This window comes from Pseudorasbora parva, chromosome 7, assembly GCF_024679245.1.
Source record: "Pseudorasbora parva isolate DD20220531a chromosome 7, ASM2467924v1, whole genome shotgun sequence".
Taxonomy (NCBI): domain Eukaryota; kingdom Metazoa; phylum Chordata; class Actinopteri; order Cypriniformes; family Gobionidae; genus Pseudorasbora; species Pseudorasbora parva.
The window spans coordinates 4,973,202-5,206,959 of record NC_090178.1 but is presented as its reverse complement, the minus strand read 5'-3'; the positions used below and the strand labels follow the sequence as shown (position 1 = coordinate 5,206,959).

At 39.0% G+C, this 233,758-nt stretch overlaps 9 protein-coding genes and 1 long non-coding RNA gene across 19 annotated transcripts in view; 7 read left to right on the top strand and 3 right to left on the bottom strand.

Annotated features, from left to right (window-relative positions):
• The first annotated feature begins 1,761 nt into the window (after positions 1-1,761).
• On the top strand, positions 1,762-13,778 carry LOC137082573 (leukocyte elastase inhibitor-like). Its single transcript, XM_067447836.1, has 7 exons — positions 1,762-1,785; positions 1,843-1,989; positions 2,310-2,483; positions 2,570-2,687; positions 4,684-4,826; positions 4,934-5,101; positions 13,365-13,778. Exons 1-7 carry the CDS (start codon positions 1,762-1,764, stop codon positions 13,776-13,778), a joined length of 1,188 nt encoding a protein of 395 aa, XP_067303937.1.
• Positions 13,779-33,368: 19,590 nt separating this feature from the next.
• LOC137082569 (leukocyte elastase inhibitor-like) lies at positions 33,369-58,895 on the top strand. 2 transcript variants are annotated; one of them, XM_067447832.1, is made up of 8 exons: positions 33,369-33,601; positions 33,902-34,078; positions 34,914-35,057; positions 35,180-35,344; positions 35,431-35,548; positions 35,764-35,906; positions 57,772-57,939; positions 58,058-58,895. In XM_067447832.1, exons 2-8 carry the CDS (start codon positions 33,911-33,913, stop codon positions 58,460-58,462), a joined length of 1,311 nt encoding a protein of 436 aa, XP_067303933.1. In that variant the 5' UTR covers positions 33,369-33,601; positions 33,902-33,910; the 3' UTR covers positions 58,463-58,895. The 2 variants fall into 2 exon arrangements, with proteins under 2 accessions (XP_067303933.1, XP_067303932.1); XM_067447831.1 differs by lacking the exons at positions 57,772-57,939; positions 58,058-58,895 and adding exons at positions 35,994-36,161; positions 36,280-37,479.
• Positions 58,896-62,760: 3,865 nt separating this feature from the next.
• LOC137082568 (leukocyte elastase inhibitor-like) lies at positions 62,761-94,012 on the top strand. Of its 4 annotated transcripts, XM_067447828.1 has the most exons (10): positions 80,262-80,377; positions 82,633-82,691; positions 88,117-88,351; positions 88,652-88,828; positions 90,439-91,512; positions 91,635-91,799; positions 91,886-92,003; positions 92,219-92,361; positions 92,447-92,614; positions 92,733-94,011. In XM_067447828.1, exons 4-10 carry the CDS (start codon positions 88,661-88,663, stop codon positions 93,135-93,137), a joined length of 2,241 nt encoding a protein of 746 aa, XP_067303929.1. In that variant the 5' UTR covers positions 80,262-80,377; positions 82,633-82,691; positions 88,117-88,351; positions 88,652-88,660; the 3' UTR covers positions 93,138-94,011. The 4 variants fall into 4 exon arrangements, with proteins under 4 accessions (XP_067303930.1, XP_067303931.1, XP_067303927.1 ...); XM_067447826.1 differs by lacking the exon at positions 82,633-82,691 and having other exon boundaries at positions 80,249-80,377; XM_067447829.1 differs by lacking the exons at positions 80,262-80,377; positions 82,633-82,691; positions 88,117-88,351; positions 88,652-88,828 and adding exons at positions 62,761-62,887; positions 63,188-63,364 and having other exon boundaries at positions 92,733-94,012.
• An 11,394-nt stretch (positions 94,013-105,406) lies between these two features.
• Positions 105,407-108,355, top strand: LOC137082570 (leukocyte elastase inhibitor-like). Its single transcript, XM_067447833.1, has 8 exons — positions 105,407-105,541; positions 105,842-106,018; positions 106,577-106,642; positions 106,824-106,964; positions 107,051-107,168; positions 107,385-107,527; positions 107,614-107,781; positions 107,860-108,355. Exons 2-8 carry the CDS (start codon positions 105,851-105,853, stop codon positions 108,259-108,261), a joined length of 1,206 nt encoding a protein of 401 aa, XP_067303934.1. The 5' UTR covers positions 105,407-105,541; positions 105,842-105,850; the 3' UTR covers positions 108,262-108,355.
• An 11,197-nt stretch (positions 108,356-119,552) lies between these two features.
• On the top strand, positions 119,553-130,905 carry LOC137082571 (leukocyte elastase inhibitor-like). 2 transcript variants are annotated; one of them, XM_067447835.1, is made up of 8 exons: positions 119,553-119,669; positions 119,969-120,145; positions 128,395-128,460; positions 128,728-128,868; positions 128,955-129,072; positions 129,290-129,432; positions 129,519-129,686; positions 129,766-130,905. In XM_067447835.1, the coding sequence occupies exons 2-8, from the start codon at positions 119,978-119,980 to the stop codon at positions 130,165-130,167; spliced, it is 1,206 nt and encodes a 401-aa protein (XP_067303936.1). In that variant the 5' UTR covers positions 119,553-119,669; positions 119,969-119,977; the 3' UTR covers positions 130,168-130,905. The 2 variants fall into 2 exon arrangements, with proteins under 2 accessions (XP_067303936.1, XP_067303935.1); XM_067447834.1 differs by having other exon boundaries at positions 119,961-120,145.
• A 19,083-nt stretch (positions 130,906-149,988) lies between these two features.
• On the top strand, positions 149,989-161,672 carry LOC137082567 (leukocyte elastase inhibitor-like). 3 transcript variants are annotated; one of them, XM_067447824.1, is made up of 8 exons: positions 149,989-150,026; positions 150,445-150,621; positions 155,424-155,489; positions 158,508-158,648; positions 158,735-158,852; positions 159,042-159,184; positions 159,273-159,440; positions 159,519-161,672. In XM_067447824.1, the coding sequence occupies exons 1-8, from the start codon at positions 150,024-150,026 to the stop codon at positions 159,921-159,923; spliced, it is 1,221 nt and encodes a 406-aa protein (XP_067303925.1). In that variant the 5' UTR covers positions 149,989-150,023; the 3' UTR covers positions 159,924-161,672. The 3 variants fall into 3 exon arrangements, with proteins under 3 accessions (XP_067303925.1, XP_067303924.1, XP_067303926.1); XM_067447823.1 differs by lacking the exon at positions 149,989-150,026 and adding an exon at positions 150,063-150,099; XM_067447825.1 differs by lacking the exon at positions 149,989-150,026 and adding an exon at positions 150,084-150,153.
• Positions 161,673-187,050: 25,378 nt separating this feature from the next.
• Positions 187,051-198,649, bottom strand: LOC137083547 (uncharacterized). Of its 2 annotated transcripts, none has more exons than XR_010906516.1 (3): positions 198,524-198,649; positions 191,103-191,227; positions 187,051-188,041 (listed from the first exon to the last, which is right to left on the bottom strand). It is a non-coding gene; the product is annotated as an uncharacterized lncRNA (long non-coding RNA). The 2 variants fall into 2 exon arrangements; XR_010906515.1 differs by lacking the exon at positions 198,524-198,649 and adding an exon at positions 191,716-191,927.
• Positions 198,650-203,647: 4,998 nt separating this feature from the next.
• Positions 203,648-206,978, bottom strand: hmgn2 (high mobility group nucleosomal binding domain 2). Its single transcript, XM_067449505.1, has 6 exons — positions 206,778-206,978; positions 205,613-205,648; positions 204,895-204,924; positions 204,758-204,811; positions 204,544-204,606; positions 203,648-204,348 (listed from the first exon to the last, which is right to left on the bottom strand). The coding sequence occupies exons 1-6, from the start codon at positions 206,790-206,792 to the stop codon at positions 204,313-204,315; spliced, it is 234 nt and encodes a 77-aa protein (XP_067305606.1). The 5' UTR covers positions 206,793-206,978; the 3' UTR covers positions 203,648-204,312.
• A 1,429-nt stretch (positions 206,979-208,407) lies between these two features.
• On the bottom strand, positions 208,408-223,872 carry dhdds (dehydrodolichyl diphosphate synthase). 2 transcript variants are annotated; one of them, XM_067449503.1, is made up of 9 exons: positions 223,805-223,872; positions 222,587-222,660; positions 221,877-221,993; positions 220,556-220,698; positions 219,061-219,177; positions 214,185-214,286; positions 213,074-213,188; positions 211,954-212,061; positions 208,408-208,795 (listed from the first exon to the last, which is right to left on the bottom strand). In XM_067449503.1, exons 2-9 carry the CDS (start codon positions 222,647-222,649, stop codon positions 208,553-208,555), a joined length of 1,008 nt encoding a protein of 335 aa, XP_067305604.1. In that variant the 5' UTR covers positions 222,650-222,660; positions 223,805-223,872; the 3' UTR covers positions 208,408-208,552. The 2 variants fall into 2 exon arrangements, with proteins under 2 accessions (XP_067305604.1, XP_067305605.1); XM_067449504.1 differs by lacking the exon at positions 223,805-223,872 and adding an exon at positions 223,520-223,726.
• A 4,792-nt stretch (positions 223,873-228,664) lies between these two features.
• The window catches only part of ago1 (argonaute RISC component 1), a 47,130-nt gene continuing 42,036 nt past the window's right edge, over positions 228,665-233,758 (top strand). The window contains exon 1 of the mRNA XM_067447822.1: positions 228,665-229,069. Within this exon, the coding sequence (XP_067303923.1) occupies positions 229,045-229,069 (25 nt within the window). The 5' untranslated portion in view covers positions 228,665-229,044. The remainder of the gene's footprint in view (positions 229,070-233,758) is intronic.

Here is a 233,758-nt window from a genome sequence, read left to right as displayed (position 1 = left end):
AAAAGTTATAACTGCTTGATGAAACTACTTGGTTAGATTGTGTGTGTGTGCGTGCGTGCGTGTGTGTGTTCATATATGCTGTACAGGTCTGATATAAAGAATATTTTTGCACAGGTGACCAAAATGTCCGCCCAATAGAGAAAAGTTTAGCTCAGCAAGAAAAGAAATTAGAGGGAACATTGATTACAAGTGTACTATAGTAGGACCAGACACCATGCCATCCCCTTGAATAATTCTTCGGGCAGCCCTTCTCCTCCACTAATTATCACAATCTCCTATGTGCAGTTCTGTTATAGGGGGGTTTAACTCAGAGCTCGAGCTGAGCCACAGGTTCCAGCCTCCTCCAAGGACAGCAAGCCAAGTCAGTTTACTATTAATCTTTAAAGGAGCATGCCACTATTTTTTGAAAATAGGCTGATTTTCCAATTCCCCATAGAGTTAAACAGTAGAGTTTAACCATTTTCGAATCCATTTAGCCGATCTCCTGGACTGGTTGTAGAACTTTTAGATCATTGAATCTGATTAGACCGTTAGCATCTTGCTTAAAAAAAAAACACCAAAGAGTTTCAATATTTTAAAACTGGACTCATCTGTAGTTACATTGTGTACTAAGACCATCGATATGTCATAACATGAAAAGTTATGACTAGGAACTATACTCTCATTCCTGCGTAATAATCAAGGAACTTTACTGCCGTACCATGGGTGCTGTATATATATATATATAATACATATATTATATAGCCTAATAAATACATAAATACGTTATCACATTATTGATTGATTATTATACATAATTGTTGAGTAAAATTTATATTATATAATTGTATCACGTATAAAAGGCATTTCCTGACATTTCAGGCATTTACGCAACCAAAAAATACAGACACAGTCTCTTTTGAAGTGCTAATAATCTTTTAAATTCTCAAACGTTGTTTAGACAAGCATTTGTCCTTTGGGTGTGTGTGATGAGGATCATCATTTTTAATGTGTTTTTTTTTTTTTTGTAAAAGTTTCACAGTGACACGTACTTCCATCCGTCATCGGTTATTCCATTATTGGGTTGTACACATTATGATTAAGAATGACTAATTATGGCCTGGTTTCACTGACAGGGCTTACATTATGCCATGATTAAATTCCTTAGTTTAAATATTAAATTTAAGTAGCTTTTATAAATGTGCCTTAGAGGAAAAAAAACATTACCGATGTACTTCTTGAGACAAAACGATGGCTCTGACATATATTAAGATATGCTTTCAGTTAAAACAGCTCAAACTTGCTTTTTAGTATGGGACTTGCTTAAGCCTTGTCTGTAAAACCGAAGGTAAGATTAATTCAATTATCATCTATGTTTCTTGAGTTCAGGTTAGTTTCTTTAGCTACACTTTATTATTTTTTCCTTGCACTGAATAAACAAGGAAATAAATCAAAATTTAAATCTGATGCAGTCCCAGGTGGATAAACATTAATTTAATAATTACAGGGATGTTACCAACTGATTTGGCTTAGACGTTAACCATTTTAGGGCGAGGCAGCATATATTAAAACGACACCCATGACCAGAGATTCATTCGCCTCAGACACGCTGGAAAACTTCATCATTTCTGTCGACTAATCTAGGTAATGCTTTAAGATGTACTTTTGATGTTTGCAATTCTATCTATGTATACAATTTACCCACACCGTAATATTATTATTATAGTAATATTAATATTATTATTGATTAAAACATCTAATAGAACTAGATTGTGTGTCATGATGAAGAACATCTTTAAATCTGCTGTTATTTAAACTGCTATTTTCTTGTTCAGCTTGTGAAAATGGATTCTCTGAGTGCAGCAAACACATTTCTCCCTCAACCTGTTCAAGAAGATCAGCGGAGAAAACGCATCAGGAAATGTGTTCTACTCTCCTGTCAGCATCTCCTCGGCTCTGGCCATGGTCTCGCTCGGTGCTAGAGAAAACACATCGGCTCAGATGATTAAGGTGAACTCATACTTATGTAGTTTATGGCCAGTAGTTCTGAATTCAAAATGTATATATAGGCTATATGTGTGTGGGTTTGATGCATCATCATGTTTAGTATTTTAAATTATAATATGCTATATTTTAATAATACACTCTGAAAATTCTGTGTTGTTTCAACCCATGTATGGGTTAAACATGGACAAACCTAACTGTTGGGTTAAAAATTTAACCAATGGTAAGGTTCGTCCAAATCTGACCTATTTGTAGAGTGCATCTGTTGAACTTATCAGAATAGTGAGGTTATCTTTATTAATTGTATCCACGATAATGCTGTGTAGGTCTTGGGCTTTAAAAACCCTCCCAAACCCAACATCGCGACACCAGGACATCATGTGGACGAAATTCATTCCAGCTTCAAGAAGTTTATGAGTGAGCTGAACAAACCAGGAGTCCCGTATGCGTTGAGTACCGCCAACCGCCTCTACGGAGAGCAATCCTACCAGTTTGTTGAGGTAAGACTCGGTTTATTCACTGGAGGTTCTGGAAATGTTCTCAGCTCTAATATCATTTGCATCTCAATCGGTTTGCTATGTTACAGAAATTCCTTAATGATGTAAAAATATACTATGAAGCCGGACTGGAGAAGGTGGACTTCAAGAACAAATCAGAGGCTGCTCGCGTCAACATCAACAAATGGGTGGAGAAAAAAACACAAGGTGAAAACCAGCATATAATTGAGCTATGAAGTTCTTTGTAGATTAAAGATTCGACTTTAATGCACTTTTTTATTAGGCCATTAAGGGTGTACTCATGGTTCAGTTTTGGCTTGGGTGTGGTACGCATGTAGTGTGATCACTAACCGCGCTGGAGCATGGAATAGCTGTGCACTACTGTCATCATTACGGCAACAAACATCAAACTATTACTACTTGGATACACTTTTCAATTAATTCAAGTATATTTATGTTTATAATGGGTCTGGTTCTCACCTTTTTAGCGAACATAGATTGTAGTTTGTAGGAACTTCTTTCATCAAAGTCAGCTGCCTCCGTGATAATCTGCAGTGCAATCAAGTGAAAATCAATATACGGCATACATTATCTATTAGGCAGTTTATTAGCGAAAGTGCTTTTCTTCTTCCATCCATCCATCCATTATCTTCCGCTTATCCGGGGCCGGGTCTCGGGGGCAACAGTCTAAGCAGAGACACCCAGACTTCCTTCTCCCTAGCCACTTCCTCCAGCTCCTCCGGGGGAACCCCGAGGCGTTCCCAGGCCAGCCGGGAGACATAATCCCTCCAGTGTGTCCTGGGTCTTCCCCGGGGCCTCCTCCCGGTGGGACGTGCCCGGAACACCTCCCTGGGAAGGCTTCCAGGAGGCATCCGAAATAGATGCCCGAGCCACCTCAGCTGGCTCCTCTCGATGTGAAGCAACAACGGCTCTACTCTGAGCTCCTCCCGAGTGACCGAGCTTCTCACCCTATCTCTAAGGGAGCGGCCAGCCACCCTGCGGAGAAAGCTCATTTCAGCCGACTGTATCCGGGATCTTGTCCTTTCGGTCATGACCCACAGCTCATGACCATAGGTGAGAGTAGGAACGTAGATTGACCGGTAAATCGAGAGCCTCGCCTTACGACTCAGCTCCTTCTTCACCACGACATATCGGTACATCGCCTGCATTACTGCAGATGCTGCACCGATCCGTCTGTCAATCTCCCGTTCCATCCTTCCCTCACTCGTGAACAAGACCCCAAGATACTTAAACTCCTCCACTTGAGGCAAGAACTCTCCACCAACCTGAAGTGAGCAAGCTACCCTTTTCCGACTGAGAACCATGGCCTCGGACTTGGAGGTGCTGATTCTCATCCCAGCCGCTTCACACTCGGCTCCAAACAGTCCCAGTGCATGCTGAAGGTCCTGGTCTGAGGTTGCCAACACGACAACATCATCTGCAAAGAGCAGTGACGAAATCGCGTGGTCCCCAAACCGGACACTCTCCGGCCCTTGGCTGCGTCTAGAAATTCTGTCCATAAAAATTATGAACAGAACCGGTGACAAAGGGCAGCCCTGCCGGAGACCAACATGCACCGGGAACAACTTTGACTTACTGCCGACAATGCGAACCAAGCTCCTGCTCTGGTCGTAAAGGGACCGTACAGCCCTAAGCAAGGGGCCCCGGACACCATACTCCCAGAGCACCCTCCACAGGGTGCCACGAGAAACACAGTCGAATGCCTTCTCCAAATCCACAAAGCACATGTGGACTGGTTGGGCAAACTCCCATGAACCCTCCAGCACCCTGTGAAGGATATAGAGCTGGTCCAGTGTTCCACGACCGGGACAAAAACCACACTGCTCCTCCTGAATCCGAGCTTCCACTATCGGCCGAATCTTCCTCTCCATTACCCTGGCATAGACTTTCCCAGGGAGGCTGAGAAGGCTTTTCTTCTTGTCTTCTTCAAAACAAAAAGTTGCATCGTGAATATGTTAAGTGCAATGTGAGTGCAGGCCAGCAATCGCGCTCGTTCCTGGTACAAGGCAACCGTGCCTAGTGTGAGTACATTCTAAGTTTACATTTCCATTAAAACTTTGAGACAGACGCTTTAATATTGTTTTAATTATTATTATAACAATATAGTGTTAGAGATTTAATCAATTATTTTATCATTTAAGAATTCACTGCTCAAAGTAAACAAAGTCCATTTGTATTTTAGAGAAGATCAAGGACTTGCTGCCACCAGGAGGCGTCAATGAATTGACAAAACTGGTCTTGGTGAACGCCATCTACTTCAAGGCAAACTGGGAGAAACAATTCCGAAAGGAAGCCACAAGAGATGGGCAGTTTAAGCTGAACAAGGTTCGATTTTTTGTGTGTGTGTGTGTGTGTGTGTGTGTGTGTGTGTGTGTGTGTCTGTGTGTGTGTTTGTGTGTATCAGTCACTAAAAGAGCAGTTCTATTTGGCAGACTCGAACTAAACCAGTGAAGATGATGCATCAAACGGAGCACTTTCCTCTGGCCTCCATCCCAGAGATGAACAGTCAGGTTCTGGAGCTGCCGTATGAAAAGAAGAATCTCAGTATGTTGATCATCCTTCCTAATAAGATGGAAGACAGCACCACTGGCCTTCAGAAGGTGATATTGCTCAATCATTACATGGAATTGTTGTTTAACCCTATAAAGTGTCCTGCATCATATTTGCGATACTAATTTCTTAGGCCTCTAAATTGAAAAAAAAAATGCTGAAAAACGTGTTGCACACAATCTGCTACATGCAATCTGTTGTCTGATTTATAGTTTATATATTTATTAGTAAGTAAAAGGTATTTTTGTAAAAACCTTCAGCTCGTGCTGTCTTTGAACTGTCACTGTGAAATCTTTACTGATCATTATAAGGTAAATGTAAGAATAACTTTTATATTTTTTTGATGAACACTTACTTGACTAAAGCAACTCAGTTTTTAGGGCTGGATATTGACACAAATTTCATGATTCAATTTGATTACTAAACACAAGATTAGATTTGATATCGATTATTTTGGAAATATCAGATACAGCATGCCAAATTTCCACAAGGAAAAATATCTCTCAACTATTGCGATGAGCTATACATGTGAGTAGGTTACTACCAAATTATAGTATACTATAATATTAATGATTAAAATTAACTGATTTGTATACAAGCACTTAAATTACAGTCACAGAAGTTTTTAGTTATAATACTAACTTTACAATTACATAATATATTTCTCATTAAAAAAAATATATTGAAAATGTAAATGCTCCTCTCTAGAGTTCATTTAGCTGACTTTCGAGTTTATGGACAGGGAATATGTTTTTCTGAGGTAACTTGCATTATGTGACATTGTTTATAAACTGTTTTATTTATATTATTATTAGTTGCACTGTATCTTTTAACATACCTTCAGATATTCATTCATGTTTATTTAGCGCTGTAACTGGTGTAAAAGCTGAGGAGAAGATCCGTTTGGTATTAGGTTGGTACAGCAACCTCTCGTGGCTCATTAAACAGCAACAAAACAATATTTATTTTTTTAATTTCAAGGTAAAAGGGACAGAATTTAAAATGTGAGACTACAGTATATCAATAATCTTTGTTTATATCAAAAGTAGCTAGTAGTAGTAGTATCGCTATTTATTGGATGGGAAGGGCTCTGCAAAGTTCCGTTAATTCCAATAATATCAGTAATATCAATAATATCTGTAATATTCCAATAATATCAGTAATATCAATAATATCTGTAATATTCCAATAATATCAGTAATATCAATAATATCTGTAATATTCCAATAATATCAAAGCCACCTTTTTACCCCAGCAGCAGTTTCACCCCATTTTTCGCTGTTGAATTATGCCACCTACTGTTTTAATGGGAGGTAGCAAAATCTTAACCTGGCTCTGCCCTCCTACGTACTTTCGCTCAATTTTCATTTTCCTTCAGTACTACGTCTGGGACTGCTGTGTTTTCTTAGGTTTTCTCTGAACAAATTTTTACCGGGCCAATCAGCGAACAGAGGGAGTGGCTAAGAAGAATGACGTTGATGTCGTGTGCCAGTTTGAATTGTAGTTCAATAATGGCGGCGGGGAAAGATGCGAACGAAACCATTCATTCCGTTGTGGCACCGCTGCCGAATATCCAGAAGTTAAAGCCGGAGCAATAACAATCTTTGCTGGGGGTTGTTGGTGGCCATGATGTTGTGGCTCTCCTCCCCAACAGGATGAATTCAGGAAAATTTTGATTTTCCAGCTCGCTCTGTTAGCGATGAAGGAGTTGCTGTATTCGGATGATAGCCATTTCTCAAGGGGTCGGAATGTACTGCCATCATTTAAGTTACATGGACTGGTCAGTTATTTAATTGCTGTCTGTTTCTCACCACTCATGTAAAAATCCCAGGCCGAGTTACCTAACGTTACTGCTTTTGACAAAGACAAGGTTGTGTGGTGACAGCTGTCTGAATCCACATCTCTGAGTTTTCAAGAACATATCACTTCAAAATTCACGGTTTATAATCATTTTTGACCACTACCATACGGTTGCTTTGCTGTTATCTGGATGCATTTCTAGACTTGCATTTCTTTAAAATGCAGGCAAGTATTTACAAGAGCAATATATTTAATCACCGCTCAAACAAATAAAAATAAAAGCACTTAAACATTTGAATTGGTTGAATTCTTATAATACCAAGCATATGACATTTTATTTACAGCCTACAATCATGTTACGGACCACGTGAGTGGCGCATTCCCGATCACAAAACTCTCTCCTCCACCGTGGCGTGAATAAATCACAATCTGAATGCACGAGTTTTAGGTTTTATCCTATGATTTTATCACTGAGGTGGCCTGCACATTTATGTTGTCTGATTTTTGTGAAACTGTCACATGCCTGTACTGTCTTGTGTGCACATGTGGGTTTTGTCAGTATGGCCATTTGTGCTTCTGTCATTACCTGATCCCTCCCCCCTTGTTATCTAATTAGTGGTTGATTTCTCCCACCTGTGTTCCCTCGTTCCCTGCCTCATTTGTTCCCTTTTAAGCTCCGGGTGTTTGTCAGTCTTAAGCCTAGTTCACACTGCCCGATTTTTGCCCCGATTTTGAGTCGCCGACAGGTTTTGTGAAATCGCCGACAAATGCCCGAGATCACAGGCAAATCGGTGCTCGTGCACGCGAGTGACAATCACGCAGTGTGAATAATCAAAGATGCGTTCAGAGAGAATCGCAGACGAGTTGCCGACGCCGGTGAGATATTTGGCATGCTAAATATCTGGAGCTGTCGGCGATTCAAACTCCTGCTGTGTGAACAGCGTTCTGACTGAAAATTACACAGACAGCCAATGAGAGAGTGAGATACAGGGCAGCAGGAGGTTCAGGGAGGAGTTATAAAGCAGAATTTCAGTATTTTAATAGATATATTTACAATTCTATCAAACAGAAACAAAGGCCAAATATTTGCACATCCAGCCACAGCAGCAGCACATTAAATAATTATTTATTTACCTCAAACTGTCTTTGCAGAACAAAATCCTGGCTCCCTCTGTCTCTCCAACAATTTCTTCCGCCATAATCTTTTTTCTTTTTCTCCACAAATCAGCGCACATACAATTTGAACCAAACTTTGTGCAGTTTATCATTTTTAATAACAATTCCAAGTCTCGTGCGAGAACTCCGGTCTGACGCACGTGTGATCTCGCGTTGTTTACTTGTCACATCGCACGTGTGTTTGGGAAACGTAGTTTGCACACCGGAGAGCGAGAGAGTTGTCGGCGATTCTTCCTCTTGTTCAGTCATGCAGTGTGAACTCCTCTGTCGTCAAACCATCGTGCAGTGTGAACACAGCAGTGACTGAATGATACCCCAGATAGTCATGCAGTGTGAATAGAGCAGTGACCCGACGAGTTTGAAAATCGTGCAGTCTGAACTAGGCTTTAGTCAGATCGTTGCTATGTCTACATCTCCCATCTTCCCCGTGATTCCTTCACTTGAGTCCTCGCACCTTTTTCCCTTATCTGTACGTGACAGAACAATCTGACCAAGCAATGGGGACTCAGCAGAAAAGGTCTCCCTCTGTGCCCTCTGTGTCCGGGAGTCCCTAGCCCGGTGGTCCCAGTCCCTGTGATCCCAGTGTCGGTGAACTCGATTCCGGTGATCCCGAGTCCGGACACTGCCTGGAGGGCTGTGACAGGAAGTTACATGATGGCAGTCGTGCGTGCTTGGGAGGAGTACAGAGTGTTATCCGCAACTCTGGTGGTCCCTGTGCCGGTGGTCCCTGAGCCGGTGGATCATGTTCCGGAGGATCGTGTTCCGGTGGTCCCAGTTACGGTGGATCGTGTGCCGGTGGTCCCGAGTCCAGACATGGCCTGGAGGGCTGAAATGGGATGCTTCGTGGTGGAAGTCCTGCATGCTTGGGAGAAGCACAGGGTGTCATCCACAACTCTGGTGGTCCCTGTGCCGGTGGTTCGTGTTCCAGTGGTCCCAGTTCCGGTGGATCATGTTCCGGTGGTCCCAGTTCCGGTGGATCGTGTTCCGGTGTTCCCAGTTCTGGTGGATTGTGTTCCGGTGGTCCCAGTGCCAGTGGACCGTGTGCTGGTGAACCGAGTTCCGGTGGATTGTGTTCCGGTGGTCCAAGTTCTGGTGAAACGTGTTCCGGTGGTCCCAGTTCCGGTGGATCGTGTTCTGGTGGTCCCAGTGCCGGTGGATCGTGTTCCGGTGGTCCCAGTGCCGGTGGATCATGTTCCGGTGGTCCCAGTGCCGGTGGATCATGTTCAGGTGGTCCCAGTGCCAGTGGATCGTGTTCCGGTGGCCCCAGTGCCGGTGGATTGTGTTCCGGTGGTCCCAGTTCTGGTGGATTGTGTTCCGGTTGTCCCATTTGCCAGTGGACTGTGTACCGGTGGTCCGAGTTCCGGTGGATCGTGTTCCGGTGGTCCCAGTTCCGGTGGTCCCAGTTCCGGTGGATCGTGTTCTGGTGTTCCCGTGCCGGTGGATCGTGTTCCGGTGGTCCCAGTGCCGTAGGATCGTGTTCCGGTAGTCCCAGTGCCGGTGGATCGTGTTCCAGTGGACCCAGTGCCAGTGGATCGTGTGCCGATGGTCCCAGTTCCGGTGGTCCATGTGCCAGTGGTCCGTGTGCCGGTGATCCCTGTGCCGATGGTACCGGTGGATCGTGTTCCGGTAGACTCCGTTCCAGCGGATCCAGTTCCGGCGGTCCCTGTTCCGGTGGTCCTGGTGCCAGTGGTCCCAGTGCCGGTGGGCTCTGTACAGGTGGACGCTGCTGGGACGGAAAGGTCTCCTAGGAGCCCTGCTCTGACCGTGCCGACCCAGCGCCCTGCTCTGGCCGCGCCGCCCTGGGCGCCTGAACTCTGCAGGCCATCATGGCCCTTTGAACTTTTTATTTTCCCCATTCCTCCCTTGTTTACCCCTCCCTTGTCTTTTCCTTCCTTGTCTGTTCCTCCCGACCCGCCCTGGTCTGTCCCTCCCATGGCCCCCTGGTCTGTCCCTCTCGACCCGCCCTGGTCTGTCCCTCCCGTGCCCCCCTGGTCTGTCCCTCCCAACCCGCCCTGGTCCATCCCACCCTGGTCCGTCCCACCCTGGTCTGTCCCTCCCAACCCGCCCTGGTCCGTCCCACCCTGGTCTGTCCCTTCCGTCCCGCCCTGGTCCGTCCCTCACTGGTCTGTCCCTTCCTGGTCTGTCCCTCCTGTCCCTAGTGGAGCGTCTGGTAGCCACTCCTTAAGGAGAGGGTAATGTCACATGCCTGTCCTCTCTTGTGTGCGCATGTAGGTTTTGTCAGTATGGCCATTTGTGCTTCTGTCATTGTCTGATCCCTCCCCCCTTGTTATCTAATTATTGGTAGATTTCTCCCACTTGTGTTCCCTCGTTCCCTGCCTCATTTGTTCCCTTTTACAAGCTCCGGGTGTTTGTCAGTCTTTGTCAGATTGTTGATATGTCTATGTCTCCCGTCTTCCTCGTGATTCCTTTCTGGTATGTATTAGTTGTGTTCTGTTATTTCTAGTTTATGTGTTTTGCCCCCTTGTGGGTTTTGTTTTGTGTTTGTTTTATTTTTTGTTAACAAATCTTCATTTATCTGCACTTGAGTCCTCGCACCTTTTACCCTTATCTGTACGTGACAGAAACAGGCGAAGGGCGCATGACAAACGTCGCAACCAAACATTAGCGATTAGTTATGGCACATACAGAGTGGCTCAGGGCAGATCCAATAGTTTTAAACTTCAAGAGTGCCCGCCTTCGCGGAAATAAACCCTTGTCAATGGAGAGTGGCCAGACTCTCTGTACAAATGAAATGTTCGAGAGTCTGGTAAGGCTAGCAAAATCTGACAAAGTAGGACAAATCGACAGAACAATGAAACATGCATCTCGACTAGGGCTGGGATAAACGATTATTTTTTAAACGATTAATCTGGCGATTATTTTTCGATGCATCGATTAATCTAACGATTAATTTTTCCTGTCCGATTCGGTTACGATTCGATTCGATTATCGATTATCTCCCCATTAATTGCCTAATAGCAATTTATACATGTTGATTTAATTATCTGAATGAAAAAAACTAATTCCTTAACATTGCAATATATGTTTATTGCTCTTAAAATTCCAAAGTAAAAGACTATACGAATAGAACAATGCATTATATAATCTTATATACTATATATAAGTTCTTAATATACTATAAGAACAATGCATTCAATAAAATCATAACAAAATACAAAATACACACACACACCCTATTTTGAAGTTACTGCACTCTGCCTTTGTATTGTCTGCAAAAAATGTGGAGTCATGCCAAGGCAAAAGGCAGTAACTTCCATATTATCAATATTTGGTTGCTGATCACCTTTTACAAAATCAATATAGTAACACCTGTATAAAATCTAATGATCATGGCATTCATTTTGGATGATTTACAATTAATTATAGCCATCTTCTTAATACCATCATGTGCTTTGGTTGCATTCTGATGCCATAAGGACACAATACGTCTTGTAAAGAGTATCTTCATTGGTGTGCAGCAAAACTTACAGGTTGATAGGTGACACTGAATTATATGAACAAGATAAGATTATTTCTAATGAGTAAACATTTGCATATATAATGCAAAGATATAAAAAATAGAACAAATAACAAATCATGTAAAAATGCATGTGATTGGAATAAGATAAATAGCAAATAGTGCCGCTGGTTAATCAAGGGTTAAGTTTGGCTATCACACTCTAATGACAGCGCTGACTGGATCAGATTGCCCATTCATAGGCTAAACAGAGTAATTATTTATTGCAATATGTTTTTAATGTTTTTATCTAGTAAAAAAACGATACAATAGGGTACATAGCTTAATTACTTTTACATCTTTGAATGAAAATCGCCTATAGCCTAAAAGGACAACTTTTAGATTGATGTGAACGACAAGTAGGAATAATTCTCAGATTGCTTGTGGATTAAACATCCCCGATGACGTTCATTGCCATGGATTTTATCGGGTTTACAAGAAAAGGTAGGATATATGGATATAATTGCGAGCTGTTACTACTGATTGTATGCGTGAGCGCACGCTGTCACGGCATTCGAGTGCACACACTCGTGCAGTGGGCAGCCCCAAACTGCCTGACAGCGCGCTGAGAGAATATTCTGCATTATGAAAACATGTATGACAGTACACAGGCTACACTGAAACTTAAACGCGGCAGACTTTAATAGACAGTAAAACAAAGGCGGGACACCATAACTGGATGTCGGTACCGTAACTTAATTTAAACATCTGTCTTCCTGTGTGCAGAAATTTGTTTATGTAGCAGTGACAACAAAACGCGTGCGTGCACCTGTGTATAAGAGCGCTTGCTCCGTGCGCGCCGCGCTCCAACCCGCAAGCCTTGCACTTCTGAAAGTCTGAGGAGCCACTCGTGTTGCTACCATAGATATACATAATAAATAATATACTTAATTACATAATATACTTTATTATGTATATCTATGGTTGCTACTACTCTCCGGCGCCACCATCTTTATTTTGAGTCTGACGAATCGACGCGCATATTTTGCGTCGACGTATTTTTTGCGTCGACGTCATCGATGACATCGACGCGTTGTCCCAGCCCTAATCTCGACGACATAAAACTCTCACAACAAAATGTGCATGCATGGGCAAAACTGCTGTGGGCTAAAACTGAGGCTCTTTAGCATGGCATTATGTTTTAAAACTACAGATCTTTCATCATAAACTAAGCATTTAAAAATCATCTAAGATATATTATTGGCAGATATTGGTATATTCGGTCTCCTATGTTTCATTGTGCGTTTGGTTCAGTCCTTTGAACGAGCCTACATCTCAATGTGCATAAGTCTACTACCGTTTCTAAAATATTATGTGATATTAGTAATATTCAGTACTATTTAGGACATATATGCTGGATAGTATGCACACTGGGATGCCGGGCTGGTTTTAACTGAGTTGTCATAATTAGTCATTTCATTCACCTGATGTCCTTTATTATCTCGGTATCAGCGTTAAGTGAATGCAAGTGGGTATCTCCTGAGTTTAAATTATTAAAGTAAATTCCTTTCGAAGTATTGCTCATCATGAGAGCTATACCACGTTACGTGACAGATATAGAGTGACGACTGATATTTATATACATTTAATGTCAGTATTCTGCTATACTGTTATAAAGATCTCATTGATTTACTTTAAAAGCATCAGATTTCTTCTTACTTTATAGCCACATACATTTCAGCATCTGCACCAAATTGCGTATTTTTTCTTAGTTTGAGCCTCTGAATATAATAAAGCTATTTTTCCTCCACATTCTCACTATATCATACTATAAAGCCATAAAAGCTTAACACATAAACATGTCTCTCTTTATTATCCAGCTTGAAAAGGCACTGACCTACGAGAAGCTCATGGAGTGGACCAAATCCAGCAACATGCGTCAACAAGAGGTGGAAGTGTCTCTGCCCAAATTCAAGATGGAGGAAACCTACAAAATGAGTAAGATTCTGATCAGCATGGGAATGGAGGATGTTTTTGACTCGAAGAAGGTGAACCTTTCAGGCATGACCTCCACCAAAGACCTGGTGCTGTCGGAGGTGATTCATAAAGCCTTTGTTGCAGTCGATGAGAAAGGAACCGAAGCGGCTGCAGCCACCGTCAATATCGATATAACAAGCCCAATGCCCTCACCCACACCCCCAAAAATCTTTAACGCTGACCACCCATTCCTTTTCTTCATCCGGCACAATCCCTCCAATGCCATTCTGTTCTACGGACGCTTCTGTTCTCCTTGAAGATAGTGATGATGAAATGATAATTCTAGATGACTGTGTTCCTCTGACAAATAAAATTACTAATAAATAATTGAGTGACATTGATGTGTGTATTTATTTTAACCAAGTCATTTAAGATTGTTATTGTTGCGATTATTGAGACAGTTCTGTACAAGGCACAAAGAATGTAAAAAATATTTTATACTTGTTAAATAATGCGATATTTGATATGCGATACGATATTGCTTTAAGTGTGTAAAATCAATTTAAATTATATTTTAAAAAATTATTTAAAAACAGAGAATGATGCCATTTATACAACTTCTGAAAGTGACCAGCAGTGTTTTAGCAAAAATTAATATTAAAAAAATGAGTGTGTGTATTTGTTAGTTCGAGTGTGTAACAAGACACAAAACAGAACTGAAGGGATCACGTGGTTTCAGAGACGGCTTCTGCGCACGTTTCGGTGTGTGTCAGACAGCTTGAGACTGCAAGAGTTGTTTTTCACAAGTTATTATGTTTAATAACTTTTTTTGACATCAAGTCACATAAGTAACAGCAATGTGCCCAGTCTATTCTCTGATATAGTATATGTCGACCTAACACATACACTTTTCACAATGTTTGAAGTATCCTTTTAAAATTCTTCAGATATTGCGTGCCGTTGCGTTATACATATCGCAACATGTACATTTGCGGTATTTCGATAATTTCGATATATTGCTGTTACGGCCACCACCGCAACACAAAAGAGGGACAACACAGAAGGCTCGCAATAGGGGTTTTATTCACGAATTCATAACCTTAGCACAAAGTGGGGAGAGCAAAATGCACAAAAAACTCAGAACCAACACCAGGGAGGAAACGAAACGCAACCAGCACGCCGCACAAGCTCCTCTAGATGTAGCGGAGAGGTTCCATATATACCAAGGCTCATCGGATCCACAGGTGTATGCAATCTGTACATAACAAGACAGAAACAACAATTCCTTCCACTAGAGGGCAGATAAAACATTAAGACAACAACTACATGCACATGTAACACCTTCATCCCCCAAAACAATTTTTTTTTTTTTTTAATCATCATTAGTTAAAACAATTTACCTACTTATGCACCCACCAGACAGGGCATCAGCCACCACATGTTCCTTACCTCGAACCGGTTTAGTGTTGAGATTATGGCTGTAAACAAACTCCAACACATTAGACACTGATCTAAGTTACACATGGAATTCAAAAGGGTCAGAGGATGGTCTTCGAGAGGGCGAAACAGGTGGAGCAGCAGACGTTTCCCACACTCTCTCTTTAAACACAACTTTGCGTCAGCATAAAATCATCAGCCAACATAGCAGCATTGTGGAGTGCATCGGCCTTCTGTTCACTTATATAGGTAGAAAGAACAGCAGGCAGACAATTCTTAAACTCATCCACCAACATTAGCCGTCTCATTTTCTCCATGGTTTTCACTTTTTGAGACGCACACCAACGATCAAACAAGATTTCCTTCTCTCTGGCGAACTCCACATAGGTCTGACCGGGAGACTTCGAACCATGTCTGAAACGCTGTCTATACGCCTCAGGAACTAACTCATAGGCCTTTAATATAGCAGCTTTCACTACCTGATAATCTGCAGACTCTTCCATCGGTAATGCCGCATAAACTTCTTGTGCCCTGCCCGCAATCACACACTGCAGTAACAATGACCACACATCTTCAGGCCACTTTAAAGAAACGGCTACCCTCTCAAAGTGACAAAATTACGTCTCAATGTCCTTCTCACAGAAAGGAGGAACCATCCTGCGATTTTTACTGACATCAAATTCACTAGCAGCAGCGATAGCAGCTTTACTTTTCATCTCCAACTCCATCCGCTTCAAAGCAAACTGATGGTCTAATTCACGCTTCTTTAACTCTAACTTTGCGTTCTCTAAATCTATCTGTTTTTCTTTCAGCGCCAATTCCTTCAACCGCACGGTCGTCGCACCGACAGAAGGATCAGCCACCTCCTTCTACTACACTAACGTTCTCTAAGGGCATTGTTAAAACACCCAACTCAACAAGACTACCTTTTAATACATTACGCAAAGTCTCTTTTAAATTCTTATGCCTAGGAGCTATTTCTACCTTATACGAATCTGCAATTTGCAATAACTGCTCTTTCGTATACGATAAGAGCAGCTCCTAAGATGGAGACTGCCGAAAATCATCCACTACAGATGCCATTTACAATTTGAATCACCCACTTACTCACAGACGGTCTCTTTCTCCCCTGATACTTAGACTGACTACACGTAAACTGTTAACTCGCTCTCACCGAAAACAATTCACCCACTTAAGTCACTCAACGACTATATGAAATTACCACAAAATCATATAAGTTCCAACTAATCACTTATGTAACTAAGAGATCCCACAACACCCCAAAAAACAAAAATACACAAATAAATACCCTAGTCTTCAGTGGTGTTAGGGGCTCGAGGCAACTTTAAACGCTGAAATCATGAACACCTGCGCACTGATCCCATTAACAAGACCAGCAGCAGGTGAACTGAAACGTACCCCCACTCCGAATAACCACTAAAAATAACAAAGGCAAAATAACAAAATGGCAGGTTTAAACCTACCCAACAACTAAAAATAAAAATAGGGCCAATACTCACATGGGATCATCATAGTTACTTTCACACGAAAAACACAATAGTTTTGGACGAGCCCCCAATTATGTTACGGCCACCACCGCAACACAAAAGAGGGACAACACAGAAGGCTCACAATAGGGGTTTTATTCACGAATTCATAATCTTAGCACAAAGTGGGGAGAGCAAAATGCACAAAAAACTCAGAACCAACACCAGGGAGGAAACGAAACGCAACCAGCACGCCGCACAAGCTCCTCTAGATGTAGCGGAGAGGTTCCATATATACCAAGGCTCATCGGATCCACAGGTGTATGCAATCTGTACATAACAAGACAGAAACAACAATTCCTTCCACTAGAGGGCAGATAAAACATTAAGACAACAACTACATGGACATGTAACAATTGCGCAGCCCTATACTCTTTTATAAAATAAGCTTCAATTAAGCATTCCTTCGTTACTAGTTCTAAAGTGACGTTTTAGAATTAGTAACAGAGGCTTGGGCTCAACTGTTAAACTGTAAAAAATAGAGATTTGAATCTGTGGCGGAATGTGGCAAAAAAGTTTTAAGCTTTTTAAAGACACTCCATTGTTGTTTCTTATTTAATTACACTTGTGTTGTCGAAATGTTGTATAAACGCGAAATCCCACGTGAAAATCCGGGTTGAACGACTTCAGATTTTTTTTAATTGACATTGATGCCGCATTCCAGGCAACCCATAGCCCGTGTTTTTCCATCCTTCTACCCGTGAAAGTGCAGTGAAATGAAAGTCGTACATTAAAAACCAAATTGTTTATTAAAATAAGGTGTTGCTCTATCCACAAATGTTATGCAGTATCAGCAGCTTTTCTAGCATTAGCTAGATTTCAGTCCATTGAGTGCAAGAATAAATTAATTCCAAATACATTTCCAAAATAAAAGGTATAACAGCTTCTTTTTTTTGAGTCTACATCAACAAGTCGCTGATAAAGTCATTGAACAAATAAGAGAGAGAAAGAGATTGCGTGTGAATTAATTCTTCCTGACAGTGTCTCTCTAATAGTGAAGCTGTGGGTTTCAGTTATCAAGAAATACTATACATGGTAGAACTTTTCAGTTTCGAAGTTATTTTATTGATAAGTAACAGATCAGTGTTGACGATACGTTTCTGCGCTACTGAATGTTTCTGTGTGGAACCAGGAACTAAAATCATATTTGCCCGGTTCTGTCAACACTGCACTGGTTTCTCATTAAACATAATGTATTTTAATTTTGAAATCTTGCTAATTACTTACAAAGCACTAAATGGTTTAGTTCACCAGTACTTAAGCAAGCTCTTAACACATTATAGTCCTTCACGTCTATTATGGTCTCAAAACTCTGGCCAGTTGATAATACCTACAATATCAAAATCAAGAGCTGGCACCGCCTGGTTTCTACCCTAGGTTTTTTTATCATCTGACATCGAAACAGATGAAGACTGGGAGCCAGTCAGCAAATAAATCCAAACTGAGGGTCACAGCACATCAGAAGAGGAAGCCCACACCACAACTTTTTAGAAGGCTCTGCCAGCAGAAGACCCAGAGGCAGAGGATGGGGAGAGGAAGAGGGAGAACTGGGTGTTGAAGGACATCTCTGTTCCACCAGCAGTGAAAGAGTACAACTGCTATGTATTATATAATCAACACTTATATAAAAAATGCTATTTGAAATAAAAAAGTATGTAGTTCAATGTTTTTTTCTTTCTGTTTATACAGGTGCATGAGTGGAGTGGACCTCTCTGATGCCCTGATCAGCTATTAGTCATTCACAAGACCCAGAAGTGGTAAGATAAAGAATAGAATAGCTCTAAGTGTAACCTTTCATATGAGACCAAAATTGTGACTACATAAAAGCATTCAAGAATAAAAGCATTTTATCTGTTTATGGTTCCAAAGGGCCATTTGGAGTCTCCAGGTGGCCTTTTTGGGAGAGCGCCTAGAAATACATTTAGATAAACAAGTGTAAAACACTCGTTTTATGAGGTATTGATACTGATATATTGAACTGGGTGTTGAAGGACATCTCTGTTTCACCAGAAGTGAAAGAGTACAACTGGTATGTAATAAATAATCAACAATTATATAAAAAAAAATTATATAAAAAATGCTATTTTAAATAAAAAAGTAGTTTAATGTAGAGGTCGACCGATAGTGGATTTTACCGATACCGATAGCTAGGTTGGACCTCACTTGCCGATAACCGATTAATCGACCGATAGTTTTTAAAAAGATACTAGATTAAAATATAATAATAATACATAAAATAACAGGTAAAAAAGCAGTGCTGAACTTTATTACAAGAAATAAAAAAAGTACTGAACCATGAAAATGTGTTAAATTTCATATGTAAATATGAAAATATTAAAATGAGAAGTTCTTACAGAAACAAATTCTACAGAAAATAACTAAAATAGTACAAATAAATGTTTCTTAAGCTATAACCTAGAAACATGTATGTAAATGTCAGGTAACAGACTGCAAATCCCATTTGTTAACAAGGATATTTATTTAGCTTACATGAACTAAATGCATTATGTAATCTACATTAATATTCGAGCAATACAATTGTACCTTAATCATTCATGTTAGTTCATAGTGCATAAAAAGGTTAACAGATAAAACTAACAATGAATAATACTTCTACAGCATTTATTAACCTTACTTAATGGTACAAATTGAATATTATTGTATTATATTAAGTGTTATCATTTCATATAAATCCAAACAGTTCGCTTTTTTAGAACACAACTGTTTTCTTATCAAAATAACAACATATGTATTGACGTCTAATACGTTTATATTTCTGTTGGATGCATGATACAGTTCCTCACATCAAAAAAAGTTTCTCAGTTACATCGTTTTAATTCCTGAGGTAACCGTTGCTGCTAATATTAGCGTCTTGTCAGCCTCGACGACAAAGTACATATACTGCTGTTCTTCCCCTGCTAAAGCATCTAGTCAACAAATAAATTAATTTATAATGATTTGGCAACATACACTGAAGTGTTCTGTATTCATACCGTTTCTCTGTTGGTGTTTTAAACTCGCATCAGATGTGTCAGCGCACTCTGTGCAGCGTGAGCTGTGAAGCGTGGAGCCTCGCGTGTCCTCACGTGTTAATGTAAACAGTGATAGTTTTTTATTTGGCCTCTAGAGGCCGCTCTTGCGCTATATAATGCCAGCAGACCCTTCTCAGAGCTCTCGTAGGCTGACGGCAGCCTTCTCAGCCGCTCCCGCAACGGAGGCATACCGGAAAAACTATCGGTATTGATTTTTGCCGATAACCGATTGTTCCACCAATCAGCTATCGGTGCCGATTAATCGGCAAATCCGATGAATCGGTCGACCTCTAGTTCAATGGGGTTTTTTTTCTGTTCATACAGGTGCATGAGTGGAGTGGACCTCTCTGGTGCTCTGATCAGCTATTAGTCATTCACAAGAACACACCAGAAGTGATACAAAACATTTTTCTTTGTGCTTTTTGCCAAGTCAGGACTGTTACAATGTGTGGCATGTTGCCATTAACGTCTAAAAACATATTTGGAAAATGTGTAAATAGTTATATAGTTAGAAATATAGGTTTTATATATATATATATATATATATATATATATATATATATATATATATATATATATAGCACTTGTTTTTTCTCTTTATTTACACAGTTTAGTTTCAAGAATTGAAAAAAAAAATGTTTCAGTTATGTGTCAGCAATGAATGACAGTGAATCTGGATAAAGAATAGAATAGCTCTAAGTGTAACCTCTCATATGAGACCAAAATTATGACTCTACATAAAAGCATTCAAGAATAAAAGCATTTTATCTGTTTATGGTTCCAAAGAGCCATTTAGAGCACTCACTCATTTTAAAACACTCATTTTATGAGGCATTGATATCAAATTAGAAATTGGGTTTGGTAAGGCTTCAGACTGTGATCCCATTGTGTTTTCCAGCTAATAGCTACCAGATATTATTATCTGCAGGCGGCATCTTACAAAAAAAATGTAGGCGGAAAAAAAAAGATTTTTTTTTTTTTCATTTTTCAGTGAGTTCAAAATTATATTACTCAATACCAGTAAGACTTACAGTGATTTTGACAGTTTTTATGACAGGAACAAACCTCAGAGTGTCACCTTTTAAAAGAGACCAAATCCATGCATATGGTTGCAATGCAATTTATTTTGGGTATGCCTTTTTTCAGGCGTTTTAGGCAAAATTGACAGGAATGCTAAGGGGATAGACATTTATAGTGTTGCAAAAGCTTTATATGTCAGATAAATGCTGTTCTTTTGAACTTTCTATTCATCAAAGAATCCTAAAAAAAAAAAAAATTACACAACTGTTTCAACATTGATAATAATCATATTTTTTTCTGGAGCAGTAAATCCTTGCTGAAGGATCATGTGACACTGAAGACTAGAGTAATGATGCTCAAAATTCAGCTTTGATCACAGGAATAAATGACATTTTAAAATATATTCAAATAGAATATATAATTTCTCTGAGATCTAAAATATTTAATCAGCATGATGCTGGGTCAAATAGCCTAGATGCTGTTAATTTAAAGAAAACTACTTTATATATATACTTTATATATACTTTATATATATATATATATATATATATATATATATATATATATATATATATATATATATATATATATATATATATATATATATATATATATATATATATATATATATAGTTACCACAAAAAAACTGCAAAACTGCTGCTGGAAATGAATTTATCAAACATGTCAGAAAAACTCAATTTAAAACATATCTGGCACAAACCGACTCTGATCATGTAAGCCCTATACTGTATGATGGCAAAAGCATGTGTTCACACTTACACACCCAAACCTCATAAACTCACTTCCAGGTTACTCACAGTTCTGACTTAGTTTACTCTTATTTTAAAACAGAAGTCATTTCGCAACCATTAGTATGTACAACATCGGCCTGACGGTAAATTCACATGAATAAATATGACCATTGCCAGATTTTATGACAGTTTCACAGAAAAATATTCCATAGAGAATGAATGCTTTTCACTGAACCAAATATAGATAGTTTTCGTTTAATATAATTATGTTTTACTGTGCACTTTCTGGGATTACCAAAATGCTTCAATTATTGATGATCACATGCACTTATGTTATTTTATTTAAAGGATATTATTACTCCTAGTTTACAAATTTGGATACATTTGTGATACATTTGCATTTAGGCAATATTAAATAGCATGTGCATGTTAGTTATATTTAGTAAAAAAGTAAAGCTGTTATTTGTCAGATGCAACTATACAAATTAGTTTACAGTATTTCAGTGACAAAGTAACTGGAGTAACCCACACACCTGCACACAGTGACTATAAACTTCAGTATAAATATAAAGTTACTTTATATGTGCAATCTCTAAAAAACAAAAAGAAATTCCAATAAGCATGACCAACTGAAAAACTGTGAGAAAAAACTCTGAGCCAAAACCTGAAATCTTTTGCAAGAACTTCTTGTGGTTAGCAGAGTAAAAACTTAAGCATTGTTTGGCTTAAAGTTACAATCTACTTGGCAAAAAAATCTCTCATGGGAAAATATTCCATAAAATTTGTAAGGCCAAACCTTTAATAGACATTTTAAAGGTTGTCTTTACTCCTAGTTTAAAAATATATGTTAGATTAATTTGTTATGATTGAGATTAAGTTTTATGGGGGGGGGGGGGGGGGGATATCAAATAAGACTTTATTGAACAAAGCAACAATGTCGAAATGTCAGTCAAGGCATCTGAATTTGTCTCTGGCCAGTGTGCTATTCTCATATGCTGATTGGCAATGACCATCCAACTTAACTTTTTGTAAGATTAACCTTATAAGACCTTATAAACCGGTTACTTGTTTCCCACAGTTAAATCTAGCTCCTCTGGTCTTTCTCTTTAATTTTGGAATCCTACCAGTTGATAATCAACACTTTCACAGGGGCAAGATGCTCAAATAATCTTTATTTTAACCTTTTCCAAGGATTAATCAACCCTTTCCCAAAAACAAGACGCCTCCAAGAAACACACACAGTGGTGCAGGTATGACATCACATTGCAGGCAAAACATGGAAGCGAGTTCTGGTTCCCTCGTCCCAAAGTCAATCGATTTTTTGAATGGGTTTTAGTTAAACAGCTGAAATAAGGTCTGTGGTGAACCAACACGATCACATGGTAATGCGTATCAATAGTACAAGTATGCAATCTCAGGGAATGTGTACCCCAAAATGAGTTTTGGCATGCATATTCTATGCACTTAATGGCGTGTATATGACACGCTCTTGGGTAGGATGGGGGTGGTGGGGTGGGTGGTTTTTGCGTATAATACGCTATAAAGTGCATAACATATGCGCGTCAAAACTCATTTTGGCGTATAGATTCCACGAGATTCCACACTCGCACTATTTATACACATTTTCGTGAGATCGGGCTCAAAAGCTCAAGACACTTTCACGTTTTATTCTAAAATACATCAGTATTACCCCACTCGTAATTTTGTTTAAACTGTTACACGGTTGCTAACAAGTGGCTCAATGGGACTACAGAGACTTTCGATAAGATTAAACGTCATCACCCCTAACAGGTAATCTCAGTCCACTTTTACAGCCTCATTATGCTCATAACTGTGATATTATAAACTAGTCTAACTCAAATGTTCTGGGGAAAAGCTTTGAGATAAAAACTGAAAGAGTTTTCGGAAGCTCAGTGACTGTGACCTTGAAATTTGCTCGACCGAGGTGTAGTCCGTTTATAGCCTACTGTTAGCTTTGTACTTCTGGCAACTGCATTCAGGCTTCAAAATAAAAATTAAAAAATTTGTTAATTTTGTTTGTTGATCACAGAGCTTGTTTTTAGCAATAATCCAAAAGCCTATGGGAAAATCCTTGATGAATGTTTTTTTCTTGAGGGAACCAGTGTGATGCTCACTGCCAGTTAGTCTATACAGTGACGTCATACCTGCACCACTATATTGCCAAAAGTTTAGAGACGCCTGCCTTTACATGCACATGAACCTTAATGACTTTCAATTCTTAAGCCGTAGGGTTTCATATGGAGTTGGCTCACCGTTTGCAACTATAACAGGTTCAACTCTTCTGGGAAGGCTTTCCTCAAGGTTTAGGAGTGTGTTTACAGGAACTTTTTTACCATTCTTCTAGAAGCGCATTTGTGAGGTCAGGCACTGATGTTGGCCGAAAAGGCCTGGCTCTCAGTCTCCGCTCTAATTCATCTCAAAGGTGTTCCTTCTATCAGGTTGAGGTCAGGACTGGCCAGTCAAGTTCCTCCACACCAAACTTACTCATCCATTGGTGCGTTTACATGCACATCAGTAAGCTGATAACTCCAAAAAATCAGCTTATTGAAATAACCAGTTCCCTTTCGGGGAACTCGAGCTGCGTCGAAACGCTGTGAGAATGCCTCTGTGTTAATGCGTCGTGAAGCGCCTGTAGAACCATTCCATCGGAAAATCGATCGATCGTCGGCGTGATGACGTCATCGCCCGGAAGCTATAAAGCGTCCGTGAAAACAAACAGGAACCAGCTTCTGTGCCTTCAGTAAGCGATCTGTGTGAACCTGTCTGTCTATTTGAAGAGTTTTCCCACCCTTTTTGTTAAATATTCCCATATATTAACAAAATAAAGAGAAAAAAGAATAGATAGATATTATGGTGAGTGAAAGCAGTTTCAAGAGGTGTGTTCATCCCTGCCCACGCTACATCACGGGTGGGGATACACACTCTCTTTGTGTTGCCTGCTTGGGAGCGCAGCATGCCCAGGCAGCCCTCAAGGGGGCTGCTTGCGAGCATTGTGAAAAGTTACCGCTGAGAACGCTGCGCTCCCGCCGGGCACTCTTTGAGGAGGGTGCCTCGGCTCGTGTTCCCCGCGGCTCTGGTCCCGCTGCCGCCGAGGCGGAGCGGAGGCTGCAGTCGTGGGGATCACAATTGGATGTTGCAGAGGGGTTAGAGACGGGCGCTGCCTTATCTCTGCCCTCACCTGCACCATCCAGCGGCTCTTCTCGGGGCATGGAAGCACGCATGGCGGTTTCTTCCCCCCCGAGAGAGTCGCCGGTGCTTCAACTGTCCAGCTCTGAGGAGGTGGACGTTGAAAGCATCGAGACTGAAGACTCGCCACTTCAGTCCCCTGCATGCGAGGAGCTCGTTGAGGTTCTGACGCGAGCTGAGAGATATGAGGCAGGAAGAAAGCGTACAAGCAAGCTAGACGAAAGATTCCTGCCTTCTCGCGCTTCAGAACCTCAGCGACGGGGCCTGCCGTTCTTCCATGATTTGCACACTGAGGTGGCAAGATCATGGAAGAGACCGGCATCGTATCGTGTTTTCAGCCCGCAGACTTCGGTCTACAGTAATATCGCCGGGCTGAAACAGTACGGTTATGGGGCGATGCCGAAGGTCGAAGAGACGCTCGCGAGCCATCTCTCGCCTTCCTCGGCATCGTCCCTTAAGGCCCCGACTTTGCCCACCAGACCTCTTAAAACAACGTCGGCGCTGGTGGGCAAAGCGTACTCGGCAGCGGGTCAGGCGGCTGCATGCCTGCACACGATGGCTATCGTGCAGGCATATCAGGCTGACCTGCTGAGGGATTTAGACAGTAGTGATGTCGTGGGGGGTGATATAGTAGCAGAGTTGAGAACATCCGCTGATTTAGCTCTCCGGGCCACCAAGGAGACGGCCAGATGTGTTGGCCGCTCTATGGCAGCCTTGGTGGCCACGGAGAGGCATCTCTGGCTAAACCCCACTGATATCAAGGAGAGGGAGAAAGCCTTTCTGCTTGATGCGCCGCTTTCTCCTGGAGGCCTCTTCGGTGACGCAGTTCACACTGTCACCGAGAGGTTCCAGGAGTCGAAGAAGCAAGCTGCGGCGCTCAAGCAGTTCCTCCCTCTCCGTGTCCAGGTCCCTGGGGCTGCTGTTGACATCAAGCAGCCCAAACCGAGTACGAGCGCCTCGCACAGGGCAAAACAAAAGCAGAGCGTCGCCACCCGAACTCCCCCTCAGCGCGGGGACGAGGGGCGGCGCTCTCAGACGAGGCCTTCGAGGGGCAGGGCTGATCTGAGGACAGTCCTGATTGCCAAGAAGGCCTCGTCTAAGCGTTCCTGACGCCAGAAGCATCAGGACGCTGAGGGTGGTTCCCCTCGTAGGGAAACGGTGTTTACCCCTGCTAACGGTACCCGTTTCCCTGCGGCACCCTCTGGCGGCCGTGCTGCCAACCCCGCCGCAATGCCGGGGCGCTGTCGGTCTCCGGGTGGTCCGCGCCCCTCTTGGGGGGCCCCCGAGCAGTCAAGTCAGTCGTTCCCTGCCGGTCCGCCGCTTCAGGGCACTGTGCTTGTTGCTCAAAATACACCAGAGGCCAGCCTCGAGAGGCTGGTTCCCTTAGTAGATTTTCTAGACAAGTGGAAACGTCTATCGAACATATCTCGTTGGGCCCTGCAGATTATCGAAAGGGGGTACGCCATTCAATTCAAAAGGCGGCCACCTCCGTTCAGCGGTGTCCTACCTACAGAGGTGGGCCCGGAGCAGGCTCTGGTAATGGCACAAGAAGTAGAGACACTCCTGCAAAAGGGGGCTATAGAAAGGGTTCCTCCTCCCGGCAGGGAGTCTGGGTTTTACAGCCGTTACTTCATCGTGCCGAAGAAGGATGGGGGCTTACGCCCGATATTAGATCTGCGTCTATTAAATCGCTCAGTGGCCAAGCTCAAGTTCAAGATGCTCACACTCAGACAGATTGTATCGCAGATCAAATCGGAGGATTGGTTTGTCACCATAGACCTCAAAGATGCGTATTTTCATGTCTCCATCCTTCCACATCACAAGATGTTTCTGAGGTTTGCCTTCGGGGGAGAGGCATACCAATATCGAGTACTTCCTTTCGGTCTAGCTCTGTCACCCCGCACATTCACCAAGTGTGTGGATGCAGCTCTGGCGCCGTTGCGTCTGCAGGGCATCCGCATACTGAATTATATCGACGACTGGCTGATTCTAGCGAATACAGAACAGATGGCGGTTCAGCATCGAGATGCTGTTCTCGTGCACATGTCGAAGCTGGGGTTGAGGCTGAACGCCAAGAAGAGTGTGCTTTCTCCGGCTCAGAGAACCACTTTTCTAGGTGTGAACTGGGATTCGGTAATCATGCGGGCGCAATTATCGCCAACACGCATAGCATCAATCCTGGCAGCAGTCAAAGAGCAGAAGCTAGGCCAGGCCGTCACTGTGAAACAGTTCCAGAAACTGTTAGGTCTCATGGCAGCAGCGTCCAACGTAATACCTCTGGGCCTACTGTACATGAGGCCACTGCAGTGGTGGCTCAAAACAAAAGGATTCTCCCCGAGGGGAAATCCGCTCCGCACGATCAAAGTCACGCGGCGATGCCTACGTGCTCTGGTCATGTGGAAAAACCCGGGGTTTCTATCTCAGGGTCCCGTGTTAGGGGCTCATGATCGTCGCGTAATGCTAACGACAGATGCCTCTCTCACGGGCTGGGGGGCGACCATGAGTGGTCGCTCATCCCAGGGTCTTTGGCAGGAACATCAGCGGCACTGGCACATAAATCCGCTAGAGATGCTCGCAGTGTTTCTGGCATTGAAACAGTTCCTGCCCGACCTCAGGGGCCACCATGTGTTAGTCAGGACAGACAACACTTCGGTGGTCGCTTATATAAATCATCAGGGGGGTCTGAGGTCCCGTCCGCTGGACAAACTGGCTCATCGGATCCTCCTGTGGGCCCAAGGGAAATTGCTGTCAATCAGGGCGGTATATATCCCGGGGGTCCTGAATCAGGAAGCAGACAGCCTGTCGAGGCAGGGGCCGAGGCCCGGGGAATGGAGACTCCACCCAGAGGTGGTGGAGCTCCTATGGAAGGTGTATGGGAAGGCAGAGATAGATCTATTTGCTTCGGCGGAGAATTCTCACTGCCCGCAGTGGTTTTCTCTGTCCCATCCAGCTCCGCTGGGGTTGGATGCCATGGTACAGGAGTGGCCGAGGCTACCCCTGTACGCCTTCCCTCCGATTGTCTTGCTTCCAGGAGTTCTGGAGAGGGTACGCCGGGACGGGGCCCAAGTACTTCTAGTGGCTCCGTACTGGCCGACCAGAATATGGTTTTCGGACCTGATATCTCTTCTGGAAGGCTCTCCGATGGAGATTCCGACCAGGAGGGATCTACTCTCTCAGGCGGGCGGGAGATTCCTGCACCCACGCCCGGAGATGTGGAAACTATGGGCTTGGCCTCTGAGGGGGCCAGGCTCATAGAGGAAGGTCTCTCGGCCGAGGTTGTTGAGACCATCCTTCACTCCAGAGCTCCGTCCACGAGGAAGCTGTACGCTTTGAAATGGAAACTTTTCTCAGCATGGTGCAGAGAACGCCAGTGGGACCCAGTTAACTGCCCGGTTGGTACAGTGCTGGAGTTCCTGCAGGCAAAGTTCTCGGCAGGGTTGACCCCCTCCACAATAAAGGTGTACGTGGCGGCCTTGGGTGCCTTCCACGTCCCTTTGGGTGGAGTGTCTTTGGGAAGACACCCTCTTATTACACGTTTCCTCCGTGGTACCTCAAGGTTGAGGCCGGTTATGCACTCGAGGGTCCCAGCATGGGACTTGGCCATTGTCTTGCGGGGCTTGTCTGAGCCTCCGTTTGTACCCTTAGAGGAGGTTTCGGACAAGTTCCTCACCCTCAAAACTATCTTTCTTTTGGCCATTTCATCTCTCAAAAGAATAGGAGATATTCAGTCCCTGTCAGTAGGGCCCTCATGCCTAGAGCTGGCGCCTGGGATGGTAAAAGCTTTTCTGCATCCCAGGCCGGGTTACGTCCCCAAGCTTCCTACAAGCCCACGGGGCCCCATTACTCTCCAAGCCTTCTGTCCTCCTCCTTTCACAACGTCAGACCAGGAAAGACTAAATCTGCTGTGCCCTGTTAGGGCGTTAGATATGTATGTCCACAGAGCTGCCTTGTGGAGAAAGACCGATCAATTGTTCGTCTGTTTCGGAGCCCCTAAGAAGGGGGCTCCAGTATCTAAGCAGAGAATGAGCAAGTGGGTGGTCGAGGCCATCTCACTTGCTTATGAGGCGGCCGGGCAGCCGTCTCCTCTGGCTGTCCGGGCGCATTCTACCAGGGGTATGGCTGCTTCCAAAGCACTTCTGTCGGGGGCTTCCCTCCATGATATTTGTAATGCGGCCGGCTGGTCGTCTCCGCTAACTTTTGTCAGGTTCTAAGAAACTAGATCTGGCATCTGGTAAATGGACTGCATTTATATAGCGCTTTTATCCAAAGCGCTTTACATTTTTGCCTCACATTCACCCATTCATACACCGACGGCGATGTCAGCCATGTAAGGCGCCATCCAGCTCGTCGGGAGCAGCTGGGGTTAGGTGTCTTGCTCATGGACACCTCGACACTTGGTCAAGTGGAACCGGGGATTGAACCACCAACCTTCTGGTTTGTAGACAACCTACATGAACCACTGAGCCACTGCCGCCCCGCATCTACTGTTGGGGCGCAGGTACTCTCGTAATCGTGTGCGCTTCGGCTTCACACATACGAGATACTTGGTCCTATGGCGATGTGGGTATAAGCGTTCTCACAGCGTTTCGACGCAGCGTCTCGTTCCCTCAGGGAACTAGGGTTACATACGTAACCGAGACGTTTTCCCCGTTTACATGCAAACCAGTAAACGGACAACGCAAGTAAACCACGTTTACATGACTATTAATAAACCGGTTTATTTCCTTGTAGTGCCGTCAAAAATAATAACGTCCGTATATCTGACTCTGAGTTTTTCTAATATTACGTCAGTTGTGATGTTAAATAAAGCGTGCACCGTGTCAGCGGGAGATTTATGGCTCATATTAACCCTTATGCAGTTATGCAGCGTTTTGACTGAACCTCTTCTACTTCTAATGCATGTGATGAGAATAACACATCTTTACAATTTTCTGGGTCTTAAAAGAGTCTGCGTTTGTGATATATGTCCTTATTTCATGCAAAACGCTAGCTCGCTCTCTGTCTGGATGCGTTTAAATCAGCTGTAAATCAGCTGTATGTATGTTTCTGTCGATGGATACAGGTGCTGACTCCTCAGTTATACACTACAACAACAGCGATAATAAAAGAAAAACGTGGGCAAAACTGTCTCTCTTTGTAAACTTTGTTCAACGCATGCGAGTGCTGCCGTACGTCCGAATATGACCAGTCATTTTCACCGTTATCACCCCCGTGTAGGCAGGAGACGCGAATGAGAAGATCTGTCTCTGTGCACTCGTCCCAATCCGCGCAAATATTGAGTTATCTTTCAAATCCTGTGCTTAAACGGACAAACTCACACAAAAAGTGTGTCAAAATGTCATAGCCTCAGTTAAATATCACGTTATTTTACATTTGATTACTTTATTCCATTTCTCTACCTAAACTAATGTTACACCTACCTGAAAAACCTGAAAAGCATTGTTTATTTTATTGTTTATCTTTGCTCAATAGTATTTATTTGTGCTGCTGCTTCTATTTAAGTTATTTGTTCTTATTTTCTTTATTTTCATTTGACAGTAGTCCTTTTTCCCCTGAACATAGCAAATACCGAACTGTACAGAAGCGTGAACCTAAAACCGTGATACAAACCGAACCGTGAGCAATCTGTACAGTTACACCTATAGTGTAACGTATGTAAGGGGTGCCATAGAATTTTGAACATGAACACTGGAATAGACAACAGCTTCACTATACAGGTATTTGCAGCAATTTTTGGTAAACAGTACAGCATTGATTATTACATCAACCTTATTTACAGTGTCATTTTAAAATGGAGAGTGACGGAGATGCAACATTGTAATGTTATGCTCTTGTATTTAGCCCTGAGATATAGGTTAAAATAGAGAAATCCAATGCAAAGAGGCCAATTAGTCATTTTATGGCCGGAAAAAAAATCGATAAATAATAATTTATAAATTATAATGCCATTACCCACAAATTGCCTGTATGGCTCTTTAATAAATAATAGTCAAGTTGCTTAAAGTATTGCAGATCATAACTGCGTACTTATTTGTAGGTTTTACATTTGAATACGTTAGACATGGTCAAAAACTAGATTTCTTTAAATAAGAAATTTTAAAACGTCAATTCCCCATTTAAAACATTTACTGGTTGTTAGAAGTTGTTTATGCACATGAAGACTTGAAATTAACTACTAGATTTACATTGACAGTACGCTGTAATCTAGTAGTGTACGTGAACATATAGATAAATAAGATACTAGCGCATTTTGTTGCCCAAGCCAATTAAATAAAACATAATCGTAAGTAACTAACCTTCCTCCATTGCAATGCTATATAAATAGTAACAAAGGCCCACTTCTGCACTGTTTATGTTGGGCTGTATTCATGTTGGACTTCTTTAAACTACAAGATGCCTTCAGGAAATCTTTGCACTATTGGCAATTATTTTTGCACAGTGTTGAGCAATGCTTTTGTTGAACTTGGCTCCTTTAAAACTGTTACCTCAGGTATGTTTTACATAGTGTTGTTGACCAGTATTTTTGTGGTGTGTTACTACTTTAAACCACATAATGCCTTGAGAATGAATCTTTAGCAAAATGTTAGTCAGAATTTATTTGGCATTATTCATGCCTGATGCCCTAAAGTGTTCTTTACATTTTATTTTTTGGCACTTTATTTGTGTACATGTATTTCATGTATTTTTGCACATTTCTGAGCAGTGCTTTTGTTGAATTTATATGACATTTTGAATGCTTTTGAATTTAAATTGCATTATTCATGCCTGATGCTAAAGTGTTGTTTACATTTTATTTTTGGCACTTTATTTTTGTATATGGTAAAAACTATCTTGTACTTTTTGGGAAAATTTTTATAAAAGTTGAAATATTGTATTAGAAGTACTTATCATTCTAGGCGACTAATCGGAAAAATAATCGTTAGATTAGCCGGCAGGAAAAATAATTGCTAGATTAGTCGACAGAAAAAAATCATCGTTAGATTAGTCGACAGAAAAAAATCATCGTTAGATTAGTCGACAGAAAAAATCATCGTTAGTTGCAGCTCTAGCGTGGAATACTTAGTAGAAAGGATAATGTATGATTTATAAGCCTTTTGAAAAGTGGGGACATGGATAATGTCCTCTTATTTCACCCTCTCCTTGTAATACCTGTGTAATACCCATGTAATTATACACATTTGTGTCCTGATATTTCACAAAAACAAGCACACACGTGCACAGACATACACACACACACACACACACACACACACACACACACACACACACACACACACACACACACACACACACACACACACAGTGACTACACATTCAAGTATAAATATAAAGTTGCTTTATGTGTAATCTAAATTTTTAAAAAATCCAATAAGCATGAACAACCGAAAAACTACTGTGAGAAGAAACCCTCTAAATCAAAACCTGAAATCTTTTGCAAGAACCTCTTGTTGTTTGCAGAGTCAAAACTGACATTCTTTGGCTTCAGGTTAAAATCTACTTGGCACAAATCCAAAGACACACCTATTACACCAGCTCTACTGTATATGCTGCCGATAGCAGGTTTTCACTCTTTCCTCAAAGTCACACCCAACATGACTCACAGTTCTGGTGTAATTTATCTTCAAAACTGTTCTAATGAATAGCGTTGGCCTGATTGGCAGATATATCCCTAAGATATATGAATAACAACAAATATGAGCATTGCCACATTTTATGTGTCAATCTGATGAGGAAATTTTACATAGAAAACACACGTCAATAAGGCTCACTTGAGAAATACATTATGTGCAGAAATGCCAGGAGCAATTTTAATAAACTATCATACAGTAATTTCAGGAGCAATAACATTTAGATACAAAGAGCGCATGGCGAATAAAAATGCAGTCCAACTTGTTCTTCCCCAAGCATCATGGGAAATGACATGATGACTTAACCTTCATTGCTTGTATCAAAATATATTTAGAAAGAATATAAAACATTACTAAAAAAATGTTGAATGATTTATTTGACTGGGATGTGAGAACCCCTAATGTATTACTTTATTTGTAAGAGTATTTGATTATATATTTGTCTTTGTTACACTGTAATTATACTGAGAAATATAAACTAACTACACACTGTAAAAAATGTGGTTGTTTTTTGTTGGTTTAACTTTAAAAAAAGTAAGTAACCTGGTTGCCTTAAAATTTTGAGTTTATTGAAATTAAAAATTTGAGTTGATACAATGAAGGAAATTTGTTTAATAAATAGAAACTAAAAATATATTTGTATCTGAACCACATAAAATTTTTGATAAATCATGAAAATAGCACTATTTGGCATGTTTCACTGCATCATCAGAAATAAAACACACACAATTACCCAATATGCTTACAAAACCTTTTAATAATATTTTAATAAAGGTTGTCGAATCTCAAAAAATGTTCATTGTATTAACTCAAAATTTCAATTTCAATGAACTCAAAATTTTAAGGCAACCAGGTAACTTTTTTTCTAAATATTTTTTTACAGTGCATGTACTTCCTATAGGGTTAGGCTTTGGTGAGGTTTATACTTGGTTTCATATAATTATGCATTAAGTAAATATGCTCTAAGAACGTTTTGCTAACGTAATGCTATATGTTATTTCTGAATGTTCTCTGGGCATTCAAAACATCCAGTTTCGAAATGTTTTAAATGTTTTTTCTTGGTTATGCAAACATTCATTTTTTCATTTTGCAAATATTACTGGAACGTTGTGCACTTGAGGGTGTTAAAACATGTCTAATTTAGAGTAGCTTATGAAATTTGGAGCAGCTGAACAATTTGTTTAAAAAGCTTTATTGTTGTATATTATGTAATATATTAATATTGTAGTTTTAATGTATAAAGCCAGTGTGCTTTTGTTTCTGTGGATTGTTGATCTGCAGAAGAAACATCTGTCCTGACAGCACATTTCCACGCCTCCTCTTGACTAATCCCATCAACATTCGAAGCGGCAAGTTTCACCTTTCAAACAAGCGTTTCATTTTCTGGAAGGGCAGGCTTTGGTTTAGAGGATGGGCTCTTCAGGGCGAGGAAACATTTATAAGGAGGACAGACAGCAGATCATTAATTCACCTCAGACACACGGAGAAACTTCATCATTCCTGCTGAATACTCTAGGTAATGCTTTTATCTAACGTCTCTATTTGTTAGAAGTACCTTAATACAATGTATTGAGTAAAGCAAGTCTACTAGAACAGATTTCTACATGATGAGTAATGATGAAAATGAGGCAAACTGTTAAACTACTTTTCTGATTTTAACAAAACTGATGCATATGAGAGAAAAGCATTGATTGACTGCTTATTCGACAAGCATGCGATGTTGTTTACATTGGAAAGTTTGGGATTTAAGCAGAAAACATCCTGAAAACCTTTTCACTTTGTTATGCTGATCATATATTTCTCTTCTCCTTTCTAGCTTGTGAAAATGGAGCATTTGTCTGCAGCAAACACACATTTCTCCCTCAACCTGTTCAAGAAGATCAGCGGAAGAAACGCATCAGGAAATGTGTTCTACTCTCCTGTCAGCATCTCCTCGGCTCTGGCCATGGTGTTGCTCGGTGCTAGAGAAAACACTGCAGATCAGATGATTAAGGTGAGCTCACAATATACTTTTAAAAAAGAGTGACAGTAAAGTAGACTGAGACAGAAAGACCGTGACTCAAGCCTTTGCACAACAGGCGCATTTGTTCCAACTGTGTATTAAAGCAGCAGTACACAAAAAATTTACATCTTTACAATATTTGCTCATACTAACCACCCACACTGTGACCGAATCTCATAGCCTTCAGCCTGTGCACTTCACATGGGTCAGGCCCCGAGTGGCCATCGGGAGAATCGGGAGAATTCCCGGTGGGCCGCTCTGTCCGCTCATAAATTGGGCCGGCAGACTCGGCTGCTTCCTTTTTCTCTTAATTTTCTCTGTATGTCTATATGTGTTAAGTTACTGTGTGGCTGATATAATAACACCGCTAGTTACACTAGATTTGAATTTAAGCCAGCTGCATTATCATCAGACCGTGCATTAAAAAGTCCTGCTTTCTGTTGTTAGAGCGCTCTCTCTCTCTCTCTCTCTCTCTCTCTCTCTCTCTCTCTCTCTCTCTCTCTCTCTCTCTCTCTCTCTCTCTCTCTCTCTCTCTCTCTCTCTCTCGCTCTCTCTCTCTCTCTCTCTCTCTCTCTCGTTCAGCGAAATGCAACATTAAACTGTAAACACATGTAAAAGTGCTTTCACAAATGGGAAATTGTGTTAAATGAGTTCCAGCAATGCATAAACCATAAACCGCCAGCTATTAATCATTCTTTCTACTCTTTTCTAGTGTATTTTTTAAATTATTCTAATGGGTATTTAAGATGTGCATTCACACTATATAATGAAGTTATCCGAATAGTGAGGTTATCTTTATTAATTCTCCCATAATAATTTTGTGTAGGTCCTGGGATTTAACAATCCTCTACCTGCACAAGCAATGATGCAGCAAACCCAGGAGCCACCGTTTAGATGTGGCGTCAGAGATCAGCATACTCCATCAATGATGCAGCAAACCCAGGAACCTCAGATACCTGATGAATGGCTGGTAAGGATATTTACATCAAACACTAACCTCATGGCTTATGATTATAATAACAGCTGAATTTGCTGTAGTGGTACATGTGTATCCTTAGGGTTTGTCTGATTCATCTGATTAAATCTAAACAGAGATGTCCTGGTATGCCGGTACGAGAATATGCTGTATTTTACCCTGAGGACCAAATTCATTCCAGCTACAAGAAGTTTATGAGTGAGCTGAACAAACCAGGAGTCCCGTATGCGTTGAGTATTGCCAACCGCCTTTACGGAGAGCAATCCTATCAGTTTGTTGAGGTAAGACTTGGTTTATTCACTGGAGGTTCTGGAAATGTTCTCAGATCTAATATCATTTGCACCTCAATCGGTTTGCTATGTTACAGAAATTCCTTAATGACGCAAAAATATACTATGAAGCCGGACTTGAGAAGGTGGACTTCAAGACCAAATCAGAGGCTGCTCGCGTCAACATCAACAAATGGGTGGAGAAAAAAACACAAGGTGAAAACCACAAACTTACTATGAATTTTAAACCTTATCAACATACTTAAAAATAAAAGTTATTTAATGTTTTTGCAGCATTTTAGGTTCAGCAAAAATGTATTTTCAAGTGCCATGCTTGGCTTCATGGATTCTTGAGTTGAACTATAGTAAAAATATAAAATCATTCAGTTCAAATCACTGCTCAAAGTGAACAATGTCCATTTATATTTTAGAGAAGATCAAGGACTTGCTGCCACAGGGAGCCATCGATGCGATGACGAGACTGGTCTTGGTGAACGCCATCTACTTCAAGGGAAACTGGGAGAAGAAATTCCCAAAAGAAGCCACCAGAGATGAGCAGTTTAAGCTGAACAAGGTGCGATTTCATGCTCTTGTTTAAAATATTTTAACATTCATGATGGAATCTGAGGGGTTAAAATGTGTTTCTATTGACGTTTGTCAGAATCAAACTAAACCAGTGAAGATGATGCATCAAAAGGCAAAGTTTACTCTAAACTATATCCCAGAGATGAACTGTCAGGTTCTGGAGCTGCCGTATGTCGGGAAGAATCTCAGTATGTTGATCATCCTTCCTAATAAGATTGAAGACAGCACCACTGGCCTTCAGAAGGTGATGTGAATGCATAATTAGCCAGCTGTGACCAGTCAAATGTTAAATATTGTGAAACAGTTTTAATTTTTCATGACTGAACTGTTATTAATCTGACATGTCTCTCTTTATTATCCAGCTTGAAAAGGCACTGACCTACGAGAAGCTCATGGAGTGGACCAAACCAGAAGTCATGTTTGAACATGAGGTTGAAGTGTCTCTGCCCAGATTTAAGATGGAGGAAAAATATGATATGAAGACTCTTCTGATCAGCATGGGAATGGAGGATGTTTTTATGGAGGGGAAGGTGAACCTTTCAGGCATGACCTCCACCAAAGACCTGGTGGTGTCAAAGGTGATTCATAAAGCCTTTGTTGAAGTCAATGAGGAAGGAACCGAAGCGGCTGCAGCCACCGGCGTCGTCTTTACATCACGGTGTTATATCCCCCCACAGGAATTCATTGCAGACCATCCCTTCCTTTTCTTCATCCGACACAATCCAACCAAGAGTATTTTGTTTTACGGACGCTTCTGCTCTCCATGAGTGAGTCTTGCTGTATGAGACCCTTCCAGCTTGTTTAGGAGGCGATCTGGTTAAAATAAGTAGGAGAGACTTGGGACAACAAACCAACCGGTCATCTTTTGGTTTAAAAAACATTTATATGTGCCAACAGTAACAGCACCTATTGCAATTTACGTGAGAAAGACTTAGTATTAAATAAATAGTTTTAAGTTTGTTTTAAATGTTATACTACATTATACTAAATTGATTTAGCTTCAAACACACAAGTGTAAGTAGGATCTACATTATATTGAAATACATTAATTCCTAATCATTTTAGATCAGGGTCGTTATTATAAACTAAAACAAAGATTATTTAAAATATAAACATTAACTAACAGAAAAAAACTCTAGTTGCGAAGGCAAAGTTGAAGTACTCAAATAATTCAAGCTGAATAAAATATTAAAAATGACAATACACACAACAAAATTATGAAAACGTAATATGTAATAGTATATCAATGTAACTAAAATATGAATGCTTTAAATTCAAACAATGAGCAAAATAACACAAATAAAACTTCAAATAAAACTTAACCTACACTTCTAAACCATAAAACATTAATCTTAGAAATAAAATAAAGATATGTTTACATTAAAAGAAATGGACATTTTTTCTCTTTATATGCACATGCTGGATAAGTGTAAACGTGTTTATGATTGAAGAAATTAAATGCATTGCAATTGTCCTGAGTCTCATTCAGGTTGTGCTTTTGGACGGGTCCACAGATTATGCTTTTGCTACTGTTTAATCAAATCTATAAGTTTACATAAACATTTGTGTTGTTTCCTGCACTACAAGGTCAAATTATACATCCATTCAATGTAAAAGTATCTTCACCATATATGAAATAAATATTTACAATTATTCAATAAAACCTGTTTTGTTTAAGTTTTTTATTTTTTTTTTTTATTTTTTTTATTTAACAGAAACCACTGTTACAAATACAGTGGGGCAAAAAAGTATTTAGTCAGCCACCAATTGTGCAAGTTCTCCCACTTAAAAAGATGACAAAGGCCTGTAATTTTCATCATAGAATGATTTTAAAAAATCCAGAACATTTTAAATTATGGTGGAAATTAAGTATTTGGTCGCCTACAAAAAAGCAAGATTTTTTAGCTCTCACAGACCTGTAACTTCTTCTTTAAAAGGCTCCTCTGTTCTCCACTTGTTAGCTGTATGAATGGCACCTGTTTGAACTTGTTATCAGTATAAAAGACACCTGTCCAAAACCTCAAACAGTCAGACTCTAAACTCCACTATTACAGAGACCAAAGAGCTGTCAAAGGACACCAGAAACAAAATTGTAGACCTGCACCAGGCTGGGAAGACTGAATCTGCAATAGGTAAGCAGCTTGTGTGAAAAAAATCAACTGTGGGAGCAATTATTAAAATAGAAGACATACAAGACAACTGAATCTCACCCTGCGGGGTCAAAATGATCAAAAGAACGGTGAACTAATGGGGTCATGTATTGTGAGATTTTGAGTCAAAACCTCCTTCCGTCAGCAAGGGCATTGAAGATGAAATGTGGCTCTTTCAGCATGACAATGATCCCAAACAGATCACCTGGCAAAAAAGGAGTGTCTTTGTAATGGGTCCTGCACACTGTGCGATTTTCAAAATCCTTTGGGAATGTCCCTTGTCAGACTGTACGAACATGATCCCCGTGTCACACTGTAAGATCTCAGTTGTCATTAATGTCAGACTGCACGATATTTTAGGCGCGCTAAAAACGGACGCGCGCAAGAAATCTCACCCGGAGCTTTATATCATCAATGAATGACGCGTTGGGTGACAGTGAGCTGCATTACACGCGGGACTGAAATGCTGGCTACAAATAAATCTCTAGCTCTCGTTTTGGTCATAGTTTGTCTTGAAAAACCGAGATATTTGACTGTCGTCGTAGGAGAAGTCACACTGCAGGATTCTGTGCCAAATCTTCTGACACTGCCAGAATTTAGTCTGAGGTAAAATTTGATCGCAGCGCTCATTAATCGGCGGCCGGTGAACATGTCAAACTAACGACCAAAGACGTCAGATTTTAGCCTAGGATCTGAGGAATCTTTTAGGATTTCCTAAATTTGTCTCAGACGGCCAAATCGTTGCCAAAATCGCACAGTGTGCACCCGGCTTAAGAAGCATTTCAAGGTCCTGGAGTGGCTTAGCCAGTCTTCAGATCTCAACCTCATAGAAAATCTTTGGTTTCCCTGCGAAAGTCCCAAAACATCACTGCTCTAGAGGAGATCTGCATGGAGAAATGGGCCAAACTACCAAACTACCTTGTGGCGACTTAGGCAAGGCAAGTTTATTTGTATAGCAAATTTCATACCCAATGCTAATTCAAAGTGCTTTACATAGAAATTATTTAAAACAGTGATAGCATATGCATGAGAAATAAGAATACCATGTGTAAGAATTAAACATAAAACAAGAATAATTAAAACAGTTTTAAAAAATAATTAAATGAAATGAAATGGTCAAATACACAATAATGGTCTAATATAAAATAAGTTCAGTTTACTTCAGTTTACAGTCTACATACATGTACCATCTTAATTAGAACACCTCTCATTCATTTCTTTCTCAAGCATGTTCATAAAATCCATTTCAATTATTATTCCCTGATTACAGAAAACTTACAGACAATGTTTGACCTCTGATATTGCCAAGAAAGGATATTATTAAAAAAAGTATTGAGATGAACTTTTGTTATTGACAATTACTTATTTTCCACCATCATTTGCAAATAAAATCTTGCAAAAAAATCAGGTAATGTGATTTTCTGGATTTTTTCTTATTCTGTCTCTCATAGTTGAAGTGTACCTATGATGAAAACTACAGGCCTCTCTCATCTTTTTAAGTGGGAGAACTTGCAAAATTTGTGGCTGACTAAAAACTTTTTTGCCCCACTGTACTGGTCAAACTCTGGTGCCTATGAAACTCAAAGAATACAGGTTTCTGAAAAGGTTTTTGGGGGGAAACCACAGAAAGACTTATTTTTATGAATGTCATATTTGTAATATTCAGTTGTCAAATATTTTCCTCTCTCGCTACCCTTGAACCCTGGTCAGAGGAGGGGATTCCCCAAGTAAAGTGCAGTTGCAGTACCTCCCTGCAAAATGCTGCCACCTGGTGGGGTCATTGCAACTCCCATCCAGGACCTGTGAGCCAACAGCAGCTCTGGCCGCTAAGAATAACCACCGCCCTGCGTGCAATGGCCACCTGCAAGTCTACCAGGTCAAAGCACTTATAATGTAATGGGTAGTTCTGAGCCGGGTTTCATTGGTGTCGCTTGCATGGTGTCTGAGGGCTTGCTAGTGATTCATTGAGATTCATTTAGATTTGGCTATTCAGTTCGCTTGGCATCCCCCAGGTTTAGCACCATATGCTTTAGCTCGGTGGGAGACAGGGAGGCTCCTGTCCGGCAGAGATTGCAGTCCTATTGGCGAAGGACGTGATAGAGCCAGTCCATCCAGCCAATATAAAATCAGGGTTTACAGCCCTTTTACAGCTAGTTGTACTCAAGAAAGGCAGTGGGTTACAGCCAATCTTGGGTTTGTGTGTTTTGAATAAGGCCCTTCACAAGCTTCCATTCAAGATGCTAACGCGGAATCACATCCTCAGCCATCTGGGGCTTTGGGTCAACTGGAAAAAGAGCAAACTCTCCCCCATGCAGAGAACCTCTTTTCTCAGTATGGAGCTGGACTTGGTCAACATGACAGCACATCTCAGGAGCAAGCGTGCTCAGACAGTGCTGAGCTGGTTGAATTTCTCCCAGTGAGCCTGCTCGTACAGACACGAGGAGCAGGTCTTGATGGCTGCGCCTTTCTGGTCCATCCAGACCTGGTTCCCAGAACTGACACCCCTCAAATTTGCCCCAACCTTGCGGATTCCCCTGAGGAAGGCCCTGCCTTCTCAGCCACATGGCACCCGCATTCAGACCTCTGGAACCTTTATGTGTGATTTCTGGATGGGATGCAGAGGACTTAGTGGCCTACATCCAGCGGTAGTTTACATTTACATTTACATTTATGCATTTGGCAGACACTTTTATCCAAAGCGACTTACATGGCATTCAAGGTACACATTTTACATTATTGTCAGTTCTTGTCAGTGTCACGCTATCACTTCAACTACAGCCCCCTCTATGAGGTGCTCTTACGTTTTAATGTGAAACCTCTTCGTTGACTGGTTTTCTTCCCACAGTGAGAGCTGAACTCCGCAGGACTGAGGCTCTCTAGAACCGGAGATCGCCTCCCCCGGTCAATGTTATAAAGTGTCTAAGTGTCTATTTCCTTATCTCTGATGAGTTGTATACATTTGTAGACATTTCAATTAGGTATTTGTATAATTAAAACTACTAATATCAGTTAATAGTCTGTGTTTAGCTGAACCACCCATATAACAAACAAAACAAGCCCTGAACATGCAATAATTACTGAACATGATTAGTTAAGTGCATCTGATTGGGCTATACTTTCAATAAAACATTTGCAATGGGTTTGTAAAAGCTGTATGTTTTTAAATGTTATGTTTCGCATGCTTGGTATGAGTTTGTGTTGCCTTTCCTCTGTTCTGACCAGCAGGGGTCACCAACGTGTGGTGTTTCGAACACAGTGAATCATTGTGCAATGCAACAGGTTCAATTGATTCGAAGCTTTGAAAAGCTTTGTTTCTTCCATAACTGCTACAAAATGAGTTACTCGAGCTGGGCTGGTGAGGTTTGGAGGATGGGCTCTCAAGCCCTTGCACAACAAGCGAGATCTATCCAGCTGCAGGCCCACAACATCGCAGTTTCAGAACCACAGCCACAAAACCGAAACTTGGGGGCAGGGCTTAAACAGTTGCTCTACCCACACATCTCATTTTCATTTTTTTCTAAATAGAAGCTCTATTCACATTGATCTTGATTGGATCAATGTCAACAATATTTAACAATACTTTTCTGTAATATGCATATCATGATGTACATTAATCTCCTATTATTAATTTTTTATATATTTTTTCAGTTAATGGAGGTTATAAACCGAACTTTATAGTGATATTTCAGAACTTACTAAAATACTTTAGCAGTTATTAGCCGCAAATTTCCTCGGAGCGAAGACGGAGCGGTGTTTCTGATATCAGTGAGCGAGGCGGGTAGAGGGAGATGGTGAACCCGGAGCGGAGCTGGAGCGGAGGGATTCTTGAATGCTTAGAAAGAGCGTGGAGGGTAAATTGCCGCCGTTCCACTCCGCTCACATACTCTGGACTCGCAAGACTCGCAGCGGGGCGGGGGCGGGGCATCACGATGGTGTTTCTCCATCGTGATGTCGCACAGCCATCACGATGGACGATGATATCGTCCATCGGCACAACCCTAACCGCCGCCATCATGTTTCTGTGTTATAAACCCCCACAGTACTTTAACGCAGACCATCCTTTCCTTTTCTTCATCCGACACAATCCAACCAATAGCATTTTGTTTTACGGGCGCTTCTGCTCTCCATGAGTGAGTCCTGCTGCATGAGACCCTTCCAAATGAGTAGAAGCGACTTGAGACAGCAGCCTAATATTCCTGCTGCCGTCTCTATAATAATACAAAAATACCCAAAAAATTAACTTGTTCTTGACCGATTATTCATAGTGTGCAGAATTATTTTACATTTGATTAGTTTCTGTACCCGAATCGCTAAAATTTTTAAAACTGCTTATTTCAATTGTTCAAATTTGAATGATATCTAAGGTTTTCTATCTCATTGGAATCAAAATTAGGAATCGATAAGAATCGGAATCGTTAAAATAAAAATTATATCCAATAGGAATAAAACAGCAAGTTTTTATTAAAGTGCTGTACACACATAAAAGAAGAAAATATATCAATGATACAACTGCCACCTGTCTTTCTGTCTGTCTGTCTGTCTGTCTGTCTGTCTGTCTGTGTGTGTGTGTGTGTGTTTGGTCTTACAGTTATTTTGATTCTGTCATGTTTCCTAGTCAGTGTAACTGGCATTAGTTAAGTGTTGTTCAGCTGTGTTTGGTTAATAATCTCATTTTTGTCTGCTATTTAAGTTCCTCTTGTTCACTCAGTCTTTGTCTAGTCACTGTCACGTTAACCTGTTGTGTTTTCGTTGCCCATCTGCATGTTCCTGTGAAGTTAAGATTAAAGTTTATGTTTGATTGTAAGTCTTGTAAGCCTTACCATTACAACAACAGTCAACAACAGGAGAAAAGAGTAAGACACAGTAGTGGCGGCGAAGTGAAGCTTTCTGAACCAGAGAAGCTTTCAGCACGATTGTATCAGAAAAAGGTTCATTACTCGAAGCTTTTAAAACCAGAGCTCAATGAGGACATCTGCTGGTGAAATTGAGGGAAAGCGCTGTAAAAAAAATTTTTGCAACCAACGCAATATCTTAGAAGCAAAAAATGAATTAATGGATAGATGAATAAATAATGAATGAGTCAATATATTAAATACATGACAACAATCTGTTCCATTGCATACTCCTAGTAACTCAACCCAAAAGATAACATTTTGTATTGTGAATGTGGAAATTGAAAAAAAAAAAAAAAACTCATGACCAAAGGAAGTAGACAAAATAAATGCAAACACACATTTATGTTTGTGTGTATGTTTGTGTGTGTGTGTGTGTGTGTGTGTGTGTGTGTGTGTGTGTGTGTGTGTGTGTGTGTGTGTGTGTGTGTGTGTGTGTGTGTGTGTGTGTGTGTGTGTGTGTGTGTGTGTGTGTGTGTGTGTGTGTGTGTGTGTGTGTGTGTGTGTGTCATGGCCGCACTGGAGAGCACACCTGCATGATTTCCTAACAGCAACACCCGTTGTAACTGCCAGCGTTAATGCAGGAAATTGTGTTTTGACATGGCTGACTTTTGGCTACTACTTTTCTCAATGTGCCTTATAACAACAGCAAAAAACGCGTTTAAAGACGCGCTTCAGACCGGCAGAATCTACAAACAAAGCTGGACCATTCATGACCCTGTGCCCAATCACCCGGCGGGTGGAAACTACACGGAGTTTTTGACCAGCGTAAAAACACTCGGACAGGATGAGTGGGTTATATTCCAAAATAAGGAAAGAGCATTTAGGAAGACCCTGGATACGAAACACCTTGAGGATAAACACAACTTTCTCTTCTCGGGAGAAACACCGAAAAAATGGATCAGACTCATCCGCATTTTAAACAGAGTTTATTTTAAGAACGGAACTTTTACAATCACCCGGCGAAACGGAAAGCAGTTTGCATTACCTTTCCTGAAGTTTACAACCCGTGTACTGAAGAGAATGCCGCGAGCAAACGGCCTTCCTGAGGCCCAGACTGTGGACTCCCTCGCCGGCTGGATCGAGGCGGAGTTGCACTTTTTGCGGGACATCGTTCAGCCTGCACTGGGGGCATCACGGAGAGGAACCCATCAACAAAAGCAGGTGGGCAAAGACAAACTTGCTTATTTATGGCAGAATAGGAAATCTAGAGCAATCCAAATTATTCTCAATAACAGTACATATCCAAATGTACCAGTTGGTGCGAATAATATATCATCTGTGCAGAACTACTACTCTTTGAAATGCGCCCCTGAGAGGGTTGAAGGCGTGTTAAATGCACCGCCTTGGACTGGATCGATATTTCCGTACAATCTAACCAACTAAACACTTCGCTGTTCACCGTCACTGAGGTGGAAAAAGTGGTTAATGATCTTCCCAATAAAAAAGCAAGCGAACTTTGATGGCGTGACTTATGAAACGCTGAAAATGTCCAAACAAATTGTGTGTCCAATTCTGACCAATATATTTAACATCTGTCTAGAGAATGGTAAAGTTCCAGAATCATGGAAAGGGGCTCTGATCCACCGTATCCCCAAAAAAGATAATATTCCTGACGACCCGTCTACCTGGAGAGACATTTCATTACTGCCTACAGTATATAAGGTGTTTATGAAATGTATGCTGTCGCGAATACTTCCATGGTTAGTAGAGACAGGAATACTTTCACCGAAACAAAAAGCTTATATTAATAGGCAGGGGATGAATGAACACATTTTTTGTCTCAAAACGGGAATAGATGATTTTAAACACTCATCTACCAAGTTCTTCACGTTTTTTGGGGATTTTCGTGACGCATTTGGCACATTGCCCCATGATGTCATGTTTTGCGCATTGGAGGAAATAAGACCACCACAACTGTATGCCAATATAATTAAAGATGTGTATGATAACTCTTACATCCAAGTCATATGTGGAAGCGCCCTAACCAATCCCATCCCACTCAAAATCGGCATCAAAACAGGTTGCCCGTGGAGCGCCATTAACTTCATACTGGCAATTAACTCCTGGATGAAGTGGTTGTGCCAGTGCGCGCCAGCAGCTGTGCGATCCCCAAACCCAGTGCAAGGCTATGCGGACGATGTAGAAATCTCCTCAAGAGATGAACGCGTAATTTCCAACATGCTCCTCCGCACAGATGAGTTCATAAGATGGTCAGGTTTAGACATCAAACATACTAAATGTGCTGCATTTTATGAGACGCAGTGGAGGAAACAGATGGTACCAAGCAAAGTTCTCGCGGTCCCTCGCCCCGCTGCCTGTCACACCACAGTATCCTTATCTGGGTCATAAATTTAACGTTAGTGGTGATTGGGAGGAACAGATCACAGAGCTGAGTCAAGAGTACATCCAAAGACTTGGGCTGATCGATGCTGCCCCACTTCCCATAATGATGAAAATTGAGGCCGTCAGGCTGATTGCAGCGGCTAAAATTCAACATCTTTTTCCGAATGTACATATTCCTCAACATACATTGTCAGCAATGAACAACGAAACGGTGAAGCTGGTGAGGAAGTGGTTTTGTCTTAATAATCGTACAACTCGCGACATTATCTTCCAGCCGCGCAGGAGCGGAGGTCTCGGCGCTCCAAACATCGAATGGCTCTACACCGCTTCCAGAACAGGACATCTTATTAATATGCTTAACAATGATGATACAACCGTTAGAGAACTAGCACATGAATCGTTGTTTGTACATCTACAGCGTCGCAAAATACCTGCTGCGTCCACAAACGAGTCTCAGTTTCTTGGCTTTAAATTAAAGCAGAACGGAAAGCTGGAAATCAGAGCAGCTGGATTTGGAGTGCGCTCCGACTGGCTGGATTTAAATGATCTCTGCCACCGTACAGGAATACAGCTGTCCTGGGTGGGCTCCGACGGGAAAGTAGCTGCTCTAAATGACAATATAATCACCGATCCGCTGGTTTCCACTCTGGCGATTTTAAATAAAGACAATACATCTCATCAGCTTCAGATCAAACACATAAGAGCCTTAATTCTTAATCTTAGACAGACCCAAAGTGGACAGCACTGGACGGGCCTCAGATTACAAGGAAAACTTGCATTACTTCAATCTGCTGACCATTCAGTGTCTCATTCTGTCCTGACAAACCCCTCCATCTCAGAGCAAGATTACAATGTCTCCCAACTAAGTATAATCTGGCAACATGGTATCCATCAAAGCATGAGCCTTACTGTATATTACACCCAACTCAGCAGGAGAACGAAACTGTTGCTCATTTTCTAAACGGATACCACAATTATAAAGGACTTTATGTGGCCAGACATGACCGTCTGGTTGATCTGGTTGCAAAGGACTTGCAAAAGAGAAACTATGGACTAGTGTTGTCACGATACCAAAATTATGACTTCGATACGATACCAGACTAAAATATCGATATATCGATACTAAATCGATACCACAGTAAAAAAAAAAAAAAAAAAAAAAAAGATAACATAAGATGCTTAATATGACAACAGAACTTGTTATTATTCATTGTTATTTTTTACAAAAAATTCATGTGGCCAGCATGTTCCTTAGGGTTGGGCATCGTTTTGATTTGAACAATTATTGATCAATTGATCAATTACTATTAAAATTATCTCACAAATTTTTGCTATCTCAGTGTATTTTTTACAATGGTGTAAATGTGTTGCAATAGCTTACACGCAGCACAAGAAAGCTTGATTTCAAATGGTAAATTGAATTTAAAAAGACGACTAAACAGTAATAAAATAAGAACAAATAAACAGATTACAAACAATAGCACAAATAAATGCAATAGAATAGAAGATACAAATTAAATAGACTGCTTTACTTTTTCAGGTAGGTCTAACATTCAGATAAGTAAGGCCATCCTTAAAAATATTCTTGTTTGCCGTAACCCGACCGACCCTGTCAATTTAGGGCCGACTCAATTTTTTATTTTTTTCCCCTTTTAGTCCGACCGACTTGCCGGTTGTAAATTGGCTTTAAGACCGACCAATTTCTTTTTTTACTTTTCAAACAACTAATACAACAGTAATAAAATAATATGAATTATATTTTAGTAAGTATTATAAATGTATAAATTGCCTGGGCCATACAAACGAAGGCTACGTTCTTTCTTTTATATAAAAACCCGTGACGTCATCTATGTTTACACTATGGTTAACGGATGTCACACTATGGCCTGCACGTGCGTTCGTTTCGGCTCGGCTCATACTCTCATTCACTGTAACGTTAGACTTTTAAAGCCCTGTCGGAGATTTCGCCGCATTGTGTGACAGGAGTCAGGGACCATGGACACGTTACACACACCAGGCAAGTGCACTGCAGAGGGGAGGGCTTTAAACCCCTGTCCTTTTTGAAAATGAATCAAAAGTGCCCCTCTCAACATTTATCATTACTATATTGTGGCGAATAAAACATATTTTGAATTATAATTAATATAACAACGTGTACAAAACAGTAACAAATGGCGGAAAAGCCGTTTATCTTGTCTCTGTCAGTCTGAAATGTCGTTGTCATAACGCGTTGCTATGGGTAGCGTGTGTTCTGCTCGACCCCAGCGCGTGGTGGGAGCGGCGGCACTGGTTGTAACTTGAAAAATAATGCTTTATGTATGGTTCTGTCGATGGATACACGTGCACTACAACAGCGATAATAAAAGAAAAAGTGGGCAAAACGGTCTATCTTGGTAAACTGTGTTCAATGCATGCGAGTGCTGCCGTATGACCAGTCATTTTCGCCATCATCACCCAGTATATTCGCCAGAAGACGCGAATGAGAACCCTCTGCAGTGAGAGAAGATCTGTCTCTGTGCACAGCGCGCGCACGTCTCACAGCGCGCAAATATTGAGTTCTTTCAAGTCTTGCGTTTGAACGGATAAACTCACACAAAAAGTATGTCAACATGTCGATCTTGATGAGTATCCATCAGACATCAGTCTGTATATGCCTTAAGAGAACTGTATACAGTCGAGAAAGAAGATGCATATCTCTGTATTAGGTCTTAAAGGGGCAGTAGCCTTTACTGCTGTCTGTCAAACAAAAGATAAGGACATCACTCACTGCTCTTGATTGAATAGCTGGTTATAGCTACTTAATTAATTGAATTCATAAAAACAACTTTTTGCTTTTTAATATTCAAATGCACTAGTCTATATCACCAGATGCGTTGGTCTGGCAAGAAGTGCAAGCCACTTCAGAGACAGACACAGATAGTTGTGTGTTCACAATCGAGCGTAAAACGACCCCTTTTTACACAATCGAGCGTAAAAATAAGAAACATATCACAGGAAAATACTAAAACGGGAAGACAGCCGGAAAAGAGCTAAAATACGTGAGAAACCCGGAAAAAAAGGGAGGGTTGACAGCTTTGAGTCAATGACAGCTAGCTGGTGGTTGGACACTTTTCTTTAAGAATGCACCTGAAATTTATGCAATAAACATGTTTTTGACAAATATTTCAATTTGTTTGTGGTCTATATAGCCTGCAATTAGCCTACACGCCCGAAGGCACGGCTTGAAGACCCAGTCAGTGATGTCACAATATGCCAATTTGTTTAAATTCATACCTACGTAATCACCATCACCAAAAATGTAATTTTTTTTTTGTATTAAAATTTGAAAAAAAAAATATAGACCTACCTACCGACCCTTTTTTAATTTTTTTTTACTGTTACTGCAAACCAAAATATTTTTAAGCATGGCCTAACTGAATAAAAAAAAATGCATAGTAATTACATTTAAAACAACATTGGATAATGTTCTTTGTAAAAAAATTCAATAGCTTACAAAATATGCTTAATAAATATCTATCTAACTATTAAAGTTACACAAGTTGATCAGTCAAGAGCAGTGTGTGATCGTTTGTCTTTTTGTAGTTTGAATAACAAATGACTGCGGTCCCTTTAAGACTAACGGACGCATGGCTATGTGTGTGTGCGCTTCAGATGTGAGCACGAAATCTGCGGGGATTAGTAGAATTAATTTATGTGCAATCCCGCGCGAAATTCAGACCGATCACACACTAACACTAACACACTGTCATGAGGAAAAAGTCCAGCAGAACGCGCGTTCGCCGTGCTTAGAGGTTAACCGGGCTGAGTGAGAATATGCCGGTGTGTGTCAGCTCGCTGACGGCCAGAGAGAGCGCAGCTGATATCGATACTGTAAAAACATATCGTAAAAACGTATCGTTTCAGATATTCCAGTATCGATACATATCGAAATATCGATATTTCTGACAACACTACTATGGACATGAGAGTAAGATTTATAAGCATAGCACCGTACAGGTTAACTGGTTTCATCAGAATACATCTGACAGTGACTATTTTAAAAACATTCCCAATACTCCTGACATCGTAATTGTAAAAGAGGTCATGAAGTGTGTATGCATTTTTGAAGTGGGTTGCTGTTTTGATTTGTATATGGACACTTGTTACTATTCAAAACTATTGAAATATCAACCACTGGTAGATCTCATTCACAGATTGGGCTATAGATGTACATTAATAACTCTGGTGTTTGGAAGTTTAGGCCATGTCCATAAGAATGTGGTTAGAGGGATGCAGTTGGGAGGACTGCAAAAAAAGGAGGCAAAAAGGCTTGCTAGATTTTGCTCCGTTTCAGCCACTATAGGGAGCATGCAGATATGGAGACGGAGATGTTTTGTTTATCCTTAACGTGTAAAGTATTATAAATGGAAGGCCTTGTAGAAGTGTGTGAGCTGTGAACTGTAGACCTGTCACCTTGTCATTGACTCTTTTCAGAGTATTTGGATCTTGTTATCTTGTGCAATGTCTATCAGATCCAAATAAAAGCATTCAAATGGGCATTCTCCGTATACCAGAGCTGGGCACACATCATCTGATTCTGGGAGGAGACTTTAATACAGTTCTTAAACCTTCTCTAGACCGTTCCAAAGTATTTACAGCCCCTCCTTCCCCCTCTAAATCCACAACTATTATAAATGCTTTTTGCGGTTCTAGTGGTGTAGTAGATCCATGGAGATTTAAGAATCCTACATTAAAAGAGTATTCCTTCTTCTCCGCTGTTCATCAAACATATTCAAGAATAGATTTCTTTTTGCTGGATCAAGAAATGCTTTCATCAATTAAATCCTGCAGTTATGAAACCATTGTTATCTCTGACCACTCTCCAGTCACTATGGAGCTTTGGCTCCAGGTTAGAAGGCCAATTCAATGCAATTGGCGATTTAATACATCTTTGTTGTCTGATGAAACATTTGTAGACTTTATTTCTGCACAGATTGATTTCTTTATTGAAACTAACCAGCTGCCAGACACCAATATTTTAATACTTTGGGAAACTCTTAAAGCATATATCAGGGGTCAAATTATAGAATACACTGCTCGTCTCAATAGAAGCAGGTCTAGACGTTACAATGAGTTGATCAATCTAATCCACGATGTTGACCAGCAACACTCCTCAGCCCCTACAGCTGACCTCCGAAAAAAAAGAATAGCATTGCAAACTGAATTTGATCTTTTTGCTTCCACAGAAGCAGAAGAGAAATTTCTGAAATCTAGACAAAACTTTTATGAACATGGAGAGCGGGCAAGTAGGTTACTCTCTCATCAGCTGCGTCAATATTCTGCTGCCAATTTTATTACAAAAATTCAAACTGCGGATGGAGAAGTTAAGCTTGATTCCAAAGACATTAATGAGCAATTCAGATCATTTTATTCATCCTTATATTCTTCAGACAATCCTAATGATCATGTATTTCTTGACAATGTAACTCACCCGACTATAGCTGAGGAGGATAAGGCCATTCTTGAGCAGTCGATATTTGAAACTGAGATTAGTCAAGCAATTCGATCAATGAAAAATAGAAAGGCACCAGGCCCAGATGGGTATCCAATTGAGTTTTATAAGGCTTTTGCCTCTAAATTGATACCTTTATTGTGCCTTGTCTACAATGAATCACTCAAACAAGAGAAGCTGCCTACATCTATGACCCAAGCCACAATATCTGTCCTTCCCAAAAAGGGCAAAGACCTCACTAAATGTGAGTCTTATCGCCCGATCAGCCTGCTCACATGTGATTATAAAATACTTACAAAGATTCTCTCCCTAAGATTGGAATCTATAGTACCAAAAATTGTGCATCCTGACCAAACAGGCTTTGTAAAGGGCAGGCAGTCTTTTCACTATTTGCGTCGCCTCTTTAACATAATATACTCTAAACATTCGATTCACTCGCCAGAAATTGTGATCTCACTAGACACGCATAAAGCCTTCGATCGAATTGAGTATGGACACCTTTTCAAAACTCTAAGCAAATTCGGCTTTGGTCCAATCTTTATTTCTTGGATTCGGACGCTGTATGCAGCACCCCAAGCTAGAGTGAGGACTAATAACTTTAATTCGCTATATTTCATTGTTCAGAGAGGGACTCGACAGGGTTGTCCCCTCTTCTCTTTGATCTGGTCATTGAGCCACTTGCCGCGGCTTTGCGATGTAATAACAATATACGGGGTATCACGAGGGATGGCCTGGTTCATAAAGTGTCATTGTATGCCGATGATTTGCTGATGTTTATATCGGATCCAGAGACTTCAATCCCAGAATGCTTAGACATCATTTACCAATTTGGTAAATCCTCTGGGTATAAGATTAACCTCACCAAAAGTGTTTTGTTCCCAATAAATGTTTTAGCTCGGAATCGATCCTTTGACTCATACCCATTCAGGACTACAGAGGGCCCCATGACATACCTGGGAGAAAGCGTTACAAGTAAATATAAGGACCTATTCCAAAATAACTTCAAATCAGCCTTAGGACAGATCAAGGAGAATTTTGATCGTTGGTCTAATTTGCCTCTGTCCCTGGCTGGACGTATTAATTCAATAAAGATGGTAACGTTACCTAAGATCTTGTATTTATTCCAAACAGTCCCAATTTTCATACCCAAATCATTCTTTAAGGAACTTGACAGGCACATCAGTACATTTATATGGAACAAAACTATACCTCGCGTACGGAAAACAGTTCTCGAGAGACGTAAGGAGAATGCTGGACTAGCTCTACCAAATTTTTTATACTATTATTGGGCTGCAAACATTCACAAATTAGTAATATGGTATGGAGCTTCTATGGGTGGGAGTAGTCCGAGTTGGTGTCTAATGGAACAACATTCATGCTCGTCCGTCTCTTTGGCATCAATGTTATGTGCTCCACTGCCAGTGGCAGTGGGTGCACATACGGACAATCCTATTGTAAGAGGCAGCTTGCGTATATGGACCCAATTTCGCAAACATTTTGGTCACATACAAGCTTTGGTGTCCATGCCTCTGTCCTCAAACTTTCTCTTTAAGCCATCACTTATAGATACGGCCTTTCTCACCTGGGCTAGAAAAGGCATAAACAGTGTGGGAGATCTTTTTGTAGAGTGCACTTTCGTTTCTTTCGACTACTTGGTTAATGAATTAAGTTTACCAAAAACACATTTCTTCAGGTATCTTCAGGTCCGTGATTTTGTCCGTTCCCAGTTTCGTTCATTCCTTCAAAACCAAATATTGGCCCTCTCGATCATTGTCTGATGGTCAAGCCTTATCTCTCAGTTGGTGTCTCCCAGCCGTATACTGCTATCCAGGCCATGAAATGCCCATCTCTTCTGTCCCTTAAGGTACAGTGGGAGGAGGATCTAAATACTGAATTGACGGATGAAATTTGGCAAAGAGCTATACACAAAATATACACATCGTCTATCTGTGTTAGGCACAGGATGGTACAATTCAAAGTATTTAATCACCTGCCCCTCACTAGGACCAAATTGGCCAAAATATATCCTAATGTTGATCCTATTTGTACACGATGTCACCAAGCCCCTGCCTCTTTGGCTCACATGTTCTGGTCATGCCCAAGCATAAGAACATTCTGGTCTGAGATATTTAATACATTCACCTACATTTGTAAAAAGAATATTGATCCGGATCCTATCATTGCAGTATTTGGGGTGGTAGACACAAAAGTTGGGGTCTCAAGAGGCCAGTCTCAATTAATAGCATTCTCTACACTGTTAGCACGCCGACTAATTCTTACAAATTGGAAATCTCCCTCACCTCCAAAACACTCACGCTGGGTGTGCGAAATTATGTCTTTACTTCAGCTTGAAAAGTTAAGAACTACAGTCCAAAACTCAGCAGAAAGGTTTCAGAATGCATGGCAACCTTTCTTGGATTATTATGAAAATGCATTTGATGCTAATCCTTTAGATTAAAAAATAAAAGTTAGGTTCCCCCCCCCCCCCTTTTTAATTTTAATTTAATTTAATTTATTTTTTTAGTTTTGTTTGTTGTGTTTTGTGTGCATTCTCAATATGCTTTGGATAACTTTGGATTTTCACTCTTTCCTCAAAATCACACCCAACATGACTCACAGTTCTGGTGTAATTTACCTTCAAAACTGTTCTAATGAATAGCGTTGGCCTGATTGACAGATATATCCCTAAGATATATGAATAACAACAAATATGAGCATTGCCACATTTTATGTGTCAATCTGATGAGGAAATTTTACATAGAAAACACACGTCAATAAGGCTCACTTGAGAAATACATTATGTGCAGAAATGCCAGGAGCAATTTTAATAAACTATCATACAGTAATTTCAGGAGCAATAACATTTAGATACAAAGAGCGCATGGCGAATAAAAATGCAGTCCAACTTGTTCTTCCCCAAGCATCAAGGGAAATGACATGATGACTTAACCTTCATTGCTTGTATCAAAATATATTTAGAAAGAATATAAAACATTACTAAAAAAATGTTGAATGATTTATTTGACTGGGATGTGAGAACCCCTAATGTATTACTTTATTTGTAAGAGTATTTGATTATATATTTGTCTTTGTTACACTGTAATTATACTGAGAAATATAAAGTAACTACACACTGTAAAAAATGTGGTTGTTTTTTGTTGGTTTAACTTAAAAAAAAGTAAGTAACCTGGTTGCCTTAAAATTTTGAGTTTATTGACATTAAAAATTTGAGTTGATACAATGAAGGAAATTTGTTTAATAAATAGAAACTCAAAATATTTTTGTATCTGAACCACATAAAAAAATGTGATAAATCATGAAAATAGCACTATTTGGCATGTTTCACTGCGTCACCAGAAATAAAACACACACAATTACCCAATATGCTTACAAAATCTTTTAATAATATTTTAATAAAGGTTGTCGAATCTCAAAAAATGTATTAACTCAAAATTTCAATTTCAATGAACTCAAAATTTTAAGGCAACCAGGTAACTTTTTTTCTAAATATTTTTTTACAGTGCATGTACTTACTATAGGGTTAGGCTTTGGTGAGGTTTATACTTGGTTTCGTATAATTATGCATTAAGTAAATATGCTCTAAGAACGTTTTGCTAACGTAATGCTATATGTTATTTCTGAATGTTCTCTGGGCATTCAAAACATCCCGTTTTTAAATGTTTTAAATGTTTTTTCTTGGTTATGCAAACATTCATTTTTTTCATTTTGCAAATATTACTGGAACGTTGTGCACTTGAGGGTGTTAAAACATGTCTAATTTAGAGTAGCTTATGAAATTTGGAGCAGCTGAACAATTTGTTTAAAAAGCTTAATTGTTGTATATTATGTAATATATTAATATTGTAGTTTTAATGTATAAAGCCAGTGTGCTTTTGTTTCTGTGGATTGTTGATCTGCAGAAGAAACATCTGTCCTGACAGCACATTTCCACGCCTCCTCTTGACTAATCCCATCAACATTCGAAGCGGCAAGTTTCAACTTTCAAACAAGTGTTTCATTTTCTGGAAGGGCAGGCTTTGGTTTAGAGGATGGGCTCTTCAGGGCGAGGAAACATTTATAAGGAGGACAGACAGCAGATCATTAATTCACCTCAGACACACGGAGAAACTTCATCATTCCTGCTGAATACTCTAGGTAATGCTTTTATCTAACGTCTCTATTTGTTAGAAGTACCTTAATACAATGTATTGAGTAAAGCAAGTCTACTAGAACAGATTTCTACATGATGAGTAATGATGAAAATGAGGCAAACTGTTAAACTACTTTTCTGATTTGAACTAAATTGATATATACGAGAGAAAAGCATTGATTGACAATTTCTTTGAAAAGCATGCGATGTTGTTTACATTGGAACGTTTGTGATTTAAGCAGAAAACATCCTGAAAACCTTTTCACTTTGTTATGCTGATCATATATTTCTCTTCTCCTTTCTAGCTTGTGAAAATGGAGCATTTGTCTGCAGCAAACACACATTTCTCCCTCAACCTGTTCAAGAAGATCAGCGGGGGAAACGCATCAGGAAATGTGTTCTACTCTCCTGTCAGCATCTCCTCGGCTCTGGCCATGGTGTTGCTCGGTGCAAGAGAAAACACAGCGGCTCAGATGATTAAGGTGAGCTCACAATATACTTTTAAAAGAGGGTGACAGTAAAGTAGACTGAGACAGAAAGACCGTGACTCAAGCCTTTGCACAACAAGCGCATGTGTTCCAACGGTGTATTAAAGCAACAGTAGCAAGCAGACTCGGCTGCTTCCTTTTTCTCTTAATTTTCTCTGTATGTCTATATGTGTTAAGTTACTGTGTGACTGATATAATAACACCGCTAGTTACACTAGATTTGAATTTAAAGCAGCTGCATTATCATCAGACCGTGCATTAAAAAGTCCTGCTTTCTGTTGTTAGAGTGCTCTCTCTCTCTCTCTCTCTCTCTCTCTCTCTCTCTCTCTCTCTCTCTCTCTCTCTCTCTCTCTCTCTCTCTCTCTCTCTCTCTCTCTCTCAGAACTTTAGCGTGTCGCGTGTTCGTGTAGTGGTTGCCACGGAGAAAAAAACAAACAAAACAAAATTTTAATTTTATGCTGTGGAGAGTAAGCATATCGCAGAAGGATAAAATGAATGGTAAAAAGATGCCAGGTGGAGCTGAAAAAGCCAGGTTAAAAAAAAGAAAGGCAGAAATAGTAGCTTCTTTCTTTCTTTCTTTCTTTCTAGATCTAAGATCTCTTTCGGGATCTTGGGCATAGCCTCCCGGGCTGAAAATAGGTCCCACTCCGGCCCTGACTGGGGTTCAATACAGAATTATGAATATAAAGAAGCCCTGAAAATGTAAAATTTAAGGAGAAATGTCTTAAATGAATCCAGAATACTTTCATGTTTTAACAAGTTATTTTTAGTTTTTTCGTAATATAATATTGTTTGCAAGCAGTTTAATTCATAAAATGTGATCAAATTTAAATCTAAATCCATAAAATGATCCCATGATGTGAATGTTCTATATATGAAGCACCTGATGGAACCTTTTATATTTATAACCTGTTATATATTCCAAGTTGCTATTTTTAGAACTTAACGTTCAGCGAAATGCAACATTAAACTGTAAACACATGTAAAAGTGCTTTCACAAATGGGAAATTGTGTTAAATGAGTTCCAGCAATGCATAAACCATAAACCGCCAGCTATTAATCATTCTTTCTACTCTTTTCTAGTGTATTTTTTAAATTATTCTAATGGGTATTTAAGATGTGCATTCACACTATATAATGAAGTTATCCGAATAGTGAGGTTATCTTTATTAATTCTCCCATAATAATTTTGTGTAGGTCCTGGGATTTAACAATCCTCTACCTGCACAAGCAATGATGCAGCAAACCCAGGAGCCACCGTTTAGATGTGGCGTCAGAGATCAGCATACTCCAATGATGCAGCCAACCCAAGAGCGACTGCTTAGATGTGGCGTCAAAGATCAGCATGCTCCATCAATGATGCAGCAAACCCAGGAACCTCAGATACCTGATGAATGGCTGGTATGGATATTTACATCAAACACTAACCTCATGGCTTATGATTATAATAACAGCTGTATTTGCTGTAGTGGTAAATGTGTATCCTTAGGGTTTGTCTTATTCATCTGATTAAATCTAAACAGAGATGTCCTGGTATGCCGGTACGAGAATATGCTGTATTCTACCCTGAGGACCAAATTCATTCCAGCTACAAGAAGTTTTTGAGTGAGCTGAACAAACGAGGAGTCCCGTATGCGTTGAGTATTGCCAACCGCCTCTACGGAGAGCAATCCTATCAGTTTGTTGAGGTAAGACTCGGTTTATTCACTGGAGGTTCTGGAAATGTTCTCAGATCTAATATCATTTGCACCTCAATCGGTTTGCTATGTTACAGAAATTCCTTGATGACGCAAAAATATACTATGAAGCCGGACTGGAGAAGGTGGACTTCAAGAACAAATCAGAGGCTGCTCGCGTCAACATCAACAAATGGGTGGAGAAAAAAACACAAGGTGAAAACCACAAACTTACTATGAATTTTAAACTTAATCAACATACTTAAAAATAAAAGTTATTTAATGTTTTTGCAGCATTTTAGGTTCAGCAAAAATGTATTTTCAAGTGCCATGTTTGGCTTCATGGGTTCTTGAGTTGAACTATAGTAAAAATATAAAATCAGTCAGTTCAAATCACTGCTCAAAGTGAACAATGTCCATTTATATTTTAGAGAAGATCAAGGACTTGCTGCCACAGGGAGCCATCGATGCGATGACGAGACTGGTCTTGGTGAACGCCATCTACTTCAAGGGAAACTGGGAGAAGAAATTCCCAAAGGAAGCCACCAGAGATGAGCAGTTTAAGCTAAACAAGGTGCGATTTCATGCTCTTGTTTAAAATATTTTAACATTCATGATGGAATCTGAGGGGTTAAAATGTGTTTCTATTGATGTTTGTCAGAATCAATCTAAACCAGTGAAGATGATGCATCAAAAGGCAACGTTTCCTCTGGCCTTCATCCCAGAGATGAACAGTCAGGTGCTGGAGCTGCCGTATGTCGGGAAGAATCTCAGTATGTTGATCATCCTTCCTAATAAGATTGAAGACGACACCACTGGCCTTCAGAAGGTGATGTGAATGCATAATTAGCCAGCTGTGACCAGTCAAATGTTAAATATTGTGAAACAGTTTTCATTTTTCATGACTGAACTGTTATTAATCTGACATGTCTCTCTTTATTATCCAGCTTGAAAAGGCACTGACCTACGAGAAGCTCATGGAGTGGACCAAACCAGAAGTCATGTGCCAGGAAGAGGTTGAAGTGTCTCTGCCCAGATTCAAGATGGAGGAAAAATATGATATGAAGACTCTTCTGATCAGCATGGGAATGGAGGATGTTTTTATGGAGGGGAAGGTGAACCTTTCAGGCATGACCTCCACCAAAGACCTGGTGGTGTCAAAGGTGATTCATAAAGCCTTTGTTGAAGTCAACGAGGAAGGAACCGAAGCGGCTGCAGCCACCGGCGTCGTCTTTCCAACACGGTGTTATATCCCCCCACAGGAATTCATTGCAGACCATCCCTTCCTTTTCTTCATCCGACACAATCCAACCAAGAGTATTTTGTTTTACGGACGCTTCTGCTCTCCATGAGTGAGTCTTGCTGTATGAGACCCTTCCAGCTAGTTTAGGAGGCGATCTGGTTAAAATAAGTAGGAGAGACTGGGGACAACAAACCAACCGGTCATCTTTTGGTTTAAGAAACATTTATATGTGCCAACAGTAACAGCACCTATTGCAATTTACGTGAGAAAGACTTAGTATTAAATAAATAGTTTTAAGTTTGTTTTAAATGTTATACATTATACTAAATTGATTTAGCTTCAAACACACAAGTGTAAGTAGGATCTTTATTATATATTATATTGAAATACATTAATTCCTAATCATTTTAGATCAGGGTCGTTATTATAAACTAAAACAAAAATTATTTAAAATAAAATAAACATTAGAAAAAAACTATAGTTGCGAAGGCAAAGTTGAAGTACTCAAATAATTCAAGCTGAATAAAATATTAAAAATGACAATACACACAACAAAATTATGAAAACGTAGTATGTAATAGTATATCAATGTAACTAAAATATGAATGCTTTAAATTCAAACAATGAGCAAAATAACACAAATAAATCTTCAAATAAAACTTAACCAAACCTTAAAACATTAATCTTAGAAATAAAATAAAGATATGTTTACATTCAAAGTAATGGACATTTTTTTCTCTTTATATGCACATGCTGGATAAGTGTAAACGTGTTTATGATTGAAGAAATTAAATGCATTGCAATTGTCCTGAGTCTCATTCAGGTTGTGGTTTTGGACGGGTCCACAGATTATGCTTTTGATACTGTTTAATCAAATCTATATAGTCTACATAAACATTTGTGTTGTTTCCTGCACTACAAGGTCAAATTATACATCCATTCAATGTAAAAGTATCTTCACCATATATGAAATAAATATTTACAATTATTCAATAAAACCTGTTTTGTTTAAGTTTTTTTTTTTTTTTGTTATTTAACAGAAACCACTGTTACAAATACAGTGGGCAAAAAAGTATTTAGTCAGCCACCAATTGTGCAAGTTCTCCCACTTAAAAAGATGACAAAGGCCTGTAATTTTCATCATAGAATGATTTTAAAAAATCCAGAAAATTTCAAATTATGGTGGAAATTAAGTATTTGGTCGCCTACAAAAAAGCACGATTTTTTAGCTCTCACAGACCTGTAAATTCTTCTTTAAAAGGCTCCTCTGTCCTCCACTTGTTAGCTGTATGAATGGCACCTGTTTGAACTTGTTATCAGTATAAAAGACACCTGTCCAAAACCTCAAACAGTCAGACTCTAAACTCCACTATTACAGAGACCAAAGAGCTGTCAAAGGACACCAGAAACAAAATTGTAGACCTGCACCAGGCTGGGAAGACTGAATCTGCAATAGGTAAGCAGCTTGTGTGAAAAAAATCAACTGTGAGAGCAATTATTAAAATAGAAGACATACAAGACAACTGAATCTCACCCTGTGGGGTCAAAATGATCAAAAGAACGGTGAGCAAAAATTCCAGAACCACATGGGGGGACCTAGTGAATGACCTGCAGAGAGCTGGGACCAAAGTAACAAAGGCTACCATCAGTAACACACTACTCCGTCAGGGACTCAAATCCTGCAGTTACAGACTTGTCCCCCTGCTTAAGCCAGTACATGTCCAGGCCCATCTGAAGTTTGCTAGAGAGCATTTGGATGATCCAGAAGAGGAGTGGGAGAATGTCATATGGTCAGATGAAACCAAAATATAACTTTTTGGTAAAAACTCATCTAAAAGAATGCAGAGTTGCACCATACCTAATGTGAAGCATGGGGGTGGAAACATCATGCTTTGGGGCTGTTTTCTGCAGGGGAACCAGGACGACTGATCCATGTAAAGGAAAGAATGAATGGGGTCATGTATCGTGAGATTTTGAGTCAAAACCTCCTTCCGTCAGCAAGAGCATTGAATATGTAGGAGTGGCTTAGCCAGTCTTCAGATCTCAACCCCATAGAAAATATTTGGTTTCCCTGCAACAGTCCCAAAACATCACTTCTCTAGAGGAGATCTGCATGGAGAAATGTGCCAAAATGCCAAACTACCTTGTGGCGACTTAGGCAAGGCAAGTTTATTTGTATAGCACATTTCATACCCAATGCAATTTCAAAGTGCTTTACATAGAAATTATTTAAAACAGTGATAACATATGCATGAGAAATAAGAATACCATGTGTAAGAATTAAACATAAAACAATGATAATTAAAACAGTTTTAAAAATAATTAAATTAAATTAAATGGTAAAATACACAATAATGGTCTAATATAAAATAAGTTCAGTTTACTTCAGTTTACAGTCTACATACATGTACCATCTTAATTAGAACACCTCTCATTCATTTCTTTCTCAAGCATGTTCATAAATTCATTTCAATTATTATTCCCTAATTACAGAAAACTTACAGACAATGTTTGACCTCAAGAAAGGGTATATAAAAAAAAAGTACCGAGATGAACTTTTGTTATTGACCAAATACTTTGCACCATAATTTGCAAATAAAATCTTTCAAAAAATCAGGTAATGTGATTTTCTGGATTTTTTTCTTATTCTGTCTCTCATAGTTGAAGTGTACCTATGATGAAAACTACAGGCCTCTCTCATCTTTTTAAGTGGGAGAACTTGTACAATTTGTGGCTGATTAAAAACTTTTTTGCCCCACTGTACTGGTCAAACTCTGGTGCCTATGAAACTCAAAGAATACAGGTTTCTGAAAAGGTTTTTTGGGGGGGAAACCACAGAAAGACAGGAAATTAAACCACAATTTTAATTAGTAGAATAAGTTATTTTTATGAATGTCATATTTGTAATATTCTGTTGTCAAATATTTTTCTCTCTCGCTACCCTTGAACCCTGGTCAGAGGAGGGGATTCCCCAGGTAAAGTGCGCAGTTGCAGTACCTCCCTGCAAAATGCTGCCACCTGGTGGGGTCATTGCAACTCCCATCCAGGACCTGTGAGCCAACAGCAGCTCTGGCCGCTAAGAATAACCACCGCCCTGCGTGCAATGGCCACCTGTAAGTCTTCCAGGTCAAAGCACTTATAATGTAATGGGTAGTTCTGAGCGGGGTTTCATTGGTGTCGCTTGCATGGTGTCTGAGGGCTTGCTAGTGATTCATTGAGATTCATTTAGATTTGGCTATTCAGTTCGCTTGGCATCCCCCAGGTTTAGCACCATCTGCTTTAGCTCGGTGGGAGACAGGGAGGCTCCTGTAATGCAGAGATTGCAGTCCTAGTGGCGAAGGACGTGATAGAGCCAGTCCATCCAGCCGATATAAAATCAGGGTTTACAGCCCTTTTACACCTAGTTGTACTCAAGAAAGGCAGTGGGTTACAGCCAATCTTGGGTTTGTGTGTTTTGAATAAGCCCCTTCACATGCTTCTTTGGGTCAACTGGAAAAAGAGCAAACTCTCCCCCATGCAGAGAACCTCTTTTCTCAGTATGGAGCTGGACTTGGTCAACATGACAGCACATCTCAGGAGCAAGCGTGCTCAGACAGTGCTGAGCTGCTTGAATTTCTCCCAGTGAGCCTGCTCGTACAGACACAAGGAGCAGGTCTTGATGGCTGCGCCTTTCTGGTCCATCCAGACCTGGTTCCCAGAACTGACACCCCTCAAAATTGCCCCAACCTTGCGGATTCCCCTGAGGAAGGCCCTGCCTTCTCAGCCACATGGAACCCGCATTCAGACCTCTGGAACCTTTATGTGTGATTTCTGGATGGTATGTGGAGGACTTAGTGGCCTACATCCAGCGGTAGTTGATGCTATCACTTCAGCTACAGCCTCTATAAGGAGCTCTTACCTTTTAATGTGGAACCTCTTCGTTGACTGGTTTTCTTCCCACAGGGAAGAGCTAAACTCTGCAGGACTGAGGCTCTCTAGAACCAGAGATCGCCTCCCCCGGTCAATGTTATGAAGTGTCTACGTGTCTATTTCCTTATCTCTGATGAGTTTTATACATTTGTAGACATTTTAATTAGGTATTTGTATAATTAAAAACTACTAATATCAGTTAATAGTCTGTGTTTAGCTGAAACACCCATATAACAAACAAAACAAGCCGAACATGATTAGTTAAGTGCATCTGATTGGGCTATACTTTCAATAAAACATTTGCAATGGGTTTGTAAAAGCTGTATTTGTATTTTATTTTATGTTTCTCATGTTTGGTATGAGTTTGTGATGCCTTTCTGCTTTTCTGACCAGCAGGGGTCACCAACGTGTGGTGTTTCGAACACAGTGAATCATAATGCAAAGCAATTGGTTCAATTGATTCAAAGCTTTGAAAAGCTAAATGAGTTACTCGAGCCGGGCTGGTGAGGTTTGGAGGATGGGCTCTCCAGGGCGAGGCAATATTTATAGAGGCGGAACTTATAGCAGATCATTCATTTTCCTCATACACATGGAGAAACTTCATAATTCCTGCTGAATACTCTAGGTAATGCTTTTATCTAACTTCTCTATTTGTTAGAAGTACCTTAATACAATTTATTGAGCAAAGCAAATCTACTAGAACAGATTTCTACATGATGAGTAATGATGAAAATGAGGCTAATTGTTAAACTACTTTTCTGATTTTAACAAAACTGATGCATATGGGAGAAAAGCATTGATTGACTGCTTATTTGACAAGCATGTGATGTTGTTTACATTGGAAATTTTGGGATTTAAGCAGAAAACATCCTGAAAACCTTTACACTTTGTTATGCTGATCATATATTTCTCTTCTCCTTTCTAGCTTGTGAAAATGGAGCATTTGTCTGCAGCAAACACACAGTTCTCCCTCAACCTGTTCAAGAAGATCAGCGGAGAAAACGCATCAGGAAATGTGTTCTACTCTCCTGTCAGCATCTCCTCGGCTCTGGCCATGGTCTCGCTCGGTGCAAGAGGAAACACTGCAGATCAGATGATTAAGGTAATCTCCAGGAAGTGAATCAAGCCTTTACCCAACAAGCGAGATCTATCCAGCTGCAGGCCCACAACATCGCAGTTTCAGAACCACAGCCACAAAACCGAAACTTGGGGGCAGGGCTTAAACAGTTGCTCTACCCACACACCTCATTTTCATTTGTTAAACAGAAGCTCTATTCACATGTATTTTGATTGGATCAATGTCAACAATATTTAACAATACTTTTAAATAAAGTCACTTTTCTGTAATATGCAGTGTTGGGCAGTAGCGTCGCTACAAGTAGTGACGCTACTAGCTTAACTACATTTTTCAGTAGCGTGGTGGTAGCGTCACTGTTTTCTCAATGAAATAGCTTTTCAGTAGCGAAGCTCTTCTGTTGATCAAGTAGTTCGGTAGCGTCCACACAAGCTAACATTACATTTTCCCGAGCATTTCGGAGGATCAAGCTCAAATTGGAAACACAACTGATAAGAACGCGGATATACTTCACTTTCTACGTTCCTTTCTGCCTCGCGCAGACGCACACAGATGCGCGCGCAGGCCTTTCAAAGTACTCATTTGGCAGTGAGCGCGTAAAGACTGGATGGGCGCATGCACATTCGCACTATCTAGTTTACGTTTTTTTTTTCTCCTAGTGCTCAATTCGCTGTTGCACGTCTCTTGAATAAACACCTCTTGTTAAAAGTATCGGGGTCCAGCCTGGCACACACACACACACACACACACACACAGGCTGTTTTGTTTTTTGCTATGTTGGTACTGTTTGGAGCAGGTCTTAATTATTTTGCTACTGTACTTTCTGGACTGGACTTTTTTTTGTACAAGTTGAGTTGTAAATTAACTTGCAGTTTGTCCTGCAAAAGTGCCCAAGTCTAAATTGAGCACAAATGCAAACACACAGTTGCGTATGCATATCATACACATACAGATGAACATATACACACACACACACTCTCGACACCAGGGCCCGGTTTTTTAAAAAGTTTAATCCGGATAAAATTGATCCGGATTTAGTAATCCTTTTTTTGTGATCCGTGATCACGCAATCCAGCTTACTTTTGGAGCCAGTTTTTTAAAGCAACATCGGATTGGACCAATCTGATCCGGACAGGAACTTTTCAGGATCACTAAATCTGGATAACCAGTGCTCAAACAGGATAGAGAATCACAATGCAGAACTATAGATATGTAAAGAGCAACATGTAGAATAGCCAGTGTGGGGTCAATATAAGGTTATTTTTATTTGAAATGAAAACACACATTTAATAAAATAAAATTTTACAAAATTTAACAAAAATCAGTGATGGCCATTCTTTGCATTTTTTGGTTATTCTGTAATCATTGCATGCATGACTGATAAATATTCTAAAAACAAAAATATTTTCGATTGTGATGAATATATATATCAGTTAGTGACAGAATAAAATGTATTGTTTTTGGTCAATTTTGACAGCTGTTTGGGGGATTATTTTATGAGGCCAAACTCTTTCTACTTTGCTGTAGACCTATACTGAAAGGCAGAATACGTTAAAGCCTACCTAATCACTTAAGCCTGACGGATGAACAAATACAATTAAAATGAATAAATAGGATATCTTGTAGGATACTGCACGATCCAAATATAGTATTATTTGATACATTTTTAAAGTTTTCATTACATTTTGGGCATGAAATCCTCGCTGAATCCACCGTTCTGATGGGATCAGTTTAATCCATATTTTCGGGATCAAAGTGATCCAAATCCTACAAAAAAGTTCTGAAAAACCCAAACTAAAGGTTTGATCCGGATCAAAACCAAGATTGGATTGCATTATCTAATCCGATTATGTAATCCATTATTTCTTTTGAAAAAAACATTTTCAAGATTTGATCCAATCCGTTATCCAAAATCCTAGTGGATTACTTTTGAAAAACTGGGCCCAGGGGCCTACTGCGCAAAACTAGGATAAGGGATTAAGCTGGGATATTTTGGTGATCCTGGCTCAATTAATCCACTAATATACAGTAACTAAATCTTGCATAAAAATGACAAGATCACCAAGTTATCCCGGCTTAATCCCTTATCCTAGTTTTGTCCAATAGGCCCCTGGTTTTGTTAATATTATGGATCACATGTTTTTGTTGCCGAATTAATTTCGGACAGTTTTTGTATAACTAAAAAAAATGTGTGTCTATATGCTTGACATTTATTGATCACTGAAATAGCATTGATTGGAATGAAGTGGGTTCAATATAAAATTAAATAAATAAAAAAGTAGCTTAGATGTAGTAAACTACTTTTTTTTAAGTTGCTGTAGCTTAGCTTGCTACATTTCCCAGGAGGTTAGCTTCAGTGTAGTGAAGCTTCATTTAATGTAGAGTAACTGGTAGCTTAGCTCACTACATTTTCCAAGTAGCTTGCCCAACACTGGTAATATGCATATCATGATGTACAATAGTACTTAGATACTAGTACTTATTTTGATAGTGAATAGTAACTATTCTTATGTTAGTATTACCACATTTAACAGTTTTACCATTGACTTCTTTGCAGGGTTCGTACACCTTTCAAAGGTCAAATTCAAGCACTTTCAAGGTCCATTTTAAAGATTTTTCATCATTAAAAAGATAATAATGCTATAAACAGCTAAAATTGTGTTTCGTAAAGCAGAAGGATCAGATATTTAACCAAATCACAAGTTTTATTTCTTTTAAATGTATCACTGTCTAAGTAGGCTTTGCTTACTATCTAACCTGCCTAAACAAAATCACATGATGGATTCACTTAACTTTCAATTAATTTATTAAAATGTTTAAAAATGCAACCATTGGTCTTTAAGGTAGACAGTCAATCAGATTCAGCTCTCTTTTCTATTTTTAATTAATTTCTTTTTTGTGTGTGTATGTCTATTAAAAGCCTAGGTAATCAAATATTTCTTCTGAAGAGATCACTTTATATGATAAAGCTTAAGCTTTTTTTCATGAACATTGATCAATTACCATTACAATTATCTCACAAATACAGTGCATGTTCTACAATGGGGTAATTGTGTTGCAGTAGCTTACACAAAGCACAAGAAAGCTTGACTTCAAATGGAAAGAAGAGAAAACATTAATAAAATAACAACAAATAACCAAAAACAATAGCACAAATACATCAGGTAGGCCTAGGTCTAAATGTATTCAGGTGAGAAACGGAATAAAAAAAATAAACAAGTTATCAAATTTAAAATAACATTGGATTTTCATTGTAAAAATTAAATACATATTAATCTGTTAAAGTTACACAAATTAATCTGTAAAGAGCAGCAAGTGATCTTTTGTCTTTTTGTAGTTTGAATAACTGCTGCCCCTTTAAGGGGGCACTGTTCCCGTTACTCATTCTTCTGAACTGTTTACGACTGTATTTACATTAATACACACCCAGAAGAACATTGTGACATTTTTGTATTTGACCATTAATAAGCTGGGAAAAGGAGCTGTTTTTTTATTTACTTGTATGTCAGAGGTCGGTTTTATTACGGTATGTGCGCACTTCAGATATGAGCGCGAAATCTGCGGGAATTTGTAGAATTATGTGTCTAATCCCGTGAGAAATTCAGACCAATCACAGGCTAACACACTGTCATAAAGAAAAATCCAGCAGAACGCATCGGCATGGTAGTGTTTAGAGGGTTAAACTGTCGGCCGGAGAGGAGAGCAACAGGTGTAAAGAGGAGAGGTATCGTTTCGGATATTTCATTATCGATGCATATCAATATTTTTGACAGCACCAAGTTACTTGTATGATCATCTGACACTTTTTATGCACTGAGCTAATGTTTGTAGGTTTTAATTTGCGGATTTGTGGCACTACTTGTGTTTATTTGTGTAAACTACTTTAGTTAGCTTACTTGAAAGTCTATGACTTACCTTCCATGTGACATGAAAGAGAAGACTCGGCCATAGTGAAAAGCTGCACATATTTTTGCAAACTTTACAAGAGGCACTTCATGGGGTTTGTGCCCATTTGATCCAAAATTCGTATTTAGCATCTTTCAGCCAACGTTCATTGAAACGACAACATCGGGTCGGAGTCACACATGGAAATAGACAGGCAGATCGCGAGCACAGCAGGTTTCATTTTAGGCTCTCCAACATTTTTATTTCTACAAAAACGGACTAATTTAGTCAGATAGGTATTTGTTGTAAAAGAAATACAGTTACAATTTCAAGCATTTTTAAGCACTTTATCCAAGATTGAAAGCACTTTTCAAACCTTGAAAACACAACATCAAAATGCAAGCACTTTCAAGGATTTCAAGCACCCGTACGAACCCTGTGTTTGGTTATCTTTCATTCAGATATCAACTATTCAGTTCTGACCAGTTTGTAATCCAATTGTGACTTTTACATATTTATTAGATACTAGTCCTTATTCATTTAGGTACTGTGTGAAGAATGTGTTTGACATAATCAGTTATTTGCTGTCATTTTAAACTATTCTAATGCATATTTGAGTAGTGCATTCACAATATATGTTGACGTTATCTATATTAATTCTCCCATAATAATGCTGTGCAGGTCCTGGGCTTTAACAATCCTCCACCTGCACAAACCCAGAATCCTCCGACGCCTGCTGAACTCAAGGTTTCGTATGAATATTTACCTCACACTGACCCAGTTAACAGAGAACATTCAAGAGTAACATTACCATGAAATGTTTAAAAATAAACTATACTTTTTGAGCATTCAGAGAGCATGCAGAAAACATTTTCATTTTCATCATTACATTTTCATCAACTTAATGAGAACGTTCGTCAAACATATTTTTGTTAGTTGGGAACCGACTATGATTGCACGAACGGCTGTATGTGGTCAATGGTTCATCTGATTAAATCTGATATTGTTTATGCAAACAGAAATGTCATGAGGAAAAAACTGAGGACCAAATTCATTCCAGCTTCAAGAAGTTTATGAGTGAGCTGAACAAACCAGAAGTCCCGTATGTGTTGAGTATTGCCAACCGCCTCTATGGAGAGCAATCCTACCAGTTTGTTGAGGTAAGACTCGGTTTATTCACTGGAGGTTCTGGAAATGTTCTCAGCTCTAATATCATTTGCACCTCAATCGGTTTGCTATGTTACAGAAATTCCTTAATGACGCAAAAATATACTATGAAGCCGGACTGGAGAAGGTGGACTTCAAGACCAAATCAGAGGCTGCTCGCGTCAACATCAACAAATGGGTGGAGAAAAAAACACAAGGTGAAAACCACAAACTTACTATGAATTTTAAACCTTATCAACATACTTAAAAATAAAAGTTATTTAATGTTTTTTGCAGCATTTTAGGTTCAGCAAAATGTATTTTCAAGGGCCTTGTTTGGCTTCATGGGTTCTTGAGTTGAGCTTTAGTAAAAAATATAAAATCAGTCAGTTCAAATCACTGCTCAAAGTGAACAATGTCCATTTATATTTAAGAGAAGATCAAGGACTTGCTGCCACAGGGAGCCATCGACGCGATGACGAGACTGGTCTTGGTGAACGCCATCTACTTCAAGGGAAACTGGGAGAAGAAATTCCCAAAGGAAGCCACCAGAGATGAGCAGTTTAAGCTGAACAAGGTGCGATTTCATGCTTTAAACAAATATTTTAACATTCATGATGGAATCTGAGGGGTTATAATGTGTTTCTATTGATGTTTGGCAGACTGAAACTAAACCAGTGAAGATGATGCATCAAAAAGAGCAGTTTCCTCTGGCCTTCATCCCAGAGATGAACAGTCAGGTTCTGGAGCTGCCGTATGTCGGGAAGAATCTCAGTATGTTGATCATCCTTCCTAACGCAATGGAAGACGACACCACTGGCCTTCAGAAGGTGATTTGAATGCTTAATTAGCCAGATGTTTTCATAACTGAACTGTTATTAATCTAACATGTCTCTCTTATTATCCAGCTTGAAAAGGCACTGACCTACGAGAAGCTCATGCAGTGGACCAAACCAGAAGTCATGCGCCAGAGAGAGGTTGAAGTGTCTCTGCCGATATTCAAGATGGAGGAAAAATATGATATGGAGACTCTTCTGATCAGCATGGGAATGGAGGATGTTTTTGACCCACAGAAGGTGAACCTTTCAGGCATGACCTCCACCAAAGACCTGGTGCTGTCAAAGGTGATTCATAAAGCCTTTGTTGAAGTCAACGAGGAAGGAACCGAAGCGGCTGCAGCCACCGCCGCCATCATGTTTCTGTGTTATAAACCCCCACAGTACTTTAACGCAGACCATCCTTTCCTTTTCTTCATCCGACACAATCCAACCAATAGCATTTTGTTTTACGGACGCTTCTGCTCTCCATGAGTGAGTCCTGCTGCATGAGACCCTTCCAAATGAGTAGAAGCGACTTGAGACAGCAGCCTAATATTCCTAATATTCCCGCTGCCGTCTCTATAATAATACAAAACCAAAAATACCCATTATTGGGTATTGACCGATTCTTGACCGATTATTCATAGTGTGCAGAGTTATTTTACATTTGATTAGTTTCTGTACCCGAATCTCTAAAATTTTTAAAACTGCTTATTTCAATTGTTCAAATTTGAATGATATCTAAGGTTTTCTATCTCATTGGAATCAAAATTAGGAATCGATAAGAATCGGAATCGTTAAAATAAAAATTATATCCAATAGGAATAAAAACAGCAAGTTTTTATTAAAGTGCTGTACGTAGAAGAAAATATATCAATGATACAACTGCCACCTGTCTGTCTGTCTGTCTGTCTGTCTGTCTGTCTGGTCTTACAGTTATTTTGATTCTGTCATGTTTCCTAGTCAGTGTAACTGGCATTAGTTAAGTGTTGTTCAGCTGTGTTTGGTTAATAATCTCATTTCTGTCTGCTATTTAAGTTCCTCTTGTTCACTCAGGCTGCGTCCGAAATCGCGTACTTCCATACTATATAGTATGCGAAAAACAGTACGCGAGCAGAGTAGTATGTCCGAATTCATAGAATTCGAAAAACAGTATGCGAAAAGTACCCGGACGGCCTACTACTTCCGGCGAGATTATGAAGTGCGCATACGATGGACACTTTACTATCCCATGATGCCATGGGAGAGAGGAGCTCGTTATATTTGAAAATGGCGGAAAACGGAGATGCAGCTGTTTTCAAGTGTAAGTACTTTAGAAACAACTTTTTGTATATTTGTGCTTAAATTGTATTTGTTTAACATCATATAAGTAAACGACTGTCTTGTTAGAAGTTTAAATGATGTAAATTAAGGGTGTCCTTTTCCAGCCAATTCAGAAAAATTATAGTTTTATCATTATTATTAGACTAATGTAAATCAGCTACCGGTAGCAATGTTTTCATTAAACAAAGACGTTCGTTGTTTAGCAGTTTAATGAGATAATTACACAACTTCAGTAAATTAAAACGATGTATTTCTCCTTTACCAGTGTTGATATTATCAAAATGTTGTTAGTTACATAGCAAACTAATGTTAACAAGTGTAAGTTACCTCAGCTTGTCCATGTACCGTTAGCATTAATAGATTGACCATGGTTCATCATGTGTTAATAACGTTATCTGTGTTGATTTTGCAGGGGCTGATGAACACACCCGTGTTTTAACCGAGAAGTGAGAGAAAGAAAAGATTCCTTCGGTTACTAGAAATAATTGCTAAACAATGATGTTAATAAAGAAATCAAATGGCATTCACTGGCATGCTGTTTAGCAAGTTATATTACAAAACACTTAATTCCTAGGGCTTTACAGTAGCTAGATTGTCAGTGGTAAAGTGCTTAATATATGGCCTTGAGTATTTTTTTAAAGCATTCTGTATGTTTTGATGTTTTTGAAACAAGCTAATTGCAGGTGTATCTGAAAAATATGCTGTCTATCTCTGAATACGAGTGCTGCACTGTAGAGAAAAACACACTCCAGACACCATTAAAATGTATTTGCTTTATTTTTGTCTATTTAACTTTCAAATGGATACGTAGGCTACAAAGCTTAAAATAAAATCGCATAACTTTGGCATAAAGTAGTATAACATAGCGTAAAACACCACCAAAATGAAAGGTATTAAAATGTTTTTTATTATAGTGTCTTCACGAGGAAAGAAGTTCAACTTCAGCAGCTTCGGTAAGGTAACTTTCACAGGTTTCGCACGTCCGACTCCATTCATACTACCCGTGTTCATACTATATAGAACGTACTTTTTTAACGGTCGCGAAGTACGTTCTAATTCAAATATAGTACCTACTCACATAGTACGCGATTTCGGACGCAGCCTCAGTCTTTGTCTAGTCACTGTCACGTTAACCTGTTGTGTTTTCGTTGCCCATCTGCATGTTCCTGTGAAGTTAAGATTAAAGTTTATGTTTGATTGTGAGTCTTCAGCCTGTTCCTGGTTCACCTTACCATTACAACAAAACTCAACAACCAAAGAAAAGAGTAAGACACAATAGTGGCGGCGAAGTGAAGCTTTCTGAACCAGAGAAGCTTTCAGCACGATTGTATCAGAAAAAGGTTCATTACTCGAAGCTTTTAAAACCAGAGCTCAATGAGGACATCTGCTGGTGAAATTGAGGGAAAGCGCTGTAAAAAAAATGTTTTGCAACTAACGCAATATCTTAGAAGCAAAAAATGAATTAATGGATAGATGAATAAATAATGAATGAGTCAATATATTAAATACATGACAACAATCTGTTCCATTGCATACTCCTAGTAACTCAACCCAAAAGATAACATTTTGTATTGTGAATGTGGAAATTGAAAAAAAAAAAAAAAATCATGACCAAAGGAAGTAGACTAAATAAATGCAAACACACACAAACTATATGTGTGTGTGTGTGTGTGTGTGTGTGTGTGTGTGTGTGTGTGTGTGGTGTGTGTGTGTGTCATGGCCGCACTGTGTCACAGTGCGCGCCAGCAGCTGTGCGATCCCCAAACCCAGTGCAAGGCTATGCGGACGATGTAGAAATCTCCTCAAGAGATGAACGCGTAATTTCCAACATGCTCCTCCGCACAGATGAGTTCATAAGATGGTCAGGTTTAGACATCAAACATACTAAATGTGCTGCATTTTATGAGACGCAGTGGAGGAAACAGATGGTACCAAGCAAAGTCTGGCAAACCCCCTGCTTTCACATTAATGCAGAAACCCATCCGACTGTATGAACGTCACGAAACGTATCCTTATCTGGGTCATAAATTTAACGTTAGTGGTGATTGGGAGGAACAGATCACAGAGCTGAGTCAAGAGTACATCCAAAGACTTGGGCTGATCGATGCTGCCCCACTTCCCATAATGATGAAAATCGAGGCCGTCAGGCTGATTGCAGCGGCTAAAATTCAACATCTTTTTCCAAATGTACATATTCCTCAACATACATTGTCAGCAATGAACAACGAAACGGTGAAGCTGGTGAGGAAGTGGTTTTGTCTTAATAATCGTACAACTCGCGACATTATCTTCCAGGCGCGCAGGAGCGGAGGTCTCGGTGCTCCAAACATCGAATGGCTCTACACCGCTTCCAGAACAGGACATCTTATTAATATGCTTAACAATGATGATACAACCGTTAGAGAACTAGCACGTGAATCGCTGTTTGTACATCTACAGCGTCGCAAAATACCTGCTGCGTCCACAAACGAGTCTCAGTTTCTTGGCTTTAAATTAAAGCAGAACGGAAAGCTGGAAATCAGAGCAGCCGGATTTGGAGTGCGCTCCGACTGGCTGGATTTAAATGATCTCTGCCACCGTACAGGAATACAGCTGTCCTGGGTGGGCTCCGACGGGGAAGTAGCTGCTCTAAATGACAATATAATCACCGATCCGCTGGTTTCCACTCTGGCGATCTTAAATAAAGACACAATCTCACCAGCTTCAGATCAAACACATAAGAGCCTTAATTCTTAAAGGGGGGGTGAAATGCTGTTTCATGCATACTGATCTTTTTACACTGTTAAAGACTTGGATTCCCATACTAAACATAGACAAAGTTTCAAAAGTTAAGGTGGACGTTTGATGGGAGTATTTCTTTGTCAAAAATACTACTTCCGGTTAGTCATAAGTTTCGGCAAGTTTTTTGAGATCATGCGTCCCCTTTGACGTTAATGGGGGCGGAATTTCCTTGTATGGGCCTTACAGACAATTCTACCGGAAGCGCGTGAGAGAGAGAAGGAGAGAGCGAAAGTAACAGGCTACGCCCATCAAAGCGCTGGCTCGTAGGCTGCTGCACAGGTGATGTGCACATAACAATGTCACCAAAAAAGTGCGTTTTTGGTTGCCAGACCAAGACAGTCCTGCACAGATTCGCCAAAACCCCGCGTTAAGGCAACAGTGGATGTAATTTGCTTTTCCGGATCAGCAACTGAGTTGCGCGAATGTTTATATCTGTTCGCTGCATTTCGGTGCCAACTGTTTCATAAACAAGGCCCAGCTCGACGCCGGATTTTCCCGATCGCCTAATGCTGAATGATGGAGCAGTCCCAACGTTAGAACCGCAGGCGGTGAGTAAGACTGCTTCAAATGTCTGTGTTTTTGCCTATGCCCATCAAGTAGCCCAAACATGATCACGTATAGTTAATTGATCAATGGAGCATGCGATGTGTAGTGCGTGTACATTTGTTTAGCTGGCCACTATATGTGTAACTTTATGTGTATTGTAAAAGCACTCCAAACAACAATACACAAAGAGGGGGGAAATATGTTGAACTAAATAAGCGCGCTTCTTCATTCAAATGCGCTACTATTCCGTGTCTTTCTATGTAAACACTAGGGCTGGGCGATATGGCCAAAAATTCATATCCCGATATAGCTCATTTGATATCCCGATAACGATATACATAACGATATAGCAATTTTTCTGTTAATTCAGTTTATGAATAGTCTATACAAAATTGCAATGTGGAAATGCAGTTTGAAATGATATACAAAACAAATAAAGGTAGTATGGACTACATTTTTATTTTATTTAGATCCTTTTTTTCAAGCAAGACAGTTGGTAAAGTTAACACCTGCCTAGGGATGTTAACCGATGACCGTTTGACCGATGGCTGACCGTATCAACGTTAATCGATCAAAGTTGTCTGCTAAAAAAAAAGAAAAGTGATCTCTAAATTAGGCTATTATACAGTGGACTAAACGCTACTACAGTTAGCCATCTCATTCCAAAATCTTTTTGTGTGAAGTGAACATATTCCTCACACTCAATTTTCCATAACTCGCCTGTTTGTACTTAATAAACCAATAAAAACATTTGGCGCGAGGTCACAGCGTTTGGGTTTGCACGCTCACAAGGTTTGCAAAAAGTAAACAGGCTAAACACTCGAGGTTAGAGCCAGAGCAGACGACAGTATGAAGCGTGCATTTCGCTTAAGATGGGCTTACATTTGGAAATATCTACATTTCAGTGGTAATACATAAGGTGTTGATCGTCTTTTTTTTATTATTGTTAGCACTACCTCGAACTAAAGCCGCGACGTCTCTTCGGAGCTGTCATTTTCTTAAATGAGCCGCGGCAATGTTTCAAATGAGCTTCTTACGCTAGACAAACGCCTTCATTTTCTAACGCCATCACCTTGACCAAACCATTTCGAAACTAAGGAGCCATTGTCCTCAGATTACAAACAAGCTCCTCGGAAAAGCGTTTGCACTCGTGTTTCGCGCTGTGGGGGATTTTAAAAAAGTGACGTGAGTGGACGGGAGCGCTAGGAGGACAGTGCGTGTGTATGTGTGTGTGTGAGCTGGAGCGCGGCTGTTATTTCAAATTCGCCATCCCTACACCTGCCATTAAAATATTTCAATATATGGCTATGGTGTGCCACTCGTAAAAGCCCGTTGCAGCGTCTGTGTCTGAAGTTTGTTTTGAGCGCTTATGCCACCACTGGCATAATTACTCTGAGAATTACCCTGGTCTGAACCACGTCTACTGCCGTCTTCCTCCATGTTTGTTTATGTATTGCAGCGTGCATGGGCATGCCGTGGCGTGAGGTGCATCTTGACGTAAAGTTCTGCCGTAAACGCCTTATCGTGGCGTAAGCGATAGAGCCTTATATAAAACGATAGACATTTTCTATCGTCCAGACGATATATTTCGTCATATCGCCCAGCCCTAGTAAACACTAACTTAACCTGCCGTGCAAAACCAGTCCGCTTACTGTCTAACTTTACACAAACCACGCGTAAACAAACAAACACACGTGCACAACTGCAATTCCCACATGTACACCTTCAAAGACAAAAATACGACGATATAATTCAAGTATAAATATGTAAATAACACAAGCCACATAGAGACATCCTGCTCTAGTCGTTTTTGCTGCTGCTCCTGTTCAACTGCAGCCTCTGGGTCTGATTCCGGATCATAGATGTATGGCTGTATCTGATTAAAAGCCATATTTTTATTTTGAATAAAGTTTTTTTCCCGCTGTTAGGGATGACACAGCTTTACGACGCACTCGACTCAACACAATAGCAGCAGCGTGCACACGTCATTCTGTCCTGACAAATCCCTCCATCTCAGAGAAAGATTACAATGTCTCCCAACTAAGTATAATCTGGCAACATGGTATCCATCAAAGCATGAGCCTTACTGTATATTACACCCAACTCAGCAGGAGAACGAAACTGTTGCTCATTTTCTAAACGGATGCCACAATTATAAAGGACTTTATGTGGCCAGACATGACCGTCTGGTTGATCTGGTCGCAAAGGACTTGCAAAAGAGAAACTATGGACATGAGAGTAAGATTTATAAGCATAGCACCGTACAGGTTAACTGGTTTCATCAGAATACATCTGACAGTGACTATTTTAAAAACATTCCCAATACTCCTGACATCGTAATTGTAAAAGAGGTCATGAAGTGTGTATGCATTTTTGAAGTGGGTTGCTGTTTTGATTTGTATATGGACACTTGTTACTATTCAAACTATTGAAATATCAACCACTGGTAGATCTCATTCACAGATTGGGCTATAGATGTACATTAATAACTCTGGTGTTTGGAAGTTTAGGCCATGTCCATAAGAATGTGGTTAGAGGGATGCAGTTGGGAGGACTGCAAAAAAAGGAGGCAAAAAGGCTTGCTAGATTTTGCTCCGTTTCAGCCACTATAGGGAGCATGCAGATATGGAGACGGAGATGTTTTGTTTATCCTTAACGTGTAAAGTATTATAAATGGAAGGCCTTGTAGAAGTGTGTGAGCTGTGAACTGTAGACATGTCACCTTGTCATTGACTCTTTTCAGAGTATTTGGATCTTGTTATCTTGTGCAATGTCTATCAGATCCAAATAAAAGCATTCAAATGTGTGTATGTGTGTGTGTGTGTGTGTGTGTGTGTGTGTGTGTGTGTGTGTGTGTGTGTGTGTGTGTGTGTGTGTGTGTGTGTGTGTGTGTGTGTGTGTGTGTGTGTGTGTGTGTGTGTGTGTGTGTGTGTGTGTGTGTGTGTGTGTGTTCAGTATGGAGCACTTCTCTTTCAGGCACGGCCCCTTAAAGGGACAGAGGCACACAATAACTTCCTAACTACTGGACACACGGTACATGACATTATATAGTTTACCATATATATGAATCCTGGCTGGATGTCAATATCTATGGATAACTGGATCTTTGGTAAGTTGTAAGGAACTATATTGAGTCCAACTTCTCGTATATATTTAAACTAATAATTGTCTATTAAAAATTAAAAATGCACTAGCATTTTTGCCACTCAGGCTGAGTAACTCGAGTCGTTTTACAGTAGAGCTGGTGAGGTTTAGAGGACGGGCTCTTCAGCATTTATCATTCCTTTATCATAACCTCATCATTCCTGCTGAAAACTCTAGGTAATGCTTTTATCTTAGATATACTAGAACAAATTTCTACATGATATGTAATGATTAAAATGAGGCAAACTGTTAAACTACTGTTCTTATTTTAACTAAACCAATGCATATGAGAGAAAAGCATTGATTGACGATTTCGTTGATTAGCATGCTTGTTTAGACAGGAAACGTGCTGATCATATCTATAGGGTTGGGTTCCGTTCACAGTTTTAACCAATACCCAACGGTACCTTTCTTTAGGGATGTTTACATCAATAACTGTAAAGAAACTGTAATTTATTGAAGTGTCATTGGCAGTATGCCAGAGCTAATGGTCATTGTCTGCCATTGTCTGTGATGTCTGTATACTGTAATATTTACCAGTAAATAGTAGGCTACTACAGTCCCTGACAAAAGTCTTGTCAATTGTGTACAAATTGACCTAAAGTGCAGCTGAAATATATTTCTAATCAAGATTTTTTTTTACAAGAAATGGCTCATTTTAATCCCACCTGCTTTTGTGATAATGTTTCAGTGAAAAACTAAACTTTCAAAAAGTATTCTAATATTCACAGCTTGGTAAAGCCCACTGAGTCATTTTTTGCAAAGACATAAGTGTTGTCACCTTGTCATATGAGCTTCACCTGTGACTAATAATGGATCAATTAGGTCTCAAGTGTGTATAAAAAGAACCCCAGTACGCTAGACCTTCACACCAACTGCAACTAGACCTCTGCAAACATGCCTAAGATTCACCCGGAGACTAAAGTTTTGATTATCAAGAGGCTGAAGACCAGATCCACTGCTGATGTGGCAGACACCTTCAATGTGTCTCAGCGTCAAGTACAGAGGATAAAAAAAAGATCTGAAGAGACTGGAGACGTTTTTGACAAGCCCAGGTCAGGCAGACCCTGCAAGACAACTGCTCGAGAGGACCGTTTGTTGGCTCGAAATTCCAAGGCCAGCCCATTTTCCACTGCAGCAGAGCTCCACGAGACCTGGTCACCTGAATTCCCTGTGTCAACCAGAACAGTTTGTCGGATTCTGTCTCGAAATGGCCTCCATGGTCGAATCAGTGCCCAGAAGCCAGCACTAAACAAAAGACAATTGAAAAACCGTGTGGCATTTGCCAAGGCCCACAGCCTGCTAAAAGGATGGACGCTGGAAAAGTGGCAAAAGGTGGATTTTTCAGATGAATCTTCTGTTGAATTACACCACAGTTGCCGCAAATATTGCAGGAGACCTACTGGAGCCAGAATGGATCAGAGCTTCACCCAGAAAACAGTGAAGTTTGGTGGCGGAAAAATCATGGTCTGGGGTTACATCCAGTATGGGGTGTGCGAGAGATCTGCAGGGTGGAAGGGAACATCAATAGTCTAAAATACCAAGAAATCTTAGCTACCTCTTATATTCCCAACCATAAAAGAGGCCAAATTCTGCAGCAGGACGGTGCTCCATCGCATACTTCCATCTCCACATCAAAGTTCCTCAAGGCGAAGAAGATCAAGATGCTCCAGGATTGGCCAGCCCAGTCACCAGACATGAACATCATTGAGCATATGTGGGGTAGGATGAAAGAGGACGCATGGAAGACGAAACCAAATATTGATGAACTCTGGGAGGCATGCAAGACTGCTTTCTTAGCTATTCCTGATGACTTAATCAATAAATTGTATGAATCCTTGCCAAACCGCATGGATGCAGTCCTTCAAGCTCATGGAAGTCATACAAGATATTAAATTTGGATCTCACAGCACCACAACTTAATTTAAAACATATCTGGCACAAACCGACTCTGATCATGTAAGCCCTATACTGTATGATGGCAAAAGCATGTGTTCACACTTACACACCCAAACCTCATAAACTCACTTCCAGGTTACCCACAGTTCTGACTTAGTTTACTCTTATTTTAAAACAGAAGTCATTTCGCAACCATTAGTATGTACAACATCGGCCTGACGGTAAATTCACATGAATAAATATGACCATTGCCAGATTTTATGACAGTTTCACAGAAAAATATTCCATAGAGAATGAATGCTTTTCACTGAACCAAATATAGATAGTTTTCGTTTAATATAATTATGTTTTACTGTGCACTTTCTGGGATTACCAAAATGCTTCAATTATTGTTGATCACATGCACTTATGTTATTTTATTTAAAGGATATTATTACTCCTAGTTTACAAATTTGGGTACATTTGTGATACATTTGCATTTAGGCAATATTAAATAGCATGTGCATGTTAGTTATATTTAGTAAAAAAGTAAAGCTGTTATTTGTCAGATGCAACTATACAAATTAGTTTACAGTATTTCAGTGACAAAGTAACTGGAGTAACCCACACACCTGCACACATGACTATATACTTCAGTATAAATATAAAGTTACTTTATATGTGCAATCTCTAAAAAACAAAAAGAAATTCCAATAAGCATGACCAACTGAAAAACTGTGAGAAAAAACTCTGAGCCAAAACCTGAAATCTTTTGCAAGAACTTCTTGTGGTTAGCAGAGTAAAAACTTAAGCATTGTTTGGCTTAAAGTTACAATCTACTTGGCAGAAAATCAACATTGCCACATTTTATGACACAATCTCATGGGAAAATATTCCATAAAATTTGTAAGGCCAAACCTTTAACAGACATTTTAAAGGTTGTCTTTACTCCTAGTTTAAAAATATATGTTAGATTAATTTCTTATGATTAAGATTAAGTTTTATGGGGGGGGGGGGAGGGGGGGGGAGAGATATCAAATAAGACTTTATTGAACAAAGCAACAATGTCGAGATGTCAGTCAAGGCATCTGAATTTGTCTCTGGCCAGTGTGCTATTCTCATATGCTGATTGGCAATGACCGTCCAACTTAAAGCAGCACTTGGCTACTTTTGCTCTCGGGGTCCCCCTACAGTTTGGAAAAAATAATGTCCTCAACTACTGTCGTAAGCTCTGTAATCCTACACCAGGGGATGCCATCGCGCGTGCATTTGTTGACATGACAACCCTGATAGCCCTGAACTAGTGATGCGCGGGTCGTCTCATAACCCACGGACCCCGTATGTCTATTTAATGGTCATGGGTGCGCGGCGGGTTGTAAAAATATATACAGTGGTGCGGTGCGGGCCAAATAACTTCATAAAAGCGTCCCGCGGGTTGGTGCAGCACTAACAGTTCCCCTGAACACTGCAAGAGGAATTCAGAGTTTCTGGCGGCGCGTGTGAAATGTCTTCATCCCAGGTACAGTCAGTGGCATATGCTTCAGCGTGTCATATGAATATAATTTCATGGGTTTTATTTTTTTCAAACGCCAAATAATCACGATGCTCACGTTTACAAGCCAGTAGGGCTGGGCGATATGACGAAATATATCGTCGGGACGATAGAAAATGTCTATCGTTTTATATAAGGCTCTATCGCTTACGCCACGATAAGGCGTTTATGGCAGAATTTTTCGTCAAGATGCACCTCACGCAACGGCATGCCCATGTACGCTGCAATACATAAACAAACATGGAGGAAGACGGTAGTAGACGCGGTTCAGACCAGGGTAATTCTCAGAGTAATTATGCCAGAATAGTGGCATAAGCGCTCAAAACAAACTTCAGACACAAACGCTGCAACGGGCTTTTACGCGTGGCACACCATATAGCCATATATTGAAATATTTTAATGGCAGGTGTAGGGATGGCGAAAACTAAACATTTTCTTGACCGACCACCGAGCCTCATTAGCCGGTTGAAACCGGTTAACCGATTAGTTTAAAATATGCTGCGCTATTTGAAATAACAGCCGCGAGCCGCGCTCCCTCTGTCTCTGTCTCTCTCTCGCTCTCTCACTCACACACACACGCGCTGCCGCCTCCCTTCCACTCACGTCACTTTTTTAAAATCCCCCACAGCGCGAAATACGAGTCCCGCAAACACGCCGCAGAGGAGCTTGTTTGTAATCAGAGGACAAATGGCTCCTTAGTTTCGAAATGGTTTGGGTACAAGGTGATCGCGTTGAAAATAAAGGCGTTTGACTAGCGTTAGAAGCTCATTAAAAACATTTAAGAAAATGACAGCTCTGAAGAGACGCCGCTTTAGTTCGAGGTAGTGCTAACAATAATAAAGAAAGACGATCAACACCTTATGTGTTACAACTGAAATGTAGATGTAATATATTTCCAAATGTAAGCCCATCTTAAGCGAAATGCACCCTTCATCCTGTCGTCTGCCCTGGCTCTAACCTCGAGTGTTTACTTTTTGCGAGCGCGCAAACCAAAAACACTGTGACCTCGCGTCAAATGTTTTTTTTTGTTTATTAAGTACAAACAGGAGAGTTATGAAAAATTTAGCGCGAGGGATATGTTCACTTCACACAAAAAGATTTTGGAATGAGACGGCCAACTGTAGTAGAGTTTAGTCCACTGTCTATAATAGCCTAATTTAGAGATCACTTTTTTATTTATTTTAACCGACAACTTTGATCGGTTAACGTTGATACGGTCAGCCATCGGTCAAACGGTCATCGGTTAACATCCCTAGGCAGGTGTTAACTTTACCAGCTGTCTTGCTTTTAAAAAAGGTTCTAAATAAAATAAAAATGTAGTCCATACTACCTTTATTTGTTTTGTATATCATTTCAAACAGCATTTCGACATTGCAATTTTGTATAGACTATTCATAAACTGAATTAACAGAAAAATTGCTATATTGTTATGTATATCGTTATCGGGATATCAAATGAGCTATATCGGGATATGAAATTTTGGCCATATCGCCCAGCCGTACAAGCCAGCGTCATTATAGTAGTCTATTGGTTACCGTTTTACAGAATCTATATGATACTTCAGTTCAATGTTTGAGTGGTAGGTAATCACCATAACAAGCAGGACAGCATCGGTCGGCCACGCCTCCTTCAGCTCACGCCGACGAGCAAACGCTGGTCACATGTTGATCCTCATCCTGCCTTTAATCCCATCACTTTTTCGTTTCCTCTTATTGCTTTCCTCCAACAAAACCTTTTCTTTCTTATTTGTCTGTGCTGCTTCGGACATGACTATATTATCCGACGAACAAAGTTGGGCTCGCACATCCGAATGTAAGGAAGTGTGGGTGTTGGTGGAAGGGACGTATATGCCGTAAAGCAGTCGAATTTTGTAGTTCTTTTTGTTCTCGGGTTACTACCCGAAACCAGAAGTTTAAAAGTACGATTAAAAACGATACAGACCCCATCAGGCTATGGCAGACGTGTCATTCAACCTATTGTAAGTCGATTTATCATCACAAGAGTCTTAAAAAATATATTATGAAGGTTGAAAAGTTACCTAGTGCTGATTTAACTTTTTGTAAGATTAACCTTATAAGACCTTTTAAACAGGTTACCTGTTTCCCACAGTTAAATCTAGCTCCTCTGGTCTTTCTCTTTAATTTTGGAATCCTACCAGTTGATAATCAACACTTTCACAGAGGCAAGATGCTCAATTAATCTTTATTTGAACCTTTTCCAAGGATCAATCAACCCTTTCCCAAAAACAAGACGCGTCCAAGGAACACACACAGTGGTGCAGGTATGACATCACATTGCAGGCAAAACATGGAAGCGAGTTCTGGTTCCCTCGTCCCAAAGTCAATCGATTTTTTGAATGGGTTTTAGTTAAACAGCTGAAATAAGGTCTGTGGTGAACCAACACGATCACATGGTAATGCGTATCAATAGTACAAGTATGCAATCTCGGGGAATGTGTACCCCAAAATGAGTTTTGGCATGCATATTCTATGCACTTAATGGCGTGTATATGACACGCTCTTGGGTAGGATGGGGGTGGTGGGGTGGGTGGTTTTTGCGTATAATACGCTATAAAGTGCATAACATATGATTCCACGAGATTCCACACTCGCACTATTTATATGCATTTTCGTGAGATCGGGCTCAAAAGCTCAAGACACTTTCACGTTTTATTCTAAAATACATCAGTATTACCCCACTCGTAATTTTGTTTAAACTGTTACACGGTTGCTAACAAGTGGCTCAATGGGACTACAGAGACTTTCGATGAGATTAAACGTCATCACCCCTAACAGGTAATCTCAGTCCACTTTTACAGCCTCATTATGCTCATAACTGTGATATTATAAACTAGTCTAACTCAAATGTTCTGGGGAAAAGCTTTGAGATAAAAACTGAAAGAGTTTTCGGAAGCTCAGTGACTGTGACCTTGAAATTTGCTCGACCGAGGTGTAGTCCGTTTATAGCCTACTGTTAGCTTTGTACTTCTGGCGACTGCATTCAGGCTTCAAAATTTAAAAAAATACAGGTCTATACAGTGACAAAATACCTGCACCACTATATTGCCAAAAATTTGAGAGGCCTGCCTTTACATGCACATGAACTTTAATGACATTCAATTCTTAAGCCGTAGGGTTTAATATGGAGTTGGCTCACCGTTTGCAACTATAAATGCTTCAACTCTTCTGGGAAGGCTTTCCTCAAGGTTTAGGAGTGTGTTTACAGGAACTTTTTTACCATTCTTCTAGAAGCGCATTTGTGAGGTCAGGCACTGATGTTGGCCGAGAAGGCCTGGCTCTCAGTCTCCGCTGTTCCTTCTATCAGGTTGAGGTCAGGACTGGCCAGTCAAGTTCCTCCACACCAAACTCACTCATCCATTGGTGCGTTTACATGCACATCAGTAAGCTGATAACTCCAAAAAATCAGCTTATTGAAATAACCAGTTTTTTTGAAATAACCAGCTTATTGACATGCAAACCAGTAAACGGACAACGCAAGTAAACCGCGTTTACATTACTATTAATAAACCGGTTTATTTCCTTGTAGTGGCGTCAAAAATAATAACGTTATTCTAATATTACGTCAGATGTGATGTTAAATAAAGCGTGCACCGTGTCAGCGAGAGATTTACGGCTCATATTAACCCTTATGCAGTTATGCAGCGTTTTGACTGAACCTCTTCTACTTCTGCTGCATGTGATGAGAATAACACATCTTTTCAATTTTCTGGGTCTTAAAAGAGTCTGCGTTTGTGATATATGTCCTTATTTCATGCAAAACACTAGCTTGCTCTGTCTGGATGCGTTTAAATCAGCTCTAAATTTGCGTTTTTGTCACCTATCACACATGCACACTTCAATAAGCCGACAGAAAGCAGGTTAATGTGTTTACATGCAGCGCGAAATCGAGGTAAGAGGCAAAAAACGACCTGTCCCGATCGGTTTATGCTTACGCCGTTTATGACATTACTCCGATAAAAGAAAACAGGTTACCGTGTTTACATGACCATGTTCATTGTCGGCTTATTGGGCATAATCGGCTTAAGAACGTGCATGTAAACGCACCCCATGTCTTTATGGACCGACGCTTTGTGCACTGGAGGGCAGTAATGTTTGGACAGGAAGGAGCCATCCCCAAACCGTTCCCACAAAGTTATGTTGTAAAAATAATGCTGTATGTATGTTTCTGTCGATGGATACACGTGCTGACTCCTCAGTTATACACTACAACAACAGCGATAATAAAAGAAAAACGTGGGCAAAACGGTCTCTCTTTGTAAACTTTGTTCAATGCATGCGAGTGCTGCCGTACGTCCGAATATGACCAGTCATTTTCACCGTTATCACCCCCGTGTAGGCAGGAGACGCGAATGAGAAGATCTGTCTCTGTGCACTCGTCCCAAACCGCGCAAATATTGAGTTATCTTTCAAATCCTGTGCTTAAACGGACAAACTCACACAAAAAGTATGTCAAAATGTCATAGCCTCAGTTAAATATCCCGTTATTTTACAGTTGATTACTTTATTCCATTTCTCTACCTAAACTAATGTTACACCTACCTGAAAAACCTGAAAAGCATTGTTTATTTTATTGTTTATCTTTGCTCAATAGTATTTATTTGTGCTGCTGCTTCTATTTAAGTTATTTGTTCTTATTTTCTTTATTTTCATTTGACAGTAGTCCTTTTTCCCCTGAACATAGCAAATACCGAACTGTACAGAAGCGTGAACCTAAAACCGTGATACAAACCGAACCGTGAGCAATCTGTACAGTTACACCTATAGTGTAACGTATGTAAGGGGTGCCATAGAATTTTGAACATGAACACTGGAATAGACAACAGCTTCACTATACAGGTATTTGCAGCAATTTTTGGTAAACAGCACAGCATTGATTATTACATCAACCTTATTTACAGTGTCATTTTAAAATGGAGAGTGACGGAGATGCAACATTGTAATGTTATGCTCTTGTATTTAGCCCTGAGATATAGGTTAAAATAGAGAAATCCAATGCAATTAGTCATTTTATGGCCGGAAAAAAAAAAATCGATAAATAATAATTTATAAATTATAATGCCATTACCCACAAATTGCCTGTATGGCTCTTTAATAAATAATAGTCAAGTTGCTTAAAGTATTGCAGATCATTACTGCGTACTTATTTGTAGGATTAACATTTGAATACGTTAGACATGGTCAAAAACTAGATTTCTTTAAATAAGAAATTTTAAAACGTCAATTCTCCATTTAAAACATTTACTGGTTGTTAGAAGTTGTTTATGCACATGAAGACTTGAAATTAACTACTAGATTTACATTGACAGTACGCTGTAATCTAGTAGTGTATGTGAACATATAGATAAATAAGATACTAGTGCATTTTGTTGCCCAAGCCAATTAAATAAAACATAATCATAAGTAACTAACCTTCCTCTATTGCAATGCTATATAAGTAGTAACAAAGGCCCACTTCTGCACTGTTTATGTTGGGCTGTATTTATGTTGGACTTCTTTAAACTACAAGATGCCTTCAGGTAATCTTTGCACTGTATTGGCAATTATTTTTGCACAGTGTTGAGCAATGCTTTTGTTGAACTTGGCTCCTTTAAAACTGTTACCTCAGGTATGTTTTACATAGTGTTGTTGACCAGTATTTTTGTGGTGTGTTACTACTTTAAACCACATAATGCCATGATGCAACATACATAACATAATGCAAAATGTTAGTCAGAATTTATTTGGCATTATTCATGCCTGATGCCCTAAAGTGTTCTTTACATTTTATTTTTTGGCACTTTATTTTTTGGCGCTTTATTTTTTGGCACTTTATTTTTTGGCGCTTTATTTTTTGGCGCTTTATTTTTTGGCGCTTTTTTTGTGTACATGTATTCCATGTATTTTTGCACATTTCTGAGCAGTGCTTTTGTTGAATTTATATGGCATTATTCATGCCTGATGCTAAAGTGTTGTTTACATTTTATTTTTGGCACTTTATTTTTGTATACTGTAAAAACTAACTTACAGTACTTTTTGGAAAAAATGTAATAAAAGTTGAAATATTGTATTAGAAGTACTTATCATTTTTTTGTAAAGTTATCCAAAGGATTCATTAGCTAATCAAAAAAGAACACTAGATAAAAATAAAAATAAATAGTTAGATTAGTCGACTAATTGAAAAAATAATCGTTAGATTAGTCGACAGAAAAAATAATCGTTAGTTGCAGCTCTAGCGTGGAATATTTAGTAGAAAAGATAATGTATGATTTATAAGCCTTTTGAAAAGTGGGGACATGGATAATGTCCTCTTATTTCACCCTCTCCTTGTAATACCTGTGTAATACCCATGTAATTATACACATTTGTGTCCTGATATTTCACAAAAACAAGCACACACGTGCACACACACACACACACAAACACACACACACACACAGTGACTACACATTCCAGTATAAATATAAAGTTGCTTTATGTGTAATCTAAATTTTAAAAAAATCCAATAAGCATGAACGACCGAAAAACTACTGTGAAAGAAACCCTCTAAATCAAAACCTGAAATCTTTTGCTAGGACCTCTTGTTGTTTGCAGAGTCAAAACTGGGTTGGCAATATAGTGGTGCATTTTGGCAATATAGTGGTGCATTTTGGCAATATAGTGGTGCAGGTATTTTGTCACTGTATAGACCTGTATGACATTCTTTGGCTTCAGGTTAAAATCTACTTGGCACAAATCCAAAGACACACCTATTACCCCAGCTCTATATGTTGCCGATAGCAGGTTTTCACTCTTTCCTCAAAGTCACACCCAACATGACTCACAGTTCTGGTGTAATTTATCTTCAAAACTGTTCTAATGAATAGCGTTGGCCTGATTGACAGATATATCCCTAAGATATATGAATAACAACAAATATGAGCATTGCCACATTTTATGTGTCAATCTGATGAGGAAATTTTACATAGAAAACACACGTCAATAAGGCTCACTTGAGAAATACATTATGTGCAGAAATGCCAGGAGCAATTTTAATAAACTATCATACAGTAATTTTAGGAGCAATAACATTTAGATACAAAAAGCGCATGGCGAATAAAAATGCATTTCTTGTTCTTCCCCAAGCATCATGGGAAATTACATGATGACTTAACCTTCATTGCTTATATCAAAATATATTTAGAAAGAATGTAAAACATTACTAAAAAAATGTTGAATGATTTATTTGACTGGGATGTGAGAACCCCTAATGTATTACTTTATTTGTCAGAGTATTTGATTATATATTTGTCTTTGTTACACTGTAATTATACTGAGAAATATAAAGTAACTACATGTACTTACTATAGGGTTAGGCTTTGGTGAGGTTTATACTTGGTTTCATATAATTATGCATTAAGTAAATATGCTCTAAGAACGTTTTGCTAACGTAATGCTATATGTTATTTCTGAATGTTCTCTGGGCATTCAAAACATCCCGTTTTTAAACGTTTTAAATGTTTTTTCTTGGTTATGCAAACATTCATTTTTTCATTTTGCAAATATTACTGGAACGTTGTGCACTTGAGGGTGTTAAAACATGTCTAATTTAGAGTAGCTGAACAATTTGTTTAAAAAGCTTAATTGTTGTATATTATGTAATATATTAATATTGTAGTTTTAATGTATAAAGCCAGTGTGCTTTTGTTTCTGTGGATTGTTGATCTGCAGAAGAAACATCTGTCCTGACAGCACATTTCCACGCCTCCTCTTGACTAATCCCATCAACATTCGAAGCGGCAAGTTTCACCTTTCAAACAAGCGTTTCATTTTCTGGAAGGGCAGGCTTTGGTTTAGAGGATGGGCTCTTCAGGGCGAGGAAACATTTATAAGGAGGACAGACAGCAGATCATTAATTCACCTCAGACACACGGAGAAACTTCATCATTCCTGCTGAATACTCTAGGTAATGCTTTTATCTAACGTCTCTATTTGTTAGAAGTACCTTAATACAATGTATTGAGTAAAGCAAGTCTACTAGAACAGATTTCTACATGATGAGTAATGATGAAAATGAGGCAAACTGTTAAACTACTTTTCTGATTTTAACAAAACTGATGCATATGAGAGAAAAGCATTGATTGACTGCTTATTCGACAAGCATGCGATGTTGTTTACATTGGAAAGTTTGGGATTTAAGCAGAAAACATCCTGAAAACCTTTTCACTTTGTTATGCTGATCATATATTTCTCTTCTCCTTTCTAGCTTGTGAAAATGGAGCATTTGTCTGCAGCAAACACACATTTCTCCCTCAACCTGTTCAAGAAGATCAGCGAAGAAAACGCATCAGGAAATGTGTTCTACTCTCCTGTCAGCATCTCCTCGGCTCTGGCCATGGTCTCGCTCGGTGCAAGAGAAAACACAGCGGCTCAGATGATTAAGGTGAACTCACAATATACTTTTAAAAGAGGGTGACGGTAAAGTAGACTGAGACAGAAAGACCGTGACTCAAGCCTTTGCACAACAAGCGCATGTGTTCCAACTGTGTATTAAAGCAACAGTACACAAAAAATTTACATCTTTACAATATTTGCTCATACTAACCACCCACACTGTGACCGAATCTCATAGCCTTCAGCCTGTGCACTTCACATGGGTCAGGCCCCGAGTGGCCATCGGGAGAATCGGGAGAATTCCCGGTGGGCCGCTCTGTCCGCTCATAAATTGGGCCGGCAGACTCGGCTGCTTCCTTTTTCTCTTAATTTTCTCTGTATGTCTATATGTGTTAAGTTACTGTGTGGCTGATATAATAACACCGCTAGTTACACTAGATTTGAATTTAAAGCAGCTGCATTATCATCAGACCGTGCATTAAAAAGTCCTGCTTTCTGTTGTTAGAGCGCTCTCTCTCTCTCTCTCTCTCTCTCTCTCTCTCTCTCGCTCTCTCGCTCTCTCGCTCTCTCGCTCTCTCGCTCTCTCGCTCTCTCTCTCTCTCTCTCTCTCTCTCTCTCTGAACTTTAGCGTGTCACATATACTCGTGCATGTACTTCTTTCTTTCGAGATCTAAACTAATTTTCCACTTAGTTATTGATGTTTTCAATACAGTTTTCAATATGGAATGCATTTTTCCCCCAATAATGCTACTATTGTATGTTTTGTAGCAGAACATATTTCTTATAATTTATTTAATTATTTTATTTATCAAACTGATATGGCTATAAAAAAAGTTTTTACTGCAATACTGCCTTTTTATTGAAATGCAAACTATTTTTTTCGTAATGTACTTTTACTCGTAATGTGATCTTTGTATCAGAAAACTCACTATGTGATTTGTTATTTGGCCACATTTATATTATTTCTATTTCTTGTTGAAACATGTAATAATAAATAACAGGATAGTAAGAACAGATCTGTCACTTAATTTTTAAGTGTGTGTGTGTGTGTGTCTCTGTGTGTGTGTGTGGGGGGGGGGGGGGGTCTTGGGCATAGCCTCTTGGGCTGAAAATAGGTCCCACTCCGGCCCTGACTGAGGTTCAATACAGAATTTAGAATTTAAAGAAGCCCTAAAAAGGTTCTATATAAGGAGAAATGTTTTAAATGAATGCAGAATACTTTCATGTTTTAACAAGTTATTTTTTAGTTTTTTCCTAAGTAATATAATATTGTTTGCAAGTAATTCATAAAATGTGATTAAATTTAAATCTAAATCCATAAAATGATCCCATGATGTGAATGTTCTATATATGAAGCACCTGATGGAACCTTTTATATTTATAACCTGTTATATATTCCAAGTTGCTATTTTTAGAACTTAACGTTCAGCGAAATGCAACATTAAACTGTAAGCACATGTAAAAGTGCTTTCACAAATGGGAAATTGTGTTAAATGAGTTCCAGCAATGCATAAACCATAAACCGCCAGCTATTAATCATTCTTTCTACTCTTTTCTAGTGTATTTTTTTAATTATTCTAATGGGTATTTAAGAATATGATGAAGTTATCCAAATAGTGAGGTTATCTTTATTAATTATCCCATAATAATTTTGTGTAGGTCCTGGGATTTAACAATCCTCTACCTGCACAAGCAATGATGCAGGAAACCCAAGGGAAGGTGTTTGGATGTGGCTTCAGAGATCATACTCCAAAGATGCAGCCAATCTGGGAGCCACAGCTTATATGTGACGTCAAAGATCAGCATACTCCATCAATGATGCAGCCAACCCAGGAGCCACTGCTTATATGTGACGTCAAAGATCAGCATACTCCATCAATGATGCAGCAAACCCAGGAGCAGAGGTTTAGATGTGGCGTCAAAGTTCAGGATACTCCAATGATGCAGCCAACCCAGGAGCCACAGCTTATATGTGACGTCAAAGATCAGCATACTCCATCAATGATGCAGCCAACCCAGGAGCAGAGGTTTAGATGTGGCGTCAAAGTTCAGGATACTCCAATGATGCAGCCAACCCAGGAGCCACTGCTTATATGTGACGTCAAAGATCAGCATACTCCATCAATGATGCAGCAAACCCAAGGGAAGGTGTTTAGATGTGGCTTCAGAGATCAGGATACTCCAAAGATGCAGCCAATCTGGGAGCCACAGCTTATATGTGACGTCAAAGATCAGCATACTCCATCAATGATGCAGCCAACCCGGGAGCCACAGCTTATATGTGACGTCAAAGATCAGCATACTCCATCAATGATGCAGCAAACCCAGGAGCCACTGCTTATATGTGACGTCAAAGATCAGAATTCTCCATCAATGATGCAGCAAACCCAAGAGCCACAGATTAGATGTGCCGTCAAAGTTCAGAATTCTCCATCAATGATGCAGCCAATCTGGGAGCCACAGCTTATATGTGACGTCAAAGATCAGCATACTCCATCAATGATGCAGCCAACCCAGGAGCCACTGCTTATATGTGACGTCAAAGATCAGCATACTCCATCAATGATGCAGCAAACCCAGGAGTCACTGTTTAGATGTGGCATCAAAGATCAGCATACTCCATCAATGATGCAGCAAACCCAAGAGCCACAGATTAGATGTGCCGTCAAAGTTCAGAATTCTCCATCAATGATGCAGCAAACCCAGGAACCTCAGATACCTGATGAATGGCTGGTATGGATATTTACATCAAACACTAACCTCATGGCTTATGATTATAATAACAGCTGTATTTGCTGTAGTGGTACATGTGTATCCTTAGGGTTTGTCTGATTCATCTGATTAAATCCAAACAGAGATGTCCTGGTATGCCAGTACAAGAATATGCTGTATTTTACCCTGAGGACCAAATTCATTCCAGCTACAAGAAGTTTATGAGTGAGCTGAACAAACCAGGAGTCCCGTATGCGTTGAGTATTGCCAACCGCCTCTATGGAGAGCAATCCTACCAGTTTGTTGAGGTAAGACTCGGTTTATTCACTGGAGGTTCTGGAAATGTTCTCAGCTCTAATATCATTTGCACCTCAATCGGTTTGCTATGTTACAGAAATTCCTTGATGACGCAAAAATATACTATGAAGCCGGACTGGAGAAGGTGGACTTCAAGAACAAATCAGAGGCTGTTCGCGTCAACATCAACAAATGGGTGGAGAAAAAAACACAAGGTGAAAACCACAAACTTACTATGAATTTTAAACTTAATCAACATACTTAAAAATAAAAGTTATTTAATGTTTTTGCAGCATTTTAGGTTCAGCAAAAATGTATTTTCAAGTGCCATGTTTGGCTTCATGGATTCTTGAGTTGAACTTTAGTAAAAATATAAAATCAGTCAGTTCAAATCACTGCTCAAAGTGAACAATGTCCATTTATATTTTAGAGAAGATCAAGGACTTGCTGCCACAGGGAGCCATCGATGCGATGACGAGACTGGTCTTGGTGAACGCCATCTACTTCAAGGGAAACTGGGAGAAGAAATTCCCAAAAGAAGCCACCAGAGATGAGCAGTTTAAGCTGAACAAGGTGCGATTTCATGCTTTAAAAAAATATTTTAACATTCATGTTGGAATCTGAGGGGTTATAATGTGTTTCTATTGACGTTTGTCAGAATCAAACTAAACCAGTGAAGATGATGCATCAAAAGGCAAAGTTTACTCTAAACTATATCCCAGAGATGAACAGTCAGGTGCTGGAGCTGCCGTATGTCGGGAAGAATCTCAGTATGTTGATCATCCTTCCTAATGAGATTGAAGACGACACCACTGGCCTTCAGAAGGTGATGTGAATGCATAATTAGCCAGCTGTGACCAGTCAAATGTTAAATATTGTGAAACAGTTTTAATTTTTCATGACTGAACTGTTATTAATCTGACATGTCTCTCTTTATTATCCAGCTTGAAAAGGCACTGACCTACGAGAAGCTCAAGGAGTGGACCGAACCAGAAATCGAGGTTGAACATGAGCTTGAAGTGTCTCTGCCCAGATTCAAGATGGAGGAAAAATATGATATGAAGACTCTTCTGATCAGCATGGGAATGGAGGATGTTTTTATGGAGGGGAAGGTGAACCTTTCAGGCATGACCTCCACCAAAGACCTGGTGGTGTCAAAGGTGATTCATAAAGCCTTTGTTGAACTCAATGAGGAAGGAACCGAAGCGGCTGCAGCCACCGGCGTCGTCTTTCCATCACGGTGTTATATCCCCCCACAGGAATTCATTGCAGACCATCCCTTCCTTTTCTTCATCCGACACAATCCAACCAAGAGTATTTTGTTTTACGGACGCTTCTGCTCTCCATGAGTGAGTCTTGCTGTATGAGACCCTTCCAGCTTGTTTAGGAGGCGATCTGGTTAAAATAAGTAGGAGAGACTTGGGATAACAAACCAACCGGTCATCTTTTGGTTTAAGAAACATTTATATGTGCCAACAGTAACAGCACCTATTGCAATTTACTTGAGAAAGACTTAGTATTAAATAAATAGTTTTAAGTTTGTTTTAAATGTTATACATTATACTAAATTGATTTAGCTTCAAACACACAAGTGTAAGTAGGATCTTTATTATATATTATATTGAAATACATTAATTCCTAATCATTTTAGATCAGGGTCGTTATTATAAACTAAAACAAAAATTATTTAAAATAAAATAAACATTAGAAAAAAACTATAGTTGCGAGGGCAAAGTTGAAGTACTCGAATAATTCAAGCTGAATAAAATATTAAAAACGACAATACACACAACAAAATTATGAAAACGTAATATGTAATAGTATATCAATGTAACTAAAATATGAATGCTTTAAATTTAAACAATGAGCAAAATAACACAAATAAAACTTCATATAAAACTAAACCTACACTTCTAAACCATAAAACATTAATCTTAGAAATAAAATAAAGATATGTTTACATTCAAAGTAATGGACATTTTTTTCTCTTTATATGCACATGCTGGATAAGTGTAAACGTGTTTATGATTAAAGAAATTAAATGCATTGCAATTGTCCTGAGTCTCATTCAGGTTGTGGTTTTGGATGGGCCCACAGATTATGCTTTTATTACTGTATAATCAAATCTATAAGTTTACATAAACATTTGTGTTGTTTCCTGCACTACAAGAGGTCAAATTATACATCCATTCAATGTAAAAGTATCTTCACCATATATGAAATAAATATTTACAATTATTCAATAAAACTTTTTTTGTTTTGTTTAAGTTTTTTTTGTTATTTGACAGAAACCACTGTTACAAATACAGTGGGGCAAAAAAGTATTTAGTCAGCCACCAATTGTGCAAGTTCTCCCACTTAAAAAGATGACAAAGGCCTGTGATTTTAAGTATTTGGTCGCCTACAAAAAAGCAAGATTTTTTAGCTCTCACAGACCTGTAACTTCTTCTTTAAAAGCCTCCTCTGTCCTCCACTTGTTAGCTGTATGAATGGCACCTGTTTGAACTTGTTATCAGTATAAAAGACACCTGTCCAAAACCTCAAACAGTCAGACTCCAAACTCCACTATTACAGAGACCAAAGAGCTGTCAAAGGACACCAGAAACAAAATTGTAGACCTGCACCAGGCTGGGAAGACTGAATCTGCAATAGGTAAGCAGCTTGTGTGAAAAAAATCAACTGTGGGAGCAATTATTAAAATAGAAGACATACAAGACAACTGAATCTCACCCTGTGGGGTCAAAATGATCAAAAGAACGGTGAGCAAAAATTCCAGAACCACATGGGGGGACCTAGTGAATGACCTGCAGAGAGCTGGGACCAAAGTAACAAAGGCTACCATCAGTAACACACTACTCCATCAGGGACTCAAATCCTGCAGTTACAGACGTGTCCCCCTGCTTAAGCCAGTACATGTCCAGGCCCATCTGAAGTTTGCTAGAGAGCATTTGGATGATCCAGAAGAGGAGTGGGAGAATGTCATATGGTCAGATGAAACTAAAATATAACTTTTTGGTAAAAACTCATCTAAAAGAATGCAGAGTTGCACCATACCTACTGTGTAGCATGGGGGTGGAAACATCATGCTTTGTGGCTGTTTTCTGCAAGGGAACCAGGATGACTGATCCATGTAAAGGAAAGAACTAATGGGGTCATGTATTGTGAGATTTTGAGTCAAAACCTCCTTCCGTCAGCAAGGGCATTGAAGATGAAATGTGGCTCTTTCAGCATGACAATGATCCCAAACAGATCACCCGGCAACAAAGGAGTGTCTTTGTAATGGGTCCTGCACACTGTGCGATTTTCAATCCTTTGGGAATGTCCCTTGTCAGACTGTACGAACATGATCCCCTTGTCACACTGTAAGATCTCAGTTGTCATTAATGTCAGACTGCACGATAGTTTAGGCGCGCTAAAAACGGACGCGCGCAAGAAATCTCACCCGGAGCTTTATATCATCAATGAATGACGCGTTGGGTGACAGTGAGCTGCATTACACGCGGGGCTGAAATGCTGGCTACAAATAAATCTCTAGCTCTCGTTTTGGTCATAGTTTGTCTTGAAAAACCGAGATATTTGACTGTTGTCGTAGGAGAAGTCACACTGCAGGATTCTGTGCCAAATCTTCTGACACTGCCAGAATTTAGTCTGAGGTAAAATTTGATCGCAGCACTCATTAATCGGCGGCCGGTGAACATGTCAAACTAACGACCAAAGACGTCAGATTTTAGCCTAGGATCTGAGGAATCTTTTAGGATTTCCTAAATTTGTCTCAGACGGCCAAATCGTTGCCAAAATCGCACAGTGTGCACCCGGCTTAAGAAGCATTTCAAGGTCCTGGAGTGGCTTAGCCAGTCTTCAGATCTCAACCTCATAGAAAATCTTTGGTTTCCCTGCGAAAGTCCCAAAACATCACTGCTCTAGAGGAGATCTGCATGGAGAAATGGGCCAAAATGCCAAACTACCTTGTGGTGACTTAGGCAAGGCAAGTTTATTTGTATAGCAAATTTCATACCCAATGCTAATTCAAAGTGCTTTACATAGAAATTATTTAAAACAGTGATAGCATATGCATGAGAAATAAGAATACCATGTGTAAGAATTAAACATAAAACAAGAATAATTAAAACAGTTTTAAAAAATAATTAAATTAAATGAAATGGTCAAATACACAATAATGGTCTGACATAAAATAAGTTCAGTTTACTTCAGTTTACAGTCTACATACATGTACCATCTTAATTAGAACACCTCTCATTCATTTCTTTCTCAAGCATGTTCATAAAATCCATTTCAATTATTATTCCCTGATTACAGAAAACTTACAGACAATGTTTGACCTCTGATATTGCCAAGAAAGGGTATATAGTAAAAAGTAATGAGATGAACTTTTGTTATTGACCAAATACTTTGCACCATAATTTGCAAATAAAATCTTTCAAAAAAATCAGGTAATGTGATTTTCTGGATTTTTTTCTTATTCTGTCTCTCATAGTTGAAGTGTACCTATGATGAAAACTAGAGGCCTCTCTCATCTTTTTAAGTGGGAGAACTTGCACAATTTGTGGCTGACTAAAAACTTTTTTGCCCCACTGTACTGGTCAAACTCTGGTGCCTATGAAACTCAAAGAATACAGGTTTCTGAAAAGTTTTTTTGGAGGGGAAACCACAGAAAGACAGGAAATTAAACCACAATTTTAATTAGTAGATTAAGTTATTTTTATGAATGTCATATTTGTAATATTCAGTTGTCAAATATTTTCCTCTCTCGCTACCCTTGAACCCTGGTCAGAGGAGGGGATTCCCCAGGTAAAGTGCGCAGTTGCAGTGCCTCCCTGCAAAATGCTGCCACCTGGTGGGGTCATAGCAACTCCCATCCAGGACCTGTGAGCCAACAGCAGCTCTGGCCGCTAAGAATAACCACCACCCTGCATGCAATGGCCACCTGCAAGTCTACCAGGTCAAAGCACTTATAATGTAACGGGTAGTTCTGAGCCGGGTTTCATTGGTGTCGCTTGCATTGTGTCTGAGGGCTTGCTAGTGATTCATTGAGATTCATTAAGATTTCGCTATTCAGTTCGCTTGGCATCCCCCAGGTTTAAAAGCATCTGCTTTAGCTCGGTGGGAGACAGGGAGGCTCCTGTCCGGCAGAGATTGCAGTCCTAGTGGCGAAGGACGAGATAGAGCCAGTCCATCCAGCCGATATAAAATCAGGGTTTACAGCCCTTTTACAGCTAGTTGTACTCAAGAAAGGCAGTGGGTTACAGCCAATCTTGGGTTTGTGTGTTTTGAATAAGCCCCTTCACATCCTTCCATTCAAGATGCTAACGCAGAATCACATCCTCAGCCATCTGGGGATTTGGGTCAACTGGAAAAAGAGCAAACTCTCCCCCATGCAGAGAACCTCTTTTCTCAGTATGGAGCTGGACTTGGTCAACATGACAGCACATCTCAGGAGCAAGCGTGCTCAGACAGTGCTGAGCTGCTTGAATTTCTCCCAGTGAGCCTGCTCGTACAGACCAAGCCTGCAGTCTCCCTCTCATTTACTGAAGCTTTCGCGCCTCGATCGCCCCCCGGTGACCGGTCCCAGTATAGCCGCCCCTCAGTGATTTCTAATGGACGCGAGGCAAACTAAATTATAAATTTACACTTCAAAATGTTTTCCCCAAAGTTAGTTTATGTCACTGAAGGCAGTTATCATCACGATGATTTCATTTCAGGTGTTCGTTTTAAAAATAAGTTTAGTTTGAGTTAGTTATTTGATGCTATAAAAACGGGGTGTGTGACGTCATGATTGACAGCTGAGACTGACGTCTTCTCTGAGTGAAGTTGTCACTGAGGCACTAACGGACTTTTTTCGAAATTTTTGGGAGCAGATTAGATCTTTAGCTTTAATTTCTACATTTCCATAACTGTTTATTTCACACCAACATTATTAATTGTTCTGCATCTGCGAGAGTGTGGGCGGGCTTTTGATATCGCGACTGTACTTCCTGCTCTACTTCCTGCGCTCTACTGCGCAACTCCGGTCCCGAAATCGCTACTGCGCAGACTCGGTCCCAAGATGTCAGCGCCGTGCAAGGCCGTCTGAAAGCTTCAAATATGGCAAGCGGAAATGGATGATGTCGAGTCGTCCATATTTTTTTACGGTCTATGGTACAGACACAAGGAGCAGACCTTGATGGCTGCGCCTTTCTGGTCCATCCAGACCTGGTTCCCAGAACTGACACCCCTCAAAATTGCCCCAACCTTGCGGATTCCCCTAAAGAAGGCCCTGCCTTCTCAGCCACATGGCACCCGCATTCAGACCTCTGGAACCTTTATGTGTGATTTCTGGATGGGATGCGGAGGACTTAGTGGCCTACATCCAGCGGTAGTTGACGCAATTAGGTATTTGTATAATTGGTGTTGCTGCTCTTTTTAAAGATTTCTATCAATGTAAGCAAGTATCATTTGGTGACTATTTGTCTCTAGAATATCTGGGTATTGTGTTAAAAGGTGCTCCACGCATCCTGCTTATCATTATTTACAGGCCTCCAAAATACTCTGCAGGCTTTACTGAGGACTTTACAGAACTGTTATCAATAATTTCCTCCGAGTTTGACTGTTTTGCTATTGCTGGGGATTTTAACATTCACATAGACAATATTGAATCCAGTACAACAAAAGAGCTCATGACTGTTCTTAAAGGGGGGGTGAAACACTCAGTTTCAGTCAGTGTCATGTCAATCTTGAGTACCTATAGAGTAGCATTGCATCCTGCATATCTCCGAAAAGTCTTTATTTTTTTTTTATAATTATATAAGAAAGATGCGCTGTTCCGAGTCTTTCCGAAAAAAGCCGAGCGGGTGGGGGCGTATCGTGTGAGCGGAGCTAAATAATGACGTGTGCGCGCTGCTGCTATTGTGTTGAGTCGAGTGCGTCGTAAAGCTGTGTCATCCCTAACAGCGGGAAAAAACTTTATTCAAAATAAAAATATGGATTTAATCAGATACAGCCATACATCTATGATCCGGAATCAGACCCAGAGGCTGCAGTTGAACAGGAGCAGCAGCAAAAACGACTAGAGCAGGACGTCTCTATGTGGTACAAGTTATACACTAACTATATAATATGCTTAGCGGCTTGTGTTATTTACATATTTATACTTGAATTATATCGTCGTATTTTTGTCTTTGAAGGTGTACATGTGGGAAGTGCAGTTGTGCACGTGTGTTTGCGTGTTTACGCGTGGTTTGTGTAGACAGTAAGCGGACTGGTTTTGCACGGCAGGTTAAGTTAGTGTTTACATAGAAAGACACGGAATAGTAGCGCATTTGAATGAAGAAGCACGCTTATTTAGTTCAACATATTTCCCCACTCTTTGTGTATTGTTGTTTGGAGTGCTTTTACAATACACAAACATAAAGTTACACATATAGTGGCCAGCTAAACAAATGTACACGCACTACACATCGCATGCTCCATTGATCAATTAACTATACGTGATCATGTTTGGGCTACTTGATGAGCATAGGCAAAAACACAGACATTTGAATCAGTCTCACTCACCGCCCGCGGTTCTAACGTTGGGACCTTTATCGTTGGGACTGCTCCATCCTTCAGCATTAGGCGATCGGGAAAATGCGGCGTCGAGCTGGGCCTTGTTTATGAAACAGTCGGCACCGAAATGCAGCGAACAGATATAAACATTCGCGCAACTCAGTTGCTGATCCGGAAAAGCAAATTACATCCACTGCTGCCTTAACGCGGGGTTTTGGGGGAATCTGTGCAGGACTGTCTTGGTCTGGCAACCAAAAACGCACTTTTTTGGTGACATTGTAATTGTGCACATCACCTGTGCAGCAGCCTACGAGCCCCGCTTTGATGGGCGTAGCCTGTTACTTTCGCTCTCTCCCTCTCTCTCGCTCACGCTCTTCCGGTAGAATTGTCCGTACGGCCCATACAAGGAAATTCCGCCCCCATTAACGTCAAAGGGGACGCATGATCGCAAAAAACTTGCCGAAACTTATGACTAACCGGAAGTAGTATTTTTGACAAAGAAATACTCCCATCAAACGTCCACCTTAACTTTTGAAACTTTGTCTATGTTTAGTATGGGAATCCAAGTCTTTAACAGTGTAAAAAGATCAGTATGCATGAAACAGCATTTCACCCCCCCTTTAACACTTTTGATTTGACACAGCATGTAAATGGACCCACACACAATCATGGACACACTCTAGATTTACTTATCAGTAAGGGTCTAAACATTTCATCAATTGTTATTAAGGATTTGGCACTGTCTGATCATTTCTGTATTTTCTTTGATATATCAATCTCTCCTGCCATTGAAGCTAGATCTGTCTCTGTCAAAAAAAGATACTTAAATGAGAACACTAATGTGCTGTTTATGAAGGCTTTATCTCTAACACCAAGTATGGATGTGCATTCCAAGCAAAAATAATATTCGATGATCGCTGGGAATTATTCGAATATTATTCGAAAATCGCATCGATATTGATCTTCTCGTCTTTTTTATACGTCTTAAACACTATTCGCACGGGATTAGTATTATCTAGGGACCTCTGTGATTTAGAAATTACTCCGCCACATCTGAGTTTTGCGTGGCGCGCATTCGCACGGGATTAGCCTGTGATTTTACTCAAATTTACTGACTTATTTCCCGGACATGATGTCAAGACTTCGTTATAGATATAGCTGTATGAAATCATTAAACAGGCATCGATATCGTTTTGATTATTTTATAGTAATAAATAAACATTATTTCGTTTTTTATTTATTACGCAAAACTCAGATGTGGGGGAGTAGCTAACCTAATTTCAGAGGTCCCTAGATAATACTAATCCCGTGCGAATAGTGCTATACTCTGCATTTAACTTAAAATATTTTATTTTGTACAAGAAAACAGAATAGGCTTCAAAATAAACTATGTTGATGAAATATTGTAAAGTGGTCATGAACTATAGGCTACACGAACGACCGTTTATAAAAATAGGCAAAATCAAAAATGAATAGGCCCTATCTCCGAGAAAAGTGCGTGCAACCTATTGGAAGCACGGGTGAGTAATTAGTTTCGTCAGAAAAATAACTTAATTATAGTTAAAAAAACTAAGTTAAAAAAATTATGTAAAGCGACATTAAGTGCATAAACTCTTCTTAAGTGGAAGGAAGCTTTTTTCCCTCACGTGCAACGATAGCCTATAGAAAGCGCGGAGTCATGGGTTAGAAAAATAACAAAATTATCTATATTTTTTAATAGAAAATAATATTTATGTAAAGAAATATATTAAATTAAAAAGTGCTTAAAAGTACACAACTCTTAATGGAAGGAAGCTTTTTCTCTCACGTGCAACCTAGAAACCTTTTAGCTACTTGGGTTAGTAAAATAACGAAATTACAGTTTAAGGATAAAAAATATTTATGTAAAGAGATATAGTAAAATTAAAAGTGCACAACTATTCTCAAGTGGAAGGAAGCTTTTTCCCTCATGCGCAATATAGAAAGCGCAGATGCATCATTAGTTGGGTCGGAAAAATAACGAGATCAGTTTTTTAAAGTAGACAATAATATTTATGTAAAGATATAGCCTATATTAAAATAAAAAGTGCTTAAAAGTAGGCTATACAACTCTTAAGTGGAAGAAGGCTTTTTTCCCCTCACGTGCAACCAGGCTGTAGAAAGCTGAGTCTGGTTCGGCTAAAATAACCTCACGTGCAAGCGAGGAATAAGCATCTTACATTTTTCTCAATGCTGGTTACCGATTAGGCTACAGTAATTCTGACCGAAATTGCTTTGTCGACTTTCTAGCTGTTGTTGTATAAATGGTGATATGTTTGCATGTTTCGTAAAAAATTAAAAAAAAAACAAAAAAAAAACAATGATAGATATCTGTCCACTGGAACTTTATTCGCTATTAATTTAAAATGGTTTAAAGGCTACATATATGAAGAAAGAGAGGGAGAGAGACCAATGATGACTGTTTAATTAATTATGGTATAGGCTGTGTTAACAATTAATTCAATGCAATGTGGATAAACATAAACGAATGACGGCACTAACATAACAATCCGACAATTAGGCTACCATAAATCAACTCCTCGTAGGCTAGGCTATATCATTTCCACTTCATATAGGCCTAGGCTATTTCATGCATTGTATGCGTATTTCCATTTTAAAAAATGAGCATAAACATAGTAGCTACAAAAAATATATATATAGCTATATAAAAAAATCAAAACAGTTTGATTGATAAACAATTGATTAACTTAAGAATAGCCCATTATCTCAACTCAAGCCATAATAATTTTAGGCTATAGGCTTTAACACGAAACATATTAAAGTTTGAATGTAGGCTAAACACGCCACTAATGTGAAAATTAATTCGAACTTCTGTCTTCATAAGTTGGTCATAACAAACTCGTATTATTCAAAAAAATGAGCATGTTCACATGTTCAGGATGAAGACGGGAGAGCAATCTGTTTACAATAAGCCCGGCCGCAGAGAACACCCTCTCTGATGGCACAGACGTCGCGGGCACACACAAGTAAGCCTTGGCTAATTTGGCCAGTCGGGGGTATTTGTGGTCCTTGGTTTTCCACCAGTTCATGGGGTCGACGTGGATGGGTGGGCACATGTCCTGGCAGTACTGATTTAGTTCGGTTGTGTCTGAGACTTGTACATTATAGTCCTCACCAAACAGGACTGCGATCGCAGACGCAGACAGCGAATCACTTCGCGGCTTTTTGGCCAACGGTTGTGTTTCATCGGATTCTGCTAGGCCTATCTCTTCCTCATTCTCTGAGTTGTTCGAGATGAGATCACACACCTTGGTCTGCACAGTGCGCTTAACTTCCTCAGTTGCGAACCTCAGGTGTTTGTGTCTAGGATCCAGGAAGGATGCGATGTATGCAACCTTGGACGCGCTGCTGACATCTGCAGGTGCAAGTCGCCGCTCCAGTGACGTAGCCACCGTTTGCTTGAACTGAAAGACTTTGGGAGACTCTCCTGGTTTTTCTTTTAGGTGTTTTGACAGAAGAGTTGCTGTCACCGGGTAAACCATGGAGATGGATACACCGGATTCTCCACACAAGGCAGTGGTGGCACATTTAAGTGAGTGAAGCACTGGTAAGAGTTCCTCCATAACTCCCTAGCTATCATCAGCCAGTTCGAGGGTTCGTGCATCTGATAGTTTAGTGAAAGCTCTGCCTGATAAGACAGCAGATATTGCCCATCTTTGCTCTAATAAGCGCTCGAACATGTCATGAATAGAATTCCACCTAGTTCGGCAGTACTGCATTAATTTGTGCTCAGGCAAGTTCTGCAGTTGCTGCTTTTGTTTCAGCGCTTGTGTCGCAGTTGTGCTGTGATGCAAATGAGAAACAAGTCGACTGGCAGATGCAACAACATGGTTTATGTGCTGAAGCTTGAAACCGTCATTTGTAGCGAGTTGGAGTGTGTGTGCAAAACAAGGCTGAGAGTCCCACTCTAACCATTCAGTGTTCGCAAGAACCATGTTACTGTTATTTTCGCATGTTGTTATTTTCCCGCGTAGTCCCCAGTGGTCCATAGCAGTAGAAAGCGTATTTGCCAGATTTTCAGCAGTATGGCGCTTTGGCATGGCTTTGGTCTGCAGAACAGCACTGTGGATTTCCCAGTCAACTATATAATGACAGGTGACCGTGATGTACGATTCGGTTGTAAGCGCTGTCCATGAATCTGTCGTCAGTGCCATTTTTTCAACTATCCCTAACTGACTGTGCAGCTCCCTTACATGGTCATCAAAAAGTTTCTCCAGTCTGGCAGTGATCGTCTTTCTAGACGGGACAGTAAACTCGGGTTCTACAAACTCCATCAGACTTCTAAAACCCTCTCCTTCTACAAAGCTGATCGGAAGCATATCTTTAGCGAACATCTTTGTGATGAGGACCGTTGTTTGCTCTGCCCGTCTAGCATCCGACTTGGTTGATCGGATCATAAAACTAGCCACTGATTGCTGCTGACCTGTGGATGGACCTGCTGGGTGCTTTGCTCTCAGATGACTGTGCATTGTAGTGGTTGACCTATGATAAGCAAGCTTCGCATGGCAGAGTTTGCACTGCACTTCTTTTTCATTGATTTTATTATGGGAACTCCACACAGAACTCTTATTCGACATTGTGACTCTACGTAGTGTGCGTATGAGACGATGTGTTCTTCTTCTGTTGTGTGAGAATTGATTGACAGCTTTTACGTGCGGTTTTAACAGCGCGCGCCACCCGCTGGTTACATTAACACGTCACCACCGCATCAGCGCCGCAAACGTGAATTTTTTTTTTAGACGACAATCGCACAGCCTATTCAATATTCTATAATTAAATCAACTAATCGAATATTCGAAAATCGTGACTCATCCCTAACACCAAGCATATCTGCAGACTCTGTTGATTTTCTCCTTGACTCCTTTAACTCAAAAGTTAAGAGTGTAATTGATGATATTGCTCCTCTAAAAGTCAGAAAAAAGAGTACCAAACAAAAAGCATCTTGGAGAAACTCAACAGCAGTTCAAATAATGAAAAGACAATGCAGAAAATCTGAACGCATGTGGCGGAAGACAAAACTTGTAGTCCATTATAACATCTATATTTTTGCTACTGTCGAGAGACTAACAAACCCCCCGAGTCAGACTCCTAGTGAAATGCTCTCAGACAGTAAATGCAGTGAGTTTGCTTCCTACTTCTCCGAGAAAATCAATAATATCAGAAAGGTGATCAGCACATCCTCTAGTTGCTCTGGGGTCAGTCAGATCAGACCAAACCCTCGGAAAATTACCATGTCAAATTTCGAAGCTACTGACTGCAAAATTTTAGAAGACACAGTACAGCATCTTAAAACATCAACCTGTGCCCTAGACACACTCCCCACTTCTTTTTTCAAAAGTGTGTTTAGCTGTTTAGAAGCAGATCTCCTAGAAGTGGTGAACTCCTCACTTCTCTATGGGACTTTTCCAACCACCCTTAAAACTGCAATAGTTAAGCCTCTTCTGAAAAAGAGAAACCTGGATAACTCCATACTGAGCAACTACAGACCAATCTCAAATCTCCCCTTCATAGGCAAAATCATTGAAAAAGTTGTTTTTAATCAGCTGAACAAATTCTTACGCTCGAATGGATACTTTGACAATTTTCAATCTGGTTTCCGACCACACTTTGAATTGCCATTGGGTATGAAATGTGCTATACAAATAAACTTGCCTTGCCTTACCTTGCCTTGCCTAATTAAAACAGTATAATAATAATATCAGTTAATAGTCTGTGTTTAGCTGAACCACCCATATAACAAACAAAACAAGCCCTGAAAATGTAATAATTACTGAACATGATTAGTTAAGTGCATCTGATTGGGTTATACTTTCAATAAAACATTTGCAATGGGTTTATAAAAGCTATATTTTTTATTTTATTTTATGTTTCGCATGTTTGGTATGAGTTTGTGTTGCCTTTCCTCTGTTCTGACCAGCAGGGGTCACCAACGTGTGGTGTTTCGAACACAGTGAATCATTGTGCAAAGCAACTGGTTCAATTGATTCAAAGCTTTGAAAAGCTTTGTTTCTTCCATCACTGCTGCAAAATGAGTTACTCGAGCCGGGCTGGTGAGGTTTGGAGGATGGGCTCTCCAGGGCGAGGCAATATTTATAGAGGCGGAACTTATAGCAGATCATTCATTTTCCTCAGACACACGGAGAAACTTCCTAATTCCTGCTGAATACTCTAGGTAATGCTGTTATCTAACGTCTCTATTTGTTAGAAGTACCTTAATACAATGTACTGAGTAAAGCAAGTCTACTAGAACAGATTTCTACATGATGAGTAATGATGAAAATGAGGCAAACTGTTAAACTACTTTTCTGATTTTAACAAAACTGATGCATATGAGAGAAAAGCATTGATTGACTGCTTATTCGACAAGCATGTGATGTTGTTTACATTGGAAAGTTTGGGATTTAAGCAGAAAACATCCTGAAAACCTTTTCACTTTGTTATGCTGATCATATATTTCTCTTCTCCTTTCTAGCTTGTGAAAATGGAGCATTTGTCTGCAGCAAACGCACAGTTCTCCCTCAACCTGTTCAAGAAGATCAGCGGAGGAAACGCATCAGGAAATGTGTTCTACTCTCCTGTCAGCATCTCCTCGGCTCTGGCCATGGTCTCGCTCGGTGCAAGAGGAAACACTGCAGATCAGATGATTAAGGTAATCTCCAGGAAGTGACTCAAGCCCTTGCACAACAAGCAAGATCTATCCAGCTGCAGGCCCACAACGTCGCAGTTTCAGAACCACAGCCACAAAACCGAAACTTGGGGGCAGGGCTTAAACAGTTGCTCTACCGACACACCTCATTTTCATTTGTTAAATAGAAGCTCTATTCACATTGATTTTGATTGGATCAATGTCAACAATATTTAACAATACTTTTCTGTAATATGCATATCATGATGTACAATATTACTTAGATACTAGTACTTATTTTGATAGTGAATAGTAACAATTATTATATTAGTATTAACACATTTAACAGTTTTACCATTGATTTCTTTGTTGATCTTTCATTCAGATATTAACTATTCAGTTCTGACTAGTTTTTAATCCAATTGTGACTTATACATATTTATTAGATACTAGTACTTATTCATTTAGGTACTGTGTGAAGAATTTGTTTGACATAATCAGTTATTTGCTGTCATTTTAAACTTTTCTAGTTTAAAAGTTAAAAGTTATCTTTATTAATTCTTCCATAATAATGCTGTGCAGGTCCTGGGCTTTAACAATCCTCCACCTGCACAAACCCAGAATCCTCCGACGCCTGCTGAACTCAAGGTTTCGTATGAATATTTACCTCATATGCCTTCATCATTACATTTTCATCAACTTAATGAGAACGTTCTTCAAACATATTTTTGTTAGGTGGGAACCTCATGACTATGATTGCACGAACTGTTGTATCATTTGGGTTCATCTGATTAAATCTGATTAAATCTGATATTGTTTATGCAAACAGAAATGTCATGAGGAAAAAACTGAGGACCAAATTCATTCCAGCTTCAAGAAGTTTATGAGTGAGCTGAACAAACCAGGAGTCCCGTATGCGTTGAGCATTGCCAACCGCCTCTACGGAGAGCAATCCTACCAGTTTGTTGAGGTAAGACTTGGTTTATTCACTGGAGGTTCTGGAAATGTTCTCAGATCTAATATCATTTGCACCTCAATCGGTTTGCTATGTTACAGAAATTCCTTGATGATGCAAAAATATACTATGAAGCCGGACTGGAGAAGGTGGACTTCAAGACCAAATCAGAGGCTGCTCGCGTCAACATCAACAAATGGGTGGAGAAAAAAACACAAGGTGAAAACCACAAACTTACTATGAATTTTAAACTTAATCAACATACTTAAAAATAAAAGTTATTTAATGTTTTTTGCAGCTTTTTAGGTTCAGCAAAAATGTATTTTCAAGGGTCATGCTTGGCTTCATGGGTTCTTGAGTTGAACTTTAGTAAAAATATCAAATCAATCAGTTCAAATCACTGCTCAAAGTGAACAATGTCCATTTATATTTTAGAGAAGATCAAGGACTTGCTGCCACAGGGAGCCATCGATGCGATGACGAGACTGGTCTTGGTGAACGCCATCTACTTCAAGGGAAACTGGGAGAAGAAATTCCCAAAGGAAGCCACCAGAGATGAGCAGTTTAAGCTGAACAAGGTGCGATTTCATGATTTTAAAAAATATTTTAACATTCATGATGGAATCTGAGGGGTTATAATGTGTTTCTATTGACGTTTTTGCAGACTGAAACTAAACCAGTGAAGATGATGCATCAAAAAGAGCAGTTTCCTCTGGCCTTCATCCCAGAGATGAACAGTCAGGTTCTGGAGCTGCCGTATGTCGGGAAGAATCTCAGTATGTTGATCATCCTTCCTAACGCAATGGAAGACGACACCACTGGCCTTCAGAAGGTGATTTGAATGCTTAATTAGCCAGATGTTTTCATTACTGAACTGTTATTAATCTCACATGTCTCTCTTATTATCCAGCTTGAAAAGGCACTGACCTACGAGAAGCTCATGCAGTGGACCAAACCAGAAGTCATGCGCCAGAGAGAGGTTGAAGTGTCTCTGCCGATATTCAAGATGGAGGAAAAATATGATATGAAGACTCTTCTGATCAGCATGGGAATGGAGGATGTTTTTGACCCACAGAAGGTGAACCTTTCAGGCATGACCTCCACCAAAGACCTGGTGCTGTCAAAGGTGATTCATAAAGCCTTTGTTGAAGTCAACGAGGAAGGAACCGAAGCGGCTGCAGCCACCGCCGCCATCATGTTTCTGTGTTATAAACCCCCACAGTACTTTAACGCAGACCATCCTTTCCTTTTCTTCATCCGACACAATCCAACCAATAGCATTTTGTTTTACGGACGCTTCTGCTCTCCATGAGTGAGTCCTGCTGCATGAGACCCTTCCAAATGAGTAGAAGCGACTTGAGACAGCAGCCTAATATTCCCGCTGCCGTCTCTATAATAATGCAAAAATACCCCAAAAATTCACTTGTTCTTGACCGATTATTCATAGTGTGCAGAGTTATTTTACATTTGATTAGTTTCTGTACCCGAATCTCTAAAATCTTCAAACTGCTTATTTCAGTTGTTCAAATTTGAATGATATCTAAGGTTTTCTATCTCATTGGAATCAAAATTAGGAATCGATAAGAATTGGAATTGTTAAATTATACCCAATAGGAATAAAAACAGCACATTTTTATTAAAGTGCTAAACATAAAAGAAGAAGAAAATATATAAATGATACAACTGCCACCTGTCTATCTGTCTGTGTGTGTGTGTGTGTGTGTTTCGTCTTACAGTTATTTTGATTCTGTCATGTTTCCTAGTCAGGGTAACTGGCATTAGTTAAAGCTGCAGTCCGTAACTTTTTTGGGTTAAAAATTATCCAAAATAATTTTTTGAGCAAGTACATAACCAGCCAGTGTTCAAAACTATCTGCTTACCATAGCTCGATTTACAGCAGTAAGCTTGTAATAATATTTTTTATTCCAGTGGTACTGGTGGATTTTCCCGGGAAATTCAAGCATATGTTTGCGTCATTACGTCACATCTGTACACATAAAGAAGGAGTCCCGGTTAGCAGTCTATCGCATGTGAGGATGTTGGAAGTGGAGATAGCCTTTTCTCACACCACTTGATATAATTAAACTTAAAAGGTTAAAACTCCAAAAAGGTTCAAACGACAGTCACCAGTGACAACTGGAGGTTCATCCGTTGTAAAATGCAAAAGTCTTCGGATTTCGGAGTGGAAAAAAAAGACTTCACCCCGGCGATGCGAAAACAAGGATAATTAAAGGTGGCGTAAACTCTGTGTTTTGAAGGGTTTTTTCAGCTTTTTCTCTGCTGGACAGGTAAAACATTTCAATGGTTGAATTAGGCTATGCAACAGTAGCAAACCTGTTCGCTTAATTCATGCAGTTAAGGAGTTTTCCTTTGTTGTTCCTTTCTCGTTTTGCTATGTGCTACCCGTCATTTCTGCGTTCAAATCGGTTCAAATGCAGCGCTGCCTTCCCGGAATGCTGTGCTGAAGCATTGAAGTATGTCTATGATATACTGAAGTATATCTTGATATCACAGATAGGAATAAAGTGGAGCGCGGCGCGTCATAAGTGACCTCTCTCGCTCTATTCACATACGCGCGCACCCTACCGGGAGAAGAGCCCGTACGGCCCATACAAGGACCTTCCGCTCCATTAACATCAAGCCGAGCCATACTCGAAAAAAACTCTCAGACGCTTGTGAGAAACCGGAAGGAGTATTTTTGACACAGAAATACTCCATCAAACGGCCAACATTAATTTTTGAAACTTTGTCTATGTTTAGGATGGGAATCCAAGTCTCTAACAGCTTAGCACTCTAGTTTCAATTCAGCAACACACTTACGCCTTTATGCAACACACTTGATCCTGCATACTACACTCTATTTTATACATAAGACACTTCGTTCAAAAATGAAATCTCAGGGTGCCATTTGGAAAACACATGTATCCAAAATACAATACACATCGTGCAATTACAACCACTCAAATACATACCTGAAGGCACTTACTTGCAAAACTGAACACCAATCAGCCAACCACAAATAGGCTCAGTTAAGCCATTTTGAGAACTTTGCAAGCATTGAGGGAGAGGGAGAGGGAGAGGGAGAGGGAGACAGAGAGAGAGAGAGAGAGAGAGAGAGAGAGAGAGAGAGAGAGAGAGAGAGAGAATATAGAAAGAATCTATATACACAGAACAATATTTCCGATCTCAATTTGACACAGATGTGAATGGTTTCCCAGTGTAGTGTCATGTAAAATACATTTTAAAAAATCATGACCAAAGGAAGTAGACTAAATAAATGCATGTGCATGCACACACACACACACACACACACACACACACTAGCCCATATATATATATATTATATATATATATATATATATATATATATATATATATATATATATATATATATATATATATATATATATATATATATGTATGCTGCAAAACAAAAGCCAAATACAGAGCTGCCAACTTTTCAAAAAAACTTAGAGTGAGATTTGGTGGTGCCAACCAAAATGTTGCCGTACAAAGCAAAAATTGCAAAAAATAAATAAACAAATAAATAATAATAATAGCTCTCTCTATATATGCATCTGCATTTAAATGGGGTACTCGTTTGTTTTTTGCATCTATATGGCGGTTTGTATACATCCTATAGACACACACAATTTTAAAGCACTATAGAGACAGTGGCGTAACTTAGTAATTACGGATCCAGTGAGGGTATGACAAAAATGGTAAAACTTTAGTTTAGGGTCCAATTCTATATTAGGATATTGGCTGTTTATTGCTACTTATAAATCAAATATTAAGGCCTTATTCTGTATAGGACCTACATCCCTTAATCATAATAAAGGCACAGTTTTATAATCACTGAGATTCCAAATGTGAGGTAGTTAGGGGGGTTCGGGGGCATGCACCCCCGAGAAAATTTTGATTTCTATGATCTACATATGTGCATTTTAATATGTTCTGAAGACCAAAAAAATTTGATAACAATAGCTTAAAAACCATGTCAAGGACAATTTTCGTCAGTGAAGAAAGTAAATCTGGTTAACTGATATTTATGTTTTATGAATCATTTTTGCAGACACGTTAATTTATTGAAGGCTACTGGGAAAGGTGACTACGTTTATTAAATTAATTCACAATATGCACACATTCATTAGGCTACTAATCTTATGCCCAATACAGGCAGAAAAAAACTGAGCTATTTAATTTACTGAAGGCAACAAATGGAATTGATTTAGACCATTTTAGTTGGCCGCCCATGATTCAGACCAACTAAAATCAGTAGCTTAGTTTGGTATAGTTCTTTTTGCGTGCATCTCTCTCCAACACACACAGAGATTCGCGATTGCACTGGACACGTTTTAAGTGCAGGCATATTCTCTGAGTGAGCCCAGAGAAAAATCTTCCAAGTGCAGTATCTGAGAGCGCACGCAGAGTTCTCGCGTACGAGCAGGGAGATTCGCTCTCGGCACATTACATTCCGCGCGCGAGAAGAGAGAAATTTGCGCTCGCGCATTATATTCCGCGCGCGAGCAGAGAGATTCGCGCTCGCGCACTACATTAATGTACTTTCGCGCTGCAATAATGCGTTCTCGACGGGGCATCCCAAGATAAGGCGGGGCCCTAGGCGACCGGCTCTGATTAAGAGTTGCTCATCAGGTAGATCTATAGATAAACTTATCTTTCAGGCATTTGACCGACAGGGTTGACACTTCAGCGTGAGAAATAAGGGGTGTGGCGTGTGAGCGTGTGAAACCAATCAAATGCGTGTGTCTCACGGCCAATGCGTGAGAGTTGGCAGCTCTGCAAATATATTACCAGCCTCATTGGACGAAGTCAATTAAAACTGTTCCCACATTTCACAACACCCTCTCTTTGCAACAGATTCCATGACAAAGTTTTGCAGCTCTCCTAAACTTGCGCAATACAACAAAAAGTTCAATGCAACGAAAGGGCGCGCCCTGTGTCAGGCATTTTGAAATATTCTGAACAGTCACATGGGTGGATCAGTGAAACAAAGCTTCGGACAGCACAGCATTGCTCATGTAATTTGGAAAGAACGAATCAAGGATCGATACAACGTTTCACTGAAAATCGGTTAAAAAAAATTGACACATGCTTTGTAGCGTTGGTGTCACTGTTAATATCACAATAACAAAAAAATGTTTTTAAAAATAAAACACTGTGCCAAATGCCAGACTATATACGTTTCTAGGCTAGATTTTAAAAAGCAAGTGTTTGAGCCTGTCTGATATAGTGGGGCAAACGATTCCCGAGCTTCGGGGCCTCACTGCAAATGCTCGGTCACCCCTGCTCTTCAACTTGTGGATCAACTAAAAGCAAGTGGTCAGCAGATCTAAGTGCTCTTAACGAAGCATAAAGCTTAATCAGGTCAGAAATATATTTAGGTGCTAAACTATTAAACAAACACCAAATATAAAAACAAACATCCAATCTTAAAATGAATCCTGAAATGGACAGGTAACCAGTTTTCGTATACCCGTCAAAAGACGAGCTGCCGCATTCTGGTCACAAGTCTTTAAAAGATAAAGGATTTCACCTTGGTGAGTTGTCTCAACTGGAAAAAGCTAGAAAGCTAGCTTCATTGTTCTAAGCGTGTAATCAAGATCTTATGGTCTACAGCAGGGGTCTCAACACGTCGCTCGCGAGCTACCAGTAGCTCATGGCCTGATTGGAGGTAGCTCGCCAAGATGTAGGCTACTTTGTATCTAATCAGAGTGAGCTAATTTAGACTGACTTAGAATTTTTTATTTATAAACAAATGTAAACGTAAACATGCAAATGTAGGGTTGTCACAAGTACAGTTAGGCTACTTTAGTACGATGTTGGTAGTGAAATTTAAAAAAAAATGACGATACCAGCATTTCTGTATTACCGGTTGTACCGACTCCCGAGTATATTTGGTACACGCAGCTTTCGTGTTAATCCAAGCGCAGGGCTCCAAACTGTAGCCGAATATATACTAGTGTCTGTGAATTTTAAACTGCAAATTACTATTTAAATATTACTCCTGCAGATTTTGCGTCTCTGCGTGAATAACACTCACGCACACACTCGCGTCTCTGCCGTGTGCCAATATGAGGACACACGGACGCAAAAACTGTCACTTCATGAGAATTTAACGTTTCATTTAAGTAAGCTGTCATATGAACACAGACACTCAAAGGTCTTCATGGCCACCCGTCATAATAAAAGTTTGGTTTAATGTAAAGTTTAACGTGGAGAAATTGACAGAATATATTAGGCTACTGTTGCAGCCTATACAGTAGATGTAACTACATCTCTATGTAATAATAATACGTCTCTACTAATAATAATAATTATGCCTAGATGGTTCCTTATTTTTCACTTGATATTTGATGTATACACAATGATTATTTTTTAAACAGCATACAGCCTTTAAATGTTTATGTATGATTTACTTATAATGATTAGCATTGTAAATAATAAACGTTTTAAATGTAATTGATTTTTTTTTAAATAGTAAAAAAAAAAACATTTTGCTGTGGTACCAAAATTGGTACTGACTACCATAAAATGTTTATGGTATTGGTACCGACTACTGGAACTTCTACTACACTCTTTCAGGTGTAAAACAGTTGTGATTGTTGTTAATATGAGAATTATGATGCATTATGTAAGAGTTTTAAGTATTGTAGAACATGAGTAGCTCTTGGCGACTTTTATTTTTAAAAAGTAGCTCTCAAATGAAAAAATGTTGGAGACCACAGGTCTACAGTATCAAATGCAGTCAATATGTCTAAAGTAAAATTAAAACTGCACACTACCCTAAGTTAATATCAAGTAACAACAAGTCATTAAAAAACCTTCAACAGTGCAGTTTCTGTGCTATAGTGATTTAAAACCAGACTAAACACTTCATGAATACCATGTAGATCCAGATATTAATTAAATAGTTCAAATATGACCTTCTCCAGTAGTTTGGAAAGAAAGAGAAGTTTCGAGATGAGCAAAAACTGATGAATCTAAATGAGATTTCTTGATTACTGGTTCCACTGCTGCATGTTTAAAAGACTTAGGTACAACCCCCGAGGCCAGGCTACTATAATAATTGCTACACTGTAAAAAAAAATCAGTTCTCCAATTGAAAGTGACTGATCACATCTAAATTTTTCAGTTGGCCAAATTAAGCCAGTACATGTCCAGGCCCATCTGAAGTTTGCTAGAGAGCATTTGGATGATCCAGAAGAGGAGTTGAAGAATGTCATATGGTCAGATGAAACCAAAATATAACTCTTTGGTAAAAACTCAACTAAAAGTATGCCGAGTTGCACCATACCTACTGTGAAGCATGGGGTTGGAAACATCATGCTTTGGAGCTGTTTTCTGCAGGGGAACCAGGACGACTGATCTATGTAAAGGAAAGAATGAATGGGGCCATGTCTCGTGAGATTTTGAGTCAAAACCTCCTTCCGTCAGCAAGGGCATTGAATATGAAACGTGGCTAGGTCTTTCAGCATGACAATGATCCAAAACAGGCCACCCGGCAACAAAGGAGTGTCTTTGTAAGAAGCATTTCAAGGCCCTGGAGTGGCTTAGCCAGTCTTCAGATCTCAACCTCATAGAAAATCTTTGGTTTCCCTGCGACAGTCCCAAAACATCACTGCTCTAGAGGAGATCTGCATGGAGAAATAGGCCAAACTTTCAAAAACTACCTTGTAGCGACTTAGGCAAGGCAAATTTATTTGTATAGCACATTTCATACCCAATGCAAATTCAAAGTGCTTTACATAGAAATTAATTAAAACAGTGATAACATATGCATGAGAAATAAGAATACTATGTGTAAGAATTAAACATAAAAACAAGGATAATTAAAACAGTTGTAAAAAAAAAAATTAAAAATAAACTAAAATAAAATGGTCAAACACACAATAATGGTCTGAAATAAAAAATAAAAGTTCAGTTTACTTCAGTTTCTTCAGTTTACAGTCTACATGCATGTACCATCTTAATTAGAACACCTCTCATTCATTTCTTTCTCAAACACGTTCATAACTTCCATTTAAATTATTATTCCCTGATTACAGAAAAGAAGTACAATGTTTGACCTCTGATATTGCCAAGAAAGGGTATATAAAAAGGTATTGAGATGAACTTTTGTTATTGACCAATTACTTATTTTCCACCATAATTTGCAAATAAAATCTTTAAAAATCAGGTAATGTGATTTTCTGGATTTTTTTTCTCTTCTTCTTATTCTGTCTCTCATAGTTGAAGTGTACCTATGATGAATACTACAGGCCTCTCTCATCTTTTTAAGTGGGAGAATTTGTACAATTTGTGGCTGACTAAAAACTTTTTTGCCCCACTGTACTGGTCAAACTCTGGTGCCTATGAAACTCAAAGAATACAGGTTTCTGAAAAGGTTTTTTTGGGGGGAAACCACAGAAAGACAGGAAATTAAACCACAATTTTAATTAGTAGAATAAGTTATTTTTATGAATGTCATATTTGTAATATTCAGTTGTCAAATATTTTCCTCTCTCGCTACCCTTGAACCCTGGTCAGAGGAGGGGATTCCCCAGGTAAAGTGCGCAGTTGCAGTGCCTCCCTGCAAAATGCTGCCACCTGGTGGGGTCATTGCAACTCCCATCCAGGACCTGTGAGCCAACAGCAGCTCTGGCCGTTAAGAATAACCACCGCCCTGCATGCAATGGCCACCTGCAAGTCTACCAGGTCAAAGCACTTATAATGTAACGGGTAGTTCTGAGCCAGGTTTCATTGGTGTCGCTTGCATGGTGTCTGAGGGCTTGCTAGTGATTCATTGAGATTCATTTAGATTTGGCTATTCAGTTCGCTTGGCATCGCCCAGGTTTAGCAGCATCTGCTTTAGCTCGGTGGGAGACAGGGAGGCTCCTGTCCGGCAGAGATTGCAGTCCTATTGGCGAAGGACGTGATAGAGCCAGTCCATCTAGCCGATATAAAATCAGGGTTTACAGCCCTTTTACATCTAGCTGTACTCAAGAAAGGCAGTGGGTTACAGCTAGTGATCGACCAATATTGATTTTTTATAATCGATACCGATACCGATAATTTGCATGTTTATGTGCCGATAACCGATATATAGAACTAGGGCTGGGCGATATGGAGCAAAAAATATATCAATATATTTTGCTATATCTCGATATACGATATATATCTCGATATCTTTACAGGAAAAATAACCCACTAAAAACTACAGCAAAAACAAATATGCCAAATATCATAAAGTCATAATATTTTTATTGAAGGGCAAATAGGTAGTCAGTTCATGTAGGAACAATGTGCTTTTGACATTAAAAAAAACTCCCTGATTACATAAATAATAATAATTTAACTGTAAAATAAAAGAACTAATACATATAGCCTTAATTCTTTTCATTCATGCCTTCAAAAGATGAATCAAAGACTCAGCATTTTGCAGAAATATTGGGGCATGACTGAGATATAAATAAACAGATTTTGTCATAACACCACTTCCTGTTAAATCTGTATCAAAATTCAAACAGTAGGCGAGATGTTGCGCTCTTTACTAAAGCGTGAGTGCCTCATAATGCGGATCATGTAGGCTACACATGAGGCGAGCTGCCCTTCTTTTCCAGTTACAGAACGAAATATGAACGTCAGAAGGTAGGCTATATGATACAGTACAACTTACAGAAGAGCACTGAACTGTGTCTCAGGGCGCCCAGGATGTCGCGTTTTTCCCTCTTGGTTAAAACATGCATAGACCTATTCATAATAATCTAGTGATAAAGCTGACGAAATAATAATAATTATGATATTGCAATAATTTTTAAATGTTTTTAAATAATATGCGATCATTTTGACATTTTAACTGAAAACTCTGCGATCAGTTAGACACAGATCATAAACTGACATGATTGCGACTGCGAGTGCGTCTCGCACCAATAGTGTCAATCTCTTGACTGTGGGTGAAACTTGCGATTTGAACTATGATGAACATTAATATTTCTTTATGAATTTTAGCAAGCAGTTGTGTTAGAAGGAAAATCGTGTTCTCTAAAATAAGTCTTAAACAACGCACGCGCTTGTCAACATGATAACTAATCCTCACCTGGTTGCGGACGCCGCCGTGTTCAATGAGACAACACGCGAGGGGAGGAGGAACAAAAGCAATGAGGCGGGAGGCGCGCGAGCACAACACAGAGAAGGCAAACAAGCAAAGTGGCGGAATCAGAATTAAATATAAACAATATATCAATATATACGATAAGTCAAAATCCATATCGAGTTTAAAAAATATCTCGATATATTAAATATCGAGATATCGCCCACCCCTATATAGAACCGATATTTACTTAGGTCCTATTGTGTTATTTCTGTTTTTTACAATTACAGCAACAGCACTGAACTAAGCTTTTTAAACACTATAATTTTTGCAGTTTCACTAACTTACATACAGAACAAAAGACATTTACATCAATAAATAGTCAGAATTGGTTTGTTTTTTAAATACAGTGCAAAGTCTTTTAAACATTAATGCTGTTTTACCTTTTTATTTATAAAAACAGCCATATTAACAACAGGCAAAATACATTTATAAATAAGTCTTTTGTTTTCAAATGGAGAACATAAATGAGAGTCGAGTCTATCAACTCCCCGTAACTATGAGCATAAATATAAGCATTCATTTTAAACTACAGTTTTAAAAGGTGTATGTGTTTAATAGACTAAAGATTGAATATTCTCTGGAATATGCAAACATTGTAAAAGCTGATCTATTTGCGGGTTTGTTTATTTTTCTTAAAGAGTCAATCTCATCTAGTACGGTATTAAAATTAATGTTTGTGCCAGTCTCCGAAATATGCTGATGACAGAGCGCTGTTTTCATCTCTGCGTTTAACTTGCGCGTCTCGCTGAGATAGGCATATTATACATAATAATTCATTTTCACGGAGCTGTAATTAATTAGATGTTTATTATATAAATGTTATATACAGATGTTAATATTATTTAAGGAGTTTTTAAATGAGTCGGTCTTGTTTACATACAGTGACTAGTCTGTATGCTGGAGCAACAACTGTATGGTGAGAGAACGGCTGAATGCGACTGAGAATTAATACAGAGAGAGAAATAAGGTCGGCGCTTTTATTTCCAACATGCTCTCATTCATGGATGTTTTGTTCCATTCATGTGAAGTTACGTCTTTATTGTGACATGACGGATTACCTGACTGACTCCGTGAGTTCGTCTCTACTTAGCGCCAAGTTTAAACTACATATCATCTCATAACATCTTATTTGAGGTTATCTCAATTGTGCATTACTGTTATGTTAAACAAAGTTGATTAATTAAGGGATGCAGGTTATTTTACCTCTGAACACTGCTGTTGATAATCTCCCGTCAGACGCAGTCCGTTAATGGTGCGCTTGTATGCAATTCTCAAAACGTCCACAAGATGGCGCCATTTATCGGAAAATACGATATTACAAAACCGATACCTGATTATGGGAAAATGCTTAAATATCGGGAAAAATATCGGGAATCCGATATATCAGTCGATCACTAGTTACAGCCAATGTTGGGTTTGTGTGTTTTGAATAAGGCCCTTCACATGCTTCCATTCAAGATGCTAACGCGGAATCACATCCTCAGCCATCTGGGGCTTTGGGTCAACTGGAAAAAGAGCAAACTCTCCCCCATGCAGAGAACCTCTTTTCTCAGTATGGAGCTGGACTTGGTCAGCATGACAGCACATCTCAGGAGCAAGCGTGCTCAGACAGTGCTGAGCTGCTTGAATTTCTCCCAGTGAGCCTGCTCGTACAGACACAAGCAGATGGTGCAAATTTCTGGTCCATCCAAACCTGGTTCCTAGAACTCAAACCTCTCACAATTGCCCCAACCTTGCGGATTCCCCTGAGGAAGGCCCTGCCTTCTCAGCCACATGGCACCCGCATTTAGACCTCTGGAACCTTTATGTGTGATTCCTGGATGGGATGCAGAGGACTTAGTGGCCTACATCCAGCGGTAGTTGACGCTATCACTTCAGCTACAGCCTCTATGAGGTGCTCTTACCTTTTAATGTGGAACCTCTTCGTTGACTGGTTTTCTTCCGACAGGGAAGAGCTAAACTCTGCAGGACTGAGGCTCTCTAGAACCGGAGATCGCCTCCCCCCGGTCAATCTTATGAAGTGTCTAAGTGTCTATTTCCTTATCTCTGATGAGATTTATACATTTGTAGACATTTCAATTAGGTATTTGTATAATTAAAACTACTAATATCAGTTAATAGTCTGTGTTTAGCTGAACCACCCATATAACAAACAAAACAAGCCGAACATGATTAGTTAAGTGCATCTGATTGGGCTATACTTTCAATAAAACATTTGTAATGGGTTTGTAAAAGCTGTATTTTTTATTTTTTTTAATGTTTCGCATGTTTGGTATGAGTTTGTGTTGCCTTTCCTCTGTTCTGACCAGCAGGAGTCACCAACGTGTGGTGTTTCGAACACAGTGAATCATTGTGCAAAGCAACTGGTTCAATTGATTCGAAGCTTTGAAAAGCTTTGTTTCTTCCATCACTGCAGCAAAATGAGTTACTTGAGCCGGGCTGGTGAGGTTTGGAGGATGGGCTCTCCAGGGCGAGGCAATATTTATAGAGGCGGAACTTATAGCAGATCATTCATTTTCCTCAGACACACGGAGAAACTACATCATTCCTGCTGAATACTCTAGGTAATGCTTTTATCTAACGTCTCTTTTTGTTAGAAGTACCTTAATACAATGTACTGAGTAAAGCAAGTCTACTAGAACAGATTTCTACATGATGAGTAATGATGAAAATGAGGCTAATTGTTAAACTACTTTTCTGATTTTAACAAAACTGATGCATATGAGGGAAAAGCATTGATTGACTGCTTATTCGACAAGCATGTGATGTTGTTTACATTGGAAAATTTTGGGATTTAAGCAGAAAACATCCTGAAAACCTTTTCACTTTGTTATGCTGATTATATCTCTCTCCTGCTTTCTAGCTTGTGAAAATGGATTCTCTGAGTGCAGCAAACACACATTTCTCCCTCAACCTGTTCAAGAAGATCAGCGGAGGAAACGCATCAGGAAATGTGTTCTACTCTCCTGTCAGCATCTCCTCGGCTCTGGCCATGGTCTCGCTCGGTGCAAGAGGAAACACTGCAGATCAGATGATTAAGGTAATCTCCAGGGAGTGACTCAGGCCTTTTCACAACAAGCGAGATCTATCCAGCTGCAGGCCCACAACATCGCAGTTTCAGGCCTTGTCCACACGAACACGTGTATTTTTATAACCGTAACTTTTTTTACATTTTCGTCCACACTGAAACGCAGTATCAGGTCACTGAAAACCCCTGCCAGGGTGAGGATTCTCAGAAACGGCGGTTGCAGCGTTGTCGTATGGACAGTAAAACCGGCGTTTTTGCCTTGCGACGTCAGAGTGTGCGCCGTTATCCGCTGTGTCTGACGTCAGATTGTTCGCCGCTGACTGCTTTGTTGACGACCCTATGGTTGACGATTCTGTGCAATGGTGGACGTAGCCCACATATTGCTGATAGTAACTGTGCTAACAGGGCTGCTTGTATCATGTACACAGATCCATGCTCAGGTATATTATTACATTGCGGAACAGAGGCGTCACAATGAACTTTTAGGCTTCTGATTGGCCAACATGCCTTTACGATTAGGGTGATATCGCCGCCTGCTGGTGTGGCATGCTCTTGACAGCGCTTGATAGCGGGTTTTTGCATTTTCATGTAGATGGAGATTTCTTTAAAACCGAGCATGTGTGGACGGGATTTTTTTTTTAAACGCAGGAGGAAAAAATACCCATGTCCGTGTGGACTAGGCCTCAAGGTACATTCCCACCAAATGCGAATAGAGCGTCTGGAGCGAATGATTTCCATGTTAAGTCAATGGAAAGGCGCGTTGACGCATGTCGGGAGGTCCTGCGGTGCGTTAGATGCGCTTCGTGTGGCGTGATGGACGCGATTCCGCCTCATTCGCGTGTCCAGTTCGCGCAAATAACGTGAATTTGAAGCGAATTGAGTGTCTTGCGCGATACACACGTTACGCATTATGCGCTAGTGGTGCTTTTTGTGCATTAACGCGATTGAAGCGAATTCGAGTTGAAAAATTTGAACTTTGCCGTCAATTCGCGCCGCATTAACCAATGAGGAGCCTGCTTGCTGCTGCCACGTGATGAGAAACCCTGCATATAATTAAAAAATACTGATATTTTGTCACTAAATGTAGTTTTAATGCTTTTCAGTTGACAATGTAGTTGTTTAAAGCTAAAATATGTGATTTACCTAGGATGTTTTACTCATAGACAGAGCCTATTTAAAAAGAACACTCTTGCGTTTTTGGACCAAGCGATCTCCGGGCGCTCAGTGCTCGTTAACCCCGGCGAGAGCAGCCTTTCCTCCGCCAGTCCTTCTGGGGTTTGCCGCTGGTTCGGATGTCTATGTAGAGGTTAAACATGACATATACTTCGTCTTGTGTACATCTAATGGGCGAACATTGGTCCAATTAATCTATTGTTGCAAAACCTTTTGACTGAGGGCAAAGTGAAGTTTCATAACTTTATATTTTATTTAAATATACATGCAGACAGTGAAGATAATCCAGGTAGTGCTTTGGCTGAACCACATGTGTGGCTGTTAATGCTTAATATATTTCACCTGGAGCGCCTTAACGCGCGTCTATTTCGCTTCAAATGCTCGATTTCTACGCGCATCCAATTAGCTGCGGACGCACGAATGGATTCAAAATGTTCACGTGTCAAACTAGACGCGATTTTGACGCTCAATTCGCGTTTGGTGTGAAAGTAGCGTCAGAACCACAGCCACAAAACCGAAACTTGGGGGCAGGGCTTAAACAGTTGCTCTACCCACACACCTCATTTTCATTTGTTAAGTAGAAGCTCTATTCACATTGATTTTGATTGGATCAATGTCAACAATATTTAACAATACTTTTAAATAAAGTCACTTTTCTGTAATATGCATATCATGATGTACAATAGTACTTAGATACTAGTACTTATTTTGATAGTGAAAAGTAACTATTCTTATGTTAGTATTACCACATGTAACAGTTTTACCATTGACTTCTTGGTGATCTTTCATTCAGATATCAACTATTCAGTTCTGACTAGTTTGTAATCCAATTGTGACTTAGGTCATCCTTAAAAATATTCTTGTTTGCCGTAATCCGACCCACCCTGTCAATTTAGGGCCGACTCAAATATATATATATTTTTTTCTTTTAGTCCGACCGACTTGCCGGTTGTAAATTTGCTTTAAGACCGACCAATTTCTTTTTTTACTCTTCAAACAACTAATACAAAAGTAATAAAATAATATGAATTATATTTTAGTAAGTATTATAAATATATAAATTGCCTAGGCCTACATACAAACGAAGGCTACGTTCTTTCTTTTATAGAAAAACCCGTGACGTTATCTATGTTTACACTATGGTTAACGGATGTCACACTATGGCCTGTGCATTCGTTTCGGCTCATTCTCTCATTCACTGTAACGTTAGACTATTAAAGCCCTGTCGGAGATTTCGCCGCATTTTGTGACAGGAGTCAGGGACCATGGACACGTTACACACACCAGGCAAGTGCACTGCAGAGGGGAGGGCTTTGGGGTTTGAGCCCCTGCCCTTTTTAAAAATTAATCAAAAGTGCCCCTCTCAACATTCATCATTACTATCCACAACTTTCCCGAACTCTGACCTTTCCCATGATCGCTATGCCAACGTAGAACACGCCGGTAACGGACTTCCGGTTTATATTAGTCTGTACTGTTATCAGCTAAACGCTTGGTTGTATTATGAGGATTCAGGAGTAGACTTTTACAACAACGCTTCAGGCAAAATGATCACATGTCCCAGATGGTCGCATATGGATCTGACTATCTTACAAGAACTTACTTATATCTGCAGCACTAAGCGGTTCACCTGAGTTATGCGGTGCACACATTTTGGCTGTTCCTATGAACCACACGAGAGTTACCTTCCATCCATGCGCCTGTAAATCAATTTTATTTTATTATAAATAAAGGTTTATTTGTTTCTAGTTATTTATTTTGTTAGATATTTCCACTTTGCGGGAGTCCCACAAAATAATTTTATTTTTCTGCGACACGCACACAATAATATCTTGCCTCCCGCATCCGCATTCACCATCAAATATTATCCCGCGCCGCACTCGGTTGTGCTGGGTCCCGCGGGAGTGCAGGTCTCTATTTAACGTTAGGTTGTTAGAGTGGTCTTGCTACACATTAAATCTGTAAATTATTGAAAACAATAAACATACCCCTTGCTAAAAATTATACAGTTGTACTGCAGTATTTTAAATAGGTTAAACTAATATATTATATAAACTCAATAATTCAATTTACAGCAATGAAATGTTAATTTTTATTACAATGCACTTAAATTAATTGAAGTTCATGCATTTATTTTCATGTTGATTAAAAAAAAGTCTACTGACAATGTCTGACATGATTTCAACAATTACAAATATTAAAATCACATACACACATCTACATCACAATTCTTGAGTTTATTTGAAGCTCGTTGGGCATTGAATGGAGTGCGAAGGGTGCTAGACAACATGTCAAACAAGTCCGTTTATGTTGCATGGTTTATGGAAGCAAGGTTTCGGAGGTGAGACCCAGGCACTCAGCGCTCATTAACCCCAGCGAGAGCAGCCTTAGCTCGGCTCGTCCTTCTGACGACTGCCGCTGCATGGCAGAAGCCCCTCCCGTGACGCAAATTCGCGTCTGTTGTGTAGTGAATGAAGCGAATAGAGTCAAAATGTTCACGCGTCCAAGTTCGCGCGAATAGCGCTATTTATTCGCATTACTCGCATCTAGCGTGAACGCAGCATAACTGTTATTTGTGGGGTGTCCATGGTTAACCGATTGACCGATTAACCGTTAAAAATTGCGTAACCGAGTGAAACATTTTGCTCGGTTAAGTGGCGTCAATGACGTGCCTTGAATTTAGTTGTAATATATGTTTGCACCCCTAGAGACCGCCAGAGCGCTCCCAGACATTTGTAGTATCCATAGGGTTAGGGTAGTATCCACAAGAAGAAGTCATGACCAGCTTTCTAAGCGGGCAAAGACAGCGTGGGAGCACTTTAAAAATGAGAGTGACGGGGCGAAATGCAAGTATTGCAATGCAGTGCTTACCGCATTTTTCAGGCTATAAGTTGCTCCGGAGTATGAGTCGCATCAGTCAAAATATGCGTCATGAAGAGGAAAATAACATACGTCGCACTGGACTAAAAGTCGCATTAGGGCAGAAGCAGAGCGCGAGCCGTGCGCGCTGTGCATAACGGATCTGAAGAAAGAAAGTTTGAAGTGAGAAACTTGTGAATGACTAGAGAAAAGCAGACGTTACTTTAACTGTAATGAAGAAAACAAAAAAGCTGATCGCGGACTGAAAGCAAGATGGCCAGAGCTGAAGGAACGATTCCACAGATGCTTGAACTCTCTGCCGGGAGAGGCTCATCAGCCGCGCGAGTCAAACGCTGTCTGTGTGAATCATTCTCGGCTGCATATTTTACTAACGTTACATGCTCTAATCATGCAGGCGCCCTCGCGGCCACTCGCATTGCTCGTGAACTGGAGCGCATCTCATCCTAATTTAACGAAACTCAGCGTACGCCTCGCAGACATGAAATAGATCTTAAGAAACTTGAAATGTCTTTTAACAATTTAAAACGAAAAGAAATAGGCTACTCTCTGATTGTGTAATCCATGATGTGCATTTCTCTCTATAGGCGCGTTCTACGGAGATGGTGATCGTCAAATTAATAAGCTAAAAATAACCCTGACGCACACTATGGTTAACCGAGTATTAACCGCTAAGGGCCTCGGTTAACGGTTAATGAAAAACTTGAAAACGTGCAGCCCTATGCTAAACCGGAACTGAGATACCGTCAACCGGAAGTATCGAGTGTCATGGCGACGCCCACTAAGACTTGCAGGAAAGCTGTGGATATTGTTGCCAATAAAACAGAATTTGAATTATAATTAATATAACAACGTGTACAAAACAGTAACAAATGGCGGAAAAGCCGTTTATCTTGTATCTGTCAGTCTGAAATGCCGACGTCATAACGCGTTGCTATCTTTTTTACGGTCTATGGTTGCTATGGGTAGCGTGTGTTTTGCTCGACTACGCGCAACGCGTGGTGGGAGAAGCGGCACTGGTTGTAACTTGAAAAATAATGCTTTATGCATGGTTCTGTCGATGGATACACGAGCTGGTTCCTCAGTGATAGGCTACACTACAACAGCGATATTAAAAGAAAAACGTGGGCAAAACCGTCTATCTTTGTACACTGTGTTCAATGCATGCGAGTGCTGCCGTATGACCAGTCATTTTCGCCATCAGCACCCAGTATATTCTCCAGAAGACGCGAATGAGAACTCTGCAGTGTGAGAAGATCTGTCTCTGTGCGCTCGTCCAAAAGTGCGCGCACGTCTCACAGCGCGCAAATATTGAGTTCTCTTTCAAGTCTTGCGCTTGAACGGACAAACTCATACAAAAAGTATGTCAACATGTCGATCTTGATGACTATCCAAGCAGACATAGTCTGTGTATATGCCTTAAGTATACAGTCGAGAAAGACGAGCATATCCCTGTATTAGGTCTTAAAGGGGCAGTAGCCTTTACTGCTGTCTGTCAAACAAAAGATAAGGACGTCACTCACTACTCTTGATTGAATAGCTTTTGTAAGTTTAATAAGGATTAATTATTAATTTAAACAGTTAAATGTGCCGTTATTTTACATTTCATTACTTTATTCAATTTCTCTACCTAAAAACTAATGTTAGACCTACCTGGAAAATCTGAAAAGCATTGTTTATTTTATTAGTATCTTTGCTCAATAGTATTTATTTTTGCTGCTGCTTGTATTTAAGTTTTTTGTTCTTATTTTCTTTATTTTTATTTGACAGTAGTTCTTTCTTTCCCTGAGCACGGCAAATACCAAACCGTACCGAAACCGTAAACCTAAAACCGTGATACAAAGCGAACCGTGAGCAATCTGTACTGTTAAACCCCTAGCGTAACGTATGAGGGTGCCAAAAAAGTAGAAAATTTACAAAGGGTGCCATGACTGAAAAAAGGTAGGAAAACGATCCAAACAATCACGATTTTTAAACCTTTTTCATCATTAACATTAATCAAAGCTATTATTCTAAATGTAGGCTGCCAAGAAGGAGGAAAGAGGGGCAGTGTCTCTTCAAAAAAACTGAGAGAATACATATTACAAAAATAAAACGTCTGAAAAAAATGGTATGCCATTGTCTGTGATGTTTGTTTACTGTAATATTTACCTGTGAAGAGTAGGTTATAGCTACTTAATTAATTGAATAAAAAATAAACGTTTTGCTTTTTAATATTCAAAAACACTAGTCTATATCACCAGATGTGTTGGTCTACAACAAGTGCAAGCCACTTCAGAAACACAGATAGTTGTGTGTTCTGAGTTAACACAATCGAGCGTAAAAATACGGAACATATCACGGGGAAAATACTAAAACGGGAAGACAGCGGGAAAAGAGCTAAAATACGCGAGAAACCCGGAAAAAAAAGGGAGGGTTGACAGCTAAGAGTCAATGACAGCTAGCGGTGGTTGGAACCTTTTCTTAATGAATGCACCTGAAATTTATGCAATAAACATGTTTTTGACAAATATTTCAATTTGTTTGTGGTCTATATAGCCTGCAATTAGCCTATGCGCCCGAAGGCACGGCTTGAAGTCCCAGTCAGTGACGTCACGATATGCTAATTTGTTTAAATTCATACCTACGTAATCACCATCACCAAAAATGTCCTTTTTTTTACATTAAAATTTGGAGAGAAAAAAATACACCTACCTACCGACCCTTTTTTTTTTTTTTTTACTGTTACTGCAAAACAAAATATTTTTAAGGATGGCCTTATACATATTTATTAGATACTAGTCCTTATTCATTTAGGTACTGTGTGAAGAATGTGTTTGACATAATCATTTATTTGCTGTCATTTTAAACTATTCTAATGCATATTTGAGTAGTGCATTCACAATGGCCCTCATTTATCAATCTTGCGTAGAAACTGGTGTATATGTTGGCGTAAGATTATGCTTACACTCCTCTCACCGCCTGATTTATGAAGCTGTGCGCACCTCTGCAATTCAGGTGTACGCAATACTTGCCCTTGATAAATGCGGCGGCTGAAAACGATCGTCATTACAATAACACGCCCCTATATATTCAAGTCTCCGCCTCCCCCACGCCCTCATTTTACGTCATGGACAAACAGAAGACGGCAAAGAAGCGAAACTTCTCCGACGTGGAGATCGGGCGCGCTCAATAATCTCACTAGTCCACTAGTCAGGGCACTGATTAGGACATAAGTCAATGGGCTGACTCCCTGATCAGTGCCCTGACTAGTGGACTAGTGAGATGATTGAGACGTGCCCATCGACCATCACCAGGGAAGTGAAAAAAAAAGAAAAAAAAAGAAATTGTTGTATTTGGGAGTTTAAAGAGTGGGATTAAAGGCACCAAAAACAAAATATGGACCCAAATTACGAGTACTCTTAGGAGGTTGAGAAGCGCACTCCAGCAGTTTAAAGCTGTTTGGATGATAAATTACCATCACTGCATTATTTTACAGCACGTTTTGAAACAATTAGCATTTAATTTCGTATCACGGCACATGTATTGGGGTGTACAATAGTGATGATGATGTGATGTGGAGTACTACCATTCATTCACATTAATAACTATGACAATTTGTAAGATTCTTCTTATTATTATTATTATTATGATTATTATTCTTAATGACGCTTGTTATTCAGAAGAAGAATGTCGTTTTTATTGATTTTATTATTATTTAAAAGAAGAAGGTCATTTTTATTATTTTGTCAGTCTGAATTATTTTAGTCCCAGTCCGTGCGCAGCTGCCGGGCCAGACGGGCCTGAAACGCCAGATAAAGTGCACAGGCTCGCGACTGGAGGAATACATATGCCTACAAATCAAACGCTTTGGTAAAGTCACACAAATTAAACATTGACGTTCATGTTGTACAAAAATAAACACTAAATGTTGTTGTTGTGGTTTTTAACAGGGTCATATAGCATATCTTTGTCAGTGCGTTTTGTGGTGTTAGGAATTGTTTTTCTGCGCATTTTCACACTAACTCAAACGTGCGTACACCACCTCCTGAGCTGGCGTAGGATTTGAGCGCACCGTACGCCAACGTCCATATTGATAAATCTCAAAGTCACCGTGGGTTTGGGTGTGCGCAAGGTGTACGCTGGAAATTTGGTGTACGCACTTTTGATAAATGAGGGCCAATATATGTTGACGTTATCTATATTAATTCTCCCATAATAATGCTGTGCAGGTCCTGGGCTTTAACAATCCTCCACCTGCACAAACCCAGAATCCTCCGACGCCTGCTGAACTCAAGGTTTCGTATGAATATTTACCTCACACTGACCCAGTTAACAGAGAACATTCAAGAGTAACATTACCATGAAATGTTTAAAAAAACTACATTTTGAGCATTCAGAGAGCATGCAGAAAACATTTTAATTTTCATCATTACATTTTCATCAACTTAATGAGAACGTTCGTCAAACATATTTTTGTTAGTTGGGAACCGACTATGATTGCACGAACGGCTGTATGTGGTCAATGGTTCATCTGATTTATCTGATATTGTTTATGCAAACAGAAATGTCATGAGGAAAAAACTGAGGACCAAATTCATTCCAGCTTCAAGAAGTTTATGAGTGAGCTGAACAAACCAGGAGTCCCGTATGCGTTGAGTATTGCCAACCGCCTCTACGGAGAGCAATCCTACCAGTTTGTTGAGGTAAGACTCGGTTTATTCACTGGAGGTTCTGGAAATGTTCTCAGCTCTAATATCATTTGCACCTCAATCGGTTTGCTATGTTACAGAAATTCCTTAATGACGCAAAAATATACTATGAAGCCGGACTGGAGAAGGTGGACTTCAAGACCAAATCAGAGGCTGCTCGCATCAACATCAACAAATGGGTGGAGAAGAAAACACAAGGTTAAAACCACAAACTTACTATGAATTTTAAACTTACTCAACATAATTAAAAATAAAAGTTATTTAATGTTTTTTGCAGCACTTTAGGTTCAGCAAAAATGTATTTTCAAGGGCCATGTTTGGCTTCTTGGGTTCTTGAGTTGAGCTTTAGTAAAAAATATAAAATCAGTCAGTTCAAATCACTGCTCAAAATGAACAATGTCCATTTATATTTTAGAGAAGATCAAGGACTTGCTGCCCCCAGGAGACATTGATGCGATGACGAGACTGGTCTTGGTGAACGCCATCTACTTCAAGGGAAACTGGGAGAAGAAATTCCCAAAGGAAGCCACCAGAGATGAGCAGTTTAAGCTGAACAAGGTGCGATTTCATGCTTTAAAAAAAATATTTTAACATTCATGATGGAATCTGAGGGGTTATAATGTGTTTCTATTGATGTTTGGCAGACTGAAACTAAACCAGTGAAGATGATGCATCAAAAAGAGCAGTTTCCTCTGGCCTTTATCCCAGAGATGAACTGTCAGGTTCTGGAGCTGCCGTATGTCGGGAAGAATCTCAGTATGTTGATCATCCTTCCTAACGCAATGGAAGACGACACCACTGGCCTTCAGAAGGTGATTTGAATGCTTAATTAGCCAGATGTTTTCATTACTGAACTGTTATTAATCTGACATGTCTCTCTTTATTATCCAGCTTGAAAAGGCACTGACCTACGAGAAGCTCATGGAGTGGACCAAACCAGAAGTCATGCTTGAACATGAGGTTCAAGTGTCTCTGCCGATATTCAAGATGGAGGAAAAATATGATATGAAGACTCTTCTGATCAGCATGGGAATGGAGGATGTTTTTGACGAGACGAAGGTGAACCTTTCAGGCATGACCTCCACCAAAGACCTGGTGCTGTCAAAGGTGATTCATAAAGCCTTTGTTGAAGTCAACGAGGAAGGAACCGAAGCGGCTGCAGCCACCGCCGGCTTCATGTTAATGTGTGGTATCACCCCACAGTACTTTAACGCAGACCATCCTTTCCTTTTCTTCATCCGACACAATCCAACCAATAGCATTTTGTTTTACGGGCGCTTCTGCTCTCCATGAGGGAGTCCTGCTGCATGAGACCCTTCCAAATGAGTAGAAGCGACTTGAGACAGCAGCCTAATATTCCTAATATTCCTAGCCTAATATACATTTGCTTAGTTTCTGTACCCGAATCTCTAAAAATCTTAAAACTGCTTATTTCAATTGTTCAAATTTGAATGATATCTAAGGTTTTCTATCTCATTGGACTCAAAATTAGGAATCGATAAGAATCGGAATCGTTAAAATAAAAATTATATCCAATAGGAATAAAAACAGCAAGTTTCTATTAAAGTGCTGTACGTAGAAGAAAATATATCAATGATACAACTGCCACCTGTCTGTCTGTCTGTCTGTCTGTCTGTCTGTTTGGTCTTACAGTTATTTTGATTCTGTCATGTTTCCTAGTCAGTGTAACTGGCATTAGTTAAGTGTTGTTCAGCTGTGTTTGGTTAATAATCTCATTTTTGTCTGCTATTTAAGTTCCTCTTGTTCACTCAGTCTTTGTCTAGTCACTGTCACGTTAACCTGTTGTGTTTTCATTGCCCATCTGCATGTTCCTGTGAAGTTAAGATTAAAGTTTATGTTTGATTGTGAGTCTTCAGCCTGTTCCTGGTTCACCTTACCATTACATCAACAGTCAACAACAGGAGAAAAGAGTAAGACACAGTAGGGGCGGCGAAGTGAAGCTTTCTGAACCAGAGAAGCTTTCAGCACGATTGTATCAGAAAAAGGTTATCACTGTAAAAAATACTGGGCCCATTTTACTCAATAAAATTGAGGCAACTATTTGCATCAGCATTTTGAGTATTTTAAACTCCTTTTATTTGAGTATATCCTATTAGTCTTTTCATGTTTTCAACTTGTATTCTTAAGTAAAGACAACTCAATTTTATCAATTTACAAACTATAATTTTATCCAACATAAAATTTTAAGTAATATTTGCAAATTTGTCCTTGTAAGTCACACTAAGTTACTATATATATATATGTATATATATATTAGGGCCGGGACTTAAACGCGCTAATTAAGATTAATTAATTACGTGACTTTAACGTAATTAATAATTAATTAATTACGCAAAAAAAAAAAAATTTTTTTCAATGAATGAGTTTCGACGGACCGGAACACCAACTAGCGCTCCGGAGTCACGACAACAACAAACCATGTGAACATGAACGAAGAAGCTGATCAGACCGCTTTGCTTGGCCCCGTGGATGGGAAGTTTTGTTTTAAAAAACGAAAGAATAGAAGCGTCGTCAAGAGCATGGTTGTGAGCAAGCTATGCAACAAGGAATTAGCGTATCACCGCAGCACATCGAGCCTCAAATATCATAAATATGCATTTGCTAAACTTAATGGCAAACATTGCGCTGGTCTGCTGGACTGAAATAAATAAACAATATTTTGTTGATTAAGCTTATGTATTCAGTCATTATTCAATGGTATACTAAAAATACATGTGAAAAATTCCTTCTCATTGTTCTCAGGTCAAATATTTATATGCAATTAAAATGCAATTAATTTCGATTAATTATTTACCAAGCCTCTAATTAATTAGATGAATTTTTTTAATCGAGTCCTGGCCCTAATATATATATATATATATATATATATATATATATATATATATATATATATATATATATATATATATATATATATATATATATATACCTTGTTGAACACATATACATATGTGTGTATATATACATATGTGTGTATATATACATATGTGTGTATATATACATATGTGTGTATATATATATATATATATATATATATATATATATATATATGTGTATATATATATATATGTGTGTGTGTGTGTGTGTGTATATGGTAAATGGACTGCATTTATACAGCGCTTTTATCCAAAGCGCTTTACATTTTTGCCTCACATTCACCCATTCATACACCGACGGCGATGTCAGCCATGTAAGGCGCCATCCAGCTCGTCGGGAGCAGCTGGGGTTAGGTGTCTTGCTCATGGACACTTCGACACTTGGTCAGGTGGAACCGGGGATTGAACCACCAACCTTTCGGTTTGTAGACGATGTACTTGAACCACTGAGCCACTGCCGCCCCGACAGTGTATATATCATTTTCTATTTCTTTTAAAAGTACAATGAAACATAAACAAGGATCTCAATACAAAACATTTATTCAATTTAAAATTGCAATACAACAGTGTATAAAAAACTTTATGTAATACAAGAGAGTAGCAAAAGCATTTCATATTCATACAAGTTTTTTTCAATGACAATTGGCATTTAACCCACTGAGAACAGTAATTCAGTCATCTAATTAAAACAGTGCTTTGAACAATGTTAAAACATCAAATTCAAATACATCAGAAACATTACATCAGCAGATACAAATTAATCACTAATAAAAGTGAACACCAATTTAAAGGGCTAGTTCACCCAAAAATGAAAATTCTGTCATTAATGACTCATGTCATTCCAGGTAGGAAATAAAGTAGGTAGGAAAGGTAGGAAATGCGTTGTTAAAATCATCCATGTGACTCCAGTGGTTCAACCTTATGTAATGAAGCGATGAGAATATGCTTTGTGTGCAAAAACAAACATTGCTTCATTACAATAAGGTTGAACCACTGGAGTCAAATGGATGGTTTTAACAATGCATTTCCTACCTTTAAGGCCTTGAAAGTGTTAACTGTTTGGTACCATAGTGAATGAACTGGGCTTAGTGGGCTAAGCTAAATGCTATCAGATCGTCACAGCGCGTCAGAGAGATTAAGTGCACACAATCAGACGAGAGAGGTATGTATCAACTCGTTTTAGTTAAAGGGGGGGTGAAATGCTGTTTCATGCATACTGATCTTTTTACACTGTTAAAGACTTGGATTCCCATACTAAACATAGACAAAGTTTCAAAAGTTAAGGTGGACGTTTGATGGGAGTATTTCTTTGTCAAAAATACTACTCCCGGTTAGTCATAAGTTTCGGCAAGTTTTTTGAGATCATGCGTCCCCTTTGACGTTAATGGGGGCGGAATTTCCTTGTATGGGCCTTACGGACAATTCTACCGGAAGCGCGTGAGAGAGAGAGAGGGAGAGAGAGAGAGGGAGAGAGCGAAAGCAACAGCCTACGCCCATCAAAGCGCTAGTTTGTAGGATGCTGGACAGGTGACAATTACACATAGCACATAATGTCACCAAAAAAGTGCGTTTTTGGTTGCCAGACCAAGACAGTCCTGCACAGATTCTCCAAAACCCCGCGTTAAGGCAACAGTGGATGTAATTTGCTTTTCCGGATCAGCAACTGAGTTGCGCGAATGTTTATATCTGTTCGCTGCATTTCGGTGCCGACTGTTTCATAAACAAGGCCCAGCTCGACGCCGCATTTTCCCAATCGCCTAATGCTGAAGGATGGAGCAGTCCCAACGTTAGAAGGGTGAGTGAGACTGTGCTTCAAATGTCTGGTTTTTTTTTAGTCCGCTTACTGTCTACACAAACCACGCGTAAACACACAAACACACGTGCACAACTGCACTTCCCACATGTACACCTTCAAAGACAAAAATACGACGATATAATTCAAGTATAAATATGTAAATAACACAAGCCGCTAAGCATATTATATAGTTAGTGTATAACTTGTACCACATACAGACGTCCTGCTCTAGTCGTTTTTGCTGCTGCTCCTGTTCAACTGCAGCCTCTGGGTCTGATTCCGGATCATAGATGTATGGCTGTATCTGATTAAAAGCCATATTTTTATTTTGAATAAAGTTTTTTTCCCGCTGTTAGGGATGACACAGCTTTACGACGCACTCGACTCAACACAATAGCAGCAGCGCGCACACGTCATTATTTAGCTCCACTCACACGACACGCCCCCACCCGCTCGGCTTTTTTCGGAAAGACTCGGAACAGCGCATCTTTCTTATATAATTATTAAAAAAATTAAGACTTTTCGGAGATATGCAGGATGCAATGCTACTCTATAGGTACTCAAGATTGACATGACACTGACTGAAACTGAGTGTTTCACCCCCCCCCCCCCCCTTTAAGGGAATAACATAGTTTAATATGAAAAAGCGCTGAAGTATCCCTTTAATTAAATAGCTGTCTATGGAGGGGTCAGAGAGCTCTCAGATTTCATCAGAAATATCTTAATTTGTACTCTGAAGATGAACGAAGGTCTGACGGGTTTGGAACGACATGAGGGAAAGGAATTAATGACAGAATAAAAATGTTTGGTTGAACTAACCCTTTAAAATGATAGTTCACCCGAAAATGCAAATTTGATGTTTGTCTGCTGACCCCCAGTGCATCTAAGATGTAGGTGTGTTTGTTTCTTCAGGAGAACACAAATGAAGATTTTTAACTCCAACCGTTGCTCGTATAATGGATGTCAATGGGGTGTATTTCTATGAGAGTAAAAAACACAGGCATATGAATCCATATTAAACCCTTTGGCTCGTTGAGACACATTGATGTCTTAAGAGACATCAGAAAGAAATGATCGCTTTCTGCCAGAAACACAACAGTATTTGTGTTATTTGTTTGCCTTATATCAGATGAGTCTCATTTAGTATTCCCAAAGCCATTACTTCCTCCGAGTAAGGTCAAAGTCTCGGCGCGATCATAGATATATTTACATAGATGCCTCATTCAACCGATCCACGCAGGCACAAACGGGCACTAATGAGGAATCTAAAATATATATTTGCACCTGGACTTTGAACTTACTCGGCAGAAGTAATGGTGTTGGGAATAAACTAGATGAAAAAGGATATAAATACCTTTGGGTTTCTCTCAGAAACCAATCATTTTGTGTCTTAAAACATCAATGTGTCGCCACGAGCCACAGGGTTTAATATGGATTCGTATGTATGTGTGTTTTTTACTCTCATAGAAATACACCCCGTTGACATGCATTATACGAGCAACGGTTGGAGTTAAAAATCTTCATTTGTGTTCTGCTGAAGCAACAAACACACCTATATCTGGGACACCCTGGGGTCAGCAGATAAACACAGTAGCAGTATTAACATTAAGTGACATGCATCTGATGCACAGAAGTCAATGGCACGTCACTATGCGTATTGGCACATCCGGTCTTCATTGGCATGTACCAGTGGATAGTGTCACTGACACACACCTGACTGACACAGAGTCACGGAACATGTCGCCGTGTGTCGTGACACCTCCAGTAGTAACTGACAGATTCAGATTATTCGAGCACCTATACTGATGTAATTGTGACACAAAATCCTAAATAAATAGCCTAATTGTGTAACACATTACAGTCAGTTTACAGTAACGGATGTTAATTTTAATGTGTCATTCTTGGTGACCCATGATAGATTTATTTTCGTGTCTTTCCTAGAATGGACAGTTTGTGACATATTACAAAAAATTCAGTGGCACATGCCAATCAGACACAGATGTGACACAAAAAACATGTTTGAAAAAATATTGCTGACTTTAATGCGTTTTATTGATATGTAAAATATTACACAATTAGGCTATTTATTTAGGATTTTGTGTCATAATTACATCAGTATAGGTGCTCAATTAATCTGTCAGTCACTACTGGAGGTGTCAGGACACACGGCGACATGTTCTGCGACTCTGTGTCAATCAGGTGTGTGTCAGTGTGTCACGATAATGTCAGTGACACTATCCACTGGCACATGCCAATGAAGACCTGATGTGCCAATACGCATAGTGACGTGCCATTGCCTTCTGTGCGTCAGATGCAGGGCTGGACTGGTAATCTGGCATACCGGGCATTTGCCCGGAGGGCCGACGCACTTTGGGGCCGGTAGTGTTTAAAAAAAAAAAAAAAAAAAAAAAAAAAAAAATTTGTAGGCTACCACTGACAAAATGCAGCGACAGCAGCCCATTGGTTTGTCTTCTGAATTGACAAGCCGAAGCGAGAGACCTCCCCTCCATATTAGGCGTTTTTTTTCTATTTATTTATTTATTAGTATTTGAGCGCATGGAACTGCAAAGGTGAATATCCGCACAGCGCAGCCGCTGACGAACGTACACTGCGTTTAAATGCTGCTCTATACAGCACTTTGACTCCAACTTTAGTTTTATACAATCGTGTGATATGGGAACATTACAGTTCTGTGTTGAATCAGCTGAAAACAACCGCGAGCATGTGTTCATGACGAGGTAAAGTAGAAAACGGCAACACACAAAAACGCTTTACTTTAGCAGAACCACAATTTACATTGCAGCTAACAGCGGAGAAATATTGGAAGAAACAGTTATTAAAAATGTTGCTATATTACTTAAATTAATATTGCAGAATATAAGTCACTTTTATAGAGGCTGTTTTCTACAGGTGTTTACATTTTTTTTTTTTACTTATAAATATAATAGTTTATTATGTATGTTTTATATAGTTTTAGAAACCATATAGCCATATAATGAGGAACAAGGTTTGTGACTACCATGATCTTACATTTAAATGAAACCGGCCTACAGTTAAACTATAGTCTATAAAACAGCTTTAAAGTCTGGATCCCATGAATTAAGGACAAAGCTTTTTTTTCCTCTTTAAAAGTTTTATTAACTTTTTAATAGATTTAATGAAATTTAATAGCCTCATGAAAGATAGATATCAGTGTCTTACTTAAATGATGTGTTAACTCTTGAAAAATATGATTGTTCAACCCAAAAATGTGATCGTTTACTCACCCTTATGTCATTCTAGGGCTGCACGTTTTCAAGTTTTTCATTAACCGTTAACCGAGGCCCTTAGCGGTTAATACTCGGTTAACCATAGTGTGCGTCAGGGTTATTTTTAGCTTATTAATTTGACGACCACCATCTCCGTAGTGAATGCGCCTATAGAGAGAAATGCACATCATGGATTACACAATCAGAGAGTAGCCTATTTCTTTTCGTTTTAAATTGTTAAAAGACATTTCAAGTTTCTTAAGATCTATTTCATGTCTGCGAGGCGTACGCTGAGTTTCGTTAAATTAGGATGAGATGCGCTCCAGTTCACGAGCAATGCGAGTGGCCGCGAGGGCGCCTGCATGATTAGAGCATGTAACGTTAGTAAAATATGCAGCCGAGAATGATTCACACAGACTCGTGAATGATTCGTTTGACTCGCGCGGCTGATGAGCCTCTCCCGGCAGAGAGTTCAAGCATCTGTGGACTCGTCCCTTCAGCTCTGGCCATCTTGCTTTCAGTCCGCGATCAGCTTTTTTGTTTTCTTCATTACAGTTAAAGTAACGTCTGCTTTTCTCTAGTCATTCACAAGTTTCTCACTTCAAACTTTCTTTCTTCTGATCCGTTATGCACAGCGCGCGCGGCTCCCGCTCTGCTTCTGCCCTAATGCGACTTTTAGTCCAGTGCGACGTATGTTATTTTCCTCTTCATGACGCATATTTTGACTGATGCGACTCATACTCCGGAGCAACTTATAGCCTGAAAAATGCGGTAAGCACCGCATTGCAATACTTGCATTTCGCCTCGTCACTCTCATTTTTAAAGTGCTCCCACGCTGTCTTTGCCCGCTTAGAAAGCTGGTCATGACTTCTTCTTGTGGATACTACCCTAACCCTATGGATACTACAAATGTCTGGGAGCGCTCTGGCGGTCTCTAGGGGTGCAAACATATATTACAACTAAATTCAAGGCACGTCATTGTGTAATGTCACACGTCACACGTACCAATGTGTAAGGTTTCAAGGTCTTTCCTGACCATAACAGTGCACCTTGGTTGTGTTTACACTGGCACAATAAATACATCAGATTTTTACTCTCATCTACCACAGATCAGAATTTGTTGCACACGTGTAAACAAGCAAAAAAGCACGAAATCTGATTTTCTTCCCCACATCCAATCTGAGCCACTTCCAAATGTGGTTTGAAAACCATATCATGTCCGATATCCAACCTATACAGATTCAAAAACCTGTGAGAACCCATAGGCTACTACAATTTACTGTAGTATTTACTGTAGTATTACTGAAATACACTTCTGTGTATACATTTATAGTAATTTTACTATACTATAGTATTTTTTTCATGTGCGATTTAAATCTTTAAAAAGTTACAACTAGCGACAACCGTTTCATAAGTAGGCTACTAATGTTACAAATCAAGACAAAAGTGACGGGAAATCATTGATTAACCTATTTTTACGTGCAATAAAGAGTTAATTTGTGTAAAACCCAATAAAAAATACATCCATAAATATATAAAGCATTCATCAATTTGTCAATTTATATTTAATCTATGTCTTACCTTTGTCGGTGCAGGCGGCCTCTAACGGATAACGTTAAGATTTGTGACTGATGAGCCTCAGCAAACTCCTTAAAAAAGCACAAAAAACAAGTAGGCTATGTTATGTTACCCAAACGCATACACTTCTCCATTCCAACATATTTGTTCAAACACTTAGGCCTACCTACAAGTTTTATTCAAAGTTGAAAAACAGACATTATTTACAGGTCTATTTAATCTGAAAATTAAGGAAAAGACTGCATTTTAATTTAGTTATATTAAACACGCAATCCAAGTTAAAAACTACAAACATAAACGCAATTATCCCTAACTATGGTAACTCACATGCTTAATCCCGACGGGATAAAAACGTTAAAAGTAATAGGCTATGCTTTATAGTGACTAACGTTACAGAAAACGAGACGGGAAGCGATATCGATTGTAACTGTAACTTCACTGTTAATGTTACTAAGCTGAATTCGGCTAATCAAAGAATTCCCACATGTGACAGTTTAGGGAACATACTTCATGCATTAAATGCTCATTTGTTTAAAATTACCTAGCTTTATCATTGCATATTTTTAAAGCATTCGACCATTAAACTGATTACTTACAGTGCAGTTTGTTACGGAGAAGATTTTAGCCCTGTCCCTGTCAAATGACGCTGACGTTATGGTCATAAATGAGAACACGAGTTCGAAGTGAAACTTTATTTCGAGAGAAAAAATACATATAATGATTTTCCAGCATGACAACTCCAAACAAATACAGCCATTTCCAACTCACTCATTTATGACGTTTTTACATTTTCAACGCATTGAACACACCCAAATTACAACAAACTAAATTACAAATGTAAAATCCAAATGAATCCTTATCACACACTTAATCCTGAAGATAAAATATAAAAATAGAAGTAGCCTAAGTTAGTCAACAAAAAACGCGGGCGCGAATTCTTTAGTCAAGCCATGCATTTCGAGGCAAATGCAGTATTTATCAATAAAACTAACATTTAGCCTTATTATTGTATATAGGTTTATATTTAAAGCATCAACAATTATACAGTTCACAATTAATGTCATTCTTCTTACCTTTTTTATTGTCTTTGGGTTGCCAGCAGTGCAAATCCAGTCCTGTCACCCATAAAAATGGCGAGCTCGGTCACTCGGTGCCTCGGTCATTGTTGTTTTGCAACCGCCATATCCACTTGTTTAGTGTTTTAAATAAATTTTACTTAAAAATTATCTCGAAAAGGCACATCTAAAAAGCCTAATAAAGATTACTTAAGATAATACACACAATATTTAATTGTAAAAGACATGTATTTACAGCAACATTATATTAATTTCATATTCAAAATATTAAGTAAAGTACCAAACATAGATTTAGTTGTTGATACAGATTTCTTGTTTGTTACAATTACAACCCCACTGAGTCATTTTTCCCAGTGATGGTCACGTGGCCCAGAGCGCTCAATACTTCTAGCGCTGTGTCAATGCATTTAAATGGCTTATGTACAAAGTTCTCTAAGTTCCAACAAAGCCAGCAGGTGGCAGTAACGTACTGCACATATCTAAAGTAGTGTATTCTAACGATGTTCCTGTTATACTGAACTAGATCGTACGCAGTGGAGACGGAGTGAAGACTGTTCTTTGTTATTGTTCTATATTGGGCAGTATTGTGTGCGTTATTGACAAGTAAGTAACTACTAAATGCTAAATGCTTGAATCATTATGATTAATTTGCTTAAAAGTGAGTTATTTGGTTTGTTATCGTCACGTTCAGACTATTCGCGTTGAGACTATGACTCAGCAGTTTCACTATCGCAGTCACATTTGGTATGATACAATGTAAACTTAGTGAAATTAATGTTGATGCCACATTTAGAATGCCATTTGTACCTATTATTTATTTGTTTCCTTAAAGTAACTGATTGTTAGTCAGTAAAGGAATTATGGTGTTAATCTTAAGAGTGCTATAACGACGTCATTTTGACCAACGCAATATTATTGTATCTGTGTCATAGTTTAACACTCTGTTTATCATAACTGTATATTCATACGAAATGGGACTTATATATGCAAGTATGTATATCTTAATTCAGTAATTTTGTATAATGTTGTAACACTATATTTCTACATTTGTAGGAAACCACTGAAACCAATACCTTGGTATACTTCTGTCAACCGCATTAAAGTTGTTTGATATTTGGATCTCTGGACTACTGCACCTCTTTCTAATGGAAGAGCATGGCTAGAAAGTGGACACCAGTTTAACGTACATAATATCAGTCACAAATGGTCCTTCGAGCCGGAGTTTTCACTGACTACGCCATGGCAACGTCCAGAGACTATTATGATGGCCAGCCACCAATCAGTCCTCGGCCAGCCCGTACCCGGAGGGTACCAGCCTATCTGGAGGACTTTGTGTACAGCTATCCACCATCTCAAAACATCCCTCCTGTGTTGATGGAATCAAATCAAGCAAGAACTGAGATCTTTCCCCCCCGTCAGGTGATGCGTACGACCTCTACACCAGCTATAACTGTCAGCAGAGACAACGAGTCAGGATTGCAACATTTAGAGTCGCGGTTTAAGAGACTGGTCGGCGAAATGAGAGGCTTGCAGGTAGAAATGGACAGCGTGAGACGTGTTTCATATGAAAAAAGACCTTCTTTGCATTATGAAAGTCCCTCTCCCTTACCTTTCAATCCTGATTATCACTTGGAAAGTGAACTGACTCATTCCCCCATTTCAGTCATGCAATGCTTAAACTCTGATGCAGCTATACAACGCAATGAGCTGATAATGCCTGCTCCACAGTTATCTCAGCCCCCGGGAGCTCAACGAAATCCAGAGACTTTCAGTTCTCTACCATCAGTGCCGCTTGCTCGTCCAGCAGCTGTGACAGGGTTTCAACCAGCTGTACATCCCAAGCAAATTCCTAGGGCATGTTCAATGCCTCAGATGCCTTCACAAGTGAAGCTTCAGCCACAGTTACCGGCACCGCAGTCCTTCCTGCGGCCACCAATATTAACTCAAACACACATCATGCCAGCACAGCAACCAACAATAGCACCATTCTCTCCGAATGCGCCAACAACCCAAACAGCATACCATTCTCCACCCCAGCGATCATTCACACAAGGTCACCTGCCTCATTCTTCTTATTTCGTACCACAGTATGTACCTGTACCAGCTCCAACCCTTGGATACCCACCTCCCATGCAAGCCTCTACTTTGACTACCTACCCAAATCCATCTGCTATGCCAAGTCTTATGGAGATGGCTATCACTGCTTCCTATGGCATACCGAAACCTAAGCTGCTACCTTTCATTTCTGGAAAGGAGAGTGACTTCCTCCTACTCAAGAAGGGCCTAGACAGCATACTTGGACCTCATCCGCATTTAACTGAGGACTATAAGTACCAAGTTCTACTAGATCATTTGAAATTGCCCACTGCCTACCAGGTAGCTAAGCGGTTCGTTAACAGCCCAATGCCATACACCCATTCAATGCAGGCTTTACAACAACGATATGGACAACCCAGGCAGCTGGTCCAAAGTGAACTAAAGGAAATCCTTAATGCTTCTACAGTAAAAACAGGCGATGCCCAAGCCTTTGAGGACTTCGCTGCTGCCGTTAACACTTTAGTGGGTATGCTGAGCACACTGGATGGTCCTGCTAGTGTTGAACTACAATGCGGGTCTCATGTAGACACATTACTAACCAAGTTACCCGTCACTTACCGAGACTCCTTTGTTGAACATTGTCTGGCCCAAGGAATTCTCATGAGTGGCACTACACGAACCTACACTCTCCCTGATTTTGCTCGATGGCTTGAGAAGAAATCTCAGGCTATACAGATCTCCCGCAGAGTGTCAGAGGCAGCTCACCTGGAGCCCACACGCAGAGAGTCAAGACAGCCAAAGCAGCAGAAATTTCGGACTACCACCATACTTCTTGGCAATAAGCAGGAGAACAAAGACGAATTCACATCCCGCACAACTTCCCCTTGTGTTGCAGTCTCAGCTACCTCCAAGAGAAGAGAACGATTTAAGCCTTTCTGCCCTCACTGTAATAATCAAGAACACTATCTTAGTGCTTGTGCTGAGTTTGGCAAGTTGAACCTGACAGAAAAGACTAATTGGATAAAGGAGAAAGACAGGTGCTGGCGGTGTGGCCGCGGTCACAAGCCTGACAAATGTACACTAAAGAAACCTTGCTCTAGTTGTGGTGGACAACATCTAGATGTTCTACATGAACTTGCAACTAACAATACTCCCAGTGTTCTCACCCTCAGTACGTCCCCTCATACTGTCTACTTGGATAAAAGTAGCCATTCAGGGAGAGTCATGTTAAAGGTCATCCCTATTCAGCTTCGTAATGGACGGATAACCCTTGATACCTTTGCAGTATTAGATGATGGCTCGGAGCGGACAGTCCTATTGGAAGCTGCTGTGAAACATCTCGGACTGAAAGGTACTGATGAAACATTAGCCCTGAGAACAATCAGACAGGATATTGTTCAGCTCCACGGGGTCGCTGTGTCTCTAGAAGTGGCTGCCATCACTAACACAAGAGTTAAGTTCCAGATTCTAAACGCCTTCTCAGCTAGTGAATTGAACCTGGCTCGACAGTCATGCCCTGCGGATGTCCTGCAGCAGAAGTACCAGCATTTGAAGGGAATTCCAATAAAGACATTCAGCAATGTTCAGCCTATGATGCTCATCGGATCTGATCATCCACATTTGATAACTCCGATCAGTCCTGTCCACCTAGGTTCTCCAGGAACTCCTGTAGCTACTCAAACTTTGCTTGGATGGACAATCCAAGGGCCCACAACCTTTCTGAATCACCCGGTAATTGAAAGCTCCTGCCTACACACAGCGTTTCTTTCCCCAGCGAATGCCTTACATCAGCATATCGAAAGACTTTGGCAGATTGACACCCTGCCATTCCAGAACATCAAGGATATTACTCGTTCCAAGCAAGACCAAGCTGCAATGGTAATACTTGAAGAGAAAACGGCACGTGTCCTAGTAGACGGAGTGAGTCGTTATGCTACACCTCTTATCCGTCGAAAGAATGCTGTACGCCTCCAAGCTTCCCCTACTGCTGTAATGGCTCTTCTCCGATCTACCGAACGCAAACTGAGCTTTAATCCTGAAAAAGCGGCTGTGTATAACGCTGAGATCGACAAGCTGGAGAAAGCAGGTTATGCTACGAAGATCACATCAGATGAAGCTAACAAATCCCCTGAGTCGTGGTATATACCCCATCACATAGTATACCACAACGGCAAGGCCAGGGTGGTTTTTAATTGTTCCTACCGCTACCAGCAGGCCTGTCTGAATGACAATCTGTTACCTGGACCTACCCTTGGTCCATCCCTGCTTGGCGTACTCTTACGGTTTAGAGAGCATGCCGTAGCAATCAGTGGGGACATTAAAGCCATGTTCCATCAGGTGAGGCTTCTCCCTGAGGATAGACCACTACTTCGTTTCATTTGGAGGAACATGGAGAGGGAGCGCAGTCCGGACATCTACGAATGGCGTGTATTGCCATTTGGAACGACCTGCAGCCCTTGCTGTGCAGTTTATGCTCTCCAACGGTATGTCAGAGACCATGTAGTAGGCCATGAGGATATTATGGAATCTGTTCTGCATGCTTTCTATGTAGATAACTGCCTCCAGTCCTTCCAAAGCCCAACACAGGCCAAAGACTTCCTCAATAAGCTCAGAACTTTTCTTGCTGCAGGAGGCTTTGAAATACGACAGTGGGCATGCAACGTCCCAGATGTTATAGCTCACCTGCCAGCTGACGCAAGATCACAAAACTGTGAACTCTGGCTTAAGGAAGACAAAGTAGACCCTCAGGAATCTACTCTCGGACTAAAGTGGCACTGCATCTCTGACACTATTGGTTACAAGCAACCAACTATATCGGATGTAATCCCCACCATGAGAAATGTGTACCGAACGCTCGCCAGCCAATACGATCCTATTGGATTTATCATCCCATACACCACAAGAGCCAAAGTCCTCATTCAGGCTCTCTGGAAGAGAGACAGAGGATGGGATAATCCTATTGACGACGAGCTTCTCTCTGTATGGCAAACCTGGGAAAAGGAACTTCCCAACCTACAGAACATATACCTGCCAAGATGCTACTTCCACTCATGTGCCGACTCTCACTCTGTTAATATCGATCTTCACGTCTTCTGTGATGCTTCAGAGAAGGCCTATGGGTCAGTTGCCTATCTTAGAGCGGAGGACAAGCAGGGAGACATCCACGTATCCTTTGTTATGGCCAGGTCCCGGGTTACACCGAAAAAGCAGCTTTCTATTCCCCGCCTAGAGCTCTGTGCAGCACTGACGGGAGCCCAGTTAGCTCGAGTACTAAACACTGAACTCAGCCTCACTCTCAGACAAACAACAATGTGGTCTGACTCTACAATAGTACTGAGCTGGATCAAATCAGAGTCTTGCCAGTATAAAGTGTTTGTGGGAACCAGAATCTCAGAGATTCAAGATCTGGTCGGAACTGAGAACTGGAGGTATGTTGATTCCAACAGCAATCCTGCAGATGATATAACAAGAGGAAGAACATTGTTGGAATTGTCTTCTCCCTGCCGCTGGAGGGATGGCCCCTCTTTCCTTTTCCAACCTACCGATCAATGGCCTGTATGTCCCCCACTACACTGTGAGGAAAGGGAAGAGTTACGCAAGACTACCTTCTGTGGCACCATCTCAGTTCTTGCTAAACTAACCCTCGATCTAACAAATTATGAGTCTTGGAATAAGCTGGTGGATGCTGCATATCAGCACATTCATGGAGAGACCGCACCTTCAATGTCTGCTGAGCTACGTATTCAAACTGAAGTTGAACTGCTCCGTCGAGCGCAAACTGAAAGTTTTCCTGAGGAATTCAAAGCACTTCAGATGCAGAAACCAGTGCCAGCCAGTAGCCGCCTGAAAACACTCTCTCCAACCTACGACCAATTCCTTGGTGTAATTCGGGTTGGAGGCCGGCTTCGTAAAGCAGAAATACTACAGGAGGATGAAATCCACCCAATAGTGCTTGAACCCAATCACCCAGTGACAAAGTTACTGATCAAAGACTTTGACCATCGGCTTCTCCACGCTGGCCCAGATAGAGTTTTCTCTGAACTGAGGAGGACTTACTGGATCCTAAAGGGTAGACAAGCTGTCAAAAAACATCAAAGGAATTGTGCAGAGTGTATCAAGTGGCGTCAGAAACCAACTGTGCCTAAAATGGCTGATCTGCCCTCAGCACGGTTGCGTGTCTTTAAACCCCCCTTTTGGTCCACTGGAGTTGACTGCTTCGGTCCTTACCAAATAAAAATTGGGAGACGACATGAAAAACGTTGGGGTATTATATTTAAATGCCTAACAACAAGGTGCGTACACTTAGACCTTCTTAGTAGTATGGACACCGATTCCTTTTTAATGTCACTCAGAAGATTTGTAGCAAGACGAGGCAAACCTTATGAACTCCTCAGTGATCAAGGCACAAACTTTCGTGGAGGAGAGAGGGAACTACAGGAAGCCTTTGCTTCTCTAGAACCTGAGCTACAAGAGCAGCTAGCTAAACAGAATATTGATTTCAGATTTAACCCACCGCATGCTCCCCACTTCGGAGGAGCATGGGAGAGAGAAATCAAATCCATTAAGGCCTCACTGCAGGTAGTCTTAAAAGACCTGATACTTTCAGAAGAGGTACTAAGGACTGTATTGATTGAAGTTGAGGGCATAATGAACTCAAAACCTTTGGGATATGTGTCATCAGACATCTCTGATCCTGATCCAATCACACCCAACTTGCTGCTAATGGGGCGGCGGGATGCCTCCCTTCCACAAGCTGTGTATGGACCAAGTGATCTATTGGGACGCAAGCGCTACCGACACAGCCAGGTAATAGCTGATCACTTTTGGAGCCAGTTCATCCGGAAGTACTTGCCCAGTTTGCAACTTCGTCACAAATGGCAGAATTCTTCTCCTAATCTTAAAACGGGACAAGTGGTTATGGTTGTTGACCCTCAACTACCTAGAGCTTTGTGGCCGGTGGGCCGTGTCACAAGAATCATTACAAGTGATGATGGTAATGTACGCACTGCAGAGGTAAACATCAAAGACCGTACATATACTCGCTCTGTAGCTAAGCTGATTGTGTTACCTGAATTGACAGATAAGGATGACAATTCTTAGAGACTAATCAGAGCACTTTGCTTAATTACAAATATGTAAAGTATATTTGTGGGGCGGCTGTACAAAGTTCTCTAAGTTCCAACAAAGCCAGCAGGTGGCAGTAACGTACTGCACATATCTAAAGTAGTGTATTCTAACGATGTTCCTGTTATACTGAACTAGATCGTACGCAGTGGAGACGGAGTGAAGACTGTTCTTTGTTATTGTTCTATATTGGGCAGTATTGTGTGCGTTATTGACAAGTAAGTAACTACTAAATGCTAAATGCTTGAATCATTATGATTAATTTGCTTAAAAGTGAGTTATTTGGTTTGTTATCGTCACGTTCAGACTATTCGCGTTGAGACTATGACTCAGCAGTTTCACTATCGCAGTCACATTTGGTATGATACAATGTAAACTTAGTGAAATTAATGTTGATGCCACATTTAGAATGCCATTTGTACCTATTATTTATTTGTTTCCTTAAAGTAACTGATTGTTAGTCAGTAAAGGAATTATGGTGTTAATCTTAAGAGTGCTATAACGACGTCATTTTGACCAACGCAATATTATTGTATCTGTGTCATAGTTTAACACTCTGTTTATCATAACTGTATATTCATACGAAATGGGACTTATATATGCAAGTATGTATATCTTAATTCAGTAATTTTGTATAATGTTGTAACACTATATTTCTACATTTGTAGGAAACCACTGAAACCAATACCTTGGTATACTTCTGTCAACCGCATTAAAGTTGTTTGATATTTGGATCTCTGGACTACTGCACCTCTTTCTAATGGAAGAGCATGGCTAGAAAGTGGACACCAGTTTAACGTACATAATATCAGTCACAGCTTAAGCGGATAACAGTTTCACTGTACAGATGTTTGCTGCAAGTTTTGGTGAACAGTACAGCATAGTGTTAGTGTGTATTGATTATTAAGTCAGCCATATTTACAGGATCGTTTTATTATGGAGAGTGATAGAGATGCAACATTGTAACATTAATGTTATTCTTGTATTTAGCCCAGGACTTAGGGTGGTGGGGGCCCCTGGGCTTGAGTCACTTCCGGGCCCTACCTTCTATACATTACTTTAGATAGAGCAAAATGATACACAAGCTATGTATTAGAGCAACACAATTCTGGATAAACTGAGAATAAAAATAGAGATCACGATTCTGAACAAACAACTAAACAAAATAACAATGTATGTTAATTGCTGAAGTCTATAAAAAAAAATTAAAAAAATAATCTGAATTATTTATTTAAAAAAAAAAAAAACTCGGGTTTGAATGAATGATTCAATTCCTCAATCAAATACAACTGTTTCATAGATTAATCACCATCTTTGAACGAATCTCCTGAATGAACGATTCAATGACAAATGTTTTTTTTTAAAGAAATTTGTCGCCATCTGGTGGCTTCACAATACAATCGATCCAATCGTTATTTGAAGTGGAAAGCTAATTTCAAACGGTGACTGGTATATAGTTACATGTCAAAAAAAAAAAAAACTGATAATTTATTTATATGACCACCGATTGAAGCTTTTCGTATTATTTTGAAGGCAAGATCACTAAAGAAAATTTTGATAATAAGTGTATGTTGATGTAGCCTACCTAGTTTCGCACTGCCCGCTCCAGGCAGGGCTCGAACTCGAGTCTTTTCGCACAGGAGACACACTGCAAGCGTGCCGTGAGCGTCTCGGCTGCGTGGCGTGTCCGTTTTTATTTCGGCTCCCACCGAAAAGAGCTTGCATACTGCCTGCGTCACACGTGCGGTCCGAGCCGCGCGGAAAACGCGTGCATGCTTCAAATAGAAGAGACGCCTATTTTTCACGCGATATGCGAGCGTGTTGGAAGCGTTTCCAGGCAAAATAGATTAGGAAAATATGTTTACATGCCAGTTTGACACGAATACATATTAAAAAAATGACATTTTCATGTGTGAAAGTCTGTAGGTTAACATAAATGCAGATATAGGTCTAATTATAATAATAAAAAACAACATAATTATCGATTTTGAAATATTAAACCTGTCAATACAGAATAAAATGTTCTGTAGCCTATTTTGCCGTCAATACCATATGTATGGTCAATAGGCGACTGCCGACGTTGTCTTTGCTGTATCAAAGGCAATATATTTATATTTAACATGAAGTATAGGGCTTCCCTCAGGCAGCCGCCCCGTGGCTGACACGCAACAGAAACGCCATGCTCACACCACGCTTGCACACTAGACGAGGAAAGCATCTCTTTAAATGACAGGAGTTTACCTGCACAGTTCTCGTTAGCTTGGCTCATAGACCGTAAAAAAACCTTGCCTCCGTTACACTGGCAAATATGTTTCAGACCCAGCCGCTATTAAAACAATCTGCCAGATTCGGCAGATGCGGGCGCGGGCCAGATATATCATCACTGGCGGGCCACTTTTGGCTGCCAGTTTTCCACAAACTTTAAAATAAAAATGAAATGACTGATGTATTGAAAAAACCAAACGTAAAATGACGGGGCCCCCTATATTTTGGGCGGGGCCCATGGGCTTGAGCCCAGTCAAGCCCAATGGTAAGTCCGGCCTTGGCCCTCAGGTATTCCTTACTAATTGGTCACACTCATACTCATTGATGGCCAAATGTGACCATACACCGTAACTATTTTTCAATTAAATAAATGTTTATATATATTTTATAACTTTAACTATATTTTAGTTAAATTATATTTATTGAATATTTTGAGGAGATCTTTTGGTATTAAATACTATTTGTGCAATAATTATTGTCAATAAATGACCACTTAAAATATTTTTCTTCTAATATTTGTATATATTTCTTCTAATATTTATATTACAATTAGTGTAGTAATTAAGGTTAAATAGAGAATTCCAAATCAAAGAGGCAAATTAGAGTCGTTTTGTGGCTAAAAAATATTAATGTTTATTTGTAATGCCATTACCCAGTGCCTTATGGCTCTTTAATAAATATACTGCAAAATATATTTTTGAGCAACTAGATTACAATGTTGCTCAAAAATATATTGCAGTCTTTGCATTCTAATAAATATTTATATATGATGATCAAACACTAGATTTTTTTAAATGTGAAATTTCAAAACTTATAACTTGCATCCTAATATTTTTAATGAATAATGATACATATATAAGCACTCACAAGTAAATATATTATGGAATGGCACATATAATTTGACCCAAGAAATGTTTAAACTAGTGCTAAAACAAACATATTTTATCTCTCACCCCCCAACCACCCCCCCCCACCCCCCGACCCAAAAAAAATCTCACTCCAACCTGAACCTAAAAGTTGACAACCCTGCAAGACTAATCAACATTCTGCCGTACAACAGTAATGTAGGCTATAAAACTGAACTTTTATTTTGACGGGTTGCCGAAGAACTGCTTGTGTTTGTGTGTTTATGGTATAAAGGCAGTTTTTTTCTTTCTCAAATGAAAAATTCTCAAAGTGACTCGGTGGCTCTGGAGATGACGCTCGTGCGTTCATGTCCTCATATGAGACGCCAGAGATAGAAACACGCGATTCTGAGTGTGTGTGTGTGTGTGTGTGTGTGTGTGTGTGTGTGTGTGTGTGTGTGTGTGTGTGTGTGTGTGTGTGTGTGTAAATTAAACCGCGCATCTGCGCGATTCAATCGCACAGAGATATGCAGGATTGTAATATGTGCTGTTTAATATAACAGACACTAGTCTATATCACCAGATGCGTTCTCAGTTACCGAGATTTGGTACCGATCGAGTTAATGTGAATCTCGGTCGGTGCCTTTAAAAGTATCAAATTCGGTACCCACCCCTAATCATGTGTCTTTCTCTCCTGCTTTCTAGCTTCTGAAAATGGAGCATTTGAGTGCAGCAAACGCACATTTCTCCCTCAACCTGTTCAAGAAGATCAGCGGAGGAAACGCATCAGGAAATGTGTTCTACTCTCCTGTCAGCATCTCCTCGGCTCTGGCCATGGTCTCGCTCGGTGCAAGAGGAAACACAGCGGCTCAGATGATTAAGGTCAGCTCACATTCACAATATACTTTTCAAAGAGAGTGACAGTAAAGTAGACTGAGACAGAGAGACCAGGAAGTGACTCAAGCCTTTGCACAACAAGCGCATGTGTTCCAAATTTGGAGACAGGGGTAACTGCAGCTTGGAGTAATGGGCGTGCCGAACGGTTTTCTAAATTATAGTAACTTGTTAAAATACATTTATTTCCTTTGCGATTATATCTTGCAGCTTAATTGTTGTTTAACAGACACATGCTACTGTGAGACGTAACAATGAATGAATGAAAAAAGATGTGTGGGTTCTCTTCTTTTGACAAATTAAAATTGAAAACTAAATGTTTTAGTGGATAAAGCTTTGTCTGTTTGTTAAAATTGGTTAATTTCACTCAACAGAGGATACTAAACAATTATCTATTTTTTTATTTTATTTTTATCAACTATAATTTTTTTCTCAAAAAAAACATTGTTTTTAGGGTAACAAATTACAAGGTTTCATGTTTAAAAAAATGTCTTAAATGATTGCATAATAGTTTTATGTTTAATGGGCTATTTCAAGTTTTTTTTTTTTTTAGTAGTAAAGTCTGTTTACAAGTAGTTTAATTTATAAAATGTAATTTTAAAAAATATTGTTGAAATAAAAATCATGAAAAATGAACAAAATTAAACAAAATCTATAAAATAATCCCATAATGGGTTCCCCTAAAAAGTTCTCAAGTCACCTTCATTTATATAGTGCTTTTTACAATGCCAATTGTTTCAAAGCAGCTTCACAGTGTTAACAAGATAATAATGCAACCAGTGGCGCCTCCAGAAATGTTTCATAGGGGTGGCCAGATGGGGCCACTTAAAATCTTGGGGTGGCACACCAAAACTAGAAACCATAATTTCAGATTTGTATTCGACTGGTGTAGCCTGTAGCACGTCACGACACATAATTCTGCGTCGTCTTTTACTAAAAAATATTTTTTGACTTATTTACTTACCAGTAGTCTTCGTCTTCTAACGTTAACTTCTTTTGAAATTGTTGACTGACAGGCATGCGCTGACCTGTTGCTGTCTGAGCGCGCAAAGTTTATTAATAAGTCTATTAATTTATGAGGCTCTTCAGTTCAAATTATCCAGTACCAAAATAATAATACTCTTTATTTTCCAAGTTCATAAATGATTTTCAAAACGGATTTGGAAAAAAAACATACACACAAAATGACTTATTTTAAATATAAAATATATAAAAGTCTTGGGCATGTCAAAGATTAGTAACAACTTTAGCTTTGATGCATTAGTTTTTGTGCAGCATCAGATTTTTCCACCCTCATTTACTGTTCGTGGCTGTTTTTGCCCCATTGATTTCCATTATAGCCTCATTTTTTGATTGGAAAGCAATGACACCATATAATCACAAATTCTTGATTGTTGGTGGTTTTCCCAGTTGGGAAGAGGTAAAATGTGTAATTTTTACAGTTGATAACCAGGTGGCACCATTAACCCTTTAGATAGGCCTGTGCTGAAGAAAAAAGAAGAAGCTTAGTTTCTGGCATTTGTATAGAGTATAATAACTGCATATAAATGAGGGATTTAAAAAATGTAAATCTGATGCTGCACACAAACTAACAATGCATCAGAGCCAGTGTTGTTACTAATCTTTGACGTACAAGACTGTGATAAAAGGTCAAAAAATATCCAGTCCACAATCATTTTTTATATTGAAAATAAGTTATTTTGTGTGTATGTTTTTTTTTTCAAATCAGTTTTGAATCCGTTTTTGAAAATAATTTATGAACTTAGGCAGTTAAAGAGTGATAAGAGTGACAATGAAACAATGACAGCAGCTCAACAATAAACATGGAATCAAGTATGTAAACTTGCAACAGAACACATTTTAAATTATTTTACTTTTGATTATTTTATTTATTTCTGAAGAACTCTTTAGAAGCCTGTATTGGTGTACTTTAAAGGAATAGTTCACCCAAAAATTAAATTTCTGTCATCATTTTCTCTCCCTCATGATGTTCCAAACCTGTATAAGTTTCTTCGTTCTGTTGAACATAAAAGAATATATTTTGAAGAATGTTTGTAACCAAATATTTGCTTTGGGGGCAACATTGACTTCCATGCTAATGTGTCTTCATATGTGTTCTACATAAAGAAATGCACACAGGTTTGGAACAACTTGAGGGTGAGGATATTATGACAGATTTTTTTGTGGGTGCACTGTCTCTTTAAGCAGTCATTCTGAACCAGTAACCACTTTACTGACAAATCTGAAATTCAAAAATGTTTGACTATATGTAATTATTTGTCTCATTTTAATCTAAATTTTTTTGTAAATATCAAACTGCTAAATGATAAATTGATAACATTAATAGGCTATTATCTATAAATTAACTGTTCTAATGTCTAGAAAAATAAGTCTGCCAAGCTCTGATAAAGTATGGAATATTATATATTATATTATCCATTAGGGCTGGGCGATATGACGAAATATATCGTCTGGACGATAGAAAATGTCTATCGTTTTATATAAGGCTCTATCGCTTACGCCACGATAAGGTGTTTATGGCAGAATTTTACATCAAGATGCACCTCACGCCACGCCACGGCATGCCCATGCACGCTGCAATACATAAACAAACATGGAGGAAGACGGTAGTAGACGCAGTTCAGACCAGAGTAATTATGCCAGAGTAGTGGTATAAGCGCTCAAAACAAATTTCAGACACAGACGCTGCAACGGGCTTTTACGCGTGGCACACCATATAGCCATATATTGAAATATTTTAATGGCAGGTGTAGGGATGGCGAAAACTAAACATTTTCTTGACCGACCACCGAGCCTCATTAGCCGGTTGAAACCGGTTAACCGATTAGTTTAAAATATGCTGCGCTATTTGAAATAACAGCCGCGAGCCGCGCTCCCTCTGTCTCTCTCTCGCTCTCTCACTCACACACACACACGCTGCCGCCTCCCTTCCACTCACGTCACTTTTTTAAAATCCCCCACAGCGCGAAACACGAGTCCCGCAAACGCGCCGCAGAGGAGCTTGTTTGTAATCAGAGGACAAATGGCTCCTTAGTTTCGAAATGGTTTAGGTACAAGGTGATCGCGTTGAAAATAAAGGCGTTTGTCCAGCGTTAGAAGCTCATTTGAAACATTGCCGCGGCTCATTTAAGAAAATGACAGCTCTGAAGAGACGCCGCTTTAGTTCGAGGTAGTGCTAACAATAATAAAGAAAGACGATCAACACCTTATGTGTTACCACTGAAATGAAGATGTAATATATTTCCAAATGTAAGCCCATCTTAAGCGAAATGCACGCTTCATACTGTCGTCTGCCTTGACTCTAACCTCGAGTGTTTACTTTTTGCAAACCTTGTGAGCGCGCAAACCCAAACGCTGTGACCTCGCGCCAAATGTTTTTATTGGTTTATTAAGTACAAACAGGCGAGTTATGAAAAATTGAGTGCGAGGGATATGTTCAATCACACAAAAAGATTTTGGAATGAGATGGCTTACTGTAGTAGCGTTTAGTCCACTGTCTATAATAGCCTAATTTAGAGATCACTTTTTTATTTATTTTAATCGACAACTTTGATCGGTTAACGTTGATACGGTCAGCCATCGGTCAAACGGTCATCGGTTAACATCCCTAGGCAGGTGTTAACTTTACCAACAGTCTTGCTTTAAAAAAAGGTTCTAAATAAGATAAAAATGTAGTCCATACTACCTTTATTTGTTTTGTATATCATTTCAAACTGCATTTCCACATTGCAATTTTGTATAGACTATTCATAAACTGAATTAACAGAAAAATTGCTATATCGTTATGTATATCGTTATCGGGATATCAAATGAGCTATATCGGGATATGAAATTTTGGCCATATCGCCCAGCCCTATTATCCATTAAAAAAACAATAGGCCTACCTTTAGTTCACGGATGTGTCTGTCATCACATGCTTTAAGTCAGACAGTCTGAGACACTGAAATGCTTCTCTGCAAAGGGTGCAGTTTGTCTTAGGTTCATCTTAAGTTACTGGACAGCCCTATATCTGGAAATCCTCTTGCGTTCAAACTGTGGACGCGAGCTCGACATGTTTTTAAAAAACCGCGCAGGTTTCCAGCGCATGTTCTCGAGACTCTGTCGCTATGGCAGCAAAGCGCCGCTAAAATGCAATCTTGTGCATCGCGTCCCATATTGGTTTGATACGGGACGCGTCATTTTGCTTATTTTAAAAGTTGATTGGACTAGTACCTAACGTCCCCCCCAAACCTACGCCATGGCCAGTGGGGTGGCCAGGGGTTCGCCAGGGGTGGCCGTGGCCACCCCTGGCCACCCCCTGGTGGCGCCACTGAATGCAACAGAATTTGATTCGACTGTACAGCCGCTCTGGGGAAAACGGTGATGTTATCCAGCTTATTCAGTTATCATATAGTGTCAATGCAGGCAGATCAGTTATATAGTTGAAACTTTATTTAATATGAAGCAACTAATGGAATCATTTAAAGGTGCAATCTGTAAAAATTAAGGTAAAAAATATCCCAAAAATGACCTACACGCATCAAAAGTTGCATAGTGCACCTTTAAAGTTCTATGAAGAACCTTTTCTTCTAATAGTGTGTATTTTGAATATTTTAAATTCCAGGCATTGTATAAACAGTAAAGTGCCAGCTATTAATCACGCTTTCTACTCATTTAGTTATCAAAGGACTGAGGGCCATTTTAAACTATTCTAATGCATATTTGAGTAGTGCATTCACAATATATGTTGACGTTATCTTTATTAATTCTCCCATAATAATGCTGTGCAGGTCCTGGGCTTTAACAATCCTCCACCTGCACAAACCCAGAATCCTCCGACGCCTGCTGAACTCAAGGTTTCGTATGAACATCAAACACTAACCCAGTTAACAGAAAACATTCTCAGAAATTTAGCTAACATTCTGTCAAGGTTCTCTACCATGTAATGTTTAAAAAACTATATATGTTTTGAGCATTCAAAGCACATGCAGAAAATATTTTCATAACTTAATGAGAACGTTCTTCAAACATACACTCACCTAATGGATTATTAGGAACACCATACTAATACTGTGTTTGACCCCCTTTTCGGGCAACGTGCGCTAAGCTGCTGTCCAATCACAACACGGGAAGCGCGGGCCCAATCAGAACTCTTTACGTATTTCTGATGGAGGGACTTCATAGGACAAGGAAATCATCAGGCCGTTTTTAGGACAGAGAAAACAGTGGTATACAGATAAGTCAATTGTGTGAAAAATACAGTTTGAGTTTGAAACATGAACTCATGTTATATTGCACACTGTAAACACTAGGGATGTCACAATACTCAATATAATATTGAACCGTTCGGTAGGGCATTCACGGTTCACTTGTAAAATGTGTTTTTTCCGGTTTTGCATTTAATTAATTATTTATATTTCTCGTCGTTTGAAATATTCCTCTCAGTTTATTTAAACTCTTTTTGGGTGTGCCTGTGAGTCTACACGCTGATATGAGCAAATATAAAAATCACATGCTAAAGTTAGGGGATGTTTAGCTGCGTTTTAAAGCCTTGCCGGTTAAACACTTAAAGCAGCACTAGGTAACTTTTCAACCTTCATAATATATTTTTTAAGACTCTTGTGATGATAAATCGACTTACAATAGGTTGAATGACACGTCTGCCATAGCCTGATGGGGTCTGTATCGTTTTTAATCGTACTTTTAAACTTCGGGTTTCGGGTAGTAACCCGAGAACAAAAAGAACTACAAAATTCGACTGCTTTACGGCATATACGTCACTTCCACCAACACACACACTTCCTTAAATTCGGACGTGCGAGCCCAACTTTGTTCGTCGGATAATATAGTCATGTCCGAAGCAGCAGAGTCAAATAAGAAAGAAAAGGTTTTGTTGGAGGAAAGCAATAAGAGGAAACGAAAAAGTGATGGGATTAAAGGCAGGACGAGGATCAACATGTGACCAGCGTTTGCTCGTCGGCGTGAGCTGAAGGAGGCGTGGCCGACCGATGCTGTCCTGCTTGTTACGGTGAGCTACCACTCAAACATTGAACTGAAGTATCATATAGATTCTGTAAAACGGTAACCAATAGACTACTATAATGACGCTGGCTTGTAAACGTGAGCATCGTGATTATTTGGCGTTTGAAAAAAATAAAACCCATGAAATTATATTCATATGACATGCTGAAACTCACTGGCTGTAACGTTACCTGGGATGAAGACATTTCACACGCGCCGCCAGAAGAACTCTGACCTCCTGCAGTGTTCAGGGGAACTGTTAGTGCTGCACCAACCCGCGGCGCCACTTTTATGAAGTTATTTGCCCCGCACCGCACCACTGTATATATTTTTACAACCCGCCGCGCACCCACGACCATTAAATAGACATACGGGGTCCGCGGGTTATGAGACGACCCGCGCATCACTAGTTCAGGGCTATCAGGGTTGTCATGTCAACAAATGCACGCGCGATGGCATCCCCTGTTGTAGGATGACAGCTCTTACGACAGTAGTTGAGGACATTATTTTTTCCCAACTGTAGGGGGACCCCGAGAGCAAAAGTAGCCAAGTGCGGCTTTAATTCGCATTTTACGTGTGCTGAGCGTGTGCGCCTGTCAAACACGCGATTACTGGACTAAGTAGTCTTACTGCGCTAATACTGTCAAATACACACAAGGTTAACATAAATAAACACAATTGGTTATGTCTAAAGTGAAAGTAAAATCGGGCATGGTGTTAGTATATAAGATGCGAGCAAGTCTTAGCAGCGCAGCCTAGTGATTGTTAATACTGGTCCTTAAAGGGACAGCTCACCTCTAAAATGATGTAAATAAAACAACTACAAACAAAGAGAAAAATCACTCATTGCTCTTGAATAAAGTATATACAGTAGCTGTCAATCAATGTATATTGTATATTGAAGACATGTAGTTTTAAGTTCAGCCTACATTTATTCATTCAATTACAATAAAAACATTTTTCTTTTCCTGTCGCCTAAGAATAGAGTAGAAAAAAAAAAAACTAACTGAACCCAAAACCGTGGTTAAAAACCACCACCAGCAGTCTGCACAGTGGTAATAAGGCATGATGGATCCATGTTATCATTCTGTTCACGCCAAATTCTGACTACTATCTGAATGTCTCAACAGAAATCGAGACTCATCAGACCAGGCAACATTTTTCCAGTCTTCAACTGTCCAATTTTGGTGAGCTCGTGCAACTTGAAGCCTCTTTTTCCTATTTGTAGTGGAGATGAGTGGTACCCGGTGGGGTCTTCTGCTGTTGTAACCCATCCGCCTCAAGGTTGTGCGTGTTGTGGCTTCACAAATGCTTTGCTGCATACCGTGGTTGTAATGAGTGGTTATTTCAGTCAAAGTTGCTCTTCTATCAGCTTGAATCAGTCGGCCCATTCTCCTCTGACCTCTAGCATCAACAAGGCATTTTCCCCCACAGGACTGCGGCATACTGGATGTTTTTCCCTTTTCACACCATTCTTTGTAAACACTAGAAATGGGTGTGCGTGAAAATCCCAGTAACAGAGCAGATTGTGAAATACTCAGACCGGCTCCTCTGGCACCAACAACCATTTCACGCTCAAAATCGCTTAAATCAGCTTTCTTTCCCATTCTGACATTCAGTTTGGAGTTCAGGAGATTGTCTTGACCAGGACCACACCCCTAAATGCATTGAAGCAACTGCGATGTGATTGGTTGATTAGATAATTGCATTAATGAGAAATTGAACAGGTGTTCCTAATAATCCTTTTGGTGAGTGTACTTTTGTTAGGTGGGAACCTCATGACTTTATGATTGCATGAACAGCTGTACCCTTTGGGTTCATCTGATTAAATCTGATATTGTTAAACCAAATAGAAATCTCATGAGGAAAACACTGAGGACCAAATTCATTCCAGCTTAAAGAAGTTTATGAGTGAGCTGAACAAACCAGGAGTCCCGTATGTGTTGAGTATTGCCAACCGCCTCTACGGAGAGCAATCCTACCAGTTTGTTGAGGTAAGACTCGGTTTATTCACTGGAGGTTCTGGAAATGTTCTCAGCTCTAATATCATTTGCACCTCAATCGGTTTGCTATGTTACAGAAATTCCTTGATGATGCAAAAATATACTATGAAGCCGGACTGGAGAAGGTGGACTTCATGAACAAATCAGAGGCTGCTCGCGTCAACATCAACAAATGGGTGGAGAAAAAAACACAAGGTAAAAACTTGTTCTCAATTTTAAATCTTAAAAATTTTTAAAAAGTTATTTCACTTTAGGTTCAGCAAAAATGCATTTTCAAGGGCCATGTTTGGCTTCATGGGTTCTTGAGTTGAGCTTTAGTAAAAAATATAAAATCAGGCAGTTCAAATCACTGCTCAAAGTGAACAATGTCCATTTATATTTTAGAGAAGATCAAGGACTTGGTGCAACCAGGAGATATCAATGAATTGACAGAACTGGTCTTGGTGAACGCCATCTACTTCAAGGCAAACTGGGAGAATAAATTCCCAAAGGAAGCCACCAAAGATGATCAGTTTAAGCTGAACAAGGTTACATTTTATACTATTGTTTGAAATATTTTTAACATTCATGATGGAATCTGAGGGTTTATAATATATTTATATTGATGTTTGGCAGACTGAAACTAAACCAGTCAAGATGATGTATCAAAGCGCAATGTTTCCTCTGGCCTTTATCCCAGAGATGAACAGTCAGGTTCTGGAGCTGCCGTATGTCGGGAAGAATCTCAGTATGTTGATCATCCTTCCTAACGCAATGGAAGACGACACCACTGGCCTTCAGAAGGTGATTTGAATGCTTAATTAGCCAGATGTTTTCATGACTGAACTGTTATTAATCTGACATGTCTCTCTTATTATCCAGCTTGAAAAGGCACTGACCTACGAGAAGCTCATGCAGTGGACCAAACCAGAAGTCATGCTTGAACATGAGGTTGAAGTGTCTCTGCCCAGATTCAAGATGGAGGAAAAATACGATATGGAGACTCTTCTGATCAGCATGGGAATGGAGGATGTTTTTGACAAGACGAAGGTGAACCTTTCAGGCATGACCTCCACCAAAGACCTGGTGGTGTCAAAGGTGATTCATAAAGCCTTTGTTGAAGTCAATGAGGAAGGAACCGAAGCGGCTGCAGCCACCGGCGCCACCATCACGTTTTTGTGTGATATCATCCCGCAGGACTTCATTGCAGACCATCCTTTCCTTTTCTTCATCCGACACAATCTAACCAAGAGTATTTTGTTTTACGGACGCTTCTGCTCTCCTTGAGTGAGTCCTGCTGCATGAGACCCTTCCAGCTAGTTTAGGTGGCGATCTGGTTAAAATTCGTAGAAGAGACTCAAGACAACTTCTACAAACCAACCTGTCATCTTTTGGTTTGAGTAGGGAATTGAAAATTGATTGCAATTCTGGAATTAAATACTTGAGGTCAGGTGATGGATAGGCCAACTTCTTATAAAATAAAAATAGATTCCTATTATTGATTCCTTTGTGGGCAGAGTAAGATTTTCTGTGCTGCATACACATCCCGAAGCACCCTTACAGGAAAATGTGATTTTAATGTGATTTTTAAACCATTCAAGTGTGAGATGACTGGCATGCTGTCTCTGTGCATGTGTAACAGTATATTGGATCCCTCAGCTCTTAAAGTGACTGCAGCCTAATATTCCTGCTTCCAGAGCAGCAGAAGAGAGAAAGAGAAAGTTCATTTTTTTCTTGACTGAATATCTTTTGTAACTTTTAGTGTATATTTTATTCGTTGTGTGCAGTGTTATTTTACATTTGATTAGTTGCTGCACCTGAATATCTTAACTTTTTACTTCAATCTTATAATTCAATCTTGTTCATTATTTGTTGCTATTGCTAATTTTTTATTTGTTCTTTCTTTCATTACTGAGCATTTGCTTTAATAAAGCCTGAAATGTATATAATTTAGGCTAGATGTTTTTGCTATAGTATTTTTTAAGTTCCTTGTGTAAGTTGTTCTTTAGCCTTTTGATTTTTGTTCATGATATTCAGCTACAATGAAATGATTTGCCATATGACTTTAAGAATCAAGCTGAATAATATCTAAGGTTTTTTTTCTTAGCTTAGTGGACTTGAAATTAGGAATCGATAAGCAGGAAACCATTACAATTCAAACAATATCCAATAGGTTTAGGAAACATTTATATGTGCCAACAGTAACAGCACCTATTGCTTTTTATTGGCGAGACTTGATATTAAATTAATAGTATTAAATAGTTTTTTCAAAAATAATTTTCCTTCAAACACAAATTAATCCAAAAACAAGTAATCCAAATTAAGTAAGTGGGACCTGCATTACATATTTTATTGAAATACATTAATTCCTAATCATTTTAGATCAAGGTTGTTACTGTTAAGTAAAACTAAAACATTTTATTCAAAATAAAATAAACATTAACTGACATAAAAAATAAAATAGAAATGTTTATTTCAGCTAGTTGTGAAGGCAACATTTCTCATTTTCACTTAGTCCTTAATTAAGTTAAAGTACTTTTAATAAAATATAAAAAATTACAATGTACACAACAAAATTATGAAAACTGTAAAATTGAAATAATAGAATTGAAATTTAATTGAAAATATTAAACACAAAATATAATAGCATATCAATGATGGTAAAATATTAATGCATTTAATTGAAACAAAGATATTTAAACTTTTAATTGAGTATTAGAATTTCTCTAACTAGTTCACTCTCAACCTTAAAACATTAATCTTAGAAAATAAAATAAAGATTTACATTTAAAGTATTGGACATTTCCTCTCTTTATATGCACATGCTGGATAAGTGTAAACGTGTTTATGATTGAAGAAATTAAATGCATTGCAGTTGTCCTGAGTCTCATTCAGGTTGTGGTTTTGGACGGGTCCACAGATTATGCTTTTATTACTGTATAATCAAATCCAACAATTTACATAAACATTTGTGTTGTTTCCTTCACTACATGAGATCAAATTATGCATGCATTCACTGTAACAGTATCTTCAACATACAGGAAATAAATATTTACAATTTAATAAAACCAGTTTTGTTTGAGCTTTCACTGTAAGTTAATAGAAACCGCTGTTACAAATAGACTGTGGTCAAACTCTGGTGCCTTTAAAACCTGAAAAGGTGTTGAGGGGAAACATGGAAAGAGAAACTACCATTTTACTTACCACCAAAGTAAAATATTTACATTATGAAAGTCACATCAGGGTGCCTACGTATATAAATCAATCAATTGCATTTTTATTGGTTAAAAATTAAAAGGTAGGGTAGTCGATTTTCGGAGAGGCTAGCAATAGCAAGCTAGTTTTAAAAGCATAAGATCCCACCCTTTCAGATAGTCTCCAAAGCCACGCCTCCTTCAAAACACATAAACGCGTAAACAGGGATGGGGAGTAAGGGTATTCCCAGTACATGTAACCGTGTCAATGTACAATGTGCGACTGTGTCCTGTTCCATCATAATAAAAGTCCCGGTGCTCGCGAGCCGTGTGCTGGTTTAACAATCGCTCCAGCGGCCGTGATCAGCTGCACAATGCTCGGTCCTGCTCTGCTTTACACTACAGTAACGTTAATAACCGCATCCATCAACATGATTTCTGCCCGTGTCCTATTTTCCACCGGCTGTGAGGTGAAGACCACATGTCCCAAGATACTGCACTCACACTTGGCGTCATCAAACTACGCATTTGTTTAGAATAGGCGCCCTCCAGTGGACGGAAAGTTGCATAGTGCACCTTTAAGCCCTGCTTGATTATAGCAGGTTGAGACCAAACCTGCAACACAAAACTGAAAACTGAAACTGACGCATCTCTATCGCCCCCAGGTGACTGGAAGCAGTATAGATAATAAAGCCGCCCTCTAAAATCTCAATGTATTCTAATGGGACAGACAAAGTAAACAATCAAATTACACTTAAATACATGTGGTCCAAAGATAATTTCTGACATTTTATGCTGTTTTTAATCACGCTAACTTTAAGTGTTCATTATAAATTTTGTTTTAGTCAGTTATTTGATCCTATAAAAACAGGGGTGTGACGTTATGATTGACAGCTTCTCGGAGCGATGTAGTCACTGAGGCAGTAATGGACATTTTTCGGGAAATTCGGGAGGAGATTGGAGCTTTAACTTTAATCGCTACATTTCCATAACTGTTTCACAAAATAGTTGTTGATTAGGCAGGTGTGTGTGCGGGACCTTGATATCACGGCGCCATATTTGAACACTGGCGGCATCAGTTACTTCAACGGAAGAAAAGTGAAGGTGTGCCATACATCTTTTTTTACATTTTATGGTTGATACCAAGCGGCAACCTCCCCCAGTTTCTTTTGAAGCCAATATGGAAGTGACTTAAACTGCAATTCATCGGCTGGCAACTAGGCACAGGCTCCAGAAGGAGCAGAATCTCATTGAGTTAATCTCAATCTCATGTTAAAATGCCCAACTTTACAACAGAAAAAAACATTTACAGCCTGGTAAAAATTGTGGTTTTGGTCTAAATGGCTAATTTTGAACTGTGGGGGGGGTGAATTTTTTACTAATTTCTTGAAATTATATTAAGCCTTAAAGTTCTGCATAATTAAGGATGTAGCCACTTTGAGTGACAGGTGTCTGCTCAGTTAGTCATCACGTCACCCCACACTTACCTTGGGTGATGTCACGAACACTACGTCCATATTTTTTTACAGTCTATGGTTGAGACGCAGCTAGGTTATTAATTACAATGCTTGAGCTTCCCGTGGGGAAAATTGTTTTCATGTCTGGACATTTCAGTTATTTTGTTTCAAAGATGAAAAATGAAACAACATAGTTGTATAGCACAAACCATGCCTTCCATCTATAAAGATACTTTCTTAATCAAAGGACTCAAAGACTAGCACAGACATCATGTTAGCTAAAATGTAGTGTTTGTTTGTGATTTAAAATTCCATAGTTTGTAAGTTTCTAGTGGAAAATGAGATGTAAAATTTAGAAATGAACAAGAGAGACCCCATAAAGGGAATTCCACTCACTAATGAGCAGGGTCAGTCAGTGAAATTAAGAAAGATCATGGCCTCAATATGTATTTACAATGTATTTTGAAAGTAACCCTCCCGACCCACGTAAAACAGGGATCAAACCACGTCACAAGATAGATAACAAGCCAAGAGATAGCACTAAACCGCCTCATGTCTCAAAGCACATAACATTACCAAAATAATGAACATAACTTAAAAAGCACTGACCTGTACTACCTGACTGCTGCAGATTTATTTCACCGTTGATAGTGTTCACGAACCACTCCGAGTATAATCGGAGTAGGTTTCCAACTCTTAGAAATTACAGTATGGTGTGAATGCAGCCGGATTTTCATAAGCTTGTTGTTTTGGTTCAGGAGGAACTGTAGAAGGTATGGCTAATGTTTCTGTTGCGGTGCTGGGTCACTGACGTTAAAGTCCTTTAAGACAAGTCATTTCACTTGGCGGCCATCTCTTCATCCATCAAATCTATCTATCTCTTTGGAATAATTTGCAATGTGCAAAGAACTGCTGCAACGTAAAAAATTAAAACAAAGCCGGAGAGAACCAACCCGAGTACTGATAACTAGGTTATATCACGAAGAGAAATCACAATATCTGAGTCCTGTGACAACCTGCCATTGCTACACGTGGCTTATGTACATTTCAGAAAACCGCTTGCTCACAAATATAACATGCAAAAAATATCGCATAGCCACGGCGGGCCAGACTAAAAACCTCCCAAAGCTTACCTTATCTGATGTCTGTTCTAATCAAGTCGGAGTTGAGGCCATTCTAGTTCACTTTCAAATGACAAAAGTGTTATGGCGTCCTGTCATCTTTCTTCTTCTTCTTCTAATTTTTTCCGGCAGGCTATACGCTACAAGGCGCAATGCTGCCCTCCACAGTCCTGTCATTTTTGTCAGTGTTTCTTTCTTAAATGACAGTTTGAAATGTTTTAATAACAAAAAAAGGCGCTGCTGGCTGGAATTAAATCCGGGTGTTGCCGCGTGGAAGAACATAACCTTACTACTGGCGTGACGTCAGACGAATTTGCATATTTTTATTAATATTCGAATAGAGTTCTAATGCATAACAAAAATAATTATTGAAAAATTGATAAACGTTAGAAAATATTAGGCTATAAAAAACTTTGGATTCGACAGGATGCATATAAGAACAATGTTAATGTGAATACTGAATGTCTGTTTCTACAGGAACCGAAGCTTCTAACGGCAGCTGCAGGCTGCGGGCGCCATCTTCTGGCAAGATGCGGGAATTAATTTGTTGCGCGACTCTCCTGTTGTTGTCTCGTTATTGCTGTGCATTGTGAAACAAATTTGAATGAGTGCACTCGGACACCACAGTCCCTTCGAATCCTATCCTACGAGTATTTAGGGTGATTTTGGACAGTTTTAGTAATACGAGTGCACCGCGTTATAAAGTCTTTGCTGACATCTATCTAACTCTGCATAGCCTACTTTGCATAATATGCGCGCTGATGACTTGTGATGTATGCGCGAGCAGATATGGAAATATATATGTTGAGGTAGGAGGATATCATACCAACCCTTACGAAAATTAACCATGGTTTTACCACAAATAAAACCAAAAAATATGGTTATTGTAGTAGTTAAACCATGGTAACCACAGATTTACCTTGGTTTGCTACTGTAACCATAGTTTAACCATGGTATTTGTGGTAAAACTGTGGTTATATGATAGGCTAATCAATTAGCCAAAAAAAAAACATACACTACACTTACTATAGCCCCCTAGACTTTTACTATAATAAAAACCATGGTTATTTTTCGTAAGAGAAGTGCAATGGTTGAACAGACATTTTATGGTCCTACTCCTTCCACAGATGATATACAAAATACATTTAGGCTATTAGCCTACTTGAATTATTTATTGCTATCAGGATGTGAAGAGAGTTTTAACCAGCATAACAAAAATGATTCTGAATTACATCACCTTCCCTGTCTTTTGTAAGCCTATGTTATATTTGTTCCATTCAATAATTCTGTTTTGTATATTGTATGAAAGTTGCAGTTTAATATACTTGGTTCTTGGCTCGTAATCATTAGGGAAACCACTTTTGGTGCTATAGGCCTTTATAGCACCATATCTTAACAGGTTCTGTAGTGATGCTACACATCAGTCATCTCAAAGAACTGCTGAAGAATTGGCGCTTTACAGCACTTAAAGTTTTTTGCTTAGCCTATTTGAAGTTGGGTTGGGGCAAGATGTCATTTATAATTGAATTTAACTTAATACAATTGATTAATTAAACTTGTGCGTTTTATGTAGGGTATATATATATATATATATATATATATATATATATATATATATATATATATATATATATATATATATATATATATATATATATATATATATATATATATATATATATATTACATAAGTCTTACTCTTACTCTTTACTCATCAAGCTATATATAATGTGACAGGGTAATAATGTTTTATTATTATTTGTATTTATATATTTAATATTTTAATTATATAGACTATTACTTTATAGCCTAAAGTAAAGCTTATTTTAATGTTAAGTTCATTTGTTAGTCCTTTTGTATAGAGCTTTTGTGGATTTTAGTTTTTTTAATTAAGAAAATTTTGCTGGTATACTTATTTCAATTTTAGTAATTTAGTAACTTATCAAATACATGTATTAATCAACATTTCTTATTTTTAAGTTTTTCATCTAAAATTTATATTTTGTTGAATCTTTATTTTAATTAGCTACACAAAGTAATTTGATTGTTAGATTTAGTTAAGAATAACAACACTTGTCAAGACTTTAGAACTTGTGTCTCTAAAAAAATAAATTAATAAATAAATGTATAACAAAAATATTTAGGCCTACTGGAGTAAAAAGTGTGACAACTAGCCCCGTGTCCCCTAAACAGTGGTTCCAGAAAGACTCTTAAAAAGTCACTGCATTTTAGATAACAAATGGTTATGTCGGAGAACCACACATGTGTCTTATTTTGAGCGCTGCATTTATTGTTTTATTGTTTGAACGAAAAGCATAAATGCTCGTTTTATCGCTGTTTTGATATTTTTGAATAGTTTGCTTTCGAATGCGAAGGTCTCGTGTCGTGTTCGTCATCACACGTCATCGCCGGCAGATGGCGTCAGAGCTCTTTGTGTACACGTGTGTCCGTCGCGGTCCGTGTTTCTCTGTGCCCGACATGTAGCACAAAATGTACAGAACACAGCGTTCCTGTGAGGACCCACGTGTCACATAATGAGCCTTTGTCTTCATGTATGAGTGTCTCTGTATCTCTCAGTATGACCAAATCCAACATTTCGCAGCTGGCCTTTATATATCCAGCAGTGATGATTGGCTATAGGTCAAGAGATCACTGAGCAAGGGTTATTAATTATTAAAGCAAGGCTAATACACTTGTGTTAATGTATACACGCCCTATATGCAGTGTACACGTGTAAGTGTGTAATGTGTAAACATTTTAGGGCAAGAGAAGACCTAAAGACAATTTCTGTATAGACGCAAACCTTATTTTATTACTATTCCTCATGCATTTTGCATTCATAAATGCAAATTCCCAAAGAATATGCATTTCTTTTTTATTTTCAAGAAAGTCTTTATTTAAAAAAAAAAGTCACACTTTTCACTCTTTCCTAAGACAAATTTAAACAGTAAAACAATAACCTATAGACAGAAAATCATACACAGAAAATGCACTGAAAGAAAATCATATGTTCAATAATTTATGATAGCATGTTTTTACATTGCTTTAACTCATCAAAATAACAAGCAATTATTAACCTTTTTATAAGTTATACAAGATTCAGCTAATTTCTAAGTCAGGTTAATGTAATTTAAGTTGGCATGACTTAAATTACATAAAAAAGTTGATTACTTAAAAATTCACTTTTTTACAGTAAGTATGTTTAGCTAAGAATGTTTTGCTAACATTCTCATTAAGTTATGAAAATGTATTATTATTATTATTATTATTATTATTATTATTATTATTATTATTATTATTTAAACGCTCTAATAATGTTTCTGTAAGAACGTTTGTTCACGTCTTTATGAAAACCATACCAGAATGTACTACAAGTGAACGGATAGTTTACTACTCATATACTTAGCATGTTTTAGCTAATGAAAGTACAAATGTACTCTCAGTAAACCACTAGTAGTTTAATACTGCAAGTATACTTGTAAGCTTGTAAGTGAATATAACATTGTACATATAGTTTACAATATTTGCACTTTAAGTATGCTACTATTGGTTATTTTTGTACACTTTAAATACAGGCCCACTTTTAACTGTACTTTCACTTTTTCCATTTTATTTTAGCTTCATGTATTCGTTTTTCTATCAACATTTGAATGTGGGTTTCATTTTAAAGACACCATGAAATCAATTGACCGTTCTTATTTTTGTTAGCAATGCCCAACTTCCAACGATCCAATCAATTCCCAAAGGATAAAATCAAGCCCTGCCCTTTATTGTTTCTCATTTCAGAAGTTATTTCATTTGGATATATACTGATCAGGCATAACATTATGACCACTGACAGGTGAAGTTAATAACACTGATGATCTCTTCATCACGGCTCTTGTTAGTGGGTTGGGTATATTAGACAGCAAGTGAACATTTTGTCTTCAAAGTTGATGTGTTATAATCAGTGCAAGAGGATTTGAGCGAGTTTGACAAGGGCCAAATTGTGATGGCTAGTTGACTGGGTCAGAGCATCTCCAAAACTGCAGCTCTTGTGGGCTGTTCCCGGTCTGCAGTGGTCAGTATCTATCAAAAATGCTCCAAGAGGAACAGTGGAGAACCGGCCACAGGGTCATGGGCAGCCAAGGCTCATTGATGCACGTGGGGAGCGAAGGCTGGCCCGTCTGTCAGGGTCAGGGTACCCATGCTGACCCCTATCCATCGCCGAAAGCGCCAACATTGGCATGTGAGCATCAGAACTGGACCACGGAGCAATGGAAGAAAGTGGCCTGGTCTGAATCACGTTTTCTTTTACATCACGTGGATGTCCGGGTACGGGTGCGTTGCTTACCTGGGGAACACGTGGCACCAGGATGCACTATTGGAAGAAGGCGAGCCGGCGTAGGCAGTGTGATGCTTTGGGCAATGTTCTGCTGAGAAACCTTGAGTCCTGTCATCCATGTGGATGTTACTTTGACATGTGTCACCTAAGTAAACCATGAACACCCTTTCATGGAAACCGTATTCCCTGGTGGCTGTTGCTCTTTCAGCAGGATAATGCTCAGTACTAAAGCAAAAATGGGTAAGGAATGGTTTGAGGAGCACAACAACGAGTTAAGGTGAAAAAAACTGGCCTTATTTACTCACATATCCCTGCCGTGTGACAACTAGCCCCGGTTGCATCCATCTATACGCTGATCTAAATGTTGACGAAATTTGAACAGATATAAATTTATGATCTCTCTCTTCTAGGAATACAGATTATATCCAACAATAGACATTTTGCCACTTAATAGAGGCAAGGAAACCAGATCTACCATAGTACAATTTCCAGAAGCAGATTTAATACCATAATGTTTTGCCAAGTATGTGTGAGATCTCTCAAGGTTACACATGGTCATCAACACGTGTCAGAGTTTTGAGCATCTTGATCGGCAACACAGATGCTCGCCCAGCATGCATCTGGCAGAACCTGCAGCGTTAAAATGCGACAGATGACATCTTTCATGGTCTCAATATCATTTCCAACACCTATATTGTAAGTGTTGAGCGTAATGTCATATATCATGGCTTTACTGACCTATTAAACTGACCTGTCCTCTCTCTCTCTCTTCATCTCTGAATGACACTGACACCACATGCATCCAGCATAGAGTTCATGCAGTTTATATATGTATATATACGCATGTCGGCGGTACAGCATGTTCCCGCTCAAAATAGCACTTTGCAAAAACAATATGACACTAAGAGAATTCAAAAACTCTGACCCTCCCTGAGATTAAATCCACCCACCTGTACAACCACCACTACATTTCCATCTGAAAGCGATTTGGCAATCAAACTCATATTTGATACTGCATTCAAAACATGTCCTGTCTGCTCTTTTATTACTTAAATAATAAATGGGAGCGAATAACACTGCTGTTAAACTTCTGTTTAATTTAAAGTTAAACAAAGGTATTGCAAAAGCAACATACTTCCATTGACATAAATAACACTTAATATGACCTGATTTCAATATTAGCAAAAACATTGTTATTCTTATGCTAAGTTTGCAGAAAGTCAAAACAAATAAACAAATCATGTGTGTGTGTGTGTGTGTGTGTGTGTGTGTGTGTGTGTGTGTGTGTGTGTGTGTGTGTGTGTGTGTGTGTGTGTGTGTGTGTGTGTGTGTGTGTGTGTGTGTGTGTGTGTGTGTGTGTGTGTGTGTGTTCAAACTGTTTCAAAGACTAACATTCCATCATAACTTGTAAAACATGCCATTTTTCACAAAAAAGTAATAGACAAATTTAAGTCAAAGTCAAACTACTTTGAGCCGCTTCGCATTAAATCATCTCCAAATGCATAGAAATAAAATAAATAAACTCACAGTTTGGTCATTGGCAACTTCACTCCATCGACAACCTTTAACCTAAAGGGAAGAACTTCTCAAGTGTTGCATTAAACTGATAAAAGTCAATTTGGTGTTTTATGTTGAAGGAACACCATTGATATTATGAGTGACTACTGAAATTTATATGGTTTTGAGCTGCATTACAGAGATTTGAATGCTCTTTCAAAATTAAAATAATTATAAGTAATAAATATAGCTGCAAGCAGCATTTATCAGGGTTCAAGCACTTTCAAGTCCTTTAAAACAATGTGTAAAAAGGTATTATGTTTTATTTAGCAAATATGTAACCACTTTGAAAGTAAATGGAAAAAAAGTTTACAGATAGGCAATTTTACCATATGTTTTTAAAGTATTTTAACAGTTATAGCACCACTTGTTCTCCATAAAAAGTTTGCATGATTATTTAGAATCATATGTCGCATGTGCTCAGTAATTTCTGTGCAAAATCTGAGTTTTTGTTTAGGAGTTAAAAGCTTTTGCTGTGTACTTGGCCCATTTTCTAAATGACCCTGTTATAGCTACCCAAGGGGAATAAATTATATATATTTTTGATAATTATTGACCTAGAGAGTGTGGAGAATTGAATTATAGAGGTTGAGCAAAAAACGTAGGAATACTTCGCAAAAGTAGTTAAAGTTGTTCCGTATGAGGAGCTCTATTAAATTATATGAATATTGTGTGGATGTGCAAACCTTTGCATAATATACAATTGTTTACACACTTGTAAAACATGATAACCCCATCCCCCCCCCACACACACACCCAATGTGGGCAAATTCTTACAAAATTCTCTAAGACCATGAGTTGAACAGGCCCACCAAGTTTCGCTCCGATCGTCCTCCGTAAACCTTGTATAATATATGCTTAAAATGTATTGGCTGATGGCGACCATGTTTTTTGAGATATGTCCTCATAGCGAATCATGGCACCTTGGACAAAGACAGTCCATGCCCATTTTCAAGTCAATTGGCCTAACAGTTTGGTGGTTGGGTAATCGTTTTCAGATCATGCATAATATTTAATGCAATGTTAAAAAATAAAAAATATTGTGCATTTACCGTCTTCCTGTTCCTCAACAGATTCCACCTGAAATTAAAATATTTATGAGGACATTTGCTTAAGAATCAAAATGACTTCTGAGATTTTTACTGTGGATGAATATGCTAATCACACATTTAACCAGAACAGCGACATTCTTGCCATTTCGATTTATTTCCAGTCTGTCACATTTGCGTACACCTGCATTAAAAAATGTTGCATACAAATTTAACCTTTCTATCAGAACCAGCATTAACTTTTGGAGCAGTTTGAGCTCCAGTAGCTCGTGTGTTTGATCAGACCACACAGGCCAGCCTTCGCTCCCCACGTGCATCAATGAGCCTTGGCCGCCCATGACCCTGTGGCCGGTTCTCCACTGTTCCTTCCTTGGAGCACTTTTGATAGATACTGACCACTGCAGACCGGGAACAGCCCACAAGAGCTGCAGGTTTGGAGATGCTCTGACCCAGTCATCTAGCCATCACAATTTGGCCCTTGTCAAACTCACTCAAATCCTTACACTTGGCCATTTTTCCTGCTTCTAACACATCAACTTTGAGGACAAAATGTTCACTTGCTGCCTAATATATTCCACCCACTAACAGGAACCGTGATGAAGAGATCATCCGTGTTACTCACTTCACCTGCATAATGTTATGCCTGGTCAGTGTATGATCAATAGAAACTGTTCCACCCATCATTCAATCACTGCACCTGTTTGTACTCATACCAGGATGTACGTCCCAACATTTTTACTGGAAAAATCAGCTGGAAAAATGTCAGCAGTTTGTTGTCAAACACAGATTAATCATGCATATCTATAGGCTGATGTTATGTAAGCAATGTGTGTGCGTGCGTGCGTGCGTGTGTGTAGACATGAGCAGAGACACACAATATGATTTGTTCTGACATGACCGCAATGATAAATACAAATAATTGCATAGATGGGACGTCAAAAATGTAGGTGTGTCAATTTTTAAAAAGGAAGGAGGTGAAAAAACTCATGTCGTTTTGTTGTTTTGTTGATGTCAAAAGCGGTGTGTGCAGTGAGTAATAAATCACATTTCTGCTTATGCATTTATTCTGACAGTTGTTTTTTGAATCAAAGGTTTAAATGAAACAAAGATTATTGGAGTGTTTACAATTAAACACTATTTAAGTCTTGTGCACTAGTTTGATCAAAAAGATCAAAGATCTTGTTTCCACCACAAAATAAAACATTTTAAAAGGTAATGGTGAAATACTACTATTTAGGTATTATTTATTTATAATTGAAATATACCTTTAACTGTACGTAACTCTGAACTCTATCCTTTTTTATCAACACTTGAATGTAACTAAGTTTCATTTTAAAAAAGAAAGAAAAAAAATACTCTTAATACACGTCTAATCTGGAAAAACCAAACTCTGATCAGGCCAATCACACCGTGTATAGAGTCGGTGGGCGGGGCTTAACATAATGACGGCCGAGTTGTGTTTGCGTGCTTCTAGTAAACACAGAAACTGACCAACGGCGGTCTTTCGAATCAGCTTTGACCGCGACTCTGGAAGACTTGGAGTTAAGCTTTTCTCTGAGAAATGAACAAAGAACGGCACTGAAGTCATTCTTAAAAAGGGAAGATGTGTTCGGAGTTTTGCCGAAAGTTTAATCTATTAACAAGCTCCGCTTCACCTTCGTTGCTCTGGTTGGTTGTAGCGCTATCCTATCGCGTGCAGAGGGAGTTTGAAAGACAACCGTTTATCCGCCCCTCGGATTGAGCTGTCAATGGTGAGTTTCCAGACCAAACATCTTGATATGGGTCTGGCTTGTCAGGCTACCATCTTCTATCACTTGTTCCTGCTTCTTCTTCATCTGTGTTTTGATCCAGAGAATTGGTTCCCCTACACTAAAAAATATATTTTTTTTTTTTGCTGCTTTTACAAATTGATTATTTAAAATGAGCTAAACCAACCCAACTTGTTATACATTTTGTCCTAACTTAATTTGATTGTGTTCAATCCACTTAAAGTAAAATGGAAGTTTACTTAATCCATTTGTGTTGAGATTAGGCTACATGAATGATTTGTGTTGCATTAACGTGCATTAATGGTGGGGCTTGTTAGTTCCCAGCATGCTTTTCATATGGCTAAATCGAGAGAGTAAATGTTGTTATTTTATATGTAAAAGTGATATTTTATATATTTTTGAGCAAGATGAGAAAAGTGGGAGGCTTATAGAGTGTATTCGTTTTTAAGGGTTTAATGTTGTTAGAATTATTAGAACAATTTAAATGCTCACTTTATATTAGGTGGCCTTAACTACTATGTACTTACATCAAAAAATAAGTACAATGTACTTATTGTGTTCATATTGAATTGCAAATCCCTTTTGCTGATATTGAGATGGATACAGGTAAATTTAGGGACAGGTGTGGCAGTGCGGGTAATAAGAGGACGGTTAGATGTAAAGGAAGTGTCAACAGTATAATTATAAATATAACTACAAATTATTTCCAGATATAATTACATGCAGGTTATTTTTAAAATGGAACTACAATGTAAAAACATGAATGTACACAATAAGTGCATTGTATCAAATGATTAATTCAAATGTAAGTTCCTAGTAGTTAAGGCCACCTAATAACATTTAATTACTTTAAATTAAGTGCAATTTTGAGTATATTTCTGAGAAGTACATACAAAGTAAACTAAAAGTACTTTCTTATTTTTATTTAAAAACTAATAGCACACTTGAATAAACTTCTTTTTCATAAGGGAAATCAGATCTTCTCTTTTTTCCAATGTCATATGACCTCTGCCCTCATGTAATGTATGGTTATCTCCCTCTGAGAGGCTCGGCGTCTCCAACATTCGACATGAACCACATACCCGGCCTAAATAACTGCCCCTCCCCCTCCACCTATACATGAGCATTGAGCGACTTTGTCCTGCCTGCGAGGAATGCAGTGATCCTGCAAACAGCCCCAGCAATCGTCTCACTGTCCTCGAGGAATTTCACACAACTCTAGGAAAATCTTTGCAAATAACTGAAAAATGCAACTAATAATACAAAATGTTACATTTAAAATTCATTTTTATTTTAATCCGGAATGCACCGCATTGACTTATTTTGGGGTGCATTGTTTTTAATATGCATATTACTGCAAAAATAAACAAAACGGTAACTTCTGCTCACCAATGCTGCATTTGTTTGATTAAAAATAACAGTAAATTGTGAAAATGTATTACAATTCACAATAGCTGTTTTCTATGTGAATATAAAGTAAAGTGTAATTTATTCCTGTGATCAAAGCTGAATTTATCCTCATTACTCCAGTCTTCAGTGTCACATGATCCTTCACTAATCATTCTCATATAATTATTTGATGCTTAAAACACATTTATGATTATTAGGATCAGTGTTGAAAACAGTTCATATTTTGGAGAAAAACATAATTCATTTTCTTCTAGGATTCATTGATGAATAGAAAGATCAAAAGAACATAATTTATCTGATATAGAAATCTTTTATATTCTAAATGTCACTTTTTATCAATTTAATGTTGAATATGTAAGTGTTAATTTATTTTCTTTTTTTTAAAGAAAGTTTGAGCGGCAGTGTGGCATATGTGTTTATCCAAAGTGATTTACAGTTCATTGAAGGTATGCATCTGATCTGTATATTTATTCCCTGGCGATCAAACCCATGACCTCGCAGTTACGCCATGATGGACTTGACTCATTTTGACTCTCTCCTCAGTCCTGCTGCTAAAACACAGTTCAGTGCAACAGGCTAAATCTCTCAAAGACATATTTCTGAAACTCCAGCGCTGTGTTTCTCCGTCTGTTTCTGTTTGTGTTGCCCCCACCCGTCTCCACCGCTCACGGTAACTGGTTTAAACTGGCTGCAGTGCAGTTATTCAGCAGGTTTTCCTGCATGTTTGAACTCACTTCTTACTCGAAGGCCTCCAGTGAGATGAGCTGGTAGAAACACAAACACACATTCGTTCTTACATATCTGGCCCAATTATAGCTGTATCCTGTTGAAATGGGACCCTAGCCCACATGTGCACAAGTAACTAAAATATCATGTGGCACCGAACCTCAACAAAAAATGGCCCCTGGCTGTGCATTGAGATCTATAGGAAGAATGTCACACCATGCATTACATAACACAACATGCTAAATAGTTTCCTTTCACCAACCAGAGCTGAGAGAAAATAAGAACCAAGAATAAAGCATTTAGTGATTAAAACAAGTGCATAAAAATCTACAAATTAAACAAAAACAAAATGAGACATGTTATTCTTAACCCTGCGCTGTAAACAAAACCACAAAAAAATGATTTTTTATATATATATATATATATATATATATATATATATATATATATATATATATATAATTTTTTGTGTGTGTGTGGTTTTGTTTTGTTTACATATTTGTGAGGTCAGGCACTGATGTTGGACGAGAAGGCCTGGCTCTCAGTCTCCGCTCTAATTCATCCCAAAGCTGTTCTATCGGGTTGAGCTCAGGACTCTGTGCAGGCCAGTCCAGTTCCTCCACACCAAACTCACTCATCCATGTCTTGGTGGACATGTTGGAACAGGAAGGCCGTCCCCAAACTGTTCCCAAAAAGTTGGGTGCATGAAATTGTCCAAAATGTCTTGGTAAGCTGAAGCAATAAGATTTCACTGGAACTAAGGGGCCAAGTCAGACCGCTGAAAAACAACCCCACACCACAATCCCCCCTCCACCAAACTTTACACTTGGCACAATGCAGTCAGGCAAGTCTTGTTCTCCTGGCAACCGCCAAACCCAGACTATCCTTGGGATTGGCAGGCAGAGAACATTTACATTTACATTTACATTTATGCATTTAGCAGACGCTTTTATCCAAAGCGACTTACAACTCAGGAGAACAGGAAGCGATCCGTCAAGAAGAGGCAACGAAACACAAAAAGTGCCCTAAATACTAAGATTTGTACACTGCTTAGAGTAGCAAAGACCAGAAAAGGAAAGAAGAAAGGAGAAATAGAGGGGGAATAGAGAAGCATGATTGGTCACTCCAGAGAACACGTCTCACTGCTCTCGAGTCCAGTGGCGGCTGCTTTACTCCACTGCATCCCACGCTTTGCATTGCACTTGGTGATGTAAGGCTTGGATGAGTTGATCGGCCATGGAAACCCATTCCATGAAGCTCTCTACACTGTTCTTGAGCTCATCTGAAAGCCACAGAAGTTTGAAGGTCTGGAGCTATTGACTCTGCAGAAAGTTGGTGACTTCTATGCACTGTGCCCCTCAGCATACGCTGACCCCGCTCTGTGATTTTACGTAGCCTAAACTTTGTGGCTATATTGCTGTATAAATATAAACACATCAGGCTTTTATGGCTGCATGAAATAGTGAGAATATAGAGGGGGAAACAGCTCAATTTTATTCAGAGGTCCAAAATGAGCAAACTATCGGTGCACTTTGGTGCAGTTCCTGATATAAAAATGGCCAAAAAATGGCCACAAGCTGAAGCGGGACATTTTTAAAATTATCCTTAAAGGCCTTTTACTTGCTAAAAAGTCTGTGTGCAACAGTTTTCCTGCAAAGTTTTGATCATGTTGATAATTCGGGTGACCTAGAAATATGCTTATCAAATTTATATTTATATGGATTACATAGAATTTTTAACAAATGTGAGTAGTTTTAGATAAAAGTCCTCTGCCAAATGCATCCATTTAAATTGGGAGAAGTTTGTTTACATCAGAATGTAGGACAGAATCATGTACATTTTATGTAACTCAGTCATGTGCCATGAGCCAGCCAATCGCAAAGCACATGCCACATTCAGCTGTTGTCACTATGATGAATCTCACACAAAATCTTCTTCTCATCCTATTCAGAGCAACATTTGTGTCACATTTTGGCCGTCCTCCAGTGTCAAACAAACTGGCTGTCTCTCCACATGCCAGGCCAGGCCTATATATTTCCACCTGAACAACTCCCAGCACCTGTTCCCTGAAATGATCCAGAACTCACGTCAGTGTTTTGATGGGTTGATCTCCACATGTCTTTCAATAGCGCAGTGTGAGTGTTGCAATAATTATTAGGGCTGTCAGAGAACACCCTTGAGCAAAACACAACTGCTTTCAAGTTTCAACGAAGGGGTTTGGTTGCTTTTGAGCTCTGCTTCTGCACAATTGTTTCATCTGAGCTGAAATCATGTTAGAAGAAAGATGTGAAAAATATTGAATTCTCACACTCAATGACTATTTTATTTGCATTTCATTTTTTCTTGTAAAACTAAATGCTTCTGTGGAGAATCTGCACCTTGAATCAAGCGCTCATTCTTTTACTAAAACATGTTTTGTGTGACTAAATACACGCTGATCTCCAGCTGCTCCAGAGCAAAGATGCTGTCGTTCACAAATGAAGTCAAGCTTTGTGGAAAAAGGTGCACTTAAATGAGCTTAACCCTCTGGTGCTGCTCCTGTGGTGGTCAAAAATGACAGAATTTTCAATGATATGAATGTACTTCATGTATTTTAATTTAATAATGTTTTTATTTTATTTACTATTTTGTATTTTTAGCGGATTTTATGGTGCCAAATTATATTTATGGAATAGTTATGATCTGTTTATTATCCACTTTTGAGCATATAGACCTGAAAATTAAATTGCAAGATTTCATAAATCTCTAAATGTTTTATTATTATTTTATTTTTTTATTATTTTATTTGATAGGGACCAAGCATATTTATGAACATTGTTGTATAAAAATACACCATGTAAATATGCCAGAACTAGTAAAAAATAACTATTTTTCATCTGCAGTCTCTAGGCAGGTAACATAAAAATAACAAAGAAAGCCAACAATCATACAACATCATTCACATTCACTTAAAAAAAAGAAAAAAGAAACAGACTTTTGGAGTAAGATTGAAGCTCTTTTTAAAAACACTCGGCAGATTATTGCTGTGTGAAGTGAAACAAGTTTTAAAAAGTAAAATAAAAAAAAGTTCAAAAAGTTATTAAAATGATTAAAATGCTCAAAAATACAATTTAATTTTTTTAATGAAATACATGTTTTCCAAAAACTTTTACCGAGTTTTCTACAATTCTGATGAAGGAAAAAATTCTAACAAAAAACAAAAAAACAAAAACTAAACATAAAATTTGTCGGTCAAAATGAGTGAAGAACACCAGAGTGGGGGGGTGAAACACTCAGTTTCAGTCAATCTCATGTCAATCTTGAGTACCTATAGAGTAGTATTGCATCCTTCATATCTCCGAAAAGTCTTTAGTTTTATTATATTTATAAAAGAAATATAGGCTGTACCGAGTCTTTCCGGAAAAAATCGAGCGCCTGGAGGCGTATCGTGTGGGCGGAGCTAAAGAATGACAAGCACAAAGCGGTGACGCCCTCAAGCGTGGAGAAACCCATGGCTATCAATCTCAGCTAATAGATGATCCAGAATCATTCGGAGGATGAAATAAATTGAACAGGAGAAACAGCAACAGCAGGACGTCCGTCTCTGTGGTATGGACTGTATTTAGTGGCCTGTCAACATTTGTGTGTGTTTACTCGCAGTTTATGAGGACATGATTCGGTTTATGGACTATTGTATGCGACTAAACCTTAGCAGTAGCAAGCAAAACGGTTTTGCACGTCAGACTAGTGTAACGTTATACAGAGAACAACAATGGAGTCTGTTAGCGCATTTGAATGACGAAGCACGCGATCGTGTCGTTTACTGATGTTTACTCACGCGACGATAGCCGACAGCACAGACATTTGAAGCAGTTTTACTCACCGGCTGCTTCCAAAGCAGGACCGAACCTTTATCGCTGGGACCGCTCCGTCAAAAACACACTTCTTTGGTATGATTTGGTGAAGTCCTGACAGCAGTGAACGGTGGAGATCCACTTTGCGACGCGACTGAAGCGATGTTGTGAAGCTTCCCGTCATTTCTGCATTCAAATCGGTTCAAACGCAGCGCTGCCTTCCCGGAATGCTGTGCTGAAGCGTTGAAGTCGCTCGACGTCACCCATAGGAATAAAGTGGAGCGCGGCGCCTGGATCGACTGGATCTGCAGCTGAGAGTGTTTATGGGCGTGCATTTCCTTTATTTCTTAATTAATTATTATTTTTTTTTTATTATTAAAACTAATGCATGGATGCATCTGAAGTGACATTAAAGACATTTATATTGTAAGAAAATATTTCCATTTGAAATAAATGCTATTCTTTTGTATTTTCATTAAAGAATCCTGAAAAAAATGCATCAGGGTTTCCACCAAAAATATGAAGCAGTGCAGCTGTTTTGAGCAAATCCTCATATCAGAATGATTTCTGAAGGATCATGACACTGAAGACTGGAGTAATGATGCTGAAAATACAGCTTTGATCACAGGAATAAATTACATTTTAAAATACATTCACATAACACACATTCTATATATAAAACTATATATATATATATATATATATATATATATATATATATATATATATATATATATATATATATATATATATATATATATATATATATATATATATAAACTGTAATAATTCACTGCTTGTACCACTTCTGATCAAATAATAATGTGAGCAGAAGAGACACTCACAAACAATATGTAGCTATTCAGTGTATACTTATAAGCTGTTATTCTGAAAGAACTTGCAATGCAATTTTATTGAAGTCATGTATTATTTTTAATTAGAAATGTAGTTGAAAAGATATAACACTGAAGTTTCCATCAGACTGCATCAGGTTAAAATCCGATCCGCATGTTTTCAGAGGCATACTAACAGATGGAGAGAGTGCATATCTTCAGATTAAAATAAGCTGATGAAAAAAAATGATATGATTATGTTATGGTCCTCGTTTCCCTGAGTCATCATTTTAACTTCTCTATTTTGCAGCAGGGCTCACATGCTGTATATAATCTTTCCAAAGCCGCATTCCCCAAAACGTCCACGTCCATCGCCACGACCCGCAGTCTGGCTGCTCATCAGACGGGACAGATTCTGCCTTCAAGGGGATGACCAGCCAAATAAGGGGATTTGACTAAAATACATGTGCTTTTATTAGCGACTACTGCAATCACACACAGAGGGACGGTTTTACTGTGATTCTGCATCAAACACACCAGCACTGATAAATACACACATGAATGGGATTGTTTCTCAGAATTCAAAGAATTCATATAGTTGGAAAAATGATCTTGGGAGAATTTGATGAGAAATGTGAGTTCATACCGAGAGAAACATCTGAGCAGCAAGAGACTTCGGCAAAAGCTGTGTAGCAGAAAAGTTTTATATATATTAAAATATGACAATATTCAATGAGAAACACTCTTTGCAACATTTTATTTCCACAATCTTAATGTAGTTTAATATTTAAGTAGTAACATTTTTTTATTTCGTATTGACTTTCTCTGCTTTTTGGTCAAATTCAGTTTGAAGAAAGATCGATTGATATGATATGATATGATATGATATGATATGATATGATATGATATGATATGATATGATATATGATATATGATATATGATTGATACAATACGATACGATACGATACGATACAATACGATTGATATGATATGATATGATATATGATATGATATGATATGATATGATATGATATGATATGATATGATATGATATGATATGATATGATATGATATGACGATACGATACGATACGATTCGATACGATTGATATGATATGATATGATATGATATGATATGACGATACGATACGATACGATTCGATACGATTGATATGATATGATATGATATGATATGACGATACGATACGATACGATTCGATACGATTGATATGATATGATATGATATGATATGATATGATATGATATGATATGATATGATATGATATGATATGATTGATATGATATGATATGATATGATATGATATGATATGATATGATATGATATGATATATGATATATGATATGATTGATATGATATGATATGATATGATTGATATGATATGATATGATATGATATGATATGATATGATATGATATGATATGATATGATTGATATGATATGATATGATATGATATGAAATATGATTGATACAATACGATACGATACGATTGATATGATATATGATGAGATATGATATGATTGATATGATTGATACAATACGATACGATACGATACGATACAATACGATTGATATGATATGATATGATATGATATGATATGATATGATATGATATGATATGATATGATTGATACGCTACGATACGATACGATACGATACGATACGATTGATATGATATGATATGATATGATATGATATGATATGATATGATATGATATGATTGATATGATATGATTGATATGATATGATATGATATGATATGATATGATATGATATGATATGATATGATATGATATGATATGATATGATATGATATGATTGATATGATATGATATGATATGATATGATATGATATGATATGATATATGATATGATATGATATGATATGATATGATATGATATGATATGATATGATATGATATGATATGATATATGATATGATATGATATGATATGATATGATATGATATGATTGATATGATATGATATGATATGATATGATATGATATGATATGATATATGATATGATATATGATATGATATGATATGATTGATATGATATGATATGATATGATATGATATGATATGATATGATATGATTGATATGATATGATATGATATGATATGATATGATATGATATGATATGATATGATATGATTGATATGATATGATATGATATGATATGATTGATATGATATGATATGATATGATATGATATGATTGATATGATATGATATGATATGATATGATATGATATGATATGATATGATATGATATGATATGATATGATATGATATGATATATGATATGATATGATATGATATGATATGATATGATATGATATGATATGATATGAAATATGATTGATACAATACGATACGATACGATACGATACGATACGATACGATACGATACGATTGATATGATATGATATGATATGATATGATATGATATGATATGATATGATATGATATGATATGATATGATATGATATGAAATATGATTGATACAATACGATACGATACGATACGATTGATATGATATATGATGAGATATGATATGATTGATATGATTGATACAATACGATACGATACGATACGATAGGATTGATATGATATGATATGATATGATATGATATGATATGATATGATATGATATGATATGATATGATATGATATGATATGATATATGATATGATATGATATGATATGATATGATATATGATATGATATATGATATGATATGATATGATTGATATGATATGATATGATATGATATGATATATGATATGATATATGATATGATATGATATGATATGATATGATATGATATGATTGATATGATATGATATGATATGATATGATATGATATGATATGATATGATATGATATGATATGATATGATATGATTGATATGATATGATATGATATGATATGATTGATATGATATGATATGATATGATATGATATGATATGATTGATATGATATGATATGATATGATATGATATGATATGATATGATTGATATGATATGATATGATATGATATGATATGATATGATATGATATGATATGATATGATATGATATGATATGAAATATGATTGATACAATACGATACGATACGATACGATACGATACGATACGATACGATTGATATGATATGATATGATATGATATGATATGATATGATATGATATGATATGATATGATATGATATGATTGATATGATATGATATGATATGATATGATATGATATGATATGATATGATATGATATGATATGAAATATGATTGATACAATACGATACGATACGATACGATTGATATGATATATGATGAGATATGATATGATTGATATGATTGATACAATACGATACGATACGATACGATAGGATTGATATGATATGATATGATATGATATGATATGATATGATATGATATGATATGATATGATATGATATGATATGATTGATATGATATATGATATGAAATGATTGATGTATGATTGATATATGATTGATATGATATATGATATATGATATGATATGATATGATATGATATGATATGATTGATATGATATATGATATATGATATGATATGATATGATATGATATGATATGATATGATATGATATGATATGATTGATATGATATATGATATATGATATATGATATGATATGATATGATATGAAATGATATGATATGATATGATATATGATATGATGTGATGTGATTGATATGATTGAAATTATATGATATGATATGATGTGATGTGATTGATATGATTGAAATTATATGATATGATATGATATGATATGATGTGATATGATATATAAAATATATTTTCATATTTTGATATTTTCATATTTCATATGTTGAAGAACTAAACTTAGTTATTCGTTTATCTGACAAAATTGTTTGGTCAAAAAGCAGCTACAGGTTTTATTTTACTTTGCAAAAAAAAAAAAAAAATTCTCAGAAAAAAGCATTGACTGCAACATAATCAGTCATTAATATTTCATTGGCTCTCTCTTGTTCATAATTTCTTTGTATGACAGTCTGGCCAAAAATGATGCCATGTTGCATTGCATTATTTACTATGAATATACTTACAAAGCCTTTAACAATGCTGAAATAAATGAAGATGTTTTCCTAGGCCGGACATGACTTCTGACCACTGTCTGTCAAATCAAAACTACAGGAGATGACTACAAGTCATGTTAACAGGCAGAATTATCCACAGTGCTGTAGTGATGAACGGCCTCTTACAAACCCTGACGAAAGAGAGAAAGAAACACGCGGATGACAACACGATGGTGTAGTTTCACTGAGCTCAGGGATCTGCGGACACACAGTGATCTTTGTCACGGTCCAGACAGAGCATCAGACTGCAGTCTCAACACTGTTGACGGACCGGCACGTGAACCATCCAAGCCCATAGACATCATGTGAAACTCCGGCCAGTGCGTGTGTGTGTGCTTGTCGTGGGATGAGAACAGAGATCTGCGTGTCTGGAAGATATATAGTCTAAACATTTCATGACATGATTTAAGTCCATGTCTTTTTGCAAGGTGTGATCACTGGTTCGCAACGGGAACTGTAAGAAATACTGTAGATTTTGATGACCTTCATGACCTTTGATGACAAAATACACTACTGAACAACAGTTTGGGGTCGTTTAAAAAAAAAAAAAGTATCTTCTGCTCACAAACACTACATTTATTTGATCAAAAATACAGTAAAATCCTGAAATATTACAATTCAAAATATCTGTTTTCTATTTTAATATACTTTAAAATGTAATTTATTCCTGTGATGAAATCTGAATTAATCATCATTACTCCAGTCTTCAGTGTCACATGATCCTTCACTAATCATTATTATATGATGATTTGCTGCTCAAGAAACATTTATGATTATCATCAATGCTCAAAATATTTTTGGGTAGAAACTGGAATACATTTCTTTCATGAATAAAACATATGAATAGCATTTATTTGAAATAGAAATCTTTTGTAACAAATGTCTTTACTATCACTTTTGACCAAAATAATGCATCCTTGAATGGGTAACTTTTGAATGGATACATTCTTGTCCATTTATTTTGTTTTCCTAAGTTGCATTTTATTATTTGCATCCAGCATCTTTTGTTCCTACTCTTTGCAACAACAAAAAAGACCAGCTTTGCACCAGATGAAACTACAAGAGACAAAAGTGTGAGGAGATGAAAACAATAAAGACATGAAAAAAATTAGACATGAAATGAGTTTAATGACACATAACATTACATGAGCAACAAAACATGTCACTTACAGACTGAGGTGAAATTCACATTTCAGTGTTATTCGTTAATACAAAGCTATCAGTCATAGTCTCCCAATATTTCAATCTCAAAGTGCTTCTTACACTTACAAATCACCTTCAAAACATCACACAGAAAAGGGCTCTGCTACCTCATAGTTTATATATATACATATATCCATCCCTTTTGATCGTTTTTTATAAAGCCACCATGTGCATCACGCTGCCGCCAACGTGATCCCATCCCTTTGTTTAACTGCAGTCACCATGATGCATCAGCAGACAGCCAATGGGACGAGCATGTTGAGGTTCATGTCCTAAGCTAGCATGTCAGAACTGCCCCAGCAGTATTTTTTGGGCAAATTTGCCCAGTGATCAGAGAGCAGAGCAGAAAGAGGAGGAGCTAAAGGCGCTTGGCGGAATAACACGTGTTGTGCAATGTGGCCTCGGCCTGTCACAGGACATCACATCTGCCCGGAGCATCCAAGCAAACACTTAAGATCACATCCGCTCCCACATCCACTCAGCAATGGGGTATTAACTGCTTGGTAGCAATGGGAAAATAAAGGCGTCAAAGGAGCATTTGGTGGTAGATTGGTCAATCTACTGCAATTAGTAGTGAACAAGTCACCATTGGGTTTTAACCATAATCAGGAAGGCAACTATACAGTTAAAGGGGTCCCATTTCCTTTTTTAGTCAATAAAGTTGCTATTTGAGCATGAAAAATAGCTCAGTAGCCTCCATTGTAGCTCCCTTTAAGATGCGTCATTAAAGTTGGCGGCCATCTTTGAAGCGCATCTCCGGCGTGCAAGTACAGCTCCTATCTCTTCGAATGGGGACACTTCTAAAACTGCTCACCAAGCTTACGATTAAATTAATATATTTTAAATCTGACAACAACGGTCTCATAAATTGTGTTTCTAAATGCTCGAATCGTGACCAAAAAAAAGTCTGGAAAAGTCTGGCAGCAGCAGTGATGCAATGACTTTAATTATCAACAGTTGGCTCTTTCGTTTAGAAGGCGGTAGTGTAATCAGAGTGCACCATCATATATATAGCTATAAAGATGGTGCTCACCAGCCAACCAATCAGAGCACAGTGTGCTTTTCAGAAAGAGGGGTTTCAGAGAGGCAGGAGCTAAAGAGAGTGTTACTGTCAGAATGGGAAGAGGAGCTGCAACAAAGGAGCATTTGGGGAAATAATGCGTTTTTGAACATTAAAGAATTAAAAACCTAATCTAGTAGTGCAAAAAAAAAAAAAAAAAAAAATCCAGATAAAAAAAAAAAAAGGGTATGATGTGTATAAATTATGCAACTACATCAAACTAGATAGATTATCCAGTATAGAAACAATTTAGCTTATCTAGCAAGAAAGATGTTAACGTCCTCATAGCAACCCGTTAGGAAACTTTGAGAATGCATCTGAATTGTGGCAAAATAAATCTGTGTGAGTCAGGCCTAAATTGCTTAGCATTTCAGGGGAGTGGGAGCAGATGCACCTCATGTCACATGGTGTACAAATGTTGGGTCTAACTGACATCTATCTATTGTAATATTGTAAGTGGGTCAAACATCAAGCCCAAAGCAACAGGCAAGGCAGCTAGACAAATATTGCGTGCAGATAGAGGAAGTTGTTGCCTGAGGCTATGCCCACTTCCTGTTCAACAGCACGCTTGTGTTGACAGGAAAACCTTTTAATATCGTTTCGGCGTACCACTCGACTCAGCAGGACTGACGCCAGCAACAGCGATGAGTCGGACAATTTTTTTTATAACATTCATCTAAACCTTCTTGAGTCATGACTGCTTCCCATTACTTGATTGTGTTCAAAGTATTCACAGCTTTATTTGATCATTGTGTCTTAAAAATATAGCAACATACAGTACATTCATCTTAATCACATTATCATAAAAAGTATTAGAAACAACATATGGATTGGTTTCACTAAAAAACAAAACAAAACAAACAACTAGCATCAAAAGCTCATGCAATTGCACATAGAAAGTCGGCTTTAACATCTAAAGACTGCAGCCGTCGGTCAGGACAAACAAGATGATATGAAGATGTTGTTTGTTACCAAAGGAACAAGTAACTAACATAAGGCCCTCAAACAGTCAATAAAGTTTTTAAAGTGTCTAAAACAAGCGCAGTATTGTAGAGCAGTGACTCCACTAGAAGTCCTCAAGTCTCTGACGTTCTTCAATAGCATCTTTTTAGGGGATATCTGAAATAAATCCAGCATTTCACCCTTGTGCAGTGGCCCTGCTTTCAATAGTTGCTTGGTACATCTCAAATGCAGAGGTCCTTCCCTTTATAAAAGACATTATGGCTCAGAGTTGAGCTCCAAATCTCGTCATGTGCTGCCGGAGCTCGAGTTTTCTCCCTGTAAACCTACAGCAGAATTGACTGACTCTCTGAAGCATGTACCACGGCAGCTATCGAAACTCAGGACACAACATTCAACCCCTTCCCGATGCTATTGAGAGCGAAACTAAAAGCAAGAGAACCCCTACGCAGAAGCCTAATGGTGTGCGTGATCCCTGTAGATCCAACTGTTATAGAAAAGTGTAGTGTGACAGAGTCCAAACATCTTCAACATCCGACTATCCAACTGCATTTTCAGTTGTTTCGGCTTCTTTGTCACTCCGATGCTCGCACATCTCTTCACTGGGCGGGCACATGGCGAACCTTCTCGGTCATCTGTTTGGCACTGTAGTAGGACATGCTAAGGCCCATGATGGCCAGCATCATGGCGATCTGGTTGACGGACCGGTCGTGCGCCGGGGCCTGAATCTCTCCGGCTACCTGCCTCTGCAAAAAGAACGGGGAAAAGGGATCATTAACAAGGTCATCGTCTTCTAAATGCATTGAAATTTTGACTTGCACAAAGACCACAATGTCCTGCTCATTTGTGTGGGTTATATGGAATCATTAAATATTTATTGCCAATAAAAGCAACAGCAGGAACCTCATTCTGCCTGCTTCAATCCAAAGTGGCTTAAAAGGACTCAATTCCAACTTGAATTACAGTAAATTGTCACTATAACGTTCTTTAGTGTGTAATGTTGCAGTTTGAGCATTAAAAGCTCAGCAAAAGTCCCTCCAAACTGAGTTCTTGTGTGTCTGTTTCTGAACTCTCTGAAATGCCTCCATTGTAGTCTTGACTTCTCTTCCGGGAACGAACACAATATTCCTCATTTAAATAATTCCCACTCAAGGCATATGTGAAAAGTTGAGTTGCATTAGTAGTGCTTTTAAACTTTGAATTTTGATAAGGGATAGGAGATTTCCCAAAACGCGCTCAAAACGGTTGACCAAATCACAACACACTGCTCCAGCTGACCAATCAGGAGTCGTTCCACTCCGCTTTTAGACACACACTTGCAAAATTGCCCAAGCACTTCCCCTAGGAGGAATCCCCACCGCCATTTTGATGCATGTTTCACTTCATAAAGTGGATGAGGGAAGTTTATTCAGACAAACCAAGTGGCAACCTCCCCCAGTTTCTGTTGAATACGGAAGTGACTTAAACTTCAATTCCTCGACTGGCCACTAGAGACAGGCTCCAGAAGTAAGCAGAATCTCACGGAACTTTACAGCAGAAAAAAAAAACGTGTTTACAGCCTGGTACAAATTAGTTTTGGTCTATACGACTAATTTTGCCCTTCATGACAACTGTGAGGGGGGGTGAATTTTTGTATAACTCATTCATTTAAATTATATAAAGCCTTAAAGTTCTGCATACTTAAGGGCGTGGCCGCTTTGATTGACAGGTGGATAGCCATTGTGTTACTCATCGAGTCACTTTAGCGTCGCCCACGTCCTGCCTCTTTGCCCACTCCCTGTTATTCAAGATGGCAACGGCCACACACACACAAAGTTTATAATATTGATTTTTTTTGTTTTGTGTAATTATGTTCTCAAAGGCTCCTATAGGATTTTATACATTTTCTCCAACAACATATACATATAGAATGGAGCATAAAACAAATCCATAAGTTAAAAAAAAGAAGGGGTTTAAATAATATATCAGCTCCATAGTTGACATTTAGTACAATCTAGATCTTTCCTTTCAAATCTATAAAAATGTCATTTACGTCTTAGTATGAGAGTATGCATGTGCGGACATGCTCTAGTACGCAAGAACAAGCCTATGATTAAATCTGGAAATAAAGCAAAATAACTGAGAAAAATTAGAACTATTCCTCAGATGCCATGTCTGTAATTTATAGCAAAGAAATTCTGTCTCAAACAGATTAAAGAAACTTAAATCCACTATCTGTGTGAAATCATTAACCAATGTGGGTGAACGACAAATGTGACAACACTGTTTTAACTAGCTACTTGATTTCTTCTATAATGCATTGTAATGTGATCGTTAATCAGTGAGTTACGACGCTGTACAGGAAACTCAACCCAGAGCGTTACTGACAGACTGGGAAGAGAGGAGCTGCAACAAGGGAGAATATGCAGAAAATAAGGAGTTTTTTTGAACATTTAACCATGAAAACCTATTCAGAGCCCAAAAACCAAATCAAGACTATATCCCCGTGAATGAGAGAGAGCAAAAAGGACCCATAATTATCCACGCAGAAGTGCAAAGCACAACCAAAGCATTCAACAAGACACATGTAGATAGCTAGTGTAGCTCTAATTAAATAAGAACGTACAACCAGATATGAAGGATTATGACGGTGTTATAGACTCCACTTACCACAACAGATACTGTTCACCGAATGACACCACACTCAGGTTTAACTACTGCAAACCTCAAGGTGACGACATTAAGAGGGTTTAACAAGTCTCTCAGCAATCTCCATTAAAGGAAGTAGGTTTAGAAGGGTCTAAGAATAGTAAGACGATAATCTTTTTAATCTTAAGATTTAAGCATTCAATCATTAGACAGGGCTTAAGATTGGCTGATTGTATTATTTTGGGCCAGACTTATGCATTGCAAATTTAATTAATCAGATTTTTATGCTGAGTTAAACTAAACTGACTAACAGGAGGATCTGTTCAAATGGCAAGAACAATTTTTAATGTCCTTGGGTTTTAATTTCAGTATTTGGGGTTATAATATTGGCATTAAACATGTTTGACATGTGACTCTACATGCACAATACATAATGATACATAATGTAGAACTTGTGTTGGGAAAAGCAACTCAATGTTGTTAAAATTTAACCTATTGTGACGATATGGAAAAATTTACAGTAATGGAGGCTATTGGTCCAAGAATTACATTTGCTATTCAAAATCAAGGATTGATCATGTTTTGAATGTTAAGTCTTTAAAATGAGTGTCTTTTAAAAAAAATTAATTAAGACATTCGCTTGTTTACTACCATTCTCCCCTGTGGCTTTCATGCTATTTTTATATTCCAAGTCGTGAGAATTTTATCAAGCTCATGATGGACGAATTTAAACTGGTATTTCCCATGTGTACACAGCCTTCATTCAGCCCTTCACAGTCATTGTTCATATAATTAGAGTCGCTCGCTTTTAACCATGAGGAATGCAGCATAAAAGCCAGACCGGCACCAGTCTGATCTTTCCAATGACCATTGACACATCCCAAACTAACGAACACTGTAGTGTCACATGCAGACATTTTAAAGGTTTTTTTGGGGAATGCCAAATAGGTTGACGTGCAAATGTGAGCGCAGCGGTCATATTAATGTCAGAGAAAGCAATTTGCGCAGCTTCGTTTAAATAAGTGCATTTTCCCGCTGGAAGGACGTTGAGCTCGGAAAGCTACAGCATGTTTACGCAGTACAATAGATGAGGAAAATCTAGCTCCTCATGAGATGACCCATTTGTAAAGGTTCACTTTTTCACCGATTTAACAAAGTTAATAGATTTAACAAACTCACCTGCAAGAGACGGAAGTATCCAGGAGTGAGTCTGCCGAGCCTGATGATCATCTCTGCCGTTTCGGTGCACCACACGGCGGCTGAAACAAACTTCCCGGACGGTTGTGCAATGCTGAAGTGTGAACCTGTAGACCGGAGTGACAAGTCAATTAGTACAATGTATTGTGAACATTTAAATCATTAAAATTCACCACTTGTTCAGCCATTCTGACTGAAAAATCATTATAAGAATGATATTTAAGCTTTGTGGTCCTTGCAATGCAAAGTTCAAAATAAGGGTTCAAAAAACAGAGTTTGTTTTGCCATAAACCAACAAATATGGCTGATGCAAAAGCAAGGGAACGCTTCAAGCCGTAGGCAACAATCCTAAACCAACGCAGAGAGTCACATCAGGGTGATTGTAATCGGTTGTCTGAAAATACATACTGTGCTGGTTTGAACTAAACCTACTCTGACCCAAATAAGAAACAGAAGTAAAACTTGTCCACTAAAAACGGCACCATTACTCAGAACAGATCATTAAATAACAGCGTTTCGAACTCATTGGGGATAAAAGGAACGTTAACCACAGAGAAGGCAATGGTAGATACACGTCTGGGATGCATCTACCAACCTTGCTGCAATTGCACGCTTGTTCAGGAAAAAGGAAAGAGGACTCCGATGTTGCTCCAAGGCAAACTTCAAAAACAGCTGGAATGGAAAAACCAGAGACCTTCTAATGTTAGCTACGCAACAGCATGTCTAGTAGCCGAAGTTGGACTTTAAATGCGGAGACCTCTGCCAGTCAGACTGCAAACAGCATGAGAGGTCAGCGTATGAAGAAGCTGCTCCAAGAGGAAGTTTTTGCCGGAGCTCCGCCCTTTTATACAACCTGATCTCTTGCGACCAGATTGGCGGATTGCATGTTGCTCTCTCTCTCTCCCTCACCCTCTCACACACCATGCACAGCTGTCAGAATGCATCATACACTTTCTGGCTTGCACATGTACACACCCACTTTGCCAACCACCACAATATTATGAGCTTGTCAGATATCATTTTCTCACTTACTAAACCACAAAAATCTGGAGAAACAAGAAATGACAGAGCCATGTGAACCAAAAAAAAAAAAAAAAGTATTTGCATTTTATGAAAATGCATGCTGTCAAGATCATCCTCCATTATCCTGCATCCAAGTGAGGACGGAGCGATCACATTCACCCACCATTACGCTGCAGATCTCAGACCACACAGCCGCACAGTGTTTTCGTTATGCAAGACTATTCCACTTCACTGGTCTGAATTACAGAATGCATCCCTGCAGATTTTCCAAAGAGTGATGTAACAAAAGATCACCTCATTGTGTAGAGATGACCTAATTCGGTAGGGGGCTTTATTTTGGAGTGATTTTGAAGTAACTTAAAGGCCAAGGCAACAGCTTTACTGAAAGAAAATGGACAAGTTTGAGAGAAGTCGCTTGACTTCAGATGAAGAGGAAATTCCACAGCCTGTGCATGGGGGCCTTCAAATATGGACAGAGGAAGCACTTATTGTCTTTTGGAGCATGGTGTGGTTGGGGAAACAGTTCTCTTCAGTGAGATTGAGTTTTTAATGTAAACTTCTATCATGATGGGATTTAATTGAGCTCCATAAAACAAGTCTCATTTATTCAAGTACGAGTTACTTATGAAGACAGTATGAAACGGTAGACTATTTTAAGAGCCACATTAATCAATGACCGCGCACTTCACTTTAGACTATCCTTTTCAACTTCCAGAGTGAGGCTTGTTTCACACCTGGTATTAAGATGCGTTTTGTTCGAACGGATCACAAGTAGACGAGGGAAGCACATACCCATTTACACCTGTGGCCTGTTGCACAAAGCTGGTTTCAGTTACCTAGGTTAGTTCGAGATTAGTTTGAGCAAACTCTGGTTTTTCAGGCTCAAGAAGGTGGATTGGTTTTTATCAGTGTTAATCACCATGTTAACTGACTACACGGCTACCCTGCTCTGTCTGGAGCAGGTTTTATTTTGGATTAGAGATCGCAAAGCAAAACTGGACCAATCAGCTGCAGGTAAAGATGCAATAAAGCCACACCCCCTGTATCTCGCGTTCCAAATTAAAGCAGTTTATAATGAAAACTTCAAAAATTGTGCATCTTTTGGTGCTAACTATTTATTATATGAATTATAAAATCACTTTGAATTCACACATGTTCATATAAATATTATATTAATTGACAAGTAGCCATAATATAAATACAATGCATTCATAATTCTTTTAAACAGCGCATATTAAATTGAGCTCTTTGTGAACGTCTAATTATTAGCCATATTTCTTTGATTCACATCATGCATTGATATAGTCAGATATTCTTTCAGCTGCCTTTGAAAACGTCGCTGCAGCAGACGGAGCCCCGCACATGACCTGCAGTAAAAAACTAGTATGCCAAAGAGTGCCCATGATTTACTATTTTGTTCCCTCGAGTTATACAGGTCCTTGCCAAAAAAATTAGCATATTGTGATAAAAGTTCATTATTTTCCATAATGTAATGATAAAATTTTAACTTTAGATTCATTACACACCAACTGAAATATTTCAGGTCTTTATTGTTTTAATACTGATGATTTTGGCATACAGCTCATGAAAACCCAAAATTCCCATCTCAAAATATTAGCATATCATGAAAAGGTTCTCTAAACGAGCTATTAACCTAATCATCTGAATCAACTAATTAACTCTAAACACCTGCAAAAGATTCCTGAGGCTTTTAAAAACTCCCAGCATGGTTCATTACTCAAAACCGCAATCATGGGTAAGACTGCCGACCTGACTGCTGTCCAGAAGGCCATCATTGACACCCTCAAGCGAGAGGGTAAGACATTTCTGAACGAATAGGCTGTTCCCAGAGTGCTGTATCAAGGCACCTCAGTGGGAAGTCTGTGGGAAGGAAAAAGTGTGGGAAAAAAACGCTGCACAACGAGAAGAGGTGGCCGGACTCTGAGGAAGATTGTGGAGAAGGACCGATTCCAGACCTTGGGGGACCTGCGGAAGCAGTGGACTGAGTCTGGAGTAGAAACATCCAGAGCCACCGTGCACAGGCGTGTGCAGGAAATGGGCTACAGGTGCCGCATTCCCCAGGTCAAGACACTTTAGGCTACAGAGAAGCAGCACTGGACCATTGCTCAGTGGTCCAAAGTACTTTTTTCAGATGAAAGCAAATTTTGCATGTCATTCGGAAATCATGGTGTCAGAGTCTGGAGGAAGACTGGGGAGAAGGAAATGCCAACATGCCTGAAGTTCAGTGTCAAGTCCCCACAGTCAGTGATGGTCTGGGGTGCCATGTCAGCTGCTGCAGTTGGTCCACTGTGTTTTATGGAGATTTTGGAGCACTTCATGCTTCCATCTGCTGAAAAGCTTTATGGAGATGAAGATTTGGTTTTTCAGCACGACCTGGCACCTGCTCACAGTGCCAAAACCACTGGTAAAGGGTTTACTGACCATGGTATTACTGTGCTCAATTGGCCTGCCAACTCTCCTGACCTGAACCCCATAGAGAATCTGTGGGATATTGTGAAGAGAAATTTGAGAGACGCAAGACCCAACCCTCTGGATGAGCTTAAGGCCGCTATCGAAGCATCCTGGGCCTCCATTACACCTCAGCAGCGCCACAGGCTGATCGCCTCCATGCCACGCCGCATTGAAGCAGTCATTTTTGCAAAAGGATTCCCGACCAAGTAATGGGTGCATAACTGAACAATTATTTGATGGTTGAATTTTTTTGTATTAAAAACACTTTTTGAGATAGGAATTTTGGGTTTTCATGAGCTGTGTGCCAAACTCATCAGTATTACAACAATAAAAGACCTGAAATATTTCAGTTGGTGTGCAATGAATCTAAAATATAGGAAAGTTTAATTCATATTTTTATCATTACATGATGGAAAATAATGAACTTTATCACAATATGCTAATTTTTTTTAGAAGGACCTGTAAATCGTGCGTACGTTTTACTCATTTGTTTGCACGATTTACCCTTTTTCTTGCATGTCACCTGCGGGCTCCATATATTCCTGCCTTGTAAACACATTTGAATTCTTTATCATTTTCAAAATGATCTCAATCTTTAGAAGAGAGTGAATCAAACAGACACCAGCAGATCACAGATTGTGTGTAACCTGTGGAGGAGACACCCCAGCCCTGCATGTTTGCATGTCTTCTCCTTTATCAGACACACCCAATTTAGTTTTTGCGGTCTCTAACGAGCTGATGAGTTGAATCAGGTGTGATAATTGAGGTAGACACAAACTGTGCAGGGCTGGGTGTCTTGAAAACCACCGTGATAGAAATTAGGAACGGTGAGAGAACATCGTGCTTGGTACATTTCTCATCTTCAAACCAAACCTAGGTCTCCAGCCATCTGGCTATATTTTACTGGTCATTCTAATGCTTTTGTCCACTACCGGTCAAAAGTAGACAAGTTTAAAACATTTTACACCTGTATTTAGCAGCATCCACTTGTGATCCGATCGACCAAAACGCATCTTAATACTAGTTGTAAACAGGGCCTGAGAGTCACCCTTCAACATTTGTTTAAATTGCAAGTTATTTTAATTTAATTCATAAGCTCACAATTAAAATGGGAATCCCTGAGGCTGGTCTTATTGACACTTGCCATTAAAATCCAGCTACACCTAGTACACCTACAATAAAAAAAATTTAAAAAAAAAAGTGCAAGACCTATTAAATGTGTAGTTGAACAATGCCCTTAACCATTTACAAGAGCTTACTAAAAGCACAAGGGTGACTCTCATAAAAACCTGCCAAGAACATTTAATTACAAAACCAAAAAGCAATAACTCACTATCTACAAATATATGACATTCATGGTCATGAATTGTGTGTTTTATGAGAGCATTAAGGGGATAGTTCACTTGAAAGATTATATATTGGGGGGGGGGGGTGTATCTGAGGTTTACTAACTGTTTGGTTGTATTCTTCAAAAACATCTTATTTTGTGAATTTTTCATACAGGTTTGGAACATCTTCATAAACCCTAAAATAGGACAAAATATTACCCTTTTTATCATTTTGGTTTTGGGGTTGAATGAGAAATCCTCAAGCTTTGTTGTGCATCATTAATCCGCACTTTCACTCCATCATGCCCCTCCTCCACCTCTAACTCCACCCTCATGTCTGAAACAGTCTGGGGGCTTCCCTCCATTCTCCCACAATGAGACCAAAGCAGACGCTCACAGCATCCCTCGCTTTACAGAGTCAGTGATGCTGCACAGCATTACATCATTCCTACTAAAGCTTAAGCTCCGCCCTCATCCTAGCCGCTCACGTTCGTGGCATGTGCACAACGGTTCGATGGTTTCCTTAATGCACGTGGCTGCAGCAGCTCTGTAGCAAAAACCCTTGCAGTGACACCAAAACATTTAGCATCAGCTTACGCATTTATGATGCCAAATATAGATGCAAACAGGGAGCAAAGCATCCATTATCCACAGTGCAAGAGTTTACATGCATGAGATTAAAAGCACAAACTCAAACATGCTCAAATATGCCTTAGTCCTTGTTGTAGGAGGAGTACATTCATTATAAATCAAAATGATGCGAAACATCTTTCAATGCATTTCTACGCATCTTGTCTACACAAAGATCAAATCAAAAATGTGAATATTAACATAACCAAGTTTGGATCATCTGGTACATGACAATGTTATTGAGCCACTTTACAATAGTAAGCCATCATGAAATAATAGAAATAACCCACTGGATTTTACACACCTGCATTTAACACAATATCTTCATATTAAACCAATGCCCTCTCTTCATTATGAATAACTCATTTGCAAGTTGTGGTTAAGATGCCATATTTATGTGTGCCCAAAACCTGGGACCAACAAGATTTCATAAAGCTCCATAACGAGCAGTGTATGAGGTTTACAACACAGTAGTTTGGCTAATCTTTCTATATCCGTTAATTAAAAAACCTACTCGTATGAAACCACCATTTTAAAAATAAACGACGAATGACACAATTTAGGATGATGGGACACTTTTTGCCAAAACATTCAGCATCATCTAACACGTTTATAACACAACGTAAATGCAAACAGGGAACAAAACAATCAGCCACTGCGCAAGAGTTAATATGACCAGTTACAGTTACAAGAACATCTAAAATATGCCTTATGAGAACACAGACTCGGTTTAGTTAATATACAAACTTGACTTTAAAAAAAAAACCTTACATTTTGCTCTTTATACATGCAGCAACATGTCAAAGTAGTAAGTTGTCTATGGAATTATGAACCCAGAAAGTCTGATGGACTCAAGTTTACTTTAAACACACATTTACATTTAAAAGCCAGGTGTAAGGGTCAAGCGTTTTCAGCTCATCTGACCATCTGTGACTGAAACAGATCACAACTGTAAACAGGGGTGTGAATATTCAGCCTCTGCAGCCAGAGACATAAATATCAATAGAGTAAACCAAACGGCTACCATTCACACCTCTACATTAAAAAAAAAACACTAAAAGAAGAGACATTTGATCCCCAAGCAGACACTCAACTGATACTGCATCTGAGGACAAAAAGTCCCTCCCAAATGTGCAATCCACAGGTTACCTCAATTTCAAAAGTAATTGTTGTAGAAGTACATTTCTTATAAAAATCACAATGATATAAAACGTTTAAATGTAGTGCATTTTTACTTATGTCTATAGAAATGATAAAATCAAAAATGTGGATATTGACATAACCAAGCTATGTTTAGGTCAAATGGTACATCAAAACTTAAATTGAGCCACTTTACAATAGCAAACCATGATGAAATATTACAGAAATAACCTGGTTTCCTGGAATTTGGTTTCCTGGAACAAATCTGCATTCAATTCAACTTTCTTCGGTATGAACAACTCAATTTCAACCCAACACAATATTGCACAAAGATCCCTAATGAGCAGGGCATGAGGTTTACAACACAGTAGTTTGGCTAATCTATCGAGTATTTAAGAAACCATTTACATAAAATAAAAAAGTATAAATCTTATGAGTGAACTCAGGGTGATTGGGAGACTTGTTGCCATTGAGATGACCTGGAAAAAGTGTCCCAATCAACCTGAATTCATTAACTGAAACATTTTGAATGGGTTTTCAAAATATTAATGAAAAAACTAACAAATTCACTCACTCAACTGACGATAGCATGTGTTGCATTTGGTGCGGGAATATACCACCACATATGTAGCCTATGATCAGATTCCGTCATTAAAGCAAGAGTTGGGCAACTGAATCCAAAAAGTAGTTTTAAAAACGGGGGTAGTGCCTATATAACTACCAACTTGCGTTGACACATTTGTGCGCTTATTGCGCAAACATGACTGTCATGAAACTCATCCATTTTGCGTTTATTTCTGTATTGCTTACCTGATGAAATGGGCCGCCGTGAAGTGAGAGAGAGCCTGAAAACTGAAGGCACATTATGTTCCTCCACATTATATACGAAGACCGGTCCGCCTATAGATTCAGTAGGGGGCGTGGCTGACTGAGCATGTTGAGGACCGTGGACGTGCAGACCCTCAATGTTGATTAATGATTGTGTGTTTAGACCTAGAAGAACACAACTTGCACGTTTTCCTCGTAATGACAGTCGTGTTTTTACATTTCAGACGTGTTTGGAACGTTGACATGTTGTGATTGATTTTATTATCAATGATAAACTGTGTCTGAGTAGAATTGCTTTGTCAGTAAATAACCATGATTTACTCATTATGTTATCTTCTCACTTGGAACTCACGCTTATGTTTGTTTCTTGTTTCGACGAATTAGCGAAAATCACCTCAACGGAACATACATCGGCCGAGGTTCCGCACAATAAAGACCAATATCTCGTTTCAGTGTTTAAGGAGTAAAATTATGTCTCGTTACTGATCTAAAATATATTTTAGACCATACACAATGGAATGACCAATGTTTGTACAGGTTTAAAATGTTGACTATCCGTAGGTCATACCGCTTTTAGCCAACAAAAGTCAACATTTTAAACCTGTACATTTCAAACCATAGCAGGTCAACCAGCTACATATCTAAAAAAAAAAAATTAGCAGGTTACAAGCCACACTATCATTTAATTAGAAACCATATTCAACAGTTTAAAATGAACTTTCCAGCAGAAAGATGGAAAATGTTTAACTTTCCAGCATTTTTTGTTTGTTTGTTTTCGCCATTCATAAGCGATCACAAAGTCTTTTCAGGCGTGTTTGTAGCGCGTTTTTGCCTCTTACACAGAATATCGGCCTGATATTTATTAAATTATCTCCGTGCTCTCGAGTCTCAACAATAATTACATGTCTTAAAGTGGTCTTAACATTTCTTTTGGGCGTCCCTTGGCTCAAGGTTTGTGTAGGCCATTGGCCACATATAGCTATGGGCGATTGAACGAATTCCCACTCACAAGAAAATATTACCAGAAAAAGAAGCAAAACCGGTTTTACACTATTTGTGTTTCACAAATGTAGGTGTTGCTGAGATTGAAAAGTTTATTCTGATCATAATACTATATTGCTGAGAAAACCGAGCGACATGTTTCAGTAAACAAATAGCGCCACCTGCTGGACAAAGAAAGAATTACCGCGTGAAACATTATCAGCGATAACGAACAGCAAGCACCTAAACGGAAAAATACGAGGTTTCGCTCAGCAAAGACCGAGAAAATATCTCGTTTCAGTGTTTATGGAGTAATGATGTAGCTTTACAGATATGTTAGACCATAATTGAATTACCCCCCTTTTTTACAATCTTGTCTATGAAATATCCCATTTTTCGTCATGCAGGACAGGTAAACCAACCGTCAATCCATTAAACGTTGATTTTCCGTTGGTCATACTGGCTTTGTAACGAATTGGCATAAAAAACAACAAATTAGCAGGTCATAAGCCACATGCAAGCGACTCAATACATATTAAAATTACCTTTCCAGCTAAAAAACAAACCTTTTCATTAATAAACCGATAACATCGTGTTTGAAACGCAATAATCGGGCTGATATGTATTAATGTTACTACGATCTCTGTGCTCTCGAGTCTCAACAAGAAATACATGTCTTAAAGTGGTTTTAACATTTTGTCAACATTTCTTTTGGACGTCCCTTAATTGTCTCCAGGAATGTCGCATACATGTGCTGAGTAGGCGATTTCCAGGGAACAAATTCCCACTCTCAGAAAATATTCCCAGAAAAGGAAGTAAAACAGATTTTACACCATCAGTGTTTCTCAAATTGAGGTGTTGCTGAGATTAAAATGTTTATGAAAACCGAGCGAGGGGCAATATTAGTTAGCTAAATAGCGCCACCTGCCGGACAGTTAATGAATTACCGCTTGAAACAGTTTCTCTCTTTTATTATATGGCAGTGATATCTAGCGAGAAATAAATGTAACTACAACACCATGATTGTGTTGGATCAACATATTTTGTTGATCCTAGAACATTCCTAAAGTCCTAAACCTACCATAAGTATCCCTAAAATCAGGGAAATTATTAATAACACTGATGTAGAAGCATAAAACACTAGTTATAAGCCTAAACTAAACCTTGTCACTCAAATCTGGGTAGAACTGAATGTTAAAATGTTACCTGATCTAATATAAAATTATATATATACAAGACAAAATAAAATATTTTGTCAATAAAATATAATTATTAACTTTTTCAAATAAAATGGTGGCATTTTTGAATCATTCAAAATATGCACATTTTTGAATTTGATAACAAACACACTGCAAAACATAATAATAATTAAGCATTTCTGAACATTGACTTTCAATCATTATTCACCCTTTTCTCATGGTTTCTTGAAATAATTTATAAAAGTATAGAATATAATAACGCAGTGTGAAAACATGCCCCGCCTGCACAATTTGGATTAACCCCGGCTTCTGATGTTAGATCAGCATTAAAGAACCATCTCAACTGTTAAGATTTAAATAATATCTGATTTGTCTTATTTTAAATTAACACACAAAAAAAAAAACAAGATATGAAAAATGTACGCAAGTAAGAAATGTACTTTTGCTATGTTTATTCTATAATAAACGTTCAGTGATATCTTCCAAAGATTTTTTTCTCTATATAATGTTGATATGGCAACTAGTAAATACACTAAGTGTCATCCTCCTGGCATGTGTGTAAAGTGTTAAACCATGTGTGTTACGACTGAGCCTGTGTTAGGTTGTGCCCCGCTCAACCCTATTCGAAATATCTTGTGTTCAGCAGAAAAAAGAAAGTCGTGCAAGTTTGGAGCAACATGAGGGTAAGTAAATGATGACAGAATTTTCATTTTGGGGTGAATTATCCCTTTAAATCATAGTTAACCATAACCTTCTGTTACCCAATACTTTCTTAGGTAACTACACTGACAGGGTATATGCAGGAATCCTGAAGTTAATTTCAATACCTTTTTAAGACTTTTTTAAGACCTTCTCAAAATATTTTAAGACCTCATCGCACTTCAAGTTCTAATCGGCAACAAACCTTTAATAAACAGTTGTAGTCGAATGTAGACTTAAAATCTCTATCGTAGGCCAATTTTGTATTGTTTATATTGCATATCTGTTTTACAACGTATGGAGGGCAACACATTACCTAACTGCGCATTCCGCAAAATACATGACGTCACCCGTAGACGGCGCGTGCCAGGGATGGAAATTAACCTTTTTCAAAGTCTACCACTGTTTTTACCAGCCACTTTTTTGTTTTTAACAAATTAATACTACAAGCTCTACAATACTTGGGCAGTTTATTTAATCTCAAGTCTCAATGAATTCCTGATATTTTCACGATGATTTGTGGTCTTTTATGGCTTCCAGTTTTATGGTTTTTAGTCCCAAGAATGAAACTATTCGTTCTGGCATCTTTGAAGCGTGTTGACAACATACTGAGCAGAACATTGTCAGTAGGGATGCACCGAAATCACAATTCTTGACCGAAACAAAAAAAGAAGAAACCAAAGCCGAAAACCGAAAAATAAAATTCAAACTAGAATGTTTAACTCGACCTCACTCATGTGTTCATTAAATAATAATGTACAGGTCTACTGGCCTGCAGAAAGGTACAGCAATTGAATAAAGTAATCAAATGTAAAATAACTGCATATTTAACTGTTTAAATGAAAGATTAATCCTTATTAAACTTACAAAAACTATTCAATCAAGAGCATTGTTTAATGTCAAACTAAATATAAGGACATCCCTCAGGCAGCAGTAAAGGCTACTGCGCCTTTAAGACCTGAGGCAGGGATATGCTCGTCTTTCTCGACTGTGCAGTTCACTTAAGGCATATTCAGACGATGTCTGCTAGGATACTCATCAAGATGGACATGTTGACATACTTCTTGTGTGAGTTTGTCCATTTAAGCGCAAGACTTGAAAGAGAACTCAATATTTGCGCGCTGTGAGACTCGCGCGCGCTCTCGGATAATGCACAGCATCAGATCTTCTCTCAGCGCGCGCGAGTCACACAGCGCACGCGAGTGATGACGGAGAAAACGACTGGTCATATGCGCACATACGGCAGCACTCGCATGCACTGAACAAACAAAGTTTACAGAGAGGTGAAACAGCTCGGTAGGTGAAGCGAGTTTACCCGCCACAACTCAAAATCAGCCGCATTTGGCTGGTGGCGTGCGTGGCGGCGCTAATTTCCATCCCTGGCGCGCACGCTCCGAGCAGATCTCAGACTGAGTACCCGGTTGTTTTTTAATACTTACGGGGATGAAAATAAATATATTCATAAATACTTTTTGGAGTCAAACTCTTTTGACAAAGCTTGAACAAAATACTTTCAAAATGTAAGACTTTATAAAGCCGTGATAAGACTTTTTAATACTTTATAAGGGTCTTAATTTTCCCAAAATTGATTTATCACCTTTTAAGACTTTTCAAGACCCCGCGGATACCCTGACTGAGTACACATACTGTAAAATAAAGACTGGCTGATGGGTTGACTGGAATATTGATCCAGGAACATGTACCAGCTGAAATCACATTCACCCTGCATGCACCGTACCTTCAAATACTATACTTGTTAGGAGATTTTTCAGATAAGAAACATGCATTCTGTTACCTAACTGGCAATTGCCATTTAAGTGCACTTGATTGCCACTTTCTTATACATTATGCAAAGTAATTTGCAATAGCAAGATGATCATTTGATAATAAACTAGGTTTTAATACAACTAAATTGTTTATATATTAAATACAGATATACTTATATAAATACACATGCATGTATATATTTAAGAAAGTTATATTATATATAAAAAACTATATATACATGCAAATATTTCTGTATGTGTATATTTATATAAACATAATTATACACAAAACTTATCACATTTTGGATGCAATTAATCAATTTGACAGCACTTCACACACATACATATTTATGCATGTAATTAATGTCATCTAACGTTTGTTATATATATAATTTTTTGAGCTCATCAATTCTAATTAGCCCACCTTCACATGTGCAAAAGATGACAAAGATGATAAACAATTTCTGGACAGTTTTTTATTTTTTTATTCAAAACCATTTAAAACAAAGCATTTTAAGAGTCGCTGAATATCCTTCCACTGTTTCAGAACATAACTTAATAAAAAAAAGACAAGTTCAGAACACACAGCTCTAAAGAAGAAATTGAAGGTTCACATTGTAAATTTATTTAACATTGTTGCCTTATTCATTTTTTTTTTCCGTTTTTTTTTTCTTGTGACAATTTCATTGTAATTTACCTAAAAAAAGAAAACACAGTATTTCTACGTTTAAATGCTAACAACATGGTGAAACCCCTCCTGAAAACATTTTAGAAACACTCTTAAGCTGCCTTTTGAGAATGTTTGGTGTTTAAAATCCAAAGATAAACCAAGAAAGAAAGATAGATAGATAAGCGATAAACAAACTTTAGGACAATATTCTTGCGTTTTGCCAACAGATTTATCTAGGGCAAACCGTTCTGGCAAGATATAGACGCTTGATTAAAAAATGGGATACAAATGGATATGAATGAAATATAGTAACTCCTGTCAAATCAATCAGTACATCAAAAGCAAGTCAACAAGTCAACTATAAATGTTATTCTTAATATAAAACTTGGTAAAAAATAGTTATTTCAAACTGTACAGTCACCAAGTACATAGAAGGATCAGACACTCATTAGCTTCTCATTTGGCATCAGCAGCAGCGTCAACCTTCTGTGCCTAGAGGAACGTGAGAAAAACAGTCAGTTTAACATATTATTATCCTATACGCTCCATTAATTGCTGGAGCAGAAATACTGAATGAAAAGCAGAAGTAGAAGCACTCGAGGGTCTCATTTATTCATCTATCTCTCTTCATAACGGTTGATGTTACCGGTTCGGAATAAAGATTTAAGCAGAGACGTTTTCACAGACCTGGTCTGCCTTGGCGTCTCCGTTTTCAGCAGGGTTGCTGCCCTTCTTCCCCTTGGCTGCCTTCTGTGTGGCCAATGACAAAAATATATGATTACAGAAATAATAACAGACACCAAACCGCTGGGCTATGATGTATTCACAATCAGTGTTTTGATGGGTAACAAGTAGGCAGTGGAACAAAAAACAATCACACACACACCCACACCATCCTTACCTTAGGAGCAGCGGCTTTTTTGGCCTTTGGTTCTGGTTTAGGAGGAGCTGGTTTCTGTAAAATAATTAAAACATGTATTAGACAAAAGGAAATTAGACAAAGATCCATTTATTGAATATCCATAAGATAATACTTACAGCAGACAACCTCGCGGAGCGTCTTGTTGGCTGAAAAAAAGAAATAAAAATACAGAGTCAATACCAATCAATCATGTAATAATAATAATAATCAATACTAAGGACACCAGATAAAGAAATACTGGTGTATATATATATATATATATATATATATATATATATATACACATATAAAATTAATTGGCAATTATAGTAAATTTATCTGATGGTTAATATAACCTAATATAGGCATAAACTAAAAATAATTAAAATTATATGTAATTTGCGATTATAGTACGAAATAATAATCGGGGGAAAAACTGTCGATTATAGTCAATTTATCTGATGGTTGATGTAACTACTATAGGCAAAAAACAAAATAATAATAATTCAAATAATGGGAAAAAATTTGCAGATTTTTTGTCTTTAGTCAATTTATCTCATGGTTGATGTAACAGGCAAAAAAAAAAAAAAAAACATACTGGCGATTAGTCAATTTATCGGATGGTTGATTTAACTAATACAGGCATAAACTGAAATTAATTTTCGATTATAGTACATTAATGTCGTTATTCATCAAGCACAAACATAACATGTGGAAAAAAAACGTGCTTTTAATGCGATTATTTATGTAAAAAAATAGATAGATATATTTACACAGAAAAGTGTTCTACTTGAGCTTAATGAACCTTGTTTAAATTTTAATATTAAATAATAAAATATAATTAAATGGACAAACCTCCTCCTTGCCTTTGCCGGCCTTCTCACCATCAATCTGTAAAAGAACAAAACACAAACGAGTTATATATAATCGAAAAAAAATACATATTTTATATATAAACGCATTCGTCGAAATACACAAAACAGATTGTTCTGTGTGACAGTTACGAGGTGTTACGTCACAGACGACAAGCCGCAGTTATTTTCCATAACGGATGACTTTATTCTGCTCTGTCTTCCCGCGCATATTCAAATTCAAATCCGGGCTGTCAGTGCGCGCGGGCAAGACGGCTTCCTTTTGTTTGGCTGCATCACTACGCGCCTTTTAAACGACAGAGGGGCGATACTCCGCGTGCAGTTCCTTTGTTTTAATCACAAAAACACTATAACCCACATAAAAGCACGTTGAATACGGAAATAAGACCTAAAAATTTACATTTACAGTCAAAGCGGTTAACTAGCAAAGCACCGTCTTCTAAAGACACAGGTGCTGTAAAGATGGCAGCTTGACGTATCGAGTAGGCGTATTGCACATCAACAATGACAGGAGCCGCTTAAAAGACACCAAAGATCAAGACAAAACATATTGTTTTTTAAATAAAACAGACTTAAGGGCCGAAAATATAAACGTTTGTAATCTGATAGCAACCCAAAATGTTAAAAGACGAGAGCCTTTCCCCCATGAAATTCCAACACAAATCACTTTTTCTGCAGTGTGAAAATAATAATATCTTAGTTAATGTAAAAAGATTATGTAACATAAGAGTATAAAATGCTAGGAATATTTGCCTGTTGGAGTTCGACCAGCAACATGCAAGTTCCCTCCTTTTACATTCTCAAGTGATCAGGCGGATCTTACAGGATGTTACGGATTTGTTTTCCTCGAATAATTACAGATATAATAATGTACATGTACAGGTTACAGTATTTGTCCTTTTTTTAATGCCCGTCTGGATTTATTTTCCTTTAAACGTCGAGTTTCTGCTCATGTTTTCGTCCCTGCGCGGCAAGACTGGCAGCCTAACAGTGAATATGTAAAATCGACTGTCCGCCATTATAAAACAACTATTACACGATCACAGCCCATAACAGCAACAAAAAATATAAAAATATAGACACATATGTAAAAATAACAAAATTCGTGATTTTTTTCAGAAATAGAAAATAATACAGTGCATCCTTACCTTTCTTTTGGGCATCTTGACTGCAGAAAAACCCCGAAAAAATGGCAAAAATCTGAATATTTGTCTAAACAATGTGCTCGTGAGCAACAGAACCGTGCACGCCTCACAGCGTCTCGCGTAAAATACAATAACGGCTGTATTATGTTTTATTAAGTTTTTATATTGAAATTTAAGATAGAAACCGGTTTAAACCAGATTTAGCATATACCGCTCAGCGATTGGCTGCCAGGGTGATCACGTATCACTGGGCGTCGCTTATCTCTTAAAGCAACAATGCCAGAATTCCCCGCTCAAGTTTCAGAGCTCAGACACTCTCCGCTGAGAGACTCGGCGAGAGCGGCGCCTCTGCTGGACACACAGCGGGATTACACCGGAAATGTAAAAAAAAAAAAAAAATTGAATTCACAGGAAAAACTGCTAGTCATAACTTTAAACACAAATACTCATAAATAAATAAATTTATTTACATCATTTTACAGGCTATTTTAATAAGTGAGTTAGATCAGATGTAAAAGCAATAAGTGTCTATTTTGGATGTATGGTTACATAGATAGATAGATAGATAGATAGATAGATAGATAGATAGATAGATAGATAGATAGATAGATAGATAGATAGATAGATAAACTTTAAAAGAGGGATGGAACTATTAAAGGATGGATGGATGATACATAGAACATTAAATGATGGATGGATCGATGGATGGATGGAACAATTAAAAGACAGATGGATGGATAGATACATATAACTATTAAAAGATGAATGGATGGACTCAGAACTATTAAAGGATGGATGGATGGATGCGTAGATCTTATAAAAGATGGACGGACGGATGGATAGATAGATGGATGCATAGAACATTTAAAAGATGAATGGATAGAAGAGGATGGATGATGGATGGGTGGGTGGATGAACAGATAGATAGATATCTTTGGGGTATATTTTTAGTCAGTAAAAGACATTCTAGATAAATTATACATTTTCTGCTCTACCATAAAATATAGATGCTCTTAAATGGTTAGTTCACCCCCAAAAAATGAAATGTATGTCATTAACTCCTTGCCCTTATGTCGCTCCACACCCGTAAGACCTCCGTTCATCTTCACGCACAGTTTAAGATATTTTATATTTAGATCGAGAGCTTTCTGTTCCTCCATTGAATGTATGCACACTATACTGTCCCTTTGCAGAAAGGTAATAAAAACATTATCAAAGTAGTCCATATGACATCAGTCACACATCATTTTATGTTTTTATTGCCTTTCTGCAAAGGGACAGTATAGTGTGCATACATTTCCAATAGAGAAACAGAAAGCTCAGGGACTAAATATAAAATATCTTAAACTGTGTGTGGAGATGAACGGAGGTCTTACGGGTGTGGACCGACATTAGGGTGAGGAGTTAATGACATCAATTTCATTTTTGGGTGAACTAACCCTTTAAGTTATTGTAATAATTGATTTGGGAATCAGTTGCTCTTGAGGTTTCAATTATTTGGTCAAATTAAGCCACAAATCTGAGTTTGAATTATACAGTACATACTGTATTTAAATAAAATAAAAAAACGACTGAAGTGAATCACTGCCACCGTTATAGATCAAACAGATTCTGGCAATAAAAGAAGCCTCTGTGGTCCATCAAAGTGAATTTATTTTCAGATTTAAGATCAGTTCTATTGTAATGACAAACACACATAGCCACTGCCCCATAAAACGGGGTGAAACATCCTCCCAGATGTAGCGTATTTACAGATCAGTACATAAAAAAGTTCAGTGCTAAGCCACGACAGCCTGGCTGCTTAAATCGCTGAAGAAAGTGTCTCTCTTGTGCTGAAGGGCATTGAGAAAGCAGCGCACCCTCTCCTCTCGGCTGGCGGTGTAGTTCAGCAGCGCTGTCTGTCGACTCTGGGCATCCATAGGCTTTCCATTTCCACGCCGCTGCAGGAGCTCGGCCACACAGGAGCGATCCGCTTCCATCTGCTGGAGCGCCTGGCCTTCCCTGTGCAGCTCACGGGCTTTCTGCAACACAGCATACGTGCAGCAAACGTGAATATGCATGTAAATGCACGTGTGAATTGAAAACAAATAATCATGCTTTTTCATCTTTACTCAACTTTAAATAAAACTTCTGAACTTCCCAAAATTATGTTATCAGGAAACCATTTAGTTAACGTTTACAAAAGCATAAGCGTTAAGCAACAACGCTACGTGCTGTAATACAATATCCTGTGTCTTCATGCTGAAAGGTTCTTAATCTTAGCAAGTTGTCTGTTTTTTTACTATAAAGTGCCATTATTAATCTATAAGTGACCTAAATACAGGAATGGTCCATTCCAAACAATGGGGGTCATTCAGTAATAAGTGCATGGATTATTTCTTATTTGTATGCACAGGAGAACTTTAGAAGATCTGCATAATTCACAACACATACACATGAATTTGTTATTAACCATGCTCTAATGTAAATACATTTTGGCCTGGTTTCACAAACAAGGTTTAGATAAGCCAGGAATAGGTCTTTTAAGTAGTTTACTGGTGTGCAATCTTGAGGCAAAACAATGGCTCTGACATATTTTAAGATATGCATTCAGTTAAAACAGCTCAAACATGCATTTTTAGTCTGGGACTATCTGAAAGGGTTAGTTCCCCCAAAAATGAAATTGATGTCATTAACTCCTCACCCTAATGTCGCTCCACACCCGTAAGACCTCCGTTCATCTTCGGACACAGTTTAAGATATTTTATATTTAGACCGACAGCGTATGGAAGTGTATGCACACTATACTGTCAATGTCCAGAAAGGGAATAAAAACATCATCACAGTAGTCCTTATGAGACATCTGTGGGTTAATTAGAATCTCTTGAAGCATCGGAAATACATTTTGGCCCAAAAATATCAAAAACTACGACATTTCAAACCTCAAATAAAGATTCAAACGGTCATGAATCAGCGGATTGATTCATGATTCGGATCGCGTGTCAAACTGCTGAAATCACGTGACATTGGCGATCCGAATCATGAATCAATCCGCTGATTCATAACCATTTGAATCTTTATTTGAGGTTTGAAAAGTCGTAGTTTTTGTTATTTTTGGGCCAAAATGTATTTTGGATGCTTCAAGAGACTCTAATTAACCCAGTGATGTCTCATATGGACTACTGTGATGATGTTTTTATTCCCTTTCTGGACATGGACAGTATAGAGTGCATACACTTAGATACGCTCTCGGACTAAATATCAAATATCTTAAACTGTGTGTGAAGATGAACGGAGGTCTTACGGGTGTGGAGCGACATTAGGGTGAGGAGTTAATGACATTAATTTAATTTGTGTGAAATAACCCTTTAAGCCTTGTCTGTGAAACTGAGGTTAGAGTATTTTAAATGAGCGACCGCCTGCCCGAGGTTAGTCGTCAGCATAAAGCACACCCAAACCATGTTCATTTAAGGGCTTTCTGCAGAACGTTTCCTCTGCATCCTGTCGTCACTCTCAGCACACATAACGCTCTCTATAGCAGGGGTTCTGCAGGTTTTATGAAGGTAAATTGAAGGGAAAATAACATGCCAACATGTTCATGTAAGTCTAGGAAGCACACACAATTGTTTTGTTAGCAACACTTCAAAGTTAGAAAATACAATTTCCAACAGATATCCATTACTTTGTAACTTATTTTAGAAAAAAAAAAATGCTTTAAAATTTGACTCACTTTGCTCTCAAACACTAGAATACGGAAACAACTTTTACTGAACCTTCGGAAGGATGCACAGATAAAAAAAAAAGTGATTTTCAATAGCTTTGTCTTGTTTTCCATTGCAAATATCGAAATGATTCTTAAAAATCAAGATACATCTTCATCATTGATAGAAATCTTGTGAAAGTGATTTTATTATTAAAAAAACACGAACAAATATCTGCCAATGGGTTGAGGAAAATCAACTTCATAAATTAAAAAGTAATTTTCATACCCATTGCCAGATACTTGTTCTTGTTTTAAGCATAAACTCACTTAATTCTGTTGAATTATTCAGAAAACAAGACTTTATTTTGCCTCTCAAGTAAATCTATCTTGATTAAGGATGTTTAGATATTTTTACTGTAAAACAAAAAATCTCAAGGAAGATTTGTTGTTGTTGTTGCAGTGCATGCAAATAAATGTTGGCATTTCATTTATAGCCCTATGCAAATCTGTTTAATTTATTGTTTTGTTTTCCATTTTAATGGTTAAATAAAATATGATTAGCATGTCTAATTAATGGAAATCATGAAACATATACAATATAAAAGCAATTTATTAAAGGTTTAACAAAACAACGAAACCAAAAAATGTTAGGGCCCTGTGAAATACCCGTCCTAATTTCCTTTAAATTCCACATTATACAGTAAATTCTCGGTTTTTATGAAAGGATTCTGCGATTCTTTACCTGTTTTCTGCATCGTAGCAATCACAGGGCCCTAATTTAATTCCACGATATTGAATTTAATATTTAAAGGCCCTTAATTGTCGAAGACCTGCGGAAACCCTGCAATGGACAATGCAGCAAGATCTGAGCAAATGCCATGTGTAAAATTAATCTTAACACGATTATAAGGTCACTCAGAGTATATGATTTTTGCATACGTGTGTTCAGGAACTGTGTACTGCCATTGAGGCTAAAGTGAAAGTTGTTTTACGCTATGAAGCTATTTGAAGCTCTGCCTTTCAAACGCCCAATAGACATAACTTAAATCCGATCCAGATACTGAGGCCCCTTAATGTGAACAAATGTAAACGTGCCATGTCCTGATTGGCTAAGCAGCAAGGAACACACAATGGTAATTCAAAGTGCTTTACATAGAAAACTAAAATAATCATAAATATGACCTGAAACACTAAGTTCAGGGTATCTCAATCTGGATTGGCAGAGAATGAAAAGTCAGGTTTGCAGTTTTACTTCTTCTTAAAAATATTTGTAAGCTGTGCGTTTAAAAAGTACCCTTGCTTTATTATCCGCCAGAGCGGGTCTAAGTGGATCTTCCTCGTGTTGGAGGGAAATTTACGGTCGATTATTTACTTTGCCATTTTTTATTAATTGTCAAACGGAATATTCCCATCAACACTTTGTTGTCCGCCTAAGGGGATCTACCCAAGTAAGCTGTAAATCACCATAAAAACTGAAAGACAAGAGTTATGGCATACCTGGAGAGATGGATGACTCAGCTGGTACTGCAAAACTGCTTCACACAGATTCCAGAAAGAATACTCCGGCCACAGGACAGACTGGAATACTAGACACGAATACGAGGTCTGTGGAGTACACGATAATGCAGGAGTATGAAAAACATTCATCACTTCAAAGTTGCAGGAGGAAAGTAAATATATTAAGAACAATATGTGCTTAATGCACAATAGACATCCATGAGAGCGGTGCCAGACTTTCAGCTGCCATGAGTGTGTTTTGAGGGGAAATCTCATTTGAAAAAGCAGTGATGGGAATTACTCCGCTCTTAACAGCTTAACTTCATCACACTCATAGGGAAAAATAATCGTTGTGCCGCAGTAAAATAATACAGATAAATCCTGTCATTGGAGAGACCTAATCTGGCATCTAAAACATCTAATCTGTCAAATTTGCAAAAAGGTCTGAAATTGTTTCCATTCTGTTTGATTCATTAGGATCAATGTTCACGCATGCGCTGAATAGCTAGCAGAAGTTTCTTACACTGAAATACTATAGGGATAATTTCTTCTATCATTTGTCATAGACAAAGCAGCTCTTTATTGCACATGTATGACAATTTATAACAAAATAACAGTATACCCTTGTGTGACCTTGTCTTTTTCAGTTTAGTTTTTATAACAAAACAACAGTATACCCCTGTGCAGCGTTGCCACGTCTGTGGTTTTCCCGTGGAATTGGGCTACTTTAACACTGTTGCTGTTTTTGAGAGAGAAAAACTCAAAATCCAAACACTTTGTTGTGTACAGGTGGAGCTTTGCTGGCATCTAATGATACCAATTTTGCACTGCACCAAAAACAACATTCTGTGAGATATCAACCTCAAATTTTGAACATAACTTGTTTAGATATAATGCTTTCATTTTCTAGAAGCTTTAGATAATATATATTTTGTATAAAATACTGTGCCCAGTACTGATGAAAGTTTAGAAACACCACCACTGTAATTCAATCTAAATCTAGTTTGTTCCAATCAGACTATAAATCAAACTATGAATAGCAGATGAACTCAAATCTTGTATGTTTGTGCAAGTGCTTCATTTGTATGCCAAGACACTGACCAATGCGAATCTCCGTTACCTGCCACAGTAGGAAGTCACTAAGGCGCACTTCTCCAGACGTTCGGATGAGCAGATCAGGGTTTGGAGAATTACTGCTATACAGACACTCACCGAGAAGCACCTCAGACACGTCGCTGACAAATCACAGAGAGAAGAAAGCTATTAATAACAGCTGTTATAGTGTGGTGCAGGTATAACATTTGACACACTTTGTATGCCAAAAGAAGTTAGCATTTTATCACTCCCAGTTCCCTCGTCCTGATGTCAATAGGTTTTGGTTAAATGGCTGAAATTAGGTCTGTGCCGTGGTAAGCATTTTCACGTTTTATTCTTCCAAAAAAAATCTGTATTACCCTACTCGTGATTTTTAAAATCTGTTAACATGACTTAAAAAAGGTGGTTACAGCTAAGTGTCTAATGGGACAAAAAGGTAAGTTAAATGGGACTGAAAAAGGTAAACTCAGTCCACTTTTACAGTCTCATTATGCTCATAATAACTCAAATTTTCTAGGAAAATGTTTTGAGATAAAATTTGAACGAGTTTTCGGAAGCTCACTGACTGTGACGTAAAACGCAGCACCGTGGTGTAGTCCGTTTATAGCCTACCTTTAGCTTTTTAATTCTGGCAATTGCATTCCCTTACGAAAGGAAAATATATTTACCAATATATTTTCTTGAAATATATTTTAATATATGGAATAATATATTGATGGTATTATAAAATATATTATATATTCATGCAATATATTGCAAAATAAAACAAATGATTGCCGCTTTCAATATATTGCAATATATTGGAAAATATAAATATTAAATCCCATATATGTGAATATATTGCATGATATTTTCAAATATATTGCAATATATTTTTGTTTCGTAAGGGTTTAGGCTTAAAAATTCACAAGAGTTGTGTTCATCTGTGATAATTATCTTGATGGAAAATATATAAAGATCAAACTTTTGTTGATCACAGCTTGTTTTTAGCGATAATCCAAAAGCCTATAGGAAAATCCTATTGGGTTTTTCTCGAGGGAGCCAGTGTGATGCTAACTGCCGCTTGGCCTACAAAGTGACGTCATGCCTGTACCACTCTATTACTTTTTCACACTTCTAAAAAAAGCATAGCTTACCTGGATTTTATCAGGCCCTGTTCTACTCCCCATGCCATTTCCTTCACAGCATTTGCGATTTCATGTCTTGAGGTGTATGCGAAGCACACATTCAGAAAACACCTGCATAAAAACAGAGCACCATCAGCAACATATGAGATGAATTAACTTCAGCAAATGCATCAGATACATATCATATTCTAAAAACTGAATGAAAGTTTTTCCAACCCATATAACTACCATGCAACCGAGTTTATCTGTACTTGTCTATTCCACCCTCTACGCTCTACCCACCCATCCATGCCTTTTCAATTGTATCCCTGCGTCCCAATTCGCATACTATCTATACTAGTATTTGAAAATGGAATTAGTGTGTCCCAAATTGTAGTATGCTGAAAAGAGTACTCCAAAGATACCCGGATAGTTTAATATATCCGGTCAGAATTCGAAGTGCGGATTGACACACACTCTAATGGCTGGTATTGCCCACAACCCATTACGAGTTGGACGAGGATTCGATTAGAACTACAAACGCGAATAAAAAGTGTTAAAAACTACAAACATGACGGATGTGCGAGTCCGGCGGTTAAAGGGGGGGTGAAATGCTGTTTCATGCATACTGAGCTTTTTACACTGTTAAAGACTTAGACAAACATAGACAAAGTTTCAAAAACTAATGTTGGACGTTTGATGGCGTATTTCTGTGTCAAAACTACTCCTTCCGGTTTCTCACACGTTTCGGAGAGTTTTTTTTGAGTATGGCTCAGCTTGACGTTAATAGAGCGGAAGGTCCTTGTATGGGCCGTACGGGCTCTTCTCCCGGTAGGGTGCGCGCGCGTGACTAGAGCAAGAGAGGAAATGCACGCCCATAAACACTCGCTCAGCTGCAGATCCACCCATCCGTGAACACTTCTGTCGCGCCGCACTCCACTTTATTCCTATGGGTGACGTCAAGCGACTTCTACGCTTCAGCACAGCATTCTGGGAAGGCAGCGCTGCATTTGAACCGATTTGAACGCAGAAATGACGGGAAGCTTCACAACATCGCTTCAAAACGCAAAGTGGATCTCCACCGTTCACTGCTGTCAGGACTTCGCCAAATCATACCAAAGAAGTGTGTTTTTGACGGAGCGGTCCCAGCGATAAAGGTTCGGTCCTGCTTTGGAAGCAGCCGGTGAGTAAAACTGCTTCAAATGTCTGTGCTGTCGGCTATCGTCGCGTGAGTAAACATCAGTAAACGACACGATCGCGTGCTTCGTCATTCAAATGCGCTAACTTTGCTCCAGTGTTGTTCTCTGTATAACGTTACACTAGTCTGACGTGCAGAACCGTTTTGCTTGCTACTGCTAAGGTTTAGTCACATACAATAGTCCATAAACCGAATCATGTCCTCATAAACTGCGAGTAAAGACACACAACTGCTGACAGGCCACTAAATACAGTCCATACCACAGAGACGGACGTCCTGCTGCTGCTGTTTCTCCTGTTCAATTTATTTCAGCCTCCGAATGATTCTGGATCATATATCTATTAGCTGAGATCGATAGCCATGGGTTTCTCCACGGTTGAGAACATCATCGCTTTGTTTGCGATCGTCATTCTTTAGCTCCGCCCACACGATACGCCTCCAGGCGCTCGGTTTTTTCCGGAAAGACTCGGTACAGCCCATATTTCTTTTATAAATATAATAAAACTAAAGACTTTTCGGAGATATGAAGGATGCAATACTACTCTATAGGTACTCAAGATTGACATGAGATTGACTGAAACTGAGTGTTTCACCCCCTCTTTAAGTAGAGAGGTTCAGATAAAGTGGTTTGAGTGATCTGTTATCCGTATTTAGTCTGATAAATAGATATTTATTCAGTGTTGTCCACATTATCATCACCTGCAGCAGCATTGAGAACTTTTGTAATGACACGTTTGGCCATTAACTTTTCAATGCATCATTATATTTAAACTGCAAACACACAAGGACTCTCTCTGCATTAAAGACCCACAAATGGCAGATCAACGTGTGACGACATTTCTTTCTGATAAGATAGAAAATTAAAGACTGGGTAGGTAGGACTGATCCAAAACACTTTTGTCCAAATTTGTTTAAACTTTCTTTATATGTCAATACATAATTAAAATGTGAGTACTCAGAAAAAGAGAGTATAAAAATCAAGTGACTCTAGACTTTTTAATCTGCAATAAACATCGCTCATTATTTTCGTTCGGGACGAAACAAGTGATTGGCTTGGGTGACTGTCACTCACACGCGCAAACCCGTTTGATTTGAGGAGTTCAAGCATAGATATGTAGATAGATATGTATACGTAGATGGAAAATGTATGTGAAAACAAACATTGACCCTTTGAAAGTGTTTAAATTAAACTAAATGTAAGAGTATTTAAAGAAGAGAAACCGACATATTTCTGCTGTTCTATATAAGCATGGCCTTCTGTCAGAGAGTCTGTTGCCTATTTTTGCTACGCTGCTCGTGCTGAATTAAAGCCACGGTGCATAGCTCTTGATCAACTTGACCTGATTAACATGAACGAGAACCGATTTCACCATACAATCCTGTAATGCAGTGTTTCACAATCACCACATGACATCCAGCGCTGTGAAATAAATTATAAAATAAATGAAAACACATCACTGCCAGAAGATTTTGCCCAAACTTCCAAGGCCTGTTTAAATTATTAAACTGGGCGTATCTTAACTTTATTGTTACATTAATCAAGTGAACAACTTATATTAAGCACATTATATCCATGTGTGTTTGGGAATGGGGCATTTGCAGCAGGTCATAAATCAAAGCACATCTCAGAGGAGAACACCGGCAAATGTGACAGACTGGACGATATTATAGTCTGCATTTGCAATAGAGACAGAGCGCATTTAGGCCACGCCCACACCGGGGGGGGGAAACAATCCAATGCTCTCCTTTGAATTTGTATTGCGTGAAGTGGTCGCGTCCTCCTTTTTATATACAACAAACAACAGGGCAATGTCTAAAAGCTGATATGTGACAAGATGTATAGCACACACAAGCTAAAAAACACAAGTTTTTATAAGCTGTCGACCCCAAAAAACGAGCGTTTAAGGAGACTAAAGTGCATACAGGCAATAAGACGTGAAGCTTTAGCAGGAAGAATAGGTTAATTTTGGGATCCTGACACTCAGTATGTCTCAGTATGCCTACGTGTGCAGTAAACATGTTGTCAAATATCCAAATGTCAGTTTTATATATTATATTTCCTGTCTCTGATTACTTTCCCCTCCAGTGGGCGCAGTTCTCAGTGTAATATAGCATCTCGTGCTCTGTCTTAAGTGCCTGTATCCACTTTTTTGTCCTTAAACGCTCATTTTTTGGGTCAACAGCTTATAAAAACTTCTGGGTTTTTGTTCATTTTTTTTTTTAGCTTGTTTTCTCTACACCTTGTCAAATATCAGCTTTTAGACATTGTTCATTTTATTTGTAATAAGTCTGAAATGACAAGGAGGTTGCATCCCGCAATAGAAAGTCAATGGAGATGGTTGGTTTATCCCCCCCCCCGGTGAGCGTGGTTTTCAGATTATGACGCGTGTCGCTCTGTCTCTATACACGGTTCAGCTGCGCGTGATCAACGAGAAAAAAGCTGCCAGAATGCACAACGGCTCCCGCTCTCCATGTGCACTGCTTTTGCCCTGTCAACCATAGATATGTATATATATGCACTCCACTCCTTCTCCGCTCCTCTCAGGTAAATAATGCGTCTTCCAGCTGAGTGGTCGGCCGTTCCTTTTTTTGGGGGGTATTTTTTCACCGTATTTTGGGGGGCGTGGCTTTAAAAGAGCCCAAAAGGGAGAAGGTGGAGGGAATGGAAATAATGAGCTGTCTTTAAAACAGTCGTGAGAGGTCTACAGACACTCAATTTTTATACTTTCTTTTTTTTTAGAGTACTAACATTTTAATTTTGTATTGATATATAAAGAAAGTTTAAATAACCAATTCTTACCTACCCTACCTTTTAAACTAAATGTGGAGGATTTTAACTGCGATGATGATTAACAAGGCAGTTTAAACGGTGATGAGATTCACGTAACTAAGCAACAGAGTCCGTTAAAGATGACAAAGTAGGGTCCCACTTTATATTAGGTGGCCTTAACTATGTACTTACATCAAAAAGTAAGTACAATGTACTTATTGTGTTCATATTATATTGCAAAACACTTTTGCTGATATTGAGCTGGGAAAGGGGTTGAGTTAGGGACAGGTGTGGTGGGATGGGTAAGTTTAATGGTAGGGTTAGGTGTAAGGGAAATGTCAACAGAGTAATTACAAATGTAATAATTACAGACGTAATTACATGCAGGTCATTTTGAAAATGTAAGTACAATGTAAAAACATGTATGTACACAATGAGTGCATTGTATCAAATGATTAATTACAATGTTAGTACATAGTAGTTAAGGCCACCTAATATAAAGTGGGTCCCGAAGTAGTATATCCCAAAGCTTGCATACTCTTCTGCTACAGCACATACTTTTAGGACGTAAAAAAGTAGGCGAATTGGGACGCAGCATATGTCTGTATTTGCTTACGTGAAGTATAATGCCTTGTTTGTGTTCTAGTATGTATAGTGATTTGTGGTGTAGTCTATAATCTTTGTCCTGTCTTTTATGTATATTGTTTTGAAACTTTTGGCTGTCAGTCTTGGCCAGGACTCCCTGAGAGAAGAGTTACTGTAACTCAATGGGACTTTTCCTGGTTAAATAAAATAAAATATGCAAGTGATTTACTCGCACTGTAGAGGGTTGTTATTAAATAAGGCTGTGGTGATATAGCTAAACTTGATATTTATTTTGATGAAGATCTGTGAAGTAGAAAATCCAAAGTTAAGAACCGGTATAATGCAGTGCTCACCTGTTGTGTGCTCTAGTTGACACCACAGCTTTGGCAATAACCTGCTGCAGATCTTCAGGCAGTAGAGTCAGGTCTCCCAGCACACGAATACACACACCATGCTTCTCAAGATTCTCCCTAGAAATCACATATACATTGTACATAATTCTATTTAGCCAACCAATACGACAATTCAGCATGACGTCACAACAGTAATAGACGTTCTTCCGGGTGGCAAAAGGCGAAACGTTCCTATGGCAACGCTAGTAATTCAGACATAGTTAACATGATTATTGAGGAACTGATTAACTAATTCAGGAGATAGCAATACATGAAATGCCGTCTAGTACAGGGGTTTCCAAACTGGGGTCCGGGGACCCCCAGGGGTCCTCCAGAAGGTTCTAAGGGGTCCCCAGAAACTTTCAGGGAATAAAAAAGCAGAGAAAAACAGAATAAAGTCTACTGAATATTATTATTATTCAGGAGATAGCAATACATGAAATGCCGTTTAGTACAGGGGTTTTCAAACTGGGGTCTGGGGACACCTAGGGGTCCCTAGAAACTTTCAGAGAATAAAAAGACTGAAAAAAAGTCTACTGAATATTCTAAATGGGTTTCATTTCTAAACGTTTCTCTGCTGTATACATTCCAGAATTGTATGTGTTTGCTCTGTATCTTTAGTGGGTTTTACTCACCAGTTTAAATATTTATTTATTTATATTTTACATAAAAATAGATTTTAGGAAAGCGGTTCCTCATAAAGGGAAGGAGGGACATGCTGTTGAAGAAGGGATCGCGGTGCTGAGGAGGTCGGGCAGCGCGGATGAATGAGGACCGCGAGGGCTGCCCGAGGCGATGGTGCTGGAGCGAGGAAGGTGGGACAGAGACCTCGCTGCCGTGCCCCTGGGTCGAAGTGGGGTGGCTGCCGTCCCTTGGCCGCGAGACGAGACCGGTGTGTCACGCAGCTGGTACTCATTACCACTCGTCACCGGCCGCTCTCGCGGTCCCTCGCCACGCTGCTTGCCACACCACATTCTGCCTCTTCCTTGTACTTTTACTTCAGACAGTGACTGGCAATGAATTTGATCTTCAAAAGAGACCTTGAGTTTACTAATATTAGTCTCGAATTTCCCCAGCTGAAAATAATTATGCTCTGATATGATTTTGTAGATGGACCGTTTTTTTGAGAATACTTCTCTGTAGAGAATACGTCCACTCGCTTTAACCTCCTCACCCACAGGTTTTGCTGGATATATTTACTTTTTTTTAAGAAAAACTATACGATCCTACACATTCTGCGGCGCAACCCCAAACGCAACACATTTTTGTCATAGTTTCAACTTTATTCAACAACAAAGTTTTTAACTATGTAACTTTACAGTAGCTGGCTGGATCTCTTCAGTTGGTCAGTATAAGCCGCTCGCGTTCTGACACCCGGAAGTATCTTGGTGCCGATTTTTTACAAACATTATGAAATGCCGTACAGAAGACTAGATCTTGTGCAGGAGTAACTTACTGCTCCGTCAGCAGGCGGCTGAACTTCTGTCTGGCCAGCTCCATCAGGCCATCCACCTCCTCTTTGGAACGCTTGAAGTTCTCAATGCTGAATGCATACACGGTCACCTCGTGAATACCCAGGTTTAGGCACCAGCGGAGCGTCTATGACAGAGGAAGCAATGCATATTAGGAAAAAATGAAATGTAGAATAAGAAATTTCAAACTGAGAGCATCATATAAAGGATCCAACCACAGTTCATTTTGTTTAACTTGACTTATATGGGACTCAGATATGGTGCCTCTGATGGGAGCTTGTTGCAGGTTTTACGTGTAATATGCATGAGACAACAGCATTTGAGTGTCATTATTTGTCTGGAGCTGCTGGCGACTAACAACAAAATCTTGCTTTTATATACTCGTGTACTATATGTACATTTTTTGTTCTTCCTTGTTGTTCATTCGTCATCGTCACTTTATTTTTCACAGAGCATTATTATGCTTCTCTTCAGCTGTGATAGAGAGACATTGACTCCTGAAGCATTGAGGGGAGGGGTGTGTATAGCAGAGTTTCCACCAAAATTACCCGGAACAATTTTTCCCAGGAACTTTTTCAGACCCATTGCTGTCTGCGTTTCCATCGCGGTCTAATGTACTGTGAATATTTGGCAAATGAGTCTGGTGACAGGACTGCTCGTGAGTCGTGACTTTCCAGTTCCCACTGGATTTCGTCCTCTGCATATAAGCTTAATAAAGCCTGAACCTCGTCGTTGGTCCATCGGTCATATAAGACCATTGTTGATTCAAATAGCAAAAGACTCTCACTGCACGCAGAGCAACAGTCTTTTAACAATGGTGGATGAAGTAAAATGCTGCATAAACTCAACCAATCAGCATTATCAGCGTACAAGTCCCGTCCCGAAAGTTCCTGAACTTTGAAAAAGTACTACCTCATGAGCAGGGACTTTCTAAGGGAAACATTTTTACCCAGAACTTTATTTAAACCCGATTCCTATGGTCGAAAAACACCAAGTACCACCCCAAAGTCCCTGGTTCCTGAGGAAAGTTCCTGCGGTGAAAACACAGCTTTTGGTTGGGTTGATTTCATATATGAAGTGTTTCTCTGAAATCATTGAATGCATACTTTTTAATGGCTAACTGACAGAGTCAGGTGTAACGCGGATATATGTACAATTTAATGGCCAGTGACATGTATGCAAAATAGCTGAAAAAGTAAATGAAGATTATGTAACAGACAGAAGGCTGAGGTAGGATGTCTGTTAATCGCTCAAGCTGAATATTGTCTAATAATTATCAGTATCTGAAAATATCAGCACACTTACCTCCGCCAGTTTCTCAAAGCCCTGCGAGTGGCCCTCCTGTCGCTCCACATGCGTCTTCTGGGCGTAACGCCGATTACCGTCCATGATAAAGGCCACATGTTTGGGCATGGGCCCAGCCTGAGAAAGAAAATAGTTTAAGAAAGCCATTAGGGTATTAGATTATTTCAGTTCATTCACTGTACATGCCACTGGGTGATCCTCTGAAACAGGGGCTTTCAATCTTTTAAGGTGAGTTCACACTTGTAGTTCGGTTCGTTTGATTCAGACCAAAAATGTAGTCTTGGTCCGCTTAGACTGTTACGAGAAAAACAAGCATTGTGTCCTTTTTAGGGGCTCATCTTGTGGCATCATGTCCTGTTTGTATTCATTTACATGTCTTTGGTCCGTGTTGCGTTCATATTTCAGTCGAACCACACCAGAGTTGGTTCGGAAGCGGAGCAAGACGCATCTTTTCAGGTCTTGAGCCACACCAGGGTTCAGATGGCAGGGTTTACACTTATTCAAATGAACTGCATACTGATATGCTGATTTATATCAATGTTGGAAACTGTTGTGCTGCTTGATACTTTTTAAGGATTCTTTGATTGAAAAGAACTAAATATATTTAAAATTAAAATCTATTATAACAATACACACTAACATTCAGCCAGGATGTGTTAAACTGATAAAAAAAAGTGATAGTAAAGATTTATAGTAGTAAAGAAACAAACCTTCAGGATGTTGGCAGTGAGCCTTTCTATCAGGGACAGTTCCCGCTCTCGAATCCACGACATGGCAGTTGTTTCTGTGAAAGAAGAAGAGAGTTAGTCACAATATGAACATAACTGCTGACTGAACAAGACCAAAACAAACCGTTAAACACATTTTGTGCAAACTACAACCATAAACAGGCAGGGACTTATAATCAAGCTTATTCATGCACTGTAATTGTACTAATCTAGCTTAATCTTCACCTAAGTTTTATGATTAGATATAAATGCTATTAATGTCTGTAGAATCAGTGTATATTAATAACACTTATTGGGGCACAAAACCAGACATGCGTCTCAAGGGTATATTTGTGGCAATATCCAACAAAACTATTACTACTAATAAATTATTATTATCATATTATTTTTTTTAATTTATTATATAATTTAAAACATTGTATGGGTTAAAATTATATTTTTTTCTTTTATCCCAACAATCATTAGGATATTAAGTAAAGATCAGGTTACATAAAGATAAAACCTAATAAATGTATTAGTAGTAATATGCATGGTTAAGGACTTAATTTGGACAACTTTAAAGGAGATTTTCCTCAAAATTTAGATTTTTGCACCCTCAGATTACAGCTTTTCATATAGATGTATCTTGGGCAAATCCTAACAAACCTTACATCAATGGAAATCTTATTTATTCATCTTTCAGCTGATGCAATGAGCCTTATGACTGGTTTTGTCGTCACATTTATGTATATTAAATATTTACTCAAATCAAGTCTGTCGTTTATAGATTAAAAAAAACTGATATAAACACAATTTGTAATGTTTCTCTATTCCTGAAATGATCCTCATAGGATTAATAATGTATTAAAATATAACATTTGACAGCATGAATAGGAAAATATACAGAACCATTTTCTCCAAGTGAACCATACCGACCTGAAACACTTACTCCTTTAACAACATCAGTAAATAGCGACTCATAAAGATCAACAGAATGACATTCATCAATATTGTGATTGTTATTATTATGACTTTGAATTGGTTACTCCATGAAACGCACAATAGCGTGATAACTACCCTAAATATCACACCATTACAATGTTAATTGATCAAGTCTACTGCTAAAGGGAGGCTTTCATTCAATTTATTAAAAATCGGCGCGATTTAAAGCGTTACTTCGCTGTTTTTAAAGAAATCATAAAGCTCCAACTCACAGCTCACAGCCTGCCTGTAGGATGACGTCTTCTTCCCCTGACAGGAAGTGACGCCACAGGAACGCGACAGCAAAGCAATCGCCAAAATAATAATATATATATATTTTTAATTAGTTTTAAAGAATTACAAAAAACAGTCAGGGGTACATTGAATAAACAAAGATAAGAAACAGATACACAAATAAAATAAAACAGTGACGAACATAAAAGTTAAATGAAATAGCAACACATTTTTTTTTACAGCTTTCTTTATTTTAAAAAAAAGAAAAAGATTTAGTTATTGTTGAACTTCTGATTTTAAAATGTAATTAAAGGATTGTTTTAGCCGAATTTATATTTATGAAAACTACATTTAGGTAAAACAAGTAACAGATTAATTAAGAAATATTCCTTGTTTTTCTATATATATATAGAGCAGCACATGAAATTTCATAACATTTTCTTCCCTTAAAATGTTGAAATCAATACAAATAACACACGTTTGCCATATATTTGTTGTTTGTTGTTGTATTTTTTTAGATACTCTTTATTAAATGCAAATCAATCAACATATCAAAATGCATAACATATTTGGGCTCTCTAGCTCTTTGCCTTCTTTGACGAGAATGAGCTTTGCTCTTAAATTATGACTTTAAGAATCAACTGTAATAAATTGTTCATAGTATGAACTTCATACAGAAATGCTAGAAAGAATGTTCAAGGATATTTATCAAATATTAAACCGTGCAAAAACACTCTTAAGCACCTGTAAGGACAATTGCCAATTATGATCCATAAACTGGATTAACTATACCCTCTACAAACCAAAGTGATACTTGCCTCTAGTCGGTTATTGTCAGTGAAGTTCTGTTTGTAATTCGTAGAAAACTAAATAGCTAGTGATAGCTTAGACAGCAACAGCACGTCCAAATACCATCCAATAAAAAGTTTTAAAGTTAATAAATAAATAAAAATAGTTTACCGTTCATCTCACAGATTTATGGAAGCCCATTCCTGCCACATTAGAGAAATAAATAATTATTTGGTAAATCATAATTATGGCATACTAGTCATAATTATGAGATGGAAAAAGTTAAATTATGACATTAATAAATCTGAAATTTCGACATAAAAAGTATGGCATAAAAGTCAAAGTTATCACATGATCACATGACTCTGGACATCTCGATCACATGATCCGCTCTGTGCTGTCGTGACTCTGGACCGACTCGATCACATGATCCGCTCTGTGCTGTCGTGACTCTGGACCGACTCGATCACATGATCCGCTCTGTGCTGTCGTGACTCTGGACCGACTCGATCACATGATCCGCTCTGGGCTGTCGTGACTCTGGACCGACTCGATCACATGATCCGCTCTGTGCTGTCGTGACTCTGGACCGACTCGATCACATGATCCGCTCTGTGCTGTCGTGACTCTGGACCGAAACGATCACATGATCCGCTCTGAGCTGCCGTGACTCTGGACCGACTCGATCACATGATCCGCTCTGTGCTGTCGTGACTCTGGACGATTCGATCACATGATCCGCTCTACGCTGTCGTGACTCTGGACCGACTCGATCACATGATCCGCTCTGCGCTGTGGTTACTCTGGACCGACTCGATCACATGATCCGCTCTGTGCTGTCGTGACTCTGGACGATTCGATCACATGATCCGCTCTACGCTGTCGTGACTCTGGACCGACTCGATCACATGATCCGCTCTGCGCTGTGGTTACTCTGGACCGACTCGATCACATGATCCACTCTGTGCTGTCGTGACTCTGGACCGACTCGATCACATGATCCGCTCTGCGCTGTCGTGACTCTGGACCGACTCGATCACATGATCCGATCTGTGCTGTCGTGACTCTGGACCGACTCGTTCACATGATCCACTCTGTGCTGTCATGACTCTGGACCGACTCGATCACATGATCCGCTCTGTGCTGTCATGACTCTGGACCGACTCGATCACATGATCCGCTCTGTGCTGTCGTGACTCTGGACCGACTCGTTCACATGATCCGCTCTGTGCTGTCGTGACTCTGGACCGAATCGATCACATGATCCGCTCTGTGCTGTCGTGACTCTGGACCGACTCGTTCACATGATCCGCTCTGTGCTGTCGTGACTCAGGACCGACTCGTTCACATGATCCGCTCTGTGCTGTCGTGACTCTGGACCGACTCGATCACATGATCCGCTCTGGGCTGTCGTGACTCTGGACCGACTTGATCACATGATCCGCTCTGTGCTGTCGTGACTCTGGACCGACTCGATCACATGATCCGCTCTGTGCTGTCGTGACTCTGGACCGACTCGATCACATGATCCGCTCTGTGCTGTCGTGACTCTGGACCGACTCGATCACATGATCCGCTCTGTGCTGTCGTGACTCTGGACGACTCGATCACATGATCCGCTCTGTGCTGTCGTGACTCTGGGCCGACTCGATCACATGATCCGCTCTGTGCTGTCGTGACTCTGGACCGACTCGATCACATGATCCGCTCTGTGCTGTCGTGACTCTGGACCGACTCGATCACATGATCCGCTCTGTGCTGTCGTGACTCTGGACCGACTCGATCACATGATCCGCTCTGTGCTGTCGTGATTCTGGACCGACTCGATCACATGATCCGCTCTGTGCTGTCGTGATTCTGGACCGACTCGATCAAATGATCCGCTCTGTGCTGTCGTGACTCTGGACCGACTCGATCACATGATCCGCTCTGTGCTGTCGGACTCTGGGCCGACTCGATCACATGATCTGCTCTGTGCTGTCGTGACTCTGGACCGACTCGTTCACATGATCCGCTGTGGGCTGTCGTGTCTCTGGACCGACTCGATCACATGATCCGCTCTGGGCTGTCGTGACTCTGGACTGACTCGATCACATTATCTGCTCTGTGCTGTCGTGACTCTGGACCGAATCGATCACATGATCCGCTCTGTGCTGTCGTGACTCTGGACCGACTCGATCACATGATCCGCTCTGTGCTGTCGTGATTCTGGACGATTCGATCACATGATCCGCTCTGTGCTGCCGTGACTCTGGACCGACTCGATCACATGATCCGCTCTGTGCTGTCGTGATTCTGGACCGACTCGATCACATGATCCGTTCTGTGCTGTCGTGATTCTGGACCGACTCGATCACATGATCCGCTCTGTGCTGTCGTGATTCTGGACCGACTCGATCACATGATCCGCTCTGTGCTGTCGTGACTCTGGACCGACTCGATCACATGATCCGCTCTGTGCTGTCGTGACTCTGGACCGACTCGATCACATGATCCGCTCTGTGCTGTCGTGACTCTGGACGACTCGATCACATGATCCGCTCTGTGCTGTCGTGACTCTGGGCCGACTCGATCACATGATCTGCTCTGTGCTGTCGTGACTCTGGACCGACTCGTTCACATGATCCGCTCTGTGCTGTCGTGACTCTGGACCGACTCTATTACATGATCCGCTGTGGGCTGTCGTGACTCTGGACCGACTCGATCACGTGATCCGCTCTGTGCTGTCGTGACTCTGGACCGACTCGATCACATGATCTGCTCTGTGCTGTCGTGACTCTGGACCGAATCGATCACATGATCCGCTCTGTGCTGTCGTGACTCTGGACCGAATCGATCACATGATCCGTTCTGTGCTGTCGTGACTCTGGACCGACTCGATCACATGATCCGCTCTGTGCTGTCGTGACTCTAGACCGACTCGATCACATGATCCGCTCTGAGCTGTCGTGACTCTGGACCGACTCGATCACATGATCCGCTCTGCGCTGTCGTGACTCTGGACCGACTCGATCACATGATCCGCTCTGTGCTGTCGTGACTCTGGACCGACTCGATCACATGATCCGCTCTGCGCTGTCATGACTCTGGACCGACTCGATCACATGATCCGCTCTGTGCTGTCTTGACTCTGGACGACTCGATCACATGATCCGCTCTGTGCTGTCTTGACTATGGACCGACTCGATCACATGATCCGCTCTGTGCTGTCGTGACTCTGGACAGACTCGATCACATGATCCGCTCTGTGCTGTCTTGACTATGGACCGACTCGATCACATGATCCGCTCTGTGCTGTCGTGACTCTGGACCGACTCGATCACATGATCCGCTCTGTGCTGTCGTGACTCTGGACCGACTCGATCACATGATCCGCTCTGTGCTGTCGTGACTCTGGACCGACTCGATCACATGATCCGCTCTGTGCTGTCGTGACTCTGGACAGACTCGATCACATGATCCGCTCTGTGCTGTCGTGACTCTGGACAGACTCGATCACATGATCCGCTCTGTGCTGTCGTGTCTCTGGACCGACTCGATCACATGATCCGCTCTGTGCTGTCGTGACTCTGGACCAACTCGATCACATGATCCGCTCTGTGCTGTCGTGTCTCTGGACCGACTCGATCACATGATCCGCTCTGTGCTGTCGTGACTCTGGACCAACTCGATCACATGATCCGCTCTGTGCTGTCGTGTCTCTGTGCTATCTGATTAGAAGCTGAAATTTAGCGTAATGACAACAAAATCATTTATCCATATTGGTGGAAGTGAGAGACAGAGACTATATGCTTTGGATGCTTATATCTTCTAAATGTGATCCCCCCCCCCCCCCATTGTTTTCGAGCACACAGCATATTCATACTAAAAGCCAAAAAACTTTGATTTCATGTGGACTTTAAATTAAAGGGGGTCAGCATGTAGTATATAGTGTGTGTAGTATGCAGGAAGCATTATTCCTGCATTCTTTCCTGTCCTAAATGAATGAATGAATGAATGAATGGGATTTTCAAGCGCACACTAGAGGGCGAACACAAAACACACCAGCAGACAGTCAAGAATCTCAGCAGTGGGAGGAGAAGAAGAAGAAGAAGAAGAAACGGGCTCTCGGGCTGTGGGGGGTGACGGACGGGTCGAGCGTTTTTGTTCCGCTGGTGGATCTAGCTTGAACGGTGAGCAGGAGGCACAACAACCCGCAGCAGAGCAGCCCGACCCGCAGCATCCAGGCACGGACGGAAAGAGCCTAGAGTAGAGGGTCATTCGGGATCGGAACTAAGGAGCTTTTGTTTCCCTCTCAACTCTTGCGGGTTTGGGGGCTCCAGCAGCGGCGGCGGAGACGATCCCGCTCGCCCAGGAAAGGAGGCTGGAAGTCGGGGACGCTTCCAGCCTGAAGGGCCGGTCGCCGTGGCGATTGAGCATCGGGACTTTGGTGAACCCTTTGTGGCTCAGTGGATGGGATGGAGCCGGGACCATCTGGCGCTGGTGGGTTTGCATCTTTTAAGTTGTTTGCGAAGCTTTTGAAATGATATTCGGGATATTATTGCCACACAGAATGCATCACTTGTAACATTATATTAGAAGGTTTATTATTAGGTGATGCCTGTAAATTGATGTGCAGGTTACAGTGTAGGATAAAATGATCTTTGCTAAGGGGAAAATTATGAGAGATTGTCCCAGGTCAGGGGTCGTGGGAAGACTTGAGGTTGAAGCCCGCCTTCAGCAGATGCAGCAGGGGAAAGTGACCCCCAGGGGTCTTTATTGATCCTGCTCAAATGAGGCTCAGGCCAATGTTACCAATTTCACTTCCATTACCAGAATAAATGCACACAACTGTATGGCATATGAACAGATAAATGATTTATATTAGGAGGGATAAAAGCTGCCTGGCAGCTGGGTTTTTGGGAATATGATTTGATTTCTTTTTTTCAGAGACAGATAAATGATGAATTGTTTCAAAGGGCATCTTTGTTGTCAAAGATGTTGCATTGGGTGTTGTTTTAGTAACGAGATACTTGTTCTGATAATCATAGAAAATAAGTGAGGAAATAATAAAACCAAATCTTGATGTTAAAGATTTCATTTGGAGATCAAACATTCTCAAATCTGAGTCTTATTGCATGTTCAAATAAACGTTTTAGGTGCTTTTTAAATGTGTTTTAAACGTTTTAGGTGCCGTTTAAATAACTAAACAGATTTTCCTCTTTGCTTTTTTCTTTTTTTACCCCTGCCAATTTTGGGTTAAATGTAATGCACTAATGCTGAGGTTGTAATTGTTCAAGTGTTGAAATACTTTCTCCTAGCCTAGTTTAGAGGCATTTTTATGTTGAAACTGAGTTGTGACACTTTCAGAACATTTTTTTTAATCATCATGGTGCGTTCAAATCCTCCTGGAAAGTTCGTATTTACGAGTTGGAAAGATGGTGGTGTACCTTCTCTTAATTAACTACACAAAATACTGCAAGGTTTTAAACTCTACTTAGAAAATGAAGAACAAAGAATATGCATCAGGTGTGTTTTACTTTTTTTAAAGTTAATTAATTTGTAACTTTGTTACATATTGTTATGTTACAATGCTATTATATTTTGTGCAGGCCATTAGCTTATTTGTTTACTAAAAAAGACTGTCAATGTCCCTGCTAAATATCTATGTGTGGATTTCCGCCATGTTACCCACGTACACGCCCCCAACTCATAAACAAGGGCCATAAAACAAATTAAGAGCTTCCGATTCATATGTATGCTTTCATGTGCATTCAACTCATAAGTATGATCTTTCCGGCATGACTTGAACACACAACACCGTTAAATTGACTCGACCAATGCTGTGAGTTTGGGGTGGGGCTACCCTTTGTCTGACCAATGGCAGGAGTGTTTGAGAAGCTTATTTGAAAACAAACATTATTTTTGCAATTCAATTTGTTGATGCTAGTGAAACAGAAATTAGTATTATCCCATGTAGTGTTTTTGGAGAGAACTTTGTTTTCATTGCAATGTCTTTTTAGTAACTTTGGTGCTTTGGGTTTGACTATCAGACACCCTGGTCATTGAAAAGTCAGCTTTGCCCGACCAAAACTTCTTGATTTAGTAGTTTTTCTGACACGGAGGGTGGCCTTTATTAATGAGTGGCAGGGGAAGGGTCACAGGGCTGTGCACTGGCCAGGTGGCGTCTCTGTGGATCGTACACACTTCAGTGCATTATTCTCCTGAGCCCTCAACAGCAGGACATCTGGGACTCCAGACCCAGGCAGACCCTGCCAAAACCTGGACCTGCTCCTCACTCAGCTCTGCCCACATCTGCTTCCTTACTATGGCCGATATATATAACACACTTGGTTGTTCTGCCTTTTGACCATATTCAATAAATGTTAAAAACATTTATGTTAAGACTTTTTTCAAAAAAGTTCCGTAAACATTAGTAAACATGCATTCATTAATCAAAGTTAATGTCAACATTTACTAATACATTCGTAAAGTTAAATGTTATATCTGTTGATATTATTAGTGGAGCTTAGACAACATGAACTAAAAATATAATGTTGTGTTTTTATTGTCAACAAAAATAAATCCATCCATCCATCCATCCATCATCTATCTGTTCATCATCCATTCATCCATCTGTTCATCCATCCATTTATTAATCTATCTATCTGTTCATCATCCATCCATCCATCATCATTCGATCTGTTCATCATCCATCTATCTATCTATCTATCTATCTATCTATCTATCTATCTATCTATCTATCTATCTATCTATCTATCTATCTATCTATCTATCTATCTATCTATCTATCTATCTATCTATCTATCTATCTATCTATCTATCTTTTCATCTATCCATCCATCCATCATCTATCTGTTCATCATCCATCCATCCATCTGTTCATCCATCCATTTATTAATCTATCTATCTGTTCATCATCCATCTATCTATCTATCTATCTATCTATCTATCTATCTATCTATCTATCTATCTATCTATCTATCTATCTATCTATCTATCTATCTATCTATCTATCTATCTATCTATCTATCTATCTATCTATCTATCTATCTATCTATCTGTTCATCATCTATCCATCCATCCATCATCTATCTGTTCATCATCCATCCATCCATCTGTTCATCCATCCATTTATTAATCTATCTATCTGTTCATTATCTATCTATCTATCTATCTATCTATCTATCTATCTATCTATCTATCTATCTATCTATCTATCTATCTATCTATCTATCTATCTATCTATCTATCTATCTATCTATCTATCTATCTATCTATCTATCTATCTGTCTATCTGTCTGTCTGTCTGTCTGTCTGTCTGTCTGTCTATCTATCTGTTCATCATCCATCCATCCATCCATCCATCCATCCATCCATCCAGTTTAATTGGAAAATAAGAAATGCAGAAACTTTCTTAAAAATTTGAGCTTTAATGCAAAATAAATGTTAAATCAAGTGTTTGGAATTTTGATTTATTGAAATGAACTGCTGTACAGAAATGAATCAAAAGTTCAAACTAACGCAGTTTTGCTACTCTTTTTATATATATTATACAATTTAAAAGCAGCTTTTAGTAAATATGTCTGTCTATCTTTCTCTCCATCTCTCTCTATCTATATTTATCCGTCCATCCAACACAGAGAGCTGCCATTGTTTACTGGTTTCTTGAGATCTGGCTCCATTTCTCGCCATCTGCTGCTGCTTGCCTTTGCGCTGGTGTAGGAAAGAGAGTTTGCCATTGATCAAGACTTTAACAGAGTATATATCCTCAACCAAAAAAAGCATACAAGAGTTTTCCGAAGCGGCTCGGGCTCTTAAATCATAGGCGAGCTATAAAGTGGTCCGTGTAGGATAAGATTGATGACCTTGTCTCTGTGTAATGTTGAGCTTCTCGCTGACACTATACGATGAATAAGGCGGAGGTCCAGCTCTCCACAAACCCCCACGTATCCCTGGGTCTCCTGATCTCCATGACAATGTGTGTTGCTCTTCTGTTGCTATGGTGAGGCTGGGAATGTTTTGGGGCCCCTGTGTTTGTGTGTGTTGATGTGGAGGCGCGGGGGCCCCTCTCCTCTCCTTCCCCCCTGTATGAGACGGAGGGCAGCTGGGGTCTTTGTTATGATGGAGGGAGTGTTCGTCATGGACAGAGAGGTTAAAGGCGTCAACTCGTTAGACTAGTGCTTCACAGCTAGTTTTGTTTTGGGTTGCAGATTTGAACGAGCAGCATCAACATGCTAACAAAACTGTTTATCATACGCACGTTATAGGCATCTGCCGATATCAATTTTTCATGTTGTGATAAATTGCTAAAGCTTTTGTCGCGGTATACGATATCATCACGATATTGAAATAAGTTGCAAAAAAAGTTTTGTCATAGCATAACGGCTTTAAGAACTAGTTTTGTAATAACAAAAATAACTGAATGTTTAAATACAATAATACAATGCACCAAAAATATATACAGCTCTGGAAAAAACATTTTAAAATTTCAGATTTTTGTATCTGACCATGTCTATTCAAATGTAAAACCTACAAATAAATAAGCAGTTATGTTCTGCATTACTTAAAGCAACTTGACTAATATTTATCAAAGAGCCATACAGGCACTTCGTGGGCAATGGTATTACAAATGAAAGTTATTTTTCCAGTCCACAAAATGCCTCTGATTTGCCTCTTTGGATTGGAATTCTTTATTTTAACCTTAGATACTACACTAATTGTAATATAAATAATATAAATATTAGAAGAAATTACTTTAAGTGGTCATTAATGGACCATAATTATTGCACAAATAGTATTTAGTACCACAATATCTCCTCAAAATATTCAAAAAATATTACTAAACGAAAATGCAGTTTATTTAATAACATTTATTTTATTGAAAAATAGTTAAGGTGTACGGAAACATTTCACTATGATAGTATCTCAGGCCTAAATACAACAGCATAACATTACAATGTTGCATCTCCATTACTCTCCATTTTTAAATGACACTGTAAATGCGGTTGATGTAATCATAAATGCACACTATGCTGTACTGTTTTCCAAAAATTGCTGCAAATACCTGTATAGGGAAGCTGTTGTCTGATTGACAAAGTGCTGGTTCTTTTAGAACTATTGAGAGCGCCGTGATCACGTGACCGCACGCTGACGCGAGATGAACGCATG

Excerpts from the sequence above, each read along its gene's own strand:
- LOC137082573 (XM_067447836.1), top strand. The coding sequence starts at position 1,762 with ATGAAGAACATCTTTAAATCTGCT. Across the intron at positions 1,786-1,842 it reads AGAACATCTTTAAATCTGCT|CAAACACATTTCTCCCTCAA; the intron begins GTTATTTAAACT and ends CTCTGAGTGCAG. Across the intron at positions 2,688-4,683 it reads GGTGGAGAAAAAAACACAAG|AGAAGATCAAGGACTTGCTG; the intron begins GTGAAAACCAGC and ends TTTGTATTTTAG.
- LOC137082569 (XM_067447832.1), top strand. The coding sequence starts at position 33,911 with ATGGAGCATTTGTCTGCAGCAAACACACATTTCTCCCTCAACCTGTTC. Across the intron at positions 34,079-34,913 it reads CTGCAGATCAGATGATTAAG|GTCCTGGGATTTAACAATCC; the intron begins GTGAGCTCACAA and ends AATTTTGTGTAG. Across the intron at positions 35,345-35,430 it reads AATCCTATCAGTTTGTTGAG|AAATTCCTTAATGACGCAAA; the intron begins GTAAGACTTGGT and ends GCTATGTTACAG.
- LOC137082568 (XM_067447829.1), top strand. The coding sequence starts at position 63,197 with ATGGAGCATTTGTCTGCAGCAAACACACAGTTCTCCCTCAACCTGTTC. Across the intron at positions 63,365-90,438 it reads CTGCAGATCAGATGATTAAG|GTCCTGGGATTTAACAATCC; the intron begins GTAATCTCCAGG and ends AATTTTGTGTAG. Across the intron at positions 92,615-92,732 it reads ACACCACTGGCCTTCAGAAG|CTTGAAAAGGCACTGACCTA; the intron begins GTGATGTGAATG and ends TTTATTATCCAG.
- LOC137082570 (XM_067447833.1), top strand. The coding sequence starts at position 105,851 with ATGGAGCATTTGTCTGCAGCAAACGCACAGTTCTCCCTCAACCTGTTC. Across the intron at positions 107,169-107,384 it reads GGTGGAGAAAAAAACACAAG|AGAAGATCAAGGACTTGCTG; the intron begins GTGAAAACCACA and ends TTTATATTTTAG. Across the intron at positions 107,782-107,859 it reads ACACCACTGGCCTTCAGAAG|CTTGAAAAGGCACTGACCTA; the intron begins GTGATTTGAATG and ends CTTATTATCCAG.
- LOC137082571 (XM_067447835.1), top strand. The coding sequence starts at position 119,978 with ATGGATTCTCTGAGTGCAGCAAACACACATTTCTCCCTCAACCTGTTC. Across the intron at positions 129,073-129,289 it reads GGTGGAGAAGAAAACACAAG|AGAAGATCAAGGACTTGCTG; the intron begins GTTAAAACCACA and ends TTTATATTTTAG. Across the intron at positions 129,687-129,765 it reads ACACCACTGGCCTTCAGAAG|CTTGAAAAGGCACTGACCTA; the intron begins GTGATTTGAATG and ends TTTATTATCCAG.
- LOC137082567 (XM_067447823.1), top strand. Across the intron at positions 150,622-155,423 it reads CAGCGGCTCAGATGATTAAG|GTCCTGGGCTTTAACAATCC; the intron begins GTCAGCTCACAT and ends AATGCTGTGCAG. Across the intron at positions 158,649-158,734 it reads AATCCTACCAGTTTGTTGAG|AAATTCCTTGATGATGCAAA; the intron begins GTAAGACTCGGT and ends GCTATGTTACAG.
- hmgn2 (XM_067449505.1), bottom strand. Across the intron at positions 204,925-205,612 it reads CCGGCAAAGGCAAGGAGGAG|CCAACAAGACGCTCCGCGAG; the intron begins GTTTGTCCATTT and ends TCTTTTTTTCAG. Across the intron at positions 204,349-204,543 it reads GAGACGCCAAGGCAGACCAG|GCACAGAAGGTTGACGCTGC; the intron begins GTCTGTGAAAAC and ends ACGTTCCTCTAG.
- dhdds (XM_067449503.1), bottom strand. The coding sequence starts at position 222,649 with ATGTCGTGGATTCGAGAGCGGGAACTGTCCCTGATAGAAAGGCTCACT. Across the intron at positions 213,189-214,184 it reads CAGGGCCTGATAAAATCCAG|CGACGTGTCTGAGGTGCTTC; the intron begins GTAAGCTATGCT and ends GTGATTTGTCAG. Across the intron at positions 208,796-211,953 it reads TGAGTCATCCATCTCTCCAG|AAAGCCCGTGAGCTGCACAG; the intron begins GTATGCCATAAC and ends GCTGTGTTGCAG.